Source organism: Natrix helvetica (genome assembly GCF_964273705.1).
Source record: "Natrix helvetica genome assembly, chromosome: 4".
Lineage (NCBI taxonomy): Eukaryota > Metazoa > Chordata > Lepidosauria > Squamata > Natricidae > Natrix > Natrix helvetica.
In genome coordinates, this window is record NC_138550.1 from 160,995,399 (window position 1) to 161,283,756 (window position 288,358).

Consider the following 288,358-nt stretch of genomic DNA (forward strand, 5'->3'; position numbering starts at 1 on the left):
ACCTCCTAAGAGAAACCAGATATAACCAGGGCAGTGGTGGGTTGTAGCCGGTACACCCTGGTACGGGCGTACTGGTGTCTGCCCGGAACATCAGCTACCGTTCCGGTATGGTGCTCCAGAGGGCCCACCCGTCCGCTCAAGCTCCTTACCTGTATTTGAGCTCTTCGGCGCTTCCACGCACAGAGTGCACGGTGCCTGCATGACACTCCACCGAGCAGCTGGAGTGTTGCGGAGGCTCGCGGAGGCATCGCAAGAGGTAAGGACGCATGTGTGCGCTGCAAGCATTCATGTAGTGGACGCTGGGCCCCATTGCAACTGGTATTGGTTGGGGAGTTCTGGAAGTTGATGTCCACAAATCTTAAAGTAGCCATGTTTGGAGACCTCTGCATTAAAATGCTACCTGAGATACTTCTGATCTGGAAATAAACAAACCAGTCAGGAATTCTAGGAGTTGGAAGTCCACACATTGCAAAGCTATCGAGGTTGAGAAGCACTAATTTAATTTTTATGGACGGTATCAGCTCAAAAAGGGCATTGGCTCAGTTCCTTACTTACAGTGGCCCATAGGATCAAAGCAATAGCAAACGAGCTAATTTTTGGAAAATAACATCTGATGCTTCTTACAAAGGCTTGTAAATCTTAATACATGTCTGAAAAGCGTAATAATGTTGGAAATCACTATTTTGTCCACCAGGAACATACAGTGCAATAAAAATGGGATTTCCTGCTGGTGTGTAAATGAAAAAGGCATTGAGGTCACAGGCACTAAGCAGTCTGGATCGTCTTTGACTTGTAAGTTCCTTCTTATCGTGAACTTTTATTTCAAAACACAAAGAATTGTGGTCTACATTTGTGTTTGTGTATGAGAGATAGAGAGAGAGAGACTCACCTCTCAGATATATTTCTTTCCTGCAAGATACATTTTGGGACATACAGTGGGATGTTAATATTGGGGCCACTAGCGGCCAGCGGAGCTGGCAGCAGATTCAGACAGTGAGGAGGTTGGGGAGGAACATGGGCCAGTCCTGGAGTCTGGGGAAGGCTCTGATGAGGGCTCTGTGTCAGAGGCAGAGATCAGGCCAGGGCCGTCTGACAGTTATCAGCTGCCTTCGGAGTCAGATATCAATAACTGCCTCCTATTGCTGACTATCTCATGAGCAATCAGATTCAAGCAAGATGTTTTCAAAATGGTTCACTTCAAGCATAGGTTGGTATGCAGCTGCCTTCTTCTCCCAGCCGGGTAACCTTGAAGCAGCATCTCGGAGAGATACAGAAGCTACTTTCGCTTTCCCTCAAATATCCCGCTCCCGTCCACTCTCCCCAGAGTTCACGGCAGACTCTCACTGCATGGTAGTGAAACACAAGCAAGAGTAAGGCGGCAGCTGACTTTGTGTTTTTTTCCTCTGTAGGTTTGTCCTTCTGCCAGCTTCAAAAACAGCAGATTCTGGTCAGCCGCTACATCAATAGCAGTGAAACTGCCTACATTCCACAGTGTCTGGATTCAGGTGACTTTGACCCCGTACAGTGTGACTTGGCTCTGGAACAATGCTGGTGCGTAGACAGCGAAGGGATGGAGATTTACGGGACCAGACAGAAAGGGAAACCAAGGCAATGTAAGTCATTAGTCCAAAACATAATTAGGCATTCAAAGCAGATGTAGTCGTGCGAGATTCCTTTCCTTTCCTAACCAAGCTCATTCCCCTAAGGCAGGGGTGTCCAAACTTGGGAACTTTAAGACTTGTGGACTTCAACTCCCAGAATTCCCCAGCCAGCCGGCTGGGGAATTCTGGGAGTTGAAGTCCACAAGTCTTAAAGTTCCCAAGTTTGGACACCCCTGCCCTAAGGGGAATATTGTTCCGACTTCAGATCAAAGATGACTTACAGATTAACAGAGTTGGAAGGGACCTTGTAAATCATCTAGTCCAGGGTTGTGTTTGACCTCGGGGGGCTGTGGGGGGCCATGGCCATTGTGGGCGTGGCCAGCGTGAGGTCGCTCATGTCGGGGGGAGGCTATGGTTGCCCGAGTGCTTTGCCAGCACTACCAAGTTCCGTTTTTGGCTGGGACGGCCTCCTGCAACCCTCTGCCAGCAAAAACGGAGCTCCGTTTTCACTGACAGCGTGTTGCAGGAGGCTGTCCCAGCCAAGAACACAGTTTGCAAGGGCTGCTTTCGCTGGCAGAGGCACCCTGGCCGATCCTTTGTTGCTTCCATGGCAGCCCCACAGGCCAGATCTAAGCATCCCATGGGCTGTATCCAGGCTGCGGGCCTTGAGTTTGACACCCCTGCCCTACATCATTTCTAACAGATGGCAGTCCAGTCTCTAGGTTGAAGTCTATATGTAGGTTTTTTTAAAAAATGTGCTTTGGTTAGAATCTCAGGTTTCTCCCTATCCTCTTGCATTTTTTCTTTCAATCTGGCTAAATTTAGATTTAAAATGTTAAGTCCAATTTAAATCTAAAAGTTTGATGGTTTCCCAACCCCGTTGGAATATGCTCTGCCCCAAAGATTGGTGGTGGGAAATGAAATTGCTGAGCTGGTGTTGGAAGAAATGTCCTTCTGGGTTCAGTTCCAAGTGGGGAAAAAGACGCCGGAAACATGGAGGCTGCTTGGAAAGATGGTTTAATGGTGGACAGGACCACATACCTTGGAGCTCCTGAACAGAAAAGGGGGATCACATGCTTCCAGATGTTGGGTGAAGAAGAAAAGAGACCGAGATGCTGAAAGTCCCTGGTTTTATGCCCTCTCTGGACTTTGATCTTGATCTTGTATTCTGATTGGTTGTCAGACTCCCATGGGGGGGGGGGGATCCTGCAGGGGCAACTCTGTAAGATGTGTTTTGAGTCCACGTTTGGTTAAGCATTGCTTCTTCCCCTGTGGTGAGGTGGGTAAAGGGCTAATACTGTCATGACTTAATCCCATCACCCTGGAGCTGAAGGGGGAGACCTTTGTTATGTAGAATAGACTGACCCAAGCGGTTTTTTAAATGGCCCATTGACAAAGGTGGGGGCTACTAAGAGTGAGTCTGTTTCCTCCCTAAAAACATGCTTCTCCATTTCTTATCCAGGGAAATTTAATATTCTGCCTTTTCAATATTTCCCAGGATATTTCATTTTTCTAGGAGAGGGGAGGGTGCTAACTTCCTACACTGGTATGAGGCCTTCTGACTATTCATTGGGCTCCTGGATTTCCTCCCCCCCCACGTGTTCTATGCAATGGTGTCTGCAGGCTTTGTATTGTGTTGTTGTATAGAGCTTCAATGTTGTCTTCTATTGGTACGGCTATGGGTTTGAACCAGTTGTGCCAGCTGTTAAGTTGAAAGCAGCCTGGTTCTACCTTGAAACATTTGGCACATCCATTTCCAAAAAAATGCGTTTACAAAAATAATTGGGAGATAGTTTCTTAGATATTTTAAGAAAATGAAGCCACTGTTGGGGCTCAGATAAGTGGCCGTTGGCACAATGGAAGAAATGGAGAGAAACTCTTCTTTCCTTTCTTTCAAAATTGAAGTTCTGTAATTGACCGATCCAGAATGCAGGTTTCTTTCCTCCAACGAAGTCTGAAGAGGCACATTCGAAAGGGGTGATAATATTCAGAGGCTGTCTGTTTTCACAACATGCTGAAACCAAGGCATTTAAATACCAAGATTGCATTTGCAGAACCTAATTAGTTTTAACCAGGCTTCCCTTTTCTGGCTTAGTGCAATCTTCAAGCCAAATCATTTCAAGGAATTGTTACTTTGAAGTATTGCAAAATGCAGAAAATTGGTTAAATGTTCTGCAAAAATAGTTGAAGAGCTGAAGAGCAAAATACAAAATACGGTTTTATTATTTCAAGTTCCAGTGTCTGTTTTTCCTTCCTCCCTTCCTCCCTTCCTCCCTTCCTCCCTCCCTCCCTCCCTCCTTCCTTCGCTTCCCATCCTTCCCCCCTCCCCTCCCTCCTTCTTTTCTTCCTTCTTGCTTCCCTTCCTTCCCTTCTCTTCCTTTTTCTTCCTTCCTCCCTTCCTCCATTCCTCCCTCCCTTCTTCCTCCCTCCCTCCATTCCTTTCCTTTCTTTCTCTTCCATTTTCCTTCCCTTCCTTCTTTTCCTTCCTTCCTTCCTTCCTTCCTTCCTTCCTTCCTTCCTTCCTTCCTCCCTCCCTCCCTCCCTCCCTCCCTCCCTTCCTTCCTTCCTTCCCTTCCTTCCTTCTCATCATTATCTTTTTAACCTGTCAGCCATCCTTTCTCTTCTCAAAGTTAGAAAAGCAGTGAGAAATAGATGGGGAAAAAATCAACCTTCTTGATAAAGAGATGAGAATGAGCAATGGTTACAGGATGGGGGGAAATCTCTTCTGAAAGTTCTTTGAAAAGTTTGACAACTGATATTTTGAGAACAAAGAAGTCCGAATAAAAGAAATATTTTTGCTTGTCAGGTCCTGGCCGGTGTGAGATCCGAGACCGCCGCATTCTGCATGGTGTTGGGGAAAAGACCCCTCCTCAGTGCTCAACTGATGGAGAATTCCTGCCTGTCCAATGCAAGTTTGTCAACACAACCGATAGGATGGTCTTTGATCTCATCCATCATTTTAACAGGTAGGAAGAACTTTTTGCAATGCTTAGTGCCTAGTCCTGCCATTGAGGAAGATAGACAGGCATTCTAGCCCTAGTAAAAGCACCATGAGTTGAGGTAATCTGGACTATCGGTGGTGATATGTTTGGAAGGAGACTTCCAAGTGAAATACCCTGATTCAAAGCTGATATTTTCTCATATTTAATAGGAGGGAATAATGATCTAAGACCCATTGTCAGCGTTCCAAGTAATGCAACTATGAGAAGCAGAACTCCGAGGCCGGTAGATTCATCAAAGAACAATTTATTGGGTACATCATATTGGCACAACTGGTGAAAACCGACTCTGAATGTTCTCACTGTTTTCACCTAATTAAAAAGTGAGAATTCCCCCCTTTCCACAAGTCATCAGTCACATTGTCCAATTGAGGTGCTGGCTGGTTGCCTGGTAACTTTGCTCCTCCTCTCCGCCAGCCACCTGTTGGCATGTCCTTGGTTCCCACAGGAAAACGTTTTGTTTTGATTATAAAACCCCAGCTATTTATTTCCCCCTTCCTTATCTCTTCATCTTCCTTGTGGAAACTCTGAAGCCTCCAAGATAGCCTCAGCCAGGCTCACTTCAGGGTTAACACCCATATTAGTATCACTTCCATTTCCCATCCCTCAAAAATAAGTTGAAGACAATCTGTGAATAAAACAAAGAGCGTCCTGTTGCAGCTTAATTTCTGAAGCATGAAAAGCTGTTTCTTGAAAGGATCATTCTCTGGTTTGTTCATGAGAATATAAACCATAATATGCTAATCATATATCAAAGGAGTGGCCATTATGTCCCTTGCTACATTATGGAAAATCTCAAATCTGTATTGAATTTTCTTTCTTTCTTTTTTCTTTTTTAAATTCCTAAACATTTTGAATACAGTGTATTGTCAGGGTATATCAGTTACAAAAGAAAAACAAAGAGAGAACAAAATGAAATATTGACACATATACTGGTGACAATAGTAATAATACATCAGAATCGGTTTAGCTCAATTTCTCTTTATATTAGCTTATTCATAATTCTCTTAATTATATTGGGATATTTATAATTATAAACCATTTTTATATTTAATTTGTGCATAGCAATAATCTTTCTTCATCTAATTTCTACCTCTTATCTCTAACCACTCATAAAATCTATTCCATGTCAAGTATTCTTTTTCATATTCATATGTATTCATATTCTGTGTCTTCTTTGCCTTCTATTTTTAAAGTCAATCTATCCATCTCTGCAAAGTCTAATATTTCCTGAATTACATCCTCATCTGATGGAGTGTTCTCATTTTTCCAATATTGTGCAAATACAATCCTTGCTGTTGTCAGTACATGCAAAACTAAATATACAGTCCCTTTATCATAACCCACCATCATTATACCCAACAAAAATTTATATTGAATTTTCTAATGGCTGGATTTCTTTTTCAGGTTCCCCAAAGCGTTCTTAACATTTAGTTCCTTCAGAAATTTGTTCCCTGAAATCAACGGATACTGTCACTGTACAGACAGCCTTGGGAGAGAACTAGAAGATACAGGTGAGTCTACCTTCAAGACCCTCCTAAAAATGAAAACTTAGTAGGTGAACACCTTTTGCCTTAACTTAACTTAACTTTATTCAATTTCTAGACCGCCCCTCTCTCAGAAGAGACTCGGGGCGGTGTACAATCATATTAAAACAATTGAACAATAAATATACATAGTATAAATATAAGATAAATAAAATAAATATAGGACTGGAGGAGGTAGCAATAGTTCACTGTACAGATTTAGTTTAAGTTAGATTAAAATTTTAAAATTTTTAAAAACATTAACCCTAAAAACTATCCCAAATAAAAATATCCGCCAGGAGGTAAGAATGGAACTATAGATGGGCCAGGCCGGCTAATTGAAACAGGTGAGTCTTAAGTTTTTGTCGGAAGGAGCGGAAGTCGGTAGTAGTTCTAATATCGGGGGGGGAGGTCATTCCAGAGGGTTGGGCCCATCACAGAGAAGGCTCTACTCCTAGGCGCCGCCCGTTGGCATTGCTTGGTGGACGGCACCCGGAGGAGTCCCTCCCTGTGAGAGCGAATTGGTCACAGTAGGATGCGATCCCGCAGGTAACTAGGTCCTGTGTCATGGAGCGCTTTGAAGATGGTAATCAACACCTTGAAACGCACCCAAAAACCACAGGCAGCCAGTGCAGCTCGTGCAGGAGAGGTGTTATGTGGGAGTACCTAGTACTCCCCATGATAGCCCGCGCGGCCGCATTCTGAACTAGCTGTAGTCTTCGGGTGCATCTCAAGGGGAGCCCCATTGCCTAGCAAAAGGTACCGTATTTTTCAGAGTATAAGACGCACCGGAGTATAAGAGGCACCAAGATTTTGAAGAGGTAAATTTAAAAAAAAGTTTTTGCACTCTGCAGGCCTCCCAAACGCTCTGCACGCCTCATTTTTTTGTGAACAACGGGGCATGCAGAGAGTTTGAGAGGCCTGCAAACTGCTCCTGGGGGCTGGGGGGGGGATGAGCAAAAAAGGACCCAATTTTTGCAAAAACGCACCCGATTTTTTTGGCAAAAAGCAGGTCATGCATAGGCTTTGGGAGGCTTGTAGAGTGCTCCTGGGGCCTGCGGGGGGCAAAGACAAACAAAAAATGGCCTGTTTTTGGCTCATTTTTACCCCCCCTCCCAGCCCCCAAGAGCACTTTGTAAGCCTCCTAAACCCTCTGCAAGTCCATTTTTGTGAAGGGGGTGAGGTTTCGGGTGGACAAAAATGCTGCATTCACTGTATAAGGGGCACCCAGATTTTCACCCTCTTTTTGAGGAAAAAAGGTGCATCTTATACTCCGAAAAATATGGTAAATCTGGTTTGGAACAAGAAGAGACCCAAGACCATCCAAGCCATGATCCTCTTCCAAGACGGGAGGAAGCAGCATGAGTGAAACTTAAATCCAGACAGAATGGAGGTGCTTTCCATCAGTAGGCAATTGGACTTGAGAATAGGCAACCCATTTGGGTTGGTTTGAGCTCCATCTTGATGTCATTGAATTCTAGGTGTTGGTTTTGCAAAGGAAAACATTTTTGTGAGCCCATGCATTCATAGCAATAGCATTTAGACTTAAATATTGCTTCAAAGTGCTTTACAGCGCGCTCTGAGTGGTTTACAGAGTCAGCCTGTTGGCTTCAACAATCTCGCTCCTTGTTTTACTGACCTCGGAAGGACGGAAGGCTGAGTCAACCTTGAGCCAACCTTGATTCTATGGACCAGATGTCTCCAAATCTTCCAACCTTGCAATATCCCAGAGGTGCTTTTTTTTTTTCAAGAGGCAACTGGACTTTCTGGCTTTTCTTTGAAGATGTTTTGCTTTTCATCCAAGAAGCTTCTTGAGCAGAGCTTTAACTTTAACTTTAACTTTTATTTGATTTCTAGACCGCCCCTCTCCCAGAAGGGACTCGGGGCGGTGTACAGTCATATTAAAAACAGTAAATATACATAATATAAATATAAAATAAATATAGATGTGGCTGGAGGAGGTAGCAATAGTTTACTGTACAATAGTTAAAGTTAGATTTAAAATTTTAAAAATTTAAAAATACATTAAAAAACACCCCTAAAAACTATCCCAGGGTAAAATATTTGCCAGGAGGTATAAATGGGACTATAAATCGGCTAGGCCAGCTAATTGGAACAGGTGAGTCTTCAGTTTTTGTCGGAAGGAGCGGAGGTCAGTAGTAGTTCTGATATCGGGGGGGGAGGTCATTCCAGAGGGTTGGGCCCATCACAGAGAAGGCTCTACTCCTAGGCGCCACCCGTTGGCATTGCTTGGTGGACGGCACCCGGAGGAGTCCCTCCCTGTGAGAGCGAATTGGTCGCAGGGATATATGCGGTAGGATGTGATCCCGCAGGTAACTAGGTCCTGTGCCATGGAGCGCTTTGAAGATGGTAATCAACACCTTGAAACGCACCCGAAAAACCACAGGCAGCCAGTGCAGCTCGCGCAGGAGAGGTGTTACGTGGGAGTACCTAGTACTCCCCATGATAGCCCGCGCGGCTGCATTCTGAACTAGCTGTAGTCTTCGGGTGCATCTCAAGGGGAGCCCCATGTAGAGAGCATTGCAGTAGTCCAGACGAGACGTCACCAGCGCACGAGTGACTGTGCGTAAGGCGTCCCGGTCCAATAGGGGGCGCAATTGGCGCACCAGGCGAACCTGGTGGAACGCCCCCCTTGCCACGGCTGCCACATGGTCATCCATCGACAGCCGGGCATCTAGGAGGACGCCCAAATTGCGCGCCCGTTCCACAGCAAAACAGAAGAGCTGAAGCAAAACATCTTCAAAGAAAAAACAGAAAGTCCATTTGCCTCCTGAAAAAGCACCTTTGGGACAACCATGACCTGGATGACTGAGAATCTCCAGAGACAACCTTCTACTATTTCTTTGAGTTGTTCCATGCTCTGGCTGGTGTTAGCTTTGATGGTGTCCAGCCACTGTGTTCTTTGGAGGCCTGGTTTCCTTTTTCCGATTGCTCTTCCAAGCATAATTGCTTTCTCCATAGAATTCCTCCACGTGACGTGGCCAAAATAAGTGAGACCCAGTTTTGTGACTTTTGCCTTCCAGTGTTGTGAGCTCTTCCAGTACTTGCTTGTTAATCCCCTTCGCTGTCCCAGGACATAAATTTGTATAAATGCATTTAATATAAGGACGGTCACATTTAATTTTGCAGAAGTTTTGATCTTCTATCCAGTTGACTAAGTTTATCTTTTAAATGAGCATTTAAAATCAGGAGTGGGATTCAGCCGGTTCAAACCGGTTCGGGTGATGTTCATTTTAATCTGGTTCGCCGAACCGGTGTTTGCAACGACTGGCTGACCCCGCCCACCCCACTCTGCCCCTCCCAGGAGTCTCCACGCAGCCCATTTTGGATGCCAGGTAAGTGCAGGGTCCGTGCGGAGGCTATGTTAGGGTGAAAAACAGGCCTAGTGAAAGTACCAGAAATGGGTCCATTTCCAGCCTCCGGAGGGCTTCCGGAGCCCAGGGGAGGCCATTTTCACTCTCTTGGAGGCTTGAGGAAAGCCTCCGGAGCCTGGGGAGGGTGAAAATCCCACCTCTCATGTAGCAGGAAGCCAACTAGGCCATGCCTCCATGGCCACGCCCACCCAGCAACCGTGCAGAGAACCAATTGCTAAAACTTTTCAATCCCACCCCTGTTTAAAATGGATTCTTCCCGACATAATTGCTTCCCCCTCTCACTCACACCGCCTGATATGGCCAACGTAAATGAGATGCAGTGTTGTGATTCTAATGTCCTATCTGCTGTTATGCCCTCCGGTAATTGCTGATTGGTCACCTTTGTTGTCCTAGGACCCATTTGATGTATCCTAATCAGATAAAAAAGAAAAGAGGTTTGAGCAGCGGAAGGGGAAGCTTCTCTTGAAGGTGCTCTTCTAAAACCTTCTTTTCTTTCCCAGGCCTGGAAATGTTGCTTGAAAATGTGTACGACACTGTTTTTGCATCTCTGAAACCGGTTCCCACCTTTGCTAAAAGTAGCATGTATAGGATCCTACAGAGACGTTTCCTGGGAGTACAACTGGCAACAACTGGCAGGTTCAGATGTACGTGTCAAGGTTCCGGCTGAGTATGACAGAGATGATCTGATTTTCTTATGCAGAGCTTTATTGAGTACAACATTTTGGCACCTACGAAAGCAAAACCAGATCTAGCTATTTCCCACGCAAACCTGCACAGTTCAAGTATAGATTCTCCCTCCCCCTATTTAAGCCAGGTCACATTATCCAATTGTGTTTCGTAATATTGTTGTGAGAAAGTCTGCTTGGCTCTGGCAAACACCTGTTGAAGTGTCCTTGGTTCCCATGGCTATTCTCTCATTTCCGAGAGTGTACATTCCATTCTGCTTCTCCCTCCCCCCTCGGGGTTGTTGGCAAGTTGAGAATTGAAAATGGCTGAAACAGCCAAAGCAAATTTGGAAGCTTGACAGTACGTAGCAAACATTTCTGTGGGTTTAGAAAACACAAATCCAAAGAAGGCAGGTGTTGTGGCCCAACAGCAGCCGGCTGAGCTGTTGGTGGAATCTGACAGTGATGAACCCTATGGGACTGCCCTGGAGGCTGAGGAAGACTCTGGGGGGTGTTTGGAGTCAGAGTAGGGACTAGAGAGGCCTGTTGGCCACCAGGTGGCGTCTGAGTCAGGGAGCAGTGAGGAAGAACAGAGGGAGGCTGTCCCTGACCTACGTATGCGTAGGGCTGAGAGGAGGAAGGAGCAGCTTTGGAAAAAGGCTCACAGAAGGAAATAGGAACAGGTGGCTACTGATTGGCCCCTCCCAGAGAGCTTATAGGTGGGGCGATGGGAGGGAAATTTTGCAGGAAACAACAGTTTACTAATCCAGGCGTAGTGAAAGATTGGGAGAATTTCGTGAGTTCAAGCCTTGTTTTCATAGAGATAATTTTCTGGGCTCCTAGCCAAGGGATTGCTTATCTCCCTCCTTAGTTGTGCAGACAGCCCAGTCTGCGTCAGTATATATTAGAGGCTTGGGACAGAACAGCAGGTCAACATCTACAGCTAATCCTCGACTTACAACCATTCGTTTAGTGACCATTCAAAGTTTCAACGGCACTGAAAAAAATGACTTATGACTGGTTTTTACACTTAACAACCGTTGCAATATCCCCATGGTCACATGATCAAAATTCGGACGCTTGGCAACTGTCTCATATTTATGACGGTTGTAGTGTCCCCTTTGGGGACCTTCTGACAAGCAAAGTGAATGGGGAAGGCAGAGTCACTTTATGACCGTGTCACTAACAACTGCACTTATTCACTTAGCAACGGTGGCAATAAAGGTTGTAAAATGGGGCAAAACCCATTTAACAACTGTCTTGCTTAGCGATGGGAATTTTGGGCTCAATTGTGTTCATAAGTCAAGGACTACCTGTGTCGTTCTTTGTGGGATGAGATGGTTCTCCTCCTATTCCACCCATAGCAGTTGAACAGAGGATTGTTCTTATTTTTATTGATTTATTGTTACATTTCTCTCCCTTCTCTCTCTCTCTCCCTCCATGTATGTATGTATGTATGTATGTATGTATGTATGTATGTAGGTAGGTAGGTAGGTAGGTAGGTAGGTAGGTAGAGATAGAGATAGAGCACACCACACACACAGTTATATTTATATCTAACTATGTATGTGGTGTTTGTGTGTGTGTGTGATCAACAGTAAAAATGCAGAATACAGAGGACAGCCAAATCAATATGGTGTAATTAAAATCCTAAAGTCCACTGGCTCAAGTTTTCTTCTTCCTGAATTTTTCCATTAGACCAATTTTTTTCAGGATATTTTTCAGATACAGGAACAAATGTACATGTGAATGAAAAATTGGTTCTGTTACACTTTGTAGTTCTTTTCTCTTGAAGGCCCCTCCAAGTGTGAAATAGAGTATTTCACGGCAACTCGTTTTGAGGAGGATTATAAACCATTGTGCGGAGATAATGGGGCCTACAAGCCAACACAGTGTCAACTGAATGGAGAATGTTGGTGTGTCGACAGCAGAGGACAGGAGATCCCTGGAACAAGAAGGAGAGGACAGAAACCGATGTGTGGTAGGTAAAGCCAGAAACATGCTCATCAAGAATTTTCATTCGTAACTTAATGTTATCTCAAGACTGTAGACAAAATCCTCCAAATATCAATGGCAATGCATTAGCAGTGAATTTCTTCTTTCTGAATTCCCCAGAAACATCTAACCCAGGGGTGTCAAACTCAATTTCATTGAGGGCCACATCAGGGTTGTGTTTGACCTTGGGGTGGCCGTGGCCAGGGTGGACATGGCCAGCTCGACATCACTTGTGTCACGGTTGCCTGTGGTGGCCCAAGCGCTCTATCAGAGAAAACAGACTCCCAAGCTCCGTTTTTGGCTGTGACAGCCTCCTGCAACCCTCTGCCAACAAAAATGGACCTTGGGACGGCCACAAGCTCCGTTTTCACTGGCAGAAGCACCATGGTCTGGTCCTCCACCCCATTTTCAGGGTGGCCCCACGGGCCAGATCTAAGCAACTTGCGGGCCAGATACAGCCCGTGGGCCTTGAGTTTGACACCCCTGATTTAACTGTTCATGAGGATAAACAAATCCTGGACCTTGGCCTGATCCAGCAGAGTTACTCTTGCGTTCTTAAAATACACAGAGATAAAGGTTTCCCCCTTCCTCTTCTCATTAGTTTGATGAGAGTATTGAAACAAAACTCCAAGAAAGGAAAACTGTTCTATGTAACACGATGCAGATTTAATTTATGGAATTTTGGGCCATCTTTAGGGGCGACCTCCAGTTTAGAGGGTTTTTGAAGAGGACAAAATACTTCAAGGAGGATAGGTTATTAATGGCTGCTAATCTGAATGGATCATTACCTCCTTGATCACAAGTAATCTACTTTAAATATTACGTGGGTGCTGGGCAGCATCAACTGAAAGAAGTTTCATTGTAGGAGGAAAGCAAACAGAGGTGGGGCGGAGTTAAATGAGTCATCAGTCTAGACCAGTGTTTCTCAAACTTGGCGACTTTAAGTCCTGTGGACTTCAACTCCCAGAATTCCCCAGCCAGCTGGCTGGGGAATTCTGGGAGTTGAAGTCCACAGGACTTAAAGTCGCCAAGTTTGAGAAACACTGGTCTAGAATCATTACAGTCCCACAAATGGTCTAAGTCATGTGTGGAATTCAGTAGAATTTGGACCGGTTTGGGTGAACCAGATGCTAATTTTACATTTGGTTTGCTGAACCAGTAGTTGCAAGGACTGGCTGGCTCTGCCCACCCTACCCCACCCCTCCCAGGAGTCTACATGTAGTCCATTTTGGATGCCAGGTAAGTGCAGGGTCCGTGCGGAGGCTCTTGGAGGGTGAAAAACAGGCCTTCTGGAAGGGAGGGGAAGCAAAAAGCCACCCACCCACTATGGTGAAGGAGGTGCAGAAGGCTGAGTAGCCCCCCCCCCCCCCCATGGCCCTACCCACCCAGAAACTGGGCGGAGAACCAGTTGCTAAAACTTTTCAATCCCAACCCCTGGTCTAAGTCCAACCCTTCCTTGGATTCTATTGGCCCTTATCTGGTACCAATTTAGCATTTGGTCTCAGTTGACTAGATTCTTGTGTATAGGCTCAAGGGTATCTTCTATGCTGGAACTTAACATACGGTCCTGATTTTTTGCGCCTGACATTCATGCTAGTGAACTTTTTGGAGGAATCTTCTTGGACACTATGTGACACCAAATGTTGGTGTAGATGAGCCCTTGGCATGAACCAGTCTCAGGCCTCTTCTTGCGTTCTCCTCCCCCCCCCCCAAAAAAAAAAATCCATGGGCTTTCTTCCCAGTTCCTTCGAAACCTTCCTTTAATTTTGATTGTTTTCTTTTTTTAATAAATAGTTTATTTATAAGTGCTTTGTGAACAGTGTATTGTCTGGGGCAATTGCTTTTATGATAATGTTTTCCCATCTCCTAATTTCTACTTCTTTTATCCAACCATTTGTAAAACAAATCCCATATTTGAAAATATTCTGTATCTTCCTTCTCTTTTACCTTTAATATCAGTCTAACCATTTCTGCACCATCTAGCATTTTTTAAAATTACATCTTCTTCTCTCTGTCAGGGTTACAAATAGCATCCAAAAGTAAATCAGAGACCAAGTATTGCTCAAAGTTCCAATTTATGAAGAGAGCCATGTTGGCACATCTGGGAAAACCTGAATCTGAAAGCTTCCCGGTTTTCCCCAGCCAGCTGAAAGTTCAAGATCTTGCCCTCCACATCAACAAGTCCATCACATGGTCCAATCTCCCACTGCCATGCTGGGAGCTTCTGCCCATCCATATCCAGAGGTGCAATGACAAAGGATGACCTTGTCTTTCAAGAAAGAATGTTGTTATGGCTACAACACATCTCACTCCTACCATCCCCCCTCCTATTTTCCCACAATAGGAAATGCATACCAGAATAATAGAAAGTGTGGCAGGCCAAAGATCCAAAAGAAAAGATGGCTGCAGGCCTGACACTCTCGGTATTTCCTCATTTTTCGAATATTGTGCAAATACAATTCTTGCAGTCAAAACATGCAATATTAAACACAAATTCCCCTTATTATATTTTTCAGGTACTATATCTAACAAACATATGTCTGGCTTATAATCTAAATGCAGTTTTAACATTTTGTTTCTAACCATGTATGTATTCTTATCCAATAATTCTTTGTTTTCACACATGTCCACCACAGATGATAGTATGGGCCTGGTGCTTGGCCTCTTCTTGTGTTCTTCATGATAATTAACCTCCTGTTATCTTTTCCTTTGTCTAGACAAGGTGCCCACCTGCATCTCTGAGAGACTAGTATCTCTCTCCAGGCTTTTCTATGGCCCCGTTGGACATTTCAGTCATAGCAATTTGTTTTCTGCTCCTCAAGAGCCACGGAAGATCGTTGGCTCCTCAAGATTTTGTCCCTTTCTATTCAGAGACTTTTTGGTGGGCTCCACGGAGCCGTCTTCCATCTCAGGGGGGAACAGCGGCGCTCAGTTCTTCACATACGAAACGCTCCTCAGCGAAGCAGTTGGTGGGATGTTTCCTTCCCGAGAACTTGCTCAAGTTGCTCTACAGTTCACCAACAACCCCAAGCGATTCCAAGAAAACCTTTTTGGTGGGATGTTCTTGAAGAACCTGGCCCAGTTTAACCTGACAGGAGCTCTTGGTCCCAACAGCAAATTTAATTTGGACAAGTATTTCCAGCAGGTTGGGAAGAGAAGTGGATTCAGTGAACTGACTGGTCAACTTTTGCAGGGAAGCTCCCAGGAGAAGTTTAACCTGAGCCAATCTCTTGTTGACAGCTTTGGACGTACGGTCAATTTAGAGGACAATCAGAATGCCGTCAAATTCCTTGCTTCTCTTCTTGAAGCCCCAGAGTTTTTCACTTTTCTGCAGCATGTGATTTCTGTCCCAGAAAGTGTCACCAAAGATTTAGGCAATGTGGTGAAGATTCTGTTGAAAGCAAGAGACTGCACGGAAGAGGACAACGATGCCTTCGTGCCAGACTGCACTGAAGATGGGAACTACAAGGAGATCCAGTGTAAGAGAGGGGAGTGTTGGTGCGTAGACTTAAGGGGGAAAGAAATCCCCGGATCCAAAGTACGAGGGACAAAACCGTGGTGCCCTACAACGTGTGAAAAGCAAAGGGCCAGTCTGCAGCTCTTAATTAGAGACCAGCCTGCAGGATCTCAGGTGTTCATTCCTTCATGTACCAAAGAAGGGAAATTCCTGCCAGTCCAGTGCCATGGAAAAAACTGTTTCTGTGTCAATTCAGAAGGCATACCTGTCCCAGGGATACGTACCAATTCTGGAGACCCCATACAATGTAAGTTTCACATGTTCGCATGCATTATTTGTGGGTGTGTGTTGTGTTTGTGAGATGCTCCTAATGTTGAGTGATGCTGACGCTACGACTACATAGAGCTTAGAATGTAAAGCTAGTCATGGAAGAACTTTGTAGAAGTTTGCTCTATCTAGACCCGTGATGGCGAACCTATGGCATGCGTGGCCAAAGTGGCATGTTGCCTGGCATGTGTGGCATTGCCCATTCCTCTTCCGGGTTTCTGGCGCACCTGTGCACGTGAGGATCAGCTGGCCTTTGTGCCTATGGCAGTGCCGGAAATTGGAAGAGCTGGTCTTGTTTTCCAGGGTGAGCATGCATGCTGGTCATCTGACTGGCGCATGTGCATGCATGGCTGTAAAACGGAAGACTTGCTGGCTGGTGTGCATGTGTACATCGAAAACCATAAGCTCATTTTCCGGCGTGCCGATGCCCCCTGGGCAGTTCCTGGTTGTGGCCTATACGAACGCGAAGTGCTCCCTTTTTGGCACTCATTGCTGAAAAGGTTCGCCATCACTGATCCAGACAATATCTATGCGCTCTCTCTCTCTCTCTCTCTCTCCCTCCCTCTCTCTCTCTCTCTCTTTCTCTCTCTCTCTCTCCCTCCCTCCCTCCCTCCCTCCCTCCCTCCCATCCAAATTAAACTCTCTCTCTGAAAAACCCACTCAAATGCCCAAATTCTGGTTTCTTTAACAGTGGAAAATTGGTGTTGCTTTTTGGAGCAATTGCCTACCAGATGGCAGCTTAATGAGAATTACAGCATATGAACTCTTGGTTAGGATAATAGATTTCCTACTTACATGAGATCCGCATGGTCTACTCATCTTCAAATAAGTCTCCCCCTTTTTTTTTGTTTTTAGTGTCCCCAACATAAAGCAATGGCACTTAGGCATATATACTACCCCGCAGTGTTTTACAGCTCTCTCTGGGTGATTTACAATGTCAGCATGTTGCCCCAACAATCTGGGTCCTCATTTGACCAACCTCGGAAGGATGGGAAGGTTGTGAGTCAGTCTTGAGCCCATCCAAATTAAACTCTAGGCTGTGGGCAGAATTAGCCTGCAATGCTGTGTTTCAACCGCTGTGCCATCAGAGCTCTTTTATATTAAGTTAATAACATGGTTCTTAAGTGAATCGGGCTTCATCATTGACTTTGCATGTCAGAAGGTCACAAAAGGTGATCCTATCACCCCAGACACTGCAGCTGTCATAAATATGAACTGTTTTCATGCGGGTTTGAGAAAAAGGAAATGCTTCTACAATTATGCCTTGTATAATTGTATAATGCCTTATGCCTTGTGTTTCATAACTACTTCTTTGAGTTGTTCCATGCTCTGGCTGGTGTTAGCTTTGATGGTGTCCAGCCACTGTGTTCTTTGGAGGCCTGGTTCCCTTTTTCCGATTGCTCTTCCAAGCATAATTGCTTTCTCCATAGAATTCCTCCACGTGACGTGGCCAAAATAAGTGAGACCCAATTTTGTGACTTTTGCCTTCCGTGACATGACTGTTGTGAGCTCTTCCAGTACTTGCTTGTTAATCCCCTTTGCTGTCCCAGGACATAAATTTGTATAAATGCATTTAATATAAGCACGGTCAATTTTTTTTTAAGTTTAGTTGACCAGGTTTATCTTTTAAGTGAGGATTTAAAATGGAATAAATTTAGCTGAGCAATTAATGAAATAATTAAAATGAATATACAATATTGATGCTCTTTCTATAGAGATATTTTTAAAAACCACATATCTTCCCAATAATCTATAGGTATCCTGGCTGTTCCGACACTGCTTATCTCCAGTGGCTGCTAAATAGAATAGAGTGGAATAGAATAGAATAGAATAGAGTAGCAAAGCATAGCATAGCATAGCATAGCATTGCATAGCATTGCATAGCATAGCATAGCATAGCATAGCATAGCATAGCATAGCATAGAATTCTTCATTGGACAAGTGTGATTGGGCACAAAAGGAATTTGTCTTTGGTGCATAAGCTCTCAGTGTACATAAAAGATATAAGTAATCAATCATGATCATAGTCTTCATAAATACATTCATCATGAATGATAAGATACAACCTTTAGTGACAGTCATGGGATACTAAATAAGCAATCAACATAAATCATACTAGGAAATGAAATAAAACAATATAAATTGTAAAGATACAAGGCAGAAGTTATATTGTAGACAGATGTAGAAAAGGAGATAGCTAATAGGAAGGATGAGAAGAATAATAGCAATATGGTCTTAGTAAATAGTTTGATAGTGTTGTATGAATCAGTTGTTTAGCAGAGTGATGGCATGGGGGTGAGGGGGGACTGTGTTTGTGTTTAGTTGTTTTGATATGCATTGTTCTTGAAACAATTTATGTCCAGGATGTGAGAGGCCTGTAGATATTTTCACAGTCCTATTTTAAGGACAAACAATTATAATGCCTTGGTAAGGCCACACTTGGAATACTGCATCCAGTTCTGGTCGCCACAATGTAGAAAAGATGTGGAGACTCTGGAAAGAGTGCAGAGAAGAGCAACAAAGATGATTAGGGGACTGGAGACTAAAACATATGAAGAACGGTTGCAGGAACTGGGTATGTTTAGCTTAAGAGAAAGAAGGACTAGGGGAGACATGATAGCATTGTTCCAATATCTCAGGGTTTGCCACAAAGAAGAGAGAGTCAAACTATTCTCCAAGGCACTTGAGGGTAGAACAAGAAGCAATGGGTGGAAACTAATCAAGGAGAGAAGCAACTTAGAACTGAGGAGAAACTTCCTGACAGTTAGAACAATTAATCAGTGGAACAGCTTGCCTCCAGAAGTTGTGAATGCCCCAACACTGGAAGTCTTTAAGAAGATGTTGGATAGCCATTTGTCTGAAACGGTATAGGGTTTCCTGCCTAGGCAGGGGTTTGGACTAGAAGACCTCCAAGGTCCCTTCCAACTCTGCTATTGTATTGTATTGTATTGTATTGTGATTACAGCACAGGTGGCTAGATTCTGCACTGAGGATTCTTGGAAACATGTAATTAATCCACCCTAGCTATTTTACACAACTGCTGTTCCAAACCCTTTTGCAATTACTATTTTGTTTTGCATTTTAGTATTTAATGATTATAGGCCTCACAATTTATGGATTGCTATTATAGCATAATTAGGCAATGTGTAACTGACAGACAGGATGCCAAATTGTGATTTTAATATAGATTTTATCTATTATTTATTATTTAGTCTAGGATTTTCAACTGGATATTAATTGAGTGCTTTTATTTGTCCTGGTCTCTGACTGTAATGAACCTGATTTGATTAGATTAATTAAAATGAGTCAAAGTTGGCCATTTCAGCTATTCTTGTGCTAGGGGTGAAAATCTTAAAACACCTGTTCTACGGACTTCGTATTGATCAAGTTGGTTCTTTCTTAGGTCCAAGTGACTGCCATCTCGCAGCTGGTCAAGCGTTTCTAAGATCCACCAAGCAGTTTCTATTGAGTCCCACTTCTCTGACACAACTGGGCAGCGTTTATATACCTCAGTGCGGTCTGGATGGTCAGTGGAGGCCAGTCCAATGCAATGGTCCACCTGAACAAGCTTTTGAGTGGTACCAAAGATGGAATGCTCAGAACAATAATAACAATCTGCTTGCTATCGCTGAGTTGGCTAACGTACTCCTAGACTACAAGGCAAGATCTCAGCAAAGCTTTGAAGATTTCATCAACATTCTCTACGCAGAGGGCCACCAGAATATTTTCCCAGAGTTCTCCAAATATTCATCTTTTGAAGCTGTTCCCCGAGAGCTGCTGGAGGGCAATCCATCACAGTCATCTGAGAATGTTTTACTGGACCCGTTCACCTTTTGGCAGCTTCTTCAAGGTCGCCTGAACTATTATCCAGGATCCTACAGTGATTTTAGTATCCCCTTGGGACATTTCGATCTCCGCAACTGTTGGTGTGTGGATGAAAAGGGACGCCTGCAAGGAAGGCAAGCCAGCGTAAACCAAGTTCCAACTTGTAAGTAACTTGGGCCCTAGTGGTGGGTTTCAACATTTTTTAGAACCACTTCTGTAGGTATGGCCTGCTTTGTGGGAGTCGCTTGCCGGCCATGTGACCAGGTGGGAGTGGATTGGGAGTCATGTGACTGGATGGGCGTAGCCAACTTGTAAAATGTGGTGAAACTCACTTAACAACGCTCTTGCTTAGGAACCAAAATGTTGGCTCAAAAATTCTGGCATTTGAAGCACGCAAGTCTTGAAGCTGTCAAGTTACAAGACCCTTGCACCCCTAACCCTTTAGAAAAAAACCCTCCCAGGGGTATTCAAACTTGACAGCTTTAAGACTTGTGGACTTCAACTCCCAGAATTCCTCCTCCAGTCATATTGGCTCATGAACTCTGGCATTGAAGTGTGCAAGTCTTAAACCTGTCAAGTTACAAGACCCTTGCACCCCTTACCCTTTAGAAAAAAACCCCAGGGGTGTTCAAACTTGACAGCTTTAAGACTTTAAGGTTTAGATACGACTCTTAGAGGCGGACGGGGCGATTGGTGAGCCAGCCAATCAGTGAGCGGGGGGCGGGGCAAGCGGGGGGCGGATGGGCGGTGGCTTTTAAAAAGGTGAACTCAGGTGGCCAGCGCGCGCATGAGCGCTGGCCAGCTGACAGGGCAGCGCCTCACGTGCCCTGACAAATGGCTCCGCGTGCCACCTGTGGCACGCATGCCATAGGTTCGCCATCACTGCCCTATACCATTTCAGACAAATGACTGTCCAAAGTTGGGAAGACAATAATTATGTCTTTGTTGCCCACAATTAATATGCAGGCAAAGTAAAAATCAACTTCATCTTCTTTTATTTGACTCCTTCCCCTTCCCCCTCACCCTCCTCCTTCTCTTTCCTCTTCCATTTGCCCTTCTCCCTTGCCACCATCTCCTCCTCTTCCTCTTTCCTCTTTCTCTTCTCCCTTGTATTCCCCTTTCTCTTCTCTTTCTCCTTCTCCCTTGCCACATCCTCCTCCTTTTCCCGTTCCATTTCTTCTTCTTGCCTCCTCCTCCTCCTTCTCTTTCCTCTTCCATTTCCCCTTCTCCCTTGCCACCACCACCTCCTCCTCTTTCCTCTTTCTCTTTTCCCTTCTTCCTCTTCTTTTTCTCCTTCTCCCTTGCCACATCCTCTTCCTTTTCCCGTTCCTTTTCCTCTTCTCCATGCCTCGTTCTCCTCCTTCTCTTTCCTCTTCCATTTCCCCTTCTCCCTTGCCACCACCACCTCCTCCTCCTCTTTCCTCTTTCTCTTCTCCCTTGTCTTCCTCTTCTCTTTCTCCTTCTCCCTTGCCACATCCTCTTCCTTTTCCCGTTCCTTTTCCTCTTCTCCTTGCCTTCTCCTCCTTCTCTTTCCTCTTCCACTTCCCCTTCTCCCTTGCTGTCTCCTCCTCCTCCTTCTCCCCATTATACAAATTCACCCTACTCTGAGCAAACCTTTTGTCTTCTTGCAGGTCTTGGAACGTGTGAAGCCGCAAAGCAAGAAGCTGTGGAATTTGTTAACAAGGTGGAGCAACTTATTCAGGAGTCAAACAGCTCTCATTTTCCTTTCGGACAAAGCTTTTTAATGAGCCAAGTGTCCATGTTAAGAGGCCGAGAGCTTTGGAGTAATTTTTCTCAGCTGGAGAGCACTTTTGCAGAAATTCTGTTGGCAGACAACGATTATGCCATCCAGTTGGCTGCACAATCCAGTAAGTTAATTTTAAAAAATGATATTTTTTTAAGAGGACCATCAAACGGTGGTCCGGTATATTTTCAATTACTAAAGGAAGAATTAGCATTGCAGAATATGCGAGAGTGTGTAGGAAGTTAGCCCCCACCCCTCTCCTAGAAAAATGAAATATTTTAGGAAATATTAAAAGGACAATATTTCCCCTAAAAAGGGAGGCAGAAACTCACCCCCCACACTTTGTTAATGGACCATTAAGGCCTGAGCCAGTCTATTCTACATAACACAGATCTACCTCCTTCAGGCAGAGCCATAATAGGAATCCCAAAGCCCTTTCATTACATCATTACCCAGTAAGAGTCAACCAAGCTTGGGACTCAGAGTTGCCCTTGCATGGCCCTGTGGGAGTCTGACAACCAATCAGAATACAAGCTCAAATTCAAAAGCCCAGAGGGGATATAAAACTCAGCCATTCTCAGCATCTCTGCCCCTTTTTCTTCTTCTTCTCCCAACATCTTCAAGGCATGTGATCCTGACCACCATTAAAACCATCTTTTCAAGCAGTCTCCAATGTTTCCAGTGTCTTTCCCCTCACTTGGAACTCAACCCAGATGGACATTCCTTCCAACAGGGGTCTACAGGAAGAGTATCAAAAGTCACAATGGTTCAAAGCCACAAAGTTTTTCAAGGGAGGAGTCTCATGCACAAAGACAAAGAAAAAGGAGGAAGTTGGCCATATTGGCTCAGCCAGTACAGATGGTCAGGAAACAACAAAACCAAAATTCCCATGCTTAGTTTAGAGAAGAATCAGTTCAGCCGTCCTTTCTCTCGCAGTTGTGGTCAAAAGAAAAAAAGGAGATTTCCCCCCCATTATTTAAAGGAAGTGAAAGTAGATTTTAAACTTTCTCTCTCTCCCGTACAAGGGAGAGATTTTCCAAGTGCCGCTTTTCCAAGGGGGGTGGAAATTCCCCCCCCCTCCAATCTGAACTCCTCCAAAGGTTGAAACAAAGTCCCCCCCAAAAAAACCTGCAGATCAGTCAATAGAGTAATAAACTGTAAAAGACCTGGGGAGACCCCCACCTCACCGCGCTTCAGCTGTTGCATTTAAATTAATCATTTCCTTCCAGGCTGCGTTCGGCGAAGTGCACGGTGGCATTCCGCGTGCTCCCTACGCTCTCCGGCTCCTGGGGCAAAGCTGAAGACCCCCCCCCCCACGGCCACCGCCGCTCCAGGGGATCCCAGCAAGCTGCCCCTATGGCAGGGCACCCCTCCAAGGCACCCTGTGCTCCCCCATCTTTTTTTTGTAAAAGTTGCGAGACCTCGGGGGGCTTCTCCCCCCCGCACGATGTAGCTGTCAAAATGTTTTATAACCTTTCAACCCCTTTTTCCCTGTAAAACTTTTAAAATCAATAAAATTTGGACAATTAAAAAAAAAAGCCACAATGGTGATCACAGCTACACGATTGGAGACCTGGGTATTGATGACACGATTGTGGCCACCGTCTTCGCTTTCTTGACAGCCCCTTCGACAGCTCTGTTTGGTTCTCTTAATAGACATTATGGGAGGAGAACCATGTTAGTGTATGGCATTCTTTCTCAACCTTAACACCTCTAAGGTGTGTCGACTTAATGATGGCTGGGTAATCATGGAAGCTGAAGTGCACACACCTTAAGAGCTGCTAAATTTGAAAAACGCTCATCTCCAGTAACAAGAGATGGAATAGAATGAATGAGCTGGAAGGGGCCTAGGTGGTCTTCTAGTACAGCCCCTGCTCAAGCAGGAGAACCTATACCTGTGATGGCAAACCTATGGCGCGCAAGACAGAGGTGGCACACAGCCATTGCCCCAGTTCAGCTCTGCTGCGCATGCACTTGCGCCTCCTGCTGGCCAACTGGTCTTCAGGTGTCTGCCACGCATACACATGTGCATGTGTGGGGGGAGGGGTGCTTGGGGGGGGCGCTCATGCATGCAAGGGGCGGGATGTGTGCGGGGGCCATGTACATGCGTGGGGTGGGGTGCATGCACGGGGCCTCCACGTGCATGCGCATGGGTTGGTTAGTTGCCAAACCGATAATTGCAAGAACACCGGACCTGTAGTTGCAAGGACCAAAGTGGTAGTTGCAAGGACTGGCTGGCCCCGCCCACCCTGCCCCTCCCCTCCCAGGAGTCTCCACCGTGGCCCATTTTGGATGTGAGGTAAGTGCAGGGTCTGCATGGAGGCCCTGGGAGGGTTAAAAATGGGCCAACCAGAAGTACAGGAAATCTGGGAACGGGCCCATTTCCAGCCTCCAGAGGGCCTCCGGAGCCTGGGAGAGGCCATTTTCACCCTCCCGGAGACTTGAGGAAGGCCTCTAAGCCACACCTCCATTGCCATGCCTATTTAGCAACCGGGCAGAGAACCGGTTGCTAAATTTTTTTCAATCCCACTCCTGCCTTCAACAAATACACAGAGCGGAGGTTCAAGTATGGTACTTTTTTCATACTCTCTTCCTGGGGAAAAGATGATATAGGTAGGGAGAAAGCCACATGAGGTCTAGGGACAAAGCAGGATTGCATCAATTGTAGAAATAGAGAGAGAAGGAGGCTTGGAGATGTTAATAATGATGAGCAGAGAGGAGGAGGAGGAGGAGGAGGAGAGAAGAAGAAGAAGAAGAAGAAGAAGAAGAAGAAGAAGAAGAAGAAGAAGAAGAAGAAGAAGAAGAAGAAGAGGCACTCTCCTGCATCTTTTTTTATATCATATTTTACTTTTGAATGCTTCACATAATAGCTACTTATGAATTAGTAGCAAAAGAGTTCCATGTTTTCTATTCTATTCTACATCTGTTGGTTGCCTTCGTTGCTTAAGCCATGTTTGCTTTGTTGTAGCGTTGCAATTTTATCGGAAGAGTCTCTTTGCATCCATGGACTCAGCTGGGGAGGCTCGGCGCTTGGCATTTCAGCCTTATATCCCCCAGTGTGATGGACAAGGGAATTGGGAGGCCATCCAGTGCTATGAGAGCACAGGTGAGAAATATTTAGGAAGATATTTGCCTGAGTAAACATTGACGGTCTTTCATGGCTGTAGATACTAGCAATTACATACAGTAAACTTCTTCCTCTCCCTCTTCCTCTCCTCCTTCTTTTTCTTCCTCTTCCTCTAGTTCTCCTTACTCCTCCTTTCGTTCTCCTCCCTCCTCCCTCCCCTTCTTCTTCTTCTTCCTCTTCCTCTCCCCTTCTTCTTCTTCTTCTTCTTCTTCCTCTCCTTCTACCTCCTTGTTTTCCTCTACCTTCTCCCCTGCTTTTCTTCCTCTTCCTCTTCCTTCCTCTTCCTCCTTTCTCTCTTCCTCCTCCTTTCTCCTCTTCTTCCTCCTCCTTGCCTTCCTCCTCTTTTTCTCCTTCTCCTTCCTCCTCCTTGTGTTCCTCCTTCCTTCCTCCTTGTCTTCCTCCTTCTGTTCTTCTTTTTCCTCTTCCTCCTCCCCTACATTCATTCTCCTTCCTCCTCCTCATGAGGACCCATGCAAGATGGTCTTCTTGGGGGCAAGATGCTGACTCTGTAAACTGCTTAGAGGGCTGTGAAGCACTGTGAAGCGGTATATAAGTCTAAGTGCTATTGCTATGTATTGTAAGGAGCATCTCTTTGCGATGTGAAGTGGTTCCAAAATGCATATTTTTGTTCTTTGTCTCAGGTCACTGCTGGTGTGTAGATGAGATGGGACGTTATGTTTCAGATTCCTTGGTGACACGCTCAACACAACTGCTGCAGTGTAAGTCTTATTCTTCAAAATTGAGCTGTTGCTCCTAAACAAGCAATACAGATAAGGAGGGGAATAGCATCAGTTTATAAAATTGTGAAAGTACAGCTGTGAAAGTTGGACCATAAGAAAGGCTGAGCATCAAAGAATACAGGCCTTTGAACTATGGTGCTGGAGAAGATTCCTGCTCTTTAGAAGGCCAGATCCTGAAGAGGAAACTCAAATACTTTGGCCATCTAATGAGAAGGAAGGACTCACTGGAGAAGAGCCTCATGATGGGAAAGATTAAGGGCAAAAGAAGAAGGGGACGACAGAGAATGAGGTGGCTGGATGGAGTCACTGAAGCAGCGGGCGTGAGCTTAAATGGACTCCAGGGGATGGTAGAGGACAGGAAGGCCTGGAGGAATGTTGTCCATGGAGTTGCGATGGGTCAGACACCACTTCACAATTAACAACAATATAAAATTGTAGGAGTGTCAATTCTGGTTGAGATGTCCAACTCTTTTAATAAAAAATATTACAGTAATCATTTTAGAATACCGATGCTCGGCTTTGCTTGAAATGGAGACAGGACGTTGCTTCAGTCATTTGGAATGATATGGCTATTACAGAAATATTGAAAAGATCTTATTTGTTTAAATAATTTCATACAACATCTGTAACATAGATTCTTTAGGAATAAAGATGAGTGAAAATACAAGAAGTCTAAATCACAACAGATTTTTAGCATTATGAATAATACTGATTTGCAGATTGGTGATTTATTATATTTGGATTGTGGCTATTGATATTAATTTTTGGTTGAGCTTAGTGACAACTTTCATCTTTTAAAACAATGTATGCCATTGTTCACAATTAATTAAGGGTGGATTGGAAAACTATAGCTTTCATGGCATTTATAAATCCCTTGTTTATTCCTTTGTGTTTTATTCCCTTAACATCTTGGATCTAAGATGAAATTCTTTTATGCCATACATGGAGATTTCTATATTAGAGATGACATATGGGATTAAGGCTTAAAAATGCTTAATCATTAAGCTAACATTTTTTTGGGTTGAGTTTGACTTCTTAACTCACGTGTAGATTAATCCTACCTAGAACATCATAAATAACTTCCTATTCAAGAAAATACATTTCCAGGAAATATCTATATATCTATATATCTATATATCTATATATCTATATATCTACATCTACATCTACATCTATCTATCTATCTATCTATCTATCTATCTATCTATCTATCTATCTATCTATCTATCTATCTATCTATCTATCTATCTATGTTTTCGTAGATTTTCACGGGTGTAGGTATGCTGGTTTTGTTGTATTCGGGTCTTTTCCCGTGTAAGGTTGAGATTGTCTTTGCAACGTTTCGGCAGGATCTCACCTGCCATCTTCAAGCGTGGGCTTAAAATGGGAACGGAGCTGGCAGCTCCGTTCCCATTTTAAGCCCACGCTTGAAGATGGCAGGTGAGATCCTGCCGAAACGTTGCAAAGACAATCTCAACCTTACACGGGAAAAGACCCGAATACAACAAAACCAGCATATATATATATATCCTGCCTCTATCCTAATGGGCTCTGGATTTGAGTACCACAAAGTCTAGTGCCAAAATAAAAATTCAATGTAGATAGTTGTAATTGAGGACTACCTGTATTTAACAGAATAGCAGAATAGGAAGGGATCTTGGAGGTCTTCTAGTCCAACCCCGTGCTTAGGCAGGAAACCTTATACCATTTCAGATAAATGGTTATCCAACCTCTTCTTAAAAACTTCCAGTGTTGGAGCACTCATAACTTCTGGAGGCAAATTGTTCCACTGATTAATTGTTCTTATTGTTAGGAAATTTCTCCTGGGTTCTAGGATGGTTCTCTCTTGATTAATTTCCACCCATTGTTTCTTGTCCTGCCTCCAGGTGCTTTGGAGAATAGGTTGACCCCAGGGGTGAAATGCTACCAGTTCAGACCAGTTAGCCCGAACCGGTAGTAAAAATGCTGCTGGTTCGCCTGCACTGCTAGTAAAAAAAATGCTACCGGTTTGGGCGAACTGGTTTTTCCGATGATCAGCTGTGATGCACGATTTATATTAGCTAGAATCATCAGATTTCCTGCTTTCTAGCTAATCTAAATCGCGTGGCACAGCGAATTCCCCCCCCCTCGCTGTTCGCTTACCTCAATAGCATGTTCAGTAGCTGGCTCCTCCCACCCGCTCAGACGTCATCACGTCCGTTTTTGATGCTCTGCACATGCGCGGAACGGTAAGTGGATTTCACCCCTGGTTGACCCTCTTTACTTGATGGCAGCTCCTTAGATCTTAGAACACTTGTATTTTGTTCCTCAGTCTGGTGTGAGAAACTTTTATAAGTGTCCTTGGAGAAGGACACGAAGAAGAGGGAGTCAAACTATTCTCCAAGGCACCTGAGGGCAGGACAAGAAGCAATGGGTGGAAACTAATCAAGGAGAGAAGCAACTTAGAACTGAGGAGAAACTTCCTGACAGTGAGAACAATTAATCAGTGGAACAGCTTGCCTCCAGAAGTTGTGAATGCCCCAACACTGGAAGTCTTTAAGAAGATGTTGGATAGCCATTTGTCTGAAACGGTATAGGGTTTCCTGCTTAGGCAGGGGGTTGGACTAGAAGACCTCCAAGGTCCCTTCCAACTCTACTATTGTATTGTATTGTATTTGATTGGATTGAATTCTGTCCTAGGCTTAGTTATTTGGATGGATGAAGTGATTCTGGGGATGGATTTCTTCAGCTGTGTCTTAACTACTAATGTCTTTGGCTGGAGTGAACACTTGGTGGTTTCAAAAATCTGGTTTCCTCAGTTTCTGCAGCTATCTTTAATTAATCGGGGTGAAGGAATAAGTGGGTTGGCAGACTTGTTTGCTTGCTGGAATACATATTACTCTGGAAAAAAAATGATCTGAATGCAGGTCAGACGTCATGTCAACGTTCCCAAGTGAATGCCCAGATTGCCAGTTGGAGAATGAATGGACTGACACAGAACGCAACCTCAGCAGCTCTGTTTACTCCGTCCTGTCAGGAGGCAAGTTGTATAAAGCTGAAAAACTGTATTTTGATGATTACATTATTACACTTTTCCTTTTTGAAGGTTGGGATATTTGTATTTTTTTTTCTGTGGGGAGAAAGGGGGCATGGTGGCCTAGTGGTTAAGCTGCTGGGCTTATCGACCAGAAGGCTGGCAGATCGAGACAGAGTACTGCATGATGGAGTGAGCTCCCATCCCATCCCTTGCTTCTGCTCCTGCCCATCTAGCCGTTGGAAAGCATGCAAATGCAAGTAGATAAATAGGTACCACTTTGTGGAAAGGTAACAGCATTCTGTGGGCCTCAGGATGTAGTCATGCTGAACCATGATCACGAATGTGTCTACTGCCCCCCTCAATTAGGACAGGGAGATGAACGTAGCCTCCTAGAGTTGAACCTGACTAGACAGGGGGAGCCTTTCCTTTCAGGGAGAAATGTGGCTAATTCCAGGCTTACAGAAGGAAAAATTACATAATTCCAGAAGGAATATGACTCTTTCTCCCTCTCCCGTCCAATTATCTTGCTTTGCACGAGGACACGCTAGATTCTGTAATTCCTAAATCTAGAGAAAACAGGATGATTGATGCATTCCCTAATGCCTAGAGTGACTTTTGGGGGTTTTAGATGTCTTTGAGAGCTTTTCTTATCTATCTATAATTTATATGCCTTTTTCATCTCCATTCTATTGTAGAATGGAGAGTATGCGAATTTTCAGAAATCGGATTCGCAGGCCTGGTGTGTCAACCCGGTGTCGGGAGAAGTAATGCAAGAGAGCGAAATGGATTCTAATGGCGAGATTCCTTGTAAGTGCCTCCGATAGCTATCTAACTGAACTGTTGATTCCTATTTAGGGCATCTGCAGAAGTTTAGCTAATCTCCTCTTCTAAAGTGAAGGAGATGATTTGGTGAAAAGGACGGGATGTTCTCGTGGCAGCAATAATGTTAGTGACAAGAGAATGCCACTTTCCGGTTACCAAGTAATCAGCATTAGGAAAATATGATTCAAAATTACATTTGAATGTTCCTAAGCTTTGAACATATGTATATATTGTAGTACTGTATATACAGTATATAAATCTGTCTATTTCTGTCTGTCTATCACACCTTTTAATATTTTATGAAAATATTTAATATTTTAATATTTTAAATATTAAATAATACTTAATATGACTCAGGGCTGCAAACATATCCAACTTCCTTCTCCTGTCTTCCTGCATCAACCCAGCTGGATTTCATGGCTAAGGTGGGACTTGAACTCAGGGCCTCCTCTTTTTTAGCCTGGTGCCTTAACCTAGTGATGGCGAACCTTTTCGGCACCATGCCCAAACCGGAAGGTGCGTGCATGCCTGTGCATGCGTGCGGGCGCGTTTGCCAGAGGGCCGGAAACTCAGCGTGCACATGCTTGTTTTTTTGGCGATTTTGGGCTGTTTTTGGCCCCAAAAATGGCCAAAAATGCCCCCCAAAAGACCCGAAAAACAGCCTGAAAACAGCCCATAAATGGCCTAAAAACGGCCTGTGAATGGCCTCAAAGAATCTGATTCTGAAGAAGGGGTGGGGGTGTAGAAAGCATCTCAGAAGGAGACCCTCTCCCTAATTTTCATGACACTAAAAGTAGAGTAGAGAGAAGAGATACAGTCAGACATGCAAGAGTCTGTCATTTGTAGCCTTACAATGAAAGTAGCATTAGCATCTATGGTTGGTGCTTCTTGTTTGGACTGCCAGGAAAAACTGACACCATTCTTTTAATCCTGTTTATGAAATTATTTTGCTTTTTATTTTCTCTCTGATCTTTTAATCCCTGGATATGGAGGATTGCATATTAGCAATGCACTTTCAAAGTGCTGAAACATCTGTGAAAATGCAGGAGACAAACAAACAAACACACACACACACAAACACACGAATTAAACAGTGAATAACAGAATAACAGAGTTGGAAGGGACCTTGAAGGTCTTCTAGAAACCCTATACCGTTTCAGACAAATGGCTATCCAACATCTTAAAGACTTCCAGTGTTGGGGCATTTACAACTTCTGGAGGCAAGCTGTTCCACTGATTAATTGTTTTAACTATCAGAAAATTTCTCCTTAGTTCTAAGTTGCTTCTCTCCTTGATTAGTTTCCACCCATTGCTTCTTGTCCTGCCCTCAGGTGCCTTGGAGAATAGCTTGACTCCCTCTTCTTTGTGGCAACCCCTGAGGTATTGGAACACTGCTCTCATGTCTCCCCTAGTCTTTCTTTTCATCAGACTAGACATACCCAGTTCCTGCAACCGTTCTTCCTATGTTTTAGTCTCCGGTCCCCTAATCATCTTTGTTGCTCTTCTCTGCACTCTTTCTAGAGTCTCAATAATAGCATGAAAAGTCAGAAAGGAATTACCTGTTTCCCTAAGACAGCACAGTTCCTGCATGATCCCCCCCCCCCCCCCAAAAAAAAATTATCTAAAGGGCTGAGAAGTGTGCAAACACTTTCCAAAATATTCTTGTTGGAATTTTGGCTTGACCCTACAGGAATTTTCTTGCTGTGTTCTCAGCTTTCACCAATGGAAACTTTTGTTCCTATTAAACTGATTAAAGCTGTATTTTTAAATGGCAATAAAAAAGGAATAAGAAAAGACTTTCCTCAGGGGAAGAAAATATCAGATTTTACTACATAGGTGTGATCACAGGAAATATTTGTTTGTATATTAATCCAATTTTTATGCTGCCTGACTGCCTATGACTTTGGGCAGCTCACAACTAAAGCAAGGAAATACAGTAATAGCCAGATAAAAATACTAATAAAAGACCAAACCTGGATAGTGGATGTTGCCTTTTCTGAAGACAACAGAACAGAAGGAACTGGAGAAAAATCACAAAATACAGGTAGTCCTCGACTTACGACCACAATTAAGCCCAACATTTCTGTTGCTAAGTGAGGCGTTTGTTAGGTGAGTTTTGCCCCATTTTATGACCTTTCTTGCCACAATTATTAAGTGAATGACTGCAGGTGTTAAGTGAGCCACATGGTTGTTAAGTGATTCTGGCTTTCCCATTGTCAGAAGGTCCAAAAAGGTGATCACATGACCCCAGGGCACTGTGATGGTCATACATTTGAATCAGTTGCCAAGCGTTTGAATTTGGACCTTGGGGATGCCCGTGTGATAATAAGTGTGAAAAATGGTCATGAGTCACTTTTTTCAATCATAACTTTGAACAAGCACTAAATGAACTGTTGTATGTTGAGGATTACCTGTACAAAGTTATATAAATAGAACAGTGGTGAAATTCAATTTTCTTTTACATCGGTTCTGTGGGCGTGGCTTGGTGGGCGTAGTGTGGCTTGGTGGGCGTGGTTTGGTTGTGTGGCAGGGGAAGGATACTGCAAAATCCACTCCCTCCCCACCCCAGGGGAAGGATACTGCAAAATCTCCAATCCAACCCCAAACCAGGGGACGGTTACTGCAAAATCTCCATTCCCACCCCACTCCAGGGAAAGGATACTGCAAAAATCTCCATTCCCTCCCAATTATCGTCCTGTCTCCAACCTTCCCTTTTTGGCGAAGGTTGTAGAGAGTGTGGTGGCCCACCAGTTCCCACGACATCTGGAGGAAAATGATTATCTAGACCCGCGCCAGTCCGGCTTCCGCCCCGGTCACAGCACGGAGACGGCCTTGGTCGCGTTGGTGGATGATCTCTGGAGGGCCAGAGATAGAGGTTGTTCCTCTATCCTGGTCCTATTAGACCTCTCGGCGGCTTTTGATACCATCGACCATGGTATCCTGCTGCGCCGGCTGGAGGGGTTGGGGGTCCGGGGCACCGTCTTGCGGTGGTTCGGCTCCTACCTTTCTGACCGGACGCAGCGTGTGTTGACAGGAGAAGAGAGGTCGACCCTACGCCCCCTTACTTGCGGGGTACCACAGGGGTCGGTCCTCTCGCCACTCCTGTTCAACACATATATGAAGCCGCTGGGTGAGATCATCCGTGGTTTCGGGGTGGGATACCATCTGTACGCTGATGATACTCAGCTGTACTTTTCCACCCCGAACCACCCCAATGAGGCCATCGAAGTGATGTCCCGGTGTGTGGAAGCCGTACGGATCTGGATGGATGACAACCGACTCAAGCTCAACCCTTCCAAGACGGAGTGGCTGTGGGTACCAGCCCCCCGGTTCAGCCAATTAATTCCATCATTGGCCATTGGGGGCATTCATCTTGCCCCCGTGGAGCGGGCGCGCAATTTGGGCGTCCTCCTGGATGCCCGGCTGTCCATGGATGACCATGTGACAGCCGTGGCAAGGGGGGCGTTCCACCAGGTTCGCCTGGTGCGCCAATTGCGCCCCCTACTGGACCGGGACGCCTTGCGCACAGTCACTCATGCGCTGGTGACGTCTCGCTTGGACTACTGTAACGCTCTCTACATGGGGCTTCCCTTGAAATGCACCCGGAGGCTACAGTTGGTCCAGAACGCAGCCGCACGGGTAATTATGGGGAGTACTAGGTACTCCCATGTGACACCGTTCCTGCGCGAGCTGCACTGGCTTCCTGTGGTCTATCGGGTGCGTTTCAAGGTTTTGATAACTATCTTTAAAGCGCTCCATGGCTTAGGACCTAGCTACTTGCGGGATCGTATTCTGCCCCATACATCCCTGCGACCAATTCGCTCGCACAGAGAGGGGCTCCTCCAGGTGCCGTCTGCTAGACAATGTCGTGGGGCGGCGCCTAGGAGTAGAGCCTTCTCTGTAGCGGGCCCAGCCCTGTGGAATGACCTCCCTCCGGATATTAGGAATACCTCTGACCTCCGCTCCTTCCGTATTAAGCTTAAGACCCACCTATTCCAAGCAGCTGGCCTGGCTCAACTTTGATCTAACCATATCGCTCCTGACGGGTTTTTAACTGGGTATTTTAATTATATTTAATTTCTAGGGGGTTTTAAATACTGTATTTTAATTGTTTTTTATCAGCCGACCTCCTCCTTGTGTATGTTTCAGTGTATGTCTTTGTTATATGTTTGTTTTGTTCACATATTTATTTCGTATGCTTCATTGTACGCTGCCCCGAGTCCTTCGGGAGAGGGTGCGGCTAAGAAATAAATATATTATATATTATTATTATTATTATTACCATCAGTCACTAATAAAGGAGAATATTTGTCGCTCAGGGTTGACCTGAGGGGTCCTTGGTGCTCTTTGACCTTGCTTGTTTTCTTGCGGAGGTCTCATTACCCAAACTAGGTAACCTCATCCGTGCTAGACTGATAGCACTGATGACGTTGCCTAGTTGGATAATGAAACATCTGCAAGAAAACTAGCAAGCTCAGAGAGCACCAAGGACCCCTTAACCATCGCTCAATTGCAAAAGGCAGTTTTACCTGGAACGGCCTTCATCGCGTGATGATGCTTTTCTACTATCAGATAACAACGTCTGCCTTTCTCAGTTTCTTGGGAAGGATTTGATCGGTGGATAAAAATGCCAAATCCAGTCTAAACATCTGGCAGACTGTGCAATCAACCAGAATGCAGCTAGTGCTCAACTTACTACCATTCCTTTGGCGGACAGTCAAAGTTACAATGGCAGTGAAAGTTGTGACTTATAACCGGTTTTCACAGTTACGATCATGTGATCAAAATTCAAATGCTTTGTGACTGGTTCCTATTTATGACTGTTGCTGTATCCCGGGGTCATGTGATGCCCCTTGGGGACCTTCTCCCAAGCAAAGTCAATTAAGAAGTCAGATTCATTTAACGGCCGGATTTCTAGCTCATCAGCTGCCACGATTCACTTAATAACTGTGGCAAGAAAAGTCGTAAAATGGGGCAAAGCTGCCTTAGCAGATGTCTTACTTAACAACAGAAGTATTGGGCTCAATTGTGGTCATAATATGAGGGCCATCTGTAAGATAAAAGATCAGGCAAGAATGAAGCAAAGAGTCTTCGTTCTTCCATGCTACAGGCCTGAATGAATAACACTTCAGCGGGTAAAAATTGGTTGCAATTAATGGTGGCACAGTGGTGAGAATGCAGTATTGCAGGCTAATTCTGCTGATTGCCAGCAGTTCGATCCTGGCCAGTTCAAGGTTGACTCAGCCTTCAATCCTGTGAGGTCGGTAAAATGAGGACCCAGATTGTTGGGGGGCAAGATGCTGACTCTGTAAATGGCCTAGAAAGGGCTGGGAAGCACTGGGAAGCTGTATATAAGTCTAAGGGATATGGCTATTGCAGGGGTGGGTTGCTGCCGACATTATTACCGGTGCAGTGCATACGCAATTTTGTGTGCATGTCTATTTGACCATAAATGCAAAAAAGAAAAAATATGGCTCTGTGCATGCGCAGAAGCAAAAAACAAGATGACGGTGCCTATCGCGCCACTGGGAGAACTGGTTCGGAGGTGTGGCAGGCCTGGGTCACTGAGAGTTCCAGTGACCCAGGCCGCCAAACTACTACCGATTCAGCCGAACCGGTCCAAACTTGTAGGAACCTGTTGTGGCCCAGCAGGATCCGTTTGAGCTGCTGATGGACTCAGATAGCGAGGGATCATTTGAGTCTGCCCTGGATGATGTGGAAAACCCTGTGCAGGTTGCAGATTCAGAGCAGGGACCAGAGGGGCTGGTTGGCCACCAGGAGGCGCCTGAGGCATGGAGCAGTGGGGAGGATTAAAGGCAGTCAGTCCCTGATGCTAGAGTGAGAAGGGCTGAGAAACAAAAGCAGCAGCTTCGTAGGCGGGCTCACAGACATAATTAGCACAGGTGGTTGTAGATTGGCCCCTCCCAAGAGAGCTTATAGGTGAGGCATTGGGAGGGGACATTTGCAGGAAACAACCGTTCGAAATTAGCAGTGAAGAAAGTCAATGTCTTAGATCTGTTTGAAGATTTGGTTTGTTTTGTTGTATTTTGAATTATCTGGGCCTTCGGCCAAAGAGTTTGTTATCTTGCAATTAAACAGTGGCAAACAGCCAAGCCTGTGTTTTGGCTTGTTCACAGGCGTGGAGAGAGAGGGGTCAGAACAGGAACCCATCACAGGGCTATTGCCCTTCCTTCCTTCCTTCCTTCCTTCCTTCCTTCCTTCCTTCCTTCCTTCCTTCCTTCCTTCCTTCCTTCCTCCCTCCCTCCCTCCCTCCCTCCCTCTCTCCCTCCCTCCCTCCCTGTGATTAGAATGCAGTATTGCAGACTAACTCTGCCCAACTGCCAGCAGTTCAATCCTGACCAGTTCAGCCTTCCATCCTTCCGAGGTCGATAAAATGAGGACCCAGATTGTTGGGGGCAAGAGGCTGACTCTGCAAACCACTTAGAAAGGGCTGTAAAAGTTCAAGCACTATTGCTATTGCTTCAGACCGTGCTTGTCCTTCACCATCTCATTCTTGTTTTGAAGGCCCCAGCTACTGCAGTCTGGTGAAGTCGAAGGCTCTGGTGCGGGAAATCGGTAGAGGTTACATCCCGGAATGTGACGAGAACCGTCAAGGCTTCTCTCCAACGCAGTGCAGTGAAGACCAAGCAAGCTGTTGGTGTGTCTTTGACAACGGTCAGGAGGCTCCCGGGACAAGAGTTAAAGGCCAGAGCCCTGCCTGTGAACGTAAGCGACCCTTCCAGAACCAAGGGGGATCGTAATGTTTATATGGCAGTTTGGTAGGAGAGGATTTCTACCAACACAAATCTGTCTGTAGATATTCTTCGTCATCCAGGTCACGGTTGTCCCAAAGATGCTTTTTTTCAGGAGGCAACTGGACTTTCTTGTTTTTTTTTCTTTTGAAGAGGTTTCGCTTCTCATCCCAGAAGCTTCTTCAGCTCTGACTGAATGGTGGGGAATGGAAGGATTTATATTCCTTGCAAACAGCTGGTCATTTGCATCCTTTTAGAGGGTCATTGAAGCACTTGGAAGTTTATCTGGGTCCCCTGACTGGTGCTCCTGGTTCATGTAGTCTGCAATTTTTCCTTCTGGAAATCCATTCCTTATTCCCATATCATTCTGTCAGCCTCTGTTTTGCTTGCTACGCTAGCTTGCTATCGGCTGCCGTAGGAACCGGTGTGTGTGTGTGCATAGTATTAGGGAAGGGAATTTGTATTGTACTGGAGGGGTCTTGTTCTCACCGTCTTCTGCGCGTGTTGGTGACTGATGTTTGGATTTGATCAAGGCCAACCGTTCCGCATACCAATGTGATGAGGCTTCCCACATGACACCTTAGGGCAGGGGTGTCCAAACTTGGGAACTTTAAGACTTGTGGACTTCAACTCCCAGAATTCCCCAGCCAGCATGGCTGGCTGGGGAATTCTGGGAGTTGAAGTCCACAAGTCTTAAAGTTCCCAAGTTTGGACACCCCTGCCTTAGGGAGTTGCAGATTGGACAATGGGTTGGGGAATTGGGGGGAGGGTGCTGGGTAAACGTTTGATATGTACATGTTCCCGCCTTTCTGGCTCAGATCTTGCTTTCCTTTAGCTGCTTTCACTTCATATCTAGTAAAAGTACTTTATCTCTATTCAAAAGGAGTTGAGGTTTTCCTTTCTTGGATATTGAAGGAGGCATGCTTGACACCAAGGGTCTTCATCCCAAATTGTATTGCTCAAAAGTCAATAGAGGTTCTCAGTCATCCAGTTCATCCAGTTCATGATCCTGTCAGAGCTGAAGAAGCTTCTTGGATGAGGAGCGAAAGGTCTTCAAAAGAAAAAAAACCAGGAAGTCCAGTTGCCTTCTGGGAAAAAAGCATCTTTGGGGCAAACACAAATCTAGTTTTCCAAAGCAATTTGGAGATGGTGACTCACAAGCTTTTACTTGCAACCACATCTGAGTCCAACATTTCTGTCGCTAAGGAAGACAGATGTTAATGGAGTTTTGCCCCATTTTACGACCTTTCTCACCACAGTTTTTAAGTGGATCACTGCAGCTGTTAGTAACGTAGTTGTTAACCGAACCTGGTGTCCCCACTGACTTTGCTTGTTAGAAGGTCACAAAAGATGCTCTCCAGGACACTGCGACGGTCATAAATGTGAGTCAATTGCCGAACGTCTGAATTTTGATCACGTGACCATGGGGATGCTGCAATGGTCGTATGTGTGAAAAATGGTCATAAGTCACTTTTTTTCAATGCCATTGTAGCTGCTTCCATTTCTTCCCCTTCTATTTGCCAGGAAGTGATGGGACTGGATGCCATGATCCAGTGGGGGGTTCCGGATCTCGTTCCAACCGGTACGTTTGGAACGGCCCCAGCGGCGTCCACATGGACGTGCGCAGCATGTGTGCATGTGTCTTACCGCCTCCACGAGCCTCCGTGATGCTCCAGCTGCTCAGTGGAGCATTGTGCAGGTGCTGTATGCGCCATGCGCCATGCACATGCACGGAAGCGTGGAAGCCTTAAAAGACAGGTAAGGAACTCGGGCTGGTGGGCCCTCCGGAGCACTGGAACGGAACGGTACCCAGTGCTCCGAGTTGGCTCCAGTACGCCCATACCGGGGCGTACCACCTGCAACCCACCACTGCCATGATCTTAGCTTTTAAAATGTTGAGTTTCTATGGCCAGAGAAAAGAAGATCTATGGATGACATGATAGCAGTTCAACCTTCACAGCCATCCATTGCAACTGGGAAAACCAGAGCCTTGACTACGCACTTTTGTTGTCAGAGCGATGTCTCTGCTTTTTACGATGCTGCCTGCTTTGCTTACCCACAAAATTTTTGAGCTCAATTGCGGTTATACATTGAGGACTGCTCATAGGCCTGTAGTTATATTCCTTTTAGGATCTTTGGCCTGCCACACTTCCTTTTATTTCACTGTGCTGTTTCATTAGTGTAGTAATTGGGAGGGGGAAATAGAAAGGAGTAGAATTGTGGAATGTGTTGTTGTCATTCCTTTCTAGAAGCCCAAGGTCATCTTTTGTCTCCTAACCTCTGCACCTGACCGGAACCAGCTGGGTGGAGATGCCATCGTGGCCGAAGAAGATTGGACCATGTGATGGATTTATGGGTGTGGGCATAAGATCATGAACTTTCAACTGGGTGGAATCCCAGGAAGTTCTTCAGAATTGGGATTCCACAGATATGCCAACATGTCTGTCTTATTAAATTGGAACGTTAAGGATAGCTCTCCCTTGGACTCTGATTTAATTCTGCATGATATTTGGAACGCTGACATTGCGATTATTTCCTTCTGTAGAAAGTTAGCGCCCACCCCTCTCCTAGAAGAATGGGATACTTTAGGAAATATTAAAAAGGCAGACTATTTCCCCTAAAAAGGAGAAAGAGAAATCTTAAGGGAGACAGAAACTCAGAGCTTCAGCTCCCTGCCTCCCAGCAGATATTTGGTGCCCATTGAGCAGGACTGGGCCATCCTATCTACAAGACAAAAGACCTTCAGCTCCAGGATGATGGGATGAAGACATTATAGGATTATCTAGCAGCAGGGCTCAGTGCATTGCGAAATCTCCTAAGGACATTGCATCAGCCCAAGGTTCAATCAAACTTAATCCAGACAACCTAAAAAGTTAGCTATGGCCCCTGCATAGCCCCCTGGGAGTCTGACAAGTTGACAACCAATAGAATATATTTCTTCCACAGGAACAGGAAGCTCAAGTTCAAAGCCCAAGAGAGAGGGTATACATATCTCTCATTCTCCATGTGTTCAGCTGCCTCAAGCCCATCTGTCCATCAATAAACCCACTTTCCAATCAGCCTCCGTGTTTCAAGTGTCTTTCTCCCCACTTGGAACTGAACCCAGATGGACGTTTCTTCCAACAGGTCTTCTACCAATAACCCACATATAATGTCTCCTTCCTGGAGCTTTGATACCTAAGACCATTTCTTGGAATGACCCTTTTCATCATGTTCTTTCAGGCCCACGGTGTCCTCTGTCTTATGGGGCTTTTAACCTGTCCCACGGTGGGGTTTTTTGCAACATCACCACTGCAAACTTGAAGATTCAGCAATGTCAAGTGATTTGCTCCCCAGGCTATCAAGATGTCTTTTCTCAAGGAGAACTTCTTCAGTGTGATACCCAGAATCTCCTCTGGCTCACAAACCCACCTCATTCTCATGCCTGTCAGAGTGAGTATAATAGGGATTGTTGTTAGTTGTGAAGTCATGTCTGACCCATCACGACCCCATGGACAACGTTCCTCCTGGCCTTCCTGCCCTCAACCATCCTCCGGAGTCCATTCAAGCTCACGCCTACTGCTTTGATGACTCCATCCAGCCACCTCCTTCTCTGCTGTCCCCTTCTTCTTTTGCCCTCAATCTTTCCCATCATGAGGCTCTTCTCCAGGGAGTCCTTCCTTCTCATTAGGTGGCCAAGGTATTTGAGTTTCATCTTCAGGATCTGGCCTTTTAAAGAGCAGTCAGGGTTGACAACAAGGATAGGTTAATAACTGTTATCAATAACTTAATAGGGTTGATAACAGGGATAGGTTAATATTAAAGATAAAGAAGACACAGAATATTTTTTAAGTTGGGATTTGTTTTACCAATGATTAGATAATAAAAGTAGAAACTAGAAGTTGGAAGAATACTATTATATGCAAGCAAAGAATATTATTATCACTATTATTATATATTGTCTGGGTCAATATAATATTGACCCAGACAATACACTGTTTATTAAATACCTACATATGTTAAAGAAAGGGATGCAGTGGCTCAGTGGCTAAGATGCTGAGCTTGTCGATAAGAAAGGTCGGCAGTTCGAAGGCTCGAATCCTTAGCGCCGCGTAACGGAGTGAGCTCCCGTTACTTGTCCCAGCTTCTGCCAACCTAGCAGTTTGAAAGTACATAAAAAAGTGAAAATAGAAAAATAGGAACCACCTTTGATGGGAAGGTAACAACATTCCGTGCGCCTTTGGCATTTAGTCATGCCATCCACATGACCACGGAGACGTCTTCGAACAGCCCTGGCTCTTTGGTTCTGAAACTGAGATGAGCACTGCCCCCTTGAGTCGGGAATGACTACCACATATGTGCAAGGGAAACCTTTACCTATGTTAAAGAAAAATGTATAAATAAAAACATTTTTTTTAAAAAAAGGAGTGCGTATAACAGGGGAGAATGTATACAGAGCCTTGTAGTAGCATATAAACTCTTAGTGATTCAAAATCCAGAAAGTCCTCGATTTACGACTGGTTGCTTAGTGGCCCTTTGAAGTTAACCCTTCTCTTCTCTTCTCTTCTCTTCTCTTCTCTTCTCTTCTCTTCTCTTCTCTTCTCTCCTATTCCTATTCCTATTCCTATTCCTATTCCCCCTCCCTTCTATTCCTATTCCACTCCACCCATCCCACTGTGCTTTCAAGAAGGGGTTGGACTGCTCTCTGTCAGAAATGGGCCTCCTGCTTGGTTGGGGTGGGGGAATTGGACTAGATGATCTACAAGCTTCCTTCCAATTCTGATTATCTATTAATGTTGTTGGATCCTTGGTATAAGCCTGATTTTGTTTCCCTTATGTTTAGGACTGCAGCCATTCCAGAGTGTCCAGATTCAAACCCATTTCCAGCTCATCTTGCCTCCTGAGAAGACCTGCAACCCTGATTATTCCGGGTTGCTGGAGACATTCCAGATCTTCATTCTGGATGAGCTGAAGTCTCGTGGCTTTTGCCATATCCAGGTATTCTAATGGCGAATCTTTGCAAAAGTGAATGAAACGGCTCTATTGTGGGTTATGCAAGGCCATCCCTGGGTATGATTTGGCCAACCAATAGGAAGACACTGATCATGGTATTACTGCTATATGCAATCCTTGACTTACGACTGCAGTTGCACCCAAAATTTCTGTTGAGTGAGATCTCTGTGAAGATTCTCAGTCATCCAGGTCATGGTTGTCCCAAAGGTGCTTTTTTCAAGAGGCAACTGGACTTTCTTGTTTTTCCTTGAAGATGTTTTGCTTCTCATCCATGAAGCTTGTTAAGGGGGACATTTGTTAAGTGAGTTTTTCCTGTTTTCATGCCGCATTTGTTAAGTGAATCACTGCAGTTGCTAAGTTAGTAACTCAGTTGTGAAGTGAATCCGGTTTCTCCACTGACTTTGTTTGTCGGGAGGTCGCAAACAATGATCGCATGACATAGGACATAGCAAAGATCATAAATATGAAACCAGCTGCCATGCATCTGAATTTTGATTGTGATTATGGGGATGCTGCAAAGGTAGTAAGTGTGAAAAACGATCATAAGTCACATTTTTCAGTGCCGTTGTAACTTTGAACGGTCACTAAATGAACTGTCGTAAGTGAAGAACGTCCTGTATTATACTCATGTCAGGAACACTTACCAAGGGGCTTCTGGATTGAAAGGACTAGCTGGTGACATCACCGTTGCCCAGGGGATGCTCAAAGGGGCTCCTTTCACATTCCTGATATTTTCCCACCAAAGTGGTACCTATTTATCTACTTGCATTTTCATACTTTCAAACTGCTAGGTGGGCAGGAGCTGGGACAAATTGATGGGAGCTCATTTCACAACACAGCTGGTGCTTATAGGTTTAGAACAGCTGAGTTGTCAACTTCTCAATGGTTTTCGGACTCAGCATCCTAACCTCATGAGCCTATATCATAGTTTTAAACTGAGTTGATTCAGAAAGCATTCATTGATAGTTGGGCTAAGCTCATCCTCTGTATCCAAGGCAATTATATTTTAAAAAGTCAGTTTGGTCTAGTAGCTAAAGCCTCAGGCTAGAAACCAGGAGGCTGTGAGTTCTCATCCCGCCTTAGGCATGAAAGCTGACTGGGTGACTTTGGACCAATCACTAGGAGATTGTGAGTTCTAGTCCTGCCTTAGGCATGAAAGCTAGTTGGGTGACTTTGGGCCAATTACCAGGGGACTGGGAGTTCTAATCCCGCCTTAGACATGAAAGCCAGCTGGATGATTTGGGGCTAAATCCTCCAGAGACTATGAGTTCTAGTCCTACAGGAATAGAATGGAATGGAATGGAATAGGATAGAATAGAATAGAATAAGGAATAGAATGGAATTGGAATGGAATAGGATAGGATAGAATAGAATAAAATAGAATAAGGAATAGAATGGAATTGGAATGGAATAGGATAGGATAGAATAGAATAGAATGTTTGTTTAAGCAAATCCTTCAACAAGAGTTCTGGCTGAATTGAAACCGCTACCACTGCCAACAATAGCAGAATATGATTTTTTTTTTAAGGTCAGTACTTTGGAGAACTTGGTGTCTGTTCCAGTCTGTGGCGATTCTGCTGTCCTGGTTGAGTGTGCAGCTGCTGACCGTCTGGGAGTGAACGTCACGTGGCAAGCTATGCTCAACAATGTGCCAGCTACTGCACTTCCTGATTTATATGACGTTGGTTAGTTTATTATTTCTAGTGTAATGTGGCTGTTTGGATTGAAATATTATTGGCCCCCATCCTCTTCAAATACGGCAGTGTGTTGGAGATCTAATGAAAAAGCCTGCCAGAAATTATTGTAAATTCAAAACAAAAAATATTTTGCTTTAACTTCTTGAAAGTTCGCAGGAGCTCTACCATCACCACAAGAGCCTATGCTTTAACTGTGCTTTGTATTGGAATCATACCTAAATATTTTTTTTTATTGGATTTATATGCCGCCCTTCTCCCAAAGGACTCAGGGCGGCGTACAACATTAAAAAACACACATCTCGAAAGTTAAAAAGAAATTAAATACATATCCAAAAAACAAACCCAATTTATAGAACAATACATTTAAAAAATGAGATAAAATTAACAGGCCATGCCGGCTTGCTGGAAAAGCCAACTTTTTAGGGTGCGTCAGAAGGACTCTTTGTCTTTTGTCTTCTGTGATATATTTGTCACAGAAGACAAAAGAGGAAAGGAAGGGAAAGGAAGAGAAAGGAAGAGAAAGGAGGAGAAGGGGAGAGCAAAAGAGGGAGGGAGGAAGGAAAAGAAAAAGGCAGGGGTGATATACTACCAGTTTGGGATGGCTCACCGGTACCGGAACCGGTAGTAAAAATGCTAAAAAAATGCTGAAAAAAATGTTTTAAAAATTGTTAGCTGTGTGACAATCAGCTGGGCTGTGTGATCTTCAGAACTTTTTAAAAACTTTTTAAAGCATTTTTAAAGTACCGGTTGGGGAGAACTGGTAGTTAAAAAATGCTTTAAAAAGTTTTTAAAAAGTACCAACAATCAGCTCTGCGATAATCAGCTGTGCCGCTCAATCGTTAGAACTTTTTTTAAAAAAAACCTTTTTTAGCATTTTTTAAATTATTGGGTCGGGAGAAACCGATAGTAAAAAAAATGCTAAGAAAACGTTTTTTAAAAGTTTGGTATGCACGCACATGTGCAAGTGAATCAGCAGCAGACTTCGGAACATTTCACCCCTGGAGGAAGGGGAAGAGAAGAGGAGAGAGAAAGTGGGAGAGAGAGGGGGAGGGAGGGGAAGGGAAGGAAGGAAGGAAAGAAGGGACTATTGCTTGGTTTTCTATTTCAATCCTTGAAATTCTATGATTTTCCCCCAGTCCTTAAAAAAAATGGAAGAACACCCCAGCCCAAACGTATACCATGAATATCAAGCTCGAATTTCCTTTGCATTAATATTATCATCTAAAATTTAGGTTAGGTTGTGCAGTTACCATTAATGCATTAATCATTCAGCCGCAAACATTTTTGCAAGCTGCCACTTTCCAATTTGGAATTCCTAAACTCTGACTGTATCGATCTGTCATTGCCCTAAGAAAGGCCAAATCGTAACCACCTCCAGAAGCTGCTCTGTGAGGGGAATGCTTATGTGGGCACCAGTTTTGAAAACTATTTGTAATTGTATCTGTTATTAATTGAAACGAGTAGCTGAAAATAGTTGCTGCAGTTTTCCCTCAAGTCCGCCGTTGAAGCGGGAGGAAATACTTTGTTCTTTTTTTTGTAAAAGTTTTTTATTTTTTCCCTTTAAAACAAACATTTCATCATTCATTAATCAATGTGTCATCTGAGTACAATTTTTTTGTGCCATAATAGTTATAGTTTACCACCAAGTTCTTTATATACATTTACTCTTATTTTAACATTACAACTAAAAAATTTCCTATTAGAACATTTCTCTTCCTAAATTATTTAATTTTATACTTTTTATTCATATTCATTTTCTAACCAATGATAAAATAACTCCCATATGTTATAATAATCAGATTCTTCCTTTCCTTTAATTGCTAGTACTCATTTCTGCACAATCTGCACAATCTAGTTCAGTATTTTTTAAATTACGTTTTCCTCTTTAGGGATTTCTTCAGCTTTCCAATTTTGTGCAAATACAATTCTAGCCGCAGTTATTGCATGAATAATGGAATATACATTTTCTTTACTACACTATATTGCCAAAAGTATTCGCACACCCATCCAAATAATCAGAATCAGGTGTTCCAATCACTTTCATGGCCACGGTGTATAAAATCAAGTCCCTAGGCATGCAGACTGTTTTTACAAACATTTGCGAAAGAATGGGTCACTCACAGGAGCTCAGTGAATTCCAGCGTGGAACTGTGATAGGATGCCACCTGTGCAACAAATCCAGTCGTGAAATTTCCTCGCTCCTAAATATTCCACAGTCAACTGTCAGATGTATTATAAGAATGTGGAAGTGTTTGAGAATGACAGCAACTCAGCCACAAAGTGGTAGGCCATGTAAATTGATGGAGCGGGGTCAACCGATGCTGAGGCGCATAGTGCGAAGAGTGCCAACTTTCTGCAGAGTCAATCGCTACAAACCTCCAAACGTCCTGTGATCTTCAGATTAGCTCCAGAACAGTGCGCAGAGAGCTTCATGGAATGGGCTTCCATGGCCGAGCAGCTGCATCCAAGCCATACATCACCAAGTGCAATGCAAAGTGTCAGATGCAGTGGTATAAAGCACGCCACCACTGGACCCAGTGGAGAAGTGTTTTCTGGAGTGACAAATCATGCTTATCCATCTGGCAATCTGATGGACGAGTCTGGGTTTGGCAGTTGCCAGGAGAACGGTACTTACCTGACTGCATTGTGCCAAGTGTAAAGTTTGGTGGAGGGGGGATTATGGTGTGGGGTTGTTTTTCAGGAGCTGGGCTTGGCCCCTTAGTTCCAGTGAAAGGAACTCTGAATGCTTCAGCATGCCAAGACATTTTGGACAATTCCATGCTCCCAACTTTGTGAGAACAGTTTGGAGCTGGCCCCTTCCTCTTCCAACATGACTGTGCACCAGTGCACAAAGCAAGGTCCATAAAGACATGGATGACAGAGTCTGGTGTGGATGAACTTGACTGGCCTGCACAGAGTCCTGACCTCAACCCGATAGAACACCTTTGGGATGAATTAGAATGGAGACTGAGAGCCAGGCCTTCTCGTCCAACATCAGTGTGTCGGCTCACTAATGCGCTTCTGGAAGAATGGTCAAAAATTCCCATAAACACACTCCTAAACCTTGTGGACAGCCTTCCCAGAAGAGTTGAAGCTGTTATAGCTGCAAAGGGTGGACCGACATCATAGTGAACCCTATGGATTAGGAATGGGATGTCACTTACAGTAAGTTCCTATGCGAGGAAAGGCAGGTGAGCGAATACTTTTGGCAATATAGTGTATATTTCCCTGGTAAGATACCAGTGGTGGGTTCCGAATCCTGTTCCAACCATACCACATGGACACGCGCAGCGCGCGTCAGCATCTTAGCACCTCCACGAGCCTCCGCAACGCTCCAACTGCTCAGCGGAGCATCACGCAGGTGCTGTATGCGCCGTGCGCGGAAGCCCCGAAGGCTTAAAAGACCAGTAAGGAGCTCGGGCGGGCGGGCAGATGGGCCCTCCAGAGCACCGTACCGGAACGGTATCCGGTGCTCCGGGCAGGCTCTGGTACGCCCGTACCGCCTGCAACCCACCATTGTAAGATACCTAAAAAAACAATTCAGGTTTTAAGTCAATATGTTGCTGTGTCATCTTCTCCAACTACATTCGGATTCTTCACTTTTATACATGTCCACCATGTATAAAGGATTTTTTCACTTTTATACATGTCCACCACATGTGATAATATGACCCCAGCATTTGGTGGTGTTTCCAACATTTAGTTTACTTTGTTCTAATTGGTTGACTGGCTGACAGCTTCCTATAAAAGGAACGCTGTCAGCTAAGCTGTAGTTATTGTTCATATGTGCGGAAATAAATAATTTTGCTTGAAGATCGCTCTGGCTTCGGTTTCCATTCTCGCCCCGAACTTAACAATATCCCTTGCATCTGGGATGGATTAAATGAAGGGAAGCTCTCTGCTTGCTCATATGGCAGAAATACAGTACTTGTATCCATCAAAGGGGAAGATGAGTTTAGGCCAAAATTACATTTTGGGGGGCCTTGGAAAGCATTCTGGACCACCAAAGAAATAATTAAGATCTATTCAATAACTGTAGAAAGGATGGTGGTAGGACTATATTATAAACCAGTACAATTACCATATTTTTGGACTATAAGACGCAATAGAGTATAAGACGCACCATGATTTTGAAGAGGTAAATTAAATTAAAAACAGTTCTTGCACTCTGCAGCCCTCCCAAACCTCTGCACACCTCGTTTTTTGCAAAAAAGAGGGGGCATGCAGTTTTGGGAGGCTTGTAGAGTGCTCCTGGGGGCTGGGGGGGGCAAAAATGAGCTGGTTTTTGCAAAAAAAGTGGGAGCATGCAGAGTTTTGAGAGGGGGCCCAAAAGTGAGCAAAAACGGCCAGTTTTTTCGCTCGCTTTTCCCCTCCCCAACCCCCAGGAGCACTCTAAGAGCCTCCCAAACCCTCTGCATGTCCATTTTTGCAAAGGGTGAGGTTTCGGTAGGCCAAAAATGATGTATTCAGTGTATAAGACGCACCCAGATTTTCACCCTCTTTTTGGGGGGAAAAAGGTGCCTCTTATACTCCAAAAAATACGGCAATCTTTAAATGTTGAAAAAAACCTATGAGCTACATTAAGGTAATTGGAAAGGATCTCAAAATATTTGTGTATTTTGGATATATGTTTGCACGAGGGAGAAATAACAGAGCAAAAATTTGTTGTGATAAAGTTGTACAACATATAGGGTGCATGACCCCAAGCCCTCAGCCACATATGATGGACCAATTTCAAGAAATCCGACTGGAAAATCTGTCTCAAGAGGCAGCTGAAGAAATGTTCATTCAAGCTTTATTTTATTTCTGGTGTTTTTGAAAAATAGGAGTTGCTCATGAATAGAATTGGAAGACTGGGGAAAAAAATAGGATATGAAACCAAGTTTGCCCTCCCGTTTCCCAATTTTTCCAGTCTTCAAATTCAGTTCATGGTATTTTCATACCCTCCACAGACATTCATATGGCTCTCGGTTGCATATTTTTCCTGGTGCATATTTTTCTTGAGATTTGCATTTTCCCATCACATACTGTATAGGCTTGTTTTGTGAGTGATGGCCTTTAATATGATTCATCGCATACTATTTTCACTGTATAACATCTATCTAGGCACTTTCTTCTGACATATCCTTTTTAATTCATAGTTTAATAAATCAGAGAAGTGCAATTTTAAAGGATCACAGTTTCTCTCTCTCTCATCTATCTATTTCTATCTCATTAATCTATCTATCTATCATCTACGGTATCTATCTATCTATCTATCTATCTATCTATCTATCTATTTATCTATTTATCTATCTGTATCTATCTATCTATCTATCTATCTATCTATCTATCTATCTATCTATCTATCATCATTTTATCATGTCTGTCTGTCTCTACCTCTCTCTCTCTTTCTATCATCATCATATCATCCATTTATCTGTGTGTCTGTCTCTGTCTTTCTCTCTCTCTCTCTATACATATATAATCATTGTCATCTATCTGTATATCTATCCACTCATCCATCCATCATCATCTATCTGTCTGTCTGTCTGTCTGTCTGTCTAGCATCTATCTATCTATCTATCTATCTATCTATCTATCTATCTATCTATCATCTATCTATCTATTTATCTATCTATCTATCTATCATCTGTCTGTCTCTACCTACTCCTCTCTCTCTCATCATCATATCATCCATTTATCTGTGTCTGTCTGTCTCTCTCTCTCTGTATATAATCATTGTCATCTATCTGTATATCTATCCACTCATCCATCCATCATCATCTATCTATCTATCTATCTATCTATCTATCTATCTATCTATCATCTATCTATCTATCTATCTATCTATCTATCTATCTATCTATCATCTATCTATCTATCTTCTATCTATCTTTTATCTATCTACCATCTGTCTGTTTCTACCTATCCCTCTCTCTCTCTCATCATCATCATCATATCATCCATTTGTCTGTGTCTATATCTCTTTCTCTCCCTTTCCCTCTCTGTATGTATATATCTATGTCTATGTCCAGCGGTTTCATGTATATGTTGAACAGGAGGGGTGAGAGAACCGACTCCTGGGGCATCCCACAAGTGAGGCACCTCGGGGTTGATCTCTGCCCTCCAGTCAACACGAACTGCGATCGATCCGACAGGTAGGAGGAGCACCACCCCAAAATGGTGCCCCCCACTCCCAACTCCCTGAGCCGTCGCAGTAGGATACCATGGTCAATGGTATCGAAAGCCGCCGAGAGGTCTAATAGGACCAGGTCAGAGGAACAACCCCTGTCCCGCGCCCCTCCAGAGATCATCAACCAACGCAACCAATGCCATCTCCATGCTGTACCTGGGCCTGAAACCCGACTGAAATGGATCCAGATAGGCAGCTTCATCCAGGTACTGGGGAAACTGACGTGCTACCACACTCTCAACAACCTTCGCTACAAAGCGAAGGTTGGAGACCGTATGATAGTTGGATAAAGGGTCCAGGGAAGGCTTCTTAAGGAAGGGTCTCACCACTGCCTCCTTCAAAGTGGTGGGAAAGAACCCCTCTCTCAATGAAGCATTGGTAATCGCCTGGAGCCAGCCTCGTGTCACCTCCTGGGAAGCCGAAAGTAACCAGGAGGGACACGGGTCCAGCACACAAGTGGCAGCACTGAGTCTCCCCATAATCCTGTCCATGTCCTTGGGAGTCACAGGTTCAAACTCATCCCAGATAGTTTCCACAAGATTCATCCCCGTCGACTCGCCAGAATCTACCCAGTCAGAGTCCAAGCCTGTCCGAATCTGAGCGATTTTATCCTGCAGATACTGAACAAATTCCTCAGCCCTACCCTGCAAGGTTCCCCAGTTCCTTGATTAAGTAGGGAGCGGGTCACCCTAAACAGGGTGGCTGGACAGTTATCTGCGGATGCGATAAGAGCGGAAAAATGTTGCAGTTTTGCCGCTTTTATCACCACTAAGTAGGAATTAATATTACTAGTGTTCGGTCGGATTCGGACCGTCTGGCCCTCCAATCACTCTTTAGGCATCTTTTCTGGCATTTCATCTCCCAGAGCTCCTCGGTAAACCAGGGAGCTACCCGGGATCGGCACTGGGTCAGAGGCCACAAAGGCACAACGTAGTCCAAGGCCCCAGTGGCCGCCCTATCCTAGGCTTCCGCTAGGGTTTCGGTTGAACTGTGAGCAAGGAATTCAGAAAAAGTCCCAAGCTCCATCAGGAACCTTTCAGGGTCCATCAGGCGTCTGGGGTGGAACCATCTAATCGGTACCGCCACCCTGCGGCGAGGGGTGGCAGTATGGAAGTCAAACCTAAGGAGGAAATGATCCGACCACGACAAGGGTTGGATAGAAATATCCCCTAAATCTAGATCATTCATCCACTGTCCAGAGACGAAAATCAGGTCGAGCGTGTGTCCCCCGTTATGAGTGGGGTCTTGAATTAACTGAGTTAGGTCCATAGCCGTCATGGAAGCCATGAACTTCTCAGCTGACTCGGATGCCTTGCCAATGGAAGGCAGATTGAAATCCTCCAGGACCATAAGCCTGGGGAAATCAACCGCCAATCCGGCTAACACATTCAGCAGCTCCAGCAGGGCCGATGAAACGTAGCAGGGAGACAGGTAGGTAACAAAAAGGCCCACCTGGACTCCAAGACCCCAAAAAGGGTGAGTCACAAAAAGGGCCTCACACCCACCTATCTGAGGCACATATAATATAAAGATATAATCATTATCATCTATCTGTATATCTATCCATTCATCCACCCATCCACCCATCATCTATCTATCTGTTTGCTGCCCATCTTGCCACAAGGTGACTCTCGGTGACTTAGGACATTAAATGTTAGCTTGAGAATGCAAATCAGTTTATTATTTTTCCCCTTTCTACCCACAAAAAAAAACCCACCCTTCCCATTAAATTCCCATTAATGAGTCTCATGGATCAGGGCCAAGAAGATCCTTGGTAGGGACATCAGGATAAGCATGTCTGTTGCCTATTGGTGATAAAGAGAAATATCAATTAATTCAAAAGGGATAGTCAGCAGCCTTCAAGCTTTTAATATAAGCAGTGCAGCTTTATAAATAGTTATGGAGGCCCTTCATCTGATCTGAGGACCTCTGTTTGAATCACTAAATTCTATCCTCCTGAAACGTTTGCACAGCCACTTCCAGGTCTTCTGGTTGATGAGGTGCTCGGTGTCCTCTGAGCTTGGCTATTTTCTTGGAGAGGTTACCCAACTAGATAACATGAACAGTGCTAGTTGGGATTTGCTCCCATTTTACATATTGGTGGCTTGCCTGGTCAGTGTTGATGGGAGAGGTCTTAGTGGTTTGTTGTTGTTTACTGCTAGCTTCTTTGTCTACATGGGTGGTTCCTTGATTGGGGTATTGTTGACTTCTTGGTTGTTTTTCTAATGTTAATCTTCTTGGTGTATTCATGCTTGCACAGAAGACCTTTCTGTTGGGTCTGCTGCCAGATGAAATGTCTTATTCATATATGTCTTATGTCTTATGAATAATTGCTAGTCTAATCATCAAAGTAATAATAATAAATAATAATAAATTTGGATTTATTAGCCGCTCCCTTTCCAAGTAGGACTCGGGGCGGCGTACAATGGAGCATATAACATGAAACATATATAACAACACCAAACGTACATACATACACAACACACATACATACACGGAGGAGGAAGCAAATTACATCAATAGACAGTTAAAAATCTGCTTTAAAATACCCCAATTGTAAAAACCCAATAAAATTAATATTTAAGAACAATTTAAAAACAGTTTGGAGGAATGGGAAAATTACGATTGCGATTGAGCCAGGCCGGATAATTGAAAGAGGTGGGTCTTCAGCTGTATACGGAAGGAGCGGAGATCGGAAATCATCCTGATGTCACGGGGGAGGTCATTCCATAGGGCTGGGCCCATCACAGAGAAGGCTCTGCTCCTGGGTGTCGCCCCCCGGCACTGTTTGGCGGACGGCACCCGGAGAAGTCCCTCTCTGTGTGAGCGAATTGGTCGTAATGTCCTTAGAGGTGGGGGGTCTCTTCTCTTTGAATCATCCGCTCATTTCAGTGGAAGGTACATCCACAGGATGTATCTCTCAGTGTTTTCCCGCTGGAATTCTTCTACTTAGTTCCCTGATTTCTATCATTTTCTGATAGAGAAAGCCATGGTTGGTGAGAATCTCCTTGGGCGTTTTGAAGAGCTGATCAAGAGTGGTGGATTTGTCCTTTACTTGGACAACAAGCAATTCCAAGCAGACACTTCCATCCGTGTTCCTGGAAGAGGAAATTCTGGCATGTCTCCTCAAGTTTCCTTGGGATGCAAGGACGGTTTCCACAAAGTCTTAACCACTGGAGAAGTGATACCAAATTCTCAAGGATGTGGTATGTATCAATGTAGGATAAGGAGTGGCATAACCTGGGTGGATGGGGCGGAGTTAAAAGAGGGATTAGCCTAGAATCCCTACGTAGGCACAAGTGAATAAAGTCCAACCTCCCTTGAATTCCATTGAGCCTTATCTAATTCTAAGCAGGTGCTAACTAGGTAGTTGAGAAGATTCCTGCACATAGGCTGTTTAGCAATAAAGGTAAAGGTTCCCCTCACACATATGTGCTAGTCGTTCCCGACTCTAGGGGGCGGTGCTAGTCTCCGTTTCAAAGCCGAAGATTCAGCACTGTCCAAAGACATCTCCGTGGTCATGTGGCCAGCATGACTAAACGCCGAAGGCGCACGGAACGCTGTTACCTTCCCACCAAAGGTGGTTCCTATTTTTCTACTTGAATTTTTAAGTGGTTTCAAACTGTTGGTTGGCAAAAGCTGGGACAAGTAACAGGAGCTCACTCCGTTACGCGGCGCTAGGGATTCAAACCACCAAACTGCCAACCTTTCGATTGACCAGCTCAGCATCTTAGCCACTGAGCCATCATGTCCCACTATTTATAATTTATTGTTTAGTCATAAATCAGTTTAATTAGACCTTTTCATATGGGCCTGGTCTTTTGAGTCTCACAATCATTTGGGTAGTGACATTTGCTTGTTTTAATTTGATACTTGGAAAGAGAAGGGTTCTGGATTTAGCTTAGCCTTTCTGAACAGCTCTCTGAAGGCAAGAATGAATTATTTTATCAGTTTTTATTTTATTAAACAAATTTATATAGCTGCTCAACTCACACATAGGTGATCACGATGGCCTATAAATAGAGGAAGAAGCTTCATTTAGATATTTGTAAAAGGCCAAGCAAATATAACGTGTCTAACATAGTATGCTGTCATTTTTATTGTGTGAAGAGATAAGTCTATTTCAGATTTTCGCTGAAAAGTACAATATATTCTTGCTTCATGGAACAATTTAAGAGAATATAACGGGTTGAAATGATTTATCCCCACTCTATACCTACAGCACTATTAATAACACATTTAGTTAATCTTTGACATGGAAAAAAATCTGGTTAAATGTGCTATCTGGCAGAAATGGAAACCTTATATTTCAGTATTTTGACCTAGAGATAATTTGAAGTAACAACTTAGTTCCATCGTTTGGATAAATATATGTGTGCATCTCTTCTCTTTCTCTCTCTTTTCTGGAAGTGGTAATTCTATTGCAGTCACAGACCAGCATTAGAAATAAGAAGCATTAATAAAATAAAAGACAAGATAATATTTAATTATCCAATTAGTGGTGGATTGTCAGTGGTCAGTCAAAGTCTGCCTAATTTTGCAAGTGCAAGGTATAACAAAAGTTAGTTTATTCAAGGAGATTACATCGGACTGATCCAATAATGGCAATTGTACATCTATGTTTTCCAGATATTTTATCTGATGAGGTGTTATAAGATGGGTCCATGAGTTTGTTTAGAACATGGGTGTCAAACTCAAGGCCCGCAGGCTGGATCCAGCCTACAGGGTACTTACCATATTTTTCAGAGTATAAGATGCACCTCCCCCCAAAAAAAGAGGGTGAAAATCTGGGTGGGTCTTATACACTGATTTTTGGCCTCCCGAAACCCCGCCCCTTTGCAAAAATGGCCATGCATAGCCTTTAGGAGGCTTATAGAGTGCTCCTGGGGGCTGGGGAGGGCAGAAATGAGTGAAAAAAGAGCATTTTTTGCCCTCCCCAGCCCCCAGGAGCACTCTATACGCCTCCCAAAGGCTATGCATGCCCCTTTTTTTGACAAAAAACAGCCTGTTTTTGCAAAAAACGGGCCGTTTTGGGGAGGTCTGCAGAGTGCAAAAACATTTTTTTTAATTTGCCTCTTCAAAATCTTGTTGCATCTTATATTCCGGTGCATCTTATAGTCCAAAAAATACGGTAGATCTGACCCTGGAAACAGCAAAAGACTGGCCCTCCCAAGCTCCATTTTCGCTGGCAGAGGATTGCAGGAGACAGTTGCAGACAAAAACGGAGCTCTCGGGAGCTCGTTTTCTCTGGCAGACCGTTCGGGCCGCTACAGGCACCCCTAACACAAGTGACCTCTAGCTGGCCATGCCCGCTCTGGCCACACCCCCAGCCCCTCCCCCTGTCAAAGACAACCCTGATGCAGCCTTCAATGAAATTGAGTTTGACACCCCTGTTTTAGAAGGTGCAGTATAGTAGGACCTGTAGTTTTGATAGCCTCTTGTCCACAAAGGTATAGTCTCAGCTCATATAGATATATTTTTTTATATCAACCCTTCAAGACTGCTGAGGGAAGTATATTGCAGCATGCTAAAGTTAATCCCTTCGGTGTCTGGGGACAGTTATATGGTATAAATATCTTTCTGCTTTGAAAAGAGGACTTTTGACGGCTCAAGGAGCTGTCTCCTGGAAGAATTAATACTGAAATGGAATTCCATAGACTAATAAATCTTTTTCTCCATTTGCAGCTATCTGTCCCCCAGGTTCCTCCTTCCAGAACGAGAGGTGCATTCCATGCCCTTCTGGATTCTATCAAGACCAAGCAGGAAGTGACTTCTGTGTGAAATGTCCTCTTGGGACATTGACCATCTCTGCTGGAGCTTTCAGAGCCGATCACTGTAAGAGTCTTAGAGAAATGCCTGATGTATTTTCTGTTTGATGTTGAAGATGTTGTCATGGGTGCTCCACATTGGTGAAATTCAATTTTTTTTACTACCGGTTCTGTGGGCGTGGCTTGGTGGGCGTGGCAGGGGAAGGATAATGCAAAATCTCCATTCCCTCCCCACTCTGGGGCCAGTCAGAGGTGGTATTTGCTGGTTCTCTGATCCACTCAAAGTTTCTGCTAGTGGTTCTCCAGAACCTGTCAGAACCTGCTGAATTTCACCCCTGGTGCTCCATCCCCAGAGGTTTTCAGAAAAAGACTAGATGGTCATTTGTCCAGATGATACAGGATCTTCTGCTTGAGCAGGGAGTTGGACTAGAAGACTGAGAAGGAATGGAAAGTTTCCCTTCCACCTTCGATTGCAGGTTACCTTTCCACCTGCGCAGTAACTCTTCAGCTCGGCTAGCAAACAATTAATGCAGTGACAAAGACCTCCGAGGTCCTTTCCAACCCTATTGTTCTGTAACTTAACTTTAACTTTAACTTTATTGGATTTCTAGACCGCCTCTCTCTCAAAAGAGACTCGGGGCGGTGTACAGTCATATTAAAATAGTTAAACAATAAATATACATGTTATAAGTATAAAATAAATAGATTAAACATAGGACTGGAGGAGGTAGTAGAAGTTCCCTGTACAATTTAGTTAAGTTAGAATAAAAATTTTTAAAAAAATTTAAAAAGTTAGAAACATTAACCTTAAAAACTATCCCAAATAAAATATCCGCCAGGAGATAAGAGTAGAACTATAAGTGGGCCAGGCCGGCTAGCCGGAACAGGTGAGTCTTAAGTTTTTGTCGGAAGGAGCGGAAGTCGGTAGTAGTTCTAATATCGGGGGGGAGGTCATTCCAGAGGGTTGAGCCCATCACAGAGAAGGCTCTACTCCTAGGCGCCGCCCGTTGGCATTGCTTGGTGGACGGCACCCGGAGGAGTCCCTCCCTGTGAGAGCGAATTGGTCGCAGGGATGTATGTGGTAGAATGCGATCCCGCAGGTAACTAGGCCCTGTGCCATGGAGCGCTTTGAAGATGGTAATCAACACCTTGAAACGCACCCGAAAAACCACAGGCAGCCAGTGCAGCTCGCGCAGGAAAGGTGTTATGTGGGAGTACCTAGTACTCCCCATGATGGCCTGCGCGGCCGCATTCTGTAGACTGCTTTCCAGTAGTTTAATAAAGTAAAGAAACGTAAAGGTTTCCCTTATGCAATCATATAGTTTCATACATTATCCTAAACCAAGGACTGTTTATTGAATAAATCACAATTATCTGGGTTGGTTAAGTGAACTATAGTTATCTGAGTTCTTATGTAACACTGTCATAAGTCCTGGTTTAAGAAGCAGAATGGGTGGGCTTACACAACATACTGAAGCAAAGCAAGCAACATTATAAGTTAGAATATGGTATCCTATACAATGTTTAAAAAGGACACGGTGGCTCAGTGGCTAAGACGCTGAGCTTGTCAAGCAGAAAGGTCTGCAGTTTGGTGGTTCGAATCCCCAGCACCGTCTAACGGAGTGAGCTCCCGTTACTTGTCCCAGCTTCTGCCAACCTAGCAGTTCGTAAACATGTAAAAATGCAAATAGAAAAATAGGGACCACCTCTGGTGGGAAGGTAATAGCGTTTCATGCGCCTTCGGCATTTAGTCATGTCAGCCACATGACCACGGAGACGTCTTTGGACAGTGCTGGCTCTTCGTCTTTGAAACGGAGATTAGCACCGCCCCCTAGAATCGGGAACAACTAGCACATATGTGCAAGGGTAACCTTTACCTTTATACAATGTTTATACCATCTGTCTTGGATATGGTCAACAAATAATGGGAGAGCAAGATGGTAGAATTCTGGGTTGTATCTGAGTTAGTATTGGCTTCTCTTAACTATGGCCTGTTGAATAAGATACAACAGTTGCAACATAATATTTGCACATTGTGCTAAGCCAAAGCTAAAAATCCACCTTATAGTTTTGTACAGAATTCACATCTAACCCAGTGAAGTAAATATTCATTGAAAATTAGATGACAGAAACTTCAACTTAACATCTGATTCACTCAGAAAGGCCTTTGGCTGGAGAATCATAAACAAATGGAATTCTGGAGTCCTTGATGGTCTCTGAACTTGGTTCTTTTCTTGCAGATGTTTCCTTACCAAACTAGGTAACATAATCAGTAGCACTAACATTATCAGTAGCACTGATGATGTTACCTAGTTTGGTAATGAAATGTCTGCAAGCAAACAACCAAGCTCAGCTAGCAACAAGGACTCCACTGTTCAACCTTGAGCTGCAAATATTCTCTTCTATCGAATGGAATTCTGTCCCACAGTGTTTTTTTTTAATTCTATGCCCATCCGATAGGTATTACTGATTGCCAGAGGAATGAGCAAGCTGGACGGTGTGATGAAAATGGCCAATATAGACCTACTTACCAAGATCCATCCACTCAAAAGTCATTTTGTGTTGACAGCAATGGAAAAAGTATAGACTGGACAGAGACAGATGGTCTTTTGACGGATTCCCAGTGTTTGGGTGAGTAGACATAGAAGTTCTCCATGAACATAGAACTTAGACATAACCCAACACTGGAAGTTTTTAAGAAGGTGTTGGGTAATCATTTTGTCTGTAGTGGTGTAGGGTTTTCTGCCTAAGCAGAAGTTTGGACAGAAGATCTCCAAAGTCCCTTCCAACTCTGTTATTCTATTCTATTCTATTCTATTCTATTCTATTCTATTCTATTCTATTCTATTCTATTCTATTCTATTCTATTCTATTCTATTCTATTCTATTCTATTCTATTCTATTATACACTACTCTACTCTACTCTATTCTGCTTCTCCAAAAGGCATCTGGATTTTCTTGTCCAGTTTTTTTCATTTGAAAATGTCATCTTTAATAAATGTCTTGAATAAGAAGTTTTTAAGAAACTTCTTGGATGAGAAGTGAAACATTTTCAAGGAAAAAACCGAGACATCCAGTTACCTTTTGAAGAAACACCTTTGGGACAATAATGACCTGGATGATTGAGAATCTTCATAGACAACTCCAACAAAAGAAGATGCATCCATGAATGCATCTCAAAGTGAACTCCTTTATTTTCTTTCTTCCCTTCCCTTCCCTTCCCTTCCCTTCCCTCCCTCCATTCTTTCTAATTAGAACTATTAGATTTGGAAAGCTGAGTACTCCCTTTGGGCCCAGCTGTAATAGGACTTAATGGTTTTAGCAAGAAATAATTGTTTCATCTTCTCTCCATAATCCTTGGGGATGAAATTGGCACTCGTGGTCCCTTAAATTGACCCCGAAGGTAACCCTTGGCATTCATTTAAGAGAGGTTGTAAGACGAGACACATCCCTTGGGGTGGATTGGCTGGTATGCAGTTACACAACTGTACTTGAGGTACCTTCTCCATTAAGGTATCATGTATCCCAGGGAAAAGATAAACCTGTTTTCAAAATAATAGCGATTACCATAATGATAGCCTTCAGTTGTAATAATAGTAATTTAATTAGCATCTTCATCTGTAGATTTTACCCTTAACAAGGTGATAGCCCAGCGTTGCCCAGGTATTTATAGACGTTGAAGCATTTGTCTGACAAAGAGCCATTGAGAGGGGCCTTTCTTCCCCCTACTCCCATGCCCATCATCCCTTCTCTCTCCCTTTCCCCTCCCATGCACTCCTCTTTCCCTCCCTGTCTACGATCCTGGCACCTTCCCCCGCCATTCATCAGGTGCTTCCCCATTGGTCCACTGGAGGGCGAATGTCATGGCTGGCTTTCCAGAGGAAACTGCAAAGGAACTGACATCACAAACAATTGCCGCTCTAGGATGCTGCACTTGCTGTCCTTAACGGCCCAGGTGTTCCAGAGTTATGTTGGAACACACACACAGACACACAAACACACACACTGACACCCCCCCCGGGTTTCTCCTCCCCCTCCCCCAGTATTTGTTTCCAGAGGGTAAGTCATCTGTGTAGCAAGTTTGGTTGAAATTGCTCGAGGCGCTCCAGAGTTATGCTGGAACATACATACATACATATATACAGCCTTTTTAATATATAAAAATAAATAAATAAAAGAGAGATAGAAGAAGAAGAAGAAGAAGAAGAAGAAGAAGAAGAAGAAGAAGAAGAAGAAGAAGAAGAAGAAGAAGAAGAAAGAAAGAAAGAAAGAAAGAAAGAAAGAAAGAAAGAAAGAAAGAAAGAAAGAAAGAAAGAAAGAAAGAAAGAGTCCTCTTGATCTTTGTTTTCACTGGCAGAGGCACCATGGGCCAGTGATTCACTGCTTCCAGGGTGGTCCCACGGGCCAGATCTAAGCACCCCACGGCTGGATTTGGCCCCCGGACCTTGAGTTTGACCCCCCCCCCATGCTAGATAAATTACAGGTAGTCCTCAACTTACAACAGTTCAGTTAGTGACCATTTGAAGTTACAACGACACTGAAAAAAGTGACTTGCGACAGTTGCAGCATCTCCAAGTCACCTGATCAAAATTCAACTCATAGTTATGATGGTTGCAGTGCCTTGGGGTCATATGATCTGCTTCTGTGACCTTCTGACAAGCGAAGTCAAGATGGAAACCAAGATTCACTTAACAACTGCGTGACTAACTGGGCCATCACAGCAATTCCCTTAACAACTGTGGCAAGAAAGGTCCCCAAATGGGTCAAAATTCACTTAGCACTTAGCAAATATTTCACTTAGCAACAGAAATGTTGGGCTCAATTGTGATCGTAAGTCAAAAATTACCTGCATGATATGATGCATTGAGAGGATATTCCCAATGATTTGCTCACAATTCCACCACGTTCTTCCCCCTGGAATGCCGTTAAAATGGTCCTTTCTCCTTGGAAATAAAATTCTAAGACATTCTCGTTCATCTAAATGAATGTAAACCTGATAAGGAAAAAATACAATACAATACAATACAATAGCAGAGTTGGAAGGGACATTGGAGGTCTTCTAGTCCAACCCCCTGCCTAGGCAGGAAACCCTATACCATTTCAGACAAATGGTTATCCAACATCTTCTTAAAGACTTCCAGTGTTGGGGCATTCACAACTTCTGGAGGCAACTTCTGTTCCACTGATTAATTGTTCTAACTGTCAGGAAATTTCTCCTCAGTTCTAAGTTGCTTCAATCCTTGATTAGTTTCCACCTATTGCTTCTTGTTCTACCCTCAGGTGCCTTGGAGAATAGTTTGACTCCCTCTTCTTTGTGGCAACCCCTGAGATATTGGAACACTGCTATCATGTCTCCCCTAGTCCTTCTTTCTCTTAAGCTAAACCAAAGCCAAATGGCAAGCTGCCACTTGGCATAAAGTTTTATCAGGATATTCTTCCAAACCTACCGTATTTTTTGGAGTATAAGACACATCTTTTTCCCTCAAAAAAGAGGCTGAAAATTTGGGTGCGTCTTATACACTGAATACAGCATTTTTTGCCTCCCCAAACCCTTTCATCAACATGGCTGTGCATAGCCTTATGGAGGCTTTCAGAGAGCTTCTGGGGGCTGGGAAGGGCAGAAATGAGCAAAAAATGGGTCTTTTAAAGCTCAATTCTCCCCCCCCCGGCCCCCAGCAGCACTGTATAAGCCTCCTAAAGGCCAATCATGCCCTTTTTTGACATAAAATGGGCCAATTTTTGCAACAACAGCCCGTTCTTTGCTCATTCCCCCCCCCACCCCCAGGAGCACTCTACAAGCCTCCTAAAGGCTGTTCATGCCCTTTTTTAAAGAAGAAAAAACTGGCTCATTTTTGCAAAAAACAGGTCGTTTTTGGGAGGTTTGCAGAGTGCAAAAACTTTTTTTTAAAAAAATTGCCTCTTCAAAACCTTGGTGTATCTTACACTCCGAAAAAATACTGTACTTCATCCCAACCTCTGTTTCTTTTCAGTCCTCGAGCGTTTTGAGAAGGTTCCTCCTTCCAATCTTATCTTCACCACAGAAGAATCGGAAACCATTGGAACTAAAGCACTCAGAGGAATGTCTATGAACACCCTTCAGCAATGTGTTGCAGGTCAGAAGGTTTCCAATGCTTCCGTTTTCCAAACCTAAAGTCTTCTTAGCAAGGTGGGCTGGAAACACAGTCACCTGAATTAAAAGTCATACAAGATAAAAGTCCCAAAGGGACTTCTGAAGATGTTTCGCTTCTCATCCCAGAAGCTTCTTCAGCTCTGATTGGATGGTGGGGAATGGAAGGATTTCTATTCCTTGCAGACAGCTGGTCATTTGCATCCTTTTAGAGAATCGTTGAGGCCACCTGGAGGTTTATCTGTGTCCTCAGGGCCACTTGAGTGGGGCAAATGGGTGTAGAGCCTTCTTGGCTGCAGGATATTTCTCTGCCCTGGGTTCCTTTGCCATTGAAGACAGGGGCAGGCCATTGGGGACGAGCCTATATTGTCTGCATCTCAAACTGAAACGCAAATGGTTCCTGCAGTCTGCATTTTGTTTCTGGAAATATGTTCATACTCCTGCACCGTTTGAAGGGTGGTCACTAGAAGTGGCATTCAGCAGGTTCTGACCAGTTCTGGAGAACCAGTAGTGGAAATTTTGAGTAGTTTGGAGGACCTCGGACTGGCCGCACCTCCATTTATTCTCTGCCTCTCGAGTCCCAGCTGATCAGGAAGAAATGGGGACTTTGCAGTATCCTTCCCCTGGAGTGGGGAGGGAATGGAGATTTTGCAGTATCCTTCCCCTGGAACAGGAACGGAATAGAGATTTTGCAGTATCCTTCCCCTGGAGCAGGGAGGGAATGGAGATTTTGCAGTATCCTTCCCCTGGAGTGGGTAGGGAATAGAGATTTTGCAGTATCCTTCCCCTGAAGCGGGGAGGGAATGGAGATTTTGCAGTATCCTTCCCCTGGAGTGGGTAGGGAATGGAGATTTTGCAGTATCCTTCCCCTGGAACAGGAACGGAATAGAGATTTTGAAGTATCCTTCCCCTGGAGCAGGGAGGGAATGGAGATTTTGCAGTATCCTTCCCCTGGAGTGGGTAGGGAATAGAGATTTTGCAGTATCCTTCCCCTGAAGCGTGGAGGGAATGGAGATTTTGCAGTATCCTTCCCCTGAAGCGGGGAGGGAATGGAGATTTTGCAGTATCCTTCCCCTGGAGTGGGTAGGGAATGGAGATTTTGCAGTATCCTTCCCCTGGAGAGGGTAGGGAATGGAGATTTTGAAGTATCCTTCCCCTGGAGCGGGTAGGGAATGGAGATTTTGCAGTATCCTTCCCCTGGAGCAGGGAGGGAATGGAGATTTTGCAGTATCCTTCCCCTGGAGCAGGGAGGGAATGGAGATTTTGCAGTATCCTTCCCCTGGAGTGGGTAGGGAATGGAGAGTTTGAAGTATCCTTCCCCTGGAGCGGGGAGGGAATGGAGATTTTGCAGTATCCTTCCCCTGCCACACCCACCAAGCCACGCCCACAGAACCGGTAGTAAACAATTTTGAATCCCACCACTGTCCTGCTCCATTTGAAGGGTGTTCAATCCAATGTGCATAGTTAGCTTTCTGCAAGGAGTATAAATCCTTCCATTCCCCACCATCCAGCCAGAGCTGAAGAAGCTTCTTGGATGAGAAGTGAAACGTCTTCAAAGAAAAGACAGAAATCCAGTTGCCTCTTGAAAAAAGCACCTTTGGGACAACCATGGCCTGGATGACTGAGGATTTCCATAGAGATACAAGATAAAGCTACTGTATTGGTGGTTACCTTACTAGGTAACATCAACCGTGCTAGAAGGGAGCAGGGTTTGTTCTCAAAGAACACCAAGGACCTCCGAGTTCAACCCCGAGTTGCGAATCTTCTCTTCTATTGCTATCAGTGGTTGTTATTTATGGTAGTGGTGTATTTCCTTTAATGTCTACGATACATTGGGCCTCAGAATATCAACTGCTACCTGTGTTACATTGTAGAGCAGTGATGGCTAACCTTTTTTGGCTCTGGTGCCAAAAGCGTCCGCGTATGTGCTATGGCCCGTGTGCACATGCCTACACCCATAATTCAATCCCTGCACCCCCTATGCATGCATGCATGACCCCCCCACTGCCCCCCGCTCATGCACGCATGACCCCCACCCCATTTTTTGGGGGGGGCTAGCAGGTCTCACTGAAGTCTCCGGAAGCTGGAAACGGCCCATAGGTAGGCCTAGTAGGCCCTATTTTCACCCTCCTCAGGCTTCGGAGGCTTTTGAAGCCTGGGGAGGGCAAAAACGGCCTTCTCTGGCCCTCCAGAGGCTCTTCAAAGGCTGAAAGTCAGTTGGTCAGCGCGCACATGTGCACTGCAGCTGACCTAGGGCAAAAGTCAGCAAACTGTGGCTCTGGAGCCGCATGTGGCTCTTTCCTCCCTCTGCTGCGGCTCCGTCACCGGTCGGCACCACAATTTTGAGAGGAGATTCCGGGGGGGGGGGGGGGGAGAGAAGCACAGTGCGCCAGGAGAAGACTCTATGGCAAGGGGAGGGTTTTCCAGTTGTCTCCACAATTGATAGGGCTTTCAGTTATGACAGGTAGAGGAAAATGTATGCCGCTCTAGGAGGAGACTCTATGGTGGGGGAGCTGAACTTCCGGTCAGCTCCAGAATTGAACAGGGGGCTTCCGGTTAGGACCTTTGTGGCTCCCGGTGTTTTCTTTTCTATGGGAAATGGGTCCAAATGGCTCTTTGAGTGTTTAAGTTTGCCGACCCCTGGCCTAGGCCAACGGCTTGCGTGCCCTCAGAGATGGCTCTGCGTGCCACCTGTGGCATGCGTGTCATAGGCTCGCCATCACGGTTGTAGAGGCTCAAGATACAAAGTCAAATGCTGTCCAATGGAACAGAGGAGACGAGCCGTGTATTTACTTCTGGTTGCATTCATTGCTCGAGCAAAGGCAGTGGTATTGATTCCGGAGCTTCCTGTGACCTGTCTTCTGATGTTTACAGAGTGCGAGGAGGATGAGTCCTGTGGATTTCTCACTATGTCGGCCGCGGGCTCGGAAACGTTGTGCGAGCTGTACAGTGCTCGGGAGAGCAATTACAACTGCTCTACTTCTGGACTGGTAATTATGTACATTTGTTTTATGATGATAAAATAGGGAACCCAAAGTGATACCTTCTCCCTTTAAGTGTGCTTTGAGACCCATCAAATGGAGCTCCGTTAAGACCTTGAAAGCTGGAAAGTGTAGCATGAAGAAAGCATGTTAAGATCAAGGGCTTAATCTTAACCCTGCCATGGGAGTGGATTTGATTCCATGAACATTGCAAGCATCATCTTCTTTTAACGACCCCATAATCCCTTGCGGAGTGGAGTCTGGGCAACTGAATTGAGCTGTTGACTGGCCGGATCCCCTTTCTGTCGCCAATGCGGAGTTTTGTTCAGCAGATATATTCTCATAGTGCCCAGAGAGAGAAATATCTGCCTCTACCTAGGATCGAACTCACAGCCCCCTGATTGTGAGGTGAGAGCTTCACCTCTAGGCCACCACACCACTCATGTACGTTACAGGTATGACACGGTAATATAAAACATAGAATCATAAGGCTGGGAGGGACCTCAGAGGTCTTCTTTTCCAGCCCTCTGATCAAAGCAAGGGAGCTTATACCAAACTGGTCAAATGGTTGTCCAGTCTATTTCTGAAAACCTCCAGGGATGCAGCAATTCAGTGGAATTATCCTTCTGTGTAAACCCATAGAGGATTGCACTGGACATCTCATCTTGACAAGTACAGCTGTTTGTAAATAATCTCGTACAGCAATGTTCTCCAAAGTTCTTCAACTTCCAAACATTCTAATAGAAGTTTATTGCTGGCCCAGCTATTCAATCAGAACAGAACCTTGGAGATCTTCCAGTTCAAAGCCCTGCTCAAGCAGAATAGGAATAGGAATAGGAATAGGAATAGGAATAGGAATAGAAATAGAAATAGAAATAGAATAGAATAGAATAGAATAGAAACAGGAACAGGAACAGGAACAGGAACAGAACAGAATAAGAGAGTTGGAAGGGACCTTGGAGGCCTTCTAGTCCAACCCCCTGCTCAGGCAGGAATCCCTGTACATTTCAGAGAAATGGCCATCCAATCTCTTCTTAAAAACTTCCAGTATTGGAGCACCCACAACTTCTGGAATCAAGCTGTTCCACTGGTTAATAGTTCTGTCAGGAAATTGCTCCTCAGTTCTGGGTTGCTTCTCTCCTTGATTAGTTTCCACCCATTGCTTCTTGTCCTGCCTTCAGGAGCTTTGGAGAATAGCTTGACTTCCTCTTCTTTGTGGCAGCCCTTGAGATATTGGAAGACTGCTATCATGTCTCCCCTGGTCCTTTTTTCCCATCAAACTAGACATACCCAGTTCCTGCAACCGTTCTTCATATGTTTTAGCCTCCAGTCCCCTAAAAGAAGACCCTACACAATTTGAGACAAGTGGATAAGAGGAGTGTTAACTTTCTCTGGCTATGCAGTATAGAACGTAGAATAATAACATTGGAAGGGACCTTGGAGGTCTTCTAGTCCAACCCCCCTATACTATTCCAGACAAGCGGCTGCCCAGTCTCTTCTTAAAAACCTCCAGTGATGAAGAACTTCTGAAGGCAAGCTGTTCTACTGATTAATTGTCAGAAACATTTCTCCTTACTTCTAGGTTGGACGTCTCTTTAACAAGATTTCACCCATTACTTCCTGCCCTGGCCTCAGGTGCTTTGGAGATTAAGTCAATCCCCTCTTCTCTTTGACAGCCTTTCAAGTACTGGAAGACAGTTAGCGTGTCCCCTCTATTCCTTCTCTTCCATAGACTAGATATAAGCTAACTCCCTCAGCCATTAATCACACGATTTAGCTTCCAGATCCTTTATCATCTTTGTGTTCTGACCTAGGCTTCCCCAGCAGCATGAAGCCGAGTCCTCGTCCCGATAAACCCCTTTAATTAATTTACAGTGAATTCCCCTCCAGCAAAGTCTTTCGTCTCCCACAGTCTTTCAAGATAGTTCACAGTTACCGACCTTTATCAGGCTTGGAGAGTGGCCAGGCCGATATCTCTCAGACGCCACAATACTTGGCAAGAATGCAGGAATGAACCAATTGTCTCCTGCAAACTCCACTCCCCTTTCGCTCCTCTTTTATTTCCTCTGGGAGGGCCATTCATCGTCCACCTGTGGCCTTACTCCCAAGTTGACCCTTATTCTTTAGCTGTTCGCTTCATCTGGTAACACTGTGCATGCACACACTGGGAAGAGGCTCCAGCTGTTCGTCTGCCTCACTGATGTCTGACTCTGAAGGCAGCTGATAATTGGCATTTGGCCCTAGCCCCCTCTCTGACTCCAACATGGAGCCCTCATCAGAGCCTTCCCCAGACTCCAGGACTGGCCCAAGTTCCTCCCCAACCTCCTCACTGTCCAAATCAGCTGCCAGCTCCTCTGGCCACTGGCGGGCCACAACACTTTGTTGCCCTTTTCTGCAATCTTGCAACCCATATCATTGACTACCAATTAGCTTTCTCTGAACATTTCTTTATCCTAGGTCCAAGGTGCTTGGGAGAATTCTCTTGCCACCAGCATTGCCAATCTCAGTTGCCTAATTAAAGTGAGAAGCCCAGAGAAGAAAGATTCATTGAGCGTATACCTGAAAAAAGGTATGTACAGAAGAGCTTTAATTACTCTCAGGGTGCAAGAGAGGCCCACCCACAATTTTATGTTTATGTTTTATGTTTAGTAGTAAAATCACCATTCCCTCCCCACTCCAGGGGAAGGATACTGTAAAATCTCCATTCCCTCCCCACTCCAGGGGAAGGATACTGCAAAATCCCCATTCCCACCCCACTCCAGGGGAAGGATACTGCAAAATCCCCATTCCCACCCCACTCCAGGGGAAGGATACTGCAAAATCCCCATTCCCACCCCACTCCAGGGGAAGGATACTGCAAAATCTCCAATCCAACCCCACTCCAGGGGAAGGATACTGCAAAATCTCCATTCCCTCCCCACTCCAGGGCAAGGATACTGAAAAATCTCCATTCCCTCCCCACTCCAGGGCAAGGATACTGAAAAATCTCCATTCTCTCCCCACTCCAGGGGAAGGATACTGCAAAATCTCCATTCCCACCACACTCCAAGGGAAGGATACTGCAAAATCCCCATTCCCTCCCCACTCCAGGGCAAGGATACTGAAAAATCTCCATTCCCACCCCACTCCCGGGGAAGGATACTGAAAATCTCCAATCCAACCCCACTCCAGGGGAAGGATACTGCAAAATCTCCATTCCCTCCCCACTCCAGGGCAAGGATACTGAAAAATCTCCATTCCCTCCCCACTCCAGGGCAAGGATACTGAAAAATCTCCATTCTCTCCCCACTCCAGGGGAAGAATACTGCAAAATCTCCATTCCCACCACACTCCAAGGGAAGGATACTGCAAAATCCCCATTCCCCCCCCCCCACTCCAGGGCAAGGATACTGAAAAATCTCCATTCCCTCCCCACTCCAGGGCAAGGATACTGAAAAATCTCCATTCTCTCCCCACTCCAGGGGAAGGATACTGCAAAATCTCCATTCCCACCACACTCCAAGGGAAGGATACTGCAAAATCCCATTCCCTCCCCACTCCAGGGCAAGGATACTGAAAAATCTCCATTCCCTCCCCACTCCAGGGCAAGGATACTGAAAAATCTCCATTCTCTCCCCACTCCAGGGGAAGGATACTGCAAAATCTCCATTCCCACCACACTCCAAGGGAAGGATACTGCAAAATCCCCATTCCCTCCTGATCAGCTGGGACGCGGGAGGCAGAGAATAGATGGGGGCAGGGCCATTCAGAGGTGGTATTTACCAGTTCCCCCAACTACTCAAAATTTCCGCTACCGGTTCTCCAGAACTGGTCAGAACCTGCTGAATTACCACCTCTGCTACAACAGAGAGCGGTTAAAAAGTTCTACCTCACTTCAAGCCAGGAGCAAGTTACTTTTTTTTTTAAAAAAAAAAAAAGGATTTTTGGAATTTTGACAGTGTGTTGTGGACATTTTCACAAAGTTGTTCCAACTGAGGGAGTAAGCTAATAGAAACAGTTGCCTCTTTGTTTTCCAGGACAAGATTTTACTACAGTGGGAGTCAAGACATTTGAGAAGACTGATTTTCAGGATGTTGTTTCTGGCGTGTACAGCATTTCGGTTGTATCAGCATCTGGTACATCTTTGACAGATGTTCATCTCTTCTGCCGCCAAGCCTGTCACCAAGATGCTTGCTGTGATGGCTTTATCTTAAGCCAGCTCATACTTGATGGAGGTAATTGTTTAGGCTACAGCTGTGGATGAGAAGGTCACCTTTCCTTTTACACCATGTGCTTAGGGATAAGCCCACTGGAGCAGATATCTAGCTTTGTTTATCTTACAACTGTTGGGAGAAATGTCCCTCTGGGTTCAGTTCCAAGTGGGGAGGAAGACACTGGAAACATGGAGGCTGTTTGGAAAGATGGTTTTAATGGTGGACAGGATCACATGGTTTGAGATCCTGGGCAAAAAAGGAAAGAGATGCTGGGAGAACCTCAGTTTTATGCCCTCTGTTGGGCTTTGAATTTGAGCTTGTGTTCTGATTGGTTGTCAGACTCCCATGGGGCCAAGCAGGGATAACATAGGTTATCTGTGTGCCAGGCTTGGTTGACCCTTGCTGGGTGATGTAATCTTTGCAGGTGCCATGTGGTGAGTTCTGTTGCTAGATGGGTAGAGGGCTAATCCTATCTTTGTTGGATCTTGGGTGAGGGCATTTGTCTATAAATAGACCTAGCTATCTCTTTATCTCTTAAGTGCAGACATCTGCTGTGGGCTATTGAGGAGGGTGGGGACTATTAAGAGCGAGTCTGCTTCCTGCCTTAAAAAAACTTGTTTCTCCATTTCGCCTCCAGGGAAATATAATATTCTGCCTTTTTAATATTTCCTAGAATATTTCATTCTCCTAGGAGAGGGATGGGTGCTAACTTCCTACGTGGGAATGTAGATGATAAAACTCTATGTGATTAATTTTAAGACAGGGTAACTTGTTATGACATTTTATTAGTCAGTGATAATGGTTAGGCTTGCAGATGTTATAGTTTATAATTCAGGAAATGGTGTCCAAACTTTCTGGAATGAAAGCGTAATTGAAAAAAATTGAAGAATTACAGTTTCTTCCTCCATTATAGTTTTTTTTTTCTTGTTCTTTTAAATGTTCATCAATATGTCAGTGACTCTGAAAATATCTTTCTAGCCAAACTAGGATTAGGGAGAAACAAGTCTAAATCCTCACAACTGTGAAGCCAACTAACGGTGATCTTAGGCCAATTTGAATTTCTCAGTGTTGTTGTTATGAGCCAGCAGTGTGCAGCAGCTGCCAAAAAAGCCAACACAGTTCTAGGCTGCATCAACAGAGGGATAGAATCAAGATCACGTGAAGTGTTAATACCATTTTATAATGCCTTGGTAAGGCCACACTTGGAATACTGCATTCAGTTCTGGTCGCCACGATGTAAAAAAGATGTGGAGACTCTAGAAAGAGTGCAGAGAAGAGCAACAAAGATGATTAGAGGACTGGAGACTAAAACATATGAAGAACGGTTGCAGGAACTGGGTATGTTTAGCTTAAGAGAAAGAAGGACTAGGGGAGACATGATAGCAGTGTTCCAATATCTCAGGGGTTGCCACAAAGAAGAGGGAGTCAAACTATTCTCCAAGGCACCTGAAAGTAGAACATGAAGCAATGGGTGGAAACTAATCAAGGAGAGAAGCAACTTAGAACAGAGGAGAAACTTCCTGACAGTTAGAACAATTAATCAGTGGAACAGCTTGCCTCCAGAAGTTGTGAATGCCCCAACACTGGAAGTCTTTAAGAAGATGTTGGATAGCCATTTGTCTGAAACAGTATAGGGTTTCCTGCCTAGGCAGGGGGTTGGACTAGAAGACCTCCAAGGTCCCTTCCAACTCTGCTATTGTATTGTATTGAAATGTGGTGGAAGAAGGACCATGCTGGCTGCCTTGATTCCATTATAGAAAAGGCAGGATGTAAGCTGAGCAAAATAAGAAAATGTTGAAAAATAAAATACCCTTGCAGTCAAGAATCCTTCAAATAGCCTAATTGAAAATACATACCAATAGACGATTTCAAAATCGAATTCAGAAGTTCAGGTAAGGGATGGATGGACCAGACTTTGCTCCATTTACTCACAGACAAAATTTTCCAGATCATTTATGATTATATCAAAGTTGAAGTCAGTGGTGGGATTCCAAATCTTTTCCTATGGATTCTATGAGAGCATGCTTCATGTATATGCTCGTGCTTCATGCGCAGCACTCAAAGACTGCCCTCGGTGTCAGCGCTGGTGAGCTGAACTGTTTTTTTTTAGCTCAGCTGAATCCACTCTGCCGTGCGAATCAGCTGAGATAAAAACAAGGTAATATAGCACAGGGAACAGCGGGAGTGGGAGGGCGGGACCAACCCGAGGTTGTATTTGCCGGTTCTCTGAACTACTCAAAATTTTCGCTACCGGTTCACCTGAACCGACCCGAACCGGCTGAATACTCCACTCTGATTGGAGTGGAATGTACAAAGGGAGTGAGAATCACTTGAATGTGAAGTACATATCTTTGGGGTATTTTTTTGACACTCCTTGGAATGACCATGTAACTGAATGATATTTCAGTCTCTGGTTTCCCTTGGACCGTGCTGAAGTTTTAGATCTATTCTGTGATAACAGAGGTGTTCCTCTGTAGTGTGAGGTATATGTCCAGAGCAGTGGTGGGATTCAAATAATTTGACAACCGGTTCTCTGCTTTAATGACCAGCTGGGTAGGCGTGGCTCGATGGTCATAGGACCATGTGGGCATGGCCAACTCAACATCACTCAGGTCGAGGGCTGCTTTGCCTTAGTTGTTGCAATGTAACAAGGGTTAACCGGAGAGGCAGTTTCTGTAAGCAGGGCAATAAGGATAAGGCTAGAAATCACCCAGAATGTTTCCTTCCTGCTTTCCTTACAGGATTAGTCCTGAGAAGTGGAAAAAAACAAAATAAGATTTCTTCCAACAACCGGTTCTCTGAACTGTTTAGAAAGTTAACAACCGGTTCTCCTAAATAGGTGTGAACCGGCTGAATCCTACCACTGATCCAGAGCCATCTCTCTCTCTCTCTCTCTCTTTTGATACTCCTTGGACTGACTATGTAACTGCACAATATTTCAGTCTCTGCTTCCCTTGGACTGTGCTGAAGTTGTAGATCTAATCTGTGATACAGAGGATATTCCTGAAGCCTTAGGGTTGTCCTGTGTCTTCTGAAGCAGTTTCCAAGATGAGTTGAATGGAATGGGTTCTTTTATACTTCCTAAGAAGGGCCAAGCAAGCCGTCTACAGCACAATTACCGAAAAGGCCAATTGAACACTTTCCCAAGTTTTTCACGGCCAAGATCAAACTTTTATTAAACAGAGCTGAACCCTGTAAATATTTTCTTCCTTGCATCCAGGCAGTCTTGCATGTAGCCTGCTGGGTTCTCCAAGTGCATTGATCTGCAACCTTAATGACTGGGATGGAAGCGCAACCCGTCGACAAGGCAAGATATGTCAACGCACAAAGTACAACGAAGGGAAGAGCCAATACACAGTCAGAATTGGAGACCAAGTGCTTGCTGGAGGTAAGTGAATAATTTAATAGACTGGACAACCATTTGACTAGGATGGTGTAATTAACAGATTAACAGAGTTGGAAGGGACTTTGTAGGTCAACTAGTCCAAACACCCCCCACACACACCCCCCACCCAAGCAGGAGGCCCTACACCCTTTCTCACACATGTCAGTCCAGTCTTTTCTTGAAAATTTTCAGTGATGAAACTCCCTCAACCTCTGAAGGCAAGCTGTTCCATTGGTTCATTGTTCCCACTGTCAGAAAATTTCTACTTATTTCCAGGTTGAATCTCTCCCTGTTCCTTGGAAACTCCCAGTTTCCATTCATTATTCCTTGTCTGGCCTTCAGGTGCTTTGGAAAATGGATTGACCCCCTCCTCTCTGTGGCAGCCTCTCAAATATTGGAAGACTGCTATCATGTCTCCCCTGGTCCTTCTCTTCACTAGACTAGCCATGCCCAGTTCCTGCAACCGTTCATCATATGGTTTAGCCTTCTGTTCCCTAATCATCTTGGTTGCTCTTCTCTGCACTCTTTCTAGAGTCTCCACATCTTTTTTATAGTGTGGTGACCAAAACGGGATGCAGTATTCTAGGTGCTAGAATACTAAGGCGTTATAAAGTGGTATTAGTACCACACATGATGTTGATTGTATTCCTCTATTAATGTAATTTAGGATTGCATTGGCCTCTTTGGCTGCCGCCATACATTGTTGGCTCATATTTATAACTGGTTGTCCACTAAGATTCCAAGATCCCTCTCACAGTTACTGCTATTAAGCCTGGTTTTACCCAGTCTATATGTGAATAAGTAAACTAGTCACTCAAGCCCTGGTCACCTCCTATTGGGATTATGCAACACATTCTACGTGGGGTTACCCTTAAAATGTTTCTGGAAGCTTCAGTTGATACAGATGCAGCTTTGTGAGCAGACAGCACTGGCTCTTCGGCTTTGAAACAGAGATGAGCACCGCCCCCTAGAGTCAGGAACGACTAGTACATACGTGCGAGGGAAACCTTTACCTTATGATTCAATACAATAATACAATAATACAATAGTAGAGTTGGAAGGGACCTTGGAGGCCTTCTAGTCCAACCCCCTGCCTAGGCAGGAAACCCTATACCGTTTCAGACAGATGGCTATCCAACATCTTCTTAAAGACTTCCAGTGTTGGGGCATTCACAACTTCTGAAGGCAAGCTGTTCCACTGATCAATTGTTCTAACTGTCAGGAAATTTCTCCTCAGTTCTAAGTTGCTTCTCTCCTTGATTAGTTTCCACCCATTGCTTCTTGTTCTACCCTCAGGTGCCTTGGAGAATAGTTTGACTCCCTCTTCTTTGTGGCAACCCCTGAGATATTGGAACACTGCTATCATGTCTCCCCTAGTCCTTCTTTCTCTTAAACTAAACATACCCAGTTCCTGCAACCGTTCTTCATATGTTTTAGTCTCCAGTCCCCTAATCATCTTTGTTGCTCTTCTCTGCACTCTTTCTAGAGTCTCCACATCTTTTTTTACATCGTGGTGACCAGAACTGAATGCAGTATTCCAAGTGTGGCCTTACCAAGGCATTATAAAGTGGTATTAACCCTTCATGTGATCTTGATTCTATCCCTCTGTTGATGCAGCCTAGAACTGTGTTGGCTTTTTAGGCAACTGCTGCACACTGCTGGCTCATATTTAAATGGTTGTCCACTAGAACTCCAAGATCCCTCTCACACTTACTACTATTGAGCACGGTACCACCTATACTGTACCTGTGCATTCCGTTTTTGTTGCCTAAATGTAGAACCTTACTCTTTTCACCATTGAATTTCATTTTATTAGATAGTGCCCAATGTTCAAGTTTGTCATTCATTCTAGACCAGACCTTGAGTCTTTAATCCTGCATTCATGTGTATTTCAAAATCAGCAGATTTGCTGCATTATTTTATTTTTTATTCTGCCATCTGATGCTCAAGACCAATGCCAGTGCTGACTCCTTAGAAAAGGACACCCAAAATTTTTGTTTTCTCTCTTTTTTTTAAGCTTCTGAGCTTGCAGAAAACCCAGAAAAATTCTTCACCAACTTTCAGCGTGTTTATTTCTGGAAAGGTAGGTTATTTGGGGGTGATTTGCTAGGTGTCAAATGTGGAAGGAAGATGTCCAAATATGTGTCTCAGTAGAAGGGGGGCCAGTTATGTTTTTTATGGGCAGAATATACAGAAGGGCCTATTATATAATTTTATTACACATATATAAATAAATGTACACATGCATAAATGTATACAAATGCAGATTCATATACAGGTGCCCAGCTAGGTGGCAGCACCTAGTTACATTTGGCTTATCCAAGAAGGCGAAATAGGGGTGGATTTCATTATTATATTTATGGGTAACAAACGAGGAAATCTTCAGTTTGTTGCCCATTCAACTGTAAGGGCATATTCATGTATCTATGAGGAGTTGAGGCTTGCTGATTCAGGCTTTTTGATACCATTTCATCCTTCTCCCTTCCTTGTCGTCTTTGTGGCTTTTTAATCTGAATATTTATTTTCTTAATGCTTTACCCTCTTGTTGCTACTTTGCTGTAAGCCTCCTAGAGCAGACAGATTGCAAGATGGGTGGTAGATACATTTAATAAACGAATAAGCCTATTTGATGCATGCATAAAAGTTGTAAAATACTTTTTCAGGCTTGTTTAGATGTTCCAATCTGACTTGGAAACTTCCTTTAGCTTGGAAGTGCAGTCAGGTGCATAGCCTTGTCTGTCTGCCTGCCTGCCTGCCTCTTTCTCTCTCTCTCCCTGTCTGTCTGTCCTTCCATCCGTCCATCCATCCATCCATAATTTGGCTTTTAACTGCCTTCCGGTCTATTAAAATGTGGCGTATTTTCTGCTTAGGAGGCACAAAGACTCAGTCGTTAAAGAAGCTGAGCTTGTCAGGCTGGTTTTGAGACCCAAGCGTGGGACGATGGAGTGAGCCCCCGTTACTTGCCTCAGCTCCTGCCCAAGTAGCAGTTTGAAAGCATGCAAATGCAAGTAGATTAATAGGTACCACTTTGGTGAGAAGATAACTGCATTCTATGTGCCTCAGCCAGTGGTGGGATTCAGCTAGTTTGCACTGGTTCAAATGAACCAGTTGTTAAATTACACCCCACCACCACCACACACTATCAAAGTGAATCCTGGGTGCTGCACTGAAATGAAGAAATGGGCAATGGAGCATTGGCATGAGGGAAGGAGAAGGCCGCTTTCCCTCTTTCCTCCTTCTCTTATGCCAGCTGCTCCATTGCCCGTTTCTCCATTACAGCACAGCACAGGGCCAAGATAGCAGGGGGTGGTGATAATTTCCCTGGCTAAACTAACCCCGCAGTCAGAGATGGGTTCCTACTGGTTCAGACTGGTTCAGCCAAATAGGTAGTAACTCGGCCGAACACGTGACTGGAGTGGTTCTATCCTGAGTGCCGCCATTTTTATTTTCTCTTCTGCACATGCGCAGAACAAGCTTCATTGAAAAAATGTAATTTTCCCCCCTTATTAAATGGTGTGCGCATGCGCAGGCTTTTAAAAGTGCAAATGCGCACGCACACAAAAATCTTCTGGTACCAAACCGGTAGTAATGCCAGCAGGAACCCACCCCTGCTGGCAGTCTCCCCTACATAGAACCCAGCTTCAATTGTGCTGCCAACTTAATTCCTCACCCCTCTCACTTTTGCCCACAGACTGACCAAACCTTTAAATTTACCTGATTTTTGCTTGATTGCCTCTAGATTCTGACCTGATGACTCGCATTGGATCTTCTATGTGTGATGCTACTCTTGTTCCGCCACCGTCTGTGTCTCTTCTATCAGGTAGGTATGGGACAGGCATCTAAATTTGTAGAAGTAGACTCTTTGCAATGAAAGAACAGCTCTCCTCAATCTGTTCTTCTCTAAATGTGTTCAGATTATAATGTTTCTCCTATCCAAGGGCAGTCTGAACCTGGGATGTGGGGATTTGTAGATGCAATCCACCTGGGGGATGCCAGATAGAAGAAAGCCAATAGTGAGCAAGTGTCTTGCTTGGTTTTCTCCTCTGTTCCTCTGATGCATGTTAACCTTGTCTTTTAAGAGAAAATGTTAAAATTTAAACTTCAAACATTGGGCTGTCCTCCATAAAGGAACCATGTCATATTCATAGTAAATCATAAATCCATCATAAAATGTTTATGATGACTATGATCATGATTTATCACTTATATTTTTTATGTACATTGAGAGTCCAGTCACACTTGGCCAATAAGGAATTCTATTCTACTCTACTCTATTCTATTCTATTCTATTCTATTCTATTCTATTCTATTCTGCTCTACTCTACTCTACTCTACTCTACTCTACTCTACTCTACTATTTTCTATTCTTTTCTATTCTTTTCTATTCTTTTCTATTCTTTTCTATTCTTTTCTGTTCTTTTCTATTCTTTTCTATGCTATGCTATGCTATTCTATTCTATTTATTCTATTCTACTCTACCCTGCTCTACTCTACTCTTTTCTATTCTTTTCTATTCTATTCTATTCTATTCTATTCTATTCTACTCTACTATTTTCTATTCTTTTCTATGCTATTCTATGCTATTCTATTCTATTCTATTCTAGTCTATTTATTCTATTCTACTCCACCCTACTCTACTCTACTTTTTCTATTCTTTTCTATGCTATGCTATGCTATGCTATTCTATTCTATTCTATTCTATTCTGTTCTTTTCTGTTCTATTCCCTATAAACTTGAGAGAACTCGAAGACACAATTTTAACTGTAGCTGGTTTACACAAGGACCACTCTTTTAGTTGATGTGCCACTTCAAACTATCACAGTTGGACTCACATGGTTTTGTGTGAATGGAACCGCCGTGTCTTTCTGAGAAAGTTTCTGATTTATTGTATTTTATTTATTGGAACAGAAATATGGAAGGGCTAATCATAATAGGGCGGGGTTGTTTTCACTATTGTATGAAAACGATGTATTGAAACCTCATGTGTGTTCTCATCTCTTTGTGTTCATCAGCTTCTACCAAGAAGCTCTTTTCTATAGTGGAAAGCGACCAAATATTGATCGAACCGAATCGTTCTCTGCCATCTCAAAAATACTGGCTTTTCAAGCAGAGCTACTCAGCTGAAGAGGCTGGTCTCTGGTGTCTTACACGTAAGAAAATTTAGGTTTATGGGGAAAGGGTCATACAATGAATTAATCAAGGTCCTGGACACGCTGTACTCTTTCTAGAATGTTTACGATCTTCTCTAAGCATATCAATAGAGAATAAAAACCCAAAAGCTAATTTTAAAAAAGTTGACCCTAAAGTTGATGTGACAGTATTTTAACTGACTGCACCTGTGTATGGTTTGCCAATTGCCCAGTGGCAGATAGGACAGCACTCCAGAGGGTTAACGCCATTGCCCAGAGGATCATGGGTTGCCCTCTCCCCTCTTTGGAAGAGCTTTATAGCTCCCGCTGCCTGAAGAAAGTTCAAAACATTCTTAAAGATCCATCTCATCCTGGGCAACCTTTTTTTTTGAACTATTACCACCTGGCAGACGGTACAGGACAATAAAAACAAGGACAAATAGGCTGAAAAACGGCTTCTATCCCAGGGCAGTAACTATATTGAATTCTACTGTATAGTGCAGTATTAATGCAATATCAGGGATTTTCAATTCAATTGTATAGAAAGTGAAGGAGTGGTGTTTGTGTTTTATTATGGGTGGAAACTAATCAAGTAGAGACGCAACTTAGAACTGAGGAGAAATTTCTTGACAGTTAGAACAATTAATCAGTGGAACAGAAGTTGCCTCCAGAAGTTGTGAATGCCCCAACACTGGAACTCTTTAAGAAGATGTTGGATAGCCATCTGTCTGAAACGGTATAGGGTTTCCTGCCTAGGCAGGGGGTTGGACTAGAAGACCTCCAAGGTCCCTTCCAACTCTGCTATTGTATTGTATTGTATTGTATTATTATAGTTATAATGTACACTGAGAGGACGCAGTGGCTCAGTGGCTAAGATGCTGACCTTGTCGATCAGGAAGGTTGACAGTTTGAATCCCTAGCACCGCATAATGGAGTGAGCTCCCGTTACTTGTCCCAGTTTCTACCAACCTAGTAGTTTGAAAACACGTAAAAAATGCTAGTGGAAAAATAGGGACCACCTTTGGTGGGAAGGTAACAACGTTCCGTGCGCCTTCGGTGTTTAGTCATGCCAGCGACGGCCACGGAGACATCTTCAGACAGCACTGGCTCTTCGGCTTTGAAACGGAGATGAGCACCAGCCAGTAGAGTCGGGAACGACTAGCACATATGTGTGAGGGGAATCTTTACCATTATCTTAATGTACATGGCATTTAATTTTGTTGTATGAGGTGTAATGATAATAAACAAAACTAATTTAAACTAAAACTAAATTATAAAACTGATAGCCGGCTGAGACTTTGAGAATAAATGGTCTTCTCTATTTCTAACAAAGCACATTCATTTTCATTAAGCGATCTCAGTCTCCTATCAAGAAAAATTCCACCAGCGTATTAAGAAATGAAATCTTGAAATGCTAACTTGTTAAGGGAGGAAAGCAGTAAAATATAGAATTGTAGGAAAAGTTTAGGTTAATTGACATATGGGGAATTCCTTGACTGAGAAAAGAGTCTGCCTTCTTATCTTGATGCTTCCCAGATATTTTACTCTGTTGTTCCCATCATCTCTGACCACAAACAAAAATTCCAAATTTTCTGGGGAAACTTCTAAAAAGGTTGAGTTTTGTAACATCTGCTTCTTTCAACATGGTTTTAGTCATGCAAAGCTGGAGGAGGAAACTGCCTGGGAAAAGAATATTTGTTTTAGGATTTTGGGCTTCAAAAATTCCAGCCTGTGTTTCAGTGACCCTGGGTCATGTGATCACCTTTTGCAACCAATGGGGAAACCAGATTCATTTAACAACCGGGGAAAAGGGGGAAACTAGATTTGCTTAACAATTGGGTTACTAATTTAACAACTGCACTGATTCACTTAACAAATGTGGTAAGAAAAGTCGTACAATGGGGCAAATTTCTCACTTAGCAACATACACGTTGGGCTCAATTGTGATCGTAAGTTGAGGACTACCTGTTATAAAAATGGTAACCATGACTTGTTTGTCCTCTGTTTCAGGTTGTCGAGAAGATGAGTTTTGTCTACTGGCCGATATCCCAAATAACACAGACACAGCATTCTTTCCTTGTACCCTCTATCCAGCAGCCCAAGTCTGTAACACTTCCATTAACAATGTCCCCAACAACTGCAAGATTGTTTTACCTCAAAAGACCCAACTTTTATATCAGAAGACAGGTGAGCTAATTGACTTGCTAACTCATTCCCTACAAGCCAATAACATGGCGTTGCCCGGGTATTTATTTATAGGGGGAAAAGGTCTGGATGAAACGTAATTTCTAATGTTGGATTTTCCCCCTTACCAGAGGGAGCCCCCTTGTGGAGAACTATGAAGCCATTACCATGGCAACTCCACTGTATTGCACAGTAGAAGCCATTTTACAGCAATACAGTAGAAGCCGTTTTAAGGCACAAAAGGCTGTATCTTAACAGAACACACACCGCGAGGGGTGTTAGGGCTGTATTACCCCCATAGTATTCATTTCCAGAGAGTGAGTTATCTGTGTACCAAGTTTGGTTGAAATTGCTCCAGGCATTCCAGAGTTATACTGGATCACCCCCGCCCCCACCTATTTTTATATATAGAGAGAAGAAGAAGATATAATGAGGAAGAAATGAGGGAGAGATTTCTTGATTGTAAGAACTGGATTGCGTGGGGATTAAATGTTGGGACTAAAACTCCTGACTTTTTTTTAATGGTTGATTTTGCAGTATCTCTTGAAGGGAGCATCAAAAATTTTTACACCCGTCTACCATTCCGTAAAATATCAGGAGTCTCCGTGAGAAACAAGATGGATATGACTAGGAAAACAGTGTCAAAGGGGTAGGTTTTCTTCCTGTTGTGTTCCATCTATGAGCCCTTCCCCTTTGTTTCCCAACAACTTAAAAACGCTACAATCTTTGGTCAAGGGGTCTCCAAACTTGGCAACTTTAAGACTTGGAGCAGGGGAATTCTGGGAGTTGAAGTCCACAAGTTTTAAAGCTGCCAAGTTTGAACAGGCCTGATAAAGTCCATACACCGATGTTTTTCAACCCTTTAAGATGATTGGACTTCAACTCCCAAGATTCCCCAGTCCTATGTTTTCTACAGCTGGATAAACCAGGAAACGAACTGAGGACATTTCAGTTTCATAAAATACATTTAAAATAAATAAATAAAAGGATCGAAAGACTTTGGGGCAGTTGCGTAACGGCTTAGCGATAAGTACAAAAAAATAGCATTAGCCACAAAACCGTCGGGAGATGACTCAAAGGCAAATGCCTGTGGGAAAAAAACGTTGTGAAATGTGTGTACTCTATCACAGTGATTAGCAATCTTTCTTATTTTGGGTTCTGCTTTCAAAGTCTGAAACCTTTTGAGAAAATCTTGTGAGATTTTGAGACTGTCATATGGGATATTGTAGAATTCGAGCTAGGTTGCCTTTTCCAGTTCTGTCTGTCTATTTTCCCACCACTACCTATCTACCTATATTAGTGATCGCTAACCTTTTCGTCCTCGCGTGCCGAAATCACGCACATGCATGCGGCAACACAATATGTGTGCTCACACCCATAATGCAATGTGCCCCAACTCCTGCACATGCATGCATGACTCCCCGTGCTCCCCCTGGCCCTGCGCATGTGCACGATCCCCCTGCCCTGTTTTGGGCCGCACCTTCCCCCCTGCGGTCCGTTGTGGGCCTAGCAGGCCTCCCTGAAGCCTCCTGAAACAAAGCATGGGCTGCAGAGGAGGCACACAACACTGTGCTCCATCCGCCCCTGCGCATGTGCGTGTGACTCCTCCCACATGTGCGCATGACCACCTGCCCCCCACGCATATGTGTATAACCCCTCTGCATGTATGCACGTCTCCCGCATGCACGGCAGAGACTTGAAAATCAGCTGGCTGGTGGGAAGCGCTCACACATCTGCGGTGGAGCTGAGTTGGGCAATGGCTGGTGTGCCCGCATGTGTGCCATAGGTTCGCCATCACGGACCTATATCACCCAAGGATATAGGAATAGCACTTAGACTTATATACCACTTTACAGTGCTTTACAGCCCTCTCTAAGCTGTTTACAGAGTCAGCATATTGTCCCCAATCTGGGTCCTAATTTTACCCCCTTTGGAAGGATGGAAGGCTGAGTCAACCTGGAGCCGGGTGAGATTTGAACTGCCAAATTGCAGGCAGCTAGCAGGCAGCACAAGTAATGTGTTCTAACCACTGCGCCACTGCGGCTCATCAAAGTGAGATGTTCTCACTTTAGGCATACCTTGGACAGGTATTATAGTAATTATTATCTTATGACATTGTTATATTAGTCAGGAGACCACAATGCTATCACAGGGTAGTAGCTTGGCTGCTGAGGTATCAGTTCTGTTGTAGGAAATGCTCAAGGTGCGCCACAGGTGGGTAAGCTGGCTTCACACCAGAAAGAAAGATGAGTGGTTCTTTCTGCAGTGTTATCCAAGGGCCCCTCCCTCCCTGGAGCCACCTTGCAAAGGGGCACAGCAGTTAGGAAGGTTCAGAGCCATCAGCAATCTGACAGCCTGCACAGAGCATCCGCTTGTCTCCCATCAAAGTGGTACCTATTTATCTACTCACATAGAGTATGCTTTTAAATGGTTAGGTGGACAGAAGCTGAGTTGAGTGATGGGAACTTGCCCCACCATGCAGTGCTAGGACTCAAGCCACTGGAGCAGAAACCATTTCCAGCATCATTAAGCCACCACTGGGCCTCTTACCTTGGGCAGGTTATAACAATATATAAAAGAAGCAAGAACACCTTTAGAACAAGTTAATAAAACCCCTCTGTGACTTTGCTGGGTCCCAGTTGTTCATTTAAATTTTGCTGTAGACATCTGTTCTATATCTTAAGAAAATCATTAACTTCTGCTTTAAGATTGGTTTTTTTTTTAAAAAAAAATCCCAGTGGCCTTAATATAAATTGATATTCTTGTTATTTGCTTCTGGTTTGGAATGCAAGTTTCGCTCAGACTACTGAGTTCCAAAGCCCATTTATCTCTCTTAACAAAGTGTAGGAGTTTCCTGTTGATTTCTCAGGAATTAAGATGTGAGATGTGTTCATTTTCTTTTGTTTTTCTCTTTCTTTCTTTCTTTCTCTCTCTCTTTCTCCCTTCCTTCCTTCCTTCCTTCCTTCCTTTCTTTCTTTCTTTCTTTTTCCATTCAGATTTTTTGACTGTGAACGGCTTTGCGATGCTGATACTTGCTGCTCGGGTTTTGGCCTTCTAAATGTTTCCCAAGACACAGGTACTTTTTTGCTAAAACATGTTGGTTGTTCCAAATGCGTTGCCATTTTTTTCTGACAGCCAGGTCACACTGCTAATTTTATGACAGCAAGCCATCTCTCTATCAACTAGAATCAGTGGGGGGATTCAAAAATGTTTACTACTGGTTCTGTGGGCGTGGCTTGGTGGGCGTGGCATGGCTTGGAGGTGTGGCAGGGGAAGGATACTGCAAAATCCCAATTCCCTTCAAATCAGCTGGGACTCAGGAGGCAGAGAATAGATGGGGGCGGGGCCAGCCAGAGGTAGTATTTACTGGTTTTCCAAACTACTCAAAGTTTCCGCTACCGGTTCTCCAGAACTGGTCAGAACCTGCTGAATGCCACCTCTGACTAGAATAGTGTTTTTATTTCTTCAGTGATACGTTGGTGGATGGATTACTTAAAAACGCCAAGCGCCTGTAGAAATGTATAGAAAAATAATGATAACCTGCCACTGTTTTCTCGTTTCAGACAGCAAGATCTTGTGTTTGACTCTGGGCAGTTTGGGAATTCAAACCTGCAGCGATGAATTAAGAAGTGATTGGCAGATTTTTCCTTGTACGTCTCTGGAAACTGAGGCCAGGGTGCACCCCTTTGGCTGGTATCAGAAATCCTGTGAGTACCAAATCTCTCCTTGATTGGTTGTTTCTTATCTTGCCCTCTGGTGCTTTGCTAAATAGGTTTACCCCCTCCTCTTTATGCAGCCTCTCAAATACTGGAATATTGCCCCCAACAATCTGGTTCTTGATTTTTACCAATTGTTGTGGCCCACTAGTGGCCAGCAGAGCTGGCAGCAGATTCGGACAGTGAGGAGGTTGGGGAGGAACATGGGCCAGTCCTGGAGTCTGGGGAAGGCTCTGATGAGGGCTCTGTGTCGGAGGCAGAGAGGAAGACAGAGCTGTATGCCAGTTATCAGCTGCCTTTGGAATCAGACATCAGTGAGGTAGACGAACAGCCCAGTGTGCGCATGCATAGAATTGCCAGATGAAGGGAACAGCTAAAGAACGGGTCGACTTGGGAGTAAGACCATAGGTGGACGATGAGTGGCCCCTCCCAGAGGAAATAAAAGAGGAGTGAAAGGGGAGTGGAGTTTGAAGGAGACTCCTTGCCAAGTTTTGCGGATATCGGCCTGTCAGCTCTCCAAGCCAGATAATGTCTATGACTGTAAATCCTCCCTTGAAAGACTTGGTTGCATGTGAATGAGCAGAATTCACAGTAAATTAATAAAAGGGTTTTTTGTCGGGACAAAGAGTTTTCTTCATGCTCTTGAGACGCCTCAGTCAGAACACCAATCTCAGAAGGAGGTAAGACTGGGTCAAGCTTGAGCCAGTCATGATCGAACTCGAGACTGTGGGCAGAGTTAGCCTGCAATACTGCATTCTAACCACTGCACCACCAGGGATTTATTTATTCTTGCTGCGTTCCCTTGTCATTGTTTATTTTGTTGTGTTCTTATTTTACTTCTGTTCTGTTTACACCCTTGTCATTTTTCTTCCTTTTTATTATTGCAAGCCACCTAGAATAGCCTCAGGGCGATGCCAAAGGCAAATAAATTTAACAAGTAAATAGAATACAATAAAATAAATAACCACGTTGGACTGAAATTGAGAAAGTACATGTTCGGGTCCATTCATCATCGTCTGTCAGGGTCTTTCCATGCATAGATCTCGTTCAGTGGCTAGCTGAAGAGTATGGAAAAAATGAAGCCACTGATGGCTCAGCAATTAAAGGCACTGAGCTTGTCAGCTGGGAAGCTGATAGTCTGGGTTTGAGACCCTGAGTGCTGCACAATGGGTGAGCTCCTGTTCTTGCCTCAGCTCCTGTCACCTAGCACTTTTGTTGTTATTGTTGCGAACTCATGTTCGACCCATCACAACCCCATGGACAATGTTCCGCCAGGCCTTCCTGTCCTGTACCATCCTCTGGAGTCCATTTAAGCTCATGCTTACTTCTTCAGTGAGTCCATCCAGCCACCTCATTCTCTGTCGTCCCTTTCTTCTTTTGCCCTCAATCTTTCCCAGCATGAGGCTCTTCTCCAGGGAGTCTTTCCTTCTCCTTAGGTGGTAAAAGTATTTGAGTTTCCTCTTCAGGATCTGGCCTTCTAAAGAGCAGTCAGGGTTGATCTCCTCTAGGACTGACCGGTTGGATCATCTTGCAGTCCAAGGGACTCACAGGACTCTTCTCCAGCACCAGAGTCCAAAGGCCTCAATTCTTTGGCGCTCAGCCTTTCTTATGGTCCAACTTTCACAGCCATCCATTGCAACTGGGAAAACCACAGCCATAGCAGTTTGAAAGCATGCAAATGCAAGTAGAAAAATAGATACCCCTTCAGTAGGCAGGTAACAGACTACTGTGTGCCTAGACGTGTAGACAAGCTAACAAGATGACCATGGACAGGGAAACCTTAGGGAGGAGATGGCAGGAATTTGCCCAATTCACCCAACCTTAAGGCATTTGCCAGAAAACACTTGCCAGAGTTCTGCTTTTCTTGTTTTAGAATTCAAGGCAGTCTTTTATTTTCAGTAATGAAAGCCACATATTCTTATTTATCCTGCCTGGAAAATCCTTCACATCTTTCCCACATGCTTCCTTACTTTAAGGACCAAGAGAGAGAGAGAGAGAGAGAGAGGGAGGGAGGGAGGGAGGGAGGGAGGGAGGGAGGGAGGGAGGGAGGAATAAGAACTCTAGCCAAAATAGGTAGAGGGTTCAGATGTAAGATAAATGCCTTCCAGATGTTTCATCTTTCCTGCAATGTGTGTTTTGAACAGATTGCCAGATGTGATCCTAGACAGAGTGCCATTTTTGATGGCACTTGAGCCAAAAAGAATCTGAATTACACTTCCGTATAGCATACATTCCTGTGTAGCTGCATAATATGCACGTATCCGTAGCTCAAACGTTCAGGGTGTTAGAAAATCTACAAGGTTTTCTTATTTTTTTAAAAAAATTGTACTAGAAGAAAATCTAATCCAGTTTAATAGCAGGTTAGTTTCTGCTTGAGTCTGCAGGAAATTATTTCACACTGTGTTGTGTACATATGCAACCGATTATTTAAGCAGAGACGGTAAATACTTACAGTCCCAAAACGCACAGGCCATCTGGAATGTAAAGAAGTTTTAAATTCTGAACTCTGCTGAACTCTTGCCCAGGGAGTGCGAATTCAGTCTGCAGATGGATTTTTTTCAACAGGCATCAGTATCTTAATCGGAATAATGTTTATCGTTCCTTCATCTTCTTGTGAACTGGTCAGCTGTGTTGAGCAGTAAGACTTTGTTCTGATTAAGTAGCAAGCTATTATCAAATAAATAAATAAGTGAATCCCGGCAGTTGTTAAGTTAGTAGCATGGTTATTAAGTGAATCTGGCTTCCTCATTGACAAAAAGTAATCAGCTGACTCCAGAACCGTCATAAATATGAGCCTGTGGCTAAGCACCTGAATTTTGATCATGGGACCATGGGAATGCTGCAATATTTGTGTGAAAAATGGTCAGGTCAATTTTGTCAGCGCCGTTGTGACGTCGAACGGTCATTCAGCCTGCTGTTGTAAATTGAGGACTATCTGTATTGTAGAAAGGGAAGACGTAGGTGTAAGCCTTGTAGGATAGGAGGAAGATCCACTAGGTCAGGGGTCGGCAAACTTAAACACTCAAAGAGCCATTTGGACCCGTTTCCCACAGAAAAGAAAACATCGGGAGGCACAAAGGTCCTAACCGGAAGCCCCCTGTTCAGTTCTGGAGCTGACCGGAAGTTCAGTTCCCCCACCATAGAGTCTCCTCCTAGCACAGCATACTTTTCCCTCTACCTGTCATAATCGGAAGCCCTATCAATTGTGGAGACAACTGGAAAACCCTCCCCTTGCCATAGAGTCTTCTCCTGGCGCACTGTGTTTCTCTCCCCCCCCCTGCCCACCAGAAGCTCCTCTCAAAAGTGTAGTACCGACTGGTGACGGGGCCACAGCAGAGGGAGGAAAGAGCCACATGAGGCTCCAGAGCTGCAGTTTGCTGACCCCTGCACTAGATAAGAGAGCTTTGAGCTGGGTCAAGAAAGTAACTTGAGAAAATCTCTCAGACAAGCCTCTCCCTATTTCTCATCATCAGATGGGACCTGCAATATAGCAGTAGCACTTAGCTTTATATACCGCTTCATAGTGATTTACAGCACTGTCTAAGTCAGGGGTGTCAAACTCGTGACCTGCGGGCTGGATGCATCACAGGCTGGCCACCCCCACCCCCGGTTTAACAAGGGGGAAAAAAGTCACTATAAGTCACGTGACGACAATGTGATACAGAGAGTTTGACACTCCTGGTCTAAGCGGTTTACAGAGTCAGCCTATTTCCCCAACAATCTGGATCCTCATTTTATTGATCTTGGAAGGATGGAAGGCTGAGTCAACCTGGAGCCTAGTGAGATTGAAACTGCCAAATTGCAGGCAGCTGGCAGTCAGCAGAAGTAGCCTGCAGTACTGCATTCTAACCAGTGGTGGGGTCCTACAGGTTCGGACCGGTTCAGCTCAACCGGTAGTGGTTTGGTGGCCTGGATTGTTGGAACCAGCAGCGACCCAGGCCTGCCATGCCCCCAAACCAATTCTCCCGGAAGCGCTGTAGGCACCGCCATCTTATTTTTGGCTTCTGTACATGCACAGAAGCATTTTTATAGTACTGCGCAAGTGTGCTCGCGCTGCACAACCATGAGCAAACCGGCAGTAGCGGCTGCCGAACTCACCCCTGATTCTAACCACTGCACCACCATGGCTCTACATATCTTGCTTTGGTGATTGATTATTCATCTTTCTTTCTCTCTCACCAAAGAGTGTAGTTTTGCCTAGACATTATGATAGAGGCTATCTCAACATCCTTTTGTAGGAGAGGACCAGGCTGAGCATGAGGGAGGGGTCAAACGTATAATCAGTCTCGAGTCCCTTCAAGCCTAAAAGAAATCAAAGTCCAGCCCACCTTGAAGTCCATTAACTTATCTGCTGCCATTCACTTTGACCGTTAGTAGTTCAGATTCTTGTAGAGAGCTTAAGCTTGCAATAAACCTACTTGTTCATTTGAACTGTCTGTTTTCCTAATTTTCTTCACTTGACACCTTCTGGCAAAGATAACATGACTTCCTGAGATCTCCACAGGGTGTGTTTGTGTCACATATTAAAAAAACAACAGGCAGTGGTTCTATCACACCATTGTGGTTGCCATTTGCTTTTCTAATCATGCTTGATTCTCCTCTGTTCTTTTAAGTGTTCCGTGAATCCTTGCTTCTGTTAATGAAAGTGATCTCTCTTTTTTCTTCTTCTTCCCACAGCAATTCTGCCCCGAGTGTGTCCACCTGTTCCTTTGCCAGAAAATCAAGAAAACGGTAAGGAAAACAGACCTTGAGTCAATGGAAGATAATTGAGCTTCAGGTTCCTGGGATCCAGGAGAAGGATAGGTGCAAGAAGTGCATGACTTATGACCTCTATTGGGATTGGAACGTCCATAGCTAAGCGATGTGGTCATTAAGCGAGTCACACCTGATTTTATTACCTCTTTCACCCTGGTCATTAAGCAAATCATTGCAGTTGCTACCTGAATCATGCCGTCATTAAGGGAAACTGGCCTTCTCCCTTGACTTTGTTTGTTGGAAGTCTGCTGGGAAAGGGACAACTAGTGATCGCATGTGCTGCAACCATCATAAATGCATGCCAGTTGTTAAGCAGCAGAATCAAGATCCCGTAATTGTGAGGATCCGTGAAGATTGTAAGTGGAAGGACGGATCATAACTAACTTTTATCCACACTGATGTAACTTCCAACAGTGTTCAATGAATGGAAGTCCAGGACTTCCTGTCGAGCTAACACAACTCTTCTCCTCTGCAACTTGGAAATTCAACTAGGAAAATGTCTGTGGAGATTCTCAGTCATCCAGGTTGTGGTTGGCCCAAAGGTGCTTTTTCAAAAGGCAACTAGACTTTCTGGGTTTTTTTTGAAGACATGACACTCCTCAGCCAAGAAGTTTCTTCCGCTCCGTTTGGATGGCGTGGAATGGAAGGATTTATACCCCTTGCAGACAGCTGGTCATTTGCATCCTTTTAGAGGGTCACTGAATCACTTAGAGGTTTATCTGTGTCCTTAGTAGTGCAAATTGGTGTGGAGCCTTCTTGGAACTGTTGAAACTACTTAGTTTCACTACTCAGGTGACCCCGAGGTCACAGATAAACCTCCAGGTGGCCTCAATGATTCTCTAAAAGACTGCAACTGGCCAGCTGTCTGCAAGGCGTAAAAATCCTTCCATTCCCCACCATCCAGTCAGAGCTGAAGAAGCTTCTTGGATGAGAAGCGAAACATCTTCTAAGAAAAACCAAAAAGTCCAATTGCCTCTTGAAAAAGCACCTTTGGGTCATCTGGGAAAACTTTCCAATTAGCAATAATTGCATCTTTGACATTCATTCAGTGAAAGTTCCTCAGGTCTACAATCTCAAATGGACCATGGAATGTGGAGCAGTGGAGACTTATTATGGGATTGCTGTGGTTTGAAACTACTGATTTGGAAGGGGAAGGCTTCGCCCTATTTAGAAGCCACCTATTTTAGCATCCAGATAAACATCTGGTCTGCTTTCATTTCAACGTTGGACCGTTTCTTCTTTCTTTCAAATGACAGCTTGGTGGGTAGAGGGAAGTGCCGAGGTCTGATTATAGTTATTACCCACCAAAGATTTCAGGAAAGTGGTACATATTGTCATACAGTATTCTCACGTCTCCAGCCAGACTAGCAGAAATCCATGCATGTAACAGGTTCAGGAAAATAAATATGATCTGCTAGGATTTCCTACTGGAAAATCCTTTGCTATAGCACTCCTACAGTTAGATCTCTGAAAGCTAGTTGCTTCCCCCTCTCCTTTTATGAAAATGTGATGAACAATAGCGATCTCACCTCTGTTCTGCATGGCAATGCCAAATGAAATGGAAAAGCCACGGTGGCGCAGTGGTTAGAGTGCAGTACTGCAGGCTACTTCTGCTGCCTGCTGGCTGCCTGAAATTTAGCAGTTCAAAATCCTACCAGGCTCAAGGTTGACTCAGCCTTCCATCCTTCCGAGATGGGTAAAATGAGGACCCAAATTGTTGGGGGCAATATGCTGACTCTGTAAACTGCTTAGAGAGGGCTGTAAAGTGGTATATAAGTCTAAGTGCTATTGCTATGGTTAAAAGCAGTTGATATTTCAGTTCAGTTTATTGTCCCTCTAGCAGTGTTTCTCAACCTTGGCACTTGAAGGTTCTGGGAGTTAAAGTCCACATTACCTAGAACGTAAATTCCAGAGATGAATTCCTGGCTCAAAGTCCACAAAATTCAGTGGAAGAATCTTCTCTGTAAGCCCATAGAGGACTGCATAAGACATCTCATCTTGACAGGTATAGGTGTTTGCAAATCATCTTGTACAGCAGTGTTCTCCAAAGTGATCTTGTCCCAAAGGTTCTTTTTCAGGAGGCAACTGATCTGTCTTGCTTTTTCTCTGAAGACATTTCTCTTCTCATCCAAGAAGCTTCTTCAGCTCTGGCTGGATGGTTAGGAATGGAAAGATTTTATATGCCTTGCAGACAGCTTGTCATTTGCATCCTTTTAGAGAGTTGTAGAGGCCACCTGGAGGTTTACCTAGGTTATCTCGGGGTCACCTGAGTAGTGCAAATGAATGTGGAGCCTTCTTGGAACTACTGAAAGGATTGTGTTGTAGACTGAAGATAGATGATGCCGTATCCCTCCCTCTCTGTATGCAACAGAATTTCATTTTAATGTGTGGCAATTAGTGTACATGCAAAGTGACAATAGTTATTCTATTCTGTTGAGAGAGGGCTGTTCAATTTTGACCCCTCTTTCAAACCAAATGACCAGCTGTCTGCAAGGAATATAAATCCTTCCATTCCTCACCATCCAGTCAGAGCTGAAGAAACTTCTTGGATGAGAAGCAAAACGTTTTCAAAGAAAAACCAATAAGTCCAGTTGTCTCTTGAAAAATCACCTTTTGGGATAACCATGACCTGGATGATGGGAGAATCTCTATAGTCCTTCAGATCTTCTCAACTTCCAAAAATTCTAGTCAACATTAGAAGTTCAGTGCTGGCCCAGCCAGAAGATACCAGGCTGATATTCCTATCACCATCAGGTGATGGGCAATAGCATTGATTTCTGATCCATTTAAGTTCCCCCAAATTCTATTTGGGGAACTCCCATCTTTTTGGCGTGGTGGATGCCTTTGAGAAATTTGGAAACCTCTCTCGAGATGTCATTTACCAGAAGGAAAATTGGGATGCTGCTTTCTACGTTTCCCTTGATCTCCTCAGAATTCTATCCACCATCCCAACTTCACTGGGTCTTTTATAGGAGACAGATGGACACCATTCTTTAAAAAAGCACTGAGTTCCGGCCACCCAGCACTTTTATGCTGTTTAAGATGCCTGTGGCTTGGAAGAATTACAAGGAGTAAATATAGTATCCGAAGTTAGTCCTTCAGCCACTATGCACGTTGTAGCATGCTAGGTTTTCATTTTTTTAAAATGGAAAATCTAGTGAAATACGATAGACACCAAGAGCGATATCACTGTTCACAGTGGGATCACAAAGATCTAACTGGTGTTGTGGCCCGCCAGTGGCCAGCGGAGCTGGCAGTAGATTCGGACAGCGAAGAGGTTGGGGAGGAACCTGGGCCAGTCCTGGAGTCTGGGGAAGGTTCTGATGAGGACTCTGCATCGGAGGCAGAGAGGGGGTCAAGTTATCAACTGCCTTTGGAATCAGATATCAGTGAGGCAGAAGAACAGCTGGAGCCTGTTCCCAGTGTGTGCATGCACAGAGTTGCCAGATGAAGGGAACAGCTAAAGAACAGGGGTCGACTTGGGAGTAAGGTCACAGGTGGACGTTGAATGACCCCTCCCAGGGGAAATAAAAGAGGAGCGAAAGGGGAGTGGAGTTTGCAGGAGACAGTTCGCTTAATTGGTTCATGACTCTCCAAGACTCCTTGCCACGTTTTGCAGATATCGGCCTGGCAGCTCTCCATGCCAGATAAGGTCTGTGACCGTAAATCCTCCCTTGAAAGACTTTGCTGGATGTGAATGAGCAGAATTCACAGTAAATTCATAAAAGGGTTTTTTATCGGAAGAAGGAGTTTGCTTCATGCTCTTGGGAAGCCTCGGTCAGAACATCTGGTTACCCAGAGGTCTAGTTTAGGTCTAGGTAATTGTTGACTTATGACCATTTGTTTAATGAGCATTCAAAGTTACAACAGTGCTAAAAAAGTGACTTGCAACCATCCTTGTATTTATGGCCATTGCAGGGTTTCCATGACCACATGATCAAAATTGAGAAGCTTGGCAACTGGCTTGTACTTATGACAGTTGCCATGTCCCAGAGTCACCTAATTGCCAGTTTGTGACTTTCCCATCTGGTTTCCAGACAAGCAAAGTCAATAGGGGAAACCAGATTTGCTTAACAACTCTATGATTCATTTAATGACTGCAGTAAAAAAAAAAGCCATGAAATGTAAGTGACTCATTGAAAAGCCGCGATAACGTGGTAACCAAAACTGAATGCAGTATTCTAGGCGTCGACTTACTAAAGGTTAATAAACCTTTAAATAAAGAATATATATAAATCTTGGTGGGTGGGTGTGGAGTGCTGGCTTTGTTTCAGTAAGTGGAATGATTGGTAGATTGGTGCTGGCTGTGTATCTATTGTTGTTTCATGTTGTAATGCCTGGGTGGTGGGTGGGGCTTGTTTGTTGACTAGGGCTGACTAGGACCTCCCACCTACCAGACATCTGGAAACCAGCCCAAGTCAACAAATGAGCCTCACCCACCACCCAGGCCGTTACAACACGAAACAACAATAGACACACAGCCAACACCAATCAGCACCAATCTACCAATCATGATACAACCACACAACCAATCATTCCACTTATTGAAACAAAGCCAGCACTCCACACACCCCCACCAAGATTTATAGAAAGACGGCAGCTCCGATCACACTTTAAGTCCAAAACCCAGCCTGAAGATGGCAAGTGAGACCTCGCTGAAACCTTGCCAAGACAATCTCAATCTTACACGAGAAAAGACCCGAATACAAGATCATATATATTTATATATAAATAAATAATTCCAAACCAAACATACTTTAAAATCAGCAAGATAGTCCAGACATCCTTGGCTGACATTGAATCCAAAATAAAGGTTGTCTGTCTTTTCGGGTTTTTTCTTTTTTCTTTTTAAGAGCATAAGTAGTCGTTTTCAGATTTGGGTCTGGAGCTAGACAAATAACTTCTACGCCATTGGAACTGGCAACTCAGACTGCGGAAAATTGATGTGTAATTATTGTTCAAACTGTTTTTCTTAAATTCCTATCCCTGGGAAGGCTCCACTTCTGTTGTTTTTATGGCTACCGCCCCCCTCCCCGAGAGTCTGTAAAATCCTTCTTCTGTTTTTGTTTTTAAATCTAATTATTAAAGTGTGGCTTTTGAAAAACAAATATGCAACGAGAAATAAAATCAAGGGGGCTGTTCAATTTTTGTACATTCCAGAGAAGACAGTAGATTGGATCTGATGTGAACCGTGATTTACTTTCTTTGAAATCATGCCTATAGCCTATAGCCCGTTCTAGCTGCCTGCAAAGGACCTCCCCAGCTTCCGAAAGGGAGCGCGCGATCCGAGCCACAGTATACTAAATAATGATAAGAGGCAAAGAGCCTCATTTATTTTGGCCGGGAGCTGCATGCGGCTCGCGAGCCGCGTGTTCGCCACCCCTGCTATAGCAGGAAGAAGCAGCCTTTTGTGAAATGTTCTACCAAATATGTAGTCAAAAGAGATTGGATGGACAATCCTTTTAAACTATTTCTAGCAAATTGAGAAAGTCTCTGACTATTTCTCAAAGGCAGAAGTCCCGTTTCTTGGTGACCAGATGACAGGTGGTCCTTGACTTATGATTACAACTGAGCTCAACATTTCTGTTGCTAAACAAGACAGTGGTTAAGTGAATTTTTGCCCCATTTCATGACCTTTCTTGACACAAACATTCAGTGAATCACTGCAAGTGTTAAGTGAGTAAGGTTCGGTTCCCCTCGCAGTGAGTCGTTCCTGACTCTGGGGGGCAGTGCTCATCTCCGTTTCAAAGCCGAAGAGCCAGCGCTGTCCGAAGACGTCTTCGTGGTCATGTGGCTGGCATGACTAAATAGCAACGGTGCACAGAATGCTGTTACCTTCGCACCAAAGGTGGTTCCTATTTTTCTACTTGCATTTTTACATACTTTCGAAGTGCTAGGTAGGCAGAAACTGGGACAAGTAACGGGAGCTCACTCCGTTATGTGGCGCTAGGGATTTGAACCACTAAACTGCTGACCTTTCTGATCGACAAGCTCAGAGTCTTAGCCACTGAGCCACCTTCAACTGAGTAACCCAGTTAAATGAATCTGGCTTCCTACGTAGTTTTGCTTCTGAGAAGGTCACAAAAAGCGATTCACATGCTTGCGGGACACTGCAAACCATTGTAAATATGAGTCAGTTGTCAAGTGTCTAAATTTGGATGACCATGGGGAATGCTACAACAGTCATTAGTGTTAAAAAAAGACCCCTTTCTTCAGTGCCACTATTAACTTCAAATGGCCACTCAAGGAATGGTTTGTAAGTTGAAGATTGTCTGTATTGAAAGACCTCTGTGTGGGAGGAATTTCCCCCAGACTTTGAATAAAAGGATGGTGAGTTTGATCCTAGGTAGAGGCAGTTTTTTCTCTCTCTTGGCATATTGAAAAATATATCTGCTGGACATAACTCTGCATTGGTGACAGGAAAGGCATCTGGCCATTAAAACAAATTGCTAGCTCCTTTCAGTTGCCCAGACGCCATACAGCAGGGGTGTCCAAACTTGGGAACTTTAAGACTTGTGGACTTCAACTCCCAGAATTCCCCAGCCAGCATGGCTGGCTGGGGAATTCTGGGAGTTGAAGTCCACAAGTCTTAAAGTTCCCAAGTTTGGACACCCCTGCCATACAGCAAGGGATTATGGGGTCAATAAATGAAAATGTTTGAATAAAAGGATGAGAACCAAGGGGGGTTACAGACCATCAGAGAGATGGTAATTAATTATAACAATAATTATAACCTTCAGTAGAACGTTCAGACATATTTCTTGACAACAAAATCCTATGATTTTACTTAGTTGCGACTCACATATTCCGCTGATTATTTGGCTCCTTTGATCCATTATTTCATTTTGTATTCCAACAAATATAAATTACGGTTTCTCAAGACGCCTCCTGTTGAACTTCTGCATTGTGTTTTTTTTTAGTGACCTTGGACAAATGGCAGAGTTTGGACAGGACCTCCACTATTCTAGATCCTTCCATTTCTAAATTTGATGTCATCCACGTCAGCAGAGATCCTTCCAGTGACTTTGCTGCCATCCAAAATTTTTGTCTCTCAGGTAAGATGGCTTATTTTCCAAAATAATTCCTTCCTTCCTTCCTCCTGCACCCCGCCTTCCATCCTCCCCACCCATTGTATGGTTTTTTAAATTTATACCTGTACACCGCCCCGAGTCCCTTCGGGGAGAGGGGGCGGTCTAGAAATCTAATAAAAATAAAAATAAATAAAATCCATCCATCAATCCATCCCCTACTCCTTCCTTTCTTCCTTCCTTCTTTCCCTCCACACACACCCTTCCATCCTCCCCATCCATCCATCCATCAATCCATCCCCTACTCCTTCCTTCCTTCCTAACATCATCCCTTCCTTCCCCCACACCCCTCTTTCCATCCTCCCCATCCATCCACTCCTACTCACTCCTTCCTTCCTTTCCTTCCTTCCTCCCATACCACTCCTTCCATCCTCTCCATCCATCTATCCACCCATCCATCCAACTCCTACTCCTTCCTTCCTTCCTTCCTTCCTTCCTTCCTTCCTTCCTTCCTTCCTTCCTTCCTTCCACACCCCTCCTTCCATCCTCCCCATCCATCCATCCATCAATCCATCAATCCATCCCCTACTCCTTCCTTCCTAACATCCTTCCTTCCCCCACACCACTCTTTCCATCCTCCCCATTCATCCATCCCCTACTCACTCCTTCCTTCCTTTCCTTCCTTCCTCCCACACCACTCCTCCATCCTCCTCCTCATCCATCCATCCATCCATCCATCCATCCATCCCCTACTCCTTCATTCCTTCCACACCCCTTCTTCCATCTTCCCTATCCATCCATTCATCCATCTATCCACCCATCCATCCATACATCCCCTACTCCTTCCTTCCTTCCACATCCCTCCTTCCATCTTCCCCATCCATCGATCCATCCATCGATCCATCCCCTACTTCTTCCTTCCTTCCTTCCTTCCTTCCTTCCTTCCTTCCTTCCTTCCTTCCTTCCTTCCATCCATCCATCCATCCATCCACACCTCTCCTTCCATCCTCCCCATCCATCCACTGATCACTCCTCCCTCCCTCCCTCTGATTTCAGAAGTGGTTTGCCATTGCCTTCTTTGCTGGGTTGAAAGAAAATGACTGGCCCAGGGCCACTCAGGTGTCTAAGGTAGAACTAGAACTCTTGGTTTCTACTTTGGTCTCTTCAGACTTCTTAAATTCAAGTTGTATTAATTACATTGTTAATTGACTAACTGGAATTAGTGTGCCATTTTTTAAAACAAATGTGGAAATAATGTGGAAATAGGAGTTGAATCAGCACAGACTTAAAGGGAATTGCTGAAATCTTTTTATGGTATGTGCTACTCGATCCCAACTCTAAGGGGTGATGCTCATCTCCGTTTCAAAGCCGAAGAGCCAGCGCTGTCCAAAGACGCCTCCATGGTCATGTGGTTGGCATGACTAAATGCTGAAGGCACACGGAACACTGTTACCTTCCCACCAAAGGTGGTTCCTATTTCTCTACTTGCATTTTTTCAGCTTTCAAACTGCTAGGTTGGCAGAAGCTGGGACAAGTAACGGGAGCTCACTCCATTACGCAGCGCTACAGATTCAAGATTGCCGAACTGCCAACCTTTCTGATCAACAAGCTCAGCGTCTTAGCCACTGAGCCACCGCATCCCTAACTTCACCATTAAGCAGTGATAATAATTAGTACTAATAAGCATATCCTGCAGTGATTTTTCCTCTATCTATACATGTCCAGATTGCAGCTTTCAGAATTCCCGGTCTCTTTATATCTGGAGTTGGGGAAAAAAGTATCCTACATTATCATATACAAAGCTGTATCTTTTGTAATAACTGTCTCTTCTTTTCATGTGATATTTATGGAAGTCCTGGGATACAGGGTGTCCAGGGTAACACAGCTGTAAGCGACAGCAAAGAAATTGAGGCTTTCATTACTCTATTGAACAGTAGATTGATTGCATTTGTTTCTTTTGATGAACCTTAAAACACCTCCTGAGATGGCCTTCTAAATATCATTGTCAGGTTTCCGAAAGATGCCCTGATTGTTTCATGAGTCTCCAGCCAAGTTTCAAAAGAAAACTAGTCATTTATTAGGAGCACCATTTGGCAAGACCTTATGCAGTCAGATCTGAGCCTTATTTGAATTATAGCTGAATTTTACCACTGTTCCTTCCCTCCCCACAGTCTGTATCACAAATCACATTCCCCAATGAGGTACACCCCTCCCAAACCTGCTGCAGTAATCTGAGATCTGACTCTAGCTGAAACTATGAGTGGAACGCGCTACCCCCTCCCATGGCAACTTTATGAGTTGACAATTATCACTGCAGCCGCCTGAGAATTTCCCAATCTGGTTGGATTCATTATGGATTATGTTCTCCATTTCAATCTCCAAAACATCACTTTTCACCTGCCCTTTGTTTTATCTGCTTGTGCAATTCACAGTTGGCCATTTCTTTCTTTACAGTCTGTTCAAAGGACAACATGTGCCGAGTGATCACACTTGAAATGTTGTCATCAGCAGTGCGATGTGTATTCTATCCAGAAACACAGAGTTGTACCCTGAGTCTACAAGGCCACCGCTGTCGTATTTTGCTCAAGGAGCCGGCTACTTACATCTATCGAAAGCAAGGTGCGTAGGTGGCAAAAGATTAAGGAGGCTTGATTTGCTAATCTTTGCTTTCCCTGAAACACAAAACCAGGAGACACAGTGGAAATAAACCAGCATGGCAGTAGATCTTACAGCTGTTGAACAATGCCAAGTTTGGTTAAGAATAGAAGACTAAAAGTGAATACATAAAGCTGCCCCCAATCAAAGGGATAGATGAAAACCACATGAACTGCTCAATGTATGGGCTGGACCCAACCAAGTCCAGATGGGAGATTCCATATAAGGTAGCAGAACATAAGATGGCTAAGACCCTATGGGACTCCAGGTCCAGACAGACAGGTAGGCAGGTGTTGGCCAAGCAATCAGACATCAAGGTAGTAGACAAGGACCAGAAGACAGCAGTGGGGATAGACGTAGCAGTGCCATGTGACAGTCTATGGAGACTCTCAGTCATCCAGGTCATGGTTGTCCCAAAGGTGCTTTTTCAATTCCTCACGGGAGGAATTGTTAGTGGATCAAGAAGAAGGGGCAAGCAAAGAACATACGGTCTTGATCCCATGAAAGCTGATACAAAGATGAACATCCAAAAACTGAAAGAAGCTGTGGGTAGGATGGAGAGCATTTGCCTATAAAGTCGTCAAGAGTCAGACACAACTACAGTAAATGGTTAAAACAACAACTTTTGAGAATAGAATAGAATGGAGTGGACTGGAATGGAATAGAATAGAATAGAATGGAGCAGAGCAGAATAGAATAGAATAACAGAGTTGGAAGGGACCTTGAAGATCTTCTAGTTCAACCCCCTGCTCAGGCAGAAAACCCTACGCAGCTTCAGGCAAATGGTTATCCAACATCTTCTTAAAACCTTCCAGTGTTGGAGCATTCACAACTTCTGGAGGCAAGCTGTTCCACTGATTAATTGTTCTAACTGTCAGGAAGTTTCTCCTCAGTTCTAAGTTGCTTCTCTCCTTGATTAGTTTCCACCCATTGCTTTTTGTTCTACCCTCAGGTGCCTTGGAGACTAGTTTGACTCCCTCTTCTTTGTGGCAACCCCTGAGATATTGGAACAATGCTATCATGTCTCCCCTAGTCCTTCTTTCTATTAAACTAGACATTCCTAATCCCTGCAACCATTCTTCATATGTTTTAGCCTCAAGTCCCCTAATCATCTTTGTTGCTCTTCTCTGCACTCTTTCTAGAGTCTCCACATCTTTTTTTACATTGGGATAACCTTGACTTCACCTTAGCAATGGCCGGTGATGAATACATTTTTGTATGTTTTAGCCTCCAGAAGAGTCTCTGTAATAGTCATTGCATCTCTTGGATTATAAGCAGGTTTGGCCATGGTGAATTTTAGTCCAACAAATAGACCCCAGATTGAAACCTGCATCATTAGACTTAGAGTGTCTTCTCAAAGAGGTTTCCCCCCCCCCATCTCTGTACAGATGTGATCCTAGCCACTGGTGAAGGAAACGACGAGCCTTCAGTCGTGATCCCATCACAAGGGACCATGTTGGGCGTCTCTCAAGTAATTCAAGTGGATTCTGAATGGAAGAGCATTGGAAGCTTCCTTGGGGTTCCATATGCAGCGCCTCCAGTGGGAGAGAATCGGTTCCATCCTCCACAGCCTTTCACCTGGACAGACTTCTGGAACGCCACCACAACCCGGTGAGGAGACCAAGAGCACCTGAATAGCCAACATTCACTTTCTTAGATATCATAAAGTATTTATGGCCACAATTGAACCCAGACTTTCTGTTGCTAAGTGAGACAAAGTGAATTTTAGCCCGTTTTACGACCTTTCCTGCCACAGTTATTAAGTGAAATGATTGTTAAGTTACATGATCAAAATTTGGGTGCTTGCCAACCAGAAAGTATCTATTTGCAGAATCCCAGGGTCATGTGGTAGGTCATTTTTGACTTTCCAACCTGGCTTCTAACAAGCAAAGCCAATGCGGGAAGCCCAGGGGTTGGATTCAGACGGTTCGGATCGGTTCGGTTGAACCGGATGCTAATTTTGCATCTAGTTTGCTGAACCGGTTGTTGCAAACACTGTCTGGATCTGCCCACTCCTCCCTTCCCTCCCAGGAGTCTCCACACGGCCCACTCATCATGCCAGGTAATTACAGGGCCCACGTGGAGGGTCTGGGAAGGTGAAAAATGGGCCTACCAGAAGTTCTGGAAGTCCAAAACAGGCCTGTTTCTGGCCTCCAGAAGGCCTCCGGAGTCTGGGGTAGATCGATTTTGCCCTCCTGGAGGCTCAGGGAAGCCTCTGGAGACTCCGGAGGGTGAAAAACGTGCCTACCGGAAGTACAAGAAGTCTGGAAACGAACCCATTTCCAGCTTCTGGAGCCCAGGGGAGGCTGTTTTCACCCTCCCAGAGGTTCGGGGAAGATTCTGGAGGGCGAAAGAGAGGTCTATCAGAAGTCCGAAAAGAGGCCCATTTCCGGCTTCCGGAGAGCCTCTGGAGCCTGGTGGAGGCCGTTTTTGACCTCCTGGAGGCTTGCAGAAAGCCTCCAGAGCCTGGGGAAGGCAAAAAGGCCCCCACCCTGGTGCAGGAGGCTGAGTAGGCCATGTCCACCATGGCTACGCCCGCCCAGCAACCGGGCAGAGAACGGGTTGCTAACATTTTTGAATCCCTCTACTGGGGATTTTTTTTAATGGCCACACGATTTACCTAACAACTGCACTATTTTGCCTAAGAGACATGGCAAGGAAATGGTTCAGCCTGTGTTGGAGTTTCCCTAGAAGGAAAGCAATTGTACCAAATTCTCAAGCTTGACGTTAAAATATTCACAAAAATGGCAGTAATCTTTTTTAAAATATTTTTTCCCCATTAGGCTTTGCCTTGTATGATTGGATGGTTACTCTTGCTTTGGATGACCTAATTTCTTAGGCACCTGAGTTGTGTGGGTTGCATTAACTCAACCAGTTTGTGCTTACAGTTTACCACAAAAGAGGCCACATCTTGCTCATCCAGGTGCACAGGGCCGTGCAGTTAACACCATAACAGTGGTGTATGTTGTCTTGAGCCACATTGTCATTCTTTATTCCATTCCTTTCCTTCAGAAAAAAAAGGCTCTATTGTTAGGGTCTTTATAAGCGAGATGTGAACTGACAGGTGTCTTTCTTTCTTTTCTTTTCTTTTTTTGGTAATTGTGCAGGATTTTTAAGAATTCGGCCTTATAAATGAGAAACATTCCTTCTTGACAAAAAAAACAAACAAACCCTACTTGAAACTGTTAATTCTGGAGTAGTTCGTGCAAGACATCAAATTTTAAAAAGATACTGAAAGAACCTACTTGTAATATTGCTGTAATCTGCCCCACTTAATTCTTTGTTATGTCTTTTCTAAATTAATAATGCTTTCACTGTTTAATCATATAATGCTTTGTTAATAATAATGCTTCAGTCTGTGGATGCATGATTTCTTTTATTTATTTATTTTATGTAGTCTGTCAAACACGTAAAAGATAACAGGTCAGCATAAACATAAATGTGAACGCAGTAAATAGGTACGAATAAATGGAGACAGTGGGACAGGGAGGGTAGGCACGCTGTTGCGCTTATGCATGCCCCTTATAGACCTCTTAGGAATGGGGTGAGGTCAACGTAAGAGGCAGTCTTAGGTTAAAATTATGGGGGTTTGGGGATGTAACAACAGGTAGAGCATTCCAGGCACTGACCACTCGGTTGCTGAAGTCGTATTTTCTGCAATCGGGTTTGGAGCTGTTTACCTTGAATTTGCATCTATTGTTTGCTCGTTTATTATTGGGGTTGAAGCTGAAGTGCTGCTGGGGAAGAGCAAGAGAAAGAGCACATGGTTAAAAAAATAGGAATTCAATGAATCTCTGCTTGGCATGTTCTCCAAAGGAAAGAATGTCTGTTCCCAGAATTCTCAGCATTGACTATACCGACTAGGGAATTCTGGGAATTAAAGTCACGCATTTGGAAGGTACTCAGATTGGTGGAGGTTGCTCCACTTCTGTTTTTTTCTCAACCTTGGCAACTTTAAGATGTGTGGACTTCAACCCCCAGAATTCCACCCATCTTCACATCGGGAGAATTCTGGGAGTTGAAGTCTACACTTCTTAAAGTTGTTCTACATGACACACCCGTAAAGTAGTTCTAAATGTAAAACTCACCTTGCATGCCACCCACAACCTTATTCCCTTGTTTCTTCATGATCACTAGAACCTCAAACAAATCATAAAGTACTTTATTGTATCTTTAGAGCTAGCTGCTGGCAGCCAGGGGATGACAACTTATCTTCAGTCAGTGAAGATTGCTTGTTTTTGAACATCTTTGTCCCGCAGAACAATGTAAGTACTGAATTAACGAACTACCTTAGTCTTCTCGGACCATTCCCTCATCCCAGGAATCTACTTTGAGGAAAGAAGCATGAGATGAGGTTGCTAAACCCATTGACAATGGCATCTTTTTGGATCTATGCTTAGATACTCATGGAATGTCACGGTCATTTTTAGGGAATTTGGAGGTGAGCAGTTGATGCAATTAGGAGTCCTGAACATTAAGGATTTTAGTTGTGTAGAAGTCCATGTGTCTTGTTATGAAGCTCTTTTCGACTGGTTAATATCTTGGAGACAGGGGTGTCCACACAGCGTGGTCAAAATGTCAAGATGGCCACCACAATGGTATCATCAAAGTTCCCTTTGCACATAAATGACATCATAAGCAATAACTTAACATAAATAATATTAGGTTGGAAGACCACCAGAAAAATATAAAAAAACAAAGAGGTGTAAATTGCGCCAGGAGGTTAAAAAATTTCACTGCAAAATCAGGACCAGAGTTAATTTGCAGTTCCAAGATTTATTGCTCAACACTGTACACAAGAACCTAGTCCAACTAAAGTTCAAGACTAAATTGGTGCCAGATAAGGGTCAACAGAATTCAGGAGGAGTTGGACTTGGATGTTTGCGGCAATGTAATGACTCTAGACTGATAATGCACTTAACGCTCCCTTCCCCAGCTGTGCCTGCTCTTCTCCTACAAACAATGAAAGGAGGCAAATACACATGACTTATGCATCATTGCAAGAAAACAGAATAGTTTGTTTCCAAAGCAGTTCTGAGAATTTGGGAGCAGGAAGAAAGTGGGAGGGTGACGAAGTCGCTTCAGACTCAATGATTTCATGTTCTTCAAACTTCAAAGACTTTGAACTGCACTTCGGCTGAATGGAAACTGATATTAGGATATTCCTGTACCTAGATGCAATGAGAGATTGTCAGAGTATATTCATGAACTGGATTAGGGCATAGCAACAAGGTCAGCCAATGGGAACTGAAACCCTTTGGAGCCTGGGCGTGGCTTAGCTCTGTAGCTGTGAATCTGTGCAAAAAGCTAAGAACTGGGCTGCAACTCTGAACTAAACTGAAAACCACGTTGGAAGAACCATTCTTGGTATTTGTGTCTCATGTGTTATATTATATATAAAGAGAAGTTAATGAATCCTGCTGAATCAGTTACCTGGGTGCGCTTTCTGGATTTGATTTCTGCAAGAAACTCTGACAAAGATGACCCTGACTTATTGGAAACGCTTTTGATTTTTAATGCAGTGGGGAAGTTCCACCACTGGATGTAGTCCTTTCGATTTAAAAACCAAAAGGAGGTTCAGAACGTACAAGGGTACTGTACCTGTCTGTGACTCTTTAAAGCAGCTGCATCTTTCCCCAGCATTATATGATTGCCCCATGTCAGGTATCCCATGATCTCAGGAAAAGATAGGTTTGGTGTAAGAAGCCACAGACAGGTGCTACATTCCTGCCTCTGTTCTCTCTACCACCCCTTCATGCCTTCAAAAAGGTCTCGAGGCCCTGCTCAGTTTTTCTGCTTTTCCTGTTGTTCATAATCAGGCGTTTAAGGGTTTCAGTTCTGAACCCTGAAGTGGTTGTGGAGAAACGAAAGAGAGAGGTGTTCACTGTCTGTTGTGCTTTTTCTCCAATTTAATTAGATGAAGAGGTTTTTGGAGAGAACTATGGTTTTGAAACGATAGAGGGGGAGAACTGTTGAGCTCTGGTAATGCCTTCAGAATCAACCAACTTTACTGGGGCATAATGATGTGACGTCAAATGGAAATGCTTCATCTGTGGAAACAACGAGGATACATTTAAATTTCACACAAATGCAAGTCCTTGGCCATGAATTAGTGTGTCCCCTAGCAGATTCATCTCAGAACAAAATTTTGCATCTTTATCTAGTCGCCCCTTCAGAATTCTGTGAAACGTATAGATCAGCACTTTTCTCAGACGCTGGGGTTCATCATGCAATGTTGAATGTGATGATCTAAGTGGAAAGAGAAAAGGATAGAACAAGAAAGAAAGAAAAAGAAAAAGAGGGAGGGAAGAGCAAGAGAAAGGAGGGAAGGAGGAAGGAAGGAAGGAGGGAAGGAGAATTCCATGTTCTGGCATAAGACTTCTTGCAAGATTTCAGTATTCTTTTTACTGAAATGATACAATAAGGAGGTGTCAGTGATTTGGAGTGAAAGATCTCGTGAGTATGGAGGATCCAGAATGTCCCAGAAGTTTCACTTTTCCAAATTATCATTGATTACTCATGAATTATTAAGTACACTAGATCACCTTAGAAAACTAGGAACCTCTGCTATTTTCAGTTAAAATTACAACTCCCCGCAATAGATATTTTTGGCCCTGGTCAACTTTGGCTGCAATGAGGATGACAAGTTAGCAATGCTAAGATAAGGGCAACATTAATGAATATTATTTATGGCTGACCTTAGTTCTCAATCCACAGCTTCTTTAACTGTTTTAATTGTTAATTGATGTTATTGTTTAATTGTTTAACTCCGAGCTGTCTACGGGACTGTATGTTTTAAACTACTTTTTATTCATTTGTAATTGTGGCAACTTAGAGTATGTGGGAGAGGGCAGCAGCTATAATATATTTCAATTAAGAACAATAACAACCAACCTATCATTTATTGTGGCAGGGAGGAAATCTACCAGTGCTGGTTTTCTTCCACAACAGCCTAAATGCTGATGATCAAGACAAAAAGGCAGCCCTTGATGGATCCTACTTAGCCGGAGTTGGAAATCTCATTGTTGTAACTGCAAATTACCGTGTAGGAGTTTTTGGCTTTTTAAGCACTGGTGAGTTATATCTCAGTTTGAAAATAGGGCTTTTAATGATAAAACCAGAATTATTCCTGCTGGGTCTTATGGAAATGGAATTAGGAAAGAAATGTGGAATTTAATACTGTATTGGAAACTGCAATGAGATTATTGTTTGCACAAAATTGGAAAAGCAATGACAAAGCCCCAGTGGAAGATTGGATTAAAAAGTTAATTGAGTTTGCAGAAATGAGAAAACTGACCATCTTGCTCAGATAAAAACGGACAAATAACTTTTTGATCGATTGGAAACTTTATATGGACTTTTTTAAAAAAACAAGAAGCAAATATCAGATCAATGATTTGGGGAGAATCTCTGGTCACAACCATATTTTGTTCCACAACTTTGGTGGCAACCCCATTTGGTTGTGACCTGAACCTAATTTTGTAAATTTGGCGATTAAAAAAAAATGGCGTAGAAGGGAAAATCGGCCGCTAAAAAAAAATTGTGATTTTTTTTTATCGGAACCATCCTAAATTGCATTAACAGAAGGATACAATCAAGATCAAGTGAGGTACTAATACCACTCTATAAAGCCTTAGTAAGACCACACCTAGAATACTGCATCCAGTTTTGGTCACTACACTATAAAAAAGATGTTGAGACTCTAGAAAAAGTTCAGAGAAGAGCAACCAAGAGGATTAGGGGATTGGAGGCTAAAATACATGATGAACGGTTGCAGGAAATGGGCATAGCTGGTCTAGTGAAGAGAAGGACCAGGGGAGACATGATAGCAGTCTTCCAATATTTGAGAGGCTGTTATAGAGAGGAAGGGGTCAAGCTATTTTCCAAAGCACTCAAGGCTAGACAAGGAAGAATGGATGAAAACTGAACAAGGAGAGATTCAACCTGGAAATAAGGAGAAATTTTCTGACAGGGAGAACAATCAACCCATGGAACAGAAGTTGCCTTCAGAAGTTGTGGGAGCTTCATCGCTTGAGACTTTCAAGAAAAGATTGGACTGCCATTTGTCAGAAATGGTGTAAGGTCTCCTCCTTGGGCAGGGGAGTTGGACTAGATCACCTACAAGGTCCCTTCCAACTCCGTCAATCTGTTAATCTGTTATCTCTTCATGGTGTCGAGCCAATTGCTGAGCTCCTGGCAAATACTCCCATCTTATTGGTTCTCCACTCTGACCTGCTTATCAGAAAAGCAGTACCTTTTTTTTTCCAAAGAAAAAAGGTGCTAAACCACGCCTGCATTTTGACAAATCTTTCCACTAGGCTCAGTGGAAATAAAACGTTGCAGCAACGTACTGTGCTTCCGTTCTTCTTTTTTCTCAATTCTTTTTCTTCCCTGCTGAGTTCTGATTTTATAGAATGCCCTAAATTCTGCTGAGAGCTGTTTCAAAACTTCATTTTCAGCAGTAAACCTAGATCTTAATCTCTGTCAATTTGATAGGCTAGGATACATCCACTTACTCGGACGATGATGTCTTATTATTATTATTATTATTATTATTATTATTATTATTATTATTATTATTATTATTATTATTATTATTATTATTATTATTATTATTATTTATTCTTCCTTTTGGTGGCTTTCACAGGAATTTCTTATTAATTCTTCTTTCTCAGCCATACTCTTATGTTAAAGGACACGTGCCAATAGGTTTAATGAGTTTAAGAATAACGTGAAGAGAAACAGAATAATAGCAGATGAATGGAGTTGGAAGGGACCTTGGAGGTCTTCTAGTCCAGGGGTTACCAACCTTTCGGACCTCAGAGACCACTGAATTCATAATTTTAAATCCCACGGACCACTAATTTGATCTGCCTAATGACCAGCTGGATGGGCGTGGCTAGGTGTGACTGATTGGGCATGGCCAACTTGATGTCACTCACTTTGAGGTGCGCCTCGCTGGCCTCTACTGACCCCTCCCCTCCCAGCCATTCCTCGCCTGCCTGCCAGGGCTTATTAGGGCCCCAACAGGAAGCAGTTGTTGGAGCTAAGCAGCCATCATGAGAAAGAGTTGGCAAAACAGCTGGCTCAGTTCAAATTGGATCTGACTGAGAAGGAGGCTCAGCAGAAGCACCTCACTGAGGACTACGAGCATTCTAGGCTTTCCAAGCAGAGGGAAGACCTACAGGAGTGCAAGGCCAGGTACTGGTGCCTAGGAGGCTCAGCAGGCTGAGATGGTCAGCCAGTTCCAGTCCATGATGCAGTCCCACTGGAACAAGGCCCTCTGGTTCTTTGCCACCAGAGGCGCTTCCCTCCAGCCTTCGCCCAAAGCCCCACACCTGGAGGCTGAAGCAGACCTCAAGTCGGAATTTCTGCCCCTCCCACTGCCCCACACAAAAAGACCCCGAAGGGGGAGACTCTCTGCAACAAGACAAACGTTCATTGCACGTATCCGGCCCAGGGGCCGTAGTTTGAGGACCCCTGATTTAGTGCAATATAAAAAATGCAAATAATTTTTCTGAGGACCACCAAAATTTTCTTGCAGACCACCAGTGGTCCACGGAACACCAGTTGGTGAGCACTGTTCTAGTCCAACCCCCTGCTGAGGCAGGAGACCCTATTACCATTTCAGACAAACGATTGCCCAATCTCTTCTACTAAAAATCTCCAGTGTTGTAGCACCTACAGCTTCTGAAGGCAAACCGTTCATAGACAGACATATATGGAAATTAATGTGAAGGAGTATAGGGGGATGTCCCCAACAGTGGTGGAAGATAACTAGGTTTTTCTTTATCTTTAGAATGGGTCGAGTCTTTTCATTTAAAAGTGGTTCGTTAATCCTTAAGTAATAGAAAATACACCACTGAGTCACATTTGATTCCTGGTGGGCTACAAATATGGCCGTGTAGACTTCTTGACAGTATTATGGAAGTAGATTATAATTCCCTTCTTCTGGGATTCCCCCCTCCCCCCCTCCACAAATTCCTTCCTTAGCCTATAACCCTATGACAGTTCACCATCACTGCCATAGAGCCTCCATAAATTGTCCATCTTCAATAAGGTCCTTGGTGCTCTGTGAGCTTCATGGTTTTCTTGCTACCTAGTTTGGTAAATTTGATTTACCAAACTAAGTAGCACGATCAGTGCTAATAGGTAATGGATAATGAGAGTAAACCCCACTACTTACTAGCACTGATGATGTCACCTAGTTTGGTAATGAAACATCTGCAAGAAAAGCCACCAAGATTGAAACACAGTTCAATCCTGAGCACTTTCTTCTGTTGGAATCCTTGGTCCACACTGACTGTGAGCAGCTTCTCCGAAAGTGAACAATGCTTTTTACTGCGTGATAATGATTGTGCTACTTCTGTTCTAATGACTGTAGTAAAGGTCGTTCCAGTTAGTCACCAATGGCAAAAAAATCTGTTGCTGCTCAAGATTAGGTTGGCTATTCAAATCCATATTTGGCACACTGTTCCTTATTGCCTTTTCCTAACGTTCAGTCACAATTAACCTTTGCATAACTTTGAAATATTATTCTTTCTAAACCTGCATGTTTTGGACAACTGTGATCATATGTTGTGATCATAGTTGTCCAAAACATGCAGGCTTAGAAATATCTAAGGACAGGGCAGGAGCTAAGACAGTCTTCTTTCAACTGTCCTCCTGAGGAATTGTCCTTTCCTCCTGGAAAGTCTTGATCTTCTATGGGACATTCTTTCTTTCCAGATATTTGAAATGCTGTAAGTTGTTTTGATCTCTTGTGCCAATGTACAACCCACCCTTTGTTTATTTATTTGTGTAGGTTCCAGTGTTGCAAGTGGAAATTGGGGCCTTTTGGATGAAGACATGGCTCTACAATGGATAAGGAGGAACATTGCAAGGTTTGGGGGAGACGCAGGACAGATAACAATTGGAGCCCCTGACAGGGGAGCAGATATTATCAGCATTCACCTCCTTAAGAAAACTTCGAATCCAATCCTGTTCAAGAGGGCACTACTGATGGTAAGTCCTATTTATTTTCAGATGAGTAAAGTGTTAGAAATTCTGTTTATATACAGCATCACAGAGAAAGCAAAGAACACAGTCACCATGTGCTTTACTGCTCAACTATTTGACTGTAACAGGAAACTCAGAACAAAAGAGCATAGAGTTGTATACCATAGATCCAAACTTGCAAACACTGCCATCTACTGGCTGAATAGTACTGTAATGGTTGCATAAAGATACATTTCAACATAAGGACAGGTACTGAAGCTCACAAACTTTGGCCACCTAATGAGAAAAAAAAAGATTCATTAGAAAAGACCCTGATGTTGCGAAAGGCTGAAGGCAAAAGGAGAAGGGGACATCAGAGGATGAGATGCTTAGATAGTGTCAACAATGCAATGAACACGAATTTGGGCAAACTGTGGGAGACAGTGGAGGACAGGAGGGCCTGGAATGCTATGGCCCATGGAGTCGTAGAGGATCGGACATGACTTAGCAACTGAATAACAACCGAGATGCATGTGAAAAAAATGCCCCGAGTCCCTTTGGTGAGAGGGGGCAGTATAAAAATCGAAATAAAAGGTAAAGGTAAAGGTAAAATAAGATTCCAGGTGAGTGTAAAACAGGTATTGAATTGTTTAAAATATTTTAATATCACGAGAGATGATGTATATACATAAAGTTACACACATGTGCATACTTTTCAGCTTTGTCCAAGGATCATACATGAATAAAGTCCATATTTTACAAGGGAAAACCCCCACCCCATCATGCATAAATAAATATAAATATGGGTATATTTAGGGCATCCGTGAGGTTGGAGATGAGATCTCAGTTATCTAGGAATGATGTCGATGAGATTTCCGAGAGTGCAGGCAACATCTACTCAAAGTGCTAATTCGCATCCGTCTTGGTAACTCCCAAGTTGGCTTTTCTCAGGTTCAGTCCTCATGATATAGGAAACCAGGTTGGGATTGGTGGTTGCTCCGATAGATCATAGACTGGGTCTTTTTGGCTTTCTTTCTCACAAAAGAAGGATTGTCGTCCATAGTTAGGGCAAGGTAAGAGGCGATGCTGTTTCGGAGACCGTAGCTGAGGCCAGAGTCTTCCAATCTGAGCATGTCTGCAATGTCACCGTCACACTCCCTGGACCTTGGGAGAAAAGAAAAGGGGCTTTAAAACTTTCTTTTTTTTTTTTTTTTTTTTTTTTTTTTTTTTTTTAATTTAAATATTTAACTTTTTAATATTTTAAAGGGGGGGGGCATTCACATTTGCGTTTGAAATTCCCGGGTTGGCCTCCTTCCGACCTTTTGCGGGGGTCTTTCTTGAGACTTGCTGACGGCTGAATTCGTAGGAGGCTTGGCTCCAGGACCGTGGAAGGGGTGGATGGGAGTTGTAGTCTGAAGGAATGCCCCAGGCTCCTGGGGATTAAGGCAAAGTCTGCAGGATGGGGCTGCTGAGTCTGTATGGAGGAAGGCTTTAAAAGCTTTAACCTCTGAGCATGTCTAGAATCCATTCTTCTATCCCAGAGTGACCACTGGCCTACATGCAAGAGATACTGAGGTTTGACTCAAAAGGTTTCTTCGCAGATGACCTGCAGGATTCCCGTTAAACAATTCATAAAGAAGTGAGCCATTCTTTTGCTTTAAAACTTTCATGGTTATAGAAGAGAAGATTTGTACAGGGAAGGGTGGGCTTCTAAAGTTGTACCAAGGGGTTCTCTGCCCGGTTGCTGGGTGGGTGGGGGGCATGGTGGGCATGGCCTAGTCAGTCAGCCTGCTGCACCACGGAGGGGGCGTTTTATCCCTCCCCAGGCTCCGGAGGCTTTTTTTGAGCCTCCGGGAGGGCAAAAACGGCCTCCCCAGGCTGTGGAGGCCCTTTGGAGGCTGAAACCGGGCCTGTTTGCAGCCTTCCCGAAGTTCCGGTAGGCCCATTTTTTGCTCTCCCCGAGCCTCTGTGCACCCCCTGCACTTACTTGCATCCAAAACGGGCCGCGTGGGGACTCCTGGGATGGGCGGTGTGGGGTGGGCGGGGCAGGGCCAGCCAGGAGTGGAATTTGGGGGTTCTCCAAACTGCATAGAATCTTAGCTAGAGGTTCTCCCGAACCCCTGCAAACCTCCCATAGCCCATCCCTGAACTTATGTCTGGCTTCAAAGCGTTGTGTAAGACCATGTAGTAAGCAAGCTTGCATTTATTCTACAGGCAGCCCTCAACTTACCAGCATTTGTTTAGTGACCGTTCAAAGTTATGTCACTGAAGAAAGTGACTTATGACCATTTTTCATACTTACGACCATTGCAGCATGGCCAAAATTCAAATGTTTGGTAACTGACTCGTATTTATGATGGCTGCAGTGTTCTGGGACCTTTTGTGACCTTCTGATGAGCAAAGTCAACGGGAAAGCCAGATTCGTTTTACAACCATGTTACTACCTTAAGAAGCGTAGTGATTAACAACTGTGGCAAGAAAGGTCGTTAAATGGGGGCAAAAGTCACTTAATCACAGTCCCGCTTTTAGCGACAGGAATTTCGGGCCCAGCTGGGATTGTAAAATCAAGGGCTACCTGTACCGAATAATTTATTTCCATGGCAAAATTGAGAATTTAGGGCTGTTCCTTCTCTGACTTTTGTTCTATTTCCAGTTTTGGAATAAACTATATCTCAAGAGTCTTATCTTAAACAAGGAGTACCTTTGCATATGATTCCACTTGAAGGTTTTGTTGCGCATCACTACGGGCGGCTCTTGAGCTCTTACTTCCTGGATGGGGGTGTGTTGGGTGAGGCAAGGAGTTGTGAGGATACAGCACAAGCCGTCAGCCACCTCTGCAGATTGAAAGAAAGGCAAAACGCATACAATCAACCTCATTTTAGGCTATCCACTGATACATTGATGTTCCAAGTGACTGTGCAATACTATAAATTCCAGAAATGTATGTATGTATATATGTCTGTGTGTCTGTGTATATGTTGAACTAGCCAATAACCCGGCGTTGCCTGGATATTTATTTATAAGTGGAAAATGCATGGACCAAATGTCATTTCTATTGGATTTTCCCCCTTACCAGAGGGAGCCCCCTTGTGGAGTACTGTGAAGCCGTTACCATAGCATCTCCACTGCACTGTGCAGTAGAAGCCATTTTACAGCAGTACCGTAGAAGCCATTTTAAGGCACAACAGGCCGTATCTTAACAGAACACACACTATATTGATAGATAAATTTGGAAGCGAAACAATACAAGCTACGTCTCTTATTTAATGGGTAGATGGAGCGCCACTCTATACATCTGAATATTTTAAGGAGAAGTTCTTAAAATCCAAGGCCTGGAGACTAAACCATATGAAGAACGGCTGCAGGTTTTGGGTCTAACTAGTGTAAAGAAAAGAAGAATTAGGGGTGACATGGTAGCAGCATTCCAGTATTTGAGGGGGTGCCACAAAGAAGAAGGGGGTCAACTTATTTTGCAAAGCACCAGAAGGCAGGACAGGAAACAATGGATGGAAACTAATCAAGGAGAAAAGCAACCTGCAATTAAAGAGAAACTTCCTAACAGTGAGGACAATTAACCAGTGGAACCTTTGGAAATTGTGGGGCTCCATTACTGAGGTTTTTAAGAAAAGACTGGCCAGCCACCTATCTGAACTGGTATAGAGCAGGAGTGTCAAACTCACGGTCCGATGGCCACGGCCATCTCCGGTTTAACGAAGGGGGAAAAAATGCAATACTTCACGTGATGACAATGTCTTGTGGCCAGTTTGACGTCCCTGGTATAGGGTTTCCTGCTTGAGCAGGGGATTGGACTAAAAGACCAATCAAGGTCCCTTCCAGCTCTACTTCAATTGAAGGAGTAGATTTTAAACTCTTTACCTTTCTTTATAATTTCTTTCTTTATATAAGTCAAATCCAACACTGAAATAGCAGAAGGTGAACTTAAAATAAAAGCAGATGTAAAAGACAGACTAACACAAAGAAAGAACGATAATTCTAGGCTTTCCAATATGCTTTAGAACTGGGCATTCTTTTCTAATCGGTTTGCAGGAAAATCTCTGGACTCTTTAAAGTGCACGGTGAAATTCTCTGCAACGTTGAAGATTAACTGCTACAGTTTTAGCAGCTCCTCCAAATGCGAAAGGATGGCTCCCCCCCCTTTCTTTTCCCTAATGCTATTTTATTTTAAGCACATCTGCAAATAGGAGGAAACGGTTTCCATTGAGATATTAAAAAACAAAACAAAACCCAAAGCTTCAAACAATTTCCAAATGACAGTTTCAGGTGCACATTTGAATCAACTCCGTTTAGGTAATGAGTTTGTGAGGGTGAGTATGGAAAAAAAAAAGATCTAGCTGTGCAAAACAGATTGAGGCTAAAATTAGTTGCTGCTTATCATATGACTTCCACTTTCACATCCTCTATTTTAAATGGTTTTTTTTTTTAAAAAAAGCAAAATGTTTTGAGGTGAGTGATGGAGAAAGAGATTTGTACATGACATCACCGGACAACTGGTGTTTCTAATCCACTGAAGCAGTTTGAAATATAAGCACCGAGTCCTGATATTTATCGATCGCTGGGTGTAAAACCATGGTTTCCTGTTGGGAACGAAGTGAATCTTCAGCTAGCTTGGTTTGTGAGAGAAGTGGCTTGGTTGTTGTTAGGGAAGTTGTGGTTTCACACCATTGAAAATGCATGAGATATTCACTTTAATTAGAACATAGAATAATACAGTTGGAAGGGACTTCGGAGGTCTTCTAGTCCAAACCCTGCTCGAATAGAAGATGATGGCGAACGTATGGCCTTGATGGCGAATGAATACCGTATTTCCCCAAAAATAAGACAGGGTCTTATTTTCTTTTGACCCCCAAAATATTAATTGGGTCTTATGATCGGGGGGTATCGTTTTGGGGTTGCCAGGTAGCTGCTCTCTTGCGAGCAGGTGCCCGAAGAGCCAGGCACAGCCTCAGGGGCCAACGGCTGTATTGCGCAGTATCCCGAAGGCGCCAAGCAACGTGAGCCTTTGCCCCCCTCACCCTGTTCATGCGGCTTGACGCCTTCAGGATACTGCTAGGTCGGTGAGTGCCGCTCTGCCTGGCTGGAGGGGGTTGTCGTCCAGGGAGGGAAAAATGTGGCATGGTCTTATTATCAGCACATGTTGTATTTTTGGGGAAACATGGGAGCAAGCGTGCCACAGGTGGCACACAGAGGCATTTGTTTGGATACGTGAGACGTTGCCCTGTCTTCTCCAGAGCGCACATGCACGCTGGCCAGCTAACTTCGGCCTCCTTTTGAAGCTGTTTTTTTCCCTCCAGAGTCTTCTTTGAAGCCTCTGGAGCACGAAAAACCGGCCCTATGGGCAAAGCGGAACTTCAGGAAAGGGCTTCCAGTTTGCTCATAGGACTGTTTTTCGCCCTCCAGAGCATTCAGGAGCCTTTGGAAGCCTTCCCTGAAGCCTCCGGAGGGCAAAAAACAACCCTATGAGCAATTCGGAAGTGACTTCCGGTTTATCTGTAGGGCCGTTTTTCACCCTCCGGAGCCTTCAAGCTCCGGAGTGCAAAAAATGACCTTATGAACAAATTGGAAGTGACTTCTGGTTTGCTCGTAGGGCCATTTTTCGTCCTCTGGAGCCTTCAGGGAAGCCTCCTGAAGGCCCCTGAAGGCTCCAGACAGTGAAAACTGTTCCTGAACTGCTGGTTTGCCCGTAGGGCCAGTTTTTCGTGCTCCAGAGGGTCTCCGGGGGGGGGAGGCTTTTCTTCACCCTCTCCAGGCTCCTAGAAAGCCCCTGGAGCCTGGGGAGGGTGAAAAAAGGGTGCCAAAAGTGCGTGGGGGGGGAGTGAGTGCACGTCTGCGCGCTGGGTCCATGCTCATAGCATTATGGGTGTGGCATGCCTGCGCACGACCCCCCTGCGCTCCTCCCGCTTTTGGCATGCGAGCCAAAAAAGGTTAGCCATCACTGCCCTATATCATTTCAGAAAAATGATTGTCCAGTCTCTTTTTGAAAGTGACGGAGTACCCGGAACGTTTGAAGACAGGCTGTTCCATTAGCTGATTGCTCTCACTGTTAGGAAATTTCTCCTAGGTTGCTTCTCTCCTTGGTTAGGGGACTGCAAACCCCCATTCCTTCCTAGCACTGATGATGTTACCTAGTTGGGTAATAAAACACCTGCAAGAAAACAACCAAGCTCAGAGAGCACCAAGGATCCTACTTCCCCATATTGTCTAAAACATTATTGGACTTGTTTGTTTGTTTGCTACAAGCACATTAGACCGACTCTAGGGGGACACGTGATTCATTTCTACACCCTCGGTACGACTGAACATTGCATGGACAGAAAATATAAATCCTAGCTAGGATAACTTGACAAGTTGTATTTCTGATCTTGGAAAAGAAGGGGGTTGGAGCTTTCTCTTACCAGAATAGTGGTTTACGAGGTCCTCGAGACACTGAAAGGTTTGCCGAGGGGAGATATAATACCAATTGTTTGGCAAGCGGAAGATCCGGTAATGTTTCACATTTGCGTGCCGGACTGACAGCGAATAAAAACCTGGAGGGAAAGCAAAGTTGCTATAATAAGAGTCCCCATTTATACTTCAGCTGCAACAACAACAACACACGAGCTCACAATAGACACAAACTTATGGTAAACGGCTCCAAACTTGATTGCAGAAAATACGACTTTAGAAACAGAGTTGTCAATGCCTGGAATGTCCTACCTGTGGTTTCTTCCCCAAATCCCCACAACTTTAACCTAAGACTGTCTACTGTCGATCTCACCCCATTCCTAAGAGGTCTTTAAGGGGCATGGATAAGCGCACTAGTGCCTACCGTCCCTATCCTAATATTCCTTTGTATCCCTTGTATAGTCCCTAGATCACTGTTTCTCAACCTTGGCAGCTTGAAGATGTGTGGACTTCAACTCCCAGAACTCCTCACTAGACTCAATCCTTCTTAACATCTGTTTCACACACTTTCTCATTCTTGAGTGTGATGCTCATGTTTGCCCTTTCCGTCAGCTAGATATCTCTCATTGGAAAAAGAGATATATAGGGTTAGCATATTGTTTCCCTGGGTGGGGCCAGCCAGTCCTTGCAACTACCGGTTCAGTGAACTAGATGTAAAATTAGCATCCGGTTCACTCGAACCAGTCCAAACTGGCTGAATCCCGCCCCTAACCTTGTCCTACAAATTTGTCTGTAGCGTTTATACTCTAGGGCAGTGATGGTGAAGCTTTTTTGGCTCCTTGGCCAAAAGCGGGAGGAGCACAGTTGGGTCGTGCAATGGTGTGCCACACCCATAATGCTATGTGTGTGTCCCCCCTGCTTTTGCCATGACTTTTTCATCCTCCCCAGGTTCCAGAGGCTTTCTATGAGCCTGGGGAGGGCGAAAACAGCCTCCCCGCCCCCCGGACGCCCTCTGGAGGCCTCAGGAGCTTTCCTAAAGTCTCTGGAGGGCAAAAAGCGGACCTACGGGGAACTGGAAGTTCAGGAATGGTGACTTGCGGTTTGTCCATAGAGCCGATTTTCGACCTCCGGAGCCTTCGGGGGCCTTCAGGATGCTTCCCTGAAGGCTCTGGAGGGTGAAAAACAGTCCTACGAGCAAACCTGAAGTCTGTTCCTGAACTTGCGGTTTGCCTATCGGGCTGGTTTGTTGCACTCCGGAGGCTTCTTTAGAGGCCATTTTGTGCCCGCCGGAGGCTGAAGCCTCCGGAGGGTGCAAAATGGCCTCAAAAGAAGGCCGAAGTCAGCTGGCCAGTGCGTGCATGCACGCTGGCCAGGTGACAGGGCAATGCCTTGCATGCCCTGACAAATGGCTCCACATGCCACCTGTGGCACGTGTGCCATAGGTTCGCCATCACAGCTCTAGGGCAACATTTCAGACTTGGCAGCTTGAAGATGTGTGTACTTTAACTCTCAGCAAGACTGGCTGGGGAATTCTGGGAGTTGGAGTCCACAGATCTTCAAGTTGCCAAGGTGAAGAAACACTGCTTTAGATGCTGAACTCAATTCCTATCTACCCTAGGCAGTCTAGCCAGCAATCAGGATAGCAGCCCAAGAGCATAGAGTCACTCATACGCTTACTGGTTTGTGAGAAAATAGACCAGGGTTACCTAACCAGCTTTTGCTTACCATTTGTGGTCTCACTTTTTCTAACCATGAAAGAGCCAGCTTTGTTACTTGGAAGGAGCAGAAGTTCTTCAGCTTTTTCTCTGCTGATGCCTTCAAATAACCAGCTGCAGGAAAAGCAAAAGAGAAATAGGTCAGGTTTATACAGGGGGGAAAAGAGAAGATAATTTTGCTCAGCAAAGTGTACAACAGGCTCAGGAAGTCTAAGTAAGATGTCTCATGAAATATTCTAATTTGTACACATCTGGATTTTCCCGCCAGTTGCTGATCGCTATTAGAGAGTGGAAAATGTAATTGATGGGCATATCTCATAGATATAGATGTAGATATAGATATAGATATATAGCTATATATAGATATATAGCTATATAGATATATATAGATACACACATACACACTCACACACGTATGTATGTATGTATGTATGTATGTATGTATGTATGTATGTATGTGTGTTACAACCCCTGGTATGCCCAAATATGGGAGGAAGTTCACTACTCCCTCTTCCTGTCCTTCGGCTCATTACAGAAAACCATCCAGGCAGAAAACCATATTTTTATTTTTAATGTTGCCTTTTTATATTTGTATTGTATTTGTGCTGATAAATAAATAAAGGGAGACTAGTATAGATCTATTTCAAGCTATTTAGCTCTCATCAGCTAGCCATACCCTTACTGGGATTTGAACCTGGGCTGTATTACATATTAGGCTTACTCCTGTATAATATGTAATACAGCCCAGGTTCAAATCCCAGTAAGGGTATGGCTAGCTGATGAGAGCTAAATAGCTTGAAATAGATCTATACTAGTCTCCCTTTATTTATTTATCAGCACAAATACAACACACACACACACACACACACACACACATGGTTGTGTGTGTGTGTGTGTGTGTGTGTTCCAGCATAACAATGGAACACCTCGAGCAATTTCAACCAAACTTGGTACACAAATGACTTACTCTCTGGAAACAAATATTGTGAGGGTAAGACACCCCTAACACCCCTTGGGTATGTGTTCTGTTATGATACAGCCTGTTGTGCCTTAAAATGGCTTCTACTGTACAGCGCAGTGGAGTTGCCATGGTAACAGCTTCACAGTACTCCACAAGGGGGCTCCCTCCCATAAGGGAGAAAATCTAACATTAGAAATTATGTTTGGTCTGGGCATTTTCCCTCTATAAATAAATACCCGGGCAATGCCAAGTTATCAGCTAGTCATATATGAGTACAGAAATGGGCATTTTCAACAGCGTGGGTACGTTAGCCCGTGTAAGCATAGATACACATAAGGAAATTCCTTACCCGTGGTAAACTCTGGCAACACAATTTTCCGGAATATAATTTTCTGTTCCTGTAGTCAGGGAACAAGCTTTCCACCAGACACCCTCGCTGCAAAAGTGAAAAGAGGAAGCTGCTGTCAAAGGCATGGTGAAAACAGTCAGGAATTAAAATTGGTCTCAATCATACAGAATATTTGCAGCAGGTTGAACTGAGGGGTCCTTTGTGCTCTCATAGCGTTATAAAGGATTTTGAAGGATTTCTAGTCCCAGAAGCTAGAAATAAAATATATCCTGCAATTTGATTTTTTTTTCTGGAAAACTTACCCAGTTACCTTAAAATGATCAAGACAGACCTATTATCTCATAGTTGTCTCTCTGTCCGTCTGTCTGTCTGTCTGTCTGTCTATCTATCTATCTATCTATCTATCTATCTATCTATCTATCTATCATCTATCTATCTATCTATCATGACTTACTCTCTGGAAAAATATACTGTGGGGGTAAGACACCCCTAACACCCCTCAGGGTGTGTGTCTGTGTGTGCTCTAGCATAACTCTGGAACACGTGGGCTGCTGAAATGAAAAGGAATGAATTATATCTATAGTGTTCAATCACAGTACTTTTGACAGTGATAGTGTGCATTTTGGTTCAAGTTCGGTTAAGATACAGCCTGTTGTGCCTTAAAATGGCTTCTGCTGCACAGCATAGTGAAGTTGCCATGGTAACGGCTTCACAGTATTCCACAAGGGGACTTCCTCTGGTAAGGGGGATTTGTTCTGGGCAACGCGGCGTTGATGAGATAAAATCAAGCAGTTTTTGCTAGTTTTTCATGCTTTACAGGTGGATCTCAACTTATGACCACAACTGAGCCCAACATTTATATTGTTCAGTGAGAAATTTGTTCAGTGAGTTTTATCCCATTTTACAAACTTTTCTCGCCACGTTTGTTAAGTGAATCGCTGCAGTTGTTAAATTAGTAATACCGTTTGTTAAGTGGATCTTGTTTCCTCATTGACTTTGCTTGTCAGAAGGTCACAAAAAGAGATCACAGGCAAGCTGTTCCACTGATTAATTGTTCTAACTGTCAGGAAGTTCTAAGTTGCTTCTCTCCTTGATTAGTTTCCACCCATTGTTGCTTGTTCTACCCTCAGGTGCCTTGGAGAATAGTTTGACTCCCTCTTCTTTGTGGCAACCCTGAGATATTGGAACACTGCTATCATGTCTCCCCTAGTCCTTCTTTCTATTCAGCTAGACATACCCAGTTCCTGCAACCATTCTTCATATGTTTTAGTCTCTTGTTGCTCTTCTCTGCACTCTTTCTAGAGTCATACAGTGAAGTTCATGTTTAGGCTCAGATTTAAAGAAAGGTATAGACGGAAAGAACATGCTAATTTTAGCAGATTCCAAAACGGTGGAATCGTTGTATGCATTAGTTTGAGTGCCTTGACCCGTAATGCCATCAAGGAATTTTAAGAGCAGGCACTTAAAAGTCGATGGACCCTATTTCTGCATACTTTCCTCATAGGAAACAACTATTTGCCCTGTAGGTACCCTACTATTAAAGGGACCCACAACTCTTAGCATATTCTGAAAGCTCTCGTGACGTTTGTTTGTGTGCCCAGCAGTGTCATAACAGGAAGAGGAAAGTTCCATCCAGTCTCGACTGCCACACTTGTCAGTTGTGAGCTCAAACGCTTGACTGGTACACGAAAGGTACATTGCAAGAAAATAAATGTTTATTTTGGGGCCTGGTTTAAAACTGTCCATCATCAACACACCTGATCACCTGGTTTGAAAGACCTGTGTGGAGACAAATAGCTACTTTCTTGGCAATTTACACAAGGGTGACGGTGGGCTGTTTCCTCTTTGCACACTCAAAAGGCGGATTCTTTCATCTTCGTGGTTTTGTTTTGTTTTTTTAAGGTAGAAGGAAAGAGGAGGAACATTGGTTGGAAACAAACCATACTGATTGTCATTTGTGATGTCAGGAAAGGCAAGAATTTCCTTCCACAATTTAGAGACTAGAGAACCTATATGGTTTTTCCATCAATGTCTGTTTTAATTCCTTTAAAAAAAACACGTAATGATTAAAAGGTAAAGCTTCCCCTCCCACATATGTGCTAGTCGTTCCCGACTCTAGGGGCGATGCTCATTTCCATTTCAAAGCCAAAGAGCCAGTGCTGTCCGAAGATGTTTCCGTGGTCATGTGGCCGGCATGACTAAACGCCGAAGGCGCACAATACAATACAATACAATAGTAGAGTTGGAAGGGACCTTGGAGGTCTTCTAGTCCAACCCCCTGCCTAGGCAGGAAACCCTATACCGTTTCAGACAAATAGCTATCCAACATCTTCTTAAAGACTTCCAGTGTTGGGGCATTCACAACTTCTGGAGGCAAGCTGTTCCACTGATTAATTGTTCTCACTGTCAGGAAATTCCTCCTCAGTTCTAAATTGCTTCTCTCCTTGATTAGTTTCCACCCATTGCTTCTTGTTCTACCCTCAGGTGCTTTGGAGAATAGTTTGACTCCCTCTTCTTTGTGGCAACCTCTGAGATATTGGAATAATGCTATCATGTCTCCCCTAGTCCTTCTTTCTCTTAAGCTAAACATACCCAGTTCCTGCAACCGTTCTTCATATGTTTTAGTCTCCAGTCCCCTAATCATCTTTGTTGCTCTTCTCTGCACTCTTTCTAGAGTCTCCACATCTTTTTTACATCGTGGCGACCAGAACTGAATGCAGTATTCCAAGTGTGGCCTTACCAAGGCATTATAAAGTGGTATTAACACTTCACGTGATCTTGATTCTATCCCTCTGTTGATGCAGCCTAGAACTGTGTTGGCTTTTTTGGCAGCTGCTGCACACTGCTGGCTCATATTTAAATGGTTGTCCACTAGGACTCCAAGATCCCTTTCACAGTTACTACTACTGAGTATGGTATCACCTATACTGTACCTGTGCATTCCGTTTTTGTTGCCTAAATGTAGAACCTTACTCTTTTCACCATTGAATTTCATTTTATTAGATAGTGCCCAATGTTCAAGTTTGTCAAGATCCTTCTGTATCTTAAGCCTATCTTCTGGAGTGTTGGCTATTCCTGCCAGCTTGGTATCATCTGCAAATTTGATGAGTTCCCCATTTATTCCCTCATCCAAATCATTGATGAAGATGTTGAAGAGTACTGGGCCTAAAACAGAGCCTTGGGGTACTCCACTGCATACTTCCCTCCATGTAGATGCAGTTCCATTGAGAACTACACAGAACGCTGTTACCTTCCCACCAAAGGTGGTTCCTATTTTTCTACTTGTATTTTTTACGTGTTTCGAACTGCTAGGTTGGCAGAAGCTGGGACAAGTAACGGGAGCTCACTCCATTACTCGGCGCTAGGGATTCGAACCACCGAATGTCTGACCTTTCTGATCAACAAGCTCAGCATCCCTACCCCACCCAGTGCTAATTTTCTGTTTCCATCAATTCTTCTTGCTTTCAAGGGTCTTCTTCAGCTGGCTTCTGCAGCCCATACAGTTAATCTTAGAATTAGAACTACAATTGGGCTGGAATTTTAGTTGTAAGACATGACAGTAAGCTGAGGCACCCTTATGATCAGACTGGATTTTATGACCATTTTTAACAATGGTTGTTAAAGTCGTATGCAGTCGTAAGTCTGAATTCATTCTCCTGAATGAGCATTAATTTTTAGCTGTAAACTGGCAAAAAACGTTGCAGATCATAGCGATTGTGAGATGCTAGAATCAGTTGTGAATGGTTGCCTAATTTGTTCATTTTGTCAACAAATCACTTAGAACTTAGAATAACTTTATTGTCACTTTAAATGTAAATCAATCGACATACATTAAAATGAAATTTTCATTGCATACAACCTTCAAAGGGTCATCACCTCCAATACACATTACATAAACATGACAAAACTAACCAACCAATAAATAAAATAAATCAGGGATAAAGTATGGAAATACTTTACTAAACACTTATCAAAATATATGAGAAATTATGCTGCTGTAATTCTTGAGTTCAAAAAAGCAGCCAAATTATTAGTTAAGCAAAGAACAAAAGTGGAGTAAAATCTACCTTTAACAATATTATTAACCAATTTCGTTCTTTTTATTTTGCACAATGACAATAAAGACTATACTATACTATTAAAATGATATGGAAGGATGGTAAAATTGAATTTACTAAATTCTTGACCTTTATTGCAATTGAGTGGGGGAGGATTTTTTCCACCTCTTTTTGGTGGGGATGGATGGAAGAAAACCTTAAAAGAGTTAGAAATCTATTTCTTATACAATACAATACAATAGCAGAGTTGGAAGGGACCTTGGAGGTCTTCTAGTCCAACCCCCTGCCTAGGCAGGAAACCCTATACCGTTTCAGACAAATGGCTATCCAAGACCCTATACCAAACCCTGTACCGTTTCAGACAAATGGCTATCTTCAAATATAACATCTGCTCTAAAATATATATAACATTAACACAACGTAGCCAAACCATATAAGAAAATACATATGAAAACACAACTTTTATAATCCCAAAGGTGCTTTTTCAAGAGGCAATTGGACGTTCTGGTTTTTCTTTGAAGATGTTTCACTTCTCATCCAAGAAGCTTCTTCAGCTCATCCAGGAAGCTTCTTGGAGGAGAAGTGAAATCTCTTCAAAGAAAAACCAAGAAAGTCCAGTTGCCTCTTGAAAAAGCACCTTTGGGACAACCATGACCTGGATGATTGAGAATCTCCATAGCCACAACTTTTATAACACAAACAAAATTTGCATACTTACTCTGATAGCACGCGTAGTTTTTCCCCAACTTGAAATATAGGCTGGCTTACATCCGGCGTAGGGTAGTCATAGAGTACAGCGAGAAAATCACTTCTCTGGCCTGCAGAATCAATCAATCAGTCAGTCATCAATCAGTTACTACAATGTAAGGTATAGTTGCTTGAGTTTGATTAACATGCTCTGCAAAACAAAAGTTTAAAGTCCCTGAAGGGCCAGATGTTAGAGGAGGCATCTAATCAGTTTGTGAAGTGTGATGGCCTTCCAGATGCATTCAAGGATCTCACAAGGAAGGATTGGTGGGAATTGTCCTCTTGTTATTGTGATCTCCTAGCAATTAATATTCATTCCATTAATTTGTGTCCTTGTTTCATTCCAACTACTTAGCAGTTATGTATTAGTAGAATAGTAAATGTCATTAAGTCACTGTCAACTCCCTGGTGTTGTCATAGTAGAAAGGAGGGGGAGTATATCCCACGCATACTGACGGCTGAAGTCAGATCTCAGATTACTGCAGCTGGCTTGAAAGGGGTGCACCTTACAGGGGAATGTGATCGTGACCAGACTGAGGGGAGGGAAGGAACAGGGGTAAAATTCAGAAGAAAAATCAAATAAAGCACAGGCTCGACTGCGAACAGATATTGCTTAAAGAAGTGCCTAATAAATTACTGGTTTTGTATTAAAAAAAAACTTGACTCGATCATTATGAATGAATTAGGGCATCATTAGGAAATTTGATAGTCGCACTAAAAGAGACTGCATTTATAGAGAATGTTGTGTTAACCTGTACGGTTACAATCACAAGATAGCAAACTGGTTTTATTAGATTGCTTAAACAGCATATTGTGGTCTTGCTCAGGGTGTCAGATCAAATTTAGATTTAACAATAGCGCCATGGGAAATTAAAAAGTAGAAGAAGGCAGAAAACTATATAAGAAAAGAAAACCATATCAGAAAACTATATAAGAAGGCAGAAAAATCAAGAAAGCATTCAGGGAAGCTGTTAAGTCAAGATCCTCTGGTTTGATAAAAGGAAGGAAGGAAGGAAGGAAGGAAGGAAGGAAGGAAGGGAGAGAGAGAGAGAGAGAGAGAGAGAAAGAAAGAAAGAAAGAAAGAAAGAAAGAAAGAAAGAAAGAAAGAAAGAAAGAAAGAAAATACTTAAAAACTTCCAGTGTTGGAGCATTTACAACTTCTGGAGGCAATTTGTTCCACTGATTAATTGTTCTGTCAGGAAATTTCTCCTTAGTTCTAGGTTGCTTCTCTCCTTGATTAGTTTCCATATAAATAACAGTTGTTGAAATTGGGTATGTCTAGTTTAATGTAAAGAAGGACTAGGGGTGACATGATAGCAGTATTCTGATATCTAAGGGCTGCCAGAAAGAAGAGGGGGTCAACCTATTCTCCAAAGCATCTGAACTGAAGGCAGGACAAGAAGCAATGGGTGGAAACTAATCAATGAGAGAAGCAACCTAGAAACAAGGAGAAATGTCCTGATAGAACAATGAATCTGTAGAACAATTTGCATCCAGAAGTTGTAAATGCTCCAACACTGGAAGTTTTAAAGAAGAGATTGGATAACCATTTGTCTGAAATGGTACAGGGTCTCCTGCTTTAAGCAAGCTTTGGACTAGAAGACCTCCAAGAGCCCTTCCAGCTCTGTTATTCTGTCACCAGAAGTAGAGCCACTCTATTTCCCGATTATATGTTTCCATTTGGCAACAGAGGGGGTGCAAGATTTCATAAATGTGTACACTTCCTCCTCCACTACTACCAAAGTAACTGTGGGCTTTTCATCTTCAGCTGCAAGATAATAGGTGGACAACTTATGCAACTACTTATGAGACATGATAGCATTGTTCCAATATCTCAGGGGCTGCCACAAAGAAGAGGGAGTCAAACTATTCTCCAAAGCACCTGAGGGTAGAACAAGAAGCAATGGGTGGAAACTAATCAAGGAGAGAAGCAACTTAGAACTGAGGAGAAATTTCCTGACAGTTAGAACAATTAATCAGTGGAACAGAAAATGCCTCCAGAAGTTGTGAATGCCCCAACACTGGAAGTCTTTAAGAAGATGTTGGATAGCCATTTGCCTGAAACGGTATAGGGTTTCCTGCCTAGGCAGGGGGTTGGACTAGAAGACCTCCAAGGTCCCTTCCAACTCTACTATTGTATTGTATTGTATTGTATTGTATTGTATTGTATTGTGAGAGGCAATGGCAATGTTAAGCTTCTTTTGGTTGTGGACTTGATGGTGTAGGGCTTCCTGCCTAAGCAGGGGGTTGGACTAGAAGGCCTCCAAGGGCCCTTCCAACTCTGTTATTTTATGATGAATTCTATGATGAATATTTTATAGAATATTTTAGTCTGAGAGAGGGGCCTTCCCACAGTGCTGCATGGTGAAAAAAAAGTTGGCATTGACATTTTAATCAAGAAAAATGTCATGCACGAAGAATCAGGGCCACAGGTTAATGTCTAGTTAAGTTGATTTATTGCTGAAGCCTGTGCACAAAAATCTAGTTACTGGAGTTCCGGTTCCGGCGGCGGCGGCGACGGGCAGCTCTTTGCCCGCTCCGGCTCCCCGGTGGGCTTCCCCACTTCTTGGGGGGCACAGGACACCCCGCAGAGGGGTCCTGCCGGAGGGGCGGCATCGCGGAGGTCTCCTGCAGCGGCGGCAGCCGGCGGGGGCTCTCTCGCGCGCCCAAGGCACCGGGGAGCAAGCTCGGAGGGCGCATCGCGTTTCCACGCCTCGCGCCTCGCTACAAGCCGACTGGAGAATGCTACAATTGAAGGAAGCAGCTGCGGTGCGGTGAGGTTGCCTCTCTCTTCATCCCTTACTTTGCATGAAGATTTGATTCAGCTTTTAAAACTTTAAAACAACTTTCGGAGCATTTTGGAGGTGCGGCTGGAGGGAGGGGGGTTTCCCCCCCCCCCTTGGACAAGCGGCAAGAAACAATTTTGCTCTCAGCCCCCGGGGAAGGAGGAGGGGGGAGAGCCAACGAATGAAGCCTCACTTAGGCTGAGATGATTTTCTTTTCAATTTAATTTTACATATTACAATGATTTGAGGACTTTTGGAACTTTCTAAAACTTTGTTACGCCTCTGTGCCCAAAACTGGCAGGGCAAGATGGCACACTTCCGTTGTCTTTATGAACTCTGAAACTTGACTCCACCTTTAAAATTCAGGCTTCCGGTCTTTGTCTCCGTGTCTCCCAGAGGAACCTCTTGTGGATTGGTATTTTTTTAACCTTCTAGGGGAAATTTTCTATCTATTGCCAGACTTATTGGAGAGATTCTCTTCTGCCTGGTTATTCTGCTCCCGGATCCACCTGGCTACCCTTCTTTTCTAATTGCTTACTTCATATTTGGACTGAACTTTTAACGTTATAAAGGATGGCATCTAAAAGACCCCCTCCTGGAAAACCTGGCTTTGCCACTTCTGCTCCAACATCCGCAACATCCAGTCCAGCCACACAGTCAAAGATAACAGAACTGATGCAACATAAGACTACAGAGATGGACTTTCAACAAATGCTTCAACAAATTCTACAGGGCCAGGAGGAAATCAAGAAACAGTTAAGGGAAATGAAAGATGAAATTAAAGAAAATCAAGCCCAAATATATAAGAACTCACAAAGACTGAATCTTGTGGAAGGGGGGGTGGAGGAGGTGAGGGGGGGGGTGGAAGCCGTGCAGAAAGGGAACAAAGATCTTGACATCCAACAGATGAAATTAGAATTTGAGAGAATGTCCTATTATCTTAGATTTCAAAATGTTATAGAAGAAGATGGGGAAAATATAAGGGACATCATGACAAACATTCTGGCTGACTATACACACAAAGAAAAACAACAGATGGGGTGGGATATAGATCTGGTTTATAGAGTGAACTCAGCTTATGCTAGAACACACAATTTACCCAGGGAGGTTCACATTAAATTCCTTAGAAAAACCACAAGAGATGAAATTCTGGGTGTACAAAGGGGGCAAGCATTGACATATCATGATATGGAGATAACCATTCTGAAGCAGATCCCTAAGAAGATTAGAGAAAAAAGAAAAAATTATTCGCAATTAGCGAATAAATTATACCAGAAAGGGGTGTGGTTTAGATGGTTGATGCCTGAAGGTATGCTGATATTCTGGGAGGAGACAAGAATCAGAATTAATTCACCCATAGAGGCGCAGGCCTTTATGGAAAAAAATAAAACACTCCTAGAGAAACCACCAGACACTACAACGGACACGCAGGACACGGGAGGGGCCAGAGCTCTGCCAGTGGAGGGAGATGGGGCAATAGCAAGAAGACTCAGATCACAGAAATAAATATGAAAATCATATTATTATAAATTGACCGAAAGTGAAAATGGAATTATATTTGGATTTTATATTGTAATGTTTAATTTGATTGAATTTAATAATAGAACTAATATGCTGATTATAATCAATTATATACTAATGCATTATATATAAATGTACGCTATGGGTATGGAGGGAGGGGGGCCTCACACACTTTGCAACTGCCAAAATTTGTATACCTGTCCATTTACCCTTTTCCCTATAAATTTTGAAAAACCAATAAAATTTTATTACAAAAAAAATCTAGTTACTAATGGTCAGCACTAAATTGATTCTAGATAAGAGTCTGTGGAAATCAAGAGGGTTTGATCGCTTATGGAAACAGAATGACTCCAGGCTAATTCCTCTTTTGATTCCATCCTTAGGCTCTTCCCGTCCCTTTGCTACAAAAAATAAGCTATGGTCATTAGGTCTGTGAATTAATTAAAACTTGCGGGAAAAGAGAACACTATTTTCCCTCGCTATTGTACAAGTAGAATCTCATAAATCAATCCATAACTTAAACAGCTACAACAGGTTGTTAGATGGTTTGCATGTTTATGGAGATGTTAGAAGAAAGACAGGAAGGAAAGTATTGATCTGGCCTTACATAGTGAAATAGCCAAGAAAGCTAAATACAAACTGGATCTGATCATCTCATTAGAATTTTTTTTTAAAAAAAGATCTTTGTTCTTTTGACTGAAGACGTATTTTAAAAGAACAATCTGTAATAGTCTTATCAAGCATCAACAGACTTCAGTGTCGACTTTTTTTTTTTTTAAAGGCTTTAATGTTAGAACATGAAATGATGGACGGATAAACAGCTGCAGTCAAAGTCGATGTAGTTTTAAGTAGTGGAAAATGAGCGAGGAGGGGAAAATAAGTAGGCCCCATAATTCATTCCAAGAAATGTTCAACTACTTCATGTAAATCGAAACAGTTATTTGCTGAAAACTGCATTTTTTTTTACATTTTAAGTGCAATTTAAAAATTGAATACCAAATACTTAATTTAGGGTGAACTTGTACATAAATATGTGCAGTACAGTAGTCCTCAACTTACAACAATTCATTTAGTGACTGTTCAAAGTTACAATGGTGCTGAAAAAAGTGACTTATGACCATGTTTCACACTTCATTCATTCATTTCATTCATTTATTAAATTTATAGACCGCCCCCTCTCCCCAAGGGACTTACAACCATTACACTGTTACGTTCCCACGATCACGTGATTTACATTTGGATGCTTGACAGCTGACTCACATTTATGACGGTTGCAATGTCCCGGAGTCATGTGATCAGAAAAGTCATAAAATGAGGCAAAACTCGCTTAACAAATTTCTCACTTAGCAACAGAAATTTTGGGCTCAATTGTGGTCATAAGTTGAGAACTACGTGTAGTAGAAGTTATAATATTTGAAAACGTCTTTCAAATATGCTTACTTATAGCATAGAATAAATGAGCTGAAAGGGACCTTAGAGGTCTTCTAGTCCAGCCCCCTGCTCAAGCAGGAGAATCTATAGTATTTCAGATAAGTGACTGTCTAGTCTCTTCTTAAAAACATCCAGTGATGGAGCACCCATTTAAGGAAAAATAGCACAAAGAGATATGAATGTTTATCAAGATTAAAAGTAAGGGAAAGAACAAAGTTAAATTGAGTCATCTTTTAGCCTGATTATCATTTTTGACTCCTCACAGTTTGAGTCAAAAAAATAAAAATGGCCTTCTAAAACAGCATCCTCTTATTCATTAACCTTTCCATTCATTCATTTGGATACTCTTCCCTTCCATTCAGCTAAAGGCTTAACATAACCCGCCATACTTTTGGTGAAAGAAAGCAATAAAATGCAACTAAATGGAAGTATGCAAATGGTGTGGTTGAACTTAATTTGAATTCTAGTAAGAGAATTGAAACAAAAGGGGTGCATCTAACACAGGGAGTCCTTGAATTATGGCCACAATTCAGCCATACGTTTTTGTTGCGGAGGCAGTCGCAAAATGAGTTCTTCAACCTTTCTTGCCCCAGTTATTAAGTGAATCACTGCAGTTGTTAAATTAGTAACATGTTTGTTAAGTGAATCTGGCTTCCTGTCAGGCATGCCTCCTTCAATATCCAAGAAAGAAAAACCTCAACTCCATTGGAATAGAGATAAAGTACTTTTACTAGATATGTATTGAAAGCAACAAAAAGGAAAGCAAGATCTGAGCCAAAAAGGCGCAAACAAGTACATATCAAATGATTGCCAAGCCCCCTCCCTCCAGTTACCCCAGCCCAGAGTCCAGTTTGCAACTCCCTAAGGTGTCATGTGGGGTGCATTTTCAAAAGGCCTCGTCAGGTTGGTATTCGAGATGGTTGGCCTTGACTAAGTCCAAACATCAGCCATCAGCATGCACAGAAGATGGTGAGAACAGAACTCCCTTCTACACAACTCCTCCTGTACCATATAATTCCCCTTATGCAACACAACGGTCATAAGTCATTTTTTTCAGAGTCGTCGTAACGTCAAACGGTCACTCAACAAATGGTTATAGGTCGAGGCCTACCTGTGCTTGGGGTAAACTGTTGGGATCTGGTGAGCCAGAGATGTAGAGAGAAATCATATCAGAAGCGAGGTTGGCTGTAGCTTGAAAGGTAAGCCTTTGTAGATACAAGTCAAAATAACGATAGGCAGACTGGGGGAATATGGCATGCAACCAGTTCAAACTGGAAGAAGACGAGAGAGCCTTGGTGCTTTCTCCTTCTTCCCCAATTAAAAAAAAAAAGGAAGCCATTTCTCAGAAGAACCCTCACCCGAGCAAGGCAACATAAAACATAGGCCTACTTGGTAGAAAAGGAGAACTACGCAGAAGGGAATTGTGCAGAATTAAAACAACAGCTATCTAATTCAACTGCCTATCACGCAAAATGTGGAGACTCTAGAAAGAGTGCAGAGAAGAGCAACAAAGATGATTAGGGAACTGGAGGCTAAAACATATGAAGACAGGTTGCAGGAACTGAGTATGTCTAGTTTAATGAAAAGATAGACTAGGGGAGATATGATAGCATTGTTCCAATATCTCAGGGGTTGCCACAAAGAAGAGGGAGTCAATCTATTCTCCAGGGCACCTGAGGGTAGAACAAGAAGCAATGGGTGGAAACTAATCAAGGAGAGAAGCAACTTAGAACTGAGGAGAAACTTCCTGACAGTTAGAACAATTAATCAGTGGAACAACTTGTCTCCAGAAGTTTTGAATGCCCCAACACTGGAAGTCTTTAAGAAGATGTTGGATAGCCATTTGTCTAGGCTTTCCTGCCTAGGCAGGAGGTTGGACTAGAAGACCTTCAAAGTCCCTTCCAACTCTGTTATTCTAAATTCTAAATTCAAAAGAGTCTGAAACACCAGCTGAAGGGGACCATGGGGAAGAGGCCAACATTCGGCCACTGGGACCCCAACATTTGGTGGGCTACCAAGCATCGATGCCAACTATGATGTCATGGGACATTGTAGACTAGTTGTCTACAGGAATATATTTCTAGTTATCATTCCATTTCTGTACTTTTTCCCCTTTCCTATGTCCTCTTGAATCATAGTTTAAAAAAAAGATCACCTACCTGATTGCCAAGGTGTATTCTTCACTTCAGGTGTCGTTTTCAGTATTTTGATAGCATTCCCCATTGTTTTTCTCTTCCTTCCAAATGATTTCCTCCACCCCAGAACTAGGGAAAACAAACATGAAAAGTTCAATCACATCAGATTTTTTAAAAGATAATTTTTTCAAACTTGGCATATGAAGAAGGTAGTTATTATTTTGTAGGATAGATAGAAAGCTTGATGAGAACTTGTGGTCCAATATTTATCTACAGGGGGTTGGACTAGAAGACCTCCAAGGTCCCTTCCAACTCTGTTATTCTATTCTATACATATACACACACTGGAGTGTTCAAGTTTACAAAACTATTTTAATCTTTCTTGTGTCCGGTTGTCGGATGCTGTCTCCAGTTTTCTTGGCAAGGATTTTCAGAAATAGTTTGCCATTGCTTTCTTCCTAGGACTAAGGGAGAGTGACACCCAGTTGACTTTGTGTCCAATGTGAAAATAAAACCAAAGGTCTCCCTTTTCTAGCCTGATGTCTTAATCAGTACATCAACTGGCTCTCAACTGTGATATTACAACAATCTGAATAATGATGAGTGCATTCTCCATATGCCAACTTTTGTAAACATTCTATTTTGAACAAGACCCTTCTAACTTCTCAGGACCCTGTAAAATACACCCAGAAGAGATATCTGTTGAGGGATACCTGATAAAAGTCTATGTTTATGCTCTATTTTCCCAGTCTGAAGGAGATGAAATATTGGTCTTGCTACAGGAAGAATTCTGATGAAACAATAGAGGGGAAAATCGAAATAAGAGCAGGTGGAAATCAACCATTGAAGGAATAGATGAGATCACCTTTGCTGTTTTTTTAGCCAGGACTTGATAAGTATTTATTGAAGTTGTACACTAAGCAAGGAATTGAATGTGATCACCCAAATGGCCTTCTTCCAACTCTAGGATCTCTGAGAAATCCATGAAATAGATCAAGTGCCTCGAATCCTGCAGGAGTTTTCAACCCAAATTAGACCTGCTTCTCCAGTTCCAGATATTTAAAAATCGTAAAGAGGTCCCAAGAACAGCTGTATTTCTAAATGAATAAGCTTGTTTAGTTTGTCTTCTCCAACAACTCTTCTTTTATTTATTTTTATTTACTTTTATTTATTTTATTTGTCAAACATGTACAAGATAACAGGTGTAAGTATAAACATGGATATGAACAAAGGAAATGCGTACAAAAAAATTGGGACAGTAGGACAGGGATGGTAGCCACGCTGGTGCGCTTATGCACAGCCTTATCCTTATGCTTATGCTACAGCTTATGCTTTTTCCATTTAATATTTCTTTTAAAACTCCACGCAGGGTTAATCCAAATTATGTGGTGGTAAAGAAAAAAAAGTAAGGTTTAATATTGACCTCCTTTTCTTGGGGAAATAGGAGGGAGAATAAAAGAGAAAAATAAAAGTCAAGACTGTGAAATGAAATTGTCTCATCTAAAGTCTGTTGGTCTGGAATCCTGGATGGATACGGCCTTGCTAAGAGAGATGTGTGTTTATTTGGTTTAACAGATGCATTGAAGCGTTTCTTAATTTAGTTTTGAAACTGAAATGAACATACTCACTTTTCTATTTGGGTGTGTTTTCCGGCTCCTTCACACCGATAGGTGTTAAACTACGTATGAGTCAATTCTTAACATCAGATTGTTAATTCATTTGGGCTCAATTTCCCCACAATCTCAGTGAATCCCCACAATTGTTCTGAAGTAGCCCAAAGACAGCGTGGAAGGCAATTCCAAAGAGAATTTGGGGGTTCGTGATGTCTGCGAAATTCACCCCGATTTTGCTTCTGAGAAGCAGGTGTGACAGGGGCTGGATTGCGGTTTTTTTCCCATGAGAACTTTAAAAATGGATCAAAGGTGATACGAAGTGGGCGTGGGTGTTTTTTTCCCCCTTTCTGCCTCTGAAATAGAAGCAGCCTTGCCTTTCCACCCCCAACATTTTCTGCCCTGAGTTAGGGACAAATTATGCATGAGATTTTCCACCCAGTCCAAACCTAATACACATTTCTTTTGGAGTGTGTTCAAGTCACTGGTGACCTCTGGTGACTTCCCAGACAATTCCTTACAGTTTCTTGGCCAGGTTTCAGAAATGATTTGCCATTGCCTCCTTCCTAGGGCTGAGAGAAAGTGGCTGGCCCAAGGTCCACCCAGCTGACTTTATGCCTATGGCAGAAATAGAAGGCACAATTTCCTGATTTCTAATCTGATGCCTTGACCACTTGACCAAGCTGGCTCTCAATCCACATAGAGGTCAACTATCTACAACATATTTGGGTAGGCCTTTGAAAATTGCTTTGGTTTCAGAAGTTGTGGGTACTCCAACACTGGAGGTTTTTAAGAAGAGATTGGACAACCATTTGTCTGAAATGCTGTAGGGTTTCCTGCTTGAGCAGCGGATTGGACTAGAAGACCTCCAAGGTCCCTTCCAGCTCTTTGTTATTCTGTTATTCAACACAGTCTTCCTTCCTCCAAGCAAGTCCATCTTCTCTTGACTATTTCTATCACAGTTTCTTTGTTGACTTTTGTCTAAAAAGACAATGCCCCTCTTCCAAGCAAAGTTGGAAGATCTTCCACAGGTACAGATCACTTGTCCTCTGAATCCAATCGAATCATCTCCCAATGGGAGAACAGCAACCAAGGTGACAAATTTTGTGCTTGATTTCTCTTCTGTGGATACTGCCTGTTTGTTCAAGGAGGGTAGGTAAACAGATCCTAGCAGTCTGAAGAGGGTCAGGTGGTCCAGGAAGCATCTGAGGTCTTCCCATAGCTGATGTGTCAAAGTAGGCAAGTATCTGGAGATAACGTCTCTTGGTGTCCACAGTGAAAAGAGGCATGTAGGTAGCTGCCTTCCTCTTCTGCTCTCTAGTGTTGCAATCCTTTTTCCTGGGAACAAGTGAGGACTTAAAGGAATGATGGCGATGGAACAGAATTCTGTTCTCTTCATCTGTGGAACCCATTTGGATGAAAAAAAAAACGCCACATTCCCACATCTCTGGTTGCTTTTAATGAGTAGGACCTTCTACCGAAGTACCTCAGATCCAAAACTCTTTGTAAAACGCAAAACGATTACTGAAACCCTGAACTCTTGTTAGAGATAAATCTTTTCCAACATCTTTGGATTTAAGCCAGAGATCTTTATGTTATGAGTAGAGGGAGGGAATCTTTCTACCTGGAGATGGGTAAAATGGATCCTTACCTTGTCTTCAGATGTCAACCATTGTGTCTTCCTCTCAATGTTTTTATTCTGTCTCGCTTTACCTCTGGGAAACAGCTGTCCCTCAGTGTGAAAAGTCTACTCAGAAGGAACTGCAGCTTCAGAACTGACAGCAGCTGACCCCAAAATAGGACTTTGGGGAAGTTCAGTCTATCTTGTAGTGCAGCACTGGTTAAGCAGACCACACACTTCCTTTTAGAAATACGGAAGGCTTCTGTGTACTTGCAAGAGATGTGGTTCCTGTCACTTGCAACGGAGGAGGATGGCTAAAGGGGAGTTGGTTTTTGGAGGAGGGCAAAACTGTTGATGAGGCCTTTTCACGTAGTTATGGGTGTCTGTGTGGTGAGTGGCAGATGTGGCTGTGTGAAAAGCGGAGTTTGTGCTTCCTATAGAATGAACCACAGATGGTCATCTCTTGTTTATGTTGCTGATGTATTTATAAAGTTGTTTGGTTACCACTTGGTAGCTCCATGTGGCCCGTAACATCAGAATGTTGACTGATAAGCAGATTCCAAGTAGCCATAGGGGACAAGCCCTTGGACCCAAAAGTCTCCACAGAAGAAATCAAGCAGACACGGACAACCGAGATTAAAACTGGTTTTAATGGTAGAGGCTGACTTCCGTTTTGGAATATCAAAGGTGGCTTGTAGTGCACTCTCCGTCCTTAGAATTCTCCTCAGTATAAAGTCTTCTTCTGCTATTCCAGGATTGGTAATAATCTGTTCTTTTGAAATCCTGTACAAGAAGTTTAGAACAAAGAGAACTTTGTGGCTCGGAGAACTTGCTCAATTTAGCGGGGTCATCTTCCAGCCAGCATGATCAGAAGGGAGCTGATTGGAAATAATGGGAATTGTAGTTCCTGTATGGGAAGTTGCCTAATTGTATGACAGGAAAGCATGTTACAGGACACACCCCCCCCAAGAAATTGGAGGGGGTAGATAGATGGAGAATTGTCTCTCTCTGTCTGTGTTTAATCTGTTCATCAATCAATATTTCTCTATTCTAAAAGAGCCCCATGGAGAATTAATGGTTTGGAGGCTAAAACATATGAAAAATAGTTGTGGAAATTGGGTATGTCTCTGGAGCCTGGGGTGCAGGAGGCCAACTAGGCCATGCCCACCATGGCCACACCCACCCAGAAACCGAGCAGAGAACCCTTTGCTAAAATTTTTGGAGCCTCCCCCAGGAGTGACCCCACCACCAGGTCGTAGGAACTGGGAGAATGTGGAAAATGTATCTACCAGCTGATGTGGCTTTTTGCCAGTGGTGGGTTCCGGATTCCCTTCTAACCAGTACGGTTGGAAAGGGCCCAGAGGCGTCCACATGGATGTGTGCAGCATGCACATGTATCTTACCGCCTCCGCAAGCCTCTGTGATGCTCCAGCTGCTCAGTGTTGCGTCGTGCAGGAGCTGTATGCAGCATGCGCAGAAGTGGGAAAACCTTAAAAGACAGGTAAGGAGCTCTTGCGGTCGGATGGGGCCCTCCGGAGCACCATAGCGGAATGGTATCCGGTGCTCCGGGCAGGCTCCGGTATGCCCATACTAGCATGTACCGCCTGCAACTCACCACTGCTTTTTGCCCATGTGCGGCAGGAGTAAGGATGGGTAGAAGGAAGGTAGGCTGTTGCAACATCTGGTTGTCCAGATGACAGAAGAACCGACTATGTAAGTAAGCTGGTATGTAACTCAGAAGTAGATATTTTTAACTTACGGCATCCAACATTTAAGACTCTGTACGGTAAATCTTTGTCTGGTTCGTCACCCCTTCTGGAAGATCCTGAGGAAATTTCTCAGTGATGCAAGTGATTAAAATGATGGAAGTGAATGTGATGGGAGAAACATGACGCCAACTCAACAGGGGAACTACAGATAAGATGACAGGGAAGCTGTGTGAGTTCTACACTTCCATAACTCCTTCAGCATTGATTCATAGACCTGCGCCTGCAATTGCATAGCTTAAAAACTCAAGTGTGCAAAGATCATGTCTACAAGTAAAGGGTGAGCATAAGGGCAGCGTCTGGTAGAACTTCGTTTCTATAGAGCAATACATTTTCAGAAACATAAGAACGATCCTCCTTTATGTGTTAGAGATGGTATTCAGCAGGTTCTGACCACTTCTGGAATTCTGGTAGTGGAAATTTTGAGTAGCTCGGGGAACCAGTAAATACCCCCTCTGGCTGGCCATGCCCCCAACTATTCTCTGCCTCCTGAGACCCAGCTGATCGGGAAGGAATGGGGAGTTTACATTAACCTTCCCCTGGAGTGGGGTGGGAATGGAGATTTTACAGTATCCTTCCACTGCCACGACCACCAAGCCACACCCGCCAAGCCATGCCATGTCATGCCCACCAAGCCGTGCGCCGGGAACTGGGAGTAAAAATTTTGAATCCCAGCACTGGTTAGATTGAAGTAGAAGTCAAAGAACAACAATTCAACTTTCCAAAGGTCATAATGAGGTATCTCCCCCAATCTAGTCTCAATTTTAAAATACAGGAAGTCCTCAGCTTAACAGCAGTTCATTTAATGACTATTTGCAGTCACAACAGACTGAAAAAAGTGACTTACTGTTGTTTTTCACGCTTACAACCATTGCGGCATTCTCCATGGTGACATGATGCTTGGCAACTGACTCATATTTATGACGGTTGCAGTGTCCCGGGGGGTCACATGATCACCTTTTGTGACTTTCTGACAAGCAAAGCCAATGGGAAGCCAGATTCACTTAACAACCGTGTTACTAATTTAACAACTACAGGGATTTCCTTAAAAACCATGGAAAGAAATGCCATAAAATGCGGCAGAACTCACTTGTCTCACTTAGCAACAGAAATTTTGGGCTCTGTGGTGGACGTAAGCCAAGGACTGCTTGTATGAATAAGCCACTTTGGACTCTCTGCAATCTGAACAAGATCTCAGCAAAAGGTTTTCAAAAACACGAAAGATGTATCCTGAAATATTTGAAGAAATCAGGTTCTTTTCCCTATTCTATAGGAGATGGCTGATATTGTCTCAGTTCAAAAGATTTACTTGAAAGTAGGGATATAGTAGGCATCCAATATGGATTCAATTCAGTCTCTAGAGAATTTGGAATATTCCACTCCTAATGGATTTACAGCAGGATAAAATAGGAGGAGGAAGTTGTTATGTTGGATAGGTTTGCTGCTTTATTTTTTGTTGTTAGTTGCGAAGTTGTGTCCGACCCAGCATGACCCCATGGACAACGTTCCTCCAGGCCTTCCTGTCCTCTACCATCCCCCGGAGTCCATTTAAGCTCACGCCGACTGCTTCGGTGCAGAGGTGGTATTCAGCCAGTTCTCACAGGTTCTGGAGAACCAGTAGCGGAAATTTTGAGCAGTTTGAAGAACCGGCAAATAGGTTGGCCCAGCCCAGCCGATCTTCTTTTGTTGCCGTGAACAGGACAACAGAGCTGGAAAGAAGGTTAATGGGATCGGGAGGGAATGGGGATTTTGCAGTAACCTTCCCCTGCCATGCCTACAAAGCCACACCATGCCCACAAAGCCACGCCCACAGAATCAGTAGTAAAAAAAATTGAATCCCACCACTGCTTCAGGGAGTCCATCCAGCCACCTCATTCTCTGTCGTCCCCCTCTTCTTTTGCCCTCAATTGTTCCCAGAATCCGGCTCTTCTCCAGGGAGTCTTTCCTTCTCATTAGGTGGCCAAAGTATTTGAGTTTCATCCTCAGGATCTGGCCTTCCAAAGAGCAGTCAGGGTTGATCTCCTCTAGGACTAACCGGTTGGATTGCCTTGCAGTCCAAGGGACTCGCAGGAGTCTTCTCCAGCACCAGAGTTCAAAGGCTTCCATTCTTTGGCGCTCAGCCTTCCTTATGGTCCAACTTTCACAGCCATCCATTGCAACTGGGAAAACCATAGCTAGATGCACTTTTGTTGGCAGGGTGATGTCTCTGCTTTTTAGTATTTGCCATAGCTTTCCTCCCCAGGAGCAAGCGTCTTTTAATTTCTTTTAATTTCTTGGCTGCAATTCCCATCTGCGGTGATCTTGGAGCCCAGGAACATAAAATTGCTGCTTTGAGTTTTCTATAGAAACAACAAAGGCAGGATATAAACAAACAAACAGTACAAAAACTGGCTCCTGCTAGTTTTCAAATTTCTCAGATCAAAAATCCACCTCTCGCAGATTTCAAAAAAAGATAATTAACATCTGATCACACTTATACAGCTAGTCCTTGACCACAATTGAGCCCAAAATCTATGTTGCTGAGTGAGAAATTTGTTAAGTGAGTTTTGCCCCATTTTTATGACGATCCTTGCCATGTTTGTTAAGGGAATCACTACGGTTGTTAAATTAGCAACACGGTTGTTAAATGAATCTGATTTCCCCATTGATCTTGCTCATCAGAAGGTCACAAAAGGGGATCACATGACCCCGGGACATTGCAACCGTCGTAAATGTGAGTCAGCTGTCAAGCATCCAAGTATAAATCACGTGACCACGGGGATGCTGCAATAGTCATACATGCGAAAAATGGTCATAAGTCACTTTCTTCAGTGCCTTTGTAACTTTGGATGGTCACTAAAGAACTATTGTTAAGTTGTGGACTACCTGTACATCCCAATAGTTATGTTTTTTTTTAAAAAAATATGCATTAAGGAATCTGGATTTTAAAAGTCTGCATTCTGGGACACTGATATGTCAAAAAATAAAAGTCTGCATATAAAATCAAGATCACGTGAAGTGTTAATAAGCACTTTATAATGCCTTGGTAAGGCCACACTTGGAATACTGCATCCAGTTTTGGTCTCCACGATGTAGAAGAGCAACAAAGATGATTAGGGGACTGGAGACTAAAACATATGAAGAACTGTTGCAGGAACTGGGTATGTCTAGTTTAATAGAAAGAAGGACCAGGGGAGACAGGATAGCGGTGTTTCAATATCTCAAGGGTTGCCGCAAAGAAGAGGGAGTCAAACTATTCTCCAAGGCACCTGAGTGTAGAACAAGAAGCAATGGGTGGAAACTAATCAAGGAGAGAAGCAACTTAGAACTGAGGAGAAATTTCCTGACAGTTAGAACAATTAATCAGTGGAACAGCTTGCCTCCAGAAGTTGTGAATCCTCTAACACTGGAAGTCTTTAAGAAGATGTTGGATAGCCATTTGTCTGGAACAGTGTAGGGTTTCCTGCCTAGGCAGGGAGTTGGACTAGAAGACCTCCAAGGTCCCTTCCAACTCTGCTATTGTATTGTATTGTATTGTATTGTATTGTATTGCATTGCATTGCATTGCATTGCATTGCATTGTATTGCATTGCATTGCATTGCATTGTATTGTATTGTATTGTATTGTATTGTTTAAACCGAGTGGTATCCATCAATACTGGGCAAGTCACATGAAGAGTTAAATACATTAGAGGAAGATGTGTAGGAAGGCCCTGTGTGTTAAGGGAACTTGTGAGCTTTGTAATGTTCCAAAATGTTCTGCAAGCTTGCAAGTAATATGTAAAATAGAAAATACACCAAGCATTGTAGTGCTAACCAATTGACTCAAATGTTAAAGTGATTTTTGGTGATTTGCACTAGGGAAAAATTCATATTTTCTTCACAGAGCTCAATTGCTGTACTCTTTGCTGGTATCCTGCCTTTGTTATTTTTATAAATAACTCAAGGCAGCAAACATATCCAACATTACGCCTTCCTCCTCCTATTTTATGCTGCTATAAGTTCCACTTTTATTACCAAATGTTCCAAATTTTCTAGAGAGTGGATCCATATTGGATGTCTACCGTAACCCTACTTTCGAATAAATATTTTGAACTTGAGACAATATCAGGCAGCTTCTGTAGAATAGGATAAGGAACCTGATTTCTTCCAAATATTTCAGGCTACATCCCTCGTGTTTTTAAAAAATATCTTTTGGCTTATTCCCACAGGAAGTCCTCGACTTATAGCCATAATAGAGCCGAAAATTTATTTCGCTAAGTGAAAACATTTGTTAAGTGAGCTCTGCCCCATTTTATGACCTTTCTTTTCACAGTTGTTAAGGGAATCCCTGCAGTTGTTAAGTTAGTAACTGTTGTGGCCCACCAGAGGCCAGCGGAGCTGGCAGCAGACTCGGATAGTGAGGAGGTTGAGGAGGAACATGGGCCAGTCCTGGAGTCTGGAGAAGGCTCTGAGGAGGGCTCTGTGTCGGAAGCAGAGATGGGGCCAGGGCCATCTGACGGTTATCAGCTGCCTTCGGAGTCGAATATCAGCGGGGCAAAAGAACAGCTGGAACATGTTCCCAATGTGCACATGCGCAGAGCTGCCAGGAGAAGGGTATAGCTAAGGAACAAGGGTTGACTTGGGAGTAAGGCCACAGGTGGACGGTGAATGGCCCTTCCTATAGGGAATAAAGAGGAGCAAAAGGAGAGTGGAGTTTGCAGGAGACAATTAGTTCAATTCATTAGGGTGAAGATCTGTTCCTGACTTCTTGCCAAGTAATTGCTGCTGTACCACAATGAGTATTTGAAGAACTCGCTTCTGTTCTTCTACAGGGGGAACAGAAATTGTTGGAACCGCTAATGCTGTACATTTCCTTCTTCAGCTCAACCCAAGTCTGTTTGGGCCAATCAATCTGGTTATCCTAGGCCACATTAGTCTACACAACCTCTCTGTGTAGGAACTAGACCTGGGGGGAAACGGATGTCCCCAGATTCCTTATTACTCCGAAGTTTGCTTTATGTATCACACTCTTTTAAATGCAAACTGTAAGACTTTGCTGGAGACCATCCAGTTGGAGGAAGCAATACAGAAACCAGTAGAATATGTATAATATCAAGGACCTTGAAAATTTGCTGCTGGGGAAAAAAAACAACAACCAGTGTGTCTGTCTACTTTTAGCACTTGGAGCCCTGAAGCAGCAATTCTGATTTTGTTATGGGGCGAGGAGAGCTATTTACTTTACTTTAGTGGACAGAAGACCAATACCCTGGGCAGCTAGTCCTCAACATATAACAACAATTTCTGTTGCTAAGCGTGAAACTAGTTGAGTGGGTTTTGCCCCATTTTACGACCTTTCTTGCCACAGCTTTTAAGTGAATCCCTGCAGTTGTTAAGATAGTAACATGGTTGTTAAGTCAATCTGACTTGACTTCCCCATTGACTTTGCTTGTCAGAAGGTCGCAAAATGTGATCAAATGACCCAGGGACACTTATTATGCAATCGTCATAAATATGAGTCAGTTGCCAAGCGTCTGAATTTTGATCATGTGACTACGGGGATGCGGCAATGATCATAAGGGTGAAAACTGGTCATAAGTCACTTTTTTTCAGTGCTGTTGTAACTTCAAATGAACTGTTGAGAGTTAAGGACAACCTGTATTAAGTGTATTGATGCCTAGTCAGGAATCAGCTCTACTAGGTCCAGTTTAACCTTCAAACTTGTTTCCCAAAATTTTACTTATCAAAATATTTTTTTCCAGAAGTGCATTTGTTAAATTGAAGAGTTGTTGAGCGAATCGTGTGTCAAGCAGTTTTGGAACATACCTTTATTTTTCCAGATTGCATGTAGCAATAGCTGTGTTACGCACAATAAATATGTATACCAGGTATCAATGAAAAAGATACTTTGCATGTAGCCAGTCATATTTCTCTGCATGGATTAAGGGTTGGTGGGAGTGGGATGAATGAAGAGGGAGTTATTATTTTTTTAAAAAAAATACCATGCAATATTGGAATTCAACATTCTGCAAACACAAGTAGTAGAACAAAGTCAAACTAGACTCTTGGATTTTAAGAGAGCTAATTTCAATAAACTTAGAGAGTGCTTGGGAAGAATTCCATGGATGAGAATCTTCAAGGGGAAAACAACTCAAGAAGCTTGGGAAATTTTGAAAAATGAGATTACAAGAGCTCAGTCTAGCACAATACCAATGAAGAAGAAAAATAACAGCTCCCAAAAGAAACCAGCATGGCTGCATAAAGAACTCTCTGACAAATTGAAAGACAAAAAGTTAAGTATAAAAAATGGGAAGGGGACATAACTAAGGCAGAACATCAGCAAATAGCCCCAGCCTGTAAAGATGAAGTAAGGAAAACTAAGGCTCACAATGAAGAAAGGCTTGCCACAAAAGTAAAAAATAACAAAAAAAGCTTCTTCCAACATGCTTAAAACAAGAAAAAGGTTAAGGAAACAATTGGTCCATTGCTGGGAGAAAGTGGCAAGAAGGTGACAAGCAACAGGGAGAAAGCAGAACTATTTAACTCATGTTTTGCATCTGTCTTTACACAAAGGGATAAAACAGTCCAACCTATCAAAAACAGCACCACAAAAATCAGATTAGGAACACAAGTTGAAATAGGGAAGAAAATGGTAAGTGAGCACCTGTCTACCCTAGATGAGTTCAAATCATCAGGACCAGATGGATTACAGCCCAGGGTTCTGAAGGAACTAGCAGACGAGCAATGGGTGGAAACTAATCAAGGAGAGAAGCAACTTAGAACTAAGGAGAAATTTCCTGACAGTGAGAACAATTAATCAGCGGAACAGCTTGCCTTCAGACGTTGTGAATGCCCCAACACTGGAAGTGTTTAAGAAGATGTTGGATAGCCATCTGTCTGAAACGGTATAGGGTTTCTTGCCTAGGCAGGGGGTTGGACTAGAAGACCTACGAGGTCCCTTCCAACTCTCCTATTGTATTGTATTAAAATAAACTTTCAGTAACTTTTTGTGTTAGCCCTTGTTCCAAACTTTGATTTAATCATTTCTGCAACTAGATTTTTGCTAGTTTAGCCTTGCTGTCCTAAAGCCAATATATATCAGATTATATTTCCTTCTTCTTTCAAAAGAAGTTTCTTTGAAAATAATTGCACAGTCTTTATGTAAGGCGAATACATCCTTCTAATGAAATTTACAAAATTCTAACTGCCGAAATGGGGAAGTAAGATAAGAACATGAAGAAAAGGAGAAGCAAAATGCAAAACAACACGAGAGGCTTCTATTGGTTTACAAATGCTATCTTTGTGGACAATGCAATCAAAACATGATAAAATAAATTAACTCAGGACTAAATCCAGATGAAATGAGGGACTCTTACCAAATGTTGATCCAGTTGGCTTTCTTGACATTTTTTTTTAAATGCTACACTAATCCATTCAAAGCATGGAATTATAGACTTTTGATATCCCATGCTTTCATTTTTCAGGTAATCCTCCACTTAGGGCCATTCATTTAGCCAATGTTCAAAATTAGGATGGCACTGAAAAAAAGTGACTAATGGCCAGTCCTCATACTTACGACCACTGCAGAATCCCTGCCATCATGTAATCAGAATGTAGGTGCTTGCTTGGTATGTATTTATGACAGTTGCAATGTTCCAGGTTCATGTGAATATTTGTGACTGGCTTCTATCAATATGAGGGCATGTTATTCCCTTCATGGAAATTGCTAAAATAATGCATTTTTGGTATAGAGTTGGAAGGGACCTTGGAGGTCTTCTAGTCCAACTCCCTGCCTAGGCAGGACGTCCTATACCCTTTCAGATAAATGGTTATCCAATCTCTTCTTAAAGACTTCCAGTGTTGGAGCATTCACAACTTCTGGAGGCAACTTCTGTTCCACTGATTAATTGTTCTCACTGTCAGGAAATTTCTCCTTAGTTCTAAGTTGCTTCTCTCCTTGTTTAGTTTCCACCCATTGCTTCTTGTTCTACCCTCATGTGCCTTGGGGAATAGTTTGACTCCCTCTTCTTTATGGCAACCCCTGAGATATTGGAACACTGCTATTATGTCTTCCTTAGTCCTTCTTTCTCTTAAGCTAAACATACCCAGTTCCTGCAACCGTTCTTCATATGTTTTAGCCTCCAGTCCCCTCATCATCTTTGTTGCTCTTCTCTGCACTCTTTCTAGAGTCTCCACATCTTTTCTACATCATGGCGACCAAAACTGAATGCAGGATTCCAAGTGTGGCCTTACCAATATTTTATATTTTATATCTATATTTTAATGCTTCTGGCCTGTGGTTGAAATGAAATAAAATTGCTGGACACCTTTTGAGTGTTTTTTTCCCCTTCCTTTCTAGATTTTTGATGTCCCTTTTAAAAGCATGCATTCTGGATATAAACAGATCCACCGCCAACTTAATTCTCCCTTTTTCTTTTCTTAGGGCGGATCTGCTTTCTCTCCAGCCATAACGCTCAGCAAAGAGAAAGCACAATCCCAAGCTGCCGTTTTGGCTCGCGATGTGGGCTGCCCATCAACCAGCAGTCGTGAAATCGTCTCGTGCCTTCGTCAGTTGCCTGCCAAAACACTTAACGATGCCCAAACCAAGGTGCGTTGATTTCCAGAGCTACCGTTTAAAGCTATGGGTGTGCAAATCTAGCGGGGCCGGAAAAAGTCCAGTCTGGTACGTGGGATAAATGTCTTCTCGTTAGAGGAATCTCTCTCTTGGCTCGGAAGGAAGTGGAACAAAAAATAAAACTAGCACTGTACATTTGATGAATTAGTTGCGAACTGTCCGTTGCCTGAAAACTGCGTGCAACCTCAAACCCACCAGCAAATGGGAACGGGAAATGAATCTGATGCCTGCAGTAGCTGTAGGTCCACAGGCCCTCTGCAAGCAAGCAATTCATATTTTGGACAAAGTTAATTCAACTGTCTCCAGGAGAAAAAGAGAAAAGGGAGAGAATGATGTCTTTCATATATGCACCACGGTGCACATGCCAAAGGGGCAGAGTGTCACTCCTTGTTGTCATAAGAGCCCCCTTGTGCACCTTTGAACAGGCACGGCAGGGCACTGGATAATGGGTCTTGAGTTGTAGGAGGCGGCTTCTGGTTTAATGTTAGAAAAAGGTCTAAATAGGTAAAGGAAAGGAACGTAAAATAGTTTTTCCTTCCTTCCTTCCTTTTTTCTTTTTTTTCTTTCGTTCCCTCCCTCCCATCCTCCTTCCTTCCTCCTTCCTTCCTTCCTTCCTTCCTTCCTTCCTTCCTTCCTTCCTTCCTTCCTTCCTTCTGTCCTTCCTTCCTTCTATCTCCTTTCTCTCTCTCTCTCTCTCTCTCTCTCTTTCTTTCTTTCTCTTTCTAACTTCTTTCCCTCCTTCCCTCCCATTCTCCTTCCTTCCTTTTTTCCTCTCTCTCTCTCCCTTCCTTCTTCCTTCCTTCCTTCTTCCTTTCTTCTTCTCTCCCTTCCTTCCCTTCCTCCTTCCTCCCTCCCATCCCCCTTCCTTCCTTCCTTCCTTCCTTCCTTCCTTCCTTCCTTCCTTCCTCCCTCCCTCCCTCCCTCCCTCCCTCCCTCCCTCCCTCCCTCTCTTTCTTTCTTTCTTTCTTTCTTTCTTTCTTTCTTTCTTTCACCTTTGTGAAAAAGAAAACCATTCAGGCTGCAATTTATTTAGCTCATCATCGGATGTTCTTTTGAACATGGTTGCCTGGAGAATTCTAGGAATTGGAGTTCATACATCTTAAAGTTGCCTAGGTTGAGAAATATTGGTTAAGCAGAAGAGGATGCTTTTCTCAAGAAGGAAGGAACAGCTGTCTCTTTAAACCTTAGGATTTTTGTTTATTATAGAAGTTCCGGTCTGAACAATACAATTATACAATACTTATGCTGCTGAAGATGGATCAGAAAGATGCAAATTATCAAAAACTTTATTAGGATACTAGCTGATAAGGAGAGAGAGGGGGAGGGAGGGAGGGAGAGAGAGAGAGAGACCCTGAACAGCAACTGAGAATGGAGGGAAGCCATTCTTTTTATCAAAAATAACTTTCTCAAGGCACTGAATGGTTTATCTGGGCCTATACACTGGCACTGAAGGACAAAGGAACTTGTTCTTGAACTGTTGTAGGTGCAACTAGGCATGAACTATTAATATACAATTGTGATTTACACAAGCAATTCCCTAGTTTGTCTGCTGCTAGTAAAAGCTACTAGTAAGATTATAATGGTGATTTCTTTCTTCTCAGTTACCAGTGGCCTTTCTGTCCCACTTCTTACTCACTCTGGCATTAATAGGGTTTACTCCATGTTTTTTCCCACGCCTATGCTAACCTTTTTGTGGTTCTTTGTGTAGCTCCTTGCCATAAGTGGGCCATTCCAGTATTGGGGTCCAGTTGTTGATGGATCCTACCTGCAGGAATCTTTTCCAGCTGCTTTGCAACGTTCCCGACTTTCAAAGTTGGACCTACTCATTGGAAGTGCACAACAGGATGGGCTGATTAGTCGTGCGAAGGCTATTAAGGTAAGCAGAAATGCAAAATACCTGTTGCTAAATGAAGCGTTTGTTAAGTGAACTGTTGTAAGATGAGGTACTTACACATTTAGTGTGTGTAAGTACCTGTGGAACACATTTTGCTGGCAATATCATTACAGGAACCAGCGTGAGTAGTTAGACTCAGCTTACAGCCGCCTTGCTTAACAAGCAAAATTCTGAATTGTAAGTCACTCGGAGTCATCTCTGGCTGAGATGGGCAGCCATAGAAATCGCACAAACACACACATTTTTTCCAGTGGCTTTGAAAGGTCACAAAACCAACTGTTGTAAGTCGAGGACTACCTGTATTAATAGCCCATCATCGACCTATAGAGTTCAATCGAAGTGCAAATGGACTTCAAGAGGTCTGGTAGTAATTAAACTGGGGCCTACGTGTCCATAATCATTTTTAGTGTAAAAACCAGAACATAAAAGAAAAAAGAAAAAACCCGAGTTAGTCCAACACTACGAAACTTTTAAAAGTATATTATCAGATGTCAACTTTGAAACGATTTGGAAAAAGGATGATTCAAACTGAGTTTTTAAGTGAATAGCCATCAGTAGTAGGTGTCCATGGGGAACTCTTAGATTCCCAGCTTTTCAGGAAATTGTTCTGTAGCCAACGCAGGAGTGGGAAAAATAATCTGGGGATGGAAGGAATATAGTTTTTAAAAAGAGAAGGGTGTGTGTGTGTCTGTGTGGGATGTGTGTGTGTGTATGTGTACATGCAAATCAGTGGTGGGTTTCAAGAATTTTTAGAACCTCTTCTGTAGGTGTGGCCTGATTTGTGGGAGTGGCTTGCCGGCCATGTGATCGGGTGGCAATGGCTTGCCGGCAATGTGACCGGGTGGGAGTGGCTTGCTGGCCATGTGACCGGGTGGGAGTGGCTTGCTGGCCATGTGACCGGGTGGCAGTGTCTTGCCAGCCATCTGACTGAGTGGGAGTCGCTTGGCAGTCATGTGATTGGGTGGGCGTGGCCAACTTGTAAAATGTGGTGAAACTCACTTAACAACGCTCTTGCTTAGCAGCCAAAATGTTGGCTCAAAAACTCTGGCATTGAAGCACGCAAGTCTTAAAGCTGTCAAGTTACAAGACCCTTGCACCTCTAACCCTTTAGAAACAAAAACCCCAGGGGTGTTCAAACTTGACAGCTTTAAGACTTGTGGACTTCAACTCCCAGAATTCCTCCTCCAGTCATGTTGGCTGAGGAACTCTGGCATTGAAGTGTGCAAGTCTTAAAGCTGTCAAGTTACAAGACCCTTGCACCCCTAACCCTTTAGAAAAAAAACCCCAGGGGTGTTCAAACTTGACAGCTTTAAGACTTGTGGACTTCAACTCCCAGAATTTCTCCTCTCGCTCTTCATCTTGATGATGTACGGACGGGCGGGGGGAGGGAGCTGGAACCGGTTCTAAACGGCACGGTAGATTTGTGGAACCCCTTCTATAGAAGAGGTTAGAACTGGCAGGAACCCACCCCTGATGCAAATACACCCATACCAGATGTGGCATTCTGCCTGTTCACCCCAGTTCAGGCAAACTGGTATTGGCGGCAGCAGGAAGCTCCCCCCACCTGCCCAGACATCATAATGAATGTTCTGCGCATGCGCAGAAGCGCCCTGTGAGCTCCCACCTCCAAACCATTAGCGAAGGTAAGCAGATTTCATGCCTGACCCATACACCCATACATATTAATATATATTTCAAAAACATTTGCTTAAATGCATGGGGAAAATCCCCTTAAAATGGTTTTGGCTTCTACTGAGAGTAAAATTGGACAGCTGAAACTTTCTTTGTCGCTTGCTCGATTTTTGAATGATTCACACACCAGGTGTGATTCCTAGAGAGTCTGACCTGGGTTTCTGGGCTAGATCAGGATCTTTTCAGCCTTGAGACATCTTCTTGGATTCTGAGCACCTGTAGTACAGTAGTGGATTTCTGTAAGTAAAACGTATTTATAGTTACACTTTGCATCTATAAGACTACTATAGTTAGGGACGCGCTGGCTCAGTGGCTAAGACTCTGAGCTTGTCGATCAGAAAGGTCGGCAGTTCGGTGGTTTGAACCCTTAGTGCCACATAATGGAGTGAGTTCCCTTTACTTGTCCCAGCTTCTGCCAACCTAGCAGTTCGAAAGCATGGAAAAATGCAAGTAGAAAAATAGGAACCAACTTTGGTGGGAAGATAACAGCGGTCTGTGCGCCTTCAGCATTTAGTCATTCCAGCCACATGACCATAGAGACGTCTTCGGACAGTGCTGGCTCTTTGGCTTTGAAACGGAGATGAGCACCGCCCCCCAGAGTCGGGAACGACTAGCACATATGTGCAAGGGGAACCTTTATCTTTACGATTTATAGTTACTTATAGCTGTCAGAAAGATGCCAGCCCTGAAGCGAACCTGACTGAGGCCATTATGGAGGCTTCAGAGTTGCCACAAGGAAGAAGAAGGGACAGGGAGTGGGTAAATAGATAGCTGGGGTTTTATAGTCAAAACAAAAAGATTTCCTGTGGGAACCAAGGACATTCCAACAGGTGGCTGGGGAGAGGAGGAGTGGAGTAACCAAGCAACCAGCCAGCACCTCTATTGGACAATGTGACTGATGACTTGGGGAAAAGGGGATATTTTCACTTTTTAATTGGGTGAAAACCGTGGGAACTTTCAGAGTCAGTTTTCACCAGTTGTACCAATATGATGTATCCAATAAATTGTTCTTTGAGGAATCTACCTGCCTCGGAGTTCTGCTTCTCATGGGTGCATTACTTGGAACGCTGACCAAAGATTTTAAAATGGATAGAAAGACAGTTAAAGTACCGTATTTTCCAGAGTATAAGATGCACCTTTTCCCCCTCAAAAAGAGGGTGAAAATCTGGGTGCGTCTTATACACCGAATGCAGCATTTTGGGGCTACCGAAACCCAACCCCCTTTGCAAAAATGGAGGTGCAGAGGGTTTGGGAGGCCTGCAAAGGGCTCCTGGGGGCTGGGGAGGGCAAAAATGAGCAAAAGACAGGCCGTTTTTGCTCATTTTCGTCCGCACCAGCCCCCAGGAGCACACTGCAAGCCTCCCAAACCCTCTGCATGCCCATTCCCTCCCCCAAAATGCCCCATTTTTGTGAAAAATGGCCTGTTTTTTGCTTGTGTTTGGCCACCCCAGCCTCCAGGAGCACTCTACAAACCTCCCAAAGCTCTGCATGCCCCCCCCTTTTTTGTGTGTGCAAAAAATGAGACATGCAGAAGGTTTGGGGGCTTGCAGAGTGCAAAACCTTTAAAAAAAATTTACCTCTTCAAAATCATGGTGTATCTTATACTCTGGTGCGTCTCATAGTCTGAAAAATATGGTACATAAAAACAGAATTGGAATTTGCTGTTTTACAGCAATGATGGAACAGGTAATTGCTTAGATGTATACATTTTGGTTGAAATGCCAGCAACCATTTCTGAAAGTGAAGTGGCTTTCTGAATTCTTCTACATGCTCTTTTCCTCTCTTATTAGCGTTTTGAAGAAAGACAAGGCCGGGGCAATAGCAAAACCGCTTTTTATCAGGCCCTCCAAAACTCTTTGGGCGGTGAAGAGTCGAACCTTCTCATCCAGGATGCAGCTACATGGTTTTATTCCCTAGAACATTCATCCACTGAGTATGCTTCCTTCTCCAGGGCATTAGAAAATGCCACTCGGTAAGTAGTTTCTCCCCTTTTTTGTTAAGGTTGGAGAGAAATCATCATGGAAGAAAGGCATGGGGGGGGGGGGAGAATGGAAGGACAAGCAAAAGATGATTTCTTATATATGAACAAGGGCTTAGTGAAGGGTTGTTGTATTTTATTATTCTGGCTAGCAATTGTGACTTTTAGGATACAGTTCTCATATCTGGTTAAGATGCTGTCTTAGAAACCAGGAGATGGTAAGTTCTAGTTGCACCTTAGTCGTGAAAGCCGACTTTGAGCCAATCACCAGGAGACTGTGAGTTCTAGTCCTGCCTTAGGTACGGGTCTTAGAAACTAGGAGATGGTGAATTCTAGTCCCACTTTAGGCATGAAAGTTTGGCTGGGTGACTTTGGATCAATCATCAGACTATGAGTTCTAGTTCTCCCCTTAGGCATGAAAAACAGTTGGGTGACTTTGGGCCAATTGCCAGGAGACTGTGAGTTCTAGTCCTGCCTTAGGCATGAAAGCTGGCTGGGTGACTTTGTGCCAGTGACTCTATCTCAGTCCAACCCACCTCCCCAGAGTAGTAGTTGTGGTAAAATAGAAGGAAGAAGGAATATTATGTATGTTCATCTCCTTGAGTTAGCCTATGAAGTAATAAAGATGGGTTAAAATTGAATCTAATCCAATCATTCAATCAATCAATCAATAAAAATAAATGAAGCTAATTCTTTCCCTGTTAATCCACATTCTGGGTCTGTGTGGCTGAAAGTGGGTTGGAAGTACTCAACATAAGTTCCCTTTAAGTATCAAAATATTAAATTGCATCTCCAGTGCTGTAGTTTTTTTTTTTAAAAATCATAATAAATGCACTTTTTCTGCTGTAGAAAAACACCAGCTCCCCCCACTCAGCCATCCAAGGCAAACATATTGTATTTCGAAAGGCTTTGACACACGTGGCTTATCAAATTTGTGGCTTAGCGCGCATGGATGTCAGGATAAACACGAGCATCATAGCGCATCGTGGACAAGATGCTAACTTCGATGCACCCTGCAGAGGTGTATATGGGCAGAAAAGAGAAGCAGTCAAAACCGAACCCTTGGATAAATATATCAAGTTGAGTTCAGTTTTAAATTATAGGCTGCAGACCTTCCAACACATTCAAGGAACACATTTTGAGCAGGAAAGCTGTAACCTTCAAATACAGTCTTTTGCAGTTGAAAAGTATTGCTTTCATTTTTTTTGGCTCCTCATATGTCTTTTCTTCGAGTTTTAAATTTGGCAGCTTTACCACATTGGACTAAAAATAAGAAACCAACTTCCATCTGCTCCTCTGGATATCAATTCTTGTTCCTTCCTTGTGATGAATTTTTTTCCCCTTTTAATCAGAGAAGGAGTAAGATAGCAATAGGAATATCACTTAGTCTTATATACCGCTTTACAATGCTTTTACAGCCCTCTCTAAGTGGTTTACAGAGTCAGCCTATTGCCCCCAACCAGGGACGTGCGGTCAGGGGAGGCAGGGGAGGCAGAGCCTCACCTCTCTTCATGAAATAATAGTATATTATAATATTATATACATCCGTCTGGCCGGGCCCGGGAGCTGCGGAGGCAGAAATGTTGTCGGCGCGCCCGGATGAAAAGCCACGAAAGCGACTGGGGAACGGCGAGAACCTTCCTGCCTCTGCTGGACTTCGCGCGCTCCTAGCGACTGCAATATACGTCCAGAAGCGGCTTTTGTGGCTAATGGGGTTTGGGTTTCCAGCCCAACAGCCCCTGCCACTTCTGGACGTCTATTGCAGTCACGAGGAGCGCGCAAAGTCCAGCAGAGGCAGGAAGGTTCTCGTCGTTCCCCAGTCGCTTTCGAGGACTGCGGAGCGCGAGCCGGCGGAGCACGCTCAGGAAGGCGGGGAATGGGATCACGTGTGCTGGAGGCTGAGGCAGCCTGAGCCTCCAGCACACGTGGTCCCATTCCCCGCCTTCCTGATGACGTCACCAGCCTCACCAGCCATAAACCTCACCGCACGTCACTGCCCCCAACAATCTGGGTCCTCATTTGATCCACCTCGGAAGGATGGAAGGCTGAGTCAACCTTGAGCCTGGTGAGATTCGATCTGCCAAACTGCAGGCAGTCGGCAGTCAGTAGAAGCAGCCTGCAGTACTGCACTCTAACCACTGTGCCATCCTGGCTCATACCACTGCATGTCTTATTTTAGGGTTCCTCTTCAGCCATTCCAATACTTAAATTAATTAATTTTATTTATTGGTATCCCGCAGGTGAGTTCCTGTACCAGTCGGTACCGGTTCTCTTTGCTCACGCTTCTTTCTACATTGAGAACGTTTATCTGTATTTCAATTTCTAAAGCAAAATGGTGGTTTTGGCTTTCTCTTATGCACTTGGCACGCAGAACACCTCGGAAATTTAAGCGTTGGAAGTCTGACTTCAAAGTTATGTTTTTACATCTTCGCTCACCTTCAGCTTTAACAAATTGAACCTCCCGAAGCACAGAGAACATCTGTGTGTAACATGAGCGTTTGCTCTGTGCCGCTGCCAAATATCAGAGTGGGTTCAATCAACTCTGTGGATTTGTGGCCTCCAGTAAATGAGGATTTATTTTTTGCAGTCTAAAATAACTTCTTTAGAATTCGCAGGAAAACCAGGGTGTAGGCACACACGTATTTTGGAGAGTACTTTCCTCCAACTTTATGAAGAGGGGAAAATAGTAGACCTTGGAATGTAGATGATCCCTTAACGCTCGGGATGTATTTGAACTGCAGATCTCATCCGCTTTAGTCAACCTGGGTGAGGGAAGTTGTTATCCAACCACAAAGATCTCTCAATTAGCATGAAGAAAGCCAAAAACTTCTATATTTTTTTCCTAATATGGAAAGCCTGGTAAGAAGAGGACTATGGATTTGATCAATATAATCATTTGAGCTGCAGGCATCGCATGAGTCCAAACATCAAGTCATTTTTTATTTACAGCCAGTTGCTTACTGGCCGATGTTGCAACCTAGATGAAAAATGGGAGTTATTTATTTATTTATTAGTTTGTCAAACATGTACAAGATAGCAGGTAGAAGTATGATCATGGACCTGAACAAAGGAAATGAATGCAAATAAATGGGGACTGTAGGACAGGGACAGTAGGCACACTGGTGCGCTTATGCACGCCCCCTTTACGGACCTCTTAGGAATGGGGTGAGGGCAACGGTAGACATTTTGAGGTTAAAGCTGTGAGGGTTTGAGGATGTAGCAATGGAGTCATTCCAGGTGTTAACCACTGTGTTGCTGAAGACGTATTTTCTGCAATTGAGTTTGTATCGATTGTTTGCCCATGTGTTATTGTGGTTGAAGCTGAAGTAGTCATTGACAGGTTGGACGTTGTAGCAGACAATTTTGTGTACTATACTTAGATCGGACTGCAGGCAGCGTAGTTCCAGATTGTCCAAGCCCAAAATTTCGAGCCTGGTGGCCTAAGGGAATTCTATTGTGAGTAGAGGAGTGGAGGACTCTTCTCGTGAAACCTGGACCTGCTCAATTGTATTAATGTCTGATATACAGTGTGGATTCCAGGCAGATGAGCTGTATTCAAGAATTGGTCTGGAACAAGTAATGGGAGCTCACTCTGTTACATGGTGCTAGGGATTCGAACCTCTGAACTGCCAACCTTTCTGATCGACAAGCTCAGAGTCTTAGCCACTGAGCTACCTCGTCCCTTTTGGTTACATTTGGTTACATTACCATCTTACATACCAAGTACTCAAAAGCCCGATTAGGCTTATTATCCGGGGAGGTCTTATTTTCAGAGAAACAGGGTAATGGATAACTATGGAGAATTTGAGTCTTCTTATTTTTAATTAATCCTGAATGTGTGGATATGGAGTTGTAACAGAAAGGCAGAGACTTCAGAACTGTTTGTGTTTGAAAGTTAATTGATTCCAGATTGTAAGGATGCTTTCTTTGCTGTTTTTAGAGACCACTTCATCATTTGCCCAACTATAGATATGGCAAAGGAATGGGCTAATAACAAGAGAGGAAATATTTTTATGTACCACGTGCCAGACAGCAATTCCTTGAGCAGGTAAGGATAATCTTTTGACCTTATTTGTAAAATGATTTCGATACGAGTAAAAGTTTTCTTTGGATCAATCCTTATGGTCCCGGTGATTACCGGACTGGAGGCTAAAACATATGAAGAACAGCTGAGTATGTCTAATGTTGAATGTCTAATGTTGAGTATGTCTAATGTAATGAAAAGGAGGACTATGGGAGACATGATAGTAGTGTTCCAATAACTAAGGGGTTGCCATAAAGAAGAGGGAGTCAATCTAATCGCCAAGCACCTGAAGGAAGGCCAAGAGGAAATGGATGGAAACTAACCAAAGAGAGAAGAAACCTAAAACTAAGGAGAAATTTCCTAATAGTGGAAGGCCTTGCCTTCAGAAGTTGTGGATGCTCCAGCACGGGAAGTTTTAAAGAAGAGATTTATCTGAAATGGTATAGGGCAGGGGTGTCCAAACTTGAGAACTTTAAGACTTGTGGACTTCAACTCCCAGAATTCCCCAGCCAGCATGGCTGGCTGGGGAATTCTGGGAGTTGAAGTCCACAAGTCTTAAAGTTCCCAAGTTTGGACACCCCTGGTATAGAGTTTCCTGCTGGTGGTTGGACTAGAAGACCTCCAAAGTGTCAGGCCTGCAAGCCATTTTTTTCCTTCTTAGGTTTCAGGTCTGCCACACTTTCTACTGTGGGAAAATGGGAGGGGAGATTATAAGGAGATGGGTGATGTGTAGCCATAATAACATTCTTCTTAGAAAGTCAAGGTCATCTTTGTCTCTGCACCTGGCAGGAACCGGATGGGTGGAATCTGTCTTTGTGGCAGTGAAAGATTGGATCATGTGATGGACTTGTGGGTGTTCGGGCAGGATCTTGAACTTTCAACTGGGTGGGAAAACCAGGAAGCTTTCAGATTCGGGTTTTCCCAGATGTGCCAACATGGCTCTTGTAATAAATTGGAAATTTGAGGAATCTCTTGCCTCGGACTTTGATTTTATATTGGATGCATATTTGGAACCCTGGCACAAGATCTCTTTTACTCTGTTATTCTGTTAATTAAAATTTAAGATAATTCTATCCAGGTTAGTGCATCCATGCAGGTTTCATAGTAGTAAAGGTAGTATTTCATTTATGACCACAATTGAGCACAAAATTTTGCTGGTAAGTGAGACGTTAAGAGAATTGTGCCCCATTTCACAACATTTCTTGCCCCAGTTGTTAAGTGAATCACTGCAGTAGTTAAATTAATAACACCATTGTTAGGTGAATCTGGCTACTCTATTGTCAGAAAGTTTGCAAAAACCGATCATTTCACCCTGGGTCACTGCAACCGTCATAAATGCAAATCAATCACCAAGCACCTGAATTTTGATCACATGACCAGGGGGATGCTGTAACGGTTGTAAGTGTGAAAAATGGTCATGTCACTTTTTTTCATTGCCTTTGTAACTTCAAACGGCCACTCAGTGAAATGTAAGTGTCAGGTTTCCTAAAAATGCCCTAATGGATTCATGAGTATAGAGCCAAGTTTCAATGCAAAACTAGTCATTTATTAGGAGCACCATTAGGCAAAGCCTTTTCGCAGTCAGATCTGAGCTTTGTTTGAGTTATAGCTGAACTTTACCCCTGTTCCTTCCCTCCCCTCAGTCTGTATCATAAATCACATTTCCCAATGAGGTGCACCCCTCCCAAGCTTTCTGCAGTAATCTGAGATCCGACTTTCGCCGAAAGTATGTGTGGAATGCGTTCCCCCCCTTCTCTCACTATGGCAACTTTAGGAGTTGACAGTAAGAATAGAATAGAATAGAATAGAATAGAATAGAATGGAATGGAATGGAATGGAATGGAATGGAATTCTTTATTGGCCAAGTGTGATTGGACACACAAGGAATTTGTCTTTGGTGCATATGCTCTCAGTGTACATAAAAGAAAAGCTGCATTCAACACGAATCATAATCGCAACACTTAATGATAGTCACAGGGTACAAATAAGCAATCAAATCATACTAGGAAACAATCAATATAAATAGTAAGGATACAAGCAACAAAGTTACAGTCATGCAGTCATAAGTGGGACGAGATGGGTGATAGGAACAATGAGAAGACTAAAAAGTCTTCTTGAAGACTAAGTCGAAGACTACCAAAATAAATCATCCCTGCCTTTTTTTGAGATGTATTTTTGACTTCCCTGTCTAGTCAGCTATCACATTTATATTACTAAAACTGAGCTGCACTTAAATTAACGAGATCTCCGTGGACCACCAGCCTTGACAGCAGTGAGAACTTAATCTAAATTTTTGTCTCCACAATTTCTTGACTTCAGTTCCTAGACTAACTAGCCAATGGTCATTAGGAAAGCTGTACAAAATTCCTTTATTTTCACAAGAGGTTCTGATTGAGTGAGAGACTAAAATCTGGAGTAATGAAATAAAAACTGAAACATCTTCTGCGAAGTTTAAATCTCAATTTAAGTATACGCGCACATACAGTGTTTTTTTTAAACGACATCTGTGCTGATTTTGCAAGAAATGTGGAAAAAAACTAGGGTTTGTGAGCGTTTCTTGGTGAGCAAATGGAAATCACATTGGAGGCAGTTAACTTTCTTTTGAATCTGGCACAGTGTCTGATTTAGTCAAATTTCTGTTTACATCGAGCCTTTCAGATTTCTGTTTGATGTTAATTTTTGTACAAACACAAATATTGACTCATGTCTTGTTCAAACATTCTTTTTAAATGATTTAAGTCTCAAAGTTAAGGATTCTGGGAGGCAGTTAGCTCATTTTGCCTCCGGTGATTTGAAGATAATAGACAGAATTATCCCGTTAGGTTTACCCGAGATAATTTTAATATTTGTAGATATGTTGTAACAGTGTGAAAATTCATAAGGAAGTAGCAAAGAATTGCAAAACGGTAGACTTAACGTTGCATCACGATTCAGCAGGAGATAAAGTGGTAAAGCAAATTTATCTGGAAAATGACTAACAACCACTTTGTTTAGCAGTCATTCAAAGCCACAACAGAACTGGAAAAATTCATTTTTGTCCAGTTCTCACACATATGACCATCAGGTACATCTGTGGCCCCATGATCAAAATCTGGACTCTTAACAACCAGCCTTCAGACAGTTGCAGCCTCCCTGGGTCATATGATTTATGGCAGGGATGTCCAAACTTGGGAATTTTAAGACTTGTGGACTTCAACTCCCAGAATTCCCCAGCCAGCATGGCTGGCTGGGTAATTCTGGGAGTTGAAGTCCATAAGTCTTAAAGTTCCCAAGTTTGGACACCCCTGATTTATGGCCTTCTCAGATGGTTTCCAACTGGCAAAGTCAATGGGGGAAGCAGGATTCACTTAACAACTGCAATTCAGTTAACGACTGCAGTGATTTGCTTAATAACCACGGCAAAAAAGGGTTCGGCGCTGTCACTTGGTGACCTGCTTAACAACTGGCAGGACTTACGATCATAATTCCAGGTCCTAAGTTGAGAACTACTTGTAACCAGAGTCCCTTAGATTGTGTCCAAATTGTAGGATTTCTGTGCACTCCATAAATGTTTACAACCATTTCAAATAAAACATGCTTAAAACCAACCCAGATCCCCTCAAATTTGATGTATACAGGTGGTCCTCAACCTACGACCACAATTGAGCCAAAAATGTGTGTTGTTAAGTGAGAAGTTTGTTCACTGCATTTTGCCCCTTTCTAACCACATTTGTTAAGCGAACCGTTGCAGCTCTTAAATTAGTAACACGGTTCTTAAGTGAATCTAGTTTCCCCGTTGACTTTTGCTTGTCAGAAAGTCACAGAAGGAGGCCACATGACCCCAGGACACTGCAAACGTCATAAATGTGAACCACTTGTCAAGCATCTGAATTTTGATCACGTGACCATGGGGATGCTTCGATGGTCATAAGTGTGAAAAATGTTCACAAGTCACTGTTTTTAGCGCCGTTGTAACTTCAGTCACTAAACGAACTGTCGTAAGTCGAGGACAACCCGTATTGGATGTGCCCAACCAGGGGCACCCAAGACCAGTCAAAAAAGTCAAGATGGAAGGGGCTGTCAAAGCCACCACTCCTCCTTCATGTCACATGCAATAAATATGGGTGGAAACTAATCAAGGAGAGAAGCAACTTAGAACTGAGGAGAAATTTCCTGACAGTTAGAACAATTAATCAGTGGAACAGCTTGACTCCAGAAGTTGTGAATGCCCCAACACTGGAAGTCTTTAAGAAGATGTTGGATAGCCATTTGTCTGAAATGGTATAGGGTTTCCTGCCTAGGCAGGGGGTTGGACTAGAAGACCTCCAAGGTCCCTTCCAACTCTGCTTTTGTATTATTGTATTGTAAGTGTGAAAACGAGCAAGATTTCATAGTTTTGAGACCGTTTCTCCCTACGTTTAAATAGAATAGAATAGCAGAGTTGGAAGGGACCTTGTAGGTCATCTAGTCCAACCTCACTGAATGTACATTCAATCTCCTCCTCACAGCCGTACTAAAAAGGGTAATATAGACAGCTGAACTACATTAAAAAAAACAACAACAGGATTGAATAGCCTGTGATTTGAATGCCTCATATGGGTCTCCATTCCCTTTTTATAGCTGTCCCTCAGAATGATCCCTAAATTCGCCATCTTGATATTGAATGCCAAACTGTTGATTTTATTTCACAATTGTCCCCCCACCACTTTTTTTTTAAGTCTAAATGCTAAATTAAATCCGTTGGAAGCTTGTTACCCAGTAAAGAGACTCTGTTATCTTTACAGGTAGCCCTCAACGTACGGCCACAATTGGGCCCAAGATTTCTGTGACTAAGCAAGAAAGTTTTGCGTCAATTTTGCCCCACGTTACGACCTTCCTTGCCACAGTTGTTAAGCGAATCACCACAATTGTTAAGTTAGCAACGGTTGTGAAGTCAATTTGGCTTCCCCATTAAACTTCGCTTGTCAGAAGGTCCCAAAAAGAGATCGCATGAGAGCCCGGGACACTGCAACCGTCATAAATACATGCCAGTTGCCAGCATTTCAATTTTGATCACATGACTCAGGAGATGCCGCAACGGTCATAAGTGTGAAAAACAGTCATAAGTCGTCGTTTTCAGTGCTTGTTGTAACTTCGGTCACGAAAAAGAAATTCTCCTCATGATTATGGTCTCCTCACATTAGCCAGGATTATTGTCAGACATTTGCATGGTTTCGGAAATAAACCTGCTTCTCATTATACTTGGCAGACAAAACACCTTATCCACTTTTCAAGGGGGGAAAGTATAATTGTATAATTTGATTGGAAGATGCCCAGAGTTGGTTAGAAGATAGGCGGCTATATAAATGTTTGAAGAAGTAGGTGGATGGATGACAAAATAAATAAAATAAATAGGCGAAGGGCTCTCCCATTTTCTCCTGAAACCTGCTTTTTCTCCTGCATATTCTTTTTTTTAAGAAGAGAAGAAAGATAATTTGGGGGAGGGCGGAGGCGGAGTGGACTTTGAATTGAATTCTTCCCATTTTCTCTGCAGGCATTAGAAATTTCTTGCTTATCTGTTCACATGCTTGTACTTTATTAATTCGGCTCAGAGATGTCCATATGGTATGGTCCAAAGAGTGAAGATCAGTAATGATATCCTCTTTTCTTCACTACTGTTTCGGTAGCGGGAGCATACGTGCCTGGGCATGCACAGAACTTTCTGTTCATGCGCAGAAGGCCCTTGGTGATGTCTGGGTGGGCGGGCGGAGACTCACGCAACTGCCACTACTGGTTCGCCCAAACCGGTACGAACCGGCAGAACCACCTCTGGTGAAGATGTAGTCATGGAGATGTAGTTGAAGCTCTGATATCTTTTTATATGCGTGGCAATAAGCATAAACACTGATGGAGCTTTGTCCCAAAGGTGCTTTTTCAAGAGGCAACTGGACTTACAATACAATACAATGGCAGAGTTGGAAGGGACCTTGGAGATCTTCTAGTCCAACCCCCTGCCTAGGCAGGAAACCCTATATCGTTTCAGACAAATGGCTATCCAACATCTTAAAGGCTTCCAGTGTTGGGGCATTCACAGCTTCTGGAGCCAACTTCTGTTCCAACGGTTAATTGTTCTAACCGTTAGGAAGTTTCTCCTCAGTGCTAAGTTGCTTCTCTCCTTGATTAGTTTCCACCCATTGCTTCTTGTTCTACCCTCAGATGCCTTGGAGAATAGTTTGACTCCCTCTTCTTTGTGGCAACCCCTGAGATATTGGAAGACTGCTATCATGTCTCCGCTAGTCCAGTGATGGCTAACCTTTTTTGGTTCGCGTGCCATAAGTGGGGGGAGCGCAGGGGGTCGTGTGCAGGTGTGCCACACCCATAATGCAATGAGTGACCCCCCAGTGCACATGCGCGCGCTACAGGCGTGACCCCCCCATTTTTGCATGCTTTTTTCACCTGCCCCAGGCTCCAGAGGCTTTATAGGAGCATGGGGAGGGCAAAAACAGCCTCCCCCGCCCCCTCAGAAGCCCTCCGGAGGCTTCAGGGACCTTCGGGAGGCTTCCCTGAAGCCTCCAAAGCAGTCAAAATGACCTCCAAGCCGGTTTTCTCGGAGGGTCGTTTTAAGCACTCCGGAGGCTTCAGGGACTTTCAAGAGGCTTCCCTGAAGCCTTCGGAGCGCTCAAAACGACCCTCCCTGAAGCCTCCGGAGCAGTCAAAACGACCCTCTGAGCTGGGGCCGGTTTTTTGTGCTCCGGAGGCTTCAGGGAAGCTCATGAAGCCTCCGGAGGGCCTCAGGGTGGGCGGGTGGGGCTCTTTTTGCCCTCCCCAGGCTCCTATAAAGCCTCTGGAGCCTGGGGAGGGTGAAAAATGGCTTTAAAAAAGGGTGAACTCAGCTGGCCAGCACACGCATACGCGCTGGCCAGCTGACAAGGCAGCGCCTCACATGCCCTGACAAATGGCTCCGCGTGCCACCTGTGGCACGCGTGCCATAGGTTCGCCATCACTGCCCTAGTCCTTTTCATCAAACTAGACATACCCAGTTCCTGCAACTGTTCTTCATATGTTTTAGCCTCCAGTCCCCTAATCATCTGTTGCTCTTCTCTGCATTCTTTCTAGAGCCTTTCTACATCGTGGTGACCAAAACTGAATGCAGAATTCCAAGTATGTTCTTGTTTTTCTTTTGAAGACATTTTGCTTCTCATCTAAGAAGCTTCTTCAGCTCTTCTGAAGAGCTGAAGAAGCTTCTTGGATGTAAAGTGAAATGTCTTCAAAAGAAAAAAAGCAAGAGACTCCAATTGCCTTGAAAAAGCACCTTTGGGACAAGCATGACCTGGATGATTGAGAATCTCCATAAACGATGGAGATTTGCTCACTCCATTGTGGAGTGTTTTTTTTTTTTTTGTACCATACTCGGTGGACATTTCTAATTCAAAGCCTACTCAACTTTCTAGCATTGTTTTTAAAATTAAATCCTCTTCAGCCATTCACACGTCATTTTAGCTCCAAGTATCTGCGATCTTGAAAACAGGCAGAAATAGACATTTTCAGGGAATTGGGGGAAAAAAGACGAGGTGTTTGCCAGATCCCCGCTCCTATTTTTAACTGCATTTCTAGTCTTTCTTGAATTAAAAATGAATTATAGCAGCTTCTTGTTTTTGTTTCTACAGAAAAGGCCCCACCCTGACTGGCACACACACACATGCAGACACACACACAAAATGTGGTTGTAAATCAAAACTTGGGGCTTGTCGCTTTTGAGCCGCAAGATAATTTGTACATCCAATTCCACTGCTTCCCAATATATTTTTCTTTCTTTTTCAAAGAGCTAAAACCAAACGATTCACAAGGGCAGCTAAATAGGCAGAAGATGAATGCCTTCTAATGAGATCATTCAATGTTAAACAATGAGGTTTGGAAATGTGCTGTGGAAAAAGGAGGAAAGTTTATGCGTTACACAACCGTGATGCATTCACTAAAAAAAAGGTCATTTTTAAAAAAAAACATCTGAATGCCAACTCTCAGGGTGAAATAAAGTTTTAAGATCCGTGGTCTGTAAGAGATTAAAACGTATATAATGAATTTTGTTAAGAGTTCCAACTATTCCCAAACATAAATATAATAAACATCAGCCAGTGTGAAAATGTAACTATGGTGAACTGTGAATCTTGGTTTATTGCATAGGGTTACATCTATATCACGATGATTTGTGATTTAGCATTGTATGTTCACCTCCAATATCTGTTTGTTCATCCCCAGGGAAATATTTATGTTAGTTTGATTCAGAGTCTTGTAGTTTATTTTGAAGATTAACAAATGTATCATGGGATGCTACAAATGCTCATATCACAAATATGATAACTAAATAAACCAAATATGTGGGGATATCTGTCCCCCTCATTTTTTTTAATGGAAGTGCTATTTAATAAATTAAGTAAAATTCCAGGGTTTTTGCTCACTCTCTTGCTTTCTGTTTTCAGTTCAAGCGTGGAATACATTCCTGATATTCAGCTTGCGTTTGGCCTACCCTTTTATCCTCAGTATAAAAACCGATATACGCAGGAAGAGAAGACTCTCTCCTTAGTCATTATGCAGTACCTGTCCAACTTTATAAAATCTGGGTATGTGCTAAGCATTTTTATGTCCAACTTTATACAATCTGGGTATGTGCTAAGCATGTTTATGTCCAACTTTATAAAATCTGGGTATGTGCTAAGCATGTTTATGTCCAACTTTATAAAATCTGGGTATGTGCTAAGCATGTTTATGTCCAACTTTATACAATCTGGATACGTGCTAAGCGTGTTTATCTCCAACTTTATAAAATCTGGGTAGGTGCTAAGAATTTTTATGTCCAACTTTATACAATCTGGATACGTGCTAAGCATGTTTATGGCCAACTTTATAAAATCTGGGTAGGTGCTAAGCATGTTTATGTCCAACTTTATAAAATCTGGGTATGTGCTAAGCGTTTTTATGTCCAACTTTATACAATCTGGGTATGTGCTAAGCAAGTTTATGTCCAACTTTATACAATCTGGGTATGTATTAAGCATGTTTATGTCCAACTTTATAAAATCTGGGTAGGTGCTAAGCATGTTTATGTCCAACTTTATAAAATCTGGGTATGTGCTAAGCGTTTTTATGTCCAACTTTATACAATCTGGGTATGTGCTAAGCAAGTTTATGTCCAACTTTATACAATCTGGGTATGTATTAAGCATGTTTATGTCCAACTTTATAAAATCTGGGTATGTGCTAAGCGTGTTTATGTCCAACTTTATAAAATCTGGGTATGTATTAAGCATGTTTATGTCCAACTTTATACAATCTGGGTATGTATTAAGCATGTTTATGTCCAACTTTATACAATCTGGGTATGTATTAAGCATGTTTATGTCCAACTTTATACAATCTGGATACGTGCTAAGCGTGTTTATGTCCAACTTTATAAAATCTGGGTAGGTGCTAAGCACGTTTATGTCCAACTTTATACAATCTGGGTATGTATTAAGCATGTTTATGTCCAACTTTATAAAATCTGGGTATGTGCTAAGCGTGTTTATGTCCAACTTTATAAAATCTGGGTATGTATTAAGCATGTTTATGTCCAACTTTATACAATCTGGGTATGTATTAAGCATGTTTATGTCCAACTTTATACAATCTGGGTATGTATTAAGCATGTTTATGTCCAACTTTATACAATCTGGATACGTGCTAAGCGTGTTTATGTCCAACTTTATAAAATCTGGGTAGGTGCTAAGCACGTTTATGTCCAACTTTATACAATCTGGGTATGTATTAAGCATGTTTATGTCCAACTTTATAAAATCTGGGTATGTGCTAAGCGTGTTTATGTCCAACTTTATAAAATCTGGGTATGTATTAAGCATGTTTATGTCCAACTTTATACAATCTGGGTATGTATTAAGCATGTTTATGTCCAACTTTATACAATCTGGGTATGTATTAAGCATGTTTATGTCCAACTTTATACAATCTGGATACGTGCTAAGCGTGTTTATGTCCAACTTTATAAAATCTGGGTAGGTGCTAAGCACGTTTATGTCCAACTTTATACAATCTGGGTATGTATTAAGCATGTTTATGTCCAACTTTATAAAATCTGGGTATGTGCTAAGCGTGTTTATGTCCAACTTTATAAAATCTGGGTATGTATTAAGCATGTTTATGTCCAACTTTATACAATCTGGGTATGTATTAAGCATGTTTATGTCCAACTTTATACAATCTGGGTATGTATTAAGCATGTTTATGTCCAACTTTATACAATCTGGATACGTGCTAAGCGTGTTTATGTCCAACTTTATAAAATCTGGGTAGGTGCTAAGCACGTTTATGTCCAGGTTTATAAAATCTGGGTAGGTGCTAAGAATTTTTATGTCCAACTTTATAAAATCTGGGTAACTGCTAAGAGCATTGATCACTGAAAGTTGAAGGATGGGATTGTTAATAAAGAGTTTGAACTCTGCTTTTGAATGCAACTCTACGGTACATGCAGGTAGTCCTCAAGTTATGACCGTATTGTGATTTTGATCGTAAGTTGGGATGGCTGTAAAACAGGTCACCCCAGGATCCTTCTTTGTGGTGGTTGTTAAGTGAACATGATGATTGCAAAGCAAACGCCGTGATTGTTAAGCAAACACCACAGTTAAATGAACCCATTGATCACTATGGGATGTTTTTTCCTGGAAACAAGGAGCAAACAACGGGTTCTGGCTTTTTACTGTTCCCATGTTAACTGGAACTAAGCAATAGATGAAGGAGAGAAGCTGATTGTGGCTTTTCCTGTGGTTCAGCTAATGTCGTATAATTTGGCTGTGCGTGATTTAGATCACGCTGATACAATCAGGAAGCACTCTGAATCTCTGTATGCTACTGTAATTTGGGAGTCTTGATCCTTGAGCTATCAAAGCCATGGCCGACAATCTCATCATGAGAATTGGCTGTATCCATCTATGTTCTCCGACTGGAAAAAGAACATCATGATGACCCAACTTCAGGCATTACTGCAAGGGTGGAAAATGATAGCAAAGTCCTTTGTCAGTCAGAAGAACATAGGCATTTATTTTGCATATTAATATTTATGTGATCGCATGTTCTACAAAAGCCAGTGAGATGACCTTGGAAATTCACTTATGCCTCCTCCTCCTCCTTCCTCCTTCTCTTTCTCCCCCTCCTCCTTCTCTTTCCCCTTCCCTTTTCCTCCTCCTTCCACCTCCTCCTTCTCCTTCTCTTCCACCTCCTCCTCCTTCTCTTCCTCCTCCTTCTCCTCCTTCTCTTTCCCCTTCCCTTTTCCTCCTCCTTCCACCTCCTCCTTCTCCTTCTCTTCCACCTCCTCCTCCTTCTCTTCCTCGTCCTTCTCCTCCTTCTCTTCCTCCTCCTTCTCCTCCTTCTCTTTCCCCTTCACTCTTCCTGCTCTTCCTCCTTCCACCTCTTCCTTCTCCTTCTCTTCCTCCTTCTCCTCCTTTTCTTTCCCCTTCCCTCTTCCTTCTCCTCCTCCATCCACCTCCTCCTTCTCTTCCTCCTCCTTCTCCTCCTTCTCTTTCCCCTTCACTCTTCCTGCTCTTCCTCCTTCCACCTCCTCCTCCTCCTCCTCTTCCTCCTCCTTCTCTTTCCCCTTCACTCTTCCTGCTCTTCCTCCTTCCACCTCCTCCTCCTCCTCCTCTTCCTCCTCCTTCTCTTTCCCCTTCACTCTTCCTCCTCCTCCTCCTTCCACCTTCTCCTTCTCTTCCTCCTCCTTCTCCTCCTTCTCTTTCCCCTTCACTCTTCCTCCTCCTCCTCCTTCCTCCTCCTCCTTCTCCTTCTCTTCCTCCTCCTCCTTCTCTTTCCCCTTCACTCTTCCTCCTCCTCCTTCCTTCCTTCCTGCCTCTTTCTCCCTCTCTTCCTCTTTTACCACTTCAGGTGTCAATGGAGATAAAAAGTATACCATTGGTTCATTTAACGACCATGGCACTTGCTTAACATAAAAAGAAAGGTCATAATATCAGGTTGGTCACATGGGTGACCTGCTTTATGACCATCAAGACCTATGACCCTAATGGGCAGACTACACTAAGGTCATCGAACAAGGACTACCTGTGCACAAAATAAAAAAAAAGTATATATATTTTTTAACCCTTGCGATTTCAGGCAGTTTTCATGAGTTGTTTCTGTTGCAGTCTGGAGACGTATATTTGTTCTTTTCTGCAGAAATCCAAATAGCCCTTATGAATTTTCAAGAAAGAAGCTAGAAGGACTCTCGGCTTGGCCTATGTTTCGTGCAGACGCGGGTGGAGATAATTATAAAGAGTTCACTGCATCTTTACCAAATTATAAAGGACTGAAAAAATCCGAATGCTCCTTTTGGGATTACATCAAAACTGTAAAAACTTTGACAAGTTGTAAGTCCACCTTGTTGACTTCAGTTATTTACTTAGCCTTGCTTATATGCTCCTTTGTTTGCAAATTGACTCTAAGCACCATGTGCTCCGAGCAAAATGATTAAGACAATGCAAGAATAATTTCTAAGCCACTCAGTGTCACTGTGTACTGTGAGATGAGCGGTGTATAAATTTGATAAATAAAAATATAGTGCAATGACAAAATAATATCAAAATAGAATCTACTTTGGGCTGCCTTTGAAGACTATCTAGAACAGGTGTGTCCAACCTTGGCAACTTTAAGACCTGTGGACTTCAACTCCCAGAATTCTCCAGCCAGCCATTCTTTAGATACCCCAGATTTAGAATCTACAGCAGGTCCAGAATGCAACAAGACAGGAGGTGATGGGGTGCAGCCTTACATAAATGTGATTCTCTGTTTTGCAAGCTCTACTGGATACCAGTTGGCTTCCAAGTACAATTTGAGGTGCTGGTATCCATTTATAAAGGCCATAAATAGGTGGCAGAGATAAATAGATAGATGATAGATACAATAGATGATAGATAGATGATAGATAGATGATAGATGATAGATAGATAGATAGATAGATAGATAGATAGATAGATAGATAGATAGATGATAGAGATAGATAGATAGATAGATAGATAGATAGATAGATAGATAGATAGATAGATAGATAGATAGATAGATAGATAGATAGATAGATATGTAGATAGGTGGGCAGGTTGATAGGTTGATAGGTTGATAGATAGACAGACAGACAGACAGATAGCTAGAGATATATAGAAAGAAGATAAATTGATAATATTCTAGATTGATATATAGATAGAGAGATGATAGACAGAAAGACCAACTATACTTAGATACATAGAAAGAAGTTAAATAGATAATATTTTAGATAGGGATAGATAAGAGAGAGAGGGGTGGATACTAGATAGATGATAGACAGACAGACAGACAGACAGACAGACAGACAGACAGACAGACAGAGATAGAAAGATTTTTAGTTATAAGCTGCCCAAAGTCAATATAGAAGTTGGTGTCTTACAAATCATGATAACAATGATACTCGTAAGCCCTTAATAAGTGTTTCGAAAGGACTTAGATGTTGACAAAAATTGCAAATCAAATTTAACCTCTGCTTCCTGTGCCACCAACCATAACAATGGAACCCTATTGGTTCACTGCCATGAGTTTTACTTTGTGACGATGATTCAACTTCTTTGTTACGTTTTCAGGCCAAAGAGAGCAACCTGCCTCGAGTGGACTCACGCAAGGACCGGCTGTGACGCCCATCTCTAAGACCACCACAATGAAGTTGCTGGAAGACAAGGCAGCCTACAGCAAATAGAGAAGACCTGGTTTGCTCTACGTTACGCTGAAGTGGTGAAATCAGAATCTTCTACGCATCTGAGGGAAGAACTGGCTTTGCTATGTTGTAGTGGCGTCTCTGTAATAGGCGATCAGTAGTAATAGTATGCTAGATTCAACAGTTAAAATACTATAAACAGGGGATGAATATCTTAGGGGATGAAACAATGAATTTTGATGCATTGACTTGTACGCAAATTACGAATAAATTTTGGAAAAGATTGATAAATCAAGCTTGGGGCCTTTTAGTTATTAAAATGGTATGTCTTCAAATCAGCGGTGTTCGTTTTCACCAGTAGCCCTCAACAGAGGTGGGCTCCTACTGATTTAGCCTGGTTTGGCCGAACTGCCAGTGGTGTGCTGGCCTGGGTCATAGAACTGGCAGGCTGGCCACGCCCCTGAACCGGTTCCCCGGTTGCCGCCATCACCGCCTTTTTTTTGTAGTTCTGTGCATGCGCGGAACAATTTCCATTGAACTGTGCATGTGCGCGCACCACCCGCACGAGCAAACTGGCAGTAACGCCCGCTGAAACCCACTCCTGGCCCTCAACACAGTGCCAGAGAGTCTTCTTGGGTCTTCAAATGTCCCTTTGGATGTTTGCCTGGCTTCCTGTCCTATTTGACATTTTTATTTGTTTGAAAGGAACATTTTGATTGCAACAGATAGGAAGTTGACACACTGCAGAGCGTTATCCTCCCACTTCATGTTAATTTCCCAAGAATGTCAACAGAATCCGGGCTTTTTAAAAAAAAAGAAAATAAAAAGCAGCTGCCCACCAGTGCCTTGTGTGAAGAAAGGACAAATATATTGGGGTGGCATGGAGCTTTTTGTAGGGGAGCAGAACAGAGAAACCTACCTTGCATTCTGAGAGCACCTGAAAGATATTAATAAAATTTCCTTCGTGCCCACCAAGTTTCTTTTTAAAAAAAAACAGAAAAACTGCTCATCCAATTTCTTTGCCTGTTTAGCATTGCCCAAGACTAATTTATACCAAATAGAAACCTGTTATGAATTATAGCATTGTCAGTTTATTTATTTGATTTTTATCCTGCCTTTAATCTATCTATCTATCTATCATCTATCTATCTATCTATCTATCTATCTATCTATCTATCTATCTATCTATCTATCTATCTATCTATCTATCTATCATCTATCTATCTATCATCTATCTATCATCTATCATCTATCTATCTATCTATCTATCTATCTATCTATCTATCTATCTATCTATCTATCAAAGGCAAATACCACCCACTCATCACGAAATCTCCAGAATCGTCAGCCTACACACTTGAAATTTGGCACGTACTATATGTTCCTCTTGGCTTCTAGGTGCTCGCTAAGAAAGGATTTTTTGACACGACAATCAGATCATTAGTATTTCTTATACAGTAATTAACACACTGATGCTAAGGAGTTCTACTCCCCCTCCCCACCTGAAGAGAACTCTGTTCCAACTGCCAGTTGCCTCCCATTCTGTTACCTCAGTTCAAACAGGCAGATGTTTCACTCCTTCATACCTAATACTTCATACCTCAATACCAATCCTGTGAGGGGATTTGGGTTGAGAGAGAGTTACTGGTCTAAAGTCATGCAGCCGTCTTTCATGGTTAAGGCAAGACTAGAACTCATACTCTCCTGGTGTCTCCTGGCCTAAAGTCATCCAGTCAGCTTTCATGCCTAAGGTCGATCTAAAATTCACAGTCTCCTGGTGATTGGCTCAAAGTTACCTAGCTGGCTTTCATTCTTAAGACAGAACACAGTCGCCTGGTGATTGGCCCAAAGTCATTCAACCATCTTTTGTGCCTAAGGCAGGACTAGAACTCACAGTCTCCTGGTGATTGGCCTAAAATCACCCAACCAGCTTCCATGGCTAAGGTGGATCTAGAATTCATAGTCTCCTGATGATTGGCTCAAAGTCATCTAGCTGACTTTCATTTTTAAGGCGGAACTAGAACTCACAGTCTCCTGGTGATTGGCCTAAAGTCACCCAGCCAGCTTTTATGGCTAAGGCAGGACTAGAATTCAGACTCTAGCCTGTTAATAAAAGACTAAGTTTCAGGTTCGTTTTCTTTCATGTGAGAATGTGCTTTGAGTGAACATTTACATTTGCAAAGTTGCAAACATGAAAACTTTGCAGTAGTACAGTTAAAAAAAAGTTTGCTAAATGATGTTTGCATTTTATTAAATTGATGTGAACTTGGAAATTTTTGTTTTAGAGTGCCATTTACAAGAACAACTTAATTGCACTGTAGATACATTTTTGCAATGGCAGTTATCCTGCAAGATTTATATTTTCCCAGCAATACACACAACAACCTCAATGAATATTTGGGGAGGCCAAGTCTGCAGGGATCAAAAGAATCTGTACTATGAATAATCTGAAAAAACCCAGTCTCTTTATTTCTTTTTAAACACAGAGGAGACATTTTTCATCCAAATGAAATTATGATCATGCTAACCCAGAAAAAAAAAAACTGTTGTTGCAAGCATCTATTTTCCCCCACTCCCCCTTTGAGATGGGATTGAGGTTACTTAAAGCATTGCACCAATTAAATTCATGTTTCCTGACTTCAGTATTGGCCTCAAGCCAGCTTTTGGAAACACTGAAATATTTTCATAGATAAAGAAAACTAGCAGCGGGCTGAAAAATTCATCTGCCCCCTTTTTTAACATTACCACTCAATTTAAAAGCATGGGGGGAATGAGAAGTAGCAGTGAACTTTTCCACAGTGAGCAGTTCCTTTGTGCATACAAATTGCCTGAAATGGTATAGGTCAGCGATGGCGAACCTTTTTTGGCTCGGGTGCCATAAGTGGGGGGAGTGCAGGGGGTGTCATGTCTGGGCGTGCCGCACCCATAATGCAATGCGCGACCCCCAGCCTCCGGACAGTCCCTGAAGCCTTCGGAGTGCTCAAAACGATCCTCCGAGCAAACCGGGAGTGATTATAGGTTCTCCTGCTTCAGAAGGGAGCTGGACTAGAAGACCTCCAAGGTTTCTTCCAGATTCTATTCTATTCTATTCTATTCTATTCTCTATTTCTATTCTATTCTCTATTTCTATTTCTATTCTATTCTATTCTCTATTTCTAGTCTATTCTCTATTTCTAGTCTATTCTAATTCTATTCTAGTCTATTCTCTATTTCTAGTCTATTCTCTATTTCTAGTCTATTCTCTATTTCTAGTCTATTCTCTATTTCTAGTCTATTCTAATTCTATTCTACTCTATTCTCTATTTCTATTCTATTCTCTATTTCTAGTCTATTCTATTTCTATTCTATTCTCTATTTCTATTCTATTCTCTATTTCTATTCTATTCTCTATTTCTATTCTATTCTAATTCTATTCTACTCTATTCTCTATTTCTATTCTCTATTTCTGTTTCTATTTCTAGTCTATTCTCTGTTTCTATTTTTAATTCTATTCTATTCTATTCTCTATTTCTATTCTATTCTCCACTTCTATTTCTATTTCTATTCTATTCTCTATTTCTATTTCTATTCTATTCTCTATTTCTATTCTATTTCTATTTCTATTCTATTCTCTATTTCTATTCTATTTCTATTCTATTCTATTCTCTATTTCTATTCTATTCTAAGTTTCACTGGAGAAAACCCCATCTAATATTTCCTCTTAAGATAAGAGTGGAGTGTCTTGGAGTCACGTGATTTCCCCCTTCTGCGACCGTCTGTCAGGCAAAGTCAATGGGTAAGCCAGATTCACTTAACAACCAGGTTGCTAACTTAACAACTGCAGAGATTCACTGGTTGGGACGTGCCTAAAATGGGGCAAAACTCACTTAACTGCTTGCTTAGCTCATTTGGGGCTGCCTATAATAAGGGATGACACAGTTCTGGTTTTTGCATGCAACCGAGAGAAAAAGAAATTACAAACATCCTACAATTCGTTCTTCATTGAAAGACTCCGGTTGCTGGACAAGTGTATGGAAAGTTTTTTTAAAGTTTTCCTGGAAGTTTTATCGCTGAGGGTCAAAGAGTTCTTGGGGAGGCAAGCAGCACAATTGAGCTTCACCTCCAGGCTATGTAATATCTCATAGCAAAGGAAAGCTAGAATAACAATAAAAGAGAATATTGGTAGCTCAGAGTTAGTCACGAAACATCTGCAAGAAAACAAACAAGGTCAGAAAGTACCAACAATCCCACGAGGACAATTTTGTAAAGTCAAAACACAAGACCTCTAGAAGATAGTCTTGGTGTTATGGGGTCCTTGCTGCCCTCTGAGCTTGGGTTTTTTTTTTGGCAGACATTTCTTTACCAAACTAGGTAACATCATCAGTGCTAGTAGAGAGTGGGGCAAACCACTAGTATATAAATTGAGAGCAAACCCCACATTAAATGAAAGTATTGCGAAGTCCGATTTCCCTCTTAATTTTAAGGTCATCAGACGTATATCCACCTCTTCCAAGAAACTCTGGTGGGGGATACCGCTATTTCCGCTATTTCCATCTCAATATTGTTAAGACTACCTTCTTCAACCTGGTCATCTCCAAATGGGTTGGAATGCAGCTGTCACAATTCCTGGCAAGTGTAGTAGAGTTGGGTGCAATAATTTTAAGGAGAAGGCTACATTTCAGCTTGAGTGTTTGGGAATCAGTCTCCTGTCCTTCATCCATTTCTCCCAGCATGTGGTGCAGGTCATCTACAGCGCTTTGTTTTCATATCAGAACTATCGAGATGTTGAGCCGGAGATCTTTGAAAATTTGGACACTTTAACTGGCATGTATGTTATGATGTTTCCTCAGTAGTGAAATGTAAATTTTTTTGCCACCGGTCCTTTGGGTGTGGCTTGGTGGGCGTGGCTTGGTGGTGGCGGGTCATGTGACTGGGTGGGCATGATCAACTTTTAAAAAATTTTAAAGCATTTTTTACTACTATTCACCCGAACCACTAGTAAACAATGTTTTAAGAAGTGGGGAAAAAAGGTTCAGCTGTGGCATGCGATCGTGGGAACCTTTTTTTTTACACTTTTGAAAGCATTTTTTTACTACCAGTTCGCCCAAACTGGTAGTAAAAGAAAATGCTTTAAAAAGTGGGGGGAAAAAAAAGGTTCCCACGATCACGCGGCACAGCTGATTGTCATGGAACCTTTCCCCCCCACTTTTTAAAGCGTTTTTTTTCCTGCCTGTTTGGGCGAATAGGCAGGGAAAAATTCTTTAATTTTTTTTTTAAAAAAAGGTTCCCACGATCACACAGCTCCCAGCTCAGCCACACAATCCTTGGAAGCTTTTTTTTTTACTACCGTTGCGCGGAACCAACAACAATCATCCCTACCATTTTGTGCGAACCGATGTGAACCGGTAGCATTGCACCCCTGCATTTCCCGGGATCATGTGATCACCTTTTGTGACCTTCTGACACTTCACCAATAAAGAATTCTATTCTATTCTATTCTATTCTATTCTATTCAGTGACGTGCGGTGAGGTTTATGGCTGGTGAGGCTGGTGATGTCATCAGGAAGGTGGGGAATTCTTAACAAGGGGCCGGCCACGACTCGGTTTCCAGGGTCCTTTCACGACCGAACTGGCAGGGAAACGGTAGCTGACGGTCCGAAAAGTCTGTCACACTTTCTGCTTTCGTGAGCAACTTCCCATAAACCTGCCATTGCTCAGTGCGAGGAAGGGAGCTGCTCGTGCATGCGCATTCGCCCTGGAACATGAGCTCCGGCGTCAGAACCCAACAGAAGGTGGGGAATGGAACCATGTGTGCAGGAGGGAGGCTGAGGCTAGAGGAGCCTCCTGCACCTCTCTCTGTCCTGCACACGTGGTCCCATTCCCCGCCTTCCTGAGTCAACATGAAGGGGACCGCGGCTCGCACAGTCCCATTCCCCGAGGCTCCTCAGCGCCTTTTCCCTTTTCCATTTTTTTCATGATGAGAGCGGTGAGGCTCTGCCTCGCCTGCCTCCCCTGACCGCACGTCTCTGATTCTGTTCTGTTCTGTTCTGTTCTATTCTATTCTATTCTATTCCAATCACTGCGGCATCATGGTTACATGATCAGAATTCGGCCACTTGGCAATTGACTCATATTTATGACAGTTGAAGTGTCTTGGGCTCAAGTGATTCTTTTTTGCGACCTTCTGACAAGCAAATTCAATGGAGAAGCCAGATTCACTTAACAACGGTGCTACTAACTTAACAATTACAGCGGTTCACTTAACCACGGTGGCAAGAAAGGCTGTAAAAACTCACTTAACAACTGTCTCATTTAGCAACAGAAATTTTGGGCTGAATTGTAGCTGTAAGTCAAGGACTTACTTGTAAAAGGTAATTTAAATAGCCTTTAGTTTGGCTGCAGCCTCCTTGTTTTCCTTCCTGGTTTTCTAATAAAAAAATATCTGTTCTGCTTTGCTAACTTGTGAAGTTCCACCCTCCCACCAACCCTTTGACCCAGCAAACAGCGGGAGACGAGTTTTCTTCACTTGGCATGTTTTATTCATTGTGTAGACAAGTCATCTAGGATTGTGTCTCCAAGCCAAAACTATTTTATTGAAGCTTTTTCATAAATGTTCCAAAAAATGTATCGTGACTTAGAAAACTGGAATCTTCAAACTTCTCCTCCTCCAAGATTAAGCTGCCAGTTCAAATTCCCCTATGGTTTTTGTAGTAGAATCTGGCTGCTAGATGGAGTAAGATCTGATGAAGAAAGCCATCTGAAAAAGTGATAGAAAATCATCTAAGTCCAATCCAAATTTCCATAGTTCAGTGGAAAGCAGAAAGGATCCATACATTAATTAGAGATTTAGCCTGATTCACACACACTCAAGTGAAGTATCCACACAATTCATACACTTCTATTGCTAGAAGCTCAACACCATGTCTGCCAATCTTCCTATTCATGGGTGGGAAGATTTATATCAAAATATGTTTTATTTCTTATACTGTCTCCATCTTCCCTTACACATTAACCGAATCCACAATGGAATGAGAATCCTGTCTCCATTAGATAATTGACAGTTAAGCTAAAACTAAGTTACAGTATTTTTCAGAGTATAAGACGCTTCAAAGTACAACACGCACCTACCTTTTGGGGAGGAAAACAAGACAAAAAATCTGCCTCAGCCACCCAGCAATTTGCCTCCTTGCAGCAAACAGTCCATTTCAGTTTCAGCACAGCCTGATTAGCACATTCAACTGATTCTTGGGTCTCCCAACCATCAGCTGTTTCAGGCTGCAGGGATTGCTATAGACTGTTGCTTCCATTTTCTGCCTGTTCTGGGCGGCGGGGATTGGAATGGGCGGAAAATGGGGCACACGGAGGCCGATAATAGGGCATGCAGAACCCAAAAATGAGATGTGGAGGCTGAAAATGGGGCAAGCAAAGGCTGTAATAGGCAATGGCAATCCCTGCAGCCTGAAACAGCTGATGGGCGGGAGGCCGATCCAACCGAAAACCAGCTACTTGTGCTAATCAGGCTGTGCTAAAGCTAAAACTGAAACAGGCTGTTTTCTGTTTGCTGCAAGGAGGCAAATTGGTGGGAGGCAGAGGCCAAAGGGTAGGGGTCAGTGGGTGGACGGGACTACATTTGGTGTATAAGACGCACTCAAATTTTCACCCTCTTTTAGGGGAGAAAAAGTGTGTCTTATAACTCCAAAAAATACGGTAATCGAGTAAAAATGGAAAACGGGGGGAAATCTTTTACTCAAATTTCCCTGAACCCCCAAATAAGTTACCCTGGCTTAATCAATGCGTCAAAGAAGAAGGTCTGTAAACACAAAGAGTTAATTAAAATTGCCTCCCAGAGGAACTGCATGTTCACCAGAATAAATATTGCAGATGACATGTGCCTACACATACCCATGTCCCTCAAGTGTCTTCCTACAACAAGGGTGTCAAACCTGCAGCATCACATTGGCATCATGTGACATAATGGGACTTTTCCCCTCTTTGCTAAACCAGGTGTAGGCATGCCCAGTGTGTGACACATTTGGCCCGTGGGCCACAGGTTTGACAGCCCTGCCTATAATCAGTACACCCCCTCAAGAGCAATACCCAGAACCAGCCCCCTTATAAAACAACCTCTTTGTGCCCCATTTTCTCTATAGCTGCTACTCCCACAGGCAAACATCTTTGCTTTGGAGACTAAATAAATCTCCTTTACTTACAGCATGTCTAGATTTCATTTTGATTTGTCCAATGTCTATAGAGATTCTCAGTCATCCAGGTTATGGTTGTTCCAAAAGTGCTTTTCTTTCTTTCTTTCTTTTTTTGCCCAAGAGGCTACTGGAATTTCTTGTTTTTCTTTGAAGACATTACGCTTTTCATCCAAGAAGCTTCTGGCAGGATGGTGGGGAATGGAAGGATTTATATTCCTTGCAGACAGCTGGTCATTTGCATTCTTTTAGAGAGTCCTTGAGGCCACCTGGAGGTTTATCTATGTCCTCAGGGTCACCTGAGTGGGGCAAACAGATGTGTAGCCTTCTTGGAACTTTTGAATGGAGTGTGTTGTAGACTGGAGATACATGATGTCATATCCCTCCCCCTCTGTTGACAGAAGTCTGTTCAATTTTGACATAGATGGCCTCTTTGACTCCTCTTTCAAACCAACGGTCCTCTCTGTCCAAAATATGGACTTTCCCGTCTTTAAAAGAGTGGCCTGTGTCTTTTAAATGCAGATGGACTGCTGAATCTAGTCCCGATGGGTTTGTTTTGCTATGTTGTGCCATGTGTTTGTAAAGTGTATGTTTTGATTTGCTCCTGTACAATCCTGGGTTGAGTTGGAACCCCAAATTATTCTTTTGACGCATGTATCCTACTGCCACTCTTAAACCCAGGAAGAGAGGTTGGTCCAAAGTTATTCAGGAAACTCCCATTAGCAGTTAATGGGTTTGATTAAAACATATGAAGAACGGTTGCAGGAACTGGGTATGTCTAGTTTAATAGAAAGAAGGACTAGGGGAGACATGATAGCAGTCTTCCAATATCTTAGGGGTTGCCACAAAGAAGAGGGAGTCAAGCTATTCTCCATGGCACCTGAGGGTAGAACAAGAAGCAATGGGTGGAAACTAATCAAGAAGAGAAGCAACTTAGAATTGAGGAGAAACGTCCTGACAGAACAATTAATCAGTGGAACAGCTTGCCTCCAGAAGTTGTGAATGCCCCAACACTGGAAGTCTTTAAGAAGATGTTGGATAGCCATTTGTCTGAAACAGTATAGGGTTTCCTGCCTAGGCAGGGGGTTGGGCTAGAAGACCTCCAAGGTCCCTTCCAACTCTGCTATTGTATTGTATTGTATTGTATTGTATTGTATTGTATTGTATTGTATTGTATTGTATTGTATTGTATTGATTCTTCAATCCAAAATTCTAGAATATGGCAGGAGGTTTATCGGGTTACATTAAAATTGCTCTCAGATCAGTTTGGGGTTCATCCAGTTGCTTGATGCCTTTAGCTGAAAAAATCCAAGGGTTGTTAGCTTCATCACTCTTGACAGATTGCCAATCAGCTCCTACTTTACAGGTAGTCTTAGATTTACAACTGTTCATTTAGGGAGCGTTTAAAGTTACAAAGGAACTGAAAAAAAGTAACTCACGATCATTTTTCACACTTACAACCACTTATAGCTCACTGCCAGAAGTTCGATTCTCACTGGCTCAAGGTTGACTCACCCTTCCATCCTTCTGATATTGGTAAAATGAGGACCCAGATTGTTGGGGGCAAGATGCTGACTCTGTAAAGAGCAAATAGCATTATGAAGCAGTATATAAGTCTAAGTGCTATTGCTATTGAGCAGGCAGCTGGATTAGAAGACTTCCAAGGTCCCTGTTTCTCCTTGTTTTATTCTGTTCATCTATTCGTCCATATGAACTGAGTTCCAGGACCATTGATGGACTCAATTACACCAGACTTACAGTCCCATCTACACTGAATTGCAGCTGGGATGTGAGGAGAGTAACTTTTATTTTATAAAGTGCACTGCTGATACACAGTTAATAATATGCAAAAATATAATTCCTCAAATGATCTAGAAATTGACATTGGTTGTGAACAAAGGGTGCAGTATGATTCTTCTCATGGAATATTGCGTGGATTCAAATCCAATGTGAAAGTCCACCCATGGAGCTTACTATTGTGGCAGAAACACTGAGCCAGTGGAACTGGCAGCAGACTCAGAGAGTGAGGAGGCTGGGGAGGAAGATGGGCCAGTCCTGGAGTCTGGGGAAGGCTCTGAGGAGGGCTCTGTGTCAGAAGCAGAGATGGGGCCAGAGCCATCTGACAGTTATCAGCTGCCTTCAGAGTCAGACATCAGTGGGGCAGAAGAACAGCTGGAGCCTGTTCCCGGTGTGCGCATGCACAGAGCTGCCAGGAGAAGGGAACAGTAAGGAACAAGAACTGACTTGGGAGTAAAGCCACAGGTGGACGATGAATGGCTCCTCCCATAGGGAATAAAGAGGAGCGAAAGGGGAAGGGAGTTTGCAGGAGACAATTAGTTCAATTCATTAGGGTGAAGATTTGTTCCTGACTTCTTGCTAAGTATTGTCTGCTACAGCGTGGAATTTGGAAGATATCGTTCTGGCAGCTCTCCAAGCCTGATAAAGGTCTGTAGTTGTGAAATCTCTTGAAAGACTGTTTGCTGGAGAGGAATTCCATTTAACCTAAATAAAAGGGGTTTTGCTTCATGCTGTTGGGAAGCCTAGGTCAGAACACTCAGAATGATTGAGTCTCATCTGTGCACTGACACCTTCCCGGAATGAGGGGGTTGTGCAACAAGCCGTAAGAGAGACATAATCAATCAGTTACAAAGTCAGCATGACTGTGAAAACACAATAAAGAAACCTGGTTGCCATGTTGCTGGAACAGCTACAAAAATTCCATTAGAAAATCAGAGTGTAAAATAGAAACACACACACACACACACACATATTTGTTTCGTAGATTTTCACAGGTGTAGGTATGCTGGTCTTGTTGTGTTCGGGTCTTTTCCCGTGTAAAATTGAGATTGTCTTGGCAACGTTTCGGCGAGGTCTCACTCGCCATCTTCAGGCTGGTGTTTTGGGCTTCGTGCTTGTGCTGTCGTCTTTCAATAAATCTTGGAAAAAAAGAAAAAACTTCCTCCCTTTTCTAGAACTTTAAAACAACAGGACATGAAATTGATTTTGAAGGAACCAAATTAATCTCCAAAACAGAACACTTCAACAAGAGAATAATTATGGAAGCTATCGAAATGGGGAAACACCCCCACAACATGAATAAACGTGACGATACCACCTGCCTACCAGACATCTGGAAACCAGCCCTAGTCAACAAATGAACCCCACCCATCACCCAGGTCGTTACAACACAAAAGAACAACGGACACACAGCCCACACCTCAGCCACACAGGATGATACGAAACAGACGACCAATCTACAAACATCAACTCCATCTACCAATCAGGATGCAACTACACAGCCAATCAACCCACTTACAGCAACAAAGCCAGCACTCCTCACACCCCCACCAAGATTTATAGAAAGACGACAGCTCCGACCACGCCTTACTCGCACAAGCATGAAGCCCAAAACACCAGCCTGAAGATGGCGAGTAGGACCTCGCCGAAACGTTGCCAAGAGAATCTCAATCTTACACGGGAAAAGACCCAAATACAACAAGACCAGCACATATATATATATATTTGCAACAAAGAATTTGCAGCGAAGCTTTTAATAATTAGATTTCATCCTTCTTTATGAAGCACGACCTTCATAAGATACTATTTGACGGTCTTGATGAGCATCTACTGTATATTTAACTGTTAGTAGAACGGGTCTGATTTTTATTTTTCTCTATTTTCTCTTGGAAAGAAATATTTCTCACCATCATTGCCCTTGAAGCCATCAACGCTGTGCTTTCTCTTTAGATTTTAAGGATAGGGAGGGAGTGTTTTAAAAAACAAACACTTTGTTTATCGTTGATTTTTTTTCTTTTCTTTTGCATTGCGTTGATATATTGCATTCCAAAATGTCACCAAGGGGGTGAACACCTAGATTGCAAACTGGAGCTGTTTAAAATATGAGGTTTAGAGTCCAATGTTGCAGACCAATTTCCACCAGCCAATTTTGGAAATATCTCCTTCATGCTTACTCTAAAATTGTTGTTCTGCCTCTTGGCAACGTAATTCAGGAGTTTGTGAACTGAACTTCTCGTATAGCAGAAAGAAGAGATCCAAGTTACACAAGTACATTTCCAGGAAATATTTTTCTTGCAGTTGAAAAGTAACTTGAATTCTCTTTCTTTCTTTCTTTCTTTCTTTTTCTTTCTTTCTTTCTTTCTTTCTTTCTTTCTTTCTTTCTCTTTCCTTCCTTCCTTCCTTCCTCCTTCCTTCCTTCCCTCCCTCCCTCCCTCCTTCCTTCCTTCCCTCCATTCCTCTTCTTTCCTTCCTTTTCTTTCTTTCTTTTCCTTCCTTCTTTTCTTTCTTTCTTCCATCTTCCTTCCTTCCTTTTCTTTTCCCTTTCCCTTTCCTTCCCTTCCTTTCCTTCCTTCCCTCCCACCCTCCTTCTTTCTTTCTTTCTTTCTTTCTTTCTTTCTTTCTTTCTTTCTTTCTTTCTTTCCTCTTCCTTCCTTCCTCTCTCTCTCTTTCTTTTCATCGTTTTCTTTCTCTCTCTCTTTTCTTTCTTCTCTCCTCTTCTCCCCTACTTCCCTTCTCTTCTTCTCTTTCTCTCCTCTTCTCCGCTTCTTCCCTTCTTTTCCTCTCCTCTCCTCTCTTCCTCCTTCCCTTCCGTGCCATTTTCCCCTTTAATGATGGAGCCAAGAGACTGAAATGTCATTTGTTTTACTTTAAGCAGACAGAAGTCATTTCAGGTGAAAAAAACCCCCCATAGAACGGATGGTCCTCAGATTTTCAGATGACATCAAAAAGGTGGTATAATCAACACCTTCGAAAAGAAAACTAGGTTCCAGGCGATCTTAATCAAGTACAAGAAAATGACATCCATTTCTAGGATTCTATTTACAGACATGTAAATAACAGAGCGAACCTGTTTTCCTGTGGTTCCCAGGATAACAAGCTTGAACCAACAGATGTAAGAGGGAATTCCAAGTGAACGTTAAGCTTTTCACAGTTTGCAAATGCAATGGATTTCAATTGTACAATTGAAACAGGACCCGTGGCCAGAAGAGATTAATGTCTTCCAGACCATTTATCACTTCCTCTGATAGCGAGCAGAACTGAGGCCAAAATGGGGCTGCTGAGAAGCACAGGGGGTGGGAACAAATATTTAAGTTTGCAGAAAAATAAGAACAGTTTTAAAGAATCTCAAGCAGTGGGGAACTTCAGCTGATATGAAATTCAACAAATGAAATTTTGACTGTACAGATAATACTTGACTTACAACCACAACTGTGCCCAAAATTTCTGTTGCTAAATGAGACACTTTGTTAAGTGAGTTTTGCCCCATATTATGATCTTTCTTGCCATGGTTGTTAAGCGAATCCCTGCAGTTGTTCAGTTAGTAACATGGTTGTTAAGTGAATCCAGGCTTCCCTATTGATAGGAAGGTGGGAAGGGTTGGGTGGGGTGGGCGGGGTCAGCCAGGGATGGGATTTGGAGATTCTCCGAAACAGCCATAATGTTAGCTACGGGTTCTCCCAAACCTGGGCGAACCTGTAGCAATCCACCCCTGAGTATTTCACATTTTTGTTAATGACTCTATCCTTTCTTTCATAGCACCTTAAGAAACTGCAAAGAGACCTATTAAGGAGGGCTGCATAGATTTGCTGCAGCCTGATTCAAATGTTCTTCTCAGTTTAAAGTCACAATTCTTCTGACTGATTTGGAAAATCCAGTCAATTCGATATTTCGGCTGATGGAATCGGGGCTGACTCAGTGTGATTTCTGCATGGAGGTATCCGATGAGGTGATTCGGTTGGACTTATTTGGAACGTAAGTGGATCCAGTTTGGAGGGCTGATTGAAGCACCTTCTCACCAAGTGTCTGGGACAGACCACCACTCAGCAATTTGCGTAGATGATGATGAAGAAGAAGGAGAAGGAGAGAAGGGGGAGGAGGAGAAGAAGAAAAAGTAGTAGTAGTAGTAGTAGTAGTAGTAGTAGTAGTTATCCATTCAGTCATGTTCAACTCGTGTCGATTCTACAGACCAGGTCTCTCTAAATCTTCTGATCTTGCACAACTTCTTTGAGTTGTTCTATGCTCCAGCTAGTGTCAGCTTTGATGGTATCCAGTCATCGTGTTCTTTGGAGAGTGGCTGCAGGAACTGGGTATGTCTAGAAGAAGGAAAAGGAGTACGGGAGACATGATAGCAGTGTTCCAATATCTCAGGGGTTGCCACAAAGAAGAGGGAGTCAAACTATTCTCCGAAGCACCTGAAGGAAGGACAAGAAGCAATGGGTGGAAACTAATCAAGGAGAGAAGCAACTTAGAACTGTGGAGAAATTTCCTGACAGAGCAGTTAATCAGTGGAACAACTTACCTCCAGAAGTTGTGAATGCTCCAACATTGGAAGTTTTAAAGAAAATGTGGGATATCCATTTGTCTGAAGTGGTGTAGGGTTTCCTGCCTAAGCAGGGGGTTGGACTAGAAGACCTTCAAGGTCCCTTCCAACTCTGTTATTCTATTCTAAAAAAAGAATTGTATTCCTCACTGGGGATAAAATGCAACACACACACACACACCACACACAAACACACACAGACACACACACCCAGAGGAATCTTTGCCATTGGCATGCAACGTTCAGTCTGTTTCCACTTCCCTCTCCTTCCCAGCCCACTGCCAGCGTTTGACGGGGCAGTTTTTCAACTTAGCTGTAGGAATGGAAAACAAAATAAGTACATTCTGTCTCCAAGTTCCTGAGCTCGTCTAATTTACTTTCCCACAAAGATGGGTCATAACCTCCACCGTGGGTTTGCTATCATTGTCCTCTAAGAGAAGAGGTGGTATTCAGCCGGTTCTGACCGGTTCTGGCAAACCAATAGCAGAAATGTTGAGTAGTTCGGAGAATCAGCAAATATCACTTCTGGCTGGTCCTGCCCCCATCCCAGCTGATTGGCGTGGTTGGTCTATTGCTACCTCCTGAGTCTCAGCTGATCGGCTGGGTCTTCTTTTGATGCCCTGCACAGGAGAACAGAGCTGGAAAGCAGGTTAATGGGGTGGGAAGTTTTAAGGAAGGGAATGGGGATTTTGGAGTATCCTCCCCCTGCCATGCCCACCAAGCCACACCCACCAAGCCACGCCACGCCTACTGTTGGGAGTATACTCCTAGTGTTGGGCAGGCAATATCTATCTATCTACAATGACAAAAGGGTTGCTGTTTCTTTAAATGAGTGGATGTACTTAACAGATGTAATTATCTTTGCTATAAGAGGAAGTCAGTAGAGCTGATTCTCTCTCTGCTTCTACTATGATTGATGACTTGATGACTGGAACATGAACTGCGACTGTAAGCAATTGTTTGTTCTTTGAATTGTGTTTGGACTAATATCTACTATCTACTATCACTGCTTGTGAAGCAAATTTAGTAGTAAAAGCTACTTAATTTTACTAGTAGTGTCTGTGACTATTCGTGTGTTTTCTACTAGCAACATTTTTCTCTCCGGCTGCACCAGTGGTGGGTTTCTGCCAGATCGCACCGGATCACATGATCCGGTTGGCCAATGAACCCGGAAGTAAGTTTCCTGCCCTGCCCCTGTCACGGGATGGCGCTTGCCTGGGCTCCACCAGCTCGGGCGCGACCGGAGAAGTTTCTCTTCTCAGAAATGTCTTCAGTGGAGTGGTGGCAGCCTGTGTCCCTTTCAGGAACTCCACTGAGGAATCTTCTCCGGTCACGCCCAAGCTGGTTCACGCTGCAGAGACGAAATGCCAGCCTTCGGGTTGCAAAGCCCACCTGCCTCCCCTTCGTGCCTCTTGCAGCTGCCAGCTGCTCAGGAAAGGCGGGAGGCTTCAGCTGGCCAACTTGTGTAAGACAAGACAGGCAAGCTGGTGGGTGCATGACTCTGCCCAGGACAACGTAGAATTTGCAGAATCAGCTCTGTCTGAAGGCGAGAAGGCTCGGAGCCACCACCACCCCTGCTTGCACACCAGCCAAAGCCTCCTGGGAGGTTTTGGCTGATGGGTGCGCGGGGGGAGGTCCAAGCTTTTTGCCTTCAGGCAGAGCTGATTCCGCTCCTTCTACGTTTTCTCCGGCAGAGTCACACGCCCACCCGCCTGCCTGGCTTATCTTACACAAGTTGGCCGAAGCGGCTTCTCTCTCCTCCTCATCCTGCCAGCCAAAGGAAAAACCTCGGGGAGACGGGCTCTGCATGCTGCTCTGCCGGGCTGCGCAGCCGATCCTCCGCTGACCCCTAAAGAAGAAGCGGTGGTGGATCCTCTTCTTTAGGGGTTAGCGGAGGATCGGCTGCGGCAGCCTGGCAGAGCAGCGTGCGGAGCCCGTCTCCCCGGGGCTTTTCCTTCGGCTGGCAGGAAAAGGAGAGAGAAGCCACTTCGGCCACTCTCTTCCAGACGCCCAGCTGGAACCGAAAAGGTGCCCTTTTGGCCAAGAAGGGATCAGCTGTGGATGTGGAACCGCGGGGTCTTTTCATGTGCGTAAGCTGAGCAGAAGGAACATCCGTTCCTCAAACCCGGACAGGGCTACTCCCATCTCCCCATTGTTCGAGTTGCAGCAAGTGAAGTGCCACGGGCAGCAGGGAAAACGAGGCTTCTTTGCCAGCCTCCCAGCTGGCAAAACAGAATTTTTCGCCAACTGGAAGGTATGTGTGTGTGAGGGGGGGGGGAGTGAGAAAGAAAGAAAGAGTAAGAGAGAAAGGAAGGAAGGGAGAGAGAGAGAAAAAAGAGAGAGACAAAGATAGAAAGAGAAAGAGAGAAAGAAAGAGAAAGAAGGAAAGAGAAAGAAAGAACGTTGGAGAGAGAGACACAAGAAGGAAGGAAGGAAGAAAGAGGAAGAGAAAGGAAGGAAAGAAAGAGGGAGAGAGACACAAGAAGGAATGAAGAAAGAAAGTAAGTGGGGGAGAGAGACACAAGAAAGAAAGAAGAAGGAAGGAAGAAAGGAAGAGAAAGGAAGGAAAGAAAGAAAGAGGGAGAGAGAGACACAAGAAAGGAAGGAAGAAGGAAGGAAGGAAGAAAAAGAAAGAAAGAAAAAGGAAGAGAACTTATGATCACAATTGAGCCCAAAATTTTGGTTGCTAAGCAAGAGCATTGTTAAATGAGTTTCACCACATTTACAAGTTGGTCACTCCCACCCGGTCACATGACCACTAAGCCACGCCCACAAAATAGGCCACACCTACGGAGTAGGTTCTAAAAAAAATTGAAACCCACCACTGGGCTGCACATTCCATTGTGCTACTTCCTGTCTCCCAACGGAGATACCCCCTAACACCTACCAAGCCACAGACCTGGTAATAAAAAAATTTGAATCCCACCACTGCCTAAGAGGTCCTCTCTTCCTGCAGTAGAGTTAGCTCTATGGATTGTTCTTTGGAATGTCCACCCCAAATATCTCAGCTGGATGGTGGCTAACCATTATGTTCTCTACCCAAGGTGCTGAGAAGAACCTCATGGCAGCTGAACCAGAGGTGGGTTGCTGCCAGTTTGGCCCAGTTTGGCCAAATCAGTAGTGGTATTTTGGCCAGCAACCCAGGCTGGCCATGCCCCCGAACTGGTTCTCCGATCGGTGCTGCCATTGCTGGCATGTTGTTTAATAGTTTGTGCATGTGTGCAGTTCACTGTAAATTGTTCTATGCATGCGAAGCATGCATGAAAAGCACGCACAAAGTGAACTGGTAGTAAAACCAGGAGCAACCCTCCTCTAGCTGAACAGAGAGGGAAGACAGGACAGGCAATGTTCTGAACCACCCACAAGCTTTGCAGAGCTACTCTGAGTGAAACTAAAAGGCCAGCTCGTTTAAGATCTCACAAATGCTGCTGCCAAGACAGGAATGAAGGAACAAATGGATGAATGTATCTCCCAAACTTAACCATCACTTGACCATACAGGGAAAAGACTGAGGTGTGTGCAGATCCCATGTGAAGGCACCTTCATGATCAATCTAAAAATAAGGAGAAATTTTCTGACAGTGAGAACAATCACGGAGAGAGACCGAGTGGAGACTGAGTGGAGCAAGTGGCCAGTTTTAAATTTTTGGGTGTTATCATAAAAGGGGGCCTGACCTTTTATGGGCGCTTACATTGCAGCACTGGTCAAAAGGGCCCAGCAGAGATTATACTACCTGAGACTTCTCAGGAAATAACAACTGAATGAAAAACTGCTGGTGACCTTCTACCACTGCATCATAGCGGTAGATAAGATACCAGAGAGTATCTTAGCTGACTGCACCTGTGTATGGTTTGCCAATTGCACACTGGCAGATAGGACAGCACTCCAGAGGGTCAACGTCATTGCCCAGAGGATCATCGGTTGTCCTCTCCCCTCTTTGGAAGAGCTTTATAGCTCCCGCTGCCTTAAGAAAGTTCAAAACATCCTTCAAGATCCATCTCATCTTGGGCAACCTTTTTTTTTTAACTATTACCCTCAGGCAGACGGTACCAGATAATAAAAACAAGGACAAATAGGCTGAAAAACAGCTTCTAACCCACAGCAGTAACCATCTTGAACTCTATGCAATATCGGGTTTTCAATTTCAATTATATAGCATGTGAAGGATGTGGGTTCGTGTTTTAATTTTTATAGCTATAATGTACACTGAAGACGGCATTTAATTTTGTTGTACCATGTGCAATGACAATCAAGCAAACTAACTAATTAACCAACTAATCAACCAATTGCCTTCAGAAGTTGTGGGAGCTTCATCACTGGAAGCTTTCAAGAAGAGACTGGACTGCCATCTGACAGAAATATTATAGGGTCTCCTGCTTGGGCAGCGGTTGGACGAGATGACCTACAAGGTCCCTTCCAACTCTGTTAATCTGTTACTCGTTGATTTTGACTTTGGGAGAATATAGGTAGGCCTCGACTTACAACTATTAGTTAGTGACCGTTTGAAGTTACAGGGTCACTGAAAAAAGTGACTTATGACCACTTTTCACACTTATGACCACTGAAACATCCCCCGTGATCAGGTAATCAAAATTTGGGTGCTTGGCAACTGGCATGTACTTATGCCAGTTGTATTGTCCCAGGGTCATAGGACAGGGGTGTCCAAACCTGGGAACTTTAAGACTTGTGGACTTCAACTCCCAGAATTCCCCAGCCAGCCATTCTGGGAGTTGAAGTCCACAAGTCTTAAAGTTCCCAAGTTTGGACACCCCTGGTCATAGGATTTTTATTTATTTATTTTATTTATTATTCGTATTTATAGACCGCCCCCTCTCCCGAAAGGGACTCGGGGCGGTGTACAGTCACTAAAATGCGTTATAAAATACATACATAGAACAGTTAAATAATTAAATACGTAGGTGGAGGAGGTTGCAAGACTGTATATAGAATAATAAATATAGTACATTAAAAGCTCTAATAACCCAGGAGTTAAAATATTACCCAAAATTACCCATTAAAATATATCCACCGGGAGGTAAAAACTAAGAATGTGCCAGGCCAGCTAATCGAAACAGGTGAGTCTTTAATTTTTGACGGAAGGAACGGAAGTCAGTGGTAGTTCTAATGGCGGGGGGGAAGTCATTCCAGAGGGTTGGGCCCATCACAGAGAAGGTCCTACCCCTAGGTGTCGCCCGCTGGCACTGCCTAGTGGACGACACCAGTAGTAGTCCCTCCCTGTGAGAGCGGATTGGTCGTAGGGATGTGTGCGGGAGGATACGATCCCGCAGGTAACTGGGTCCTGTGCCATGGAGCGCTTTAAAGATGGTAATCAATACCTTGAAACGCACCCGAAAAACCACAGGTAGCCAGTGCAGCTCGCGCAGGAGAGGTGTCACGTGGGAGTATCTTGAGCTCCCCATAATCACCCGCGCGGCTGCGTTCTGGATCACCATTTGTAATATTCCTAGTGGGCTTCCAACAAGCAAAGGCATTGGGGGAAGCCAGACGATTCATTTAACAACTGCAGTGATTTATTTAACCACTGTGGGTCACAAAAGGTCACAAAATAGGATGCAACTCACTTAACAAGTATCTTCGTAATGGAATTTTGGGCTCGGTTGTGGCCGTATCTTGAGGAGTACATGTATAGAACTGGAATCTGGAATCTCGCTCTTTAAAGAGCATTGATTGACTTTGTTCCATGATTTTTCCAATAGTCCAAAGTTTATTGTTTATAGCACATTCAGCTAAAGACTTCCATCTACTACTACAACGGGAACACAAATAAAAACCTTTGCCAGTTGAGAGCAAAGGCTTGTCAGCCAGACAAAAATATGATGACGAAAGGATGCGTCAGGATCTAATCTGAGTCAGTCACCGGGACCAAAGGTTTATTCTTCCAAGCTTTCGGGCTTCTGCTGGAGTTCATCTTCAGGGAACTTCTCTCTCTCTCTCCAGAATATGTCATATTCATATGTCGTAATACATATTCTGGGGAGAGAGAGAAGTTCCCTGAAGAACCTCTTTAGCACAAGCCAAAAGCTTGGAAAAATAAACTGATTGACTTAGCCTGGATCCTGTACCATTATCCTAGAACAGTGATGCTAACCTTTTTGTTGTCATGTGCTGAAAGAGCGTGCATGCACGCACCTCAGAGATGGTATTCAGCAGGTTCAGATCAGTTCTGGAGAACCGGTAGCAAAAATTTTGAGTAGTTCGGAGAACCGGTAAATACCACCTCTGGCTGGCCCCGCCCCCATCTATTCTCTGCCTCCCAAATCCCAGCTGATCAGGAGGAAATGGGGATTTGGAAGTAACTTTCCCCTGGAGTGGGGAGAGAGATTTTACAATATCCTTCCCCTGTCACACCCACCAAGCCATGCATGCGCATGCAACCACCCCATACTTCCCTGCTGCCCACAAATGCATATGTGACCCCCGCATGTACCCAGCCCCCATGCATGCACGCATGACTCCCACATGCCCCACACATATGCGCAGCAGAGACCCGAATACTTGCTGGCCGGCGGGAGGCATGCGCGCATGTGCAGTGGAACTGAGCTGGTGTGACAGCTGGTGTGCCCGCAGAGAAGGCTCTGTGTGCCGCCTGTGGCACGCGTGCCATAGCTTTGCCATCACAGTCCTGGAACATGGGGGTGCGGTGGCTCATGTGGTAAGACGCTGAGCCTGTGCTCCGCTGAGGTCCGCAGCTCGGCGGCTCAATTCCCGTGAGCGAATAAACCATGTAGGGATAGGAAAGGAGCCTCCCCTGATTGCCTACTGACATTCAGGCATCCCACAAGCAAGATAATACCGTCTTTCACAGAGGCAGCCAGCTGCTTCGGTGATCCCTGACTAACACATGCTATACGCTAAAAAAATAAAATAAAATCCTAGAATGGATATATTTACCTTCAACCTCAAAGGATCAGTCATTTGCAAGAAATCTCAAGAAAGATTGGAGAAGAGTTTGGGGTTAGAGTGTTGCTGATCTCCATCTTTAAATCTTGATGAAGGAGGCTTCCAGGATCGTAATGACTCAAGGATCTCTTAAAAGAAGATGGATCCAAGGTTTGGTGAAGTTAGGAGAGCATTTATTGGAGAACATTCTATTCTGTTCTATTATTAAATTACGGCATCTTAACCCTAATTTTGATTAAGTTTTAAATATTGATGGAATGAAATCAAATCTTATTTTTGTCCTGTGCCTCCCACTACAGCAGGGGTGTCCAAACTTGGGAACTTTAAGACTTGTGGACTTCAACTCCCAGAATTCCCCAGCCAGCTGGCTGGGGAATTCTGGGAGTTGAAGTCCACAAGTCTTAAAGTTCCCAAGTTTGGACACCCCTGCACTACAGTTTTAGTGTGATCATCAACACCCAGTTCCAAAGCTGATTGAAATCTTGACCCTTTTTTTTAAAAAAAAAACAACCTGCACAGGCTTGTTGTCTAATGATGTGCAGGAGCACTGAGTGTGTAAAACATGCCGTGAAGATTGTGTGTGGCCACTTGTAAATAGGTGAGATCATGCCACAGATCAAGCCTTCCCAAAGCTGGTAAAATGGTTTTGAAAAACAATTCAATTATGAAAGATTGTGGAAATCATCTGGTACTAATTGTTAATTTAATAGCGAGAGCAAGAATGTTAACCTTTTCCATCTGACTCAATCCGAGCACCACAGACAAAACTGCAACATTCACAGAGTCCACAAGAAATATGCAAATGGAAAAAATGAAGAATAAAATAGAAGCAATGAGTCCTTGGTGCTCTCTCTGAGCCTGGTGGCTTCCTTGCAGACATTTCATTGCCCAACTAGGTAACATCTTCAGTGTTAGGAGGGAGAGGGATTTGCTCTCAGGTTATACTCTAGGGCAGTGTTTCTCAAACTTGGCGACTTTAAGTCCTGTGGACTTCAACTCCCAGAATTCCCCAGCCAGCTATGCTGGCTGGGGGATTCTGAGAGTTGAAGTCCACAGGACTTAAAGTCGCCAAGTTTGAGAAACACTGCTCTAGTGGCTTTCCTTGTCAGTATTGGTGAGAGTGGTCTTGGGGTTCTTTGGTTGGGTTTTTTACTGTTAGCTTATTTGGCAGATCCTTGATTGGGGTATTGTTTACTTCTTGGTTGTTGGTCTGATATTACTGTATTTTTCAGACTATAAGATGCACTGCCTTAGAGGTGGGTTCCTACCAGTTCAGCCCAGTTTGACCGAGTAGGTAGTAAGTCAGCTGGCCACACCCCTGAACCAGTTCTATTAGCGCCGCCATCTCAATTTTTTACCATTGCTCATGCATGTGTAGCGTGGTCACACATGTGAAGCACATCTTTCAGCGAACCGGCAGTAACCGAAGCTGGAACCCACCCTTGGTCTGTGCGTTTTATAGACCAAATACGGCTGTGTTTTTGGCCTTCCGAAACCGCCCTCCCCACGGGTCCAGTTTGTGGCAAAAACGGGACACATGAAGGTTTTGGGAGGCCTGCAGAGTGCTCCTGGGGGCTGAGGATGGCAAAAACAGGACGAATGGGCAGTTCAGGAGGCCAAAAATGAACCCATTTTCCACAAAAACTGGCCCTTTTGGGGTGAAAATGGGACATGCAGAGGGTTTGGGAGGCCTGCAGAGTGCTCCAGGGGGCCAGGGAGGGCAAAAAACAGACGTGTGGAGGCCAAAAACTAATTTTTTTCCCTTGTTTTTCCTCTTCGAAATCTAGGTGCATCTTATACTATGGTGCATCTTATAGTCTGAAAAATATGGTAATCTGGGAGTTAATCTATGTTAATCGGGGTGCGCGGTGATCACTGGTGGGGAGACGTTTTGGTGTCTTGGTTCCTCTTTTTGACTTGCTAATTGTCTCTTTTGCACCGTATATAAATATTGTTCATGTCTATGTGTCTATTGTTGGCTAATTCGTCAGAGTACCAGGCTTCTAAAAATTGTCTAGCATTTTTCGACTTGGCTTGGTCTAGAATGGTCACCGTTTCCCAATTCAAGGTATGGTTACTTCTGTCCATTTTGTTCCAAAATAGAAGCTTATTTTACAAAGAGAAAGCTCAAACAGCATCAAGAACTCTAAACATACATCGATTGTGTTATTACTGATAGATTTGGAAATTGGATGGATTGAAGTAACATAAAGAAATGCATTTTCACCCAAAACTAAGAGACAAAATAGGAAAACATCAAGTAGTTTTTTTCTACGGACCTGTCAAGCTAAGTCTTTGGAGCCATAAGAAGAGTAGATCTCCTTGGTCAATGCAGTTCAAGGCAGATTCCTAAAAGATACACACATGTGTCACAGCGTAGGAACAATGAAGCAACTTGTTTGTATCTTGTGAAGAACAATGTAAGATTGTAAGCAGAGTATTTATTGGCTGCAACTCCTGGATACCATCCACAGGGATGAGGTTGAGGAGAGGGGTAAATGAAATCCAGTTTGCTATAATCCTACACAAACTCAAAAAGACTCCACAGTTTAGACAGCTGATACAAATTTCTTAACAGCTCTTGTTAGAATTCTCCAACAGTTGGTTCTCAAAAGATGGTGGAAAATGTAGAGTCCTCAAAAGATGGTGGAAAATGTAGAGTCCTCAAAAGATGGTGGAAAATGTAGCATCTTCAAAAGATGGTGAAAATAGTGATTAAAAATGTAGTATGAAAGGGGGAGGATGGCAGTCTTAGAAGCACAACATTGGTGATCGTTGAATTCTTATGTGTTTCTTGCATATCGTGTTTCAAGCAATTCTTTCTCCAGTCTTTTTAAAAGTGGTTATGAAATTTGGAAAGAACCAAAACATTCACTCGTGCACCTTGCTTTTTATTCAACGAACTTTTTCCATACTGCTGCCAAAAGAACCTCACTGACAAGAGAGTGCATTCACCCAAAATTATGTTTTGCGTTGCAGAAGCTGTACCTCTAATGCACTGGTTTTCCTTTAGAGAAGATAAACTTCAGCCCCATACTTCACTTCTCTTTGTTTTTTTCCTTCTCTTCTCCCTCCCTCCCTCCCTCTGAAGAAAAAAAACAACAAGTGGTTCTTTTTTGCATGGCATTCTTGAGCAGACTGCTGGTAGTACTAGGTCATCTGCAAAATTCACTTTTCCTTCCTCAGAAATGGAGGATTATTGTCTCATGTATTTATCTAAGGAGGAGACAATCTAGGAGTACTGGATTACAAGCTTTTATGGAGTTCCATGAGTCCTATAGTTGCATCTACAAAATTGAGGAGGGTAGTGTACTTGGCTACAGGAATTAAGTGACATTTTGCCTCCTGTACTAGGGTTTCATTTATGTATTCTTAACACTTAAACCCAAATACTATTTTCTCCCTGTCTGTCTCTCTCTGTCTCTGTCTCTCTCTCTCTCTGTCTCTCTCTGTCTCTCTCTGTCTCTCCCTGTCTCTGTCTCTTTCTGCCTCTCTGTCTCTATCTCTATGTCTCTCTCTTTCTCTCTCTGTCTCTCTGTCTCTGTCTCTCCCTGTCTCTGTTTCTCTCTACCTCTCTGCCTCTGCCTCTCTCTATCTCTGTCCCCCATTTTCCTATCTGTCTCTTTCTTCTTTCTGAAGCATGTTGCCCTCCTACTCACCTCCGGCAAAGTGTAGCCCTCCATCTGAACATTTCCCCATTTCCTCATATGTTTTACTCATATCTATGGAAGAGATAGTGTAATTTCGCTATGAGAAAATTTGCTAGCTCCACAGTCTTAGAGTGCTTTGCTGCTAGGCCATGGATTTCAACTGAGATATGGGTGAGAGCTGGTATGATTGATGGTTAGCTACTGGCTGAAGATCCAGTTCTTCCCAACAGGATGATTCTTTCTAGCTTTTCTTGACAATTACTCTTCAACGTAAAATGCTGCAGTAGGGGAAAAAATATCCCAGCGTCAGCAACATTTTCTAATGACTTTGGGATGAGAACAGGCCAAACAAACATTCTCGGAAGGATTAAATGATATGGAACATCAGACTGAAGTCAACTGATTGACTCAAAGGAGCAGAACTTTGCTAGAAAAGGATATTTGGAAAGTAGCAAAATGTTTAAACCTCCTTAGGCTGAGAGAAGCATTTTTCAGAGTTAAGCTTGTGTCCTTCTTCCCATCTGCTTTTTTTTTTTTGCAAGACAATGATTTTAAAATTGCATTAGCCAAACTTATTTGGGGAGACCAAAAGCGAACCCCTACATTATTGTGACTTTTATAGGAATATAAAGAATAGCTATATTTTATTCTTTCAGCATCAGTACTGAAGAAGGGTAGATTACCAACGTACAAGCTTTTCTCAGGAATGAAACAATCCCCTGTATGGTGACTGAACATTCTGTGAACCCAATAAAAATGAAGCAAAAGCCCATGCAAAGCTGGACATTCTTCTTTGTAATTGCTTTTATTTAATTTGATGACCATTGATCAAACTAAAATTGATTGTCCAGATCTATTCTTTCTTATGTAGCTACAGAAAGAAAGAAAAGGAAGCTAAATGGTGTTTTACAGATTACTTCTGTTGACTAGGAGGATAGGATAGGGTAGGGTAGAGTAGAATAGGAATAGAATAGAAAAGAAAATAGAATAGAAAAGAAAAGAAAACAGAACAGAATAAGCTGGAAGTGAAAGAGAAAGGAATATGTAGGTGAAGGGAGAGAAGTTTGGGAAAAAACAACTCTATAGTAAAATAAGGAGGCACAATACTATAAGGCTGTGATGGCAAACCTATGACAGGTGGCAATCAGAGCCCTCTCTGCAGGCACATAAGCCATTGCCCAGCTGTGTCCACCATGCATGCGCATGTGCCTCCCGCTGGCCAGCTGATTTTCAAGTCTCTGCTATGCATACCTGGGGGTGGGACACATGTGGGCACATGGTGCTTGGGTCTCGAACCTGTCAGCTCTCCTGCTGACAACCTCTTTAACAACTAAATCACTGTGCCCCTTAGACCTTGTAAGTGTAGGGATACTCATTGGAAGTCTCCCATCCAAATACCAACCAGGGCTATGGCTGCTTAGCTTCCTATCTAAGATAATATCACCTAAGTACTATCATTACAAAGGTCTATAAATTCCTGGTCTATTCTATCCAAGCGAATACATTGCCGAGACTAAAAGGCTGACCTATTAGAACAGGGTTGTCAAACTTGTGGCCCACTGGCCGAATGTGTCATTTGCTGGCCGCCCCCACCCCTGTTTTAGCGAAGGAGAGGGAAAGTCGCGATACATCATGTGATGACAACGTGACGACATGAGTTTGACACCCCTGTATTAGAATCTAGAATTAAAATAGAGCTGGAAGGGACCTTGGAGGACTTCTAGTCCAGCCCCCTGCTCAAGCAGGAGACCCTATCCCATTTCAGACAAGTGGCTGTTTAGTCTCTTCTTAAAAACCTCCAGTGATGAAGCACCCACAACTTCGGAAAGCAAGGCATTCCACTCCAGTCTCTTCACGATCTCAAACAAACAATGCTATGTGAGTAGCTACAATACCCCCTGTTTTAAATGTCACCAGACAGTGGTCGAATTCTAGAAATAAGTTTATCCTAGCTCCATAAGCATGTTTATCTAGAAAGACATTGTTTATCCCAGCCTACTGAGGACATAGTGTCCTTAAGAATAATAAAAAATAAAAATACACTTAAAGTGCAGTATGTTGTATTTACTCAAAAAAGAATGTGATCCTAGCTTTAAAATGCTTCCTTTACTCCAAGAAAAATAAACATTAAAAAATCTTGTCTGTCTCATTACTAGATTCTCAGTGAATCTATGTCAATCTGTCTATTTTAGAGATAAATGGTTAATTATTTGGGGAGGAGCGACCTCCATAATCTTCCTGTCATTTTAGCCAAACAACTCACTAGTTGTTTGGCTAAAAGACATGCAGTGTTTTATTAAAAGGCATTAGTTTTCATAAGCTCTTGGTTGTTGGATTTTTTTGTGTATGTGTGTTCTTTTTTTTGCACCCATGTAGACTAAAATTGCTTTCCTCTTACAATGTTTGAGTATTTTATTGCTTACATTGGCAGGTTCAATTTACTGTCCTTTTAAAAATTGTTTCTCCACAGCGATGATGAATAAAAAGAGATTTTTTTGTCCTTAAATGATTTGCTTTCTGGGTATGAAAAGTGTTAGATATTAACATATATCGTAGTAAGTCTCCTCTCTGGTCCGCTGCTACAGCGGAAAACAGGTATCGCTCTGATTGGTCGAGAGGCGTACCCGATCCCTATAAAAGGGGAACCCTCCGGCCACAGAGCAAGCTGGATCACTACTACTACTAATAAAGAGCTGTTAAGTCACTTCGTTGTCCGCAGTCTGTTCTCTCGTTGCCCAGATCCAACATTGGCGACGAAGGTGGGATTGAGAGACAGATAGGACGAAGAACGCTACTTCAGAATCTCCGGATTTGATCCAGCCCAGGAATTCGGCAGAAATTCCGGCAGCCATCTCAGGACACCGCAGCGTGGGAAATTCAAACAAGAGAAGATGGCAATGCACACTCCCCCCGCTCCATTCGACCCAGAGAACGACGAATGGGAGGCATTCATGATCCGTTTCGAATGTTTTCTCGAAGCGAACGAATACACGGGGATAACCGACGCCCGAAAGAAAAACATCTTCCTCGGCTACTGTGGAAAAGAGGTCTTCAACACGGCCAGAGACCTCACCGCGCCTACTCCGATACAAGCGGTATCATGGACGGCGTTGCAACAGGCTCTACAGACTCATTACGCGCCAAAACCTTCCCGCCACGTTTGCCGCCAGGAATTCAACACGCGGAACCAGAAGGCGGGAGAATCAATCAACCAATATGTTGCAGCCCTGCGTAAAGCAGCAACTCACTGCGAGTTCAGGGATCTAGACGAGCATATCCTGGCACAATTTGTTTGTGGGTTAAGAGACATTTCACTACAAAAGAAGCTGTTGGCAAACCCAAATTTAACCCTACAGATAGCACTCAACGAAGCAAGGGCATCAGAGTCAGCGGAGAAATCATCGGTGACCATACAACGCGGTTTCAGCGTAAGCCAGCCAGCACCCAGGCACACCAGTTCACTACGAGGACACCAACCCCGACTACGAGGATCCTGAGTTCGAGGACAGTCACCTGATGCGGAGCAGTCACATGAGGCCTGGGGGGAGACCCGGACTCCGTTTGCCGCCCTGCGCAAGCTGTGGAGGGAATCACCCCCGGTCTACCTGTAGGTTCAGGAACGTTGTTTGTTCGCACTGCAACAAACTTGGGCACATCGCACGAGTGTGCCGGAGCGAAGTCCCTGCCTCATGGCAGCCACCTATCTACCGCCAACAGAAGCCCAACCCAGGGGCTTGGCGAAGTCAAAAAGGGCGCCCAGAGAGAAATCCACAAGTGTTTACCCAGAGAGAAAATCCCCAAAGAGCTGAGCAAGCGTATTCCCAGAGAGATTACACACAAAGAGCTGAGAGAGCGTTCTATCAAGACGCTCAATGAGAGTATTTTCAGGATACAGATGCTGAGATAGAGTTGACCCAGAGAGAGGAATTGCGAACGTATCTCACCACAATAAGTCAGGTCCGCACCAAGCGGCCTAAAAAGCTGAAAGTCACAGTCCTCTTGGAGGGCTCACCTTGCGAGCTGGAAGTTGACACAGGATCGTCCCTGACGATTATTTCATGGGCATCCATGAAACAGGCTATCCCTAGCCTCAAAAAGAGCCAACTACGCGTTCCAGACATCCTGCTTCGAGACTACCAGGGGAACCGAGTCCCCATCGTGGGCCAAGGCACATTCCAGATCCGTTTCAAGGACATCGTAGCCCAGCTGCCCGTGACCATCGCCAGCGCACCGTTACAGAACCTTCTAGGACTAGATTGGTTTGAAGCCTTGGGGCTAGAAGTCACCGGAATCAACACCGTGGAGAACAGCAGCGCTGAGCAGATCTTTAAGGAGTTCGAGGATGTGTTCAGCCCCAGTCTTGGTAAGTATGTGGGTAAACCAATCTCATTCAATTTAGACCCCAAAGTGGCGCCAATCCGACTTAAACCGAGACGAGTGCCTTTTGCACTCCGCCCAAAAATAGACAAAGAGATAGATAAGTTAGTGGAGCAAGGAATCCTTGAGCCGATGGATCACGCGTGCTGGGAAACTCCCATCGTGACCCCAGTCAAGCCAGACGGGTCAGTCCGCATCTGCGCGGACTATAAATGCACAAGTAATGTCACGCTACAACAAAGCGCATATCCTGTGCCAGTAGAACAGCACTTATTGCACTCGTTGGGGCCAGGAAAGATATTTGCTAAATTAGACATGGCACAAGCTTACCAGCAGTTGCCCGTGGATAGCGCCACAGCGGAGGCCCAAACTATAGTGACGCATAGAGGGGCATTCAAATGCAACCGGCTACAATTCGGTGGGAGCATTGCTCCAGGTTTGTTACAGAGCGTCATGGAACGACTTTTGCAAGGGATACCGGGAGTCGTCCCCTATTTCGACGACATCTTGGTGTCCGCTGCAAACAAGGAGCAATTAAATAAAAGAGTCAGAACTGTTTTGGCCAGAATCAGAGAGAAGGGTCTCCGCCTTAAAAAGGAAAAATGCCAAATTAACGTGCCTAGCGTAGAATTCCTGGGATATAGAATCGATGGTCAGGGAATACACCCCACTTCAAAGAAAATTAAGGCGATCCAGGACGCCCCCACACCACGTAATCAGACCGAGCTGCAGGCCTTCCTCGGACTACTTAATTTCTACAGCGTTTTTCTGAGACAGAAGGCGACCGTTGCTGAGCCATTACATCGACTACTCCAGAGGAACGCAACATGGAGATGGGGACGATCCGAAGCAGCAGCCTTCGCCACAGTAAAGCGCCTGCTCACCACTGACTCACTGCTAGTCCAATACAGCCAGATGCTCCCGCTGGTATTGACCTGCGACGCATCACCATTTGGAGTTGGTGCAGTCCTCAGCCACAGGATGCCAAATGGAAACGAAGCACCCATCGCATTCTACTCCAGGACTCTTTCATTGGCCGAGAGGAATTACAGCCAGATGGACAGGGAAGCGTTAGCTGCTGTAGCTGGAGTAAAACGTTTCCACGAATACCTCTACGGCCGCGATTTTGAACTGATTACAGATCACAAGCCGCTGTTGGGACTTTTGGCGGGAAACCGCCCCACTCCAGTCTCCCTTTCTCCACGCATGACCAGGTGGACTGTTTTCCTGGCCGCGTACTCATACAAGCTGATACATCGACCGGGCTCCACTCTAGGACACGCAGACGCACTCAGCCGTTGCCCACTACCGGACCTTTTGCCAGACCCCACTCCCGAAGTACCGGTGTTACTCATTGACTGTTTGGACTCAGGACCGGTTTCTTCCGGCGACGTTGCAAGGTTCTCCTCTAAAGACAATATAATAAAGCAAGTTCAAACTTGGGTTTGGAGGGGGTGGCCAAAGGGAAACGTGGGCCCGGAATTCAAAGTGTTTTGGTCGAAACGGGACGAACTCTCAGTGTTACAGGGTTGTTTATTGTGGGGGGGATCGTTATTCCTTATGCTTTACGTAGAAATGTGTTAGATGCGTTACATGTTGGGCATCCGGGGATCGTTAGGATGAAGGCTTTAGCGAGAAGTTACGTTTGGTGGCCAAACATGGACAAAGAGATAGAGGAGTGGGTGGCCACTTGCGATCCATGCCAAGAATCGAGACCAGCACCCCCGGAAGCGCCCGCCACAGAATGGGAAAAGCCGAAAGCACCCTGGTCGAGAATACACATCGACTTCGCAGGGCCAGTTCAAGGTCAGACTTATAGTTGTGGATGCATACTCCAAATGGCTAGAAGTAGTCCTAATGACTTCGACCACGGCAGAGGCAGTCATTAAGGTTCTACGGCAACTTTTCGCCACTCATGGCCTGCCCGACCTCCTGGTATCCGATAACGGGCCCCAATTCACGGCCATGCAATTCGAAACGTACTTAGCAGGTCAGGGAATTCGGCATGCCCTCGTCGCGCCATTCCATCCGGCATCAAATGGACAGGCGGAGAGAATGGTGCGATCCGCAAAAGAGGCCCTCGCTAGGATGGGTCCAGGTGATTGGCAAACACGCATTGACCATTACCTCCTCATTCAGCACATTACCCCCAGCGCAACGACGGGTAGGAGCCCCGCTGAAATGCTCATGGGCTGCCGTCTACGGTCTCACCTGGACCGTCTTCACCCCAATTACTCTGCCACAGCACCCCCAGACTCCACAAGCAAAATTCGGAGTTTTAGCATAGGGGATTCGGTATACGCCCACAACTATGCAGGGGGAACATTGTGGATGCCGGCAAAGGTCATTGGCATCACGGGTCCACAATCGTATCTGTTAGAACTGGAAGATGGGCGGAACTGGAAAAGGCACATCGATCAACTTCGGGGTCGCCTGGCGCACTCAGACCTACGAGCCGAGAACGAGAGCTACCTACCAATGCAAAGTCAGCCACTCGAGAGCCCCAACACAGAGAACTATGACACCTGCGAGCCCAGGACAGAACAAGAGGTCGAGCGCGAAACGGAACAACCCCCAAGCAACGTAAGCGAGCAGACCCCCGAACGCCCAAGCAACGAAAGCCTGCAAACCCCAGAACTCGAAGCAAAGAAAGCAACTGATCCTGCAACTACTTCTGACCAACCTGAACTGCGACGCTCCTCCTGAGTAAGGCAAACGCCAACATACCTTAAGGACTACATAACTAACCGCAATGTTCCGTCTAAGAGAGGAGGGGTGTTAGATATTAACATATATCGTAGTAAGTCTCCTCTCTGGTCCGCTGCTACAGCGGAAAACAGGTATCGCTCTGATTGGTCGAGAGGCGTACCCGATCCCTATAAAAGGGGAACCCTCCGGCCACAGAGCAAGCTGGATCACTACTACTACTAATAAAGAGCTGTTAAGTCACTTCGTTGTCCGCAGTCTGTTCTCTCGTTGCCCAGATCCAACAAAAAGCTTTACCCATTTTCCTCATTACTTAGAATAGTAGGTCTCCCAACCATGGCAATTTTGAGATATGAAATACTTTTCTTTCTTTCTTTCTTTCTTTCTTTCTTTCTTTCTTTCTTTCTTTCTTTCTTTCTTTCTTTCTATCTATCTATCTATCTATCTATCTATCTTTCCTTCTTTCCTTTTTTCCTTCCTTCCTCTCTCCCTCCCTCCCTTCTTTCCTTCCATTATTATTTTTACAAATTACCCAAGGCAATGAACACCTCCAACACATTTCTACAAAAAAGAAATCTCATGATAGGGTATTGCTAGCAAATGGCTAAGGTTAAAAAGTGAAAATATGAATCTCACCCTTTTTAAGGTAAGGTTAAAAGTGTGAGACATTCCGGTTCTCATCATCAAGAAGGAACAGAATGTAATGAGATATTATTGCTGAACCTATTGCTGTAAGTGCTTCCTCTTGATCTGATTCCGGTTGTTAAGTTAAATCCTGACGTTAGATTTGACCTCCAGATAGGACCCCATTTCCCACCTGGGTTTAGAGTATGAGCATGCATTGGATTGGGGCAGCAAGTGTTTTTTATTTTATTTTATTTTATTTTATTTTATTTTATTTTATTTTATTTTATTTTATTTTATTTTATTTTATTTATTTTATTTTATTTTATTTTATTTTATTTTATTTTATTTTATTTATTTTATTTTATTTTATTTTATTTTATTTTATTTTATTTTATTTTATTATTTTATTATTTTATTATTTTATTTTATTATTTTATTTTATTTTATTTTATTTTATTTTATTTTATTTTATTTTATTTATTTTATTTTATTTTATTTTATTTTATTTTATTTTATTATTTTATTATTTTATTATTTTATTATTTTATTATTTTATTATTTTATTTTATTTTATTTTATTATTTTATTTTATTTTATTTTATTTTATTTTATTATTTTATTTATTTTATTTCATTTTATATTTTATATTTTATATTATATTTTTTATTTCATTTCATTTCATTTTATATTTTTTATTATTTATTTATTTTATTATTTATTGTTTAATATTTTATTATTTATTTATAAATTATTAGCTGCCCATCTTACCACAAGGTAATTTTGGGTGGCTTTCAATATTAAAGGAAGGGAATATTTAAGTTTTTCCACTCCTGTTATTCCCACAATTGGATTCCTGTTTATCAGCCCTGAAGATGTTTTTTGCTCTTCTGAATTTTCCTCTCAGTTGAACCTGTCCCAGGATAATTTTTGGAGGGTCTTTTCAACAAAAGCTCCTTCTCAGAGAAGTCCTCTTTTGTCACTTTCTTCAAAGTTTCTCCACTTTGAAGAAAGTGGCAAAAGTCCTGATCAAGATTTTTGATGGTGTTGTTTGCTTGATTGACGTGGCAGCTTGGACCGAGTTACGTTTCTCGCTAGGCTGAACAACAGTGGAAATGAAATTTAGCCCAGACTGCCTGCAAAGCTGTTTGTATCTAACGGTGGTATATAAACGGGTGTTTGTATAAGCAGTCAGGCTGAATTTTTCCAGCGTGGCTCTCAGCCGAAAACGTTTTTCAGCCTTCCGCTCAAAATAAATCTTTCCACTCTATTAGAAAGAGGAAACATTCTGTGGTTCTTGCCTCCACAGCTGACAGTTGACCAAGCATAGATCACTGATTGTTGTTATCTTTCCTGCATTTGCAGAATAGCAAGATATATGCAGTACAGCAGGACTTAAAGTGATGAAGTCATACTTGAGAGGCATTTGACAGAACTTGGTTTCCCAGGCAGAAAGCGAGGCTGCTGTGGCTTGGTGACTCTTTCATCCTGTTCAGATTTGAAGTTTTCTGATCCCATCATTTTACATTTGCCATGTTCTGCTGAGTTTTCGTTTCCAAGGGGATAAACTGGGGCACATGGCTGTGCTCTTATCCGCACATCAGCTTTGGGTTGAGACTGTGGCTTTCTTTTCACAAGGGAGAATGGGCTTCTATCTGGATTGTGTCATTGGAGACGTCATAAGTGCAAAGAAGTGCTTTCCATCTGCACAAACTCAACAAGTACTGAAGGGATCAAAGTTCTTGCTTAGCATTGCAGGAATCTTCACGCAAAAAAGAAAGGCTCAAAATCCAATGGATCTTGATAAACTTGAACAATGGGCTCTATCTAACAAAATAAAATTCTGTCTGTCTGGATAAAAGCAAGATTTTACACTTACACACAAATAAAATGTACAGGTACAGAAGAGGTGAAACCTGTTGCAGAAAAATCGAATCCAGAAAGCACACACAGATAATTGATTCAGCTGGATTCATTAAACTTCTTTATATACATAAAAATAGATGAATAAATGTACAATACCAACAGGTGGTTCTTCCAAGTAAGCACAAGCAGCAGTTGGATTTATTTCAGCAGACAAGCCCAGACAGACTGCTTGTTTACTTCTCAGAGCAGCAGACTGCTTAAAGTTTCTGTTTCAATTCTCTGCACAGACACAGATCTGTTTAAGCTCCCATTGGCTGACTTAGTTGCTATGCCTATTCATTGACTGACCTTGTTCCCATGTCTTTCCCAGTCATGAATATTTTAACAAAACCTGGCTCGATAGCAGTAACTGACTAACAGAAGGATAGAATCAAGATCACGTCAAGTGTTAGTACCACTTTATAATGCCTTGGTAACTACATTTGGAATACTACATTCAATTTTGGTCACCATATTATAAAAAAGATGTTGAGGCTCTGGAAAGAGTGCAGATAAGAGCAACAAAGATGATTAGGGGACTGGTGGCTAAAACATATGAAGAACGGTTGCAGGAATTGGGTTTGTCTAATCTAGTGAAAAGAAGAACTAGGAGCGACATGATAGCAATGTTCCAAGATTTGAAGGGTTTCTACAAACAAGAGGGGATCAACCTATTCTCCAAAGCAGCAGAAGGCAAGACAAGAAACAATGGATGGAAACTAATCAAGGAGAGAAGCAACCTAGAACCAAAGAGAAATTTCCTAACAGTGAGAACAATTAAACAGTGGATTAGCTTGCCTTTAGAAGTTGGAAGCCTTGGGTCTCTGAGCTTCATGATTTTCTTGCAGACATTTCATTACCCAACTAGGTAAACCCATCAGTGCTAAAAAGGAGTGGGCATTGCTCTTTATTTATGTACAAGTGGCTTGCTTTGTCAGTGTCGAAGGGAGTTTATATACTTTACATAAATAGAGAGCAATCCCACTCCTTTCTAGCATTGATGCTACCTAGCAATGGAAAATGGAAGGAAACTAATCAAGGAGAGGAGCAACCTAGAACTAATGAGAATTTTCCTAACGGTGAAAACAATTAACCGGTGGAATAGCTTGACTTCAGAACTTGTAGGTGCTTCATCACTGGAGGTTTTTAAGAAAAGACTGGACAGCCACTTGTCTGGAATGGTATAGGGCAGTGATGGCGAACCTTTTTTGGCTCCCGTGCCAAAAGCTGGGGGGGGGGGGGGAACCGCAGGAGGGGTCATGCGTGGGCCTGCCACACCCATAATGCTATGTGCGTGACACCCCCTACCCACGCGCATGCACGCACGACGAGCCCCCGCCCCCGCTTTTCACCCTCCCCAGGCTCCAGAGGTTTTCAAGGAGGCTGGGGAGGGCAAAAACAGCCTCCGGAGGCCCCAGGAGCTTCCCTGAAGCTTCCAGGGGGTGAAAAATGGACCTACGGGGAACCTGGAAGTTGGGGAATTGTGATTTCTGGTTTGTCCATAGGGCCAATTTTTGCTGTCTGGAGCCTTCAGGGAAGGCTCCTGAAGGCTCGGGAGGGTGAAAAATGGCCCTACAAGCAAACTGGGAGTCTCTTCCCGAACTTCCGGTTTGCCCATAAGGCAGTTCTTCGTGCTCCAGAGGCTTCAGCCTCCAAAGGGGGAAAAACAGCCTCAAAAGAAGGGCGAAGTCAGTGCTGACCAGCTGACATGGCAACGCCTTGCGTGCCCTGACAAATGGCTCCACATGCCACCTGTGGCACATGTGCCATAGGTTCGCCATCATGGGCATAGGATCTCCTGCTTGTGCAAAGGGTTGGACTAGAAGACCTCCAAGGCCCCTTCCAACTCTGTTATTCTGTTATTTCCCCAACCTCCTGTTGACCAGATGTGCAAGACTAACACCCCCATCATGCTCAGCCAGTATTGTCCAGGCTGGTTACGAATCTGAAAGGTGAGACAGGGAAAATGGTGATCGCCTCCACCATTAACCTTGAAATCTGTCTCTCCTTCGATAGACTTCAGGATTGGATAGGGTGAACATGGCGAGGAAGAATTAGCCTCACATTTTAGGAGAAGACAGCTAAGCATCATAATTTGCTTGGACACATTCATTTATTTAAATTTGTATGGCCACCCAGCAACTCTGGACAATGTCCAAATGGAAACCACAGGACAAAGCTTTCCACACAGAAGGCAAACTTCTAATTCAAAGGAAATAATCCAGAAGTAAATCAGCAGCCAAGAACAGAAAGCAACACAATGTAATGAAATAGTAACCCCATCGAGGTACAATCACAAAATGGCTACTTCTGGGAACTCCGATTTCCCAAGGCTCAGATTGCCCGAGGATCTGCCGATACAGTTCTACGGAGGAATTATCGAGTCTGTCATTTGTAGCTCTATATCGGTCTGGTTTGGTACAGCAGCCAAACAGGACAGGTATAGACTTATGCAGATAGTTAGGACTGCAGAAAATACAATTGCAACCAGCCTGCCTTCCACTGAGTACTTGTATACTGCACGGACAAGAAAGAGGGCTGAGAAAATATCTACAGACCTATCACATCGTGGACATAAACTGTTTCAACTTCTCCTCTCAGGACACTGTTATAGGGCATTGCATGCCAAAACACTAGACACAAAAAGTCCCCCCTGCCCCCATGCCATCACTCTGCTGAACACCTAATTTCCACAGCAATGTCTTACACCTTGTTGTTGTTGTTGTTGCTAGTTGCGAAGTTGTGTCCAATCCATCGCAACCCCATGGACAACGTTCCTCCGGGACTTCCTGTCCTCTACCATCCTCTGGAGTCCATTTAAGCTCACGCCAACTGCTTCAGTGACTCCATCCAGCCACCTCATTCTCTGTCGCCCCCTTCTTCTTTTACCCTCAATCTTTCCCAGCATTAGGTTTTACACCAGGGGTGGGTTCCTGCCAGTTCTAACCTCTTCTATAGAAGAGGTTCCACAAATCTACAGTTCCATTTAGAACTGGTTCCAACTCCCCCCTCTGCCCATCCGCACATCATCAAGATGAAGAGCAAGAGGAGGAATTCTGGGAGTTGAAGTCCACAAGTCTTAAAGCTGTCAAGTTTGAACACCCTGGTTTTTTTTTCTAAAGGGTTAGGGGTATAAGGGTCTTGTAACTTGACAGCTTTAAGACTTGCATACTTCAAATGCCAGAGTTTCTGAGCCAATATTTTGGTTTCTAAGCAAGAGTGTTGTTAAGTGAGTTTCACCACATTTTACAAGTTGGGCCACGGCCACCCAGTCAAATGGCTGGCAAGCCACTCCCACCCAGTCACATGGCTGGCAAGCCACTCCCACCCAGTCACATGGCTGGCAAGCCACTGCCACCCAGTCACATGGCTGGCAAGCCACTCCCACAAAGCAGGCCGCACTTACAGAAGAGGTTCTAAAAAATTTTGAAACCCACCACTGTCTTATACCTAAGGATATCTAATCATGTAGTAGGACTGTATTAATATTATCCTTCTCATCTTTCTCATCTTCTTATGTTTCTTATCTTTTCAACTTTCCTACTAGCTTCTCCAATTGGTATTGATTAACAATTAATCAATGGAATAGATTAATTCCATTAATCTAAATTAATGGAATTGTGGAATACTAAATTGTAGAATGGTAAATTAATGGAATTGTGGGTGCTCCACCACTGGAGGTCATCAAAAACAGATGGGACAATCATTTGACTGGGATGGTATAAGCCACCTCTCCTGCCATGAGAAAAAGGTTGGACTGGGAGATCTCTAAGATCCCTTCCAGCCCTATGATTCTACATTCTAAGTGAAGGATATCCATAGGATATGATAAAACATTTCAAGATGGGGGTCACAAGTGAGTTGCTACCAGTTCGCACTGGTTCAAGCGAACCGGTAGTGGAAATTGGAACTGGGTTGCCGAACCGGTAGGGACAACAGGCTGGCCACGCCCCTGAACCGGTTCCCTGGTCACCCATGCTATTGCTGGCATGTTTTTTAGTCCTTTTATAATGTTCTGCTCATGCGCAAAACAATTTACAGGCAACTGTGCACGCATGCATGCACGCAAAGCACAAGCAAAGCGAACCGGCAATAATGTTCGCAGCAACCTATCCCTGATAGGGGTTGATGATGCAATCAAAACTCTGTTTTTTATGTATGTTGATGTGTACATACAAGTTTTATTGGAAGTCTTTGAAAAGAAACATTGCAGAAAAAGGCGGTGGCAAACCACTTATGTAGCATGCCAAAAACATTGCTTGAAGACACAGGGAAGCTGGACTCACCTTTAAACCAATTTTAAGTCAGGTGTTTAGACGTTTTGGCCAGAGAAGGATAGGGATCTGTTCCTCTGGGGGGGGGGGCACCTTGGAAAAGACGACCCCCTTTAGTTTTGCACTCCCTCCTTCCTGATAAAATTCTTTCATTTCCCTCCCATCCAGCCCACCTAGTCTTCAGGGGCAAAGTCATAAATAAATATAATTATAGGCCGAACCCTGAGCGGCAGGAGTTGGGTATTAAAATTACAGTGTCTTGTGCTGATGATATGTGGTGAATTTTCCTTTAAGAAATTCCTGGCAGAAGAAGGCAATACAGTGAGAGAGCTGGAGGTGGGGATGAGTCACCCAAATGAAAGGGAGAGAGAGGGGGGGAAAAAAAGAGGAGGCAGGAAAAGTTATTCCCGAAGAAAATATGCAGCCGTCCAACCTGACGTCAGATCTGTCTTTAATAAAGCTTCCCCAGAGTCAAAGAGAATCAACTCCCATCTCCCGTCAACTCAGCGGCTGGTAGCTGGACTCCGCAAAGGGAGTTGGATGTGGTCTTCGTCCAAGAGCTGGGTTCAATCCATGCCTTTCACCCTGGCTTCCAGTGATGAGGTGGCTTTTGCCTTGGCTTTTAGTAATCAGCAGCAGCTTGCAGGTAAGCCCCCCACCTTGGCTTAGTTTGGTTTGGCAACTCAGGGGAAAGCGAGAGAAGAAAGCTCATTGCAAAAGGTTGAAGAGGGGAGGAGTGAAAAAAAAAAGAACTTTCTCCAGGCATTTAGCTGACTGCAAGACTGAGAGAAATTACAATGGAGGAAAAGACATTACCGCTTTGTAATGCCTCGGTAAGACACAGAGTGGAATATTGCATCACGTTTGGGTTACTACCAGAGTACTAAAAAGATGTCGGGACTCTGGAAAGAGTTCAGAGAAGAGCGACAAAGATGATTTCAGGGCTGGAGGCTAAAATGTATGAAGAACGGTTGCAGGAATTGGGTTTGTCTTGTCTCGTGAAAAGAAGGACTAGGAGGAGATAATAGCAATGTTCCAATATTGGAGGGGCTTCCACCAAGAAGAAGGGGGTCAACCCATTCTCCGAAGCACCAGAAGGCAGGAGACAAAACAAGGGATGGGAACTAATCAAGAAGAGAGCTAATCTAGAACTAAGGAGTTTTTTTTTTCTGACGATGAGAACGAGAACAAAGAACCAGTGGAATGACTTGCCTTCAGAAGTTGCGGGTGCTCCATCACTGGAGGATTTTAAAGAGGAGATCGGACAACCATTTGCTTGAAGTGATACAGGGTCTCCCGCTTGAGCAGGAGGTTTGGACTAGAAGCCCTCCAAGGTCCCTTCCAACTCTGTTATTCTAATTAATGACAAGGTGATCAGATGACGGCTGGAGACCTTGAAGTACAGTGTCCATATGGAAATTATCCAACTGTTTGACCCAGTGGGACAATTGCAGATTTGAGTAATGGGCTGGATGGTTGGGGAGGGTGTGTGTGCGGAAAGAACCTGGAGAAGAGAATGAGGCTAGACATAAGGAACCACTCCGTCTTGATTATCCCAGGTAGAGCTTCTGGTCTTGAAAATAAATGTGGGACTGCTTGGCTGGAGGACCAAGGAAAAGAAGAGGCTGGGGGACCAAGGCAAGAAGAGATATTTAGAATAGAATAACAGAGTTGAAAGGGACCTTAAAGGTCTTCTAGTCCAAGCAAGAAACCCTATATCATTTAAGCACAAATGGTTGTCCAATCTCTTCTTAAAAACTTCCACTGTTGGAGCATTCACAACTTCTGGAGGCAAGTTATTCCACTGATTAATTGTTCTCACTGTCAGGAAATTCCTCCTTAGTTCTAGGTTGCTTCTCTCCTTGATTAGTTTCCACCCATTGCTTCTTGTCCTTCCTTCAGGTGCTGTGGAGAATAGCTTGACTCCCTCTTCTTGGTGGCAGCCCCTGAGATATTGGAATATTTACAGATATTGAGATATTTACAGAGAGATAGATCAGCATCTCATAGAAGAGGGGAGTCATGATATTCTATGACTGCTGAGGGATGAATCAGTAACTTAGGAGAAGTCACATGCAGCAGTAACTGCCGGGATGAGGCGCCCTGGAAAATGCAAGCTTGGGAGAAAGATTCTGCTGCAAAGCTTGAGGTGCCCAAATAAAGGCTGCGTTTCCACGTGGCAAAAAAATCAGGGCCATAAAATGTATGGGCTTCCTGATTTCCTGTAGGCTGATCCCAGCAGACTCCCAGGACTCAGCTCAGAAAGTGACCCATTGAAAGGGGGCTGGTTGGAAAGCTTGCATAAAGGTAATAAAAGTTAAGGGAAAAAATTTGGCAGAGGTTTTTAAACTGAGGCTTTTAAATCAGGACTTGCCTCATTTGGAAGCTGAGTAGGTAAAGAAAATAAGATTTCGTAACTGCAGCATCCTCAACCTTTGGATGTCATTGGCAGGAAGAGAAGGTGGCCAATGACTTCTAGGTGGCTATCAACCATTCATACAGATCAGCCTACATGGAAGGTTCAAATAAAAATAAGAAAGGAAGGAAGGAAGGAGAAAGATAGATGGAAAGAAAGAAAGAAAGAAAGAAAGAAAGAAAGAAAGAAAGAAAGAAAGAAAGAAAGAAAGAAAGAGGGAGGGGGTGGAAGGAAGGAAGGAGAAAAATAGATGGAAAGGAAGGAAGGAAGAGGAAGAAAGGAAGGAAGAAAGGAGGGAGGGAGCATGGAAGGAAGGAAAAAAGGAAGGAAGGAGGGTGGGAGGGAGAGTGGAAGGGAGAGTGGAAGGAATGAAGGAAGAAGGGAAGGGAGGAAGGGAGGGAGGGAGGAAAGAAGGAGGAAGGGAGGAATGAGGAAGGAAGAAAAGAAAGAAGGAAGGATGAAGGAAGGAAGGAAAGAGGGAGTGAGGGAGGAAGGAAGGAAGAAAGAAAGAAAGAAAGGAAGGAGGGATCAATCTGAATCAATTCACTGCAGAATTAATTCAAGGTACTGATCAACCTTGTCAGACCAGACAAAGTGTACCAACCATGAGTGCTAGCTCTATCTTTATGATAAAGTTACAATCACAGCATCTTGCAAGTCTGAATGCGTTTCTCCCCATCCTCACCTTCACTTCCCAGAAAACTAAAGGTGAAGGTAAAAGTTTCCCTGTCCAATTGTGTCCGATTCTAGGGACACCATCTCATCTCATCCCTCATCTCCATTTCTTGGCCAAGGGAGTTAGCATTGTCCAAAGACATTTTCCATGGTCATGTGGCCAGCATGGCCGTACGCCAAAGGCACACAGGATGCTGTTACCTTCCCACCAAAGTGGTACCTATTCATCTACTCTCATTTGCATGTTTTCCAACTGCTAGATGGGCAGGAGCTGGGGCAAGGAAAGAACAGGAGTTCACTCCATTGCCCAGTGCTCAGAATTTCAAACCCGGGCTGTCAGATCTCCAGCTGAGAAGCTCCCAGTCTTTAACCCTTGAGTCACTGCACCCCTTCCAGAACATTAGGGGGGGTCAATTCCGAGATGCTTCCCACACCCTTTTTCCTTCTGTGGGCTCAGATACCTTTTCTCTGAAGGTTGTCTATTCTCCAACTCTTCCTCCTGTCTCCCAAGGTTATTTCCACATACTGTTATGACCACCGTGAGCCAGTGCAGTTTGAAGAGATGGGTTCCTACTAGTTCAAACCAGTTCGGCCGAACCGGTAGTAACTTGGCAGCCTGGGTCGCTGGAACCGGCAGTGACCCAGGCGTGCCACGCCCCCAAACCGGTTCTCTCGGCAATGCCTATGGTGCCGCCATCTTGTTTTTTCCTTCTGCACATGCACAGAGCATTTTTATGGCACTGCACATGCATGCGCAGGACACATCAAGCATGCAGGGCGCATCTCTGTGTTTGTTATATTGATGTTTTTCCATTTTTCCATTTGAGAGAGAAAGTGACCTACTCAAAGTTATCCAGCCAGCTTCTATGTTTCTGCAAAGGCTGGGATCTGTTTTTCCGGCTCACAGCCTTAACCGTTGGCCTGCTCTCCTCATCCTTACACTCACACAGAGGAAAATCACTGGTTGATGGTATAAAGAAAAACATATATTAGACAGATAAAATGCCTGAATTCTTTTCGTCTCTTGTCTGCATGGCTATAATTGTTTAGTTTTGAATTCCTTAGCAAGGCAATGATTTGTGTATTTAAAATGGGCTCACACAGGGCTTTCTCACTCTGTATTTACACTCTCTGACTATAACTTGGTCTGTGATTTTTATGACCCCTTTGGACTTCTGCAAAGTACTTCTAGAAAAGAGGCACAATCGACTGGCACCTCCTGTTAGGAAGGGTCAGTTTCTTTTCCACTCAAGGGTGAAGGTGGACCTTCCATGATCAACAGCATCACTGTTCTGGAGAAATGCACAATTGTGCTCTTGTTCGGCAAATGCGTGTGATGCTGTGATTCCCCTGGTCTTTTTGGTTTGATTGTCTTCATGGTGCACCTGCTTTAGCTTGTGGTACAAGTCCAGTCCATTTGATTAATGATGGTTCAAAGATTCCTGCCAGTCTTGAGAATGAATTACTCAATACCCTGGATAAGTTTGTTGCATGAACAGAAATATAAAGCTGGAAAGAACCTTTGAGATTATTTTGTCCAACCCTCTGTTCATTGCAGAAATTTGGACTACAGCATCCCTGAGAGATAGATGATAGATAGATAGATAGATAGATAGATAGATAGATAGATAGATAGATAGATAGATGAATTGTTAGATGATAGATGATAAAGAGATAGAAGATAGATGATAGTAGATAGATAGATAGACAGATAGATAGATAGATAATAGATAGATGATAGATTGATAAATGGCAGATGATACATTGATAAATGATAGGTAGAAGAATGGATAGTTGGATAGATGATAGATGATTGATTGATAGATGGATAGGTAGATGATAGGTAGATGAGATAGATAGATAGATGAATGGATGGATGGATAGATGCTAGGTAGATGCTAGGTGATAGATGAGATGATAGATAGATAGATAGATGATAGATAGATAGATAGATAGATAGATAGATAGATAGATAGATAGATGATAGATTGATAGATGACAGATGACAAATAATGATAGATGATAGATAGATGGATAGATAGATAGACAGACAGACAGACAGACAGACATCTACCTCTTTCCTTATAGATTATCTGTACTATTGAACTGTTCCTCCTTTCAGGAAACTTTTCCTAATTTTTGAATTAGACCAGCCATAAAACAGGAAAAAAGAGCATTAAAAACAATATGTTATAAGAAGCTACAATGAGAAAAGAAGTTCCGAATTCCAGCCAGGAATATAAAATATGGAATGTGATTTCGTACCCGAGATTTATGATTTGTTAACAATTTACAGTTTAGTCAACCGAGTGAGCAGGCTGACTCTTGCAAAAATAAAAACAAAATTCCCAGATGAAGTTGCTCCCAGCCTGCAGGACCCCGGTGATTTAAGCAAACTAAACAATTCCAACCGAAAATATGCAAAGGGTGGGAACTCAGTAAAACCAGGCTGAAACATAAATTAACCAAGGCCCCAAATCTTTCACCTAAAGATTTTAAGGGTTAAGTGCAGTCTTGAGCACCCACACCCAATTGTACACACGCCTAAACAGGTAGTCCTTACAACTTGAACAGACTCACAACCGTTCATTTAATAGCAATAGCAATAGCACTTAGACTTATATGCCACTTCACAGTGCTGTCAGGCCTGTAGTTCTGTTCCTTTTAGGATCTTTGGCCTGCCACACTTTTTATTAATTTCTTATGCTGTTTCATTAGTGTAGCAGTTGGGAGGGGGGGAATAGAAAGGAGAAGGATTGTGGAATGTATTGTTATGGATTTTCTTAGAAGCTCAAGGTCTTATTTTGTCTCCGCACCTCGACACCTGGCCGGAAGCAGAGGGGTGTACATGCCAGCATGGAAGATGAAGATTGGACCATGTGATGAATTATGGGGTGTGGGGATAGATGATGAACTTTCAGCTGGGTGAACCCACAGGATGTACAATAGAGTTGAAATTTCATAGCATAATGCCAAGATGTCTGTCTTATTAAATTGGAGTTTTAAGGATACCTTTGCTTTGGACAATGATTTAATTCTGCATGATATTTGGAACACTGACAGTGCTTTACAGCCCTCTCTAAGCACTTTACAGAGTCAGCATGTTGCTCCCAGCAACCTGGGTCCTCATTTTACCCACCTCGGAAGGATGGAAGGCTGAGTCAACCTTAAGTCGGTCAGGATCGAACTGCTGGCAGTGAGCAGAGTCAGCCTGCAATACTGTGTTCTAACCACTGCACCATCAGGGCTCTTAAGGACAGTTCAAAGTTATAAAGGCCTCAGAAAATGTCGCTTGCAACCCGTATTTGCTCCTATAACTGTCACAAACCGTGGCATCAACCTCCTGGTTACACGTTCGCAATTCAGGTCCTTCGAAACCAACTCCAATATTTATGACCAGTTGCAGTGGTCATCCTGCAATCACACAATTGCGATTTGTGAGGTTTTCTTTTTTTGCCATTTTCCAGTAAAAAAAAATAGCAATAGCACTTAGACTTATATATTGCTTCACAGTGCTTTACAACCCTCTCTAAGCAATTTACAGAGTCAGCCTCTTGCCCCCAACAATCTGGGTCATCATTTAAACCCACCTCGGAAGGATGGAAGGCTGACTTCAACCTTGAGCTAGTCAGGATCGAACTGCTGGCAGTGGGCAGAGTTTAACCTGCAACACTGCATTCTAACCACTGCGCCGCCATGATTCTTGGTGGTGTAGTGGTGGCCAAAATCCACCATTGATGAAGCTGGATTCATTTAATAACTGTGTGATTCGCTTAAGGACTGTGAGGACTTTAGGACCATTGTAAAAATGGTGGTAAAATTGGGTCTGAGCACAGGATGATTCCACTTATGACGGCAACCATTTATAATGGAAATTCCGGTCCCAATTGTGATAAGTAAGTTTAGGATTGCCGGTATGTCGTAATTGTTTTGTTGTTGATGATGGAGATGGGAAAGAGGAAGGAGGAAATGGCATGGATGAGTCAAAACAAAAACTTGCAAAAAAAGTCCCTCTCTCTAATGTGAAATGAGTAATGTATAATGAGACTCTAGAAAGAGTGCAGAGAAGAGCAACAAAGACGATTAGAGGACTGGAGACTAAAACATATAAAGAACAGTTGCTGGAATTGTGTATGTCTAGTTTAATAGAAAGAAGGACTAAGGGATGACATGATAGCAGTGTTCCAATATCTCAGGGGTTGACACAAAGAAGAGGGAGTCAAACCAGGGGTGGGTTCCTGCCAGTTCTAACTTCTTCTATAGAAGAGGTTCCACAAATCTACCGTGCCGTTTAGAACCGGTTCCAGCTCCCTCCCCCCGCCCATCCGCACAGCATCAAGATGAAGAGCGAGAGGAGGAATTCTGGGAAGTGAAGTCCACAAGTCTTAAAGCTGCCAAGTTTGAACACCCCTGGGTTTTTTCTAAAGGGTTAGGGGTGCAAGGGTCTTGTAACTTGACAGCTTTAAGACTTGTGTGCTTCAAATGCCAGAGTTTCTGAGCCAACATGATTGGAGGAGGCATTCTGGGAGTTGAAGTCCACAAGTCTTAAAGCTGTCAAGTTTGAACACCCCTGGGTTTTTTTTCTAAAGGTTTAGGGGTGCAAGGGTCTTGTAACTTGACAGCTTTAAGACTTGCACACTTCAATGGCAGAGTTTCTGAGCCAACATTTTGGTTGCTAAGCAAGAGCGTTGTTAAGTGAGTTTCACCACATTTTACAAGTTGGCCATGCCCACCTAGTCACATGGCTGGCAAGCCACTCCCACTCAGTCACATGGCTGTCAAGCCACACCTACAGAAGAGGTTCTAAAAAAATTTGAAACCCACCACTGAGTCAAACTATTCTCCAAAGCACCTGAAGGCAGGACAAGAAGCAATGGGTGGAAACTAATCAAGGAGAGAAGCAACTTAGAACTAAGAAGAAATTTCCTGACAATCAGAACAAATAATCAGTGGAACAGCTTGCCTCCAGAAGTCGTGAATGCCCCAACACTGGAAGGTTTAAAGAGGAGATTGGATAACCCTTTGTCTGAAGTGGTCTAAGGTTTCCTGCCTGATCAGGAGGTTGAACTAGAAGATTTCCAAGTCTGTTATTATGTTATTTGGTTAAACAGTCAGACTTTTATTTTCTCCCAAAATTGTTCTCTTTGTTAGTGGCAAAGTTTGGCTGGAATATGTGAGCTTGTAAATGTAAAACTGTTATTAAGCTGCTGTAGCTATGAATTGAGAAGACTTCTGTTTTTTTTTAAAATATATATTTTATTAAAGTTCTTAATAAGCTTGGTAAAACAGATGAATACAAACTAAAAAAAGGAAAAAAGGAAAGTACAGAAAGTTAAGGGGGGGAAAGGGGAAAAGTAGAAGGCAACAAAGTAATACTGAGGAAGGGGGTTTCTCTCTTTCATCATTGCAATTATGAGCTAATATAGAAACTTTTTGCTCTCTTGTAAAGTTATAAGCCTAGCTTTTATCTATATGGAATACAGGAATCATCATCTTTTTAGTCTTAGTTTACAAAAATAAAAGTGAACTTATTTTGGTTATTATCAGAGATAATAATAATAATAAAAACAAAGTTTATTTTATAATAACAAACACTAATAGTCAGAATCGGAATAGAATGCAATCAATCAGAATAGAGCTGGAAGGGACAGATAACAGATTAACAGAGTTGGAAGGGACCTTATAGGTCATCTAGTCCATCCCTTGCTCAAGCAAGATATCCTACACCATTTCCGACATCTGGCAGTCCAGTCTCTTCTTGGAAGCCTCCAGGGATGAAGCTCCCACAACTTCTGAAGGCAACTTCTGTTCCATTGGGTAATTGTTCTCACTGTCAGAAAATTTCTCCTTATTTCCAGGTTGAATCTCTCCTTGTTCAGTTTCCATCCATTATCCCTTGTCTGGCCTTCAGGTGCTTTGGAAAATAGCTTGACCCCCTTTATCCCCCGTGGCAGCCCTTCAAATATTGGAAGACAGCTCTCATGTCTCCCCTGGTCCTTCTCTTTACTAGACTAGCCATGCCCAGTTCCTGCAACCGTTCTTCATATGTTTTAATCTCCAGTCCGCTAATCATCCTGGTTGCTCTTCTCTGCACTTTTTCTAGAGTCTCCACATCTTATTTTTATAGTGTGGTGACCAAAACTGGATGCAGTATTCCAGGTGTGACCTTACTAAGGCTTTATAGAGTGGTATTAGTACCTCACTTGATCTTGATTGTATCCCTCTCTTAATGCAGTTTAGGATTGCATTGGCTTTTTTGAAGAAGCCTTGGAAATATTCTAGTTTAATCTTCTGCTCAGGCAGGAAGCCTTATACCAGTGTTTCTCAACCTTGGTAACTTGAAGATGTCTGGACTTCAACTCCCAGAATTCCCTAGCCAGCATTCGCTGGCTGGGGAATTCTGGGACTTGAAGTCCAGACATCTTCAAGTTGCCAAGGTTGAGAAACATTGCCTTATACCATTTCAGACAAAGGATTGTCCAGTCTCTTCTTAAAACCCTCCAGTGATGGAGCACCCACAAGTTCTGAAGGCAAGCTGTTCCACCAGTTAATTGTCATCACTGTGACCCTACTATGACCCTGAGGAATTCTTCCATCCTCCCCCATTCTGTTAGAACTGGGGGAAAAAACTTCTTGGATGAGAAGTGAAACATCTTTGAGGGCAAACCACGTCTGGCTGTCTTTTGAAAAAGCACCATTGGGACAGGCACTTTTGGGGGCAAACAAAGGCCTTAACCAAATCTACTTTCGCATCCTCAACTCTGACAGGATGGTGATCTTCACCAGACAGAGACTTCAAAAGGAAATAAAAAACCTCAGCTCTTAGACTGTGGTGGGATGAGCAATCAGGAATGAGAACAATGCAAATGAAGACAGTGTGATTCAATGCGTGTCTCTGTAGGGACAGATAATTAGGTTGGGTGTGGGAGATGTTTGAACCTCGCCATACGAAGGGAACTAGACCACAGTCAATGCCTGATGTTCCATTTTGTGCCATTCCTTCTGAGCATGAGAATACAGTCATGACCAATTCTGAGACTCTCTGGACAAGTCGCACGGGCAAGGTTTTTCAGAAGTGGTTTGTTCTTGCTTGCTTCCTAGGGCTGGAAAAGAGTGACTAGCCTGAGATCACCCTGCTGGTTTTGTATCTAAAGCAGGACTAGAACTCACTATCTCCTAGTGATTGGCCCAAAGTCACGCAGCTAGCTTTCATGCCTAAGGCAGGACTAGAACTCACCATCTCCTGGTGATTGTCCCAAAGTTATCCAGTTGTCATTCTTGCCTAAGGCAGGACTAGAACTCACCATCTCCTGGTGATTGTCCCATCCAGTTCTTTCATGCCTAAGGCAGGACAAGAACTCACCATCTCCTATTGATTGGCCCAAAGCTACCCAGCGAGCTTTTATGCCTAAGGAGAGACCAAAACTCACAGTCTCCTTGTGATTGGCCCAAAGTCACCCAGCTGCTTTTTATGCCTAAAACCAATTTCTAATCTGATGCATTAATTACTACACCAAACTGGCTTTAAAAAAGAAACGCCTCTCCCCAAATATCAGAATAATGAAGTTGGAAGGGAGCTTGGAGATCTTTTAGTCCAACCCCCAGCTCAAGGCAGGAGATCCTATATCATTTTACACAAATGGTTGTCCAATCTCTTTAAAACCTCCATTGTTGGAGCACCCACAACTTCTGGAAGTAAGTCGTTCCACTTGAAGGTCTTCTAGTCCAACCCCCTGCTCAAGCAGGAGATCCATTTCAAGCAATTGGCTGCCCAATCTCTTCTTAAAAACTTCCAGTGTTGGAGCATTCACAACTTCTGGAGGCAAGTTGTTCCACTGATTAATTGTTCTAAATGTCAGGAAATTTCTCCTCAGTTCTCTAAGTTGCTTCTCTCCTTGATTAGTTTCCACCCATTGCTTCTTGTTCTACCCTCAGGTGCCTTGGAGAATAGATTGACTCCCTCTTCTTTGTGGCAACCCCTGAGATATAGGAACAGTGCTTTCATGTCACCCATATCATGTCCAGCTACAGAACATGTGACTCTGAATGTCTATTTAGTGCAGCGGTTCTCAAATAGTGGGGCGCGCCCCCCAGGGGGGGCGCGAGGCTCCGTAAAGGGGGGCGCGAAGGCTCCCTTTCCATCTGGGTGCAAACGAGGGGGCCGCGGCCGCCGGTGCACAAAGAGGTCTTTGTGGCCTTGCTCGTGTCTCCTCTGAGCTAACTGGCGGCGAAGGCGGCAACGGCGGGTCCCATCGGCTCCTCTTCCTCGCCGGGTCAGGGGGAGAGCACGAAAGCCGCCGGGAAACGGGGGTCCGCCCCTCCGCCTCTGCCCTGCTGGCCGAGCAAACAAGCCTCTCGGGGACCGCTTTGGCCACGCCCGGTGGCCGAGCCGCCCCAGCGCACGCCCCGCCTGCTTGCCTGCCTGCCTCTGCCCCGGAGGAGCGCTCGCTTCGGAGCTCACAAATACAAACCCAGGAATTGCTCCGTCCGGAACATCGCAGCTGCCGCATTGGGATTTCCCTTGCCCCCCCCAAACCGGGAAGCTTTCTGGGCTGCGGGGAAGCTGGGCCAAGGAGGGCTTGGAGAGGAGGCCATTAGGAAAGGCCAACCTCTTTGCTAGGGCTGGCAAGAAATGGGAAATAAATATTTTTATAATGTTTTTGTTGGAATATGGTAGGGTGGGGGAAGGAGACAGGAAGGTAAGAGACAGGGACCTTTGTGGTCTTCTAGTCCAGTCCCCTGCTGGAACATCTCAGCTCTGCCAAGAATCTACTACAAGCAGCCTATGAGCTCCAATAAGGTGGTAGTATTTCCAGGGATATTGCAATAATCCTTCTTCAGCTCTCCATCCTTTTGATGGGTTGGCCTTCCTTTCTTCTGCGTAGCTTTCAAGCCCTAAAACCATATTTTCTCTTTGTAGTCCATTATCCACTTCGCAAAATATGGGAGTTTGGTGGCTGGACATCATCGCAAGGGGTAACCGTCCTTATTGGGATCCATCATGGATTGACAAGGATACAATGTTATGCAGAGATGTACTTATAACAATTTTATAGACAAATGATACTATTTACAGTCGCGCGGGGGGCGCGAAATGTTTTCTTCTTCCTAGGGGGGGGCATGACAGAAAATAATTGAGAACCACTGATTTAGTGCAAGATACCCATTTATGTCTTCTATCCTAATTATGGCTGGCGAAATGGACTTCAGGAAGTTTTCAGAACCCAGCAAATATCCTGAGAAGCTCGGGAGCTTCCCTTCCGCGTCTCTTGCTCTTCCATGGAACATGCTGCCTCTTAGCTGACAGCTCCCTAGGGAGCATTTCCCCCCATCTCCCAAGGTCATTCTCATGTACCATTTACACCCCAGTCTGCAAAAGAAAGCAAAAAAATCCAAGCCAACCCCAGTTGTAGCCATCTCCATTTGGCAAAACCATCATGTTTAATGTAAATTGTGCTATCGCCAAAATGCTTGAGAGGGTGAACATCCTGACCACATTGGTGTTACTGCCCTGGAGCAGTTCAATACCACCTAACACCGAAGCCTTCACATCCCAAAGGTGCTTTTTTCAAGAGGCACCTGGACTTTCTGGTTTTTATTTATTTATTATTTATTTATTTTATTAAATTTGTTAGCCGCTCCCTCTCCACAAAGGGACTCGGGGCGGCGTACAATAAATAAAAACACATATTATAAAATTACACATTATACGGAGGAGGTATAAAACACAATACAATATTATAATAACATAGAAATATTAAAATAAGTTAAATTAAAACCCCAATAGAAATTACAAGTTTAAAAATTGCCAGGAGGAATAAAATGGAGCTATGGTTGAGCCAGGCCTGCTAGTTGAAAAAGGTGGGTCTTGAGTTTTGAACGGAAGGAGCGGAGGTCGGTGGTAATCCTAATATCCGGGGGGAGGTCATTCCAGAGGACTGGGCCCATCACAGAGAAGGCCCTACTCCTGGGCGCCGCCCTCTGGCACTGCTTAGTGGACAGCACCCGGAGAAGTCCCTCTCTGTGAGAGCGAATTGGTCGTAGGGATGTATGGGGCAGGATGCGATCCCGCATGTAGCTAGGTCATTTTCTCTGAAGACGTTTTGTTTCTCATCCGAGAAGCTTCTTCAGCTTTGACTGGATGGTGGGGAATGGAAGGATTGATACTCCTTGCAGACAGCTGGTCAGTGTCATCTTTTTAGAGAGTCCTTGAGGCCACCTGGGGGTTTAACTGTGTCCTCAGGGTCTCCTGAGAGGTGCAAATGGATGTGGAGCCTCCTCAGAACTGTTGAAAGGACTGTGTTGTAGACTGGAGGTAGATGATGTCATATCCCTCCCCGTCAGTTGAGAGACAGCTGTTCAATTTTGACATAGGTGGCCTCTTTTGACCCTTCTTTCAAACCAGCAATCCCCTCTGTCCAAAATGTGGACTTTGCATCTTCAAAGGAGTGGGTTTTGCCTTTTAAACGCAGATGGACTGCTGGATCTAGTCCTTATGGCTTTATTACATGCAGCTATGAAGTTTATGAAAAGAATGCAAATGACCAGGTGTCTGCAAGGAGTAAAAATCCTTCCATTCCCCACTATCCAGTCAGACCTGAAGACGTTTCTTGGATGAGAAGTCTTCAAAGTAAAAAATAGCAAGTCCAGTAGCCACTTGAAAAAGCACCTTTGAGAAAACCATGACCTGGATGACTGAGAATCTCCCTAGACTAAGCCTTCAAAATTTTATATTTTTCTACGGTATAATGGTCACAACAGTGACGTGCGGTGAGGTTCATGGCTGGTGAGGCTGGTGATGTCATCAGGAAGGTGGGGAATGGGACCACGTGTGCTGGAGGCTCAGGCTGCCTCAGCCTCCAGCACACGTGATCACATTCCCCGCCTTCCTGAGCGTGCTCTGCTGGCTCGCGCTCCACAGTCCTCGAAAGCGACTGGGGAACGACGAGAACCTTCCTGCCTCTGCTGGACTTTGCACGCTCCTCCTTTCGTGCCTTCGTCATCCGGGAGCGCCGACATTTCTGCCTCCGCCCTCTGCAGCTCCCGGGCGCGCCCGGACAGAGGTAGCCAGAATGGCGCCGAGGCAGTCCGGCAGGCGAGCGACCGAGGATCAGGCTGCCTTGCTCACTGTTTCGTCCGCCCGGACCGCCTCGGCGTCGCTGTAGCTACATCCGTCCGGCCGCGCCCGGGAGCTGTGGAGGGCAGAGGCAGAAATGTTGTCGGCGCTGCCGGATGACGAAGGCACGAAAGCGACTGTCGCTTTCGTGCCTTCGTCATAAGTATAATATTATATACTATTATTTCATGATAATATTTCATGCCTCCCCTGCCTCCCCTGACCGCACGTCCCTGGTTCACAATATAGCTATTGTGTTATAATTGTGGAGATAGTGTGCATCAACAGTGTACTTTTGAGATCTTTACACACCCTGATTTCAAGATCAAAGGTGGCCAGGGTGCATTTAAATCATATCCTTTTGGATCTCACAAGTAAAATTGGTTTGATTCTTGTTTCAATGCTGCCCCCTGATGCTCTGATTTTAGATTACAAGTAAGTTGAGAGGCTGTGTTACCAACAACTGGATTTTAATTGTGAAATTCAGCTGTTGATAAACCCTTAGTCGATCTTCTCACACATCCCTCTTATAACAGAGTCGGAAGGAACCTTAGAGGTCTTCTAGTCCAACCCCTATTCCACCAGGAGACCTAAACCATTTCAGGCAAATGGTTTTGGGTGCTTCAATACTGGAGGTTTTTAAGAAGAGATTGGACATTAATTGATTAATTGTTCTAACTGTCAAGATTTTTATTTTAATTCACTTTGGCATTCTCAAGAAATTGGCTGAGAAGTTTAAATGAGCTAAATTCCTCAAAGACGGTTAGCAACCCTATCTGAGTATAAGTAGCAAAATGAAAATACACAAGGACAATAAAGGAAGATCTAGATAAATTTTAATGAAGATATTAACACCGTTTATAATATGATTTGCTTATTTATTGAAATCAGAAATTTGATTAGATTTGATAATGCCAAACATGATATTAATCTAAACTCAAGTTATTTGACTTCTAGTGACCACAAAGATAGATTTTCTTATGATAACAGAATAACAGAGTTGGAAGGGACCTTGGAGATCTTCTAGTCCAACCTCCTGCTCAGACAGGAAACCCTATACCCGTGATGGCGAATCTATGGCACGTGTGCCACAGCTGGCACACGGAGCCATTTGACAGGGCATGGGAGGCATTGCCCTGTCAGCTGGCCAGCGTGCTTACTGACTTCGACCTTCTTTTGAGGTCATTTTTCGCTCTCCGGAAGCCTCCAGAGTGCGAAAAACCGCCCCTATGAGCAAACCTGAAGTTTGTTTTTTCTAAAAACAGCCCTGCGGACAAACAGGAAGTGACTTCCGGTTTGCTCATAGGATCATTTTTCATCCTCTGGAGCCTTCAGGGAAGCCTCTGGAAGGCCTCTGAAGGCTCCGGAAGGCTAAAACTGGCCCCACAAGCAAACCGGAAGTCCGTTCCCGAACTTCTGGTTTTTCCGTAGGGCCAGTTTTTCGTGCTCCAGAGGCTTCTGGGAAGCTCCTGAAGCCTCCGGAGGGCGGAGGTGGGGGAAGCTGTTTTTGCTCTCCCCAGGCTCCTATAAAGCCTCTGGAGCCTGGGGAGGGCGAAAAAAGTGCGCCAAAAATGGGGGGGGAGTGCTGGTCATGCGCGCATGTGCGCTGGTGTCATGAACATTGCATTATGGGTGTGGTACACCTGTGCACAACCCCTCTGCGCTCCCCCCGCTTTTGGAATGCGAGCCAAAAAAGGTTCACCATCACTGCCCTACGCCACTTCAGACAAATGGTTATCCAATCTCTTCTAAAATCCTCCAGTGTTGGAGTGTCCATAACTTCTGGAGGCAAATTGTTCCACCGATTAATTGTTCTAATTGTCAGGAAATTTTTCCTTCGCTGTCTGTTGAGTCTCTCCTTAATTATGACCTGTCCCTAATTTGGTGTCCCAACAATGCACTCGTAATGACTTTAACTGAGAAAACCCAGGCGCCTGTAACTTCCAGATGTTGATAACTGAACACCAGATCTACAAAGATCAGCATGGTGCAAATCATGTGACAGTTTGTGGAAGTGAACATTGGACGTTGAAGAAAGAGGATAGGAAAAGCATTGACGCTTTTGAACTTTGACATTGGAGAAGACTCCCTAAAATGAGAGAAATGACACCAGAATTCTCATTTCAGGAACAATAATACAATACAATAATACAACAGCAGAGTTGGAAGAGACCTTGGAGGTCTTCTAGTCCAACCCTGTACCTAGACAGGAAACCCTATACCATTTCAGACAAATGGCTATCCAACATCTTCTTAAAGTTGGGGCATTCACAACTTTTGGAGGCAAGCTGTTCCACTGATTAATTGTTCTAACTGTCAGGAAATTTAGTTCTAAGTTGCTTCTCTCCTTGATTAGTTTCCACCCATTGCTTCTTGTTCTACCCTCAGGTGCCTTGGATAATAGCTTGACTCCCTCTTCTTTGTGGCAACCCCTGAGACATTGGAACTCTGCTATCATGTCTCCCCTAGTCCTTCTTTTCATTAAACAAATTGCATTGAAACTGGTGTCAATGGTTTCCATTGTTTTATAACCTTGGTAGCTTTAAGATGTGTGGGTGTTATCTCCCAGAGTATCCCAGTCAGCCCTTTGGCTAGGGAATTCTGGGAGTTTGGAGTCCACACACCTCAATGTCACTAAGTTGAGAAACACTGTTCTATAGCTATTGCAATACAGGTAGTCCTCGACTTACAACAGTTCATTTAGTGACCGTAAGAATGGCACCGAAAAAAGTGACTTATGATTGTTTTCTACCCTTATGACCGTTGTAGCATGCCCGTGGTCATGTTATTTACATTTGGATGCTGGGCAACTGACTCACATTTATGACGGATGGAGTGTCCCAGAGTCACATGATCCCCTTTTGTGACCTTCTGACAAGCAAAGTCAATGGGGAAATCAGATTCACTTAACAGCCATGTTGCTCACTTAACAACTGCGGTTATTCACTTAAGAAACGTGGCTAGAAAAGTTGTGAAGTGATTCAAAAGTCATTTTGAATAGGACGGGGCTGCGGTGCGGTGAGGCGAAAACTCCCTTCCATTCCCTCTACCAACTTGGAGAAACTGTCAGCAGTTTAAATTTCTTTCTTTCGGCTTGACTTTGCGAGGCATGGCTGGAGGGAGGGGGATTTCCCCCCCCTCGGACAGGCGGCTTGAAACAATTTTGCTCTCAGCCCCAGGGGAAGGAGGAGGGGGAGAGCCAACCAATGATGTCACGCCCTTACTAAAAGTGAATTTTCGGATTTAATCCCATAACATAATGATGATCTGGACACTTTGGGAACTTTGAAAACTTTGTTATGCCTCTAAACCCGAAGCTGGCAGGGCAAGATGGCACACTTCCGTTGTCTTTATGAACTGTGAAACCTGACTCCACCTTTAAAACTTCAGGCTTCCGGTCTTTGTCTCCGTGCTACTCAGACAAATCTCTTGTTGATTGCTACTCTTTGAACTCTGTGGAGTGAAAAACTTTACTCTACTACCAGGGTGATTAGAAAAATCCTCTTCTGCCTGGACCTTCTGTCTCCTGGACTCTCCTGGCTGTTCTACCTCTCTGACTGATCACCCTCTGTACTGACTGAACTCCTTATTCCACAAACAATGTCTCCTAAAAAACCACCTCCTGGAAAGCCTGGCTTTGCAGCCTCTGCCCCGACATCTGCAACATCTAGTCCTAGTACATAATCAACGATAACAGCTTTGATGCAACCTAAAACTACAGAGACGGAGTTTCAACAAATGTTTCAGCAACTTCTACAGGGACAAGAGGAAATAAATAAAACAACTAAAGGAGATGAAAGAAGAAATTAAAGAGAACCAGGCCCAAATTAATAAGAACTCACAGAGACTGGATCTTTTGGAGGGTGGGACGGCTGAGATGAGGGAGGGGATTGAAGGGGTGTAGAAGGGGAACAAAGAACTTGATACCCAGCAGATGAAAATAGAATTCGAGAGAATGTCCTTTTACCTTAGATTTCAAAACGTGATGGAGGCAGATGACGAAAATATAAGGGACATCATGACAAGTATTTTGGCTGAATACATCCAGAAAGAGAAACAACAGATGGGGTGGGAAATAGATTTGGTCTATAGAGTGAACTCAGCCTATGCTAGAACACATAACGTGCCCAGGGAGGTACACATTAAATTTCTCAGAAAAAGCACAAGAGATGAAATTCTGAGTGCACAAAGGGGGCAAGCTTTGACATACCAAGATAGGGAAATAACCATTCTGAAACAGATCCCCAAGAAAGTGAGGGAAAAAAGAAAAAGTTATTCGCAATTAGCGAATAAATTATACCAGAAGGGGGTGTGGTTCAGATGGCTGATGCCTGAAGGTATGCTAATATTCTGGGAGGAGACAAGAGTTAGAATTAATACACCCATAGAAGCGCAGGCCTTTATGGAAAAAAATAAAGCACTCCTAGAAAAACTAGATGATCCTACAACAGACATGCAGGACACAGGAGGGACCGGAGCTCTGTCGGCGGGAGGAGATGGGGCAATACCGAGAAAGCTCAGATCACAAAAATGAACAAGAAATTTTACCTGACATAAACTGATCAAAATTATTAACTGAATCCATATGCTGACTATATGTTACTACTTAGTAATGAATTTTGTGTAAATGTATACTATGAGTATGGAGGGAGGGGGCACCTACCGCACACTGCAACTGCCAAAATTTGTAAACTTTCCTTTACCTTTTTCCCTGTAAATTGTTAAAAAAACTAATAAAACTTTTTTTTTTAAAAAAAAGTCATTTAACAAATTTCTCACTTAACCGCATTGGGCTCAATTGTAGTGGTAAGTTGAGGACTACCCAGAGCTGTAGGATAGCAGTGGGCTGTTATTTTTTTTCTTACTACCATATTTTTCAGAATATAAGACACACCTTTTTCTGTCAAAAAAAGAGGCTGAAAATCTGGGTGCATCTTATACACTCAATACAGCATTTTTTGTCTCCCGAAACCCTGCCCCCTTCACCAAAATGGCAGTGCATAACTTTTAGGAGGCTTTCAGAGTACTCCTGGGCGCTGGAGAGGGCAGAAATGAGCAAAAAACAAGCCATTTTTTTGCTCATTTTTGCCCCCCCCCCAGCCCACAGGAGCACTCTACAAGCCTCCTAAAGGCTTTGCATGCCATTTTTTTTTTACAAATAACGTGCCCATTTTCACGAAAAACAGGCCGTTTTTGGGAGATCTGCAGAGTGCAATAACCTTTTTTTTTAAATTTGCTTCTTCAAAATCTTGGTGCGTCTTATACTCTGAAAAATACGGTACTTTCCCCTTTTATTCATCTGTTTTCAAAAGAAGACTAGAAACAACCTTAAAGCAACAGTGAAAGAAAAAATCATTCAAAGGAATAAATTCAAAAACGAGACTACTTTTACAAAGAAAGGCAATTTGAAAAGCAAACTAGATTCTCCAATCAATCTGTTGGTTGAATTAGAAAGCTTGGTGCAGAAAGCTATCAATAGTCTGATGACACACAGCAATATTTTTTCAATCTCACCAAAAGAATACAATGCTATTTGTTTTATTTATTTTGTCAAGTATGGATAAGACAACAGATATAAGTATAATCATGATTATGAATGCATGAAATAGATACGAATAAGTGGGGACGGTAGGCATGTTGGTAGGCTTATGCATGCTCCCTTAAAGACCTCTTTGGAATGGGGTGAGTTTGACAGTAGACAGTTTGAGATTAAAGTTTTGGGGGTTTGGGGAAGAAACCACAGAGTCAGGTAGTGCATTCCAGGCCAGGTAATCTCTCTCTCTCTGTTTCTGTCTCGCTCTCTCTCTCCTTTCTCTCTTCTCTCTCTCTCTCCCTTTGTCTCTTTTCCCCATTTTGCTACTTAACTTTTAAAAATGTTTCCTGATGTTTAATAAATAAAAAGCAAGCTACATTTGTTCTAGCATCATTGGAAGGGTGCGATAGGGTGCTCTGATCTGGGTAAGGGACTATGGTCGGTGCCAACTAAACTGGAAATCATGCAGAGTAATCTTCCATCGATATTATGACTTTGATTAGGAAATTATGCACAGTCATTTTCCATTCCTACGATGACTTTGATTCCCCATATTCAAAAAGAGGGCTGCAGTTGAAATGAAAATGGCACTCAACTTTCCACCCACTAGGTGGCTGCATAGGAAGGTGGAAAGCATGTACAGTACTGTCTTTTAGCTTTTTAAAAATATTTTAGTTCACTCTTAACTGCAATTCTTTCACCTCACCCTGGGCAATAGATTCCTGCTCTTCTTCCTAAACTGCTTGAAATTGGCTTTCAAACTACTTTTGGGAGGGGGGGGGACTTGGGAGGCAGCAGAATGTGGGCTGGACTAGAAGACCTCCAATGTCCCTTACAACTTTATTCTATTCATTTTAACATACTCTGCAGATGCTTGGGCAGCAGAAAATTGCTCTGCTGGAAGACCACATTTTACAGTCTGAAAAACAAGTTGAAAGGAATTTCTATTTGGGAATTCATGAAGGGCGCAATATAAGATCACTACAGAGGAGCAATTCCATGCATGCAAGGATGTAGAGCTGTTTTATTTTTTTTTCAACCTTGGCATCTTTAAGATGTCTGGACTTCAACTGCCAGAATTCCCCTGCCAGCATGACAGGATAAGAGATGTGACATTTTTATTTATTTATTTATTATTTTATTTTATTTATTTCGTCAAGCATGTATTAGATAACATATATAAGTGTAAACATGATTATGAATGCATGAAATGAACACGAAGACAAGGGAATATTAGGACAGGGATGGTAGGCACACTGGTGCCCTTATGCACGCCACCTTAAAGACCTCTTTGGAATGGGGTGAGGTAGACAGTAGACAGTTTGAGATTAAAGTTTTGGGGGTTTGGGGAAGAAACCACAGAGTCAGGTAGGGCATTCCAGGCATTGACAATTCTGTTGCTGAAGTCTTTTTCTGCAATCGAGTTTGGAGCGGTTTACCTTGAGTTTGTAACCATTGTGTGTTGTTGTGGTTGAAGCTGAAGTAGTCATTGACAGATAGGACATCGTAGCGGATAATTTTATGTACCACGCTTAGGTCAAACTGAAGGCGGCGTAGTTTTAAGTTGTCTAAGCCCAAAATTTCAAGCCTGGTGGCATAAGGGATTCTGTTGCAAACAGAGGAGTGGAGGACACTTCTCGTGAATTATCTCTGGACTCGCTTGTGTTAATGTCCGATATGCAGCACGGGTTCCAGACAGATGAGCTGTAGTCGAGAACTGGTCTAGCAAAGGTTTTGTATGCAGTGCAATATCACCAGATTACAATATTTACAATATTAAACGTTATGTTAGCAGTACAATATTACTAGAGAAGAAGCGACACCATATTAGGTTAACAACTCTTAATGCCTTTTTGGCAATGTTATTACAGTGGGCAATAACAATGTTATTGCGATGTTATTACAGTGGGCTTGCACTGGGCATCATCTCCTATGAGATGGGGCACCCTCAGTCACTAAGGGAAGGGGGGGGGGGGGAACCACATTTGAATGGCGTCTGTTTTCTATCGTCACAGCTTTGATCAGAGTCTTCTAAAACTTGAATGGGTTGTGCAAGGTTGTGTTCCCAGTTGTGGAACTTAGCTGACATCAGAAAAAATTCTCGATCAGAAATTGTGGGCATGTTTTTTTTTTTTTTTGAATAAATTTTTTATTAGTTTTACAAAGTTTTAAGGAAAAGGGTAATGGGTATGGTTACAAATTTTGACAGCTACATTATGCAGGAAATGGTACTCCCCCCCGGTTCTCATAACTTTCACATGTTAATACACCAGATAATTATTACTTCGCAATATTTTGACAGCTTATTTTTACCTTATATCTTCCAATAGTTTCAATCTATTTTATATCAAACGGAAAAAATTCCCTGTATCAGCAGTTGCATTATTTTTCTAACTCACTTCTGTGATCTAAATTTTCTCAATGTTGAAATTGTGGGCATGTTGTTTTCCCTTCATAAATAGGTTTTTGCCACTTGAAAAAGTTTAAGTAGAACCCCCAGTTAGAAGGAAGCTTTCTCTTCCCCCTGCACGATCTCGGCTTGTACTGGAAAAGAAGCCGACTTGAAACGGCCAATCGATTTGCTTCCTAAGCAAACTTATGATCTCTGCTTTGCAATATATCAGCTGCCCATCATTTTTAACCTACGGACTTTTTAGAATGTACCGTATTTTTCAGTATAAGAGGCACCTTTTTCCCTCAAAAAAGAGGCCGAAAATCTGGGTGAGCCTTATCCACTGAATACAAAAAAGGGCAATTTTTTGCTCGTCCCCCCCCCCCGAACACTCTTCAAGCCTCCTAAGGGCTATTCATGCCTTTTAAAAAATGGGACCCTTTTTCGCGAAAAATGGGCCGTTTTTGGGAGGTTTGCAGAGTGCAAATTAATTTGCTTCTTTAAAACCTTGGTGCGTCTTATACTCTGGTGCGTCTTATATCCGAAAAATACGGTAAATGCTCAGAAGGAGCAGAATCCCCAGATTTAGGCTGTATCAGAGTTGGGTTCCTACCAGTTTGGACTGGTTTGGCCGAACCAGTAGTGGTTTGCTGGCCTGGGTTGCTGGAACTTGCAGTGACCCAGGCCTGCCACGCCTCCAAACTGGTTCTCTATGTGGTGCGGCATGTCTTTTTTCCATTTTTAAATATTCTGTGCATGCGCAGACCTATTTATGGGCAACTGTGCAGACATGCGTGCCCAAAACTGTGCATGCACCAAACTGGCAGTAATGCTGGCAGCAACCCACCCCTGGCCTATACCGATGGTTAATATTAATATATTTAATAGTGCAAAGGCATAGATGGATGGATGGGTGAATGGAATAAGATGTGTCTTATGTGTCATGTGAATACGAACCCACCCCTTTTTACATATGTCATGATATATTTGTAAAAAAAGGCTGGGCTTCCATTGCATTGTTGGGACTGTCATTCTGGAGGTTTTGAACCTCCATGGAAGGAAGGAAGGAAGGAAGGAAGGAAGGAAGGAAGGAAGGAAGGAAGGAAGGAAGGAAGGAAGGAAGGAAGGAAAGAAGGAAGGTGGGAGGGAGAGAAGGAAGAGGAGGAGGGAGGGAGGAAAGAGGAAGAAGAAGGAGGAGGAGGAGGGAGGGAGGGAAGGAAGGAGGGAGGGGGAGGAGGAAGAAGGAGGAGGAGGGAGGGAAGAGGAAGAAGGAGGAGGAGGGAGGGAGGAAAGAGGAAGAAGAAGGAGGAGGAGGAGGAGGGAGGGAGGGAGGGAAGGAAGGAGGGAGGGGGAGGAGGAAGGAGGAGGAGGAGGGAGGGAGGGAAGAGGAAGAAGGAGGAGGAGGGAGGGAGGAAAGAGGAAGAAGAAGGAGGAGGAGGAGGAGGGAGGGAGGGAAGGGAGGGAGGGAGGAGGAGGAAGGAAGGAGGGAGGGAGGAGGAAGGAGGAGGAGGAGGAGGGAGGGTGGGAGGAGGAGGAAGAAGAAGGAGGAGGAGGGAGGGAGGGAAGGAAGAAGGAGGAGGAGGAGGGAGGGAAGGAAGGAAGGAAGGAGGGAGGGAGGAGGAGGGAGAGAGGGAAGGAAGGAAGGAAGGAAGGGAAAAGGAGGAAGAGTCAAGAGTAGGAAATGACAGCAAGATTGCACCAATTTCTTATGCTTTTGTACATGTGTTATTTTTATTTGATTAGATCTTTATTCTACCTTTATTACCTTATAAGGGGGTGAACATACATAATACTTCTTCCCCCTCCAACAACCCTGTGGGGTATATGGAGTTTAGCGAGAGTGATGGGCCCAAAACCACCCATCTGGCTTTCATGCCTAAGGGGGAACTAGAACTCCCAATCTCCCGGTTTCTAGCCTGGAGTCTTAACAACTAGACCATACTGGCTCTGATGAATCTCACATACATGAATGTGAGATTGGGATGGAGCAAATATTGTGATGGCGTTGGCACTGCATTCATGGTTTTGAGAGAATCATTGGATCCCAGAAATAGCTATGGCTCATCAACACTGTGTCAAAAGTCAAGATGGCGATCATGACAGTGTATCCAAAGCTGCCATCTTGACTTTTTTGACACAAACGCACACGCACACACACTTCCACATATGTCCCTGCTCTGGAAAGAAGAAATAAATGTTAAGACTACAGAATCTGTTTGGGGCAAAATGCTGTCTTCCTTTTAATCCAGCGCTCAGGATATTATCTAATGTTTTATCCTCAAATCACCCCATCCTTTTGAAGGGAAGGTCAGCCATCTTGCTTTTATTCAAGCCAAAGAAAAGCTAATGATTAGCCCAAAATACGGGACTGATAAAAAAAAAACGGAATCGAATTGCACGGTGGTGCAATTTTTTTTTCTCTTTTTTGCTTGACCTTAGCTTCACTTTGGGCTTTCAAAGCTTTGATAAAATCCAGGGACTATGGCAAATTGGTTTTAAATGCCACGGACAAAAAGAATGGACTGCCCAGGCAGTGGGAAGTTTGGCCTCCTAAAACAGAAGAATAAAAACTTCTTTTCTGTGCCATTTGAAAGTAAACCAATTAACTTCCATTTTTGCTTGAAATGGAAACCGGTAAAGTAATTACGGCATTGTAGCCGGGACATTTTGAGGAACAAAAAGCCAGTTTTTGACCCCTTTTCAAAAAGGAGGATGAGAAAATGAGAAAGGGACAGACAAAGTCTCTTCTGTAGGGCCTTGAAGAAGGGACATTTTAACTCAAAACAGCAAAATTCTTGTATTCAGGCTGGGTTGAAATTTCATGAACGTTTCAATGGACGGATTATAATTTTTTTCCAATCAAATTTTTATTTTTTATATTCTTTACACATATCAATGTGTGGTAACTGGGTAACGTACATTTCAATATACATAAACGTAGTCTTATTATTCCTAAATGTTACATTTCATTTCCATTATTTCATATTATTTATACATGCCTTTTATTATCATCCTTCCTTTCTGAACCGTCTTTCTATCCTTTTTGGATACATATTATGTTAATATATAATTAATATGTTAATTATATATCAACATATTAATATATAATTATTATTCCCCCCCACTATTTTCTATACCTATTTTAACTTCCCCCCTTTCATATCACTATAATATTCAAAGACGTTTATTCCACCTATTTTGTTCATATTTCCTTAGTTCCATCCTTCATTCTTCCATTATTCAATACAATACAATACAATAATACAATACAATAGCAGAGTTGGAAGAGACCTTAGAGGTCTTCTAGTCCAACCGCCTGCCTAGGCAGGAAACCCTATACCGTTTCAGACAAATAGCTATCCAACATCTTCTTAAAGACTTCCAGTGTTGGGGCATTCACAACCTCTGGAGGCAAGCTGTTCCACTGATTAATTGTTCTAACTGTCAGGAAATTTCTCCTCAGTTCTAAGTTGCTTCTCTCCTTGATTAGTTTCCACCCATTGCTTCTTGTTCTACCCTCAGGTGCCTTGGAGAATAGTTTGATTCCCTCTTCTTTGTGGCAACCCCTGAGATATTGGAAGACTGCTATCATGTCTCCCCTGGTCCTTCTTTCTCTTAAACATACCCAGTTCCTGCAACTGTTCTTCATATGTTTTAGCCTCCAATATTCAATATCTCCTTATATAGTTTTAGTATCAATCGCAATCATTTATACAGCTAGGGTATTTCTATTCATATTCTTTCCAGTTCTTCAATCCATACAATTCTACTATTAATACGTATGTTTAGATTAAAATATATTTATACATATTTCCTTAATCGCCTCAATGGACCTATTATTGTAAATCACCTAGGCGTAGAAGAGCTATGGGGTTGAAATATTCAAGATGGTTGGCTCATTTTGGCAAAAATCTGATCTTCTGTTTGTGAAGCTTGACATTGTTTGGATTGCCACAATGATGCGATCAACCAGGATACAGCTGGAAGGGACCTTGGAGGTCTTCTAGTCCAACCCCCTGCTCAAGATAGGTGGCAATCAAGTCTTTTCTTAAAAACCTCCAGTGATGATGCATCTACAACTTCTGGAGGCAAGCTGTTCCACTGGTTAATTATCTTTAATGTTAGGAAGTTTCTCCTTAATTCCAGGTTGCTTCTCTCCTTGATTAATCTCCTTCCATTGTTTCTTGTCTTGCCTTCTGATGCTTTGGAAAATAAGTTCATTTCCTCTTCTTTGTGGCAGCCCCTCAAATAATGGAACACTGCTATAATGCAGTGCATTAGTCCATCTTTGCTCTAGACTGTCTATACCCCAAATCCTGCAACCATTCTTCATATCTTTTAATGTCTCCAGGCCTTTAATCATCTTGTTTCCTCTTCTTTGCACTTTTTCCAAAGTCTCAACATCTTTTTTGTAACATGGTGACCAAAACTGGATGCAGCATTCCAGGTGTGACCTTACTAAGGCTTTATAATACATTTGCATTGTTATATTTTATTATTTTATTTATTTTTATTCTTCGCATTTCTAGACCGCCTCCTCTCCCAAAAAGGACTCGGGGCGGTGTACAGTCCACACAACAAATAACAAATACTAAATACAAATATAAATATAAATATACATATGGAGGAGGTTGAAAAATTTAAAAGAACTGTACAGAAGAATATGAATATGGTTCTAAAAGCCCTAAAAACAATTAAATTTAAAACCATACCCTTAAAATACCAGATGAGAATATATTCCAGGAGGTAACAGTTGTAACAGTTATAATTATGCCAGGCCAGCTAATCGAAACAGGTGAGTCTTCAATTTTTGTCGGAAGGAGCGGAAGTCTGTGGTGGTTCTAATATCGGGGGGGGGGGGGGAGGTCATTCCAGAGGGTTGGGCCCATCACAGAGAAGGCCCTATTCCTTGGCGCCACCCGCTGGCATTGCCTAGTGGACGGCACCTGGAGAAGCCCCTCCCTGTGAGAGCGGATTGGCCGCAGGGATGTTTGTATTTTCATTGGATCAGAAATTGTTTCTTGACTTGTTAACTTGCAGCACGAATGCAGAACATGCAGGATTCATGTTCAATGAATTCAATGAAGAATTATTTAGATCCAGTTCAAGGTTTTGGGTGCAGTTGATGATGGAAGAACTTGCCCCCCTTTTAGATATTTTGTAAGAAATATCCTTGTAAGAAAATAGAAGAAACTATAGGTAGCTGTTCTGACCCCTCCCCCCCCCACGCCCGTGAATAAACCACAACACAGGCTTGGCTGTTTGCCACTGTTTAATTAGTGAGATAACGAATCCTTTGGCTGAGGGCCCAGGCAACTCACGTTCAATAGATTAATTCTGCAGCAACCCAGATAATTCAATTGAAGCAACGCAGATAGTCCAAATGAACAGACACGGCTAGAATACACAGATAGATTTTCTTAACTACTAATTCGAATGGTTGTTTCCTGCAAATGTCCCCTCCCAACGGCTCACCTATAATCTCTCTTGGGAGGGGCCAATCCACAACCACCTGTGCTTAATCATCTTCTGGGAGTTTGCCTACGGAGTTGCTGCTTCCGTTTCTCAGCCCTTCTCAATCTAGCATCAGGGACAAACTGCCTTTGATCCTCCCCACTGCTCCATGCCTCAGGCGCCTCCTGGTGGCCAACCAGCTGTTAGGGTTCTAAATACCATGCAGAAATAAATCATTGTCCAAGGCAAAACATCCTTAAAGGTCCAGTTTATTCCGCAGGCAATTTAGCATGGCTATGGAAAATTTCAACTCTGAATTACATCCTCTAAGTTCACCCAGTTGAAAGTTCATGATCTCTCCCCACACCCACAAATCCAGCACATGTTCCAATCATCATCTTCCACGCTGGCATGTACACCCATCTTCTTCCGGCCAGGTGTCGAGATGCAAAGACAAAAGATGACCTTGGCTTCTACAAAAGAATGTCAACAATCCATTCTACAATCCTACTCCTTTCTATTTCCCCCTCCCAACTACTACACTATTGAAACAGCATAGAGAATTATTAAAAAGTGTGGCAGGCCAAAGATCCTAAAAAGAATATAATTACAGGCCTGACAGGCGGCCTCTCCTCAAAAGAAAAACGTTTCCTGCAAAGAGAATAACATAAAAGTTAATATAACAAAATTAACCACCTCTTCTCCACCCAGGGGAACCCCTTGACTTCTCGGGAAACTTCCCATTGAATTGCTTTACTAACTTCTCCACTTTTAGGTTCCCACTGTTCACCCAATTAGCTTCAGACCAAGGGTAACCCTTCCAATGCACTAAGTACTGTAAGCAACCCCTATTCAGCCTGAAATCTACAATTTTTTCCACCTCAGATTGGGTTTCCCCTTCCATCGCTAAAGGAGGAGATTGAGCTTGGGTGGATGCTCTTCTGTTAGACCCAATTACTGGTTTCAACAAGCTACAATGAAATTCTGGGTCAATTTCCCCTAGACTTCTGGGTAGACTGAGTTGAACTGTAACTGGGTTAACTATCTTCACTATTGGGAATGGACCTAGAAATTTTGGACCCAATTCCTTGCTAAGCATTTCTAATCTTATGTATTTGGTAGATACAAAAACATTGTCCCCCACACGGTAGGGGTTTTGGAGCGAGCGATGTTGATCATCTTGCTTCTGGTAGGCTTCTGCCGCAACTGCTAGAGCCTTCTTCGTATTCTCCCATCCTTTCTTTAGCATGTCCATCCATTCACTCAAAGACATGAAAGAAGGAGGTTCTCTAGGCAACTCAGGCATGGCAACAACTTCCATGCCACTGGTAATCTGGAAACCCGCTAATCTTCTGCTGCTGTGGACCGCATCGTTGTACGCCACTTCGGCGAAGGGTAGCAAGTCCGACCAGTTGTCGTGCTGATAGTCCACAAAACACCTGATGTATTGTTCCACCACCGCATTGGCTCCCTCTGCTGCGCCGTTCATGCTGGGATGAACCTCTGAGCTCAGTTCTTGTGTGGACCCAATGGATCTCAGGACCTCTCTCCAGAACTTGGCTGTGAACTGGACTCCGCGGTCTGAAATGATCCTCTTGGGTACTCCGTGCAGGCGATAAATGTGTTTCACAAACATTTTCGCTAATTCGTTTGCGGATGGCAATCCTGAGCAAGCAATGAAGTGTGCCTGCTTAGAAAACAAATCAATAACAGTCCATATTACTTTATGCCCACTGCTGTCTGGGAGTTCCATGATGAAGTCCATTGCGACCTCTTCCCATGGCCGTTTAGGGCTCTCTGCTGCAGGTGCTGTAGGTTCTGGGCTCTTGGATTCAATCATCCATGGCTGGCCTTGTTCCTCCTCCGAGGCCTCCCCCTTGGTAGGACTCTTCGTCACCTGAAGTTGAGGGTCCTCTTCCAGAGGTCAGTTGGGCATTTCCCCCTCCGAGGCCTCCCCCTTAGTTGGACTCTTTGTCACCTTCAGTTGGGGATCCTCCTCTGGAGATTGTTGGCCCTTTTCCTCTTCCGAGGCCTCCCCCTTGGTAGGACACTTTGTCACTTTAAGTTGGAGATCCTCTTCCCGAGGCTGTTGGCCCAGATGACTTTTCTGTGCGGGCATCTGGGGCCCTCTCTTAACCACCGTGGCAATTGGTACACACGTTTGTTCTTCGGCAATTCCCTCCTCCGAGGCCTCCCCCTTAGTTGGACTCTTTGTCACCTTAAGTTGGGGATCCTCCTCCGGAGAATGTCTGCCCTTTTCCTCTTCCGAGGCCTCCCCCTTGGTAGGACACTTCCTCACCTTAAGTTGGGGATCCTCTTCCAGAGGTTGTTGGCCCAGATGACTCTTCTGTGGTGGCATCTGGGACCCTCTCTTTACCGCCGTGGTGGTTGGTGCGCACGTTTGTGGCATTGGGGCTGGAGCCAAGCACTCTGACGCTCTGTGGCCAAGTTGACAACAATGGTGGCATTTAACTGGGCCCCACGAGGAATGGAACCTAGTTACATCTCTAAACTTAGGAACCGTTTCATCACACTGCCTTGCTCTCCAACTTGCAGCTGCCCCCTTGGAAAACCCTTCTTCCATGGTGGAGATTGCTTCTCTGTAGGAAGGTGGAGTAAGAACCTTTTGGGGCATTGCAGATGCACCTTGTTCCGCTTCCCATCTTGCAGGCCTGGCTTTGGTAATCCCTTCTTCCATGTTGGTGATTGCTACTCTGTAGGAAGGTGGGGTAAGAACCACTTGGGGCCTTGCAGGCACACATTTTCCCGCCATCCACAATGCAGGCCTCTGTTTGGTAATCCCTTCTTCCATGGAGATTTCTTCTCTGTAGGAAGGTCTGTAAGAACCTTTTTGGGCCTTGCAGGGGAGACTGGAACCGGTGGGGAGGTCAATCCCTCGGTTGGCCACTGCCCAGCTTTCTGCCATGGTGCCATCTGCTGAGGGAGGGCAGGTGCCCACTGGCATCCCTCCCATCCATGACCTGGGGTTAAGACCCATCCCGGGGTTGCCTGCTTCACAGGTTGCAGCTCAACCAATGATGGCTGGCTAAGGGGTTTTACATGCCAAGGACCCTCCTGCTGGCTTGGAGGAGTTATGGGCCAAGTAGGTGCCCTTTGCTGGCTTGGATGAGTTATAGGCCAAGTAGGTGCCCTCTGCTGGCTTGGAGCATTTCCCCATGCTGATGGCAAAGGAGTTGGTAAGTAGCATCTCTTCCATCCAAGTCCTGGGAGGAAAGCAGTGGTGGGTTCCTGCCGGATTGCACCGGATCGCGCGCGCTCCCTTTCAGCGCTCCACCTGGCTCGCGCGCTCCCTTTCAGCGCTCCACCTGGCTCGCGCGCTCCCTTCCGGCGCTAAAACCGGAAGTACAGTCTTGCCCTGCCCCTGGCGAAGCAACGACGCCTGCCTGCGCTCCACCAGCTCGGCTGGGAACGCAGATGTTTCCTCAGCGGAGTGGAGCGCCTGAAAAGTCTTTTCAGGCGCTCCACTCCGCTGAGGAAACATCTGCGTTCCCAGCCGAGCTGGTGGAGCGCAGGCAGGCGTCGTTGCTTCGCCAGTGGCGGGGCAAGACTGTACTTCCGGTTTTAGCGCCGGAAGGGAGCGCGTGAGCCAGGTGGAGCGCTGAAAGGGAGTGCGCGAGCCAGGTGGAGCGCTGAAAGGGAGCGCGCGCGATCCGGTGCGATCCAGCAGGAACCCACCACTGGAGGAAAGCCCAATTTACTGCCCAATTTGCTTCATTTACTGGTTGCAGCCCCATTTGTGGTGGCTTGCAAGTGACAGATGCTGGAAAAATTCCTTCTTCCTGCCTCCTTTGAAATTCCCATTTTGAAAGGGAATCCTTCTCCCAGCTAGTTGCAGGGTGACAAGCCATTTCATTTATTGCCGTCTGGAAGGAGCCCAAACCTCTGTTCTAGGTTTTTTTTTCCCAAGCCTTGTTTCCAAGCTGGGGGGAAGGAGGGGGAGCATGCACTCACAATTTGCTGAAGAAATATTTCTGCGACCTTCCTTCGTCTTGTCGTGTCTCCTCCTGCATTCCTCCTGATGCAATTAAACTGGAAGCAGCATTCCATTGCCTTTGAAGTTCTGCACTCAGCTTCTTATCACCAAAAGCTTCTCATTTATCCTTCGCTGATATTTACGCTGTCCCGGTCAGCGTTGGGAATGCCGAGACCCCCATCACCAGCCCCCCCTGCGAGGGGGGTGCTAGTGAATTATTTTGAGAGAGAGAGTTGAAATAAGGTTAGGGTTCTAAATACCATGCAGAAATAAATCATTGTCCAAGGCAAAACATCCTTAAAGGTCCAATTTATTCCGCAGGCAATTTAGCACGGCTATGGAAAATTTCAACTCTGAATTACATCCTCTAAGTTCACCCAGTTGAAAGTTCATGATCTCTCCCCACACCCACAAATCCATCACATGTTCCAATCATCATCTTCCACGCTGGCATGTACACCCATCTTCTTCCGGCCAGGTGTCGAGATGCAAAGACAAAAGATGACCTTGGCTTCTACAAAAGAATGTCAACAATCCATTCTACAATCCTACTCCTTTCTATTCCCCCCTCCCAACTACTACACTATTGAAACAGCATAGAGAATTATTAAAAAGTGTGGCAGGCCAGAGATCCTAAAAAGAATATAATTACAGGCCTGACACCAGCCCCTCTGGTCCCTGCTCTGGGTCTGAGCCCTGCACAGGGTCCTCCACATCGTCCAGGGCAGACTCACATGGTTCCTCACTATCCGAGTCCATCAGCAGCTCAACCGGATTCTGCTGGGCCACAACAAGTAGCTTAGGGCTGAACCAGAGGTGGTATTCAGCCGGTTTTCTCCGGTTCAGATGAACTGGTAGCGGCGACTGCAGGAGGCTCTGCCAACCCACCCCGACGTAATGCACGAGCACTGCACATGTGCAGAAGGTGGTGCGCATGCGCAGACACAGCATATGTGAATGAAGCAAGTGCACGCATGAGCATGCTCACATTTGCAAATGGGTAGGGAAAGTAAGTGAATCCCATCGCTGGGCTGAACTGTGGAGACTTTGATATATGAAACAACAAACCTTGGTTATTTCGTTGCCCAATTAATGTTGGGAAGGGAGGGAGAAATGAAAGAAGGAAAGGAGGGAGGGAGGGGGAGGGCGGGAGGAAAGGATGGAGGGAGGGAGGGAGGAAGGGAGAGGGAGGAAGTGAAGGAGGAAGGAGGGAAGGGAGAGAGGGGGAGGGAAGGAGGGAGGGAAGGAGGGAAGGGAAGGAAGGAAGTTTCATTACCCAACTAGGGTAACATCTTGACAACTGATGATGTTACATAGTTGGGTAATGAAATGTCTGCAAGAAAACAAACACATTCAGAAAGCATCAAAGACTCCACAAAAAAGTATCTGCAGTATGCTAAAAAGGAGCAGAGTTTCAGTCACGAGGTCATGGATGGTTTGGACATCTCCATAGCCAGCAGCCCCCCTTGTCTACATGGTAACTGACTCTATGTAGAAACTCCTGTTTTTCAATTATTCCCTCCCATCCACTGGTCTTTAACCAACCTATGTTGTAATTTAGGGAACTGATCCTTCATGGATTTATGCTACCTTTTTTTTACACCATGAAGATGTGGTGGGACATAATCTGGAAGTGTAGGAGGGAGGGGCTCCCCCCCCACAGAGGACAAAGAGTTCACAGAATATATTATTTTCCAAGGCACCTGAGGACAGAACAAGAAGCAAAGTGGGGAAACTAATCAAGGAGAGAAACAACTTAGAACTGAGGAGAAATTTCCTGACAGTTAGAACAATGAATCAGTGGAACAGAAGTTGCCTCCAGAAGTTGTGAATGCCCCAACACTGGAAGTCTTTAAGAAGATGTTGGATAGCCATTTGTCTGAAACGGTATAGGGTTTCCTGCCTAGGCAGGGGGTTGGACTAGAAGGCCTCCAAGGTCCCTTCCAACTCTGCTATTGTATTGTATTATTGTACATCTAAAACTTATATAGGTAAATGCTTTAATCTGGCAAGATTCTGTTTGCAGGTCAACAATCCCTCAGAAATAACTCCCTGTGTCATCCTTGGCTTTTGGGGGGTCTGACAATTTCAGTGTTTTTCAATCTTTCTCAACCTGGCAACTTTAAGACGTGTGCCTTTGTCTCTTTGTTGCATAGGTCTTTCCCCAGAATGCCATCACCACTGTTACTACCACATCACCCCAGGGCATCTCTTCAGTGACCGAAGTCTACACACGAACACAGTACTGTAAATGGCCATGCGAATGTTCAACAACGACACCTCTGTGTCCCTCCGGGGTCAGTCTGCTCACAGATGGATGTGAGTGTTGCAAGATGTGCGCCAAGCAAATCGGGGAGAAGTGCACCGAGTTGGACATCTGTGACTCTCACAGGGGGCTGTACTGTGACTACAGCAGAGACGCACCTAGGTACGAAATAGGAGTGTGCGCACGTAAGTGAAGTGAATACCTTTGTTTTGTTTTGAAAAGGCAAAGTGTTGGCTCACGTACGAATCCAGTTCTGCTACTCCTTCTTTTGGGAAGCGGCTCTGTGCAATAGCTCATCTGTCGCCTCCTTTTCTGCCTTTGTTTTGTTCTTCTAAACTCCTAAGCTACATCAAGAAAGGGAGCAGGATCAAGATCACATAAAGTATTAGCACTTACCGTATTTTTCAGAGTATAAGACGCATCGGAGTATAAGACGCACCAAGATTTTGAAGAGGCAAATTAAAAAAAAAAATCTTGGCATTCTGCAGACCTCCCCAAAACGGCCCATTTTTCACGAAAATGGGTCCATTTTTTTTGTCAAAAAAGGGCATGCATAGCCTTTAGGAGGCTTGTAGAGTACTCCTGGAGACTGGGGGGCAGGGGGGAGGAAACAAGCAAAAAAAGACCGATTTTCCACTCGTTTTTGCCCGCCTCAGCCCCCAGGAGTACTCTGGAAGCCTTTGGTGAAGGGGCGGGGTTTCAGGAGGCCAGAAATGCTGTATTCAGTGTATAAGACGCAGCCAGATTTTCACCCTCTTTTTTGAGGGGAAAAAGGTGCGTCTTATACTCTGAAAAATATGGTACATTCTAAAAAGACTGTAGTTTAAAAGGAAGCAAATCGATTGGCCGTTTCAAGTCGGCTTCTTTTCCAGTAAAAGCCGAGATCGTGCAGGGGGAAGAGAAATCCTCCTTCTTAACTGGGGGTTCTACTTAAACCTTTTCAGGCAGCAAAAACCTATTTATGAAGGGAAAACAACATGCCCACAATTTCTGATCGAGAATTTTTTCTGATGTCTGCTAAGTTCCACAACTGGGAACACAACCTTGCACAACCCTATCTCATACTCTGAAAAATACGGTATTTATACTACACTGGTAAGACCATACTTGCAATACTTTGTCCAGTTTATTTAATTTTAATAATTAATTTAATAATTACTAGTCAATCTAGTCCTGATGTCAGCAACCTGCAGCTCTGGAGCTGCATATGGCTCTTTCATCCCTCTGCTGCGGCTCCCTATTGCTCAAAATATGCTTCACAACCACCAATGTGTGATACCTGTCGGCACACAATTGATTGAGCTTTTCCGCTCTCACAGAGAGGGACTCCTCCAGGTACCTTCCGCTAAGCAATGCGGGCGGGCGGTGCCCAGGAGTAGGGCCTTCTCTGTGATGGGCCCAACCCTCTGGAACGACCTCCCCCCCCCCGATATTAGAACTACCGTTGATCTCCGCTCCTTCCGTAAGAAACTCAAGACCCATCTGTTCCGACTAGCCGGCCTGGCCCATTTGTAATCATAAGTAACATCTATTACTGACCTTCCTGGATGGCTTTTTAAATTTTAAATTTTGGGGTTTTAAAATTGGTTTTTAGATTGTTTTTAACTATTAATTAGTTTGGGCTAATATACAGACTGTATGTTTACGTTGTTTGTCTGGGTTTTCGTGTTGTGCTTTGTTGTTTTTATATATGCGATGTCTGTACACCGCCCGGAGTCCCTGAGGGGAGAGGGGGCGGTTTATAAATGTAATAAACTCAAACTCAAACCCCGTAGGTCAACCATGGATAAATGCAAGAAAAGGACAGTTTCAGAAGAAAACAGAATGTTTAATTCAACTACATATGATAATTTTGTGCCCACTCAGGAAATAGTCGGGCATGGGAAGGATTTTGTGTTTTGTTTTCTGTGGGAAACGGATCCAAATGGCTCTTTGAGTGTTTAAGGTTGCCGACCCCTGATCTAGTCCAACCTCTTGCTCAAGCATGAGATATGAATGCGAGCGTGCTCACAATTGCGAACTGGTAGGGAAGGTAAGTGAACCCCAACTCTGGATGGGTGGCATATAAGTTTAGTAAATAAATAATATTATACTCCTTCCATGGATAAAGCATCTCCCTGCCATTCATTAAAACTGCCACATCATAATTCAGCCTTTTTCAGGAGCCTGCACAAAGATGTAGCTGTGTTAATGAACTCGACCATGAAAGCAGGGCTGTTTTAATGCGACTTTTTAAAACAGCTGCAGCTTTTTTCCAGATTCACGTGCAGGTGTTGTGCCTGTTATACGCCACTACATCTGAATTATGTTTACTTCAATAATATATTATGCTTTTTTTTAATCCATTTTTAAACATAAAAGACAACATTAAAAAATGTTCATCCATTACATAATTAATAATATATTATGCTTCATTATGGTGATCATGAATGTGAGTGGTGTGGTGTCCTGGAGGTGGAGCTCTTGCCTCACAATCAGGAGATTGTGTGTTCAATCCTAGGTAGAGGCAGATATTTATCTCTCTGGGCACAATGAGAATATAACTGCTGAACAAAACTCCGCATTGGCAACAGGAAGGGCATCTGGCCAGTAAATACTCGGCTCCATACAGTTGCTTTGACTCCACCCCGCAGGGGATTAAAGGGTCATTAAACAGCAAAGAAGAAGACGATGGTTTTTATGAATGAAATTTATTAACACCTAAAAGCACAAAGCTTACTAGACAGAGTGTGTTTCCTAGCAAGCCAAAGCATCGTCCTTCTCATCGACCTTTTGCTGACGCTCCTTGTTGTCCTTGTAGAAATGGTCGGCGTGGGCTGTCTTCTCAATGGAATCAGGTACAGCAACGGGGAGAGCTTCCAGCCCAATTGCAAATATAACTGCATCTGCCTCAACGGGGCTGTAGGTTGTATCCCCCTGTGTATTGATTCCAAGCCACCCCTCGTTTGGTGTCCAAACCCGAAGCTGATTAAGGTCAAGGGCGAATGCTGTGAAGAATGGGTCTGCGACTATTCAAAGAAACCCAGGAAGACATCTGCACGGCATATCTCTTCGGCAGGTAAGGCGGGGCGAGGGAAGCCAAGCAACGAGCACAGGAAACTGGCTCGAAGTTTGGATGTGCTTGTCGACCGTGGCAACGTGAGGAGGGGTGGACTTCAACTCCCAGAATTCCACCCCTCTTCACACCGCCAGGGTTGAGAAATACTGTCACAAAGTATAGAGTCTTAGGCTGCGTAGAAAGTGAGAATGGGTTGGTTGCAATTCATCACATTGTGAGAACTCAGACCTTGTTGTAGCACCTTTGGTGACCCAGATGATGCCATTAATCCTTTGTAACAGCAATAGCAATAGCACTTAGACTGACTGTATTTTTGGGTGTATAAGACGCACTGGAGTATAAGACGCACCGTGATTTTGAAGTGGTAAATTAAAAGTCGAACATCATACCAAGAGCCTCTGAAATGCTGAAGTGCTAGGTGCAAGGGTCAGCTTTCACGATCCCTCCCTCGGTCCCTCCCCCGTCCCAGAGGTTTTGCACTCTGCAGGCCTCCCAAACCCTCTGCATGCCTTGTTTTTTAAAAAAATAGGCCATGCAGAGCTTGGGGAGGCTTGTATAGTGCTCCTGAGGGCTGGGGTGTGTGTGGCAAAAACAAGCAAAAAATGGGCCGTTTTTTGCAAAAAAAAAAAAAGGGGGGGCATGCAGAGGTTTTGGGAGGCGTGGGAGGCTTGTAGAATGCTCCTGGGGCTGGGGGGGGGGGGCAAAAACGCGATCATTTTTGCCCTCCCCAGCGCCCAGGAAACCTCCCAAATCCTCTGCATGTCCATTTTTGCAAAGGGGGCGGGGTTTCAGTAGGCCAAAAGTGTTGCATTCAGTGTATAAGACGCACCCAGATTTTCACCCTCTTTTTGGGGGAGAAAAAGGTGTGCTTTATACTCCGAAAAATACAGTATATACCGCTTTATAGTGCTTTAAGTGGTTTACAGAGCCCCCAACAATTTGGTTGGGTCCTTATTTTATCCACCTTGGAAGGATGGAAGGCTGAGTCAACCTTGAGCCTGGTGAGATTTGAAGCGCCAAATTGAAAGCAGCTGGCAGTCAGCGGAAGTAGCCTGCAGTACTGCACTCTAACCACTGCGCCACCAAGGCTCATGTAAGGTTTCTTTGTTTGGGAAAAGCCCGGCACATGAATTTAACAGCTGTATGTTGTTAATCAGGGTGTGAGTAATCAAAACAGGGCTGTTTTAAGCATCGAACTGGATGGGTTGACCTTGGGCTAGCTGCTCTCTCCCAGGAGTAGGAACAACTCTATGGCAAATCACTTCTGAGAAAATTTGCCAAGATGGCTGCATGGACTTGTCCAAGCAGACCACGAGTCAGAACCAGAGATGGTATTCAGCCAGTTCTCTCTGCTTTGGGCGAACTGGTAGTGGCAGCTATGGGAGGCCCTGCCCCCCCCCCCCATGTAATGTGTGACCTTCTGCACATGCGCGTGCTCACATTTGCGAACCGATAGGGAAGGTAAGTGAATCCCATCACTGGTCAGAATTGTCTTGAAGGCTTACAGAAAAAAGAGTGTAGCCATGTGTCATGATGTGCGAAGTTTCTTCGTAAGACCAAAGGTGCTTTTTCCAAAAGGCAACTGGAGTTTCTTTGCTTTTGCTTGAAGACATTTCGCTTCTCATCCAGGAAGCTTCTTCAGTTCTGAGATCCAGGTCATGGTTGTCCCAAAGGTGCTTTTTCCAAAGGCAACTGTGCTTTCTTTGTTGTTGCTTGCTTTTGCTTCTTATCCAAGAAAGCTTTTCAGTTCTTCGATGAGAAGCGAAAGGTCTTCACGCAAAAAGGAAGTCCAGTTGCCTCCTGGAAAAAAAAAAACACCTTTGCGACAACCATGCCCCGAATGACTGAGGTTCTTGTAGACCTTCTCATCATAAGACCGGTAACAAAACTTCAGCTAATCTCATCAATGCCTTTGCTTCTCAGTTTATGGAGGAGAAATTGAAACGTGGCAGAAGAACTGTATCCTGCAAACATCTCCCTGGAGCCCTTGTTCCAAGACTTGTGGAATGGGCATTTCCACCAGGATCTCAAATGATAACGCCCAGTGCCGGTTTATGAAAGAAAGTCAGCTTTGCAATCTGCGCCCATGCGAGGTGGACCTCACCAAGCACATCAAGGTACCTCCTATGTAAGACTAGGTCAATTGGGGGAATCACATGCAACTTTTTGGAGAGGAGAGGTCAGGGCTGCAGTGGGAGTTTGATCAGGGTTGGAAAACCTCCCCCCTCCATGGGAAAGGTGGAGGAATCTGAAGGGACCCTGGAGGTCTTCTAGTCCAACACCCAGCTCAAGCAGGAAACTCTATATCAGTGATGGCTAACCTTTTTCTCGTTGCTTGCTAAAAGTGTGCATGCATGCGACAAAGGGAATGCGTGTCTGCACCCATAATGCAATGCATGCATGCAACTCCCTTGCATCCCTCTGCGCATGTGCGTGCAAACCCCCCATGCTCCCCTCCACACATGCATGCATGAACCCCTGCACCCCATTTTGGGTCTAGTAGGCCTCCCTGCAGCCTCCTGGGAGCAAAAGCAGGCCAAGGGGGGCATGCCCCCCGCATGCATGCGTGACCCCCACCCCTGTATATGAATGCATGATCCCGCCCCCATGCATGCACGTGTGACCCCCTCCTCGTGCATGTGCCCATGTCTCCTGCATGCACCCCCCCATGCATACACAGCAGGGACCCAAAAATCAGTGGCGCAGTGGAGTTGAGCTAGGGATACGGCTCATGTGGTCATTGTGTCAGCTGTGGCCCTATACCATGTCAGACAAATAGCAAGAATAATAAAACTTATATACTGCTCCATGGTGCTTTACATCTGTGGTCTACAACCCGTGATCCATGGACTGGCACTGGTCTGCGGCATGCCAGAAACCACTCCCTGCAAACAAGTAAAGCCCATCCGTGAGATGCAGGCAGCACATGAAACCATGCCCCCTCCAGTCTGTGGAAGAACCTCTCTCCATGGAACCGGTCCCTGGGGCCCAAAAGGTTGGGGGGCCACTGCTTTACAGACCACTCTGAGCGGTCAACGTATTGCCCCCAACAATCTGGATCCTCATTTTATGGACCTCAGAAGGATGGAAGGCTGAGTCAACCTCAAACGGTTGTCCAATCTTGCCTTCAAAACCTCCAGTGTTGGAGCTTCTGGAGGCAAGTTGTTCCACTGGTTAATTGTTCTCACTGTTGGGAAATTCCTCCTTAGTTCTAGGTTGCCTCTCTCCTTGATCAGTTTCCAGCCATCGCTTCTTGTCCTGCCCTCAGGTGCTTTGGAGAATAGCCTGAGCCCTTTTTTTCTTTTTGTGGCAGCCTCTGAGATATCAGAACGCTGCTATCCTATCACCCCTAATGCTTCTTTTCTCTAGACTAGACACACTCAATGGCTGCAACATAAATTTGGGGCTCTGTTGTGGCCGAAGGCTGTCTTTTTGTTTTCTTTTTTAACACTGGAAGTCTTTAAGAAGAGATTGGATAACCATTTGTCTGAAGTGGTGTAGGGTTTCCTGCCTAAGGAGGGGGTTGGGCTAGAAGACCTCCAAGGTCCCTTCCAACTCTGTTATCGCATTGTATTGTATTGTACTGTATTATATTGTATTATACTCTCTTCTCTTGTCTTCTATGTTCTGTTCTATTCTATTCTATGTTCTATTCTCTTCCGTGTTCTGTTCTATTCTATTCTTTTTTTCTTTTCTGTTGTTCTTTCTTCTCTTCTCTTCTCTTCTCTTTTCCTTTCCTTTCCTGTTCTGTTTTCTGTTCTGTGTTGTTTTGTTCCGTTCTATTCCGTTCCTCTATTCTATTCTATTCTATTCTATTCTATTCTATTCTATTCTATTCTATTCTATTCTATTCTATCATCTTTAAAGCGCTCCATGGCACTAGGTATTTGCGGGATCGCATCCTGCCCCATACATCCCTGCGGCCGATTCGCTCTCACAGGGAGGGACTCCTCCGGGTGCCGTCCACTAGGCAGTGCCAGCGGGCGACGCCCAGGAGTAGGGCCTTCTCTGTGATGGGCCCGACCCTCTGGAATGACCTCCCCCCCGATATTAGAATAACCACCGATCTCCGCTCCTTCCGCAAGAAGCTTAAGACCCACCTGTTCAACTTAGCTGGCCTGGCCTAACCGTAGTTTTAATCCTTCTAGCCTGTATTTTAAATTTTTAGGGGTAGGTTTTTAGGTTGTTTTTAATTTTTATCATACTGTACAGCCTAGTATTTAATTTGATTTTATGGGTATCTAAGAGTATTTAATTTTGTATACTGTTTTTTATTGTGTTGTCTGTACACCGCCCCGAGTCCCTTCGGGGAGAGGGGGCGGTCTATAAATTTAATAAATATAAATATATATTCTCCTCTCCTCTATTCTATTCCATTCTCCTCTATTCTATTGTCCTCTCCTCTCCTCTCCTCTCTTCCATTCCATTCCATTCCCCTCTCCTCTTCACTCCTCTCCTCTCCTCTCCTCTCCGCTATTCCCTTTTAGTCAACCTTGGTCCGTTTTGGTCAACTTGATCAAATTTGCACCATGTATGATTAATTCTCTTTGTGCCTCTTTCTCCCCTTCTTGTAGCCTGGGAAGAAATGCTTGGCAGTGTACAGAGGGGAGGCTCCCATGAACTACACGCTCTCTGGGTGCACAAGTAAGATCCTCTACAGGCCCAAGTACTGCGGCCTGTGTCTGGATGAGCGTTGCTGTAGCCCGTACAAATCAAAGACCATTGAAGTCAACTTCCACTGTCCGGATGGGACTGACTTTTCCAGAAAAATCATGTGGATTATTGCCTGTTTCTGCAACCTGAGTTGCAAGAACCCCAACGACATCTTTGCTGACTTAGCTCATTATCACGATTACTCTGAAATTGCTAATTAACTTGATAGGAGTTGATGGGAGGGAGGGAGGGAGGGAGAGGAGAAGAACAAGAGGGAAAACAAGGTGCCGTGACCTACAATGTATTACTACTCTGATTTTACAGAGGGTTAAAAATTAATAAAAGGTAGTTGTTGTTGGTGTTGTTGCCATTGCAATTGTTTCACCTGGGGCAGGTGAGAAGGACGCTCCCAGCAGGCCTTGTTGATCTGTCTGTGTATGTTCCAGCATAACTGTGCAACGCCTCAAGCAACTTGATACACAGATCACAGGGGGATTTTCTACCCCTGCAAAACCCCAACCTGCATTTCTGAGCCGTGCATAAAGGAGGGGGCGATGCTAGGACACTGCTTCCCTGAACAGCAGGGGTGTCAAATTCAAAGCCCAAGGGCCAGATTTGGCCCACCGGGTGCTTAGATCTGGCCTGTGGGGCCTAGATCTAGAAACAGCAAAAGACTGGCCCATGGTGCCTCTGTTGGCGAAAATGGGCTCCCCGAGCTCCGTTTTTGGCTGCAACAGCCTCCTGCATTCTTCTGCATGCAGCCCTCCCGAGCTCCGTTTTCCTTGGCAGAGGGTTGCAGGAGGCTGTTGCAGCTGAAAACGGAGCTCAGCAGCCCATTTTCGCTGGCAGAGTGCTCAAGTCACCACAGAAGCCCACGACAAGAGTCACATCGAGCTGGTCACACACCCCTGGCCATCCCCCGTCCCTCCCCAAGGTCAAACACAATGAAATCAAGTTTGATACCCCTGCTGAATAGCTAAGAAATGGTCTTTTTCAACTTGAAGATGGCAAGGCTGCCTTGGGAATTCTGGGAGACCGGTTTCCCCAAACTTTTTTTCCCCACCGGGGACGTTTCATGGATGGGAATTTCTCCACAGACCAGGGGGGGCAGGGAGAAGATAGTTTTGCACGCAACCGAGATCCCGTACATGGGCAGATGAAGTTTCATTCACTTGCTCACCCGCAGCTGTGTGGCCCGGTTCCTAACAGGCCATGGACCAGTACCAATCTGCGGCGCTGGGCTTTGGGACCACTGTTGTCGAAGCCTTTAAAGTCGACAACCAACTGGTTCCCCCCCAGAAAGGGCGTGTTTTCGAGTGGCAAAGACGAATCAGTGGACAGGGTGACCATGTCTTCAAGGCTACTAACCTCACATGCTGGGAATTGGCAAGTCACCAATTGATGCTCAAGTTTCATGTGCCCCAAGTTGTTCAGAGGCCAATTTATAGCTATCTAAGCTCCTTTTTATCCTTTCATAGCAGGCCTTAATTAGATGCCCTTCAGTAAGCTGTCATGCTCCAGATTTGCGAGGATATTAATTGGAAATTAGCTTAGTTGTAATCCTGACACATCTTTCCTAGCACCTAAGGGAAAGAAAGAAAGAAAGAAAGAAAGAAAGAAAGAAAGAAAGAAAGAAAGAAAGAAAGAAAGAAAGAAAGGGAAAGGGAGGGAGGAAGACAGGTTTTTAAAGTTTAAAAAAAACTTTAAAAACCTGTCTGTCTTCCTCCTTCCCTCCCTCCTTTTCTTTTTCTTTTCTTCTTTTTTCTTTCCTTCCTTTCTTCCTTCCTTCTTCTTTCTTTCTTTCTTTTCTTTCTTTCTTTTTCTTTTTTCTGCTCAGTTATTCTTAATAAAAAAGAATTATTCTTCCCCTCTCCCTAACACTCTTATCACTAGTCTGGACACAGAAAAAAATCCGCAAACACTGCAAAGTTACAAATTTATTTTGTTTGAAATAAATACAAATAATTCATTAATAAACTCCCCCCCCTCCCCCAAATCGGCAAGTCGAGCCTCTCTATTACAATCTGCTATTCTTCATTATAAACTTTCCAGGAAACTTTTGAAGTTGTCATTTGAAGAAAGAAAGGGAAAAAAAAAAACAAGAGCAAACCTAGGTAATTAACCTAGGGTAAAAGAAATCAGTTCTCGTGAAATAACTCAGATATTCAGCTCCGGAGATGCTAAATGATGCAAATGCTCATTATCCAAAATTCATTAGCTATATTAAAGTTTTGTGAAGTAGCAAACAGATCAAGCCAGTGGAACAATAGATATAATTATGTTCCTATAAAAACTAGAATTCTCGTCTATGCTAGAAACCTGTTGAGCTGTCCTGCTCATTTGTTCCCTCCCTGTAGCGCTGCAGACATCGGCAAAGTAGCTTTTCAATTGTAGAATCAATATAATCTACTTTTACAATCATCAGACTAAATCTCTATTACAGCCTTGCCTCTTCCGCCAACATTTTGCAAATATTTATAGCTTTCGGTAATCACTACACACGATTTCCACTGTCTTAATTTACTGCTAGAGTCAATTCAAGAATGAGATGCTTGTTACTTCTGCCCCAAATTATCGGGGAAGCAAAAATATTGGGGAGGTGAGTGAGTGAGTGAGTGGGTAGGTGGGTGGGTGGGGGGAGGGTATCCTTGCAGGAAAACCTGCAACACCAAAAGTGGTTTAATTACAGTAAAGAGAACAGCTTTACTTATCTGTTGCTGCGGCTTCTTAAAAAGGCCACCCGCAGAAATGCAAAATTTAAGACCAAATGTGGTGCATTTCTAAGAATTCTGAATCCTTACTCTGGTTTAATTAAGCAGCATGGAGGGACCGCAGCTAAATTCTCAGGTTTGCCTGAAAGAGTTTTCAGTGGGTTTTTTTTTTTTTTTTTTTTGCCTCCAGGTTGTTCCAAATACCCCGTTTTTAATGTTGTGGTGTAGCAAGTAAGATGCCATCTGTGAGGGCAGTCACCCAATCCCCTTTGGAGGAATAGATATGGGACAGAGCTGAGGTTGAAGAGTTTTAAAAATCTCCCATTGTTTTCTTTTCATTCTTCCCCATCTCCCTCCCCTCCCCCGCTTCCATAATGAAGCCTTAAAATCAGATGGGGGAGGGAGATACTGTTTTGTTTTTAGAACTGGGTAAAAGGGAAGCTAGAGATGACCCACAAGCTTCAGGCAACCGCTTTCCAAAAAAGACAGACAGGTTGAAATCTTGGATCTTTTAAAAAATGTATATCGATTAGATCAATAACTGGATGAGTATTAAAGCCATCTAGGAGTAGCTGGAAAGATCAGCCATTTGATTAGGGAAAGAGAGGAACTGAGATGGTTTTTTTTTTTTTAAATTGGTCCCTGTGGATTTGGGGAAGGGAGGGGCAGAGATACATTTGTTATTAGGTTAATTATTGCAAGGTGCAGCCTGAGGCTGCTGCTTGATCTTGGGTTTTGGACGAAGGCGCCGTCGTTTTAACAGGACACTTCCATCGACTTGGGGCTCGACTGTTCACTGGTCTTGGCAGGATTAGAACTCAGCTCGATGTCTGTGGCAGCACGGTTCCGGGGACCGTCCCCAGTTTGGGCTCTGCTTCTGGGCCCTTCGCCTGTGTGAGACCGACTGCGAGCGCCTTCCCCAGTGTGGGCTCTGCTCCTGTTCCCTTCCAGGGATGTGACGCTGGAACCGGAAGCTGTGCGGGACCGCATGAGTCTGGTCATGCTCGCGGAAGGCACTGCCAAGGCAAAACGCGTGGTTACGAGAGGTACACTCATTTGCAAGGACCACGATTTAAAAATGGAGAAGTGGGGACATGTGTCGTTGCATGTGGGGGTTTTTTTTTTTAGCCAAGAATCAAATTAGGTCACGGATCGAAGAGTGAGTAAGATCAGGATAAGAAATACATTGCTTTCTTTGCCTGTTAACCGATCTTTATTGTCAGGCATCAAAGATCAGGTTCACATGGGAAGACCCAATTTCTGTATTTTTCGGAGTATAAGATGCACCAAAGTTTTGAAGAGGCAAATTTAAAAAAAAGTTTTTTGCACTCTGCAGACTTCCCAAAAACGGCCCGTTTTTCACGAAAATGGGCCAGTTTTTTCACCCCAAAAAGGCATGAATAGTCTTTAGGGGGCTTGCAGAGTGCTCCGGGGGGGAGGGGGTAAAAAAACAAGCAAAAAATGGCCCATTTTTCGTGAAAACGGGCCCATTTTTTTTGTAAAGGACTGCCTTTAGGAAGCTTATAGAGTGCTCCTGGAGGCTGCGGAGGGTGGGGATGTAAAATTGAGCAAAAAAATGGGCTGTTTTTTGCTAATTTCTGCCCTCCCCAGCCCCCGGGAGCTCTCTAAAAGCTTCCTAAATGCTATGCATAACTATTTTGGTGAAGGGTTTCAAGAGGCAAAAAAATGCTGTATTCCGTGTATAAGAGGCACCCATATTTTCAGCCTCTTTTTTGAGGGAAAAAGGTGCGTCTTGTAGTCCGAAAAATACGGTAATCTGATTCATCACTACTCATGGATAGGAATCTTCTCGGCTAGTGGTTACTACCTTCTTGGAATTAGATAGGAGGTCAAAAAAAATCCAAGGGGGTTTGGACGGTGTGGCTACATCAGAGGTGGGTTCCTACCGGTCTGGACTGGTTCTGCTGAGTAGGTAGTAACTCAGCTGCCCACGCACCCGAACCGGTTCTATTCTCAGCGGCATCATCTTGATTTTTGGTTCTATGCATGAGCAGAACAATCTCCATTGCAGAAATGTAACCCCCCCCCCTTTTCTAACATTTTGCGCATGTGCAGCCCTTTGTAGGTGTAAATGCGCACCTGTGCCGAATTTTTTTTTTGCTTGCTAAACCAGCAGTAATGCTGGTAGCAACCCCCCCCCCCCCCCCGGGCTACATAGACATTCTACACCAGTGGTTCCCAACGTGGGACCCAGGCCCCACAGCGGGGCAATTTGATTTTTAATGGGGGCAATTTCAACCTTGTTTAGACCACGTTCATGGCCTTTTGGGGCTTCCTCCGCCTGAGTAGAGTTCACTTTTTGAGTAAAGTAAGAATTATATGTCACCGGGGGAGGGGGGGATATCACGATTTTAGAGCTGTTTAGGTGGGGCGTGGCCAAAAAAAGGTTGGGAACCACTGATCTAGAGTGATGCCTCTTTTAACTCCACCCCCAGTTAAAAGTCTGTAGAGATTCTCAGCCATTCCAGATCCTGGTTGTCCCGAGGTGCTTTTTTCAGGAGGCAACGGGACTTTTGTTTTTTCGTTTGAATACATTTCATTTCTCTTCCAAGAAGCTTCTTCAGCTCTGATAGGATAATGGGGGAATGGAAGGATTTATATTCCTTGCAGACAGCTGGCCATTTGCATCCTTTTAGAGGGTTGTTGAAGCCACGTGGAGGTTTATTAGTGCCCTCAGGGTCACAGGAACCAGGAGGACTACTCAGGTGACCTTGAAGACATAGATATACCTCCAAGTGCTTTAATAACCCTTTGGAAAAGGATGCAAATAACCAGCTGTCTGAAAGGAATATAAATCCTTCCATTCCCCACCATCTAATCAGAGCTGAAGAAGCTTCTTGGATGAGAAGCAAAATGTCTTCAAAAGAAAAAAAAAACCCAAGAAAGTCCAGTTGCTTCCTGAAAAAGCACCTTTGATCCATCCCCACTTCTGCCACCCCTTCCGCTAACTCTTACATAGTTAACAGAACTATTTCCCTTGTTTATGATGGTCAACTTTTATCGTGTTAAAAATGATATACGGAGAGGCTCTGGAGACCACAGCCAAGGCTCCAAAGAATAGGCTTTATTTGTGTGCCCTCTGAGGCAGTTTTTCTAACCCGACAACCACAATAGAACCCCCAAGACAAAACAAATCTACCGATTAGAAGTGTTTTGCGATTAAGGAAATAATTTAGAAAGACGACGGGAGGAAAAGAGGACCACAAAACCTCCAGAGACAACAGCGACCAAAGCAGGCTATCAGGTGGATCTATCGGGACTTCTAAAACAAAAGCAATTGAAGGCATCGTACACCTTTTCAGCCACACAAACACACCCACCTGGCTACAGAAACTTAGCCATTTTTTTTTTAAGACAACAACTACTTACTGTATCCCATTCCCTGGATGAAGTATTTGAAAGCTTCAGCAAGTTTGGCAGGCTGTAAAAAGGAAACGTAGCATGTGAGTGTAATAATTACCTGTTATTAAATATTCCCCCCAAAAGGAGATTGGACAAAGAGCAGTCAAAACAAAAGATCTCAGATCCATTCAATACGTTTAGAGCCGTGGAAGAACTGCCAGCTTAATTATCTCTGCAACTCAACACTAAAACCTTTGAGGAGGTCTTCTTGGCACGGTTACACATTACTGAGTCTGATTAGTTAGTTGGCTATTAATTTACTTCCAGCCTTTATTATTTTTATAAATCAATCAAGGCAATAAACATATCCAACACAACTGGAGAAGAGCCTAATGCTGGGAACTATGGAGGGCAAAAGAAGAAGGGGACGACAGAGAGTGAGGTGGCTGGATGGAGTCACCGAAGCAGCAGGCGTGAGCTTAAATGGACTCCAGAGAGGACAGGAAGGCCTGGAGGAACTTTGCCCATGGGGTCACGATGGGTCGGACACAACTTCACAACAACACAACTTTCTGCTCCTATTTTTCCCCACAACAACAATCCTGTGAGGTGAGTTGGGCTGAGAGAATGTAACTGGCCCAAAGTCACCCAAGCTGGTTTTCATGGTTATGGCGGGACTAGAATTCAAAGCCTCCTGGTGATTGGCCCAAAGTCATGCAATCAGCTTTCATGGCTAAGGCAAGATTTGGACTCAGCCTCCTGCTTTCTAGCCAGGTCCCTTAACCACTACCCCAAAATGGCTCTCAATTCTACCTAGGGAGTTTGGCTTTCCATCCCAGAGGGTGAATATAAATAAGTGGATTTGATTTGCAATAGGCCAACATTTTGTGAAATTCTCCTCAGGACTCATTATCTGTTGTTCCCCAAAACCAATTCTCACCTGGGAAACCTGAGGAAGACCACCACAATCAGCCATCTGCAAAAGAAAAAAAAAGTCAGTAATGCTTTAATTTAAGAAAAAAAAAATCCTACTCACTCAACAATACCATCTTACTTGCCCTGACTCGCAATTCAAAACTTGATTCTACAACCATATACACAGGAAAAATGGATGTTATCATTGGATTGTGAGAAGCACCAAAGATTTCCGGATATAATGCTCACTTAGAAGCCTGTTCAGAAGAATTTTAAGGGAGGTTTTTTTAAAAGTAATATTCCATTTCAGCTGCAGATTCCTAATGTTTGCTGGTAAAAGGGTAGAGAAGACACTTACCGTATTTTTCGCCCTATAAGACGCACTTTTTTACTCCCAAAAAGAGGGTGAAAATCTGGGTGCGAATAAAAACATTACAGCCTTATTTTTGTTACTTTCACTGTTTACTGACTTTACTGACTGTTAATGAGAGTAAAGATAGTTCTTAATATGTTACATGGTTGACATAAAATTGTTCTTAAACTGCTGTTAACTTTACACAGTTGATATAAAATATTTTACTACAGTATTTGGTTCAGAATCTTTTTTTTCTAGATTTTCCTCCTTTAAAATTGGGTGTGTCTTATATTCCGGAGTGCCTTATAGGGCGAAAAATACGGTATTTGCTAAATGGAAGCCGAAAAGGTTTGCCATCACTGGCATACACTAACTAAATTAACGACAATTGGATTTGAAATGCAATTCTTGTTTGGAATTACACCATTTGAGATGTCTCTACAGTTTGAGAGAAAATTCAGGACAACCAATTGTTGATTTTGCTATTACCAAATGTCCAAAACAGAACTGAATCTCAGGTTCGACAATCCTTCGAATCCATCAGCCTTTTTTGACTCATGGCCCAACTCCTAAACTAGACAGAAATAATTCTCTTTCCACCATTTGCATGGGCAGGAAAAAATTTGGAAGAGCATTCCACCTCGCCAGATCAGGAATGAAGGAAAAATTGTAATTCTAGAATATAGTAGGAAGGGACCTTGGAGGTCTTCTAGTCCAACCCCCTGCTTAGGCAGGAAACCCTGCACCACTTCAGACAAATGGTTATCGAACAACTTAAAAACTGCCAGTGTTGGAGCATTCACAACTTCTGGAGGCAGGTTGTTCCACTGGTTAATTGTTCAAAGTGTCAGGAAATTTCTCCTTAGTTCTAAGTTGCTTCTCTCCTTGATTAGTTTCCACCCATTGCTTCTTGTTCTACCATCAGGTGCTTTGGAGAATAGCTTGACTCCCATTTCTTTGTGGCATCCCCTGAGATATTGGAACATTGCTCTCATGTCTCCCCTAGTCCTTCTTTTCATTAAACTAGACACAGTTCCTGCAACCGTTCTTCATATGTTTTAGTCTCCAGTCCCCTAATAATCTTTGTTGCTCTTCTCTGCACTCTTTCTAGAGTCTCCACATCTTTTCTACATCATGGCGACCAAAACTGAATGCAGTATTCCAAGTGTGGCCTTACCAAGGCATTATAAAGTAGTTCAAACTGTACCTCCCATCAACAATATGAAGTGACACCCCCCCCCGCCCCAACCCAAAGACTAAATATAGAATGAGGGATGTGAACGAAGACTTTGAGTTCCAGAAAAGTCTGGCAGCACTCATAATGCCTGAAGAAACTTCTCAACCCCAGAATCTTCTTAAGTGTTTACTGTATTAAGCTTGACACGGATCAATGAAATGGGGCATGTTTCCCACGTGAGCCTGCACACTTCCCTCCGAGCAGGATTAAAATCTATTATGGGATGAATTTCTAAACATAGTAGTATTATCTACTGACCCCTAATTATATTTAAGAACCCTAATGTGCTTGGCCAAAAATATAGGTCAGTGATTTCTGTCAGTCAAGAAGGAAGAGTGACTTCCATACTTGTAGCCTTGAGCTTCCTACCTCTCTTTGATTTCACTACTACTTGCTTAGTGTAGCGTTTCTCTTAGCCTAGAGGGATTGCTCTAACTACTAACACCTGGATCAAAACACTCTGTCGTCCAGGGGTGTCCAACCTTGGCTACTTCAACTCTCGGAATTCTCCAGCCAGTCATGAATTCTGAGAGTTGACGTCCACAGGTCTTGAAGTGGCCAAGGTTGGTCCTTTTCAAAAAATCTGAACTCTTCACACCAATCCCAAGAGCTCTGCTTTGGGCCAGAGGTGGCTTACCTTTAAAAGCGTGGTCTTTGTTGGGTCAAGTTTAGCATTGCAGTCCACCTGTGAGGAAAGGGAAGAGACAGAAGGAAAGAAATTTATTTAGATGGTGGGAGAAACTCTCATTGTTGATTGTAAGTACTGCTTTTAATTCCCGTAAGAACTAAATTGCCTAGTAAGAATTTTTCACTGAATATGTGGGGCAAGAAGATAAGGCTGTGATTAAGTGTGTTAACGATTCTGGTAATGAACTAGATCTTTTTTTTTTTTTTTGAGTCCTCAATTTGAAATGACATAAATACTTTTTCGTGTAGCTCGTCCCTGAAATCTGTTTCTTGTATACCCTTTCCCACGCTTCGGCTACTTCATCACAACATCCTCAACGTTGTTGTAAGTAGCTCTTACTTCTCACAGCTCATACCTAGTGGCTGCCACCTTAGTCCAGGAACAGACAAACCTGTTCACTCCCTCACTTATCTACGAAGCTTAATGAGTAACGTCAACTAAATCATTACTCTTCAATGTTATCTGATATGACCCAAAACGGGTCAGGAATACAATGGTTGGGATTATTTCCAAGGTACCAGCCTGTGATGGCTAGTCTATCTTATCTCCGAAAGTTAGAAGGATACGATGGCAATAAACTCATAGGACTGAATTATCTTGACCCAGGATCCAGAATTCCAGGTGAGCTCTATTTAATATTTTAATGTGTAAGCCTTAGGAACTGGTATAATATTAGGCTTGGGCTATTAGGCCTAAATAAAGTGCCATTTCCCAAACTTAGTTTTTCCCTCCAATCTTCAAGTAACTCCAATGAACTGTTGGGGACATTACCCTGTTTCCCCAAAAATAAGACCTCCCTGGATAATAAGCCCAATCAGGCTTTTGAGCGCACGGGCTAAAATAAGCCCTCCCCCGAAAATAAGCCCACCCTGAAAATATTGCACCACAGCAGAAGCCATGAGGTGACTACGCTCGCCGCCTCCTACACCTCAAAAATAATAAGACCTCCGCGAAAATAAGGCCAAGTCCATATTTCGGGGATCGAAAGAAGACCCTCTTTTATTTTCAGGGAAACATGGCATTTCAAATCCTGGAGGGCAGGAATTAAAATAAACAGGTTGTGATCCTTACAGAGAAATACTGAATGAGGTTGCTTGCTCAGAAGAAAACCGGGGGTGTGTATGTATGTACCGTGTTTTCCCCGAAAATACGACCTACCCCAAAAGTAAGCCCTAGCTTGATTTTTACATGTGCCTGATATAAGCCCTACCCCCAAAATAAACCCTATGTAGGCCTGCAGTCATATTCCTTTTAGGATCTTTGGCCTGCCACACACTATTATTTTACTATGCTGTTTCATTAGTGGGTAATTGGGAGGGGGAATAGTAAGGAGTAGAACTGTAGAATGTATTGTTGTCAAAATAAAACATTCCTTTCTAGAAGCCCAAGGTCATTCTTTGTCTCTGCATCTCTGCACCTGACCGGAACTAGATGGGTGGAAATGCCAGTGTGGCAGAGGAAGATTGGACCATGTGATGGAACTTGTGGGTGTGGGGACAAGATCATGAACTTTCAACTGGGTGGGGAAAACCCAGGAAGCTTTCAGATTCGGGTTTTCCACAGATGTACCAACAGGTCTCTCTTAATAAATTGGAACTTTTGAGGAAAGCTCTGCTTTGGACTCTGATTTAATTCTGGATGATATTTGGACCACTGACACCCTAATTAAGACCCCGCCCACTCCAGGGTGCAGAGGTAAAAATTAAGCTAGGGTGGGGATCGGGTGGTGGTGGTGGTGGAGCTGCCCTACTACTTACCTTCGGACAGTTGCAGCCAGTACACTCCAACCCCTGCCTTGCCAACCCATTTCTTCTGCAGCCAGCAAGGCTTTTCTGAAGGCCTCTGCAGTAGAGGTCTTCAGCAAAGCCTTGCCAGCTGCAGAAGAAATTCATAAAGGCCTCTGACAGCAAAAAGGAGGTAGAAAGCGATGCCCACAAGCGAGGTGAGTCAGTGGACAACATCACTCCTGAAAATAACACCTGGTGCCTTTTTGGGTGGCAAAAAAATAAGGCAGGGTCTTATTTTTGGGGAAACACGGGTATGTATGTAGGTATTGTGTTTCCCCGAAAATAAGACAGGGTCTTCTTTTCTTTTGCGCCCCCCCAATAAGCGCTTGGCCTTATTTTCGGGGAGGTCTTATTATTCTTGAGGTGCAGGAGGCCCCTTAACCTTGGCACACGGCTGATCCAGAGGGGGGCGGAAGTTCTGTCTCTGTTTCTGGCACACTCTTGCCAGCCCTAGCATCACTGGGCCTGGCGCTCTTTTTGCGGCTGCCACTAAGAGAAGGGGCTTAGGAGTTAGGGTTTGCGGGAGTGGCCTGTGAGGTTGTTTCAGGTGCATATGGGGCGCGTGGGACATGTTCCCCCCTCTCCCCAGGAAATGGCGGGGACCAGCTGTGCATGCATTTAAATATTTTAGGGGAGGGCTTATTTTCAGGGGAGAGCTTATTTTAGAGCATGCACTCAAATGCCCGATTAGGCTTATTATCCGGGGAGGTTGTATTTTCGGGGAAACCAGGGTACGTACGTACCTATGTATGTAACTTCCTGCCTTTGCTATTATGTACTTACCACAGCGTCAACTGCAGGGGAGCTGTCTCCAACCACCAACAGAGAAGGGCACCTGAAAGCAAACAATTGAAATAAGATTCCGAGGCTTTGCACTTCGTTAAACTGTTATCAGAGACAGACCGAGGTTGTGGTTCCCCCAATTCAAACTCAAGGTGTTGACTTGTTGAGAAAGATGAATCCATTTCAATTTTGGAAAAACCTAAATACAGCCAATTTTTTAAATTAATTTTTGTAACAAAAAAATGTATTCTCTTATATACAGTTACAGAAATACATCTACATAGTTATTATTCTTATTTATCTTTATCGCTTTTACATATTTGTTTTTCCATATAAAAAGGCTAAAATATACATTCTGGGTTGCTTTGCTTACCATCCCATACATCTATTTTGTATTATCACCACCCCATTTTTTTCTTTTCTTTTCACCCTCCCTCCCTTTTCTACTTTCCTCCTTCCTCCTCTCCTCTCCTTTCCCTTTCCTTCTTCCCTTGCCTCTCCCCTACTCCTCTGTTCCTTTCCCCCTCCTACCTCTCTCCTTCTCTTTCTATCCCTTCCATCCTTCCTCTCCTTTCCTCTTTCTTCTTTCCCTCCCCTCCTCTCTCTTCTACACTCCTCCTTTCCTTTTCTAATACAGCTGAATTATTACGGTCATCCTTAAGTAGGATCAAAATTTACTTAGGACAATATGAGTTATGCTAGGGTTTTGGGAAGATCAACTAAAAGCTTTTGATGAAGCTTACATTAGCTAGGGGCTGTTAAAACGTATTTTAGTAAGCCAGCATTCCCTCTGTGTGTTTTGCAATGTGTTGATATCACCGGGATCTTTGCCATTTGCAAAAAGAAGGAAACGCTTATGTCTCCTTTTCCAACCCAACATTAAAAGGATGATTGGGACAAAAACTTACTGTAGAGTAACCACATTTACTCCTGGAACTGGGCGCTCAATGTCTAGATCTCTTCGGCTGCAAAACAAACAGGAAACAATGGTGAGGAGTTATCACATATGCAACTTTTAAAGCCCATTTCCCCCAAAAGGTGCGAAGAAGTTGTCAATAGGAGACTTGTGGCTAATGTGTATTCCCAACTAAACGAGATGATTAGCGGAACTGCTAATCTGGCATTCTGGCTTTCAATTAAATTCTGAGTACAGATAGTTCTCGACTTACAACAGTTCATTTAGTCATCATCTTCATTTGACGACCCCACCATCCCTCGTGGGGTGGAGTCTGGGCAACTGGATGGAGCTAGCAGAGGGTTTTAATGGCCAGATGCCCTTCCTGTCACCAATGTGGAGTTTTGTTCAGCAGATACTATTCTCAGGGTGCCCAGAGAGAGAAATATCTGCCTCTACCCAGGACGAGTTCGTTTAATGAACATTCGAAATTACAACGGCATTGAAAAAAGGATTTATGACTGTTTTTCATACTTATGACTGTTGCGGCATCCCCGTGATCACATGATCAAAACTGATATGATTGGCAGCTAGTTCATATTTATGACAGTTCCCTTGTCCCAAGGCCATGTGATCACCTTTTCCGACAAGCAAATTCAATGTGGGAGCTTGGTTCATTTAATATGTTACTAACTTAACAACTGAGGCAAGAAAGTTCATAAAATGCGGCAAAACTCACTTGACAGGTGTCCCAATTAGGAACAGAAACTTTGATGCTCAATTGTGGAGCATCAAGTTACAACAGCTCAATTGTGGTTGTAGCTCAAGCACCACTTGAATTCAGTGTTATTTCAAAAAGTTAAAAGCACAATGCCCGGATCTGAAAATCCCACTCAACACAAGGAAACAAATGTAATCAGATGTATCACTCTTAAGTTTTAATATTCTCTCTCTCTCTGTCCCTCTCTCCGGAATTCTTCCTTCAGGAGGTTTTCATCGACAAGTTTAAATGTCAGTGGGAATTCCAAGCTTAGAACCATCGTATCTTTCGGAGTATAAAACGCACCGGAGTATAAGACGCAGCAAGATTTTGAAGAGGAAAAAAAAAAGTTTTTGCACTCTGCAATCCTCCCAAAAACGGGGCCGTTTCTCTCCCCACCCCAAAAAAAGCATGAATAGCCTTTAGGGAGTTTGCAGAGTGTTCCATGGGGTGGGGACGAGCAAAAAACAGCCTGTTTTTTTGCAAAAATGGGCCCGTTTTTTAAAAATAAAAATGGCATGGATAGCCTTTAGGAAGCTTATAGAGTGCTCCTGGGGGCTGGGTAAAATTGAGCAAAAAATGGGCCGTTTTTTGCTCATTTCTGCCCTCCCCAGCCCCCAGGAGCTCTCTGAAAGCTTCCTACCAGCTATGCACGGCCATTTTGGTGAAGGGGCGGTGTTTCGGGAGGAAAAAAAATGCTGTATTCAGTGTATAAGACGCACCCAGATATTCAGCCTCTTTTTTGAGGTAAAAAGGTGCGTCTTATACTCCGAAAAATACGGTAAGCTTCTCTTCAGAGCTGGGTAGCAAGATCTCCAAAACAATCTCAGATCCTCTGACTGATTCGCCCCCTGAATAGCAGAAGCAAATGTTTTCCTAAACGTTCTGAAAAGCTCAGAGGCGTTATTACCTGTTGTAAGAGTTGACAAACAGGTGGAGGTTGCTTTGGTTCATGTCATTGATGATGTGCTGGCGGTAAGTATGGATCAAATCGTGGTTGCTGTGAATCTCCTCCTAGGTTTAAGAAACATTCTCATCAAATATCAGTTAAGACCAGGAAAGGGAGAACATCAAAGGTGGATCGGTTCGCCCGAACCGGTAGCGGAAATCATGGTTAGGCCTGTCCGCCTATCCCGGCTCTATGCTGTCCTGTTTATTCACCTTTTTGAGGTTGGGCACATGCGTGGAAGGCCCGTGCGCGAGCAAAGCGCATGCGCGGAAGGCTGGGCACATGTGCGGAAGGTGAACTGGTGGTAAGAAAATATGAAACCCACCACTGGAAAACATCTGGAAAGAGCAACAATGACTCAGCAGGATGTTTTTGCAAGCTTAAATAGGAGAGCTTGCCGATTTATTCATGAACGGAAAGTGCTAACGATGTCATATTAGAAGTTCACATAGGCTTGTCAGAGGTGATATTCAGCAGGTTCTGAGCAGTTCTGGAGTAGCGGTAGCGGAAATTTTGAGTAGTTCGGAGAACTGGTAAATACCATTTCTGATTGGCCCCAACCTCATCTATTCTCTGCCTCCTGAGTCCCAGCTGATCAGGAGGGAATGGGGATTTTGCCGTAACCTTCACCTGCCACGCCCACCAAGCCACACCCAGAGAACCAGTAGTAAAAAATTTTTGAATCCCACCACTGAAGCATGTGTACAAGGTTAGAGATGAACTTTCAACAAGAGCCTAATTGGGGAACTACAATGCACACTCCCACCAATACTGGCATGGCAAGCCGTCTGTATATAAACAGACAGCAAACCCTGCTCCCTTCTAGCACTGATGATGTTAGCTAGTTAGGTAATGAAATGCTGGAAGCAAACAACTAAGTTAAGAGAGCATCCAGGACCCCACAGTTCAACCCTAAGCTTCAAATATTCTCTTTTATCGTATCTACCATTTGTCTGAGATGGTCTGGGGTTCCTGCTTGAGCAGGGGATTGGACTAGATGATCTCCAAGGACCCTTCCAACACCGTTATTCTTCAGTAATTGTAACTTTACATACATAGAATGGCCCGTTTGTGAATATGCAGATGTTGAAAACATGAAAACAATCCCAACACATAACTATCCCAATATTTCCCAGTTTACAGCAGCATACAAAGATTGTCTTTCCTTCATTTCATCCTGAAAAGCCCACCAGCTTTTTAGATAGATAGATAGATAGATGATGATAGATAGATAGATGATGATAGATAGATAGATAGATAGATAGATAGATAGATAGATAGATAGATAGATAGATGTAAAAGTTCCCCTTGCGTATATGTGCTAGTCGTTTCTGCCTCTAGGGGGCGGTGCTCATCTCAAAGCCAAAGAGCCAGCGCTGTCCGAAGACATCTCCGTGGTCATGTGGCCGGCATGACTAAACACCGAAGGCGCACAGAACGCTGTTACCTTCCCAACAAAGATAATTCCTATTTTTCTACTTGCATTTTACGTGCTTTCGAACTGCTAGGTTCACAGAAGCTGGGACGAGTAACAGGAGCTCACTCCGTTACCTGGTGCTAGAGATTCGAACTGCTGAACTTCCAACCTTTCTGATCAACAAGCTCAGTGTCTTAGCCACTGAGCCACCGCATCCCTTCCATAAAATAGAGACCATCAATTGTATGGATGGCACCCCTTGGCTACAATCAATTCTTAGCATCCTGAGCAGAGAGGAGTAAGATGAAGGTTGAGCTTTATATTTTAATGGATGATGGTTGAAGACGAAGGCTTACCTTGCCAAAAAGATGTGAAATGACCATGTCTGGTAAAGCATGAGCCCATCCAGAAATCTAGACATTTTTTTTAAAAAAGTATGTTAATTCAAATACTCCAGGGATCATGTACCATTACCTCAGTCAAGTTAACACATTGGCATATCAATTACAGTATAGTCTTTATTGTCATTGTACAAAATAAATACAACAAAATTACAAAATTGTAATACAACGAATACAACCAATTATATACAGGGAGCCCTTTTCTTACAGCAGTTCGTTTAGTGACCGTTGCAAAGTTACAACGGCACTGAAAAAATGTGAACTTATGACCGTTTTTCTTAGTTATGACGTATGTAGCATCTCCATGATCAGAATTCAGATGCTTGAAAGCGGTTCATATTTATGACGGTTCCAGTGTCTGGAGGTCACGGGATTCCCCTCTTGTGACCTTCTGCCAAAGTCAACAGGGAAGCCAGATTCACTTAACAACCAGTTTCCTAACTTATCCACTGCAGTGATTCACTTAACAATGGTGGCAGGAAAGGTCTTAAAACAGGGCAAAGCTCACTTAACAAATGTCTCATTTAGCAAAAGTAATTTGGGGCTCAACTGTGGCCGTAAGTCGAGGACTACCTGCACATCAAGAAGTGCGTTTTCTTCCCCCATTAAATGTATGGCCCTGAAAGGATACACTGAACTCTTACATTTTACGAGTTCCTTCACTCTATAGCAGTGATGGCAAAGCTTTTCGATACTGAGTGACCAAACCGGAACATGAGCGTGCATGTGTGCCAGTGCACCAGCCAGCTGGTCTTTGGATTTCTGGCACTCCGGAGTGTGGGAAACCTAAAGACCAGCTGGCCGGTGCATACATACCTGTTCTGACCCCCCTCTCCACGCCTGTGAATAAACCAGAGCACAGGCTTGGCTGTTTGCCACTGTTTAATTATTAAGATAACGAATCCTTTGGCTGAGGGCCCAGACAACTCACGTTCAATAGAGCAACCCAGATAATTCAAATGAAGCAACGCAGATAGTCCAAACGAACAGACACGGCTAGAATACATAGATTTTCTTAACTACTAATTCGAACGGTTGTTTCCTGCAAATGTCCCCTCCCAACGCCTCACCTAGAATCTCTCTTGGGAGGGGCCAATCCACAACCACCTCTGCTGAATCATCTTCTATGAGTCTGCCTACGGAGTTGCTGCTTCTGTTTCTCAGCCCTTCTCAATCTAGCATCAGGGACAAACTGCCTTTGATCCTCCCCTCTGCTCCATGCTTCAGGCGCCTCCTGCTGGCCAACCAGCCTCTCTGGTCCCTGCTCTGAGTCGGAACCCTGCACAGGGTCCTCCACATCGTCCAGGGCAGACTCATATGGTTCCTCGCTATCTGAGTCCATTGGCAGCTCAACCGGATCCTGCTGGGCCACAACACATACCACTTGGTCTTTGGATTTTTGGCATGCGCATGTGTACCAACTAGCTGGTTTTCATGTATGCCAGCTGGTCTTTGGGTTTCCAGTGCTCTGGCAAGCGAGAAGGCAAGCTGGCATGCCAAAGATCCAAAGACCAAGTGGCCTGTACGTGCCAGCCAGCTGGCGCACATGCGCGCACTGGAAACCCGAAAAGCAGCTGGCGACAGCGTGTGTGCCCACAATGAGGGCTCCGCGTGCTACCTCTGGCACGCATGCCATAGGTTCGCCATCACAGCTCTATAGTTTTGAAGGATGAAGAGACATTAAAAACAACAATAGCTTGGCTTCGAAGTCCAGGAGAAATCCAAATGTTTATTTCTGTAATCCCTGCACTTCTAAACACACCTTGGTCTGTTTTAAGGTAAGTTTACACAAATGATGTCTTTACCTTGGTTGCTGCCCAGTCCATCCACCCTTCGGCACATGGATTGACGTTGATAAGAACGAGCCCTTCCACCATATCAGGGTAGTTAAGCTGTGGATTTAAGAGGCACATGAGCAAACAAGCCAGATATGATGGGGGCAGGGGGGAGGGGGACTGAGGTAAAAAAATTGGGGACTTTTTTTTGAGGAGTTTTCCCCGTCATTTGGGAAAAGAAATACAGCCCTCCCCATATCATCATTCTGAAGATCTGTTGGAAGTGGACATTTGTTTATTAAATAGATATGGCCGCCCAGTTCATAACCAGTGACCATCTTATTTAAAGATAATTTTACTGTCTTCCAGGGCAAAAACCATGCCATGTGGGAGGGGGTCTGTTTCAGGAATCATGCATGTCAGAGGGATATTGTCACCCACAAATTGGGTTCTTCAGTTGTAGTTGGGAATATATGAGAAATTGCCAAGGGCAGAAAAATCAGGAGTCCAGGCAGTTCAGATGAACATGTAGGTTTAGCGTATGCTAACGGTCTCTACAAGAATCTGAACGACTAACAGTCAAAGCCAATGGGAGGTAGATAACACTCAACGGAATTCAAGGTGGGCTGGACTTAGACCTCTCGTGGGCACGAAGGGACTCGAGACTAATGACACATTTAACCCTTCCCTCAGGCTCAGCCTGGTCATCTCCTACAGAAATATTGTGAAATATTTTCACTCTGTACTTTTTGGCTGCTCACATCTCAGCCTTTCTTTGCGTAGGAAGAAGTCACGTCACCTTTTGATTTTTGTTTGTTTTGATACTGGATGCCTGCTATTCAATTAAGAATAGACGATGTGAAACTGAAAACAGTGTATTGTACTTAAGTTTATAGTAGCTGTACAAAATGTGCAACCACCCCTGTTCCCAACTTACAGCAAATCGGGTTAAAATGTAGGCCCCAGCGCCAGTTCCCATTCCGATCACGCTTTTCAATCTAAAAAGAAAAAGAAAACTTCAGCAAGTTAGAAGCAAGCAAACAAACAAACATACATACATACATATTTAAAAAGGAATGTGAAGTTGTGTATTGGTTCCTAATGCCTTCCACTTGTGGATATTCTATTTCATATTCAATATGCATTCAGCATATTGTTCCATGTCCACAGAGAAACAGAATGGAGGTCATTTGGACAAAGCGACAAAAAAGCAAACAAAAATTGTTGCAGCACAAAGCCTTAAAGATGGCATGAAGATTTAAGAGTTGACCTCGTGCTCTAGATATGTCAGGGTAAATAGTTCAGTCTTAGCTCTTGTACACAAATATTTGCTTCAATCATATTGACTAGTTTAAAGATTAGCTCTGCGAGTTTTAGACTTCTTCGTAGAAGAATAGATTCTACACAACTCAACAAAAAGAAGATTGCTTTCTGTTAGAAGCTGAAAGAGGCTGCTGGGCAGTAAAGCAAACAGTTAAATAAAACTGAGTTTTCCTTATATTGAAATTTAGACTATAAAATATAGAATAACAGAGTTGGAAGGGACCTTGGAGGTCTTCTAGTCCAACCCCCTGCTTAGGCAGGAAACCTTACACCACTTCAGACAAATGGTTATCCAACATCTTCTTAAAAACTTTCATTGTTAGAGCATTCACAACTTCTGGAGGCAAGCTGTTCCACTGATTAATTGTTCTAACTGTCAGGAAATTTCTCCTCAGTTCTAAGTTGCTTCTCTCCTTGATTAGTTTCCACCCATTGCTTCTCGTCCTGCCCTCAGGTGCCTTGGAGAATAGTTTGACTCCCTCTTCTATGTGGCAACCCCTGAGATATTGGAACATGCTATCATATCTCCCCTAGTCCCTCTTTTCATTAAACTAGACATACGCAGTTCCTGCAACCGTTTTTCATATGTTTTAGCCTCCAGTGCCCTAATCATCTTTGTTGCTCTTCTCTGCACTCTTTCTAGAGTCTCCACATCTTTTTTACATCGTGGCGACCAAAACTGGATGCAGTACTCCAAGTGTGGCCTTGGAATTTAAAATAAACATATTGCTTAATAACCAGTCAACACTTTTAATTCAGAAACCAAACACACAATCCAGAGGGAGTTTATTTAATTTCTCCGCCAGTGGAATTGTATCAGAATAAAATATATTTTGGGATGGTGGCAGCTTCTAAAAGAAGAAGTTTCAAGCCATCTACTGCTATTACGGCCCTCAGATGTGAATGTTTTATTTTCCCAATTAACCAGCCCGATGAGAGAGATGTGGAGTCCTTCAACCACTAGTAAAATGGACTCTAACACCTCTTCAGTTCTAATAACCACCAGAGAAAACAAGACAGGTATGTTACTGTTTTCTAAGATGTTTGGGGGATGCTGTGAGGGAACAGGAAAATGGTTTCTCTAAAGCCTGATTGGAAAAAACTTGAGATATTCTATTCTACTCACCCAAATTGTTTTAGAACCCCGGGAAGCATCTCAGACAGCTGGTCCATGGAAGGATACATGTACCTATAAAACAAATGTTAGAAATATGTAACTCGTCTTCCAAAACATGAGAAGTAGTTGTTCTACTTCATTCTGGGTTGATCACCTCAAACCTGAAAGGAAGGCAACAACAACAAATCAAGTGGTATAAATTGATATCAATAAAGAGAGTTTATGCACACACACACATATATACATACACACACTCCAGTGGTGGGTTTCTATTTTTTTTTACTACCTGTTCACATCTGTGCGCGCATGCACGCAACACTTCTGGACATGCGCAGAAGTGCCTGGGGAGGTGGGCGGAGTCTCCCACTGCCTCCACTACTGATTCGCCCGATCCGGGCCAAACTGGGAGCAACACATCTCTGATACAAAGACACGTACACGCACACAACAGGTAGTCCTTTTATGACAGTTGAGCCCAAAATGTATGTTGCTAAGTGAGAAATTTGTTAAGTAAGTTTTACCCCAAAAATAAGACTTGGGAAATTAAAAATTATGCTTCAGAAACAACAACAAAAAAACCCTGGCCAGTAGAATCCCCACCGCCCCCCTTTCCCATATGAATCGCTTCGGAACCGAGGCTAAAACCTCCCAATTAAAATCCACAGAGTTAGTAGGGGCCACTAACCCAGGCGGAAAGGAAGGCGCTCCGTCTTGCTGTCCGGGGGCATCCACGTGGCAGACTGCAAAATGTTGTGTGATTTCCTGCATGTCCTCATGATTGAAGAGAGGGTTGAAACACGTCTTGTCTTTGGAGGGAAGCAAAGGAGAGGTGCCACGTTACTAAAACAGGCAAAACGTGGGAAAGAAGACATTCTAACTGCACAACGGAGCCCTTGCAACTTTATTGCACAGCGAAACAGACAGGTATTGTAGGTCCCATCTAAGCACATTAGGAAAAGAGAGACATTTACATTCCAGAAAAAGTCAGCCTTGGCTTGATGGGCCCATTTAGGAAAGGCAGTTTTTCACAGGAGAGCGAGCCCGTATAGATGCCTGCTTTATTTCTCTGCATTTTTTTTTTTTTTTTTGCAACTCAGATCTGAAAAAAGAGCTTTTCTTCAGAGTGGGAATATGTGGACTACTATCCCAAGTCAAGCTTTTCATCAATTTTTCATCCATTTGGGTCTGCAAATTTGCACAACGCTCATTTCTGGTTGAAGAGACCCTTGCTGGATGAAAAGGGGGAAAAAAATCTCAAAACCATTTTCTTGTGGTTTTTCTAACGGATCTGTTTCACTGTATGAAAATGCAGTGTCTATTTAAAAGCAACATTTGGCCCTCCGCTAATGTGTAGCCACATGCAAAGTGGACTTTGCTATAGCGAAGATTTGATGAGGGATTCCTAAAATTTAAGTCCCACACTTTTAGCATGACCAATTCACCATCGTTCTGGTTCAACTGAGGAATTTCCACCCGTCATAAATTATTGAGCAACTCACAAAAATTAATAAAAACATTTGTTGAATGGGCTTGCCTACTGCGTTGTCCAAGCCATAATGCAGTGAGCATATTGATTTTCAAACCCTTTTTTTGGCCATGCCATTGTAGCTTCTTCAACAATTGAAACAAGACATAGTTTAGCATATGTGAACTCAGCCAATGTTGCGTTAACACCAGCCGTTCTAAATTTTTACTCTTCAGGTATGTCAGGACCGCATCTCTCAGAATTCCCAGGCAGCTTGGAAAGTAGGTGAGAATCCTGGGAATTGCAGTCATATAGATTTGAAACCAGAGATAGTTTTGTTGGTCATTCAACCTGAGACATACGATAAAAAGACCACATACTTTGACCTTGCATACCTCAACCGCAACTAGAATTGTATTTGCGCAACAGTGGAAAGAGGATGAGATCCCGTCTTGAGGGGCATGCGATCAAGAAAATTTTAGACTGCTTAACCCTTGCTAATAAGGATAAAGAAGAAACGGAATGCTTTTTGGTATGGGACGTATTTTATCAATGGTTAAATAATAGAAGTTGGAAAGGAGGAAATACAACTGGAGGAAATGGTAAAGAGGAGAGTTGTTAAAGAAGATTTATTTATTTAATTTAGTTTGTCAAACATGCAAAAGATAACAGGTATAATGTAAACAGACAGGGTTTAGAGGCTCAGACCCCCTCCAATTTCACTGTCCCACGAGGGGCCTCAAATACTGGGGTCACTGACTCTGGCACTCCCTATTAATCACTCACAAACGCTTTAAGTCAATATCCAACGCTTTTAAATCAACATCCAATGCTTCCTTATTACCGGAGAAAGCCGATGACGCAGCCGTCCCCATCGAGGGACTGAGTCAAAAGCTGGGTATGTCTAGCAACAGGAGCATGGCTTAATAACTTTACCAGACTCAGTCCTCGCGATGAGTGGATGAAGGTTAACCCAGCCTGGATGCTGCCTCCACCACTAGGGAGAACATATGAACACAGTAAATGGGAAGGAATAAATGGAGACAGTAGGACAGGGACGGTAGGCACGCTGGTGCGCTTATGCAAGCCCCCTTTAAGGACCTCTTAGGAATGGGGTGATGTCAACAGTAGACAGCCTTAGGTTGAAATTATATTAATTATATTAATAAATATTAATGTTACAATATTATTATGTTATTATATTATTAATATGATGGCGAGGAATTATGACAACAAAAATGTATAATATGATTGCTTAAGCACAATTGTACCCAGAACACACACTGTTCGATGAAAAATGGATGTTATATAAATAAAACAAATAAAACTTGGGGGGGGGGGGAATCCTGGGAATTGCAGTCCCATCAAACAGGATGGATACCTCATTCGGAAAAACTACATTAGATCACAATTCACAAAACAAGAATAGCTAAGCCAGAAAGAAGAAGTTCTCCACTGCAGGGTAGATATAAGAATGGGAAAGACAACACAAGAGGACACACTTACGATTCAACCCAATATCATGGTATGTTAGAATAGCAGGTCTGTTTCCTCGGGGTGTTCCACACATGGTCACATGGACTGACCCATGGACCGTCTCAATGTCTTGTTCCTGTGGGAGAAAGGCAGCATTAGCCATCTGCACCTCAACAAAAAGGCTTCTGAATCCCACCAAGTATTTAACATTCAACAACTGGTAGCCCCAGTCAAAGCTACTTTTAGGAGTTCTGCCGGATTCTATTCACAAGACCTGCAAGCGTTATCGTTCAAAAAAATGACAAATTATCAATCTGTACTTATAAGGGCAAAAGAAGTCCTTGGTAATGGGCCATTTGGTCAGAATAAAGAGGAGTAAAAATTAAAGAGAGGATCAAACTGGGAGTTGAGTTGACCACCATTTCTTCCTTGGTGTTCTCCGAGTTTGGTTGTTTTCTTGAAAACGTCCCATTAGCCAACTAGGTAACATCATCAGATTTCCAATTCAATCCCGGGCAGATAGGCTAAGTTTAACCCATGCTTGGACTTTCCAAGCAGTGCACAGGAGAATAGAGACCTTCTAGCCCTGATGATGTTACCTAGTTTGGGTAATGAAACGTCTGCAAGAAAACAACCAAATTTGGAGAGCACCAAATAACCAGCATTTCAACCTTGTGTCAACTTCAACGTGTGATTTTGCTGTTGCAGCCGTTGCCGCTTTTCAGCTTGCCACAATAATAGGAGGGAGGGAGAGCCACCTTTGGCATGCCAGTTCCAGGCGGCGGCAAGAAATCCTCCTGTGGGAACCAAGGTCACCTAACCAGATGTTCAACAAAGACTTAGCCAGTTTCCATGAAAGTTGGCCATCTAATTGGACAATGCAATCTGCACTCATAGGGAGAGGGAGATTCTATTCTTTAATTATGTGAAACCCACGGGAATTAGGTAGAGTTGGTTTTGCTTTCAATCTGTGCCGATATGATATACTCAATAAAGTTTTGCATTCAGCAATTGGAACATCTCAACAGTTGCCTTGCTTGGTTGGGTTCATCGGTTGGAACTTTGACGCCCTGAGCTACAAATATTCTCCTTTATTACTACGATTCTCTGCAAGCTTACTGCATGACTTCATAAGATTGCCAACTTCCATCAGATAAAGTCGACCAATTCTCTCTTTCCCATCATCTAGAAAATATTGGGGAGACACAACCCAGTCTTTGCCAGATGTTTGGGAAACTATGCATTCCATAGTATCCATCTTTGGTCATATCGACAGGCTGAAATTGTTAAGATGCCTGAATGAAGGTATTATGAGCCAATAACTTTGCTGAAGCAAAATGGCCTCAGTACATTTGATCAGCGCAAGGATGTTATCAATATCTGAAGAAATGCAGAGGGCTAAAAAACCAATGGAAATATTTGCCCATCATTTTGCTCCCTTGCAGAATTCATACGATTAGCTACATGAACGCTGGCTGTTAAACTTTGCTAGAATTGCTTCGGTACTAGAGAATTAGAGAATATACACGAACAACGGGTCACAGTTGTTTACTCTGTGAGTGTGTAGCTAAAAGTTTTAAAATGAACATAAAAACTTCCATGAACTAATTCAGGAGACAACAAAGAAAGAGAAGGGAAGGGGGGCAAAAACAAACATGCAGGAAAAAAGGATAAAAAGAAATAAAAAGAAGCAAGTTTCTAATTTCCTTTGCTGCAAATACAACTAGAATAGAATAGAATAGAATAGAATTCTTTATTGGCCAAGTGTAATTGTCTTTGGTGCATATGCTCTCAGAGAACAAAAATAAAAATAAAATAGAATACATTCATCAAGAATCGCAAGATACAACACTTCGTGATATTCTTAGATTACTAATAAGCAATCATATTATACTAGGAAACAAATAAAACAATATAAATTTTAAAGTTACAAGCAACATGGTTTAATCATCAGTGGAAAGAGATAGGTACTAGGAAGGAAGATGATGATGATGATGATGATGATGATGATGATGATGATGATGATAATAATAATAATAATAATAATAGTAATAATAGTAATAATAGTAATAATAATAACAACAACAACAATAATAATAATAATGTTTTAGTAGACAATTTGACAGTGTTGTATGGTTAACTATTGTAACTATTATGTATGATTATATACTATTATGTTATAGATACATAATAGTATATATAAAAATACATAATACATACTATTATGTATGATTGTCTATTGTATGATTACAAAGTTATCGCTCACACAAAGAATTATAAAGCAGCTCATTTTTTTCCTAATATCCATTTTTTTCCCCAACCATCAAAGCCACGTCATGCATTTTTCTCTTATGCAAAAAATCTATCATAAATGTTTCCTGTCAGTCATAAATGTAGATATTGTCATCAGCAATCAAAGAAAAAGGAAGCTTCCAAAATTTACCACCCCTCCACCACTTTGAAACTCCAAGCAATAGTAACAACAATTTTGTTTTGTTTTGTTTCTGGCTTTCTATCTTCCCTTTCCTTCCCAAAATACTTACAGCATTATGCAACAAATAGGCCGTGTCTTCCACATTGAGCACCATTTTTAGAAAGTACAGTTTGAAGTTAATCACAACGAGTCCAGCGAGAAAAATAAATATCAGCTTTGGTTTGGGATCTGGGCAGCAAACTGGCTTTTATAGCCAAGCGGCTACCCTGCCTAAGCCCTGAATCCCAGCAAGGAAACTATTGCACGACATCATCCTTAAATCAGATTTAAAGGAGGCTTAACACTAGTAATCTGGGTCCTGCCATTCAGCAAACATTGTGCGCATGTGTGAGTTGCAAAGGATGATAATCATTGTCCAGACAAGCCCGTCTTACAACTACAGCAGGGTGCTTTGTGTATTTTAATCTTTGTAGTGTTTTTAATTTTATCAGGAGTTTTAAAATATTTTTATAATGATTGTGTTACGCTTGTTGTTGTTTTCTTGATTGTTGTACGCTGCCAGAGTCGCTTCTTGTGCGATGGGCAACCGTATGGGTTAAGTAAATAAGTAAATGTAGGCTACAGACTCATAGGAGCTTAAGCAGAAAAATGAGGTGCCTCCAAGTGCAAATGCAGTGATGAAGCTTTAAACAGCTTCTCGCTGTCCGCCAATTTCTCCTTAGTTCTAAGTTGCATCTCTCCTTGATTAGTCTCCATCCATTATTTCCTTGTCCTGCCCTTGGGTGCTTTGGAGAAAAGGTCTCAACCATGAGTTACAAATGTCCTCTTCTATCAAGAAGTATTTTTCATGTCTTACTTTTAACCTCATCGTTAAAATCGCGGAGGCGTCACAAGAAGAAAGGACTCTGCGCGCATTCATATGGTGGACGCCGGATCCCGTTGCAGCCATACCAGTTACAACGGGATCTGGAACCCACCACTGAAGTGCAGTCTAGGTACCCAGTAGAAGGATGAAATTAAAACAATATACAGAGGACTTCGGAAAAAGTTCAGAGAAGAGCAACTACTGTATTTTTTGGCGTATAAGACGCACCAGAGTATAAGACGCACCAAGATTTTGAGGAGGCAAATTTTAAAAAAAGTTTTTGCACTCCGCAGACCTCCCAAAAGCGGCCCATTTTTCGCAAAAGCAGCCCATTTTTCGCAAAAACGTGCCCGTTTTTTTTAAAGGCCATGAATAGCGTTTAGGAATGCTCCTGGGGGGTGCCCCCCCAAAACAAGCAAAACACAGCCTGTTTTCACTCATTTTTGCCCTCCCCAACCCCCAGGATCACTCTGGAAGCCTCCAAAAGACTATGCACAGCCATTTTGGGTGTGGTTTCGGGAGGCAAAAAATGCTGTATTCGGTGTATAAGATGCACCCAGATTTTCAGCCTCTTTTTTGAGGGAAAAGGGTGCTTCTTATACTCTGAAAAATACGGTAAGATAATAAAAGGCCTGGACAGTTGCAGGAACTAGATATGGCCAGTCTAGAGGAAAAAAGAACTAGCGGGTGACGTGAGAGCAGTATTCCAGTCCTTGAGGGACTGCCACTAAGAAGACCTGCACCTGAGGGTAGAACAAGAAGCAATGGGTGGAAACTAATCAAGGAGAGAAGCAACTTAGAACTGAGGAGAAATTTCCTGACAGTGAGAACAATTAATCAGTGGAACAGCTTGCCTCCAGAAGTTGTGAATGCTCCAACACTGGAAGTCTTTAAGAAGATGTTGGATAGCTATTTGTCTGAAACGGTATAGGGTTTCCTGCCTAGGCAGGGGGTTGGACTAGAAGACCTCCAAGGTCCCTTCCAACTCTACTATTGTATTGTATTGTATTGTATTGTATTGTATTGTATTGTAAGAGAGGGTTAACTTATTTTCCAAAGCACCAGAAAGCAAGACAAGAAGCCATGGATGGAAACTAATCAAGGAGAGAAGCAACCTGGAATTAAGGAGAAACTTCCTAACGTGTCTGAAATGCTATAGGATCTCCTGCTTGAGCAGGGGGTTGGACTAGACGACCTCCAAGGTCCCTTCCAGCTCTGGTCTGAACTGACATTGAAATATTTATCAAAAGGCACTTCTAAGGACCTCTTCCATAAAACACGCTTTCCTGCTGGAGGATTCAAAGGCGAGGAAGGCATGCTGGAAATGTTTTTGGCTGTCTTGAAGAAACTCAGTAAAGGCTCATCAGAACTCCCAAAGAAGGGATGGCGACTAAGAAAAGTCCTTTTCTGTGGTCCCTGATGGAGGACGCTCCCTTGGGAAAGGCACTCAGGTATAACCTTTTCTTCCAGATTTTAATACCAACATCCCATAGAAAAATCTACCTTCCCCAAACATACAGGTTATTCTCTATGAGACTAGTAAACTTTCAGGCTGCATAGAAGCTCGGGAGATTATCCATACCACGATAAATACTACTAGACAAGGATTCGGATCAAATTTAATAAATGGTCCACACTGATGTGGCCTTCAATCCTTGCTCTAAGCCAGGGGTGTCCAAACTTGGAAACTTTAAGACTTGTGGACTTCAACTCCCAGAATTCCCCAGCCAGCATGGCTGGCTGGGGAATTCTGGGAGTTGAAGTCCACAAGTCTTAAAGTTCCCAAGTTTGGACACCCCTGCTCTAAGCCCTTCGGCACACGACTCCGCCAGTTGGCTGTCTCCACGCTGGCCGGTCCTGTCTGGGTGAAATCTGTGGGGCTTGCAGTAGGCTTCCCCCAAGAAAAAACAGATGGTGTCTCCTCCTAATGAGCATCAGGTTTTACCGCTAAGAGTTTCTTTGGTGACAACCCTGGGCTTGCAACCCTCCCCTTGGCCATAAAAATATCCCAGGTACACGCGCTAATCCGATTGGAGGCTGAAGATCAACCTGCCATCTGGCGCCTTGCAGAACTCACTGGGGGGTGGGCTGCAGAGTCGGCTCTACTGCTGCACGTGTCCCCAGGGGAGACACACGTCCAAGAAAAGAGGTCACCCTTCCCTGGAATCCAGCAGTGAACAGCTGTGCTGTCAATCCTCTGCCTTAAGAGAGAGGCGTTTTTTTCTATCTCAGCTCCGCAAAAGCAGAGGCAGCTGGGCTGCATTTTGAGATTCTTACTGCAAATTCAGATCGGCGGGGGTGGCCTAGCGGTGAAGACTCTTGCCTCCCGCTCGGAAGGTTGAACCTAGGTTAGCTGCAGATGTTTCTCTCTCAGGGTGCAAAGACTAAAAAAAAAAGAATCTGCTTTGAGCTCAGGAAGGGCTCAACAAACAAATCTCAACAAACAAAGATTGTTATCCTAATTGCTACAATTCTGGAGAAAGAGACGGACTGGGTCCCTCACCGCATCATAATGTGTCGAGGAGTGCTTTCCCTAGGACTGTGATGGCGAACCTATGACATGCATGCCACAGGTGGCATGCAGCGCCTTCTCTGTGGACACACGAGTCGTCGCCCCAGTTGTTTTGCTGCACATGTGTGCATGCCTTCTGCCGGCCAGCTGGTCTTCGGGTCTCTGCTGCGCATGTCCAGAAGGCTGCGTGCACATGTGTGTGGGGGAAAATGCATTCACAGGGGGCATCTGCAGGCGGGGGCAGGAGGCATGCACACATTGCAATTTTGGGGACTTGGGCGCACACGGGCTTTGGCCGCGTGGTCCAGAAAAGGTTAGCCACCACTGCCCTCGGAGGACCACACACATACCATCTGAATGTGAGAATACCTAGGAGCCCTGATGGCACAGTGGTAAAAATGCAATATTGCAGGCTAACTTTGCCCTCAGCCTGGAGTTCGATCCTGACAAGACTGGAATTTGACTCAGTTTCCCATCCTTTCGAGGTCGGTAAAACGAGGACCTAGATTGTTGGGGGCGATATTCAAATAATACCCACATTGTTTAATCACCCACAAAGTGCTGTGAAGCACTATGTGTCAACTCAGAAGCTGGCCATCTTGGAGGCTTCAGTGGTGCCACAATGGTGGTGGGTAGGGAATAGAGATAGTTGGGATTTTGTAGCCAAAACAAAATTGTTTGCCCTGGGAACCAAGGACATTCCCACAGGTGGCTGAAGAGAGGAGGAGTGAAGTTTCCAAGCAACCGGACAGCAGCTTGATTGGACCATGTGACTGTTTGAGAAAGGGGGGGGAAACTTTACTTTTAATTAAGTGAAAACCGTGGGAACTTTTAGAGTCGGTTTTCACCAGTCCAAGCCAATATGATGCAGCCAATAAAACTGTTCTTTAAGGCATCTACCTGACTCAGAGTTCTGTTTGTTATGGGTATGTTACTTGGAACCTTGACACTATGGGGTGGTATGTAGGTCTTATTGCTATTGTGATCTGGATGGAGCAAGTGGAATAGTTAACAGCCATAGGGAACCAGTGTTTGTTAGCCTTGATGGCAGTGGGATTACCTCTGAACGCTTTTTCTGGGCTTCCTCCTTTCCCCAGGACCTGGTTAACAGAACCAGTGCTTCACTGAGAACAGCTTTAGCATCCTTGGCTATTAGACCAGGGTCTCCACCCAGCTCAAAGGGAGCTCTTACATTTTGCAAGCACCCTGACAAACAGTCTCTCTGTCCTTGTGGTATTGGTGAAGTGGAGGACATTACTAGGCCAGCCTTCCAGAGTGATTTAGAAATCCTTCTTCAACCTTTGGTTTAAATTGGGGGGGGGGGGCTCCAACCTTTGGCCATTTTAAGACTTATGGACTTCAACTCCCAGAATTCCCCAGCCAGCTGTCCCTGGTTTAAATTAATCCAGAGAGGCTTACTCTCTGAGCAAACACCCTCCCCCCCCCCCAATATTTCTAATCCGTGTGGGAAGATCCCTGATTTATTTATTTATTTCTCTATCTCTCTTTTTTCTTTCTTTCTCTCTCTCTCTCTCTTCCTTCCTTCCTTCCTTTTTTTGTCCATCCGTCTATCATCTATCCATTTATCCATCATCTATCTATCTATCAATCAATCTATCTATCAATCTATCTATCTATCTATCATCTATCTATCATCTATCTATCATCTATCTATCTATCTATCTATCTATCTATCCATCATCTATCAATCTATCTATCTATCATCTATCTATCTATCTATCTATCATCTATCTATCTTTCTATCTATCATCTATCTATCGATCTATCTATCATCTATCTATCTATCTATCTGTCATCTATCTATCTATCTATCATCTATCTATCTTTCTATCTATCATCTATCTATCTATCTATCTATCATCTATCTATCTATCTATCTGTCATCTATCTATCTATCTATCTATCATCTATCTATCATCTATCTATCTATCTATCTATCTATCTATCATCTATCTATCATCTATCTATCATCTATCTATCTATCTATCTATCTATCTATCTATCTATCTATCTATCTATCTATCATCTATCTATCATCTATCTATCTATCTATCTATCTATCTATTATCTATCTATCTATCTATCTATCTATCTATCTATCTATCTATCTATCTATCTATCTATCATCTATCTATCGCTATTTCTGAGTATTTGAAGGCTTGGGAAAACAACAGTGAAGCCAGAGTAAATAGAAACATTTGAAAGAGCACACGACAAACTTGGCAACTTCTTCAGCTTCCAACTTTAATCAGAAATTTGCTTTTCCAAGGAGCCCTTTTCTCTGAGTGCTTCTGTGAAACATTCATGTTATAGCTGATATTATAGCTAGTGGCTTTCCCCAGTGGACCACCTAAAGCAGGGGTGTCCAAACTTGGCAACTTTAAGACTTGTGGACTTCAACTCCCAGAATTCCCCAGCCAGCAGAGCAGAGCTGGCTGGGGAATTCTGGGCGTTGAAGTCCACAACTCTTAAAGTTGCCAAGTTTGGACACCCCTGACCTAAAGAGAATCGACTATATTTCCTTAGATACCTATGGCAATATTTAACCAAGGTAAAGTCTGTTCTACCACACTTACCTGAATGTCAACATCGATATCAGGAAGGAGACGAGTGATGGCCTAGAAAAGAAAAGTTACAAGAGGGTTACAAGATCGAAAGCGCCAAAGGTTTCATTTCTGAAATAAACGCTGTGGAGATTTATTAGTTTTTGCCTCCTTTATGTAAGTCTAATGAAACAGGATTTCTGCAATGTCATCGTGTTTAGGGAGGATCTCGCCAAACCAATGGGGCAGAAGTTGGAGGGGTGATTGGAAAGCCCATTGAGTGACCCTAAATAAAAACAGCCTGGATCCAATCCAGAAATAAGTTCAGGACTGCCCTGGTGAATACAGATGCTATTAACGTCATCATTCCTGCTGTTGGAAGTTAAAACCCACCCCTCTCCGAGAGAAATGAAATATTTTGGGAAATATTAAAGGGCAAAATATTTCCTCTAAATGGGAGGAAGAAACTCAGCTCCCCTCCCCCATCTTTGTCAATGGGCCATTAAAGCCTGAGCCAGTCTACTCTACATAACAAAGATCTACCCCCTTCATCTAGCAAACAGAAACTCACCACAAGGCATCTGGGAAAATTACATCACCCAGCAAGTTAAGCAAGACTGGGAGACAGCCTACAGAGGTGCCCCTGCACGGCCCCATGGGAGTCTGACAACCAATCAGAATACAAGCTCAAATTCAAAAGCCCAGAGAGGGCATAAAACTCTCAGCATCTCTGCCCTTTTTTTTTTTCTGTTCATGACCTCAAGCCACGTGATCCCGTCCACCATTAAACCATCTTTCCAAGCAGCCTCCATGTTTCCAGTGTCTTTTCCCCCACTTGGAACTGAACCCAGAAGGACATTTCTCCCAACAACACTCCCATAAGTGGAAATCTTATGATTCTTATCATTTGCAGATCCCAAGTGAGTACTGGGGAGGATTATCCTATAAATGCTGTCCCTTCTGTACTGTAGGACAGGATCTGTGATTTGAGAGAGTCTGGAAGATTTGGCAGACTTTCTGGTGCGGTTATGCAAATTTATCTCTTAAGCTGACAGCAAACCCCGCTGCCTTCTGGCACTGATGATATTACTTAGTTGGGTAACGAAATGTCTGCAAGAGAATAACCAGGCTCACAGAGAGCACAACTTACCTCTTCTTTGTCTACTAAAGGTTTCTGCTCTGCCACATGGGAATCCGGACCATCTGACGACATGGTCAGCAGTTGGTACCTAAGAAAATGCAGAAATGTTCAATGTTCCTTACGGTTACAATGTACTACACACGTATCTACCAAAGGAAGAGAATATTTGAAGACCTAGGTTGAACTGTGGGGTCCCTGGTGCTCTCTGAGGTCGGTGGCTTTCTCGCAGACATTTCATTCCCCAGCTAGGTAATTTCATCAATGCTGATGTTACCTAGTTTGGGAATGAAACGTCTGCTAGAAAACCACCATGCTCAGGAAGCACCAAGGACCTCACAGATATCTGTGCTTCTGCAAAATTTGAGATTTTTCAAAGCCAAAAGCGTAAAGCTGAGAGCTGTGGCCCACCAGTGGCCAGCAGAGCTGGCAGCAGTGAGGAGGTTGGGGAGGAACATGGGCCAGTCCTGGACTCTGGGGAAGGCTCTGATGATGTCTCTGCGTTGGAGGCAGAGAGGGGGCCAGGGCCGTCTGACAGTTATCAGCTATCTTCAGAATCAGACATCAATGAGGCAGATAAACATCTGGAACTGTTCCCAGTGTGTGCATGCGCAGAGTTGCCAGACAAAGGGAACAGCTAAGGAACAAGGGTCATCTTGGGAGTAAGGCCACAGGTGGATGGTAAATGGCCCCTCCCAGAGGGAATAAAAAAGGACAAAAGGGGAGTGGAGTTTGCAGGAGACAATTAGTTTGTTCCTTCATTCTTGCCAAGTATTGCGGCGTCTGAAAGATATCGGCCTGGCCACTCTCCAAGCCTGAAAAAGGTCAGTAATTGTGAGCTATCTTGAAAGACTGTGAGAGAGGAAAGACTTTGCTGGAGAGGAATTCACTGCAAATTAAATAAAAGGGGTTTATCGGAACAAGGACACGGCTTCGTGCTGGTGGGGAAGCCTTGGTCAGAATGCTGAATAGGCCTCTACAGAGGCCCCCGACAAGCCCCACAGAACATGGATCGATGATGCTATGAGATGTTTCAGGCAGCAGAAAACCTGCCTTCCAGAATTCTCTTGACTGAATGCAGAAGCAGTCAAAGCTGACCATGGCCTCTGTCTCACTTTTGCAAAATCAGCAGGGTTTCAGATACGGAACAATGGCCCCACTGCCAGTTGGCTTTTCAACACTGCAAATCCATTCACTTAGTTAGATGGGAGTAAAGCAGGAGAGGCGAAATAACCCGATGAAGGAGGCTCGGTGTGTTTCCTGCTAGGCTTGCGGATATTCCCTTCTTGTAAGGTGATGAAGCTGAGATGGTTAGACAAAAGTAAGGGGCAATGAGCATTTCTCTTCCGTTTCAAAATTCAGCCGGAAAGGGTGACTGGGCAGACCAACCACACTGGCAAGATAAAAGCATGGGGAACTATCAGCAAAAAGCATTTAAAATAACCAGAGTCAATATTATAATATAATGAGAATAAATGCATCATTTGTGATTTTCCCAAAGGTGCATTTTTTCAGGAGGCAACTGGACTTTCTTTTTCCTTTTTCCTTTTGAAGACAAAAAAGTCCATGCCTTGAATGACTGAGAATCTCTACAGACTATCATTTGTGATTGTATTAGAAAAGGTGCATAGGTTCGAATTTTCCTCACCATGTTAAGCAAGGGATTTCTGACCATGCAGAAAACAACTTCCCAATGGTTGACTTGGTTAACTTCTGAATCAAATCATAAGATTTACATAATGACAGAACTTATCTCGGTGCTTAGAATTAGACAGCAACGTTATAGATAAAAGTAAGCGACATATCTTAGGACAGGGTTGACTCTCATTATACTCCTCCGGGGCCTGTAATAATTGGTGGATGACCAAAATAGAATAGAATAGAATATAGAATTCTTTATTGGACAAGTGTGATTGGAGACACGAGGAATTTGTCTGATGCAAATGCTCTCAGTGTACATAGGGAGAATAAAATACAGTCCTCAAGAATAAAAAAAAAAATACAACACTTAGTGATAGTCAAGGTTACTAATAAGCAATCAAATTATACTAGGTAACAAATATTTGTCTGAAACAGTATAGGGTTTCCTGCCTAGGCAGGAGGGTTGGACTAGAAGACCTCCAAGGTCCCTTCCAACTCTACTATTGTATTGTATTATTGTAAATAAAAACAATATCAATTGAAAGATGCAAGCAACATAGTTATAGTCATAAGTGGAAAGAGATAGGTACTAGGAGGGAAGAGAAGAATAATAGTAGTGCAGTCTTAGTAGATAATTTGACAGTGCTGTTTAGCAGAGTGATGGCATTCGGGGGAAAACTGTCCTTGTGTCTAGTTGTTCTGGTGTGCAATGCCCTGTAGCGTCATTTTGAGGGAAGAAGTTGTAACAAAGTAGATGGCACTGAGTCAAGAGCCCAATGGGTAAATAATCAACAATTCTAACTGACGTTCAAGGTACAAATAATTAAACTGCACCAATATTGCAACTCAGCAGTTAGTTGCAACTGAGTGACCATAATAGGACCTTCTTAATGACCGGAAACCAGACCTTCTATAGGAAATATATTGAAAGAATGGTCTAGGTCAGGGGTCGGTAAACTTAAACACTCAAAGAGCCATTTGGACCTGTTTCCCACAGAAAAGAAAACCCCAGGAACCACAAAGGTCCTAACTGGAAGCCCCCCATTCAATTCTGGAGCTGACCGGAAGTTCAGTTCCCCCACCATAGAGTCTCCTCCTAGCATGGCATACTTTTCCCTCTACCTGTCATAACCGGAAGCCCTATCAATTGTGCAGACAACTGGAAAACCCTCCCCTTGCCATAGAGTCTTCCCCTGGCGCACTGTGCTTCTCTCCCCCTCACCCACCGGAAGCTCCTCTCAAAATTGTGGCACCGACCAGTGACGGAGCCGCAGCAGAGGGAGGAAAGAGCCACATGCGGCTCCAGAGCCACAGTTTGCTGACCCCTCCTCTAGGTGGGTAACTTTGAGGAATCCATTGGAATATCTGACATTTTCCGATTATATGCTGGTGTTTTCACAGTGTGATGGCCAGAAGTGACCCTGACCAGTCACAAAACACACGTCGAAGGCAAATGGCTCGTCTGCCCTCCTGCATGTTTCAGTCCAATTTTATCATGGTATTTACTTCCTCTCCTCTAGAAACCTTGGACACATTTCTGAACAAGGCCCCCGGAGTAGAGGAAACCCAACATTTTGGCTTCTAAAAACGCCAGGGCTGCCTTCGGGAAGGCTCAAGAGACGTCCTTGTAAACAAACGCAATCAGTGAGGCTGTATCACAGCAGGAGAGGCCTCCACTGTATTTATTTTAATTTAAATAATCTAAAATAAAACAAACGCAGAGAGGAAGCAACTTGGTGGTCACCCAAGGTTATGCTCATGATCTCCAGGCTATCGAGAGCTTCCCTGGTCGACATTCTAAGAGGAGGACAGATGATTAGAATTACCATTATCAAGGGACATTACTCAAACCATAAAGCCAAGTCATGCCAGAGTTTTGACTTCACTTCCCTAATTTAAAGAGAATCCGGATGAGGATTGAGTATTAGAAGAACTCCATGGGGGTCTATGAGCCAGCAGTGTGCAGTGGCGGCCAAAAAAAGCCAATGAAATTCTAAACTGCATTGAGGGATACATTCAAGATCAAGTGAGGTACTAAAATCACCCTATAAAGCCTTAGTAAGACTACAGCTAGAGTACTGCATCCAGTTTTGGTCACCACACTATAGAAAATATGTTGAGACTCTAGAAAAAGTGCAGAGAAGAGCAACCAGGATGATTGGGATACTGGAGGCTAAAACATTCGATGAACGGTTACAGAAACTGGCCATGGCTAGTCTAGTGAAGAGAAGAACCAGGGGAGACATGAGAGCTGTCTTCCAATATTTGAGGGGCTGCACAGAGAGGAAGGGGTCAAGCTATTTTCCAAAGCACCCAAAGGCCGGACAAGAAACAATGGATGGAAATTGAACAAGGAGCGATTCAACCTGTAAATAAGGAGGAACTTTCTGACAGTGAGAACAATCAACCAATGGAACAGAAGTTGCCTTTGGAAGTTGTGGGAGCTTCATCGCTTGAGACTTTCAAGAAGAGACTGGACTGCTATTTGTCAGAAATGGTGTAGGATCTCCTGCTTGAGTGGGCGGGGAGGAGGGGGGTTGGATTAGATGCCCTGTAAGGTATCTTCCAACTCTGTTAATCTATCTTAAATCTTGAGCTGAACATGTCAATCCCTTCAAGCAAATCACATGAAACGAAGGAACAAAACCAGGGGAGGGACTATACTCCTACTGTTTTACAGCAGGGGGTCTGGAGGCCTCACAGGACAAGTTGCTAGACTTGCAAAACACATAATGAGGATCCAGCCGCAGCCAGCTTGGGGTCACTGACAAGTTCTCTCATTAGTTGTCCTTCAAATAGCCAACGTAACCTTTCCATCCGGAGGTCGATCTGATTCAGGCATCCAAAACAAGAGCCCGTCAATTAAGCATGCTTAGAAATATTGATTAAGGGTTTCTTCTTCGACCCCCCCCCCAAAGTTTATGCTTTGTTAAACTTAGCCAAGCTATCTAGTCTACCTTCCTTCCTTCCTAAAGAGGTGTGTGTGTGAAACCCTGGTCATAACAGAACAGGAAGGGACCTTGGAGGTCTTCTAGTCCAACCTCCTTGGAGGTCTTCTAGTCCAACCCTGTATACCATTTCAGACAAACGGCTGTCCAGTCTCTTCTTAAAAACTCCTGTCTCATTATAAAAGGACGGGGCGGGGGAGGTGAAGAATTGACCGCACGGATGGCTCCCGTCTGCCGACTTATCTCTTGCCTCCAGAGGGAGTTCAGGCCACACCGAGAAATAACCCAGAGCTTCAGGCACCTTCAGAGAACCCAAGGACAGAGTTCCCTCATGGCTGTTTCCGGCAATATAAATCACATGCATGCCTTGCAAATCCACCTTGTGACTAATACGGAGAGCACGTACGCAAGATAAGGCTCCTACCCCCTCCCCAATACACACATAAAAATACCTCATAAAATAAGAAATATGTTTTTTTTTAAAAATCCGCATGCAACTTGTTCTCTCCTGTTCGCCTTTCTGACGGAAAGAGAAGCTGCAAACCCATCGTTTGCGTACACACACACACACACACACACACACGGAGCATGTCGATTTGGGGAAAGTCATTGGCTACCTTCTGCATCTCAGGGAGACAGGCGCATCTCTAGCTCAGTTTAGCCCTTTCAACTGGGGACGACTCTCAAGAAAGCATGAAAAGGCAAAGCTGCCAATACGGACCAGGCATCCATTTATTGATTGAAACAGATATAGCAGCTGAACCTTGCAAGCAATGGATGGAAACTAATCGAGGAGAGAAACAACTTAGAACTAAGGAGAAATTTCCTGTAGTTGGAAGAGTCAATCAGCGGAACAGCTTGGCCTCCAGAAGCTGTGGGCACTCCATCACTGGTGGTTTTAAAGAAGAGATTGGACAGTGATTTGCCTGAAATGGTATAGGGTCTCCTGCTTGCGCAGGGGGTTGGACTAGAAGACCTCCAAGGTCCCTTCCAACTCTGTTATTCTGAATATGCTTCCCTCCTTCCTCTCTTTATCTTTGTGTGAATTAGGGAGGGGCTTGTCCGAGATGTTTTCTCAAGTTACTTTCTCGGATTGGGCTCTAGCTTCTCTTATCTGGTTTAGTAACAGCTCTTCTTCCTGCCTTCATGGCCATTCCCTCTGGCCTCCATGTAACCTGGCCTGCAGATTTGGAAGCTGAATGTCCAAGTCTTGGCATCTGCAGGATGAAGGAGGTTACAGCCTATGGGCCCACCACTTCCTTCCTCCAGAATCCCAGCTAACAGAGTGGAGGTGTGCATGCTGGATAATACCGGTGGGTGCAACACTCAGAATCATGTGCCAGGCCTGTTCACTTAAGCAGCTTCCCATGCCGAACAACATTCAGCGTTGAGCCGAACAGCCCACAGCCGTCACATAAACACATGCTTTGCGCATCAGGACTGGATCCATGTTTTGCACGAAGAGAATGGTGGCTTCTTGATTCTGGTTCTGTGTGCAAGCAGCCCCAGTGGTGTGCCAACGGCTGACAACCGTGCATGAATCCAACGAGCGGTGGCTTGATTAACAAACCTTGCTCAAGCAAAAGATGACTGGCTATCCTGCATGAATCTGGGTCGTCAGCCCAGGCAGATGGGCCTCCGCTCACACCATGTCCCACATTTTGAGGCTGCCTTTACAGATTGCAGCTGCATCATGAGGGAACTCCCCCAAAACATTTGGGGAATGGAATTAAATAAGCAAGGATTGCTTATTTACCGTGTTTTTCAGAGTGTAAGAAGCAACTTTTTCCTTCAAAAAAGAGACTGAAAACCTGGGTGCGTCTTATACACAGAAGACAGCATTTTTGGCCTCCTAAAACCCTGCCCCCTTCACCAAAATGACTGTGCATAGCCTTTAGGAGGCTTGTAGAGTGCTCCTGGGGTCTGGGGAGGGCAGAAATGAGCGAAACTCTGACTGTTTTTGCCCCCCAAGCCCTCCTAAAGGCTATGCCTGCCCTTTTTTTTTAAAAAAAAAGGACCTGCGAAAAACATGCCATTTTAGGAGGTCTGCAGAGTGCAAAACCTTTTTTAAAAAATGTGCCTCTTCAAAATCTTGGTGCGTCTTATACTCTGGTGCGTCTTATACTCCAAAAATACAGTAATTCCTGAGCAAAGGGGGAGATGATATGTCACAGAGGGCCAAGAGAATAGCAAAGCTGGGCAGGCTCAAAGTGAGTGCAGAGAAGAGCAACAAAGATGATTAGGGGACTGGAGACTAAAACATATGAAGAACGGTTGCAGGAACTGGGTATGTTTAGCTTAAGAGAAAGAAGGACTAGGGGAGACAGGATAGCAGTGTTCCAATATCTCAGGGGCTGCCATAAAGAAGAGGGAGTCAAGCTATTCTCCAAGGCACCTGAGGGTAGAACAAGAAGCAATGGGTGGAAACTAATCAAGGAGAGAAGCAACTTAGAACTGAGGAGAAACTTCCTGACAGTTAGAACAATTAATCAGTGGAACAGAAGTTGCCTCCAGAAGTTGTGAATGCCCCAACACTGGAAGTCTTTAAGAAGATGCTGGATAGCCATTTGTCTGAAACAGTATAGGGTTTCCTGCCTAGGCAGGGGGTTGGACTAGAAGACCTCCAAGGTCCCTTCCAACTCTACTATTGTATTGTATTGTATTGATCCATTTCTTAAGCAATGCAATACTTCCCCCCTCCCATCCGCCATATATATGTGATGTCTCTCTATGTCAAATATGTGTGTATATGCATAATGGTTATCTTTTGAGAGCGGAATGCAATGCAATTTCATTTTAATGCATGTTGATTAGAGTACATTTAAAGAGATAATACAATTCTATTCTTATTCCTATTCCCATTCCATTCTATTCTGGATCCACCCAAGGATCAGGAGATTTTGCCATTTCTAACCGCGGGGAAGAAATCACTTGAATTATATTTGGCCTACAGATCTTTTTTTTCCTCTCACAGCTGCAAAGCTGACTGTTTGCAATACAGTATTCAGGAGTGGCTGCCAGCTTCGGACTTTGGCCTCCCAACACAACTGCTGCACCATTTCCCGCCATTTTAACGCGAAAAGTCCAGTAAAGAACATGCAATGTTCTTTGGGTTCTTAAAAAAAAAAGAAAACGTAAAACAAACTTTCCGCTATGAAGAAAGAAAAATGTAAAAATCCTGACTTTTCCCACACGCAGGGCAACCACATTGGATCCTTGCCCCAAATGACTCATCCTCCTCTAATGTGTGAAATGTAAACAGTGCCCAACACAAATGTGTAGAAACGTGGCTTAAGCGGGGTTAAAAACACCCTCGACAGATCAATATATAACGTTTTGTCAACAGTGCAGAAGTGACCTGTTAATGCTTTCCTTCTACACAGGTAGTCCTCAAGTTACAACAGCTCATTTTGTGAGCGTTCAAAATTGCAACAGTACAGAGAAAAATAAAGCCACATAAGGGGGACTTACGACCGTTTTCCCCACTTACGATCATAGCAGCATTCCCCTGGTCACGCGATCCAAATTCAAACACTTGGCAACTGACTCATATTTATGACGGTGGCAGTGTCCCAGAGTTATGTGATTCCCCTTTTGAGACCT

General features: G+C 43.6%; 4 protein-coding genes across 5 annotated transcripts in view; 2 read left to right on the forward strand and 2 right to left on the reverse strand.

Moving 5' to 3' along the window:
* The first annotated feature begins 1,555 nt into the window (after window positions 1-1,555).
* Window positions 1,556-166,957, forward strand: TG (thyroglobulin). Its single transcript, XM_081949853.1, has 44 exons — window positions 1,556-1,613; window positions 4,408-4,567; window positions 6,008-6,114; window positions 10,022-10,165; window positions 11,982-12,167; window positions 14,899-15,945; window positions 19,369-19,953; window positions 21,422-21,658; window positions 24,503-24,640; window positions 25,303-25,380; window positions 28,308-28,420; window positions 29,113-29,224; window positions 35,765-35,965; window positions 39,214-39,423; window positions 40,814-40,968; window positions 42,512-42,668; window positions 51,837-52,061; window positions 54,541-54,690; window positions 57,084-57,254; window positions 60,614-60,736; window positions 63,625-63,740; window positions 66,189-66,300; window positions 67,748-67,945; window positions 71,145-71,312; window positions 73,327-73,392; window positions 75,049-75,129; window positions 76,322-76,459; window positions 78,449-78,625; window positions 79,160-79,271; window positions 81,619-81,698; window positions 82,186-82,329; window positions 87,016-87,069; window positions 94,014-94,148; window positions 96,576-96,740; window positions 98,165-98,387; window positions 100,954-101,041; window positions 103,690-103,849; window positions 107,581-107,780; window positions 143,257-143,421; window positions 145,157-145,324; window positions 148,825-149,006; window positions 152,953-153,060; window positions 161,472-161,612; window positions 166,638-166,957. The coding sequence occupies exons 1-44, from the start codon at window positions 1,571-1,573 to the stop codon at window positions 166,699-166,701; spliced, it is 7,587 nt and encodes a 2,528-aa protein (XP_081805979.1). The 5' UTR covers window positions 1,556-1,570; the 3' UTR covers window positions 166,702-166,957.
* Window positions 108,395-133,337, reverse strand: SLA (Src like adaptor). Its single transcript, XM_081949877.1, has 8 exons — window positions 133,120-133,337; window positions 129,883-129,987; window positions 121,957-122,056; window positions 117,181-117,267; window positions 115,881-115,984; window positions 114,167-114,298; window positions 110,455-110,587; window positions 108,395-108,917 (listed from the first exon to the last, which is right to left on the reverse strand). Exons 2-8 carry the CDS (start codon window positions 129,944-129,946, stop codon window positions 108,707-108,709), a joined length of 831 nt encoding a protein of 276 aa, XP_081806003.1. The 5' UTR covers window positions 129,947-129,987; window positions 133,120-133,337; the 3' UTR covers window positions 108,395-108,706.
* A 15,172-nt stretch (window positions 166,958-182,129) lies between the features above and the next one.
* CCN4 (cellular communication network factor 4) lies at window positions 182,130-247,503 on the forward strand. The gene is made up of 6 exons (XM_081952585.1): window positions 182,130-182,170; window positions 206,140-206,325; window positions 239,416-239,710; window positions 242,326-242,583; window positions 244,507-244,700; window positions 247,158-247,503. Exons 2-6 carry the CDS (start codon window positions 206,278-206,280, stop codon window positions 247,455-247,457), a joined length of 1,095 nt encoding a protein of 364 aa, XP_081808711.1. The 5' UTR covers window positions 182,130-182,170; window positions 206,140-206,277; the 3' UTR covers window positions 247,458-247,503.
* Window positions 247,504-249,155: 1,652 nt separating this feature from the next.
* Window positions 249,156-288,358, reverse strand: part of NDRG1 (N-myc downstream regulated 1) — a 67,340-nt gene continuing 28,137 nt past the window's right edge. For both annotated transcript variants that reach the window (XM_081949868.1, XM_081949869.1), the window contains exons 2-16: window positions 280,179-280,257; window positions 279,062-279,103; window positions 270,684-270,789; window positions 268,398-268,518; window positions 267,722-267,784; window positions 266,210-266,270; window positions 265,303-265,389; window positions 263,453-263,509; window positions 261,641-261,744; window positions 259,984-260,040; window positions 259,076-259,127; window positions 256,455-256,502; window positions 254,251-254,286; window positions 253,338-253,389; window positions 249,156-250,963 (exon numbers count right to left, since the gene is read on the reverse strand). In XM_081949868.1, coding sequence (XP_081805994.1) covers window positions 250,704-250,963; window positions 253,338-253,389; window positions 254,251-254,286; window positions 256,455-256,502; window positions 259,076-259,127; window positions 259,984-260,040; window positions 261,641-261,744; window positions 263,453-263,509; window positions 265,303-265,389; window positions 266,210-266,270; window positions 267,722-267,784; window positions 268,398-268,518; window positions 270,684-270,789; window positions 279,062-279,103; window positions 280,179-280,257 — 1,225 coding nt within the window. In that variant the 3' untranslated portion in view covers window positions 249,156-250,703. The remainder of the gene's footprint in view (window positions 250,964-253,337; window positions 253,390-254,250; window positions 254,287-256,454; window positions 256,503-259,075; window positions 259,128-259,983; window positions 260,041-261,640; window positions 261,745-263,452; window positions 263,510-265,302; window positions 265,390-266,209; window positions 266,271-267,721; window positions 267,785-268,397; window positions 268,519-270,683; window positions 270,790-279,061; window positions 279,104-280,178; window positions 280,258-288,358) is intronic.

Excerpts from the sequence above, each read along its gene's own strand:
- TG (XM_081949853.1), top strand. The coding sequence starts at position 1,571 with ATGGAGATTTACGGGACCAGACAGAAAGGGAAACCAAGGCAAT. Across the intron at positions 42,669-51,836 it reads TCCTGATTTATATGACGTTG|AGAAAGCCATGGTTGGTGAG; the intron begins GTTAGTTTATTA and ends ATTTTCTGATAG. Across the intron at positions 54,691-57,083 it reads AGCTTTCAGAGCCGATCACT|GTATTACTGATTGCCAGAGG; the intron begins GTAAGAGTCTTA and ends CCCATCCGATAG.
- SLA (XM_081949877.1), bottom strand. The coding sequence starts at position 129,946 with ATGGGGAATGCTATCAAAATACTGAAAACGACACCTGAAGTGAAGAAT. Across the intron at positions 117,268-121,956 it reads AAACTACGCGTGCTATCAGA|CGAGGGTGTCTGGTGGAAAG; the intron begins GTAAGTATGCAA and ends TCACTTTTGCAG. Across the intron at positions 108,918-110,454 it reads AAGTGGAATCATATGCAAAG|GTCCAGGGAGTGTGACGGTG; the intron begins GTACTCCTTGTT and ends TTTTCTCCCAAG.
- CCN4 (XM_081952585.1), top strand. The coding sequence starts at position 206,278 with ATGAGGTGGCTTTTGCCTTGGCTTTTAGTAATCAGCAGCAGCTTGCAG. Across the intron at positions 206,326-239,415 it reads TAATCAGCAGCAGCTTGCAG|GTCTTTCCCCAGAATGCCAT; the intron begins GTAAGCCCCCCA and ends TTTGTTGCATAG. Across the intron at positions 242,584-244,506 it reads ACGGCATATCTCTTCGGCAG|TTTATGGAGGAGAAATTGAA; the intron begins GTAAGGCGGGGC and ends TTTGCTTCTCAG.